The 288,358-nt window shown below is 35.0% G+C and overlaps 2 protein-coding genes, 1 long non-coding RNA gene and 1 pseudogene across 7 annotated transcripts; 3 read left to right on the top strand and 1 right to left on the bottom strand.

Annotated features, from left to right (window-relative positions):
* The first annotated feature begins 94,726 nt into the window (after positions 1-94,726).
* PROS1 (protein S) lies at positions 94,727-200,200 on the top strand. Of its 4 annotated transcripts, XM_074299819.1 has the most exons (15): positions 94,727-94,957; positions 131,681-131,838; positions 134,432-134,456; positions 137,010-137,096; positions 147,153-147,275; positions 147,401-147,532; positions 152,949-153,074; positions 165,715-165,836; positions 173,501-173,619; positions 185,116-185,305; positions 187,589-187,756; positions 189,243-189,411; positions 191,771-191,919; positions 196,575-196,800; positions 199,619-200,200. In XM_074299819.1, exons 1-15 carry the CDS (start codon positions 94,879-94,881, stop codon positions 199,777-199,779), a joined length of 2,034 nt encoding a protein of 677 aa, XP_074155920.1. In that variant the 5' UTR covers positions 94,727-94,878; the 3' UTR covers positions 199,780-200,200. The 4 variants fall into 4 exon arrangements, with proteins under 4 accessions (XP_074155920.1, XP_074155921.1, XP_074155922.1 ...); XM_074299820.1 differs by lacking the exon at positions 152,949-153,074; XM_074299821.1 differs by lacking the exons at positions 131,681-131,838; positions 134,432-134,456 and having other exon boundaries at positions 94,738-94,957.
* LOC141559610 (uncharacterized) lies at positions 120,366-121,853 on the bottom strand (annotated as a pseudogene).
* A 15,633-nt stretch (positions 200,201-215,833) lies between the features above and the next one.
* Positions 215,834-222,929, top strand: LOC141560965 (uncharacterized). 2 transcript variants are annotated; one of them, XM_074299817.1, is made up of 5 exons: positions 215,834-216,060; positions 217,071-217,160; positions 217,637-217,749; positions 218,605-218,654; positions 219,301-222,929. In XM_074299817.1, the coding sequence occupies exons 4-5, from the start codon at positions 218,624-218,626 to the stop codon at positions 222,903-222,905; spliced, it is 3,636 nt and encodes a 1,211-aa protein (XP_074155918.1). In that variant the 5' UTR covers positions 215,834-216,060; positions 217,071-217,160; positions 217,637-217,749; positions 218,605-218,623; the 3' UTR covers positions 222,906-222,929. The 2 variants fall into 2 exon arrangements, with proteins under 2 accessions (XP_074155918.1, XP_074155919.1); XM_074299818.1 differs by having other exon boundaries at positions 215,835-216,060; positions 217,071-217,165.
* A 3,022-nt stretch (positions 222,930-225,951) lies between these two features.
* On the top strand, positions 225,952-228,170 carry LOC141559431 (uncharacterized). The gene is made up of 3 exons (XR_012487411.1): positions 225,952-226,061; positions 226,146-226,321; positions 226,764-228,170. It is a non-coding gene; the product is annotated as an uncharacterized LOC141559431 (long non-coding RNA).
* The last annotated feature ends 60,188 nt before the right edge of the window (positions 228,171-288,358 follow it).

The following is a 288,358-nucleotide window of genomic DNA, read 5'->3' as shown; positions in this document are numbered from 1 at the left end:
GGGACAAGGCTATCTCCCCCTTTGGGATTTTGTCTGGAGACTATCTGCTGTTGGTCTCCTCAAGGTTGGAAATATGCTCTCTTTCTGTATAGAAGTTGTGTTGGCCTAATTGTAGATTTGCTAATGAGTTCAGTTGGTGAAAAATGTGTGTAAAGTACCCTAGCATATTTGAGTATGAATTAACGATTTGTTTGGCATTTTGTTTTGTTAAGCTATCTCTAGTTAGAGTTCGCTATCCTGTGAATGGGCTGCCAAGAGTGGCTGAGCTGCAAAAGTGCCACTGCCCTGGGAAGAGCCCCGCTGTGCAGAAGTGTGACTGCCCTGGGCAAAGCCAAAGTGGAATGCAACCACCTGTACTGAGTCACTCCTGGTTCTGGGCTTCTGAATGTAGCTCTCAGAATGATATGGAAGATAATCTGATATAGGGCAACCATTTCCCATTCTAGTTCTCATCTTGTCAGACATTGAGAACTGCACTTGCCTTTATTCTGCTTCAAATAATATCTTAAATCTGACTTACTTACAGTACAGGAATAAATGTGTTCTCCCCTGGGGAAATACTGGCCTTGATTCGTCTTCCTCAGTATCACACCGAATTACTGGCAATATGGGAATATGTTCTCTCCCACTAAAGCCTTGGGTCCTGGTCCTTCTGGTTGGCTAGGTCTCATTTTAGGATGCAGTTCACAGTCATTGTCAGGATTTGTGGTTGTGTCTGGAGTAGGAAATTTTGATTCCTACAAAAAATAGGAAAAGAATAAAAAAAATGGGGGTCATGAAGGTTTTGGGAATATGAGAAAAGAGGTGTTCTGGATGCACTCTATCATTGATTCTAGACCAGTTTTAAAATAGAAATTAGAAAGAAAAATATAGTTACTCTGAATGATTATCAAAACTTGTTAGGAGGATTTGTTAGAAATAATACTCAATACTGAAAATCAGATATCAAGGAAAATTTATTAAAGAAGAATCTTAGGGAATCATCTTAACAGATCTGTCCAGAAGCGGGCCCCACTCCTCTTTGGGAAAAGGGATCACTGAGTATACAAGTTAGGGAACCTTTATACTTGCTTGTGTGATGCAGCCCCTCCCTTCAGAGAGCAGATTGGTCTGTATTATCCGGGTTACATTCTTTCTGATACACCCACTATATGTTTCATCTTAATATATATCAAACATACTAACCATCCCCCCCAATCATACATCTCATGTTCAAAAATGTCCCCGGTGGGGGGGGAAACTCCTCCTCTAGGGTATGCTGTTTAGTATTCAATTAGCCTATTAAGCAGGCTCAGTAATGATTTGGTCAAGTCCTGTCATTGATCCCAACTAGTTTGGGCTGGATGGGCTATTATCTTAAGTTTGTGGTTTTCTCAAAACCAAAAGATTCTTTCTGATTGGCTGAATCTATCTGTGCCTTCCTGGGCGCCTCCCCACCCCACCCCCAATTTCTTATTTGCTCAAGGCTTCTATTGATCACATAATTATTATGTGAATTCTAATCTTCCTTAACTCTCACATTCTGAAAATCTCTTGATCAGTGGTACCCACTATCCCACACTACCTCAAAGTTTGCAATGCTGTGGAAACCTAGCTTTTCAGCATTTCTCACAGATTAATTGTGTATTTGAATTTGGGGACAAGCAAATTGAAAAAAAAAATTAGTCAAAATTTTAAGAGGAGATTTTAACTCTAATTCAAAAAGAAGTCTAAGGAAGCTCCAAGCAGTAGATGGTATACTACTAACAATTAGCCTCTTTATATATATTCCACCTAGTACTAAATATGATTTGAATGCCCATTTGAATCTACTCAGCAGAATGAGTTATATGCAATTTTTACTGCACTGTATAGTTTTCAAGAAATTCTTTATGTTTTTTTCAGATGGCAAATATGCTATTTATATGATTAATAATATAGAAACAGCCCCAGACCTGGATCCCCTGCTTGGTTACATGAGATCCTTTTAACATAGTAAATATTAATTTGACATTTCTCTTATTTAAAGAATGCTATTAATAACTGAGGAGTTTTTATTTTTCAAGCTTATGACTTTTAGCAAAGCTGAAACAGTTTCCTTCCGTGTGAATTTTTTCTGTATCTATGTCTGAGTATCTGCACAGAATATCTGTGTCATGTTTGTTCTGTGAGCTAGATTTTGTTACCTGGAAATTCTTGAAAAAGGGGGAAAGCCTGACTTTTTTGTGTGGACCACAATTCTGGCCAAGCTGGGGCTACAGAAATAAAGTTAACTAACTAAAATTATAGAACTGCAAAAAATGAAATCTTCACAGATTGTAATGTTCTTTTTGGTTTTCTGAAGGTCTTGGAGCAGCCTTCTTTTCAGCCAAGTAAAATCACCAAAAGAATACCCAGGTGTTAAAGTCCAAATCCTTTATTTTTCCTTCACAATCTAGTTTCCTTGCCTGGGGCCCAGACCAGCTTTCTTAGAGGCCTTCCTAAGGGGACTTGGTTTCAGTGGAGAAAATGCAGGAGAACAGGCCAGCCACTACAAGGCTGATGAAGGTGGAAATGAATCTCTCTCTCCTTGGCTCCGAGAGATTGAGCTCCTGCCTCCAGTCTGCTTGTTGTTGTTGTTGTTGTTGTTGTTGTTGTTGTTGTTGTTGTTGTTGTTTTGGCTCTATCTCTGAGCCTCTCAGTCCCTCAGGAGAGCCACTAGGAGCCTGACTGAAGATGGAATGAATCTCATCCAGTCCTTGCTGGCTGTTATATAGTCCATTATCTTAGGTGTGAATCTTGAGGAACTATATTAAGTACCAAGTACATGTACTGAACTGAAGAACTATTAAGTACCATGTTAAACTAAATAACCATTGTCTTTATCAATTCCACTGAATTAACACCTTGTAAGAATCCTTGTTTCAGAGTTCGGGACCATAACAGCAGATTCTCAAGGTTTTGGGAGAAATGATGAAGAAATTTGACAACTAGTCATTCTAGAATTGCAACAATAACAAACAATAAAAAAGCACCCCTCCCCCCCAAAAAATGACAAACCCAACAACACACAACCCAACTAGAAAAATAGCAACTTTTTCTTAACCCCTCTTCTGCACCTCAGAAGGTATTAAGGGTGGACACTCTCTACAACCCTGATCACTCAACATGCTCTGCTCCCCAGAGTTCTGAGTGCATGTCAGTTGTAAGGATTGCTAACAAGACCAACAAAACTCAAATCTCTCTGTTTGCTAACCTCTCTCATCTCAAATCAGATTAAGAAAAGAGCTTGCTGCAGAATGGTAGGGAAATTCAAATTCTGCCTCACCTGTAGAAAGGGGGAAAGCAACAACAGCCATGAAAGCCTTACACAATCTTGTCCAAATACCTCCCCAATCCACCTTGAGGAAGTGGGGATGGAGTAGCATCCAGCAGACCAATGGTCAGCATTCCCTAGCGCTAGCTGAAAACTACCATCAAAGGAAGATCCTGATACCAGTTACCCCATCCTTCAGCAGGTTCTATCTAGTAACTGCCTGGAAAGAATCTGAATGTCCATGGGAGAACCTGTCGGGGAAGTATGAGATGAGAAAGCCTCTACCTCTACATTTGGTAAATCTACCATTCTGTTTCAGTTTCAGAAATGTATGTAATTTGTGGAAAATTATTTTAAATCTGCCCAGTTTTTTGATTTGTAAAGAGAAGTAATTATGATTATTATTAAGATTGCATGATGACAAAAGTATTTAGCATTAAACACATGCTATATGAATGTTAACTTTTTTATTGCATACAATTGCTTCATATTTGATAACCTTATATGGGGTTTTATATATAATGCCAATGTTGAGATAAATGATTTGTGTGTGTGTATTTTAACTAAATTAAGCAAATTCAACTGGTTAAGGCCCCCCAGGACCAGAAGGATAGTGCATAAAGGAAAGAAAGTCTCTTTCTCTTTCTTCCCTCTTCCCTCCATTCTTGCAGCAGAGATACTTCAACTAAGGCATAAGAGGGAAAGAAAATATACATAACTTAGTGAACCCTATTATTTGAGATATGATAGTAAAAGCAATTTTAAAAGCTCTAAACAAAGCCCACTAAAGGTTATGTGAATTGTAATCTATTTGTACTGTGTATACAGAAGATTTAAGTGTGGAAATTTTAGGAAAACAGAAAAGCATTTCACTGCTACTTTAAAAACTCTGGCAACAAATAGCTTGCTTAAGAGTTATCTAGAGTCAGACTTCACAAAAAAAAAAAACAAAAAAAACAACCCTGACATTTTAACACTTTCCTGGCTCATAAAAAAGAGAAATGATTTGTGTGAATTGGAAAATAGCCAAATGGCAATTCAGTTTTTTTATTTTCTCCTGGAATATTTAATTGGAATTTAGAGAATCTTATGAATTAAAATTAAGTCAATATAAAAAAATCTCTTCTGTCTCAATATAAAAGAAAATTGCCTAAAACAAAAGGGAAACTTATTTAAGGAAATGGAAATCCTCTCATTCTCAACAGTTTGGGGACAGAATAAATGTAACAATTAGAAGGTAAACAGTTTATTTAGCCTTGCTAACCCAGTTTTAAAATATTTTGTAAATGTAATTTAGGGAATTATATATTTTCACCTTTGCTAGAAAATTAAGAGGAAAATTATAGCTAAGACTATTTGGCTATTGCTCAGGAAAAATCTAAAATTATTAATTAAATTATTTGAAGGTATTATAATCATGTCAAACCTAAAACTGATAATTACTGCGTATGCAACAAGAGGAAGGAGGTGAAAGCCTTATCAGTTTACCTTCAAGTACGAGGGTATGCAGCAGTAGGAAAAAGGTATCAAACAGCACAAATCAGAAAAACACTAAGAATAATTAGGATGGACAACAGCAAACTCAGCCCTCTCCCTAGTGTCTCTGTCAATTCCCCTTAATTTGTTAGCTTGCCAGTTTTCTTGAAATCATCAATATAAACAAGGTCATCAGTTCTGAGAAATAAGCATATTAAGGATGGTTAGGATGTATAATTTTATTTAATAACTTTTTATTAACAGAATATACGCATGGGTAATTTTTTTACATTATCCCTTGTACTCACTTCTGTTCTGACTTTTCCCTTCCCTCCCTGAAACCTCTCCCCTAGATGGCAGGCAGTCTTATACATGTTAAATATGTTATAGTATATCCTAGATACAATATATGTGTGCAGAACCGTACAGTTCTCTTGTTTCACAAGAATTGGATTCAGAAGGTAAAAATAACCTCGGAAGAAAAACAAAAATGCAAACAGTTCACACTCGTTTCCCAGTGTTCCTTCTCTGTGTATGGCTGATTCTGTCCATTATTGATCAATTGGAACTGAATTAGATCTTTTCTTTGTCGAAAATATCCTCTTCCATCAGAATGGAAGTATAGTTCTTAAATAAGGAATGTGTTTACTAAGAATCTATAAGCTTGTTTAATGATTAATCCTTTGCACCAGAATGAGTTTAAACATATAAAACAAGTTAAACAATCTCTTATATGTGAAAGTCCTGGTAAACTTTTTTTTTTCTTTCTGAGACAATTGGGGTTAAGTGACTTACCCAGGGTCACACAGCTAGGAAATGTTAAGTGTCTGAGACCAGATTTGAATGCAGGTCCTCCTGACTTCAGGGCTATTGCTCTATCCACTGCACCACTTAGCTTCCCATCTTAAAAAATAATTTATCAAACCCTATATTGCAATTAGTAAAATTTGCTATTCAAGATAAAATTTGTAGGGACTGTAACTGATATTCTTTTGAATTTTCAATTTGATTGCCTGGTTAAGTCAGTAATTTGAGAGAAAAACTCATAAGCTTCTTAGAAAAATGTGATCCTCAACTGTTACAGGCAGAGGTCTGTATCTGGACAAGAGTTGCCAGGAGATCCTTGGTCTCTACTCGAGGTGGAATCCTTGTGATTCAGTTCCCCAATTATGTTACCTTAAATAAGAACCCACCTGATTATTCCTAAGTCTGGCTATATGGTGAAACTGTTATAATTGGATATCAAACTGATCTAAGGATGCTTTATCTTGTTATTGCTCCCACATAGAGGCCTGAAGATCCAGTTACGATGCCATTATAATCACACCTCTGTATTTTCCTTCTATAGTAAATTTATATAAGCAGAACAAATGGCCAATAGAATCCATGAGTAAAATTCAGTTATATAATATTTTATTGTTTTCATTCTGAAAATATATACGAATTATATCCTAAATAATTTGGTGAATGAGTTTTTGAGTGAGTATTTGACCTAGTCATCTGTTACTAGATGTTTATGTTTGTATGAAATAAAGTCCTTAAAGGTTTCCAAAATAATGTAAGAACAAATTAACATGATTGAATGTAAGATTAATTGTTTTATTGTTTATTGAGTCTAAAGCTAAAACATCTTTAACATTTGTATGTATTGTGTGTCCTGTGACAAATATACTTCTTTATATAGAAAATTGCTGGCCAATCTTTACTGTCCTCTTTGTATCTTAAAGCAGTCTTTGTGGGCTTGTCTTTCTATCTCAGATTATCCTAATAACTATTTGTTAGATTTCTTTTATTCTAGATTTTGCAGTTACAACTACATTGACCAGCTACAGGGAGTTAATAAACTATTCAATACTTCAATAAGTTCCAGCTTATCACCCCCTCCAAAAAAATGATGGGACCCTATAGGTGACTGAGCTCTGTGTCCATTCTCAGCAGGAAGTAGTGTCCCCAGAGGATTTTAGGCCCCATTGATTTGGGATGGAACTGGAACTGGTAGGTGAATGTGTAACGTGCTCTCCTGGCAGTTACAATTACTATTCTGTCCTAGACCCACCAGAGCACCTTTGACCACTGTCCTTTGCAGTGTGAGCTCTACCCGGCTCGCCTCCTCTGAGGCCTTCTAAGGTCTCTGGCCACAATCTCTTGAATCTATAGCTTAATAACCGGTAGCGCACTCAAGAACAACCACGTGTAATCTTAAAAGCCTTTATTATACCTACTCACATAATGCCCTGACTTGTTGGTTCCCGGGTGAACACCTGGTCAGAAGACCCACGTGTTCACTACCAAAACCCTTACCTCTTTTGGCTACCCATCTTGTCTTGGCCACCCAGGCTAGGGAGCCAGGGTGAACAGCACGAGGTTAAAGAGGGCGGTTGCTGCCTGCAGTGGGCTTACATAAGGCCTGTGAGGTCACACACACAGCCAATCAGCGAGAGAGTCACCCATTACAAAACTATCTCAATCTGGCCAGGATCCCGCCCAAGGGCAGTCCTAATATCTACAGAAATTACTTCTGGGCTTCAATCTCCCGATGCACTGTGTCCGCCCATTTAAAGGGCCCTTACAATTCCCTTTCTCTTGTTTTGCGGGAACCGCACATCTCACCAAGCTAAACTTTTAGCACCAGCTATAGTTCACTTGATCCATGAGATGACAGAGTGTTATGCCCAAGGAGGTACAAAGCAGCAGATCAGTAAACAGAAGTATGACAATGAGAACCAGGCTCAACAGTGGCCCAAGTGTTGAGGTTGGATGCCAATGAGGTAGGATGTCAACACTGAGGTGGGAAATCAACAAGGTAAAACATCACAATTCTAGTTAACAAATATCAGTAGGTAGGTTGTCACAATTCTAGTTACATTTATCACAGTTCTAGACCAATTCTAGTTTCTTACAATTTTCTGTTGCACTTTTCACACTCCTAGAACAATTCTAGCTTATCACAATTCTCAATTGCACTTGTCACAATCCTAGAACAATTCTAGTTTATCACAATTCTCAATTGCACTTTTCACAATTCTAGAGCAATTCTAGCTTATCACAATTCTCTATTGCACTTTTCACAATTCTAGAACAATTCTAGTTTCACAGGTGCACATAAGCAAAGTCATGTCCAGTAACATTGTCTCAATAACAACGGCAAGTGGGTGCGTTGGTTTTTCACCCACTAATTTAAAAGCATAGTCCTTCAATAGAAAGCATAGGGCAAAGCCTCTCCCCAGGCCACCATATGGCAAGTAGCCACGGGAGGAGCAAGCAGGCCCATTGTCCATTTACAGTCTTTATATTGCATATCACCCGAAACAGTCCATTTCAGCTGCAACACTGGAACTGTGTCTGCTGTCTCTGGTGTCATGGTCAGGAGGGACATTGCTGCCATCAGCGTCTGAAGGGCTGCGGACATCTGGCTGGTCCCTCTGGCCGGTTGTCTGGTCCTTCTCTTGGATCCCCAGGTTACAAATGTCTCTTGTGGGGATGAACTCTACTGCTGGATCTGCACCTAGGAAGGAATGTACTTGGGGCCCAACTTGGGCCTTTCCAAATGCCATCCAGGCCTTTCCACATCACAGTGGAAACAAAGTTGTTGTCAAAAAGATTAACAAAAGTCAGACAAAAGTTAGTCAGTCTGTCACTTAGCTGCACTTTCTGTGTATGCCCGAAGTGCATTGCTAAGGTAAAAGGCAAAGAATTTAAAAATGTAAAACCAAAATAATTTAAAAGTGTAAAACCAAAATAGATTAAAAATATAAAACCAAAATAACTTTAAAATGTAAAATCAAAATACTTTGAAGATGTAAAATCAAAAGTGTTTAAAAATGTAAAATCAAAGTTTAAAAATTGTAAGCAATCACATATCCCAAAATTCCCTTCTCTTGTTTAGAAGAGAAGATCTTGGGGATAGTCTGTGCAGTAATGACTTTACTAATAGGATTATAAGAAATGCCAATGGAATGTGCAAAATCAAATTCAATGCAAAAACACCTAAAGGCAAAGTATTTGTAAGCCAATCCATAACTGTCTTAAATGCATGTGAAATTTCTACAATAGAAAAATGGTTGATCACATGTCTAGCTGCTTCTCCAGATTGGAATGAAGCCATAATGTCCATTGGTCTTAAAAAATCCACTCATACAGTTAATGAAAAAAGAACACTCGGCTATATCCCTGAATTCTTTTGCCTAAAAATCAAAGTTTGAGTTTCTGATACCGAATTGTACTCCAGGAGTGTGAATCAATAAATCTGATATCGCTTTTCCTCCTGGGTCAAAGATCACACACTGTCTATTTATTCTAGTGATTAAAACAGCAATTTTCCAACCCATTCTAAACATAAACACTGTTTTATAAATACCCGTAGGGGGTTGGGAAATGAAGCTCACCTGTGGAAGTGGAAAATCCACGAGGTAAGAAAAGAGGAGTTCCAACTCTCCAAAGATGATCCTAGCAGTTTTACAAGTATAAAACTCCACTCTCTCTAACTGCAAGGTCTTATCCCTGTAAGGTTTCTTAGAAATTAACTGAACTGTATTTTTAAAACTTTTCTGATTATAGTCAATACTCCACAATTCCTTTTTGCCTTGGGGCATAAAGCCTTCTCCTGTCCTTTGAAATGAAGACACAGGAGTTTTGAATGGATTAATGGGCAGTGCTGATGATATTATCGCCCTTCCTTTTCCTCCTCCCCCTTCTCCCTTGGCCCAAGAAGGTGAGGCAGAGGGAAGAAGAATTGGAAAATCCCCCAAAGGCTGATTCAAAATCAAACCTGAGCTTTGCACATAAAAAGAACTAAACTTCTTCTCAATGGAAGAGTAATGGATAAATTCCTTAAAACAACAATGCAGGAGGTAAACCAACAAAATGCTAAGAAGAATTTCTACAACTGAAGTCCATGTGGTTCGTTTATTTCCTTCCTTAGTTTCAGCCACTGGTTTGAACTCTTCCTGTTCTATCTGTAGTAACCTAGCTTTTTCTTCTTTCTCTATCTCCATCTGTAGTTTAACCTGCAATTCCAGCAACTCTTGCTGTGGCATTTTATACTCTATACTGTCATACATACGCATTAGCTCTAGGTTGCTCCCTCTCCGAGCTATATCTAATAGGTGTGGGGATAGCCTTTGTGGAGCTTGATTACAAGCTTCCTGCTGTTCTTCAGTGGTGATCTTTGTTAAAAGATCTTCCATCTGGCTCTTTAACCTCTTGATATAAGCATTATGTTCAGCTGTGTCCTTGAGTCTGATCCCAGATTTACCTGGGTCCATATTGCTTCTCTGTCTTCCCTCTTAAGTGGCGTTTCTACCGGATCTTTCAGAATCTTAATTCTGAATATTAAATATTTTCAAAACCTGATAATTCCTGATGCGTCCACGTTGAGCGCCATTTGTAACGTGCTCTCCTGGCAGTTACAATTACTATTCTGTCCTAGACCCACCAGAGCACCTTTGACCACTGTCCTTTGCAGTGTGAGCTCTACCCGGCTCGCCTCCTCTGAGGCCTTCTAAGGTCTCTGGCCACAATCTCTTGAATCTATAGCTTAATAACCGGTAGCGCACTCAAGAACAACCACGTGTAATCTTAAAAGCCTTTATTATACCTGCTCACATAGTGCCCTGACTGATGCCCTGACTTGTTGGTTCCCGGGTGAACACCTAGTCAGAAGACCCACGTGTTCACTACCAAAACCCTTACCTCTTTTGGCTACCCATCTTGTCTTGGCCACCCAGGCTAGGGAGCCAGGGTCAAGAGCACGAGGTTAAAGAGGGCGGTTGCTGCCTGCAGTGGGCTTACATAGGGCCTGTGAGGTCACACACACAGCCAATCAGCGAGAGAGTCACCCATTACAAAACTATCTCAATATGGCCAGGATCCCGCCCAAGGGCAGTCCTAATATCCACAGAAATTACTTCTGGGCCTCAATCTCCCAATGCACTGTGTCCGCCCATTTAAAGGGCCCTTACATGAATGGACCCTAAATTATCCAGTGTCTGGATGGGTCCCCTGTTACAATGTATTTGGGATTTAAGATGGGACATATTTTCATATCTCAGAAATGGGATTCCACAATGTTTCAGGCCCCACAGAATTATACTGTACAGACATGCTTAAAATATCCAAAAATGTTTCTAACTACAGATAACATTTTAAGAAATGGCACTGGAATCCAAATCATGTTTGCTGATGATTTTAGATAGAAGCTGCTAATGACATTAAGGAAAACTCCATTCAGCCTTACTTTCTCTGATGTTTTTAATAGGAATGGGTGCTGTATTTTATCAATAGCTTTTTCTGCATCTATTGAAATTATGATGTAATTTCTGTTAGTTTTGTTATTGACATGTTCAACTATGGTAGTAGTGTTCCTAATATTGAAGCAGTCCTCCATATCGGGTATAAATCCCATTTAGTCATAGTATATTATTTTGCTGATGAGTTGTTGCTATCTTTTTGCCATTATTTTATTTATAATTTTTGCATTGATATTCATTAGGCAGATTGGTCTGTATTTTTCTATATCTATTTTGATTCTTCTTATTTTAGATATCTGTACCATATTTATGTCACAGAAGGAATTTGGTAGGACTCCTTTTTGTCTTATTTTTCCAATAATTAGCATGGGATAGAATTGAAATAGCATTGAAATTCATTGTTCTTTAAATGTTTGATAGAATTCACTTGCAAATCAATTTGGACCTAGAGATTTTTTTCTTAGGGACTTCAGTGATGGCTGGTTCAATTTCTTTTTTTCTGTTAATCTGGGCAATTGATATTTTTATAGATAGTCATTCATTTCAATTATATTGACAGATATATTGGCATACAGTTGGGCAAAATAGCTCCTAATTATTGCTCTAATTTCTTCTTCACTAGTGGCAAATTTGGCCTTTTCATTTTTGATGCTGGTAATTTGGATTTTTCTTTCCTTTTTCTAATCAAATTAACAAAATATTTATCTATTTTATTTCTTTTTTCATAAAACCAACTCTTAGTTTTATTAAGTACTTCAATAGTTTTCTTGGTTTCATTTTTATTGATCACTCCTTTGAGTTTCAGATTTTCTACTTTGGTATTTAATTCTGGATTTTTTGTGTATTCTTTTTCTAGCTTTTTTAGTTCCATGCCCAATGCAATTTATCTCATTTTTTCCTCTATTTTATTCATGTACCTATTGAAAGAGGTAAAATTTCCCCTTAGGACTGCTTTGGTGACATCCCATAAGTTTTGGTATGTTGCCTCATTATTGTCATTCTCTTGGATGAAATTATTGACAGCTTCTATGATTAGTTGTTTGACACATTCATTAGAATTAGATTATTTAATTTCCCACTGGTTTAAAGTATATGCTTTCCTGACCTTTTATTGAATGTAACTTTTATTGCATCATGGTCTGAAAAGGAAGCATTGATTTTCTGTCATTCTGCATTTGATTGTGATGTTTTGATTACCTAATGCAGTCAGTGGTTGTGTGGGTACCATGCACTGCTGAAAAAAAAAGTGCGTATTTCTTTTTGTCCCTATTCAATTTTAACCACAGGATTAGTATATTTAATTTTCCTAAGATTCTATTAACCTTCTTGGTTTCTTTCTTGTTTGTTTTTGTGGTTAGATTTATCTAATTCTGGAAGGGGGTTATTGAGATCCATCATTTTTTGTTGTCTACATCTTCCTGTAATTGGCTTAATTTCTTCTCTAAGAATTTGGATACTCTGCTATTTGGTGCATATATGTTTGGTATTGATAGTCTATTATACCTCTTAACAAAATGTAGCTTCTTCGTTAATTTTTAAAATTAGATCTATTTTTACTTTTGCTTTATCTGAGAACAGAGTTGTTACCCCTACTTTTTTTCTGCCTTCCCTGAGGCACCATAAGTTCTACACCACCCTTTTAACCTAACTCTGTATTATCTGTTTCAAATTTGTTTCTGTTTTTTAATCCATTTTGCTATTTGCTTCTGTTTTATGGGAGTTCATTTGATTCATTTACAGTTATAATTACCAGCTATGTATTTCCTTCCATTCTATTTTCACCCCTTGTATTCTCCTTTCCACCTTGTCTTTTTTGAGTAGTGTTTTGTTTTAACCCAGCCCACCCTCAACCTGGCATCCCTTTTATTACCCCTTCTCCCTTCTCCCTTCTCTTACTTCCTTCTTTTAATGTTTCTGCCCTTCCTTCTATCCTCCCTTTCCTTTTCTTTGCTATTTCACCTCCTACTTATAGGATAAGAAAATTTTCTATACCCAATTGAATGAATGTTATTCCCCTCTTTGAGCCCAAATTGATGAGATTAGGTTACCAACAATGCTCATATGCCTCCCTTCTCTCTCTCTATTGTAATAGGTTGAATAAGAAATTAAAATTTCATATTAGAATTGTAAGCTCACTCAAATCTAACAGGCCTGAGCTTCTAAATTATGGGAATTTGATCATTCCATGAACTCTATATGTCCTTTGACAATAGATACCAGGAACTAGCCATTCCTGGGAATGTTTATGCTTAAGGCGGATGGCTCCCTCCTCGAGCATATACTATTACTAAGGAAATACGTCAAGATGTAGACATATGGAATGAGTCAAAATACTAGATATTTGATACATACATATGTCAAAATTACAGATAAAGTGAGATACTTGATACATAATATATGGAATGAGTTAAAACACTAAATGGTCACACATGTTAGACTTCTTGGCTGAAAGCCCTCTTTGTTTAAGAAGGGTATATAAGCTTGAGAATCTTACATCTCCACTGAGTTTCATCCGTGGGGAGGACGCTCTGCCCGGAAAAATCTTTACACAATTCAAGTTGATTGAGGCTGAAATGGGACTCCCAGCCATTTGAGTTTTTGAGGTTCCCTTGAATTGGTGATGTATTCTCTTCCTCTATCTGCTAAAATTGTCATGTTGTTAATTGTTCTTATTTCTATTTGTTTTTTTGTGTAAATCTAAATTGTCTGTACCTTGTCTTATTTGATTAAAATTTTTTACTTTCATTTTTTAATTGAGCTTGAGAGCGTCATTTATAGGAGGGAATCCGAACTTTTCTTTAAAATCATAATACATAGGTCTTTTGTGTCTCTTCAGATGATCTAATCTGGTCCATTTTACTTTCCTTTTCCTCTTCCCCCAGGACAATCTTTTGTTCACCCCTTAATGTCTTCTTTAATGTTATCAAATCAGAATCAATTTATACCCATACTCTCTGGCTACATAGGCCTCCTCTTACTGCTCTCTTAAGAGTAACAAGTATCATCTTCCTATGTAGGAGGTATAGTGTTCAATCTTTAAAACATATAGTTGAATTTTTTTTCTTTCCTCTTTATCTTTTTATACTTCTTTTGGGTCCAATATTTGTAGATCAAATATATTGTTTAAACTTCGCCTTTTCTTTCTTTCTTTCTTTCTTTCTTTTTTTTTTTTTTTTTTTTTTTTTTTTTTTTTTTTTTCTGAGGCAATTGGGGTTAAGTGACTTGCCCAGGTTATCTTGAAGAATGTAATCTAGTCTCTTTTCAGGTCCTGGCCTTCAGGTAGTCCAAAATTTTTAAATTGTCTCTAGAATCTGTTCTCTAGGTCAGCATTTTCTTTTTTCTTTTTTTTTTCTTTTATTAATTTTATAACTACAATTTTTTGACAGTATATATGCATGAGTAATTTTTTTATAACATTATCCCTTGTATTCATTTTTCCAGATTTTCCCCTCTCTCCCTCTACTCCCTCCCCTTGATGACAGGCAATCCCATACATTTTACATGTGTTACAGTATAACCTAGATATAATATATGTGTGTAAATCCAATTTTCTTGTTGCACATTAAGTATTGGATTCCGAAGGTATAAGTAACCTGGGTAGATAGACAGTAGTGCTAATATTTTACATTCAATTCCCAGTGTTCCTTCTCTGGGTGTAGTTGTTTCTGTCCATCATTGATCAACTGGAAGTGAGTTGGATTTCTTTATGTTGAAGATATCCAATTCCATCAGAATACATTCTTCATACAGCATTGAAGTGTACAGCGATCTTCTGGTTCTATTTATTTCACTCAGCATCAGTTGATGTAAGTCTCTCCAAGCCTCTCTGGATTCCTCCTGTTGGTCATTTCTTACAGAACAATAATATTCCATAACATTCATATACCATAATTTACCCAACCATTCTCCAATTGATGGACATCCATTCATCATCTAGTTTCTAGCCACTATGAAAAGAGCTGCTACAAACATTTTGGCACACACAGGTCCCTTTTCCCTCTTTAGTATTTCTTTGGGATATAAACCCAGTAGTAGCACTGCTGGATCAAAGGGTATGCACAGTTTGATAACATTTTGGGCATAGTTCCAGATTGCTCTCCAAAATGGCCGGATTCTTTCACAACTCCATCAACAATGTATTAGTGTCCCAGTTTTCCCACATCCCCTCCAACATTCATCATTATTTGTTCCTGTCATCTTAGCCAATCTGACAGGTGTGTAGTGATATCTCAGAGTTGTCTTAATTTGCATATCTCTGATCAGTAGTGATTTGGAACACTCTTTCATATGAGTAGATATAGTTTCAATTTCATTATCTGAGAATTGTCTGTTCATATCCTTTGTAGGTCAGCATTTTCTAATGAGGTATTTTACTTTTTCTTCTACAGTTTTTTTGTTTTTTGTTTTTTGTTTTTTTTTAGTTTGAATGATTCTTGATGTCTCATATAATCATTAGCTTCCATTTATCAGATTCTAGTTTTTCTTCTGTCTGATTTTTCTTCAAGTTAGCTTTTCTATATCATTTTTCACTTGATTTAGTCTCCTTTTGTGCATTAGGCAAGTTATAGATTTTAAGGTATTACTTTTATTTTCCAAGCTATTGACTCTCCCTCACATATCTCTCATTTATTTTGCCAATTTGTATTCTACCTATTTTATTTGACTTATAAAATTCTTTGTGAGCTCTTCCAAGAAGTCTCTTTGGCTTGAGACCAACTCATAATTCACTTTGAGCTTTTACATATAGGCATTTTGTCATGTTCTGAATTGATGTTTTGATTTTCCCTGTAACCATATTAGCTTTGTATGGTTAAGATTCTCTTGCTGTTTCTTGCTTATTTTCTTTCTATCTTTTTCCTATTTTGTGACTTTTAAAAAATAATAGCTTTTTATTTTTAAAATACATGCAAAAATAATTTTCATCATTCACCCTTCCAAAAAATTGTATTCCAACTTTGTCCCTGTTTTGCCCATCCCCATCCCTGAGAGAACAAGTAATCCAATTTATGTTAAACATGTGCAATTCTTCTATACAGACATCCACATCTATCATACTGAATAAGAAAAATCATATTGAAAAGGGAAAAAATGAGAAAAAAAGCAAGTTTTGGAAGAGCATCCCACTAGATTCCCTGCATGAAGCCTCTCCACTTGCTTCTTCCCTGTCCTGCATCCTCTCCTGCCCAATTGAGAAATACATTTCTTGAAGTCCTTCCCAGATATCTTCTGATGGAAATTTGTTACACTCCAATATTTGTGGGATTTGTCATTCCAAAATCTGTTCAGAGTCTTGATCTTGTAGTGATTATGAGGGAAGTCAGCAAAAGCTCAGGCAAAAATCTGTCTACTTCCCACCATCTTTACTCTGCCCCTATTTTGTGATTTTTAAAGCCTAATTCTTAGCAAGCTTTTTGTGCAGCTGTGAACCTTGGTTATGAGCACAGGAGACCTTGTGTTTTGTGACTTGTTCAACACTAGGTATAGTCAGACCTAGTTTCCTGGGCTGTCTGGTTTCCTGGGTTGCCAATATCTCTTCTGTGCTCATATTGGAGTCTACCTGACTAATCAGCTCTGCTAGTTTTTTTTTTTTTTTTTTTTTTTTTTTTTTTTAATAAGCTAGGACCCAGGGTATGTGTTTCTGTGCAGTTATGATTAAGACCCTCCCACTGACTGAGCTGGGCTGAGCACCCCTTTCACCTCATTGAGACTGATTTTTCTTGAAGTCCTTGAACTGGAAAATTGTTTCATTCTGTCTATGTTTAGACTCTATCATTCCAGACTGTTCACAGACTTAGTTTCATGTGGTTTTTGAGGGAACCTGGGACAGTTCTGAGTTTCATGGCTTCATGCCACCATCTTGGATCTGCCCCCAGAACTCCTGACTACAAGTTTTAAGTCTCCTCAATAGTTACAAAGGATCACTAGCATTGATGGTTGGTATTGGTGCAGCTTACTCTTGTGACTATTTTATTTCTTCTAGAGTAACAAAAACAATGACATAATGGAGTAGGTACCTGGATGGGGAAGACCTAATGCGAGGAGGAACCTAGGATGAGGATGACATAATGGAGAGACTCCTGATAATCTAATGATGTCTAAAATGAATAAAGACTTTTATCCCATCAAACATTAAGAGGGAATAAGTATAGCCTAAGTCCTAAGACATAAAACCTTTATCCTAACATTAAAAGGGAATGGTTATAACCTAAGGCAGAGTAACTGAATAGAACAATTAGGGAAATAGGGAGAGGACATTAAAAGAGAACTCTCTTTGAATTACCTTCCTTTAGAAGGTCTTAGCCCCATAATTTTGATCAACCTTATGTAAAGCAAATAAACCAAATAAAAACCAAAATAAAGCTAGAACAATGCAAGGACTTATGGCAAGGACAAGTCTCTCCCTGATAACCCCAGAGTTAATCAGCAATACACAAAGTTTCTCATTTCAATCATGTCAGGTGCTTTACAGTTGGAGAGTATATGGACAGTTCATTGTGAGTTAGGTCTGTGGTTGTTTGTGCATTTAACTCAGCCTCTGCTTATAGAGCATCAGGGCTCAAGACAGTCATAAATTTGCTGCTCATCCTAAGAGGGATATCCGAAGTCCTAGGGGGAAAAGTGGGACCTGGAGTAGCTCCACCTGTCACCTAAATGGAACAGGAGCTGCTACTAAGATCCAGATTTTTGAGCAGTGTGTGCACAGTTAGACCAAGGCAAGCAACCCCAAACTTTTAGAGGCCCGATATCAAACTGCTACAAGGTTCTTTGAGAACGCTGAAATACTAATTAAGGAACTGGGGTTACAGGAGTAGAAAAACAGATCAGAGAGACTGTCAGGTGTCTGACTTCTGGTTGTTTCTCAATCTTTCTCAACTCTTAATTGTCTGCCCAAGAAAAAGACATATACACCCTCCTCTCATTCCTTGTTTCTTCTAGTTTTACTCATAGTAAAAGTTTGTTGCCGTGGTTCATTTCCTTTAGTAGAGTGTTGACTCAGTAATCACTGAGTAAGGCTCTCACATTTAAGTATCTAAAACTGGCACAATTCATAACATTTTCAAGTTTTTACTTTGTATTATTTTCTGTTGTCATAGTATTTACACCTAGTGGCTAGGTTGCTTTCAATAAACTTTTCTTTAGTTTGCTGGCTTGGTCTCAAATTTAGTTGCTAGAACTATATTTTCTAAGATAGTAGAACTTGATAGATTGTATAATTTGACTATAGTTTTTTTGAGGGCAAGGCCTGTTTAATTTTTGTCTTTCTCTTCTAGTATCTAATTTTGAATGGATATTAATAAATCCATGTAGGGTGCCTTGTTGGAGGACACTTGAAGCATTAGAAATATATTTTTGCAGAGGAGGCCACTGTAATTTAAGCATTCACTCAAAAGCATCCAACTCCTTGTTTTGATTCTATGCAAAATCTATAGGTATAGGCATAGATATCTCTTTATTAGAAAAATGTCTAATGTTTAAAATAGAACTTGCCAGACAAATATGAAATGATAGTAACAATGTATAAAATATCTTTAAAAATAGGAAATTTTCTTGTCATTCCAGCCATCTCAAACAAATCCCAAATTGCTTGACTTCAATTTTTTTTTTTTTAGAAGCATGGATATGAATTTTAAAATTAGAGAAATCTTTATCTTTTTGTAAAGACCAAAGCTGTTTTCTTCACCTTGAACATTTACAATAGTTTTCTACTCAAATTACAAATGAAATGAAAATGATGCAATTCGATTTTGTGGTCCCCTGACTTTGGGGAGCTTCTAATCTAACAATAAGTCAATAGGGCTAAATCTTCTAGTTTTGAAATCTGCCTCAGGAAACTCCCACACTCAATGTGTTTGATTCTGACCCCTCCAGAGTAGTTATAAATATTTTTCTATACATAGATCCTATTCCCCTTTCAACCTTATAAATAAATAGACTGACTTACCATAACTCTTGACAATGGTGCTAACATCTTCTTCCTAACTATGAGCCATAGAATTAGCATATCTATGATTGAAAACTGGATAAATATATCTACTTGCTTCTTTTTTCTGCTGAATTTCCTTAGGATTCCAGCCCACTTTTTTAATGGCCTTACTTACAATAAAGCTTTACCCTTTAGCTAAGGAGATGGATTCAAGCCTGCAAAATTCATTTGAGACACTTCACAAGTCTAGGACTTCACACTTTTGGGGTCACACTTTGCTAAACTCAACAAAACCAGTATTTAAGTTTAAGAATTCTCATGAAGCACTGTGAGATAGTTAGAAGTGTTGGAATTGGAGGACGGAGCCAAGATGATGGAGAAGGCACACGTGAGAATCTGAGCTCCTCTCACCCTCATTACCAATTTTTAAAATCAGCCTCAAATATTGTGCTAGACTGGTAAGGTTCACGAAAATTGGAAGTACATCTGGAATATCACCAGAAAAGGTTTGATCTGAGTGGTGGGAGCAGACTGGCGCAGGGCAGGGATAGAATTGGGAGCAGGGGCAGCCTCCACGGTTGGAAGGTTTACAGAGAGCTCTCTGCCATAGCCTGACTGCTTTGCTTTGGTTGCAGAATAGTGGACCAGCAGAAAAACCAGAGCCTGAGGTAGAGGGTACACTGAGGATCTGACTGTGCCCACCCAGGACCGGAAGTGGCTCAGTGCAGACCATAACACAGCTCTTCATGGCATTCTGCAGCTAGGGGCTCTTCTTGGGGGGCAGTCACAAACCTGCAAGACAGGAGCACAACCCTGGGCAGCCTCTCATCTACACAGGGAAGAGCTCGGCCTAGGGTAGTGGAATCTCCCCAGCTTGACTGTGGTCCCTAGGCAGAGACACTTCTGGTGCAGAGAGCAATAGGGCAACTGCTAATACTCAAAGCCAGCATTTATGGGGGGGCAGTGATACTTTTGCTGCTTAACCTCTAGCCCCAAAGCAGTCACTAATCCTCACAGTGGGGCTCCTCGAAGGGCACTTACACAGCCCAGCCCTTGATACCCAGGCCTACTCACTTCCCTGTGGAGCTCTTGCCAGAGCCCTCCTGCAGCTCGGCCATTCCTTGCAACCCATTGAGAGGACAGTTACTGTCCATATACCCATCCTTGCTCTGCAGAGGAAGCTGGTAACCTCCTGAGACAATGGTTATCTAGTTTAGCATGGTGCTTAATAGATCTCTAAGTTCAGTATGATTGATTTAATCTTACAACAAATAATGGTTTCCTAGTGATATAATGATTGGTTTATACTCAAAATAGAGCATATAAACTGGGAGCCTCAGGCCAAGGTGAGAGCTAGGGAAGATAAGTGGACTAGAGGCTGAAGCACAAGCCCTTGGACTCAGATTCATTCATCCCATCTCATACCCTGTGGTGGAAGGCTCTCCTTCTTAGCTTCTCCACTGAAAGCAAGACTCCAGAAAGCCTTTAAGAAAGCTAACCCAGCCCCAGGAAAGGAGATAAGATTTTGAAAGAGATAATAAAGGATTTGGACTTTAACCCCTGGCTACTCTTGTGGTGATTACTCTGCTGAAAGGAAGGCTGCCCAGAGATTTCCAAAAAACCAACAAGAATATTACATTTCTAACCCAAGACAATTTGATCAGCAGGAAAGGTCTGTTGCACTTGGGTCAGAGTGGAACATAGTCCAGTTCAGACTGTGCCAGCATAGTCCTGGCCCCAGAATTCTGGCAGAACTTCCAAGGCAGAAAACAAGGATGTAATTGAATAAATCTTAAATTTTCAAAGTAACATAATGTCAGTGTACACAAAGGAAATAGCCAGTGCAGATCTTGTTTTACATTTGCTTCTTATGGACAGGAAAATGGATTGTTGGTGCTTCCAGACAGAGGTAAAACCTGGGGTCCATGTTTATAGTAAAATTAAAGAAATCAATACCCAGAACCTATGTTTTACAAATTACATTGACAGATTGTTTTTTTTTTTTTTTCATATGATCTATACAAAGGAATATGTCCACAATTATGCTATTATTATTCTTAGGTTTTTGGTGTTTAGTTCAGTAGATTAGCATTTAATTCCTTCTGACAAACCCTATGCTTGAGGCTTTTTTTTTTTTTTCTTAGAAACACATCAATAAAATTTATTGAAAACATTTTCAGGTTATCTTTATTTTGCCCAATATTTTGCTGCATTTTACTTGATATTTTATAACTAAAATCATCAAAATATACATTTGTGTTAGTAAACATGGTCTAACCTTCTAAGTGTTGATGTTTTAAACCTTGAGGAAAATTAATATTAGTGACATTGATTTGTGATCCATTCTTTTTCCTAGTATTTTTGTCAGAAATCTTACTTCTAAAAAAGCAAGCAATCTCTCTGATCACACCCAACCCCCAAGGCATTTCTTATTTAAGGTTTGGGTTAGACTCCAATCCAATTGAACCAGCTAGAGCTAAGGTCTTTAGAGACATTTCCTTTTGTACCTTGTTTTTCACCTCATCTAAGTTGGCGGTGATCTGGTTAAGAATGGGTAGAATCAACTAGGGAGATCCTGATTGAGCTGTTTTTTCTAGCCAAGATTTCTAGCTAGAAGCAGCTGAGTTTCATTATCTTTCCATTTCCTTGCATTGCTATGCTGTAGAACCTTCCATACAGTATCTTATCCAAGTAGATGTTTAGCACAAATGATTTTGTTCTTAAAACAAGCACAATCTTGACAATAAAAATATTAAATTATTAACACCAGGTAAATATAGGATTTCTATTGATGCCGATAGTGTTCCCCTTGAACTTTTGGGGAAATTGGAGGGAGATTCTGAGGAGCTCTCCTCTGGAAGAAACCTGCCTCAGGGAATCAAGATAAGTAATTTCATTCTGTTATCTTGGTGGGACTAGCTGCACCCTCTATTGAGTTAAAAATTAGTCCAGGACCAGTCCTATTTAAATTTAAATGGTCTCATTCAACTGGGAATCTAGGCCTGAAGTCAGTAATCTCATTTAATTGAAACTTCAGTGTATAAAATTTCCTATTAAAAACCACAATTTTAAACTCATAATTTGCAGAGGTCTGAAGTGGCACAGCTGCCTACCAGGACCCCTGCCTGCTTTGAAAAGACACCCTCTTCTCAGTGTTAACACTGCTGCTTATTTCTCTGCCAAGATTTTTAATTGCTAGGACCTTTATCTCTTCCAGGACTGACTTCTCAGTGCCAATAAAACTTTCTTTTTTGCCACTAATATTTTGGGTTCATGAATTCTTTCACGTTGAACCTGCACCAATCAGAAGTGGATTCTCACACCTCAATTCTCTGCACTGCCACTAACCACATCACTGTTAAACAACAGAAGCAATTTAAAATCAGGGAAATTTAATTTCATAGGGGGGCCCAGAGAAGGACTGAGCTTGTTGTTCCAACCTGCCCACCCCAACTATTTTTAAGGCTTTTGTGGGTTGTATTCCTTAATATCTCCCTCACTCTGTGAAGGGGTAGAGAGTGAGGGGAAGGCCTCAGGTCAGAACACTCCACAACCAGTAAAGGGAAGGATGGAGTACGCCCTCATATTCAACTGATCTAAAATAAAATCATGAAATTATACAGTTTTCAATCTCTGATTTCCGAAAAGATTTTTTTTAATCAAGAATTTTCAGAAGTGAAAGCCAAATTGTCACCTGTATTTTCTATTTTGTATGGGAATTTCATATTCCATACCAAGCTTATTTCCTTTTTTAAATTATTGATTTTCTTTTTCTTTTTAATTTTTTATTATAGCTTTTTATTTACAAGATATATGCATGGGTAATTTTTCAGCATTGACCCTTGTAAATCCTTCTGTTCCAAATTTTCCTCTCCTTCCTCCTACCTCCTCCCCAGATGGCAAGTAGACCAATATATGTTAAAGAATATGTTAAACACAATATATGTATGTATGTATATATATCCATTCAGTTATTTTGCTGCACAAGAAAAATCAGACTTACACATAAGGTAAAAATAACCTGAGAAGGAAATAAAAAATGCAAGCAGACAAAAACAGAAGGAGTGGAAATGCTGTTTTGGTGCACACTCATTTCCCATAGTTCTTTCGCTAGGTATAGCTGGTTCTCTTCATTATTAAACAAATGGAACTGATTTAGTTCATGTCATTATTGAAGAGAGCCACGTCCATCAGAATTGATCATTGCATAGTATTATTGTTAAAGTGTATAGTGATCTCCTGGTTCTGCTCATCTCACTCAGCATCAGTTCATGTAAATCTCTCCAGGTCTTTCTGAAATCATCCTGCTGGTCATTTCTTACAGAACAATAATATTCTATAACATTCATATATGACAACTTATTCAACCATTCTCCAATGGATGGGCATCCATTCAATTTCCAGTTTCTAGCCACTACAAAAAGGGCTGCCACAAACATTTTTGCGCATGTGAGTATCTTTCCCTTCCTTAAGATCTCTTTGGGATATAAGCCCAGTAGTAACACTGCTGGATCAAAGGGTATGTACATTTGATAATTTTTGAGCATAATTCCAAATTGCTCTCCAGAATAGTTGGATGCATTCACAATTCCATCAATAATGTATCAGTGTCCCAGTTTTCCCAACATTCAGCATTATCTTTTCCTGTCATCCTAGTCAATCTTTGTAGTGTGTATGTGTGGTGGTATCTCAGAGTTGTCTTAATTTTCATTTCTCTGATTAATAATGACTTGGATTATCTTTTCATGTGGCTAGAAATAGTTTCCATCTTCATCTGAAAATTGTTTATATCCTTTGGAGAATGGAGAATATCAATTGGAGAATGGCTTGATTTTTTTATAGAGTTAATTCTCTATATATTTTGGAAATGAGGCCTTTATTAGAACCTTTGACTGTAAAAATGTTGTCCCAGTTTATGGCTTCCCTTCTAATTTTGTCTGCATTACTTTTGTTTATACAAAACCTTTTTAATTTGATATAATCAAAATTTTCTATTTTGTGATAATGATCTCTAGTTCTTCTTTGGTCAAAATTCCTTCCTCCTCCATAGGTCTGATAGGTAAACTATCCTATGTTCTTCTAATTTATTTATAATCTCATTCTTTTTTTTTGTTTTTTGTTTTTTTTTTTTTGAGGCTGGGGTTAAGTGACTTGCCCAGGGTCACACAGCTAGGAAGTGTTAAGTGTCTGAGACCAGATTTGAACTCAGGTCCTCCTGAATTCAAGGCTGGTGCTCTATCCACTGCGCCACCTAGCTGCCCCTATAATCTCATTCTTTATGCCTAGATTATGAACCCAATTTTGATCTTATCTTGGTGTATGGTTTTAAGTGTGAGTTTCTGCCATACTAATTTCCAATTTTCCCAGCAGCTTTTGTCAAATAGTGAATTCTTATCCCAAAAGCTGGGGTCTTGGGGTTTGTCAAACACTAGATTATTATATATAATATTCTTTTTTTTGTTTTCTGAAGGTCTTGGAGCAGCCTTCATTTCCACAGAGTAATTACCACAAGAATAGCCAGGTGTTAAAGTCCAAATACTTTATTATCTCCTTTAAAGTCTAGTTTCCTTGCCTAGGGCCTGGGCCAGCTTTCTGCAGAGCCTTTCAGAGGGACCTTGGTCTCAGTGGGTGGAGTGCAGCCATCATGGTGGTATGAGATGAAGTGAATGTATTTGGCTTTGAGTCCAAGGGCTTGTGCTTCAGCCTCTAGCCACCACAAAGGTGGACAATGGAATGGATCTGTCTCTCAGTCCCTTTTCTAAGTCTGTCTCTGGCTCAGGCAGGCCTTGATCTCAGTGGAGAAATGAGCCTCCATTTGTCTTCTCTGGCTCTGATTCTAGCTGATTTCGTCCCAGGTTATATGCTCTTTTATAATTACATTATCATAGGTGTGAATCTTATAGAACTATATTAAGTACTAAGTACATGTACTGAACTAGAGAACTATTAAGCATCATGCTAAACTAAATAACCATTGTCTTTGTCAATTCCACTAATTTAACACCTTGTAAAAATCCTGCTTTCAGAGTTGTGGCCCATAACAATTATAGTTATTGAATATTTTGTCCTGTGAAACTAACCTATTCCACTGATCAACTAGTCTATTTCTTAGCCAAATGGTTTTGGTGACCGCTGCTTTATAATATAGTTTTAGATCTGGTACAGCTTAGGCCACCATCCAAACTTTATTTCTTAAAGCTGATGATGTTACCAACAAGAATGGTTCTATTCTTCTCCAATTCTTTCCTATACAAAATAGGAATCAGGTTTGAGTTATAAAATCATCAATTTCTGATAACACAAGAGAATAATTTATTGCAGTACTATAATCTCAGAAAGAACCCATTAACTCCTCAGTTAATATTTGCTAAGAATGATGTAATAGAATTCTGTGTCCCCCTCACCCTTGGGGGGAGGGGGGTGGGCCTGGGTTAGAAAAACCCTGAATCTCAACTCCTCCTGGCCTCTGGGGAAATACCTAAATGATCCCCATTCTCTGAATAAAGAATTGAGACTTTTTTTTTTTATATATAAAGTAAGTTCACTCCAAAATATGAGGACTAAGAACTAAGATACCCTTGAGAATGTAATTGCTCTGTGAACTTTGTGACTTGGCTCAAGCTAACAGATCTGGATACCAATTCTGGGAATTAGCCCCTCCTGGAATTGCTTATGTTCGAAGAGACATGGCTATTCTCTTCCTGCATAATATTGTCAAAATATGATCTACAATAGTCTGTTTCCTTGCTCCAACTCATAAAACTTTCACGTAAACATTTGATGAATTGACTTGTCTTGCATCCTAAGTCACATAACTGCTATATGTGCAGAATTCTATTGTTAAATCACTTAGCAGAATGCCTTCTTTGTTTAAAGTCCTATATAAGCTACCAATCCCTAATTTTCTTTAGGACCTCACCCACAAAGATGATGATCTGCCGGGGAAATTTTCCCTATTTGAGACTCAAAGGCTGCTATAATGAGGTTCCCCAGCTGAGATTGTAAGAGAACTGGTGCTCCCTCGAATTGGTGATGTTTTCTTTATCTTTTTCTACTGTCCTTATTATTAATCCTTTCTTTAATATTTTATGTTATTTGTTGTATTGGATGTTATTGTAAGCAATCTATTCCTTGCACTGTATGATTAAATTTTACTTTTACTTTTGACTATTGTGTGAAAGCGTCATTTATAGGAGCAAATCCGAACTATATATTAAAATCACAAAACACCCTCCTATCTGGCTCCCACCAAAAACTCCCACCTCCTATTGAATTGGGAATCACTTAGGTCTGGGAAACAATCACTACTCTTATTGATTTGGAAATTAGTCCCTCAAATTGCTCCCTAGCCAAAAGCGATAAAAAGCTAAATAAAATCAAAACTCTGTACCCCAATGTTTGCTAGTTTCCTAAGAAGGAGGGGGCCAATTGAGAGAAAGAGTTCTTGGTGAAAAAAAAAAAAATTTTTTTCAAATCTCGCTTGGAGACTAAGACTGTGAATTCTTTCACAAAATCTGCAATACTGGCCTGGGGACCCCCATTTCTGTTAAGGTATCTCCTCCCTCAACATTTGGTGGCCTGTTACAGGGATCCCCAAAATTTTACATCCTTCTCTCTGAGGTAAGCCTTCTCTTGCTTTTTTTTTTGCCTCTATTCTATAGCTGGAACAATCCAAACACCTAGGAATATTTGGAATTGTTGAGAACTGTACTGTCAGCAGACTTCCTTGACTGGGGATGCTATATGTTAAAAATAACACTCTTGACACTGAAAATCAGAAAAATGGTTCATTAATGGCTGAATTTGCTACAGCACTATCCAGCAGCTTGATTTGTTTTGCTGAAGGCAAGGCAAAAGAACTGAAGTTCTCTATGTTCAAGCCTTCATGGCCTTGTCTCAAGATCCTAAATTAAAACAGCACTGCAGGATGCTACTAAAATTTACTGGATGGAAATCAAAATTAAATACTAACATTTTAAATGGCCCCCTCCTGTCCACTCCTCTAGGATCACAGGATTCCTCCTCTGCACCCCTGTAATGTTCTGTTTATCTAAAATGTAATCAATCGTTCTCTTGGGAACAGATTTCTTGGGGAGCTTCTAGAGGCAGCCTTGGCTTCAGTTTAGTTCAATAATCCCAAAATGCAGCCAGGAGTTAAAGTCCAGATCCTTTATTGTGTCCTTCCAAGTCTTGAATCTTTTCCTGGGGTCCAGCTAGCTTTAATAGAGGTCTCTCTTTCTCCTTAGTTCTCCAATGAGCTCTTGTCAGAATGTCTCCAGTCAGCTTCAGTCTCTTATCCTCCCAATGTCTCCAGCCAGCATGAAGATATCTGTAGGAAGGAATCAGATTCCATCTCCAAGAGTGTGGAATTGTGGGTTTCCCAGAAGTCAATCCTAGTTGTGAATCTCCCAACGTCCCCTGAAGTCCCCTGCCTCCAGAAGCTCCCCAAGAAACCCTGACCCCAAGAGAATGATTACATTTTAGAGAAACAGAACATTACACACCCCCATGCAGTCATTATCAGGAGGCCTGTGAATCCCTTCTTGAACCACCCCCTTATCAAAGTCAGGACCTTATGTCCGACAATATTTCTTCAACTCTTTCCCCCCCTTACTTTCTGAACAGATTTTAAAATTGCCCAGCCCCCACTCCTCAGTCCCTCTCATAAAAAGAGTGGGATCTCCTTTTTCTCTCTCTCTCTTTATTTTTTCTTCTCCTTTTTCTCCTTCTCAGGATCCCTTCTAACTTTTGCCCACAGAGAGAAGCAGCAGTCTTTCAGAGAGGGACAGTTAGGGTGCTGAAATGGACAAAGGATTGGCCGCCTCCTCCCCTCCTCCACAGTCTTAGGGTCCTGGGTTCCCTGGGAAATGTTTATTCAGCTAGGATAAGGGAAATTCCTTTCCCTAATGCTCTGAGGCATGTTAATTCCATAAGGAATAATATGTTCATAATCCTTATCTATTCCAAATAATCTATGTTAAACATCTGTCATTGTATATTCTCCCTGCATCCTGTAAGCCCCTATTTTAGCCCTGTGAATGGAAAGTTGAGTCCCTGTTTATTGTCAGAATGTGACAGCAGAACTAAACAAGAATGCTTATAAGCTTGCCTCTACTTCTATTTGGGGTGGAACTCTAATCAGAGATCTATCCCAGCCTGTCCAGAATTACAAACAGCTTGGCTGTCTTGAGTTTTTTGCCTGGGCTATCTCACTTGGAGGTCCCACCTAAATAAGTCTTTGGCTTGGTCTGATGGCCAGTGCCTCTCCCTGGAGGGCGAAGGAGGTTATGGATCCTAGGGGGTGGCCACCAAGAAACCTTCCTCGGCCCCTAATATCCAGTAATCTCTTTCTGTGGAGCAGGAGAGTGAGACCCAAATTTTGAATTCAGTCCAAAATTGGCATAGAGCATTCTAAAAGCCAGTTCTGGTTAATAAGATTTTAAGGGGGCCCTTGCGGCTGCCTAATCATTTTTGCAGCCGCCTCTCTGGTCTGGTGAGTTCTCCTGTATCTGAAACAAGTGGGGTAAGCTGTATGCAGCGCTAAAACCCCCTTGCCAACCCCACAGGACGCTGTGATGGTCTTGGGTGTCAAGACACATCTGGTTCTGGGTGCCAGTTGCCACAACTCTAGGTGTCCTAGATAATCAATCTGGACACATCTGGTATGTGTTCTGTGTGATTTGTCTGTTTTGTTGGTTGGTTGTCTGTTAAAATTCTTAAGAACAATGTTGCAACATTACAACGTTATGATTTCTAACTTTTAATCTGTTGCACTAATTCGTAAGCAAAAGCAACAGGACTTAAAAAATGTAAAAGGTGAAAATAGAGCTCTGCGTGTGTCTGTGTGTGTATGTTTATTTGCTTTGCATTTTGTTCTGTGTTAAAAGTTAGCAAGCTTGTAAGAGATAAGAATTCAGTCTCTGTTGCAGGCTTAGAAAAAAAAATCAGGCTTAATTGTTTGAAATGGAATTCATTCAGAGTAGTAATTCTTTCAAGAGTGGTTCAGGCAAGGAAAACATATATTGAAAGGGATTTGAAAGTTTGGAAAGTTAAAAATATAGATAGATAGATAGATAGATAGATAGATAGATAGATAGATAGATGATAGATAGATAGATAGAAGAGCAGTGTGCTAACATTTAAAGTAAAGAAATTTGAATGGAATATCTAGGCATTCTCTGTGAAGGCAGAGAAATGCACTAAACGGGCTTGGAAGTTTAGAGAAGCTCCATATGGATTCTGGGAGGGAAAAATGTTCAAGGTGAAACAAACTTCTCTTCAAGGGCAGGGATCCTGGAAAAAAGCTCTTGTCTGTTTTGCTGATTTAAAAGCTTTGTTAAGTTTCAAGAACAATGATTAAGAAATTTGGGAATTAGATATTTGAAAATTTGTTTGTAATTTTAAACTTTTTAACCTGTTGTACTACTTTGTAAGTAAATGGAACTTGGTTCTTTCAAACTGACAGGAAAGTTTTTTCCTTAAAGCAGTTTTCAGAGGCTGCCAGAGTACAGGGCAATAAAACCTTATCTGATCGAAACTCAGGCAGGAAAAAAAAAAATTTGATTAGGAATATTGGGAAATACTCTGAAATTATAGGAAATATAATTTTGCTATTGTCTTTGTATGCTAGATTTGTTTATTCTGAGTATAAGATCTTGAAATTTGTTTGAATACTGATACCTTTATTACAAAAGAGGAAGAGAAAAAATAATAAAATTCAAACTTAGTCTAGGCCGGGCCATAAAAGCTGCCTGGACAGATAAGAGAGGGAAAAGAGAAGAGCTGCAACTTAAAATTTGGAGCCAAAGCCTTTAATTTACCCCGAGGCAGTTTTACCCTCAAGCGTTTGCTGGAATGTTCTTTTTCCTGGCTTCCTTGGAATAGTATACCCTGATTTAAGTTAACTTGATAGTGTTATGCAGAACACTGAGGGTATGATTAAATTATCTGTTAATTGCTACAACTTCTTTTCTAGCATCATTTTTACATCATTTAACAGCTTTTAAAAGACCTAACTGAAACCCTTTGATTGGGATTGGTGGATTGAGAATCATCAATTATTTTAGCATAGTGTCTCACACAAAGTAAGTATTTAATGTTTGGTGACCTTTAGCAGAAGCTTGCTTATTTCACAATATTTGAAAATAGAAGAGAAGCTACTAAGTCTGTTTCCCAAAAAGATCATTTAAAAAAAAAAAAAAAAAAAAAGTTTGTAGTAACTCTTTTTGTAGTGGCAAGGAACTAGGAACTGAATGAAGGCCCAGCAATTGGGGAATGACTGGATAAGTTTTGGCATATAAATATAATGGATTATTATTGTTCTATAGGAAATGATGAAGAGGCTGATTTCAGATAAGTCTGGAAATATGATTTATGAACTGATACTGAGTGAAGATATGCTAATTGCGGTCAGACAACACTCAGGCCAGAAAAAAAAGAAAAGAAAAAAAAAATTTTTTTGTAAAGAGTTTGGTTTGATTTGGTTTATTTGTTAACATAAGTTATATTTTAAAACCAGCTCTACTGGACATGTGTGGGTTTTGTGGAGTTTTGAGCTATTAGGAAAGTTGTTGGAGATTGTTGGGATTGTCTTGGGGTAAACTTGGGAAGAAACTTGATATTGGGAGAAAGAAAATAAACTAATAAACTGATGGTCTAAATCTTGAAAAGTATTCCCATGTAAGAAATTGAGTGGGGAACATGAGGGAATTTTTTTTTGTCCAGGGGTGCAGGAGTGGGGGAACGGTGGCCATATAGAATCCTCTAATCCCCTCACCCTCCCTAAGTGTGTGTTCCTGCTGTTTTTTTTTTTTTGTTTGTTTGTTTTGTTTTGTTTTGTTTTGTTTTTATCAAGTTAGTGCCAGTGCAGCAAACTGATTTAAAGGGTCAGGCTTACTTTTAGGTTAATTGACTGAATATTTGTTTCTGGTTTTCTTGTTTGAGGAATATGATCATAAATGTGATCCATACTTTGGTAGGATTATTTCTAAAAGTTTAATTGCTATTTTAAAGAATCTTTCAGATTCTCTTATGTGGTATTTGGACATTCTGTATAAGTTTTTAAATTATTGTTTTGGGACATCCTGAGATTATTTAAAGGGGCCTCTGAAAATAATAGTTTTTCTGGAAACTAAGTGTATGCCCATCAATTGGAGAATGGCTGAATAAATTGTGGTATATGAATATTATGGAATATTATTGTTCTGTAAGATATGACCAACAGGATGATTTCAGAAACGCCTGGAGAGACTTACATGAACTTATGCTGAGTGAAATGAGCAGGACCAGGAGATCTTTGTATACTTCAACAACAATAGTATATGATGATCAATTCTGATGGATGTGGCCATTTTCAACAATGAGAAGAACCAAATCATTTCGAAAGGAGCAGTAGTGAATTGAACCAGCTACACAGGGAAAGAACTCTGGGAGATGACTATGAACCACTACATAGAATTCCCAATCCCTCTATTTTTGTCTGCTTGCATTTTGGATTTCCTTCACAGGCTAATTGTACATTATTTCAAAGTCCGATTCTTTTTGTACAGCAAAACAACTGTTTGGACATGTATACATATATTGTATTTAATTTATACTTTAACATATTTAACATGTATTGGTCAACCTGCCATCTGGGGTGGGGAGAGGAGGGGAAAAATTAGAACAAAAGGTTTGGCAATTGTCAATGTTGTAAAAATTACCCATGCATATATCTGGTAAATAAAAAACTATTAAGAAAAAGAAAAGAAAAGAAAAAAAAAGAATATTTTTTTTCCTTTGTCCTTTTGAAAATGTTTCTGTTGTGGACAATGTGCAATTTTGGATTTTTTTTCTACATAATGGGTATTTTAAAAGCAAACTGATTTGTGTGTATAATGTTCGCTTATGAAACATCTACTTGGATATGATAATTGTTTAAGTTGTGAACTTATTGGGACAGATTTCTTACTGTTATCACTATAAAGTTATGATAAACATTTGTTTAGGATTTATCTGAAATTTAATTAATGGAATCTGTTATTTGAGGTAAAATTTCTTGGGCTTGTAGTTAATTAGTTAATGCTGTTGAGAGTTTAAGGCTCCACCCTTTGACAGTTAGTGAGACAAGTAATTGAAATAAAACTGGGTTCAAAGCTATTTCATTCTGTATGTGCCGAAGGTTGAGTTTTGACCGTTTATATTATAGTTATGTTCTTGCAATTTTTCTTCCTGTAACTGATTTCTATGATGAGAGCAATGGTCACTGGAAATTGTTAATGCAATTCAATTATGTCATACCTTGCTATTTTCAGTTTGATTAAGTAATCATTGTATCCTAAATGCTTGGGCAAATAAGTATTTAGCCTGGTCATCTGTCTGTTACTGAATATTTGTGTTTGTTTTTTGTTTTTTGTTTTTAAAGGTTTCTAAATAATAAGAGGACAATTAACAGAGGTCTATAAGACCTAACTGCTGTTGAGACTTGAGACTACAGCATGTGCTGTAAAGCAAACTCATCTCTTCACACAGGGAGCTGCTGGACAATCTATTTTGGCCTCCTCGTGTTTTGCAGCAGTCTGGTGAACCGAGTCTTTCTATCTGAGACTGATCTAATCTTTATTTGTTAGATTTGTGGTTTTTTGTTCTAGATTTTGGTCAAATTACAGATAGTGACTTGCTTCTGGGACCCAAATCAGCTTTGATCAGCTTTGATTGTCAGAGAGGCACACCCACCCTCTGCATGGAATGAGAGCCTCTGACCATTTCTTAGTCTGCAGCAGTTTTTAAATAAGACCATGGACTGGACCCTGCTTCTAGTGAACTTTGGACTGAGATGAGGAACTTTGGGAGTGGTTGATGAATGACTGTTAAACTTTGCCTGGGTATTACTGTGTATTTAAGATTTAGGATGGGAGTTGTTAAAACTGTGTAACTATTAATTGTTATGTTTGAGGGATTTTTAGGAAACTTAATATACTAGTCTGTAATATATAGGGATTAGGATTCACTCTTGGGATTTATATGTAGAATGGTCATTTAATAATTCTTTTCCATGAGAAAAAGAGGGGGGAAGAGATAGAAAATTGGGGAAATTGGTATATTTTTCTCAAAATGCCTGACAGAGTGGGAATACCTGGCTCCTATTCACTTTGCCTTAGGCACTTCTGCCCTACTCTCTATCTCACTAGTTCAGATTGAATTTGAGAATCTTTTAAACAGTCTTTAAACCTTTTTTTTTTTTTTTTCATTTATATTATGCTTTAGCTTTGGAACCCCTTATTCTATTAAAATTGCCTTGGCAGACTCAGTTCTTAGAATTATTATTATTATTATTTTTTGAAACAAACAAGAAAAATTTTAGAAATCAGACACCTGTTTTAGGAATGGTAGTCTCTCTGATCTGGTTTTCCAGTTCTGCAACCCCAGTTCCTTAATTAGTACTTCAGCAATCTCAAAGGACCTTGAAATTTAATATCAGGCATCTAAAAGTTTGAGGTTTGCCTGCCTTGCTCTACAATCTGATCCTTTCTATAGCCCTTTCTGTTCATCTGGGCGGGGACAGGTGAAGCTACTCCAAGCTTCATCCTTCTCCCCTGAAGCTCAGGGAAATGTGGATTCTCTAGCTGAGCTGTTGCGCCACCTGTAAAGTACCTGACATGCTTTCAACAAGGATCTTTTGTGCTGCTGTTAACTCTGGGGTTATCAGGAAGAGACTTATCCTTTAATTTTTTTCTAGTTTTATTTAATATTGGGCTACAGTTCCATTTTATTGTCCTGACTCAGTTTCCTAAGTTGTTTTGCCTCAGTATCCTTAACTATTCTGCCTCAATTTCTTAGTTGCAAAATCCCACTCTGGTTCATTGAAAACTGAGGGTCACTTGCTCTAAGGCTATAAATTGTTAATGTGAAACTCAAGAGAAGGGGTAGTTCAGACTTCCTGGCTCCTATCAGAACCAGATTGAATCCAGAGAGTGGGTCTGTTCCCACTCTCACTGTTCTGACCCCGCCCCTGCCTTGGTCTACCCCTGCAATTGAGCCAGTTACATGCCATTGAGAACTCACATTACCACTGGATATTTTGAGATGAGAATCTTGTCCAGTCAATCAAACTCTCCCATTGATAGAATGTTGGGAGCTCTCTGATCTCTATTTTGCCTCAATTTCCCCAGTATTACATTTGCCTTCTTAGCTCTCAGGTCAAGGCAGACATTAGGCCTAGAGTGTCTCATTACTCATCTAGTAAAGTCAGTGGTCTCCCTAGTGGAGGTTGTATTACAGAACTGCCTTGGATTTTTAGATTTGCTGTTCATGAAGCAAGGGGGACCATGTATGGCAGTGGGTGAGTCATGTTGTTTTTCCTCTTCCTCCTCATAGCTCCCTGCATAATTAAGTGGTTCATCTCTTACATTCAGGATCCTGAATGTAAGACCCTGAAACTTTTTGCCTTCAAGATGACTTATTCCCCTTTGGCCTCAGATGAGTCACAACTATGAATGTAAAAAGCGGGGAATGAAATGGACAAAGGATTGGTCTCCCCTCCCCTCCTCCACAGTCTTAGGGTGCTGGATTCCCTGGGAAATATTTATTCAGCTAGGGTAAGTGGTAGGTAAGGGTAATTTCCCTAATGCTCTAAGGAATGTTTATTCCATAAGGTACAATGTTCTATAACCCATTCCAAATAATCTCTGTTAAACATCTGCCATTGTATATTCTCCCTTTATCCTGTAAGCCCTTATTTTTCCCCTGTGAATGGAAAGTTGAGTCCCTGTTTATTGTCAAAATGTGACAGTAGAACTGAACAAGAATGCTTATAAGCTTTCAATCGGGGGGGGGGGGGGGGAACTCTAATCAGAGATCCCTCCTGGCCAGTGAAAAATATACAAAACCTTGACTGTCTTGAGTTTTTTGCCTGGGCTATCTCAGTGCTTTTAAAAATGTCAAATCTCTCCCAGATTAAGGAAAAACTTAACCATTACTCACTAAATTTATTGAGGTATTTAAGGCCATTGCCCTCCAATTTGATCTTTCTTGGAGAGATGTTAATATTAAACAGTCTGCCCCAGATATACGAAGGAAGCAGCAGAAGTTAGCCTTGGTCCCTCAAACTTCCCCTACTCAACTGTTAGAAACAGCTTTTGGAGTCTTTAATAATAAGAACTGAACTGCAGCAGAGGAGGAAAACTGCAGAGTTAAGGTGAGAAACAATGAACAGGCTCAAATTTTAGCTGCTGCCATATCCAGGAACCATAAGAGTTCATGCTCAAGGTGTAATGGATAGGGCCATCTGGCTTGCAGCTGTCCTTGAAAGAAACCACCTTCTTGCTCTTGCCCTGAGTGCAATCAGAAGAGGCACTGAAGAGAGACTGCTCACAGGGCTTCACCCCCAATGCCCTGCCCTCTAGCAAGAGTTTGGGGCTTGGTCAGGCTCCCCCTTGCTCTATCACAATAGCCAAACTTGGGAACTCTGGGAATCCCTAGAGGTGGCTGGTAAGACCATTGAATTTCTTTTTGATAGGGAGCCTCTCTTTCTATCTTGCTCCAACACTCTGGTTTCACCTGCCTCTCCCCTCACAGAATAATGGGATTTGAAGGGAAATTTAAGAATTATTTGGAGACCTTCCCTCTGCCTTGCCAGTTTGGTAACCAGTTATTTATTTAAACACTCCTTTCTTATTATTCCCTCCTATCCTGCTTTCTTTTTGTGCATGATTTAATGGTGAAATTGTGGACCCAACTTTTTCTTTTCAGATTTCTTTTTGCTTTTGAATGGGTGAAGCCAGGTGAGCATCCCAACCAATTAACTTGGACAGTTCTGACCCAGGGCTTTCAAAATAGCCCACACATATTCAGACAGGATTTGGAGCTGCTTAAAAACTTTCTCATCTAGTATGTGGATGATAATTTGATCTACAGCCCCACTGGAGAAGCTTCCCTAGATGCAGCCATAAAAACTCTTTAATTTTATGGTCTCTAGGGGTTACAAGATCTCCTTATTCAAAGCCCACATTACCTTCCAGGCTATTAAATATTTGGGTCCTAAACCAACCCTTACTCAAGGCCTGACAACCTTCCCCTTAAATGGGGTCCTGATCAGGCCAAAGCTTTCAAGACTCTGAAAGCCAAACTGACTTCTGCCTCTGCTCTGGCCCCATCTAATTTAGAAAAGCCTTTCACTCTATAAAGGCCAGGCCAGTACCTAGGGTTCTTAACTCAGGCTCTTAAACATGATCCCATACTAGTTGCCTACTTCTCAAAGAAACTGGACTCAGTTTCCCTAGGATAGCCTTTGTGCCTTAGAGCAGTGGCTGCTATAGCCCTTCTAATTTAAGAAGTTTCAAAACTCACCCTAGAGCAGCCATTGGAGATTTTAACCCCCGACCTGGTTTAGAGCATTTTAGAAGCCAAAGGCCATCAGTGGCTTGCTGGTAGGAGGCTTACTAAATATCAAGCTCTCCTGCTAGACACCCCTGACCTCACTCTCCAGGTGTGTCATACTCTTAACCCTGCTCCCCTGCTCCCTGACAATATTCAGTCAGGTTATATTATTCATAATTGTGAGGAAGCTTTAGATTTTGTCTACTCCAGTTGACCTGACTTAAGGGACATTCCTCCTGACACCCCAGATGGTGAATGGTTTACAGATGGGTTCAGTTTTCTTGAAAATGGAGAAAAAAAGGCAAGTTATTCTTTAGTGACCCTCAATAGCACCCTGGAAGTGAAGCCATTGCTTCCTGGGATTTCTGCCCAGAAAACTGAACTCTAACCAAAGCTTTGCAACTGGGGAAGGGAATGAGAGTGAACACATATTTTATATACTCATGGGCTATATGGAAAGAAAGGGAACTTTTGACAACAAAGAATTCTTCTATTAAATATGGGGAGGAAATTCTACAACTATTTCAAGCTGTCCACAAACCCAGAGAAGTTTCAGTTATATTTTGTAAAGGACATCAGAAGGAAGATTCACTTCAAGCCAAGGGGAATAAGTTTGCAGATTCAGCCGTTTTAGCTACTGCCCATTTATCCCTGACTATAGCATCTTTAATCCCTGCAGGACTGAGAAAGCTCAGGAGATATCAAAGTGCTTCCTAAAAGAGATTTGACCAACCTAGTTCCTTTCAGAGCTACAATGGTCCAGCTTTCACTTCTAAGGTAATCCAAAATGTGGCCAAGGCACATTTACCACCTCCACTCTGCCTGGTGTTCTCAGTCATCTTCTGGGAAGGTGGAGAAAATGAATCACATTCTTAAGCAAGTCCTTGACTGAATTGTGCTTAGAGACTGGAGAGGACTGGGTGAAGAATCTCCCATTAGGACTTTTTAAGAGTTTGCATTGCATCTTGGGAGAATTTTTAAACTTTGCCCTTTTGAATTTCTGTGTGGGAAGTCCTTCTTAACCACTGACATTCTTGTAGATCCAGAACAGCATCTGGTCACTCAGTTTGCCATACAGTTAATTGCAGTACAGAAAGCTCTTTCTGAATATGCAAACTCAGCATCAGTTGATGTAAGTCTCTCCAAGCCTCTCTGTATTCCTCCTGTTCGTCATTTCTTACAGAACAATAATATTCCATAATCTTCATATACCATAATTTACCCAACCATTCTCCAATTGATGGGCATCCATTCATTTTCCAATTTCTAGCCACTACAAAAAAGGCTGCCACAAACATATTGGCACATACAGGTCCCTTTCCCTTCTTTAGTATTTCCTTGGGGCCACCCCATTTTTAACCTGTTTGTGAAATTTATTTCCTCCAGGCTCCAAGCTACAAACTTCCAACTATTTATTTAGTCTAAAGATCATGGTATAACCTACTAGGACACTCAACATCCCCTAAATGTTGCTGCTGCCAACTTTTTATTTTAATTTAATTGTTGTTTTTATTTACTAAATATACACATGGGTAATTTTACAACATTGACAATCACCAAGCATTTTGTTCCAATTTTTCCCCTTCTTCCCCGCCCCAGATGGCAGATTGACCAATATATGTTAAATATGTTAATGTATAAATTAAGTACAATATATGTATACTTTTCCAACAGTTGTTTTGCTGTACAAAAAGAATAGGACCTTGAGATAGTATACAATTAGCCTGTGAAGGAAATTAAAAATGCAGGTGTGTAATGGACCTGGAACTGAGCCCCCTGTGCGGAAGGGAGCCGTCCTAATGTCAGTCGTCACTCAAATATGGTTCTGGGTTGACTGATAGAGCTACATGTCGATAGATGCGTGGAGCTATGAGTTGCCTGGCCATATAAGGAGAGAAAAGAGACTAGGCATTGTCAAAGGAGCTGGCCCTGCCCACAAAGGGAGGAATCAGGGAGGGTCCAAGAAGAACCTGTATAAAAGTGATAGTCAGCAGCAGCTTGGGGAGACATTTTGGGGAGCAGACAATAAAGAACAGCTCTGCTACATGTTGGCTCTCTGCTTATTCCCCGCTTCTGTCTCCAAAGCAGGGCCAGAGACGTCCGAAGCCTGGAGGAAGGTAGCAGTGCGCGGTACGGTACTTTCAGTTTCTAGCGAACCTGCAACACAGGTGGACAAAAATTGAGGGATTGGGAATTCTATGTAGTGGTTCATAGTCATCTCTAAGAGTGCTTTCCCTCGGTGTAGCTGGTTCACTTCATTATTGCTCTATTAGAATTGATTTGATTCATCTCATTCTTGAAGATGGCCAGGTCCATCAGAATTGATCTTCATATAATATTGTTGTTGAAGTTGCTCATTTCACTCAGCATCAGTTCATGTAAGACTCTCGAGGCCTGATCATCCTGTTGGTCATTTCTTACAGAACAATAATATTCCATAACATGCATATACCATAATTTACCCAACCATTCTCCAATTGATGGACATCCATTCATTTTCCAGTTTCTAGGCACTACAAAAAGGGCTGCCACAAACATTTTGGCACATACAGGTCCCTTTCCCTTCTTTAGTATTTCCTTGGGATATAAGCCCAGTAGTAGCACTGCTGGATCAAAGGGTATGCATAGTTTGATAATTTTGGGGGCATAATTCCAGATTGCTCTCCAGAATGGTTGGATTCTTTCACAACTCCACCAACAATGCATCAGTGTCCCAGTTTTCCCACATCTCCTCCAAAATTCATCATTATTTGTTCCTGTCATCTTAGCCAATCTGACAGGTGTGTAAAATGGGTCCATGATTTAGGCAATAAGAACGAGATCATAAATAAATTAGAGGAACATAGGATATTTTACCTCTCAGACTTGTGGAGGAGGAAGGAATTTGTGACCAAAGGAGAACTAGAGATCATTATTGATCACAAAATAGAAATTTTTTATTACATCAAATTAAAATGCTTTTATACACTTCAACAATGATACTTTATGAGGATGTGTTCTGATGGAAGTGGATATCTTCAACATAGAGAAGAGCTAATCCAATTCCAATTGATGGACAGAATCAGCTACATCCAGAAAAGGAACACTGGGAAATGAGTATAAACTGTGAGCACTGTTTTGTTTTGTTTTGTTTTGTTTTTCTTCCCAGATTATTTTTAGCTTCTGAATACAATCCTTCCTTTGCAACAACAACAACAACAAAATTCAGTTCTGCACATATATATTTTACCTAGGATATACTATAATATATTTAATATGTATGGGAATGCCTGCCATCTAGGGGAGGGGGTGGAGGGAAGGAGAGGAAAATTCAGAACAGAAGGGAGTACAAGGGATAATGTTGTAAAAAATTACCTATGCATATGTACTGTCAAAAAATAATATAATTATAAAATTAATTTTAAAAAATAGACCATAAATTATAAAAAAAATAACAAAAAATTTTGATTTTCCTTTCTCCTTTTTCTAATCGATTTACCAAATCTGATTATCTATTTTATTGGTTTTTTCATAAAACCAACTCTTAGTTTTATTAGTTCAATAGTATTTTTACTTCCAATATTAATTTCTCATTTTAATTTTAGAATTTCAAGTTTAGTATATGATTGGGGTTTTTTTATTTGGTCTTTTTCTAGCTTTTTAAGTTGCAAGCCCAATTCATTGATCTTTTCTTTTTCTATTTTCTTCAAGTAAGCTACTAAAGATATAAAATTTCCACTTATTACCACTTCTGCATCCCAGAAATTTTGGTATGATGCCTCATCATTGTCATTATCTTAAGTGAAATTATTAATTGTGTCTATAATTTGCTGTTTCATCCAATCATTCTTTAAGATGAGATTATTTAGTTTCCAATTACTTTTTGATCTATTTATCCCTAACTTTTTGTTGAATGTAGTTTTTATTACATGGTGATCTGAAAAGAAAGCTTTTACTATTTCTGCTTCCCTGCATTTAATTTTGAGATCTTTATGTTTTAATATATGGTTGTTGTTTTTTTTTCCTGGTTGCTTGTAATATTTTTTTTTCCTTAGTCTGATAGTTCTGAAATTTGGCCACAATATTCCGTGAAGTTTTCTTTTTTTTAGAAGTTTTTTTTCAGAAGTTATTGGATGAATTCTTTCAATGCCTATTTTACCTTCTGTTTCTATTACCTCTGGGCAGTTCTCTTTGACTATTTCCTGTAAAATATTATCTAAGCTCTTTTTTTCATCCTAATTTTCGGGAAGTCCAATAATCCTCAGATTATTTTTCCTAGATCTTTTTTCCAGGTCTGTCATTTTTCCAAGTAGATATTTGACATTTTTCTCCAGATTTTCATTTTTTTTTTTTTTTTTTTTTTATTTGCTTGACTGATTCTTGGTGTCTCAATGAATCATTCATTTCTATTTGTTCAGTTCTGATTTTTAATGAGTTATTTTCTTCATTAGCTTTTTTAAATGTCTTTTTATATATGTCCACTTGAGTTTGTAAATGAGTTTTTTTTTTTCCCATTCACTAATTTTTTTTTAATGAGTTATTTTCTTTTTCCAGTTCATAAATCCTACTTTTTTGGGAATTCTTTATCTTTTCCAGTTCACAGATCCTACTTTCCTGTGATTTCTTTACTTTTTCCAATTAACTAATTCTGTTTCCCTGCACTTCTTGTGAATTCTTTACCTTTTCCAAATCACATTTCAGGAAGTTGTTTCCTTTTTCCAATTCATATTTCAGGAGGTTGTTACTCTTGCATAGCTTCTCTTTCCTTTCTCCATTTTTCTTCTAACTCTTTTTTGAGATTTTTAATAGTCTCTTCTAGGAGAGCATTATTTGGTATATTGTCTGGAGGCTGTTTGCTATTAGTCTCCTGGGGGTTGGAAAGTAGCTGGATAGAAGCTATCAATCATTCTCTTCATTTTTTTTAAATTAATTTAAAAAAAAAAAGCCTCTAGAAATCAAACTATCACTTTTTGCAGATGACATGATGGTATACTTAGAGAACCCCAAAGACTCTGCTAAAAAGCTACTAGAAATAATTCAAAATTTCAGCAAAGTGGCAGGATACAAAATAAATACACATAAATCCTCAGCATTTTTATATATCACTAACAAAATGCAACAGCAAGAGATACAAAGAGAAATTCCATTCCAAACAAATGTTGAGAGTATAAAGTATTTGGGAATCCATCTACCAAAGAAAAGTCAGGAATTATATAAGAAAAATTACAAAACACTTGCCACAAAAATAAAGTCAGATTTAAATAATTGGAAAGACATTCAGTGCTCTTGGATAGGCCGAGCGAATATAATAAAGATGACAATACTCCCCAAACTAATCTATTTATTTAGTGCTATACCAATCAGACTCCCAAGAAACTATTTTAATGACCTAGAAATTTAATTTAATGACCTAGAAACAACAAAATTCATATGGAAGAATAAAAGGTCGAGAATTGCAAGGGAACTAATGAAAAAAAAGTCAGAGGAAGGTGGTCTAAGTGTACCTGATCTAAAGCTATATTATATAGCAGCAGTCACCAAAACCATTTGGTATTGGCTAAGAAATAGACCGGTAGATCAGTGGAACAGATTAGATACAAAGGACAAAAAAGGGTACATCTATAGCAATCTAATCTTTGACAAACCCAAAGATACCAACATTAGGGACAAAAATTCATTATTTGGAAAAAACTGTTGGGAAAACTGGAAATTAATATGGCAGAAATTAGATATGGATCCACACTTAACACCATATACCAAGATAAGATCAAAATGGGTCCATGATTTAGGCATAAAGAGGGAGATAATAAATAGATTAGAGGAACAGAGGATACTCTACCTGTCAGACTTGTGGAGGAGGAAGGAATTTATGACCAGAGGAGAACTAGAGATCATTATTGATCACAAAATAGAAGATTTCGATTACATCAAACTAAAAAGTTTCTGTACAAATAATACTAATGCAAACAAGATTAGAAGGGAAGTAACAAATTGGGAAAATATTTTTAAAAACAAAGGTTCTGACAAAGGTCTCATTTCCAAAATATATAGAGAACTGACGCTAATTTATAAGAAACCAAACCATTTTCCAATTGATAAATGGTCAAAGGATATGAACAGACAATTCTCAGATGAAGAAATTGAAACTATATCCACTCACATGAAAGAGTGTTCCAAATCACTACTGATCAGAGAAATGCAAATTAAGACAACTCTGAGATACCACTACACACCTGTCAGATTGGCGAAGATGACAGGAACAAATAATGATGAATGTTGGAGGGGATGTGGGAAAACTGGGACACTAATACATTGCTGGTGGAGTTGTGAAAGAATCCAGCCATTCTGGAGAGCAATTTGGAACTATGCCCAAAAAGCTATCAAACTGTGCATACCCTTTGACCCAGCAGTGCTACTACTGGGCTTAGATCCCAAAGAAATACTAAAGAGCGGAAAAAGACATATATGTGCCAAAATGTTTGTGGCAGCTCTTTTTGTTGTAGCTAGAAACTGGAAGATGAATGGATGTCCATCAGTTGGAGAATGGTTGGGTAAATTATGGTATATGAAGGTTATGGAATATTATTGCTCTGTAAGAAATGACCAGCAGGAGGAATACAGAGAGGCCTGGAGAAACTTACATCAACTGATGCTGAGTGAAATGAGCAGAACCAGAAGATCACTGTACACTTCAACAACAATACTGTATGAGGATATATTCTGATGGTAGTGGAAATCTTTAACATAAGAAGAGCCAACTCACTTCCAGTTGATCAATGATGGACAGAGGTAGCTACACCCAGAGAAGAAACACTGGGAAATGAATGTAAATTGTTAGCACTAATATCTGTCTGCCCAGGTTACATGTACCTTCGGAATCTAATGCTTATTGTGCAACAAGAAAATGGTATTTACACACATGTATTGTATCTAGCTTATATTGTAACACAAGTAAAATGTATGGGATTGCCTGTCATCGGGGGGAGGGAGTAGAGGGAGGGGGGATAATTTGGAAAATGAATACAAGGGATAATATTATAAAATATATATATATAATAAATTATTTTTAAAAAAGCCTCTAGAATCTGGCTTCAGGGCAAGGAAGTTACCAGCTTCCTCTGATGAGCAAGGATGGGTATATGGACAGTAGCTGTCCTCTCAACGGGCTGCAAGGAGTAGCCGAGCTTCAAGAGTACCCTGGGAAGAACTCCACAAGGAAGTGACTAGGCGTGGGTATCAAGGGCCAGGCTGTGTAAGTGCCCTGCAAGGAGCCCCACTGTGAAGATAAGTGACTGCCTTGGGGATAGAGGTTAAGCAGCAAAAGTATCACTCCCCCCCTACAAATGCCCTCTTTGAGTATTAGCAGTTTCCCTATCCCTTCCAGCACCAGAAGTGTCTCTGCCTGTGGAGTTCAGTCTTGCTGGGCCAAGCCCAGCAGATGAGAGGCTGCCTGGGGCTGTGCCTTGCAGGTTTGTGACTGCCCCCCAACAAGAGCTATGTTATGGTCTGCACTGAGTCACTGCTGGTCCTGGGTGGGCACAGCCAGATCCTGTTAGGTTCTGGCGTCCCTCAAAGTGCCCTCTACTCTAGACTCCAATTTCTCTGCTGGTCCACTACTCTGTGACCAAAGCAAAGCAGTCAGGCTATGGCAGAGAGCTCTATATAAACCTTCCAACGGCAGAGCCCGACCCTCCTCCTGATTCTATCCCTACCTGTGCCAGTCTGTTCCTGCCACTCAGGACAAACCTTTTATGGAGATATTTCATCTTTATTTATCTTCAGCTGGTGAGTTGTTGTACTTCCAATCTTAGTGAACCTTACCACTCTAGTGCTATTTTTGAGGCTGATTTTAAAAATTGGTAATGAGGGTATGAGAGGAGCTCAGAATGTCCTGTGTGCTTTCTCTGCCATCTTGGCTCCGCCCCTATTGTGTGTGTTTTTAACAAGGGTTTTATTTTTCTTTTGTTCTCAGTTGATGGGGGGATTGGAGGAAGGAGAGAAGATAGATTTTTATTGAAAAATACATTCAATTTACAAAAGAAAAAAATCTTCCCTTAAAATACAATTGAATTTTTATCCCCTTTCCTGATCTTCTTAACATCTACCTCTTTCAGTGATTTTTAGTTATTATTAATTAATTGTTTATTGTTAACCAGTTATTAATTAATCACTTGGTTATTATTGATTTAGTAATTATTAATCAGTTAGTTATTAATTAATAATTAATTATTAATCTGTGTACATACATTGTTCTTCTTTGTAGGATGTAAGTTCCTTGAAGTCAGGGACTATTTTATTTTTTTCCTATACCTAGTATCCAACACAGGACCTTATGCAAAGTAGGTACTTATAAATGCTCATAAAGGAAGTATTTTTGATCGAATAATACATTCTGTCTTCATCTATTATTTCCAAGATTCCTTTTCTTTTCTTATGTTTTAAGTTATTTTTTGCAGTTACATGTACATTTGTTTTTAAAACTTTGAATTCCACATTCTCTCTTTTCCTCCCCCCCATTAAAAAGATACATGTGAAGTTATGCAAAACAATTTCCCTAAAAGTTATGAAGAAAACAGATTCTCTCCCTCCCCCCAAGAAAAAAAGCCTAAAAAAAAGTCTGCTTCAGTCTGTATTAGGACACAATCAGATCTTTCTCTGGGAATGGATAGCATTTTTCATCATAAGTCTTTCAAAGTAGTCCTGGATCATTGTATTGCTGAGAATAGCAACAACATTCATAGCATCCCATAACATTGCTATTATTATGTATATAGTACATTTCACTTTTCTTGAGTCCATGGAGCACTTTCCATACTTTTCAGAGAGCATCCTGCTGACCAGGCTTGAAATCTTTTCAGGCATAATAAGAAGTGACTTAAGCAAGTGAAGAATTTTAAATGATTGATTGTGGCTATCTCTGCCCTCTGGACCTAGAATTTATTTTTTTCCGAGGCTGGGGCTAAGTGACTTGCCCAGGGTCACACAGCTAGGAAGTGTTAAGTGTCCGAGACCAGATTTGAACTCGGGTCCTCCTGAATTCAGGGCTGGTGCTCTATCCACTGCACCACCTAGCTGCCCCTGGACCTAGAATTTAAAAGATCTGCAACTGGCTAATAAAAACAAGGACTGGGGTGGGGGATTTATGCTGGATTTTGGTAGTTTATGCTAGTACCCCAGCATCTTCAACAGAACTTCTTAGGATTTCTGACATGGAAGATAAACTAATCCCTGTTATGGGCCAGAACTCTGAAGTTGAAACAAAAGATTCTTACAAGGTACAAGGTACTATGTCAGTGGAATTGATAGAGACAATAGTTATTTAATTTAGCATAGTTCAGTATGATTGATTTAATCCTACATGGAGATGTTATGGGCCAGAACTTGAAACAAGGTAATAAGTGGAATTGAAGAGACAATGGTTAAATTTAGTTTAGCACTGATTTAATTCTACAACAAATAATGATTTCCAAATAATGGTTTCCTAGTGATATAATGATTCGTTTGTACTTAGCATATAAGCTAGAAGCTTCAGCCATGGAGATTCAGAGACATTTGGAGAGAAGGCAAAGGACTGGCAGCAGTAGCTTAAACTCTCAGAACCTAGGGGAGAAATTCAATTTGATCTTTGATCTTTCTAGTGGCTGGCCTGGACTCCTGCACTTCCCCCGACTAAGACCAAGGCCAGACTGAAAAGCTCTCCAGAAAGCTGCCCAGCCCCAGGAAGGAGATAATAAAGGATGTAGACTATAAGAAAACTAACTGGGCCCCAGGAAAGGAGACAAGACTTTGAAAGAGATAATAAAGGGGGCAGCTAGGTGGCACAGTGGATAGAGCACCAGCCTTGAACTCAGGAGGACCCGAGTTCATATCTGGTCTCGGACACTTAACACTTCCTAGCTGTGTGACCCTGGGCAAGTCACTTAACCCCAGCCTCAAAAAAAAAAAAAAAAAAAAAAAAAAAAAGAGATAATAAAGGATTTGGGCTTTAACACTGGCTATTCTCTTGATGATTATTTAACTGAAACCAAGGTGCTCCCAGAAACCCCCCAAGAAACCTGCTCCCAGCGAACATTACAAATACCTACTTGTTTATTCTGGGCCTAAGATTTTAGAAATCTGAGTAAATTAATATGTAACATTTTAATATTATTACTGATAATTTAAGCAAACTTCTCTCTGGTAAATTTACTCACCCTAACACATTTTTGCATAAAGTGCTGTGTTGTATTCTAAATTATTGCAATTTGTAAAATTGTATTAGTTATGTTTTAACATTCTGTCAGCCCTGTTTGAAGGGTTTTTTTTTTTTGTTTGTTTTTTTTTTTTGTTTGTTTTGTTTTATAAAATTCCACTCAAAATCATTTAGTTGTAAAAATGCCATCTGCATTAGGTGGGAAGAGATAGCAACAAACTTCTAACTACAGTGTTTCAAGATTATGTTTCTCATGGTCCAGAGGGTTGCCTTTCCACTTCAGTAGCTGACGTTGATTCTATGTTTGTATTAAAGCTAAGAACATGCTAAAAGACATAGGAGCAATTACATAGTTTTGTTTCACTCCATGGGTGACTAGGATAGCTGGAGAGCATTCCCCATTGACCAGAACCTGGTCAGCATGCCATCATGAGACTGATGTACCATATTGATGTACTCTATTGATGAACTTTTCTGGGCAACTGAATTTTAACATAATTTTCCATAAGCCTTCATGACTGACAGTATCAAAGTCAGATCTACAAATGTTGTATACAGATCTCTGTTCTGCTCCTGGAATTTTTCCTGGAGTTGTCAAGCCCATAAACATCATATCAACTGTTCCTCAGCCCCTTCTGAAGCCACACTGGCTTTTTCTAAGTGTAGGGTCAGCCTATTAAAAAGACTCTGGCAAGAATTTTGCCAGCAATGACTAAGAGAGAAATCCCTCCCCGCGTGATTGTCACAAGACAATCAATAGATTGGAAAGGGAATACCCTTTACCTTTATAAAAATGGACAATGGAGGCATCCTTAAACTCCTAGGGCATAACTTCTTGCCATATAATCTAAAAAATTTCAGCCAACTTTTGTTTTAGCAATGAACCTCCACCCTGTAAATCTCAGTTGGTATAGAATCAATACCTGGTGCTTTACCAAAAGAAAGTAAACTAATGGCATTCCAAAACCCTTCTTCAGTTGGAACTTCAACTTGAAGTAAATGATCAATAGCTTTAGCATTGTTTGATTACAGTCTCTTGAGAACATTATGGAAATGTTCAGTCCACCACTCCAGATCAACCTTATCACTAATCAGGATGGCACTATCAGTAATGAGTAGTTGAGGAGCAGGTCTTTGGCCCATAAATAGCTTTCAATCAATGCATCATAAAAACATTTTGGATCGTTTCTATCAGCATAAAACTGAATTTGTCTGTCTCTTCTTTTTACAATCATATACTCTATTAAATGCTAATATTTGCTGTGAGGGTATATCCAAAAAAGTTTTATTACATTAAGGTAGTTGGAATACACTATTGGTGATGAGGTCATGAGATGCACAAATCTTCAACAGTAAATGATCATTGTTGTTGGTGTTTTCAATTCCATTTCTCTGGAGGACTTCCTGCCATGTCTGGTAGTCTGAACCTACTCCAGCATAAAAATTACTGATAATTATAAGCTTATCCTTTTTGGATACATTAATGATAAATGACTCTAGGTATTCATAAGATTTTTTTTTTGCCCTTATCAGAATTCATCATGGTGGGAAGATAGGCACTGATGATGATGGCATGGCCTTTTCCTGCAAGTGGCAATCACATTGTCATGAGCCTGTAATTCATTCCTTTTGGAAGACAAGTGAGCTTGTTTACTAACTTCATGGCACTACCTTTCACTGAGGCCACTCCAGAAAAATGTGTATCCAACTCCTACTTCAGTTAGCTGGCTTTCATTTGCTAGCTTTGTTTCTCTCATAACAAGAGTTATTGCTCTTTCAGATCTATTAGATTTTATGTTGCCCACAAGTGTATGCACATCTCATATATCAATGGTGAGAGGAATTAGTGTTTCAGAAGCTTTTGTACATTTTTTAGTGTCTTGATTGCAGAGTGGGATCCCTGCTTGCTCTGGTAATCAGGCCAGGGTTGAACAAGCAGATAATTTTTAGAGGACCTTTTCTAGACTCTTCCTCACACATGGAGGTGAGCAGGGTGATCCTTTAAAGGCTACTCAAACACCCAGGGGGACTGCAGAATCCCACTGCCATTTCTAGTGAAAAAACAGGACTGGGATGCCTATGTGCAAGTTTGTGACTACAGATCCCAGTGTATCCATATCTGCTCCTACATCACTCACATATCATCTAAAGCTTTGAGATAGGTAGAAATGGCAAAATAGTATGGTGATATTGGATTTAAATGAGTCAGATTTGCATGAATCAACCTCACTCTCTCTTCTAAAACCATCCATGTCCAGGGGCAGGACAGAGTCAAGGTGACTGGTACTGACTCAAGATGTAGTGGATTACCTTGGTATCTTTGATGTTTAACCAAGTTCTAAACACTTCACAATACCTCCTTAACCTACCTACATTGGAACCCATCCACCCATTCCACCAGGGGAAGTTTTTACATGCTGGGGGCAGACACCCTCCTAACAAGGTTTGAGACTTTTTGGTTATCCTTAACCTGCCCAAACAGTTCACCAGGCTACAGTTGAGAATTAGGTGGATCAGGTGGACACCAAAAGTAGAAATCAGCCTACTAAAGGGCTCAGCAGCCTTCATAGCAGAGATATTAGCCTTCCCTGAACACACCCTACATCCATGACTATACACAACATGTCTATACATGGATGGATAGCCTATATCAGATTGCCTGCTCTCATGGGGAGGGACAGAGAAAAGGGGAAGAGGAGAATTTGGAACTCAAAATCTTTAAAAAAAGATTTTTGAAATCTATCTTTATATGTAACTTTAAAATATAAAATACTGTTAAGAAAATCAGTACAACAAAATCAAAAGAATGAAAAGAAGAAAATATAAAATACCTCATTTCAAAAATAACTGACCTGGAACAAAATCCTGGAGGTCTAATATCAGAATTATTAGATTACCTGAAAGCCATCATAAAAAAAAGAAGCTGAACAACATCTCAAGAAATAATTAAGGATAAGAACTCACTATTTGACAAAAACCTGGGAAAATTGGAAATTAATATGGCAGAAACTAGGCACTGACACATACCTAATACCCTATTTCAAGATAAGTTCAACATAGCTTCATGATTTAGCCATAAAGAATACCACTATCAGCAAATTAGAAGAATAAAGGGTAGTCTACCTCTCAGATTTGTAGAGAAAGAAGGAATCTGTGGCCCTAAAGAAGTAGAGTAATTATAGAATACAAAATGGATAATTTTGATTCTATTAAGTTAAAAAGGTTTTGTAGGAACAAAACTAATGGAGTCAAGATTAAAAAGGAACCAATAAACTCAGGGGAAAATTTTGCATCCAAGGGTGTTGTGTCCTGCTTTCTAGAGCCCCCATGTTAGGGTGACAAAACATACTGTTGCTTTCTAGAGCCCACACACTGGGGTGATTAAAAAATACTTTCCTAGTGGAGAAATGATGAGGTGGGACTCCCGAGGATGGTGGAAAAATGAAGTCTGTTTCAAGGGCTTTCCCCTTTTTATAATGTAACAAAAACAACACTGAGCATGTGGGACCACATAAACAACTTGTATTACAGTACAAGTAGTTTGCCACCTAGTACCACTCTTCCACCTGCTATTACTCTGCTTCAATGTCAACACAAGTTGTCACAACCCCCTAACTTCTCAGGAGGGCCGAGAGCCCTTAGGGGAGATGGGGAGCCGAACCAGACATTGTTAGCAGGTTCCCTCTGAGCTGACGGGTCTTATACCTTACCTAGAGTTTCCCCACTGACTGTGACCCTCTACAAAAGGTTCTGATAAAGGTCTCATTTCTAAACTAGAAATAGAATTGACTCAAATTTATAAGAATACAAGCCGTTCTCCAATAAATGGTCAAAGGATATGAACAGACAATTTTCAAATGAAATCCAAAAGCATTTCTAATCATATGAAAAATGCTTTAAATTATTACTGATCAGAGAAATGTAAATTAAGACAATTCTGAGGCACCACAATATACATATTGGCTAAGATGATGGGAAAATTTAATGATAAATGTTGGAGGGGATGTGGGAAAACTGGAATACTAATACATTATTGGTGGAATTGTGAATTGATCCTGCCATTCTGGAGAGCAATTTTAAATTATGTCCAAAGGTCTATAAAATTGCACATATCCTTTCATTCATCAGTGCTCTCCTGGTCCTATATCAAAAAGAGATCATAAAAAAGGAATAAATGCAAAATGTTTGCAGCAACCCTTTTTGTATTGTCAAGGAACTGGAAACTGAGTTCCATGAGTTGGGGAATAGCTGAACAGGTTATGGTATATGAATGTTATGGAATATTATTGTTCTATAAGAAACAATCAGCAGGATGACTTCAGAAAGGTCTGGAGACTTACATGAATTGATGCTAAGTGAAGTGAGTAGAACCAGGAGAACATTGTACACCGCGACAATAAAATTATGTGGTGATCAAGTCTGATGAAGTTGAAGAACAGAAGGTAGAAAAAATAATACCAAACTCATCTGGGAGGACAAAAGATCAAGAATATTTAGGGCATTAATGGAAAAAATGCAAAGGAAAGTGGCTTAGTCATACCACATATAAAACTATATTATAAATCACCAATCATCAAAACTATTTGGTACTGGCTAGGAAATAAGAGTGGTAGATTAGTGGAATAGAAAAGGTATATAAGACAATGTAGTAAATAAGTATAGGAATCTATAGTTTGATGAACTCAAGGATTCTAGCTTCAGGCATAAGAACTCATTATTTAACAAAAACTGGTGGGAAAACTAAAAAACAATATGGTAGACCAACATCTCACACCATATAGTTCAAATGAATACATGATTTAGTCATAAAGCATGATATTATTAGGTAAAGTAGGAGCACAAGGAATAAGTTACCTGTTAGATTCATGGAGAAGGAAAGTCTTTATTAACAACCAAAAGACAGAGAACATTATGAAATGCAAAATGGGTACATACTGATTACATTAAGTTAAAAAGGTTTATTTTGCACAAAGAAAACCAATGCAAATGATAAGGAAAGCAGAAAGATGGGAAACATTTTTTATAAGAAGCATTTCTGCAAAAAGCTTCATTTCTCTAATATATAGATAACTAAGTCAAATTTATACTTGTCATTCCCCAACTGATAAATGGCCAAATCATCCAAAGCTTTTAGATGAAAAAATTAAAGCATTCTATTGCATTATGAAAAAATGCTCTAAATAATTGTTGATTAGAATAATGCAAATTAAAACAACTCTGTAGTATTGTGTTACACTTCTTAGATCAGCTAATATGGCAGAAAATGAAAATGATAAATACTGGAGAAGAAGGAAAAATGGGACACTAATGCATTTTTGGTGGAGTTGTGAACTGATCTAACCATTCTGGAGAGTACTTTGGAACTATGTCCAATAAAACTGTGCCTATTTTTTGATTTAACAGTACCACTACTATGTCTGTATCCAAAAGAGACCATAAAATAGGGAAAAGGACGCTCATATGTATTTTTAACAGCTGTTTTTATGGTGGCAAAGAACTGGAAGGAATGCATTGATATGGGGAAAGGCAGAACAAGTTGTTATATATAAGTGTAATGGAATACTATTATGCTATAAGAAATGATAAGCAGGAGGATTTCAGAAAAGCCTGGAAAGACTTAAAGGAATTGATGCTAAGTGAAATGAGCAGACCAGAAGAATATGAAATTTGAATGTAGCTCAAACTGGATATCTTTTTGGTATCTTTTTTTTTGTGGTTGTTTTTCTATGGTTTTTCCCTTTTATTGTTTCTTCTTTCACACATGAAATATGTGAAAATATATTTACATAATTACATATGTACAACTTATATCAGATTTGCTGGTTTGGGGTGGGGAGATAGGATGGAAGTGAAAAAATTCGGAACTCAAAGTCTTATAAAAATGAATGTTAAAAACTATCTTTATATATTACTAGGGGAAAAATAAAATACCATTTACCAAAAAAAAAAAAAAAAAAAAAAAAGAATTGATGAGCTCAGTGATCTTAAGAAAAAGCATGGAAAGACTTGCATGAATAATGAAGAGCAAAATAAGCAGAACCAAGAAAACACCATATACAGTAACAGCAGAATGATTTTGAATGAATAAATTATTCTATTATAAACACCCAAATTAACTCTGAAGGTTAAGAAGAAAGACATTATCTGCATCCAGATATAGAATATTATATATATATATATATATATATATATATATATATATAAATATAGATATATATTTAGCTATGTATACATATCCATGTGCTCATACACATACATACATATATACATGCACATGTGTACACACACACACATACAATGCGCATACACATACCCCTCTATTTGTATCTAATAGTAGCCATCTCTAGATTTGAGGAGATGGAGAAAAAAACCATTTACAAGACAACTTTGTTATATATTTGAAAGGAATAGCATGTTGCACATAATAGATTTTTCAGTCTGATGAAAATCATCCTTTTTATTGTAATATATTACAAAATGCTTATTTTATTCTAAAAATATGTAATGATGTAGTAAAGTAAGAAAAGAAATAATTTCTTTTTAATTTTTTAAAGGACTTGGTGGCTACAATATAGGCTATAGGTTTCTTATACACTTCTGCATTATGCCACCACTTTCAACATGCCCAAATTTGAAGTTACCTTTCAAAAGCTATTTATTCATTCCTATCAAGTGTTCTATCTCCACTCTTCTTGTCATGAAAGCTTGCAACTTCAGCATCATACTTCTCCTTACTATCTCTTGTCCTACACATACAATTAATTATCAAATCTTGTTAGTTGTACTTTTCTAATGTCACTCTTATATATTTCTTTCTCTTTACTCCCACCCTAGTCCTGGCCTTAACTTAATTTAAACTATTGCAAAAGCAATAGGTTTCTCCAATTTTTCTCTTCCTTTCCAATCAACTTTGCACTTTTCCTATTACTTTTCATTTAAAGTCCTTTACAACTTGCTTCCAATTGAAGTATCTAGCCTTATTGTGTTATTTGCCTTCACACACTCTAAAGTTCAGTTGGTTCTTGCTGTATGAATGTGTGTGTATATCTATATCTATATCTATATATCTATATCTATATATCTATATATATATATATATATATATGTATGTGTGTATATTTGCTTCATATACATGGTAATCCCTTTCTTAACCCTATGCCTTTGAACAGGCTGTTCTTTATATCTGAAATAGGCTTTTTTTTCCCTCTGCCTCTAATAATTTTTAATTTTCTTCAGAGATCAGCTATACTCACACCTTCAATATGAAAATCCCTGTTCTTCCCAGCTGAAATAGCCTTCTCTCCTTGCTTCATCCCATCCAAATTACTTTGTCTTTCTTTTGTATATACTTGTATGTCTCCTATGATATAATATAAACACTATGAAGGCAAAAACACTTTCATTTTAGTTTTAGTATCCCACAGTGGCTTTCACATAGTAATTATTTAAGAAATATTCACTGCTTAATTATTGGTATAAGCTAATCAAACATTAAGAATTTCCTTAATTCAACTTAATTCAACTCAATTTCACAGAAATTCTTAAATACCATGGAGCCACAACATTAAGCAGCAAAGAAATTGTTTCTCTATGAAGTCAAACAATTGATTTGTAATGTTTTAAACAAAGTAACAACCAATCAAAAAAACTAACCAGTCATTTTAACATCATAAAAAAGTTAAAAATTGATGGTTCACTTTTAATTACACATTGTTGATAACATGAGGTATGCTCAAGTATAAGAATGCTTTTGAAATGTAGGTTTTAATATTAAAGGAGGGAAAAGAGTAAGCCAATAAACTGATGTCTGAGGTGACAACTATTAAAAAGTATAACTTGAGGATTCCTAAAAATCCATTGTGCTTCATGTGATAAATTCAACTGAGTATTTTCCACTAAACAATTTCAGTAGTTTAAAAAAAAAAAAAAACTATTTATGCTTAATCTGGAGAAAAAATGATTCATCTAATTTTTTTCTTTTAAAACACATAAAAAGGCTCCAGAAAACATAAACAAGGAGCAAAAGTTATAAAGAGCCAAATTTGGTACTTGAGGAAGAACTTTCTTCAAACGAGAATAATCCAAAAAAAAAAAAAAAAAGGAATACATCATATTGTATTCCTAAAAGTATTCATGTGGAAGCTAGAAGGCTACTTGTTAGGGAAATAGTTCTTCCTGTTTAAAGTGTTTGAGAACATTGATTAGAAGTACCTTACAATTCTTAAACTCAAGAATTCTATGATCCTTATACACTCAGTATTATAGTTAATTTGGCATATTATCCTACATTATAAGCTTCATTATGGCAGGGACTATATCTTAATAAAAATTTTAGTTTCCCTAAACTAAGTCCAGTGCTTTGTATGTGACAGACAAGTTTATTAACTTTTGTGTAATCAATTTCAATTACGAATTGAAAAAAATTAAATAGGTATCAAATATAAAAATCTAACATATATATATATATTTGGCTAATAACACCAATGTGAGAAATTATATAATATGATAGGATAATAATTTTAAAGTATATTCCATTCTATATATTGCAAAAATATAAGTAATACACAAAAATTCACAAAGTTTAAAGGAAAAGCCTTGGGAGGAAAACAACGAAAACCTAAGACAAATTTGTAAAGAGGTATTAAGGTTCTTAGTCACAATATAAACAGCAAGTTACTCTTTGCATGTCAGAGTCATCACCTGAGTCATCACATTCTGAGGACTGAATTGTCAATTTACTTTTCTGTTTGCTATATATATGACAACCTCTCTAAGGGTCTGTGCATATAGAATTATCAAAGGTTCCTTGCTTTTTGTTGTTGAAGTGGCTCTATGTGTCAGAACTTTCTTGTTCTGTGTATGGTTTCACAAAAATGCAGTCAATATTTTTATCCATCCTTTACTTTCTTCTCTCATTTTAACAAAATCAAAACATAGTACCTCTATCACAAAGCTTCTAATTTAGTTTAAAAAAATTTTTAAAACAGTAAGTTTTAAACTAATTATTGAGAAAAAAGGTGCAGTCCTTTTAAAATGTTAACAAATTTCAAAAAATAAGAAAGAAGAAAAATAGATTTTATAACAGTCCAACAAAGTGAAAATAGAATCCTAAGAAGCATGTATTTTTTTTCTTTCATTACAACAGTTTTTAAAAGACCATAGTTGTTCCACAGGAGATTTTATTAAACAAAATTTTAAGAGAAAAAAAAATCACACACCACAAAAATAAAATACAGACAATTTCAATGTACATAGAAACAATTTAGAAGCTTTACCATCTAAAAAATAAGGTGCACATATTTTCTCTTTTTAATGTATGACCTATTAAGAAATGTTATTATTGGATGCAGCTAGGTGGTATAATGGTTAGAGCACTTGCCCTGAAATCAGGAGGACCTCAGTTCAAATCTGGCCTCAGACACTTAACACTTTCTAGCTGTGTGACCCTAGGCAAGTCACTTAACCCCAACTGCCTCAGCAAAAAAAAAAAAAAAAAAGAAATATTATTAATATAAAATGTGTGATTTTACTATATCAATATTCATTCTGGATTTTTAACAAGGAACCTGTTCTACAGTAATCACATCATTACAGCATACTGAATATGTGTGAACTAGAGAAACATTACACCACCATACTAAGTACCAAGTATATATGTGAACTAGGGAATTGAACTAGTGAACTAGAACTCATCAATTCCACTGAGTTAACACTTTGTTGTAAGTATCCTTGTTTCAAATATACTTCTCCAGAGTTCCAGCCCTCTACAAGTGATTTGTATTTGATTATGTTCATTCTCTTATTCTGCTTCCCTTCATTCTCATCTCTTTCTGACAATTTTGCCTCCTACCTAAAGGGAAAAGTGGAATGGTTTAAATTATCTACCACAAAAGAGGCAAGAAAAAAAAAAAAAAACAAACAAAAAACAACTTTTACAATGGAGGGGAGGAGGGGGAGAATGACTGAATTTTATTCTCATCATAATTTGCTCAAAGAGGAAATAACATATACACTCAATACAGGTACAGAAATTTATCTTACTCTGCAAGAAAGTAGGAAAGAAAAGGGATACAGTGTAAAGGGCTGAAACTCTTGAATCAATGCACTGGGGTAAGACAATCCAGCACTTGAGGCTAATTACTGATTGGACAATACTCTATAAGAATATGCTTGGAAAATAGCCCTTCCCACTATCCTGTGCTGGATCAATCATTTGATGTATACAGAGAATTGTGGGAGGGACTAGGAGGTGCAGTGAGACTACCCAGGATCACTTCTGGGAGTGAGAAGAGGCCTTGAGGTTGCAGAGATCCTATGTGTCTCTTCACTTCTACCGCTAAAGACCAAGAATAAAGACTTTTGCTAATCCTGACTCAGGCTGATTCCAAGGTATCCATGGTGCTAGTGTAGTCGCCACATTTGGTGCCCAACACAGGTCCAAGGATCCTAATTTCACTGAAGAAGAAATCAGAGAACAGGAAATAGGATGAGTATTTTAATAGAACAGGGAACTTACTTTGTTGAGGGCTAAACTAGTAACCTTTTTTTGCTGAAATGGGGAAGATATTAGGAAAAGATTCTTCCCCACCCCCACCCTCAACTGCACCCTCAACCCCACCCCTAAGGAGGTCTACAGGATGCATACTCAGACAGATAGAGACAGGGTTTAATTATGACAGATTGATGGATTCGTGGATACATTAGAACACACATCTCCTTGGTTCTTTAGTGAAAAAGAAATAGGGCTAGATAATTGAAAACTAGTAGGAGATCAACTTTGTGAACGGTTCTGATTCAATTTCCAAAGAAACATTCTATCCATACAACATAATACAATTGGCCTTAAAGAATCCTGTAAGTTATAGGAAAAAGAAAAATGTTAAGAACAGTCAAATGAGGAAGTGTGAGGAAAAAGAGGAAAACAATGAACGGATTAATATCAATATCATTAGAGGGCACAGGTAGTTAAGTTAGCTTGAAGGGTGAGGTGAAGGGTGTAGTGAAGGGATTGGTGATTCTCCCTCTAACCAGGCAGCTTCAACCCCATCTAAACCAGAACTGGTTCTTGACACGTCCACATCAACTTCACCTTCAGGGATGGAGAGAGGAGGAAAAGTGGGAGGAGCAGTGATATCACCAGCACCTCCCCCCAGCAATCATTCCCTCCTATGACAAGATTGCAAAAAGCACTACTTAAAGCCACAGAAGTAGGCCAGGATTTGACAAATCTGAAAATCAATATGTATCCCATGATTCAATAGTTTAACTCTTCAGGTCAAAAAAAAGTAGAAGATACACTCCTTTTGATACAGAAATCCTCAAAGACCTGAAAAAGGCTTGCTCTCTCTCTTTTTTTTTTTAAATAATTTTTATTATATATTTTTATAATATTATCCCTTGTATTCATTTTTCCAAATTATCCCCCCCTCCTTCTACTCCCTCCCTCCGATGACAGGCAATCCTATACATTCTACATGTGTTACAATATAATCTAGATACAATACATGTGTGTAAATACCATTTTCTTGTTGCACAATAAGCATTAGATTCCGAAGGTACATGTAACCTGGGCAGACAGATATTAGTGCTAACAATTTACATTCATTTCCCAGTGTTTCTTCTCTGGGTGTAGCTACCTCTGTCCATCATTGATCAACTGGAAGTGAGTTGGCTCTTCTTTATGTTGAAGATATCCACTTCCATCAGAATACATCCTCATACAATATTGTTGTTGAAGTGTACAGTGATCTTCTGGTTCTGCTCATTTCACTCAGCATCAGTTGATGTAAGTCTCTCCAAGCCTCTCTGTATTCCTCCTGTTGGTCATTTCTTACAGAGCAATAATATTCCATAACCTTCATATACCATAATTTACCCAACCATTCTCCAATTGATGGACATCCATTCATCTTCCAGTTTCTGGCCACTATGAAAAGAGCTGCCACAAACATTTTGGCACATACAGGTCCCTTTCCCCTCCTCAGTATTTCTTTGGGATATAAGCCCAATAGCAGCAATGCTGGGTCAAAGGGTATGCACAGTTTGATAACATTTTGGGCATAGTTCCAAATTGCTCTCCAGAATGGCTGGATTCTTTCACAACTCCACCAGCAATGTATTAGTGTCCCAGTTTTCCCACATCCCCTCCAACATTCATCATTATTTGTTCCTGTCATCTTAGCCAATCTGACAGGTGTGTAGTGGTATCTCAGAGTTGTCTTAATTTGCATTTCTCTAATCAGTAGTGATTTGGAACACTCTTTCATGTGAGTGGATATAGTTTCAATTTCTTCATCTGAAAATTGTCTGTTCATATCCTTTGACTATTTATCAATTGGAGAATGGTTCGGTTTCTTATAAATTAGGGTCAATTCTCTATATATTTTGGAAATGAGACCTTTGTCAGAACCTTTGCTTTTAAAAATATTTTCCCAGTTTGTTACTTCCCTTCTAATCTTGTTTGCATTAGTATTATTTGTACAGAAACTTTTTAGTTTGATGTAATCAAACTCTTCTATTTTGTGATCAATAATGATCTCTAGTTCTCCTCTGGTCATAAATTCCTTCCTCCTCTATAGGTCTGAGAGGTAGACTATCCTCTGTTCCTCTAATCTATTTATTATCTCCCTCTTTATGCCTAAATCATGTACCCATTTTGATCTTATCTTGGTATATGGTGTTAAGTGTGGATCCATATCTAATTTCTAAGGCTTGCTCTCTTTAAGGGGCTACATCAGCTTATGTCAAGAGGTTATTACAGAATTTAGCTTATGAAGTCTTAACCCCTAGGGACTGGAAATCTATAACAAAGACATGCTTAGAACCTGGACAAAAGTTGTAGTAGCTTTCTGAATATAGTGAACTCTGTAGGATACAAGCCCAACAAAATAGTCTTAGTGGAGTTAATCCTCTAATCACCTATGACCAACTATCAGGTGTAGGTTGTTATGCAGACATTTCAGTAGAGATTAATTATCCCTTAGCAACATATGAGCAAATTGCTGCTGCTGCTATCAAAGCATGGGCTTTTTTCCCTGGTAAAAACGACAAGGGTGAGGCCTTCACAAAAATTGCACAAGGGCCAAATGAGCCCTTTTCTGATTTTGTGGGATGTTTGCAGGCAGCTGTCATATGAACTAATGGTGAAAATGTAGTAACAGACATTATGATAAAGCAACTTGCTAAAGAAAATGCTAATGAGGCTTTGAATAAGAAATTAAAATTTCATATTAGAATTGTAAGCTCACTCAAATCTAACAGGCCTGAGCTTCTAAATTATGGGAATTTGACCATTCCATGAATTCTATATGTCCTTGACAATAGATACCAGGAACTAGCCATTCCTGGGAATGTCTATGCTTAGGGCAGTTGGCTTCCTCCCTGAGCATATACATTTGATAAGGAAATACGTTAAGGTATAGACAATATAGAATGGGTCAAAACACCAGATGGTCATGTATTTTTATATATGTCAAGATAATATATGGAGTAAGTCAAAACACTAGAAAGTCACATATTTCTATACATGTATACATGCCAGACTTCTTGGCTGAAAGCCCTCTTTGTTTAAGAGAGTTATATAAGATTGAGAATCTTACATCTCCACTGAGTCTCATCCGTAGGGAGGACACTCCGCCTGGAAAAGTCTTTACACAATTCAAGTTGAGTGAGGCTGAAACGGGACTCCCAGCCATTTGAGTTTTTTGAGGTTCCCTTGAATTGGTGATGTATTCTCTTCCTCTATCTGCTATAATTGTCATATTGTCAATTGTTCTTATTTCTATTTATTTGTTTGTGTAAATCTAAATTGTCTGTACCTTGTCTTGTTTGATTAAAACTTTTTACTTTTACTTTTTAATTGAGCTTGAGAGCGTCATTTATAGGAGCGAATCAGAACTTTTCTTTAATATCATAATACAGGCTTGCAGAAGGATTATATTAGGACTTGGCAAGGATGCTCCTTTAGAGGAGATAATAAGATGCTGTGCCACAGTGGGCACAAATACCTTTTATAGCCAGTCTATGATGCAGACTTCCTAAGATCCCAACATGGGAAGACAGGATCCCTTTTGGCAAGGGACTTCTAGAGAGACTCGTCAATGCTTTCAATGTGGTAAAGTAGGGCATCTGAAAGCTCAGTGTTGGCATAGAGACAGAATGAGAAAACAGGGTGGGAGAACAAGACCCAATACCCCATATCCAAAATGCAACAGAGGGTTCCATTGGGCATCAGAATGTAGACTGATTCAGGGAAACGGGATGAAAGGCCCAGCCCCAGGGCCCAAGACAAAAAATACTTGGGGCATGAGGGCAGCCAGTGCTACACCCAGAGATTGCCTAGAAGTTCAGTACCCAGACATGACCAATCAGCCAGGAAACAATCTGATGGGAGAAAGGGATTACAATTGGGGAGAATAGAGTTGTATGTAGCTGGGACAATTGAGCTAACCGCTAGAGAGGTGAAATCTGTTTCTCTCCAGCCTATGGATCCCTTGCTTCCAGGCACAGTAGGCTTGACCATTTCACCTTCTGAGTGTACTTACAAAACCGTGTCTTTCCATACACTGATGTGAGAAACTGGGGAATGTGTAGATAATATCCCAGTCATTAATACACTTAGACAATGTGTGACTTATCAACCAGGAGAAGTAGTAGCATCAGGTTTATTGATACAGACTCCTAATAAGTAATCAGATGATAGTTGCCCAGATTCTGACTCCAAGCAACATAATCTAGGAATATACTGGACAGTAGCTGTGACACCTGACTGGCCTATGCTCACTATCTATTTAAATGGCATACCATTAGAAGGATTGGTAGACACTGGTGCAGATCGTACAATAATTAGAGGTGGCAACTGGCCCAGTCACTGGCTAAAGATTAAGGCAGACACCTACATGTCTAGCGTAGAAGGATAAATAGCAGCTGAAGTTAGTGCTACCCCATTTGAGATGGATAGTTGAAGGTGAAACAGGAGTTTTTACTCCTTTTATAATTGAAAAAAATCTTTATCAATCTGTGGGGAAGAGACATTTTATAACAATTAGGATTAAAAATGAGTACTTCAGTTTTTTAGTCAGGGCTGCTGTTGAAGACCTGCCAACACTTTTACCTGTTCCTATGCATGGAAAACTGACACACCAGTGTGGATAGAATAGTGGCCCTTAGATATCTAAAAAATTCAGGCCTTATTAGATATAGTAGAGGAGCAACTTGACCAAGGATACTTACAACCTTCTCTAAGTCCTTGGAATTCTCCAGTATTTGTTGCACGAAAGAAATCTGGAAAATGGAGGATGCTGACTGATTTAAGAAAGGTAAATTAACAGATGGAAACTATGGGAACTCTTCAGCCTGGACTTCCATCTCCTACTCAGTTGCCTAGAGAATGGCCATTTTGGGTTATAGACATTAAGGATTGTTTCTATTCTATCCCTCTAGATAAGGAGGATAGAAAAAGATTTTCCTTTTCAGTGCCCAGCATTAACTTAGCTGAGCCTTATAAAATATATGAATAGACAGATTTGCCACAGGGAATGAAAAACAGCCCTACTATGTGCCAAATGTATGTTGCTGCTGCTCTTACTCCAGTAAGAAAAGCATTTCCTAAAATAATGTTACTACATTACATAGATGATATATGGGGATGTGTACCTGAGGAACAAAAGACCATGGAAACATTAAGGAACTACAAATTGCACATAGCTCCAGAAAAAATTCAAAGACATGCTCCTATTCAATATTTAGGATATGGAGCCTACCCTAAGGTGCTTACAGTACACAAGCTTTCCTTAAGAACAGAGAAGTTAAACACCTTAAATGACTTCCAGAAATTGATAGGAGATATCCAATGGATGTGTCCAGTGTTAGGCTTGACTACCTATCAATTGCAACCATTATGTGACATTTTAAGGGGAGACAGTGCTTTAAACTCACCACCGCAGCTTACAAAAGAAGCTCAAGAGGCTTTAAAAAAAGTTGAACTGGCTTTATCCAATGTGGTTGAAAGAGTCACTTAAAACCCCTTGGAAATATCAGGTTTTGCTACAAAAAGTTTTTGGTATTACAACTACAGCAGTCCTTAATCAAGGACACAGTGTGATACAGTGGGTGAACTTCCTAACATAATCAGGTCAAATCCTTCTAACTTACCCAGTGCTTGTGGCTAGAATTTTATTAAAGGTCATTACAAGAGTCGTACTATTATCTGGGATATGACCTAAAGATATACACCTTTTATACCAATGCAAAAATTAATGTATGCTGTGAAACCATCCCAGAGTGGCAAATTTTATTGGCCACGGCTCTAAATTTTACACATGGGTCTCCAGTAAAGATACCCAGCTGTTACATAATTGTCAATCGATTTTTGAAGAAAAGGTTTCTAAGGTTCCTCTTAAAGGACCAACTATCTTTATAGGTGCATTCAAACATAACATTTATGTTGTATATACTCTCATGACTTAACTATAACGACAGTAGTCAGAACTCCTTTACAGTCCATTCAGCAGAATGAATTGTATGCAAATGGATATGACTCATTATAAATTTTTTGGTCATCTGTCTTTTGTCCATGTTATAGTAGATAACCTTTTCAGGATTTACTTTTACAATACCAGCAACAAACGAGACAGCCTAAGTGGTCACTAAATTCCTTATACAAGCTTTTGCAATCATGGGTATGCCATAAGCAATAAAAATAGGTAATGGACCTGCATATACTTTTAAACATTTTATACACTTTTGTACACAGTATCAAATTTTACACACCACTGGCATAGCTTTTAATTCTCAAGGACAGGCAATAGTAGAGAGGAGAAGAGACATCAAGATGCTCCTCCAAAAACAAAAGAAAGGGGGAGCCACAGGTAATCCTAGATAACTTTTAAATTTAGATCTTTACACTATTAATTTTTTGATTTTTGAAAAAGATGCACTGATTCTGGAAGACAGGTTTTATAACCCACTGGAAGGGCAGTGTCCAGTGCAAGTAGCTCCACTATCTTTAGATAATCACCAGGTGATGTGGAGAGATCCAGAAAGTGGTGAATGGAAGGTACCAGATAGGTTAACTGCTTAAAGGAGAGAGTTTGCTTGTATTTCTGCAGAGGGAGAAGGAATCAGATGGGTGCCAACCAGCTGTATTTGCCTTGTCCATTGGAGTGAGATGGAGAAATGAAATGAAGGAAAAGACCCAAGAAACATCAGATGGTTCCATCGCTGACTGCCCACCACTGAAAAAGCACGGCAATTATTGCAATTGACTCATGAACATCAAGCAATTGTTGATAAGACTGTTGCAGGACTTTGAAACCAGCAGGACTCATTGGATTCCATGAGACATGATGAGACTGTTTTAGGACTTCAAAATCTTCAGGAATCATTGGATTCCCTGAAACGTGAAGTAATAAACTGGTTTTGGACTATCTCTTGGCTGTGAAAGGAGGTGTATGCATGATTGTTATTTATATACCTTTCTTCTAGGATTTATAGACATGTATGTTGATTCATGTTGTTTGGTACATCACTACTAGGGTGAGTTATATTATTATGTGCTTGTTTAATATCTCCCATGCTGATGGATTTATGTATACCTTTTTCAATTTCAGCCCAGAGAAAACTCACTAAAAATATCCGGTTTGACTCCCATTTCCCTTTGGTGTTTTCATCTCCCTTCCTGAGAAGTCAGGGAGGGCGTGACCACCTGTGTTCTAAAACAAAAGAAAGGGGGAGATGTAGAGAGGTTGGGACTCTGAAAAGGTATACTTAAATCTATATTAGCAAGGTATTTATATTTAAGCATATACTTAGTACTCAGTATGGTGATGTAATGGTTGCTCATGCTCAGTGTGTTGTAGTGATATAATCATACTGAAGTATTTAAGGGTTGGGACAATTGGGAAGCCCTTCTCAGCCACAGACACAAGAGAAGACTCCAGCCTCATGGTGTACTTCCTCCTTCACTTTTCCACTGAGACTAAGGACTTGGGCTGATCCTGAGGTCCTCCAGAGAGCTAGCCCAGACATTATACTTTTATAATTATTTTATTTATTTTTTAATTTGTATAATTATAACATTTTCTTTGACAGTACATATTCATAGGTAATTTTTTTTTACAACATTATCCCTTGTACTCCCTTCTATTCCAAATTTTTCCCCTCCTTCCCTCCACCCCCTCCCCTAGATGGCAGGCATTCCCATACATATTAACTATCTTATAGTATATCCTAGGTACAAGATATATGTGCAGAACTGAATTTTGTTGTTGTTGTTGTTGCAAAGGAAGGATTGTATTCAGAAGCTAAAAATAATCTGGGAAGAAAAACAAAACAAAACAAAACAAAACAGTGCTCACAGTTTATACTCATTTCCCAGTGTTCCTTTTCTGGATATAGCTGATTCTGTCCATTATTGATCAATTGGAATTGGATTAGCTCTTCTCTATGTTTAAGATATCCACTTCTATCAGAATACATCCTCATACAGTATCATTGTTGAAGTGTATAATGATCTCCTGGTTCTGCTTGTTTCACTTAGCATCAGTTGATGTAAGTCTCTCCAAGCCTCTCTGTATTCCTCCTGTTGGTCATTTCTTAAAGAACAATAATATTCCATAACATTCATATACCATAATTTACCGAACCATTCTCCAATTGATGGGCATCCATTCATTTTCCAGTTTCTAGCCACTATGAAAAGGGCTGCCACAAACATTTTGGCACATACAGGTCCCTTTCCCCTTCTCAGTATTTCTTTGGGATATAAGCCCAATAGCAGCAATGCTGGATCAAAGGGTATGCACAGTTTGATAACTTCTTGGGCATAGCTCCAAATTGCTCTCCAGAATGGCACAACTCCACCAGCAATGTATTAGTGTCCCAGTTTTTCCATATCCCCTCCAACATTCATCATGATTTGTTCCTGTCATCTTAGCCAATCTGACAAGTGTGTAATGATATCTACGAGTTGTCTTAATTTGCATTTCTCTGATCAATAGTGATTTGGAACACTCTTTCATATGAGTGGAAACAGTTTCAATTTCATCATCTGAAAATTGTCTGTTCATATCCTTTGACCATTTATCAATTGGAGAATGGCTTGATTTCTTATAAATTAAAGTCAATTCTCTGTATATTTTGGAGATGAGGCCTTTATCAGAACCTTTAAATGTAAAAATGTTTTCCCAATTTGTTACTTCCCTTCTAATCTTGTTTGCATTAGTTTTGTTTGTGCAGAAACTTTTTAATTTGGTGTAATCAAAATGTTCTATTTTGTGATCAATAATGGACTCTAGTTCTCCCTTGGACACAAACTCCTTCCTCCTCCACAAGTCTGAGAGGTATACCATCCCATGTTCCTCCAATTTATTTATGATTTCATTCTTTATGCCTAAACCTTGGACCCATTTTGATCTTATCTTAGTATGTGGTGTTAAATGTGGGTCCATGCCTAGTTTCTGCCATACTAATTTCCAGTTTTCCCAGCAGTTTTTGTCAAATAATGACCAAAATTTGGGATCTTTGGGTTTGTCAAACACTAGATTGCTATTTTTATTCACTATCTTGCCCTGTGAACCTAACCTATTCCACTGATCAACTAGTCTATTTCTTAGCCAGTACCAAATGGTTTTGGTGACTGTTGCTTTATAATATAGTTCTAGATCAGGTATAGCTAGACCACCTTCATTTAATTTTTTTTTCATTACTTCCCTTGAAATTCTCGACCTTTTGTTGTTCCATATGAATTCTGTTGTTATTTTTTCTAGGTTATTAAAATAGTTTCTTGGGAGTCTGATTGGTATAGCACTAAGTAAATAGATTATTTTAGGGAGTATTGTCATCTTAATTATATTCCCTCGGCCTATCCAAGAGTACTTAATGTCTTTCCAATTATTTAAATCGGACTTTATTTTTGTGGCAAGTGTTTCATAATTTTGCTCATATAATTCCTGACTTTCCTTTGGTAGATATATTCCCAAATATTTTATACTATCGACCGTTATTTTGAATGGAATTTCTCTTTGTATCTCTTGATGTTGGATTGTGTTGGTAATGTATAAAAATGCTGAGAATTTATGTGGATTTATTTTGTATCCTGCCACTTTGCTAAAATTCTGAATTATTTCTAATAGCTTTTAGCAGAGTCTTTGGGGTTCTCTAAGTATACCATCATGTCATCTGCAAAGAGTGATAGTTTTATTTCCTCATTTCCTACTCTAATTCCTTGAATCTCTTTCTCGGCTCTTATTGCCGAGGCTAGCGTTTCTAGTACTATATTGAATAATAATGGTGATAGTGGGCAACCTTGTTTCACTCAATTATTTTATTACTTCAATGAATCAGAGTCCTTACATTCAAATCCATTTTCTGCTATTTAAAGCAGAATCTCCCCCTAATCTCCTTCTGATCAGATTTATCCTGCTTCAACACTCCTTTTCAAGTACTTTTGGGATATTTCCACTTATGTGGTACCCATTAGTATATATCCACTAAGTTTTTATACTGGAACCCCTTCTTTTCTCTATTAACTCATTTGGTAATGCCATTAGCTTCAAGAGATTCGATAATCATTTCTATGAAGATGATTCTTAAATTTACTTCCTAGTCCTAGACTCACATCAACAACTAAGTGTTGAACATTTTGAATTGGATGGCTATAATAATGATGAGAAGGAAAAAGAGGATGATGATAGCATTTAACTATTATCTTTTAGGTGCCTTGCTTTGGGCTTTAAAATATACCTTATTTGTTCCTCACAACAACTTCAGTTGCTATCACCCCTGCTATTATTATTCTTAATTTATAAATGAGAAAATTGAATCAACAAAGGTTGCTTCAACAAAACAAGGGTTGAATCTGTATCTTGAATCTGTGTCTTCCTGAATCTATGCTTAGCATTCTATTTCACCACTTAGTTGTCTTGGGCAGATGTAGACATTTCAAAGTCATCCAGAATGAAATCCTTTCTTTCTCCAAAATATAATCCTTTTCCTCATTTTTATTTTACTATTGATAGTACCACTATTCTTTTAGTCACCCATGTCTGCTATCTTGCTCTCCTTTGTGACTTCTTTCATTTATTTTCATATGTAACTAGTTGTATATCTTGTAATTTCTTTCCCCATTATATCTTTCAAATATGACCCTTTTTCTCCACTCACATAGCTACCAACTGGGGCCTCATTACATCTTTCCTGAATTCTTATAATAGTCTTCTAATTTGTCTTTCCACTTAAAAGTTACTCCAGACTTCAATCCACTTTCTAGTCAGCTTCCATTGACTTTCTACAATGTAAAGCTGACAATGAACACTTCCCCACTTCCACTTAATTCCATCATCTCCCAAATATCTCAGATGATCCAACAGCAAAACCCAGTATTTGTCATGTTTATTTATTTATTTTATTATTTTTATTTATTTGTCATTCAGATCTTACAATCTGAACCTCCTCCTCTGTCATCTACTATCTATTTACACTGATCTATTTGCTGTCCTTAATATATGACTTCAATCTCCTATCTCAGCTTTATAATGATCCTATATCTATAATGTTCTCTTTCCCAATCTCAGATTCTTAGGACCTTGACTCCCTTTAAGACTCAATTCAAGTACCACCTCCTTTAGGATATCTCCAAGCAGGGAATGCTATCTTATGTAAAGTTAACTTTCATCTACTTTGTATGACTTCACTTAGGGATGTCTTTAAGTAAACTTTTAGGAAATGTTTGATTGAGATCATTCAAGACATTTTTGCTTCAATTTTTTTTTCCTTATACCTGTCTCATGAGAAAATTCCAACAATACAAAAAATGTTTTATAACTGATTAGTAACTGTTCTATAATTTTCAGCCCTGGACAGCTATCTGGAAAACTAGGGGTTAAGTGTCTTGTCAATATGAATCAGATACTGAACTTGAAGTCAGGTCTCCATGCTTTTATTGATGAATCCTAAATCTTTATTAGTTTTTCTGGCTTTCATATCACACTTCTGATTTCTTTTAAGCTTGCAGTTCACTAAAAATCCTAGGACATTGATTGTTACAAGTGTTTGTATATAGAGATGATTTTTTAAAAAAAATCAAGCAGAGATTCAAATTTATCCTTATTAAATGCCTTACTAGCTCAGCCTTTTGTTCTAGTCTAGAGGTGTCAAACACACAGCTTTCTCTAAAGTGTGCTGAACCAGATTACACTGTAACTGTAATATTTAATAAAATGCAATTAAAACACAGATAATGCTAACGTGCAGTTTTCTAAGTCCATATGTGATACTTACATAATATTTAGTGGCTCCCCATTTCTATTTATGTTTGATATCACAAGTCTAATTGTCAGACTCTTTTGGACATCAAGTTCTATCAAACACCACTATTGCTTTTAGTATCCTGTCAACCATAATTTTGATAAGAATGTCATCCATGCCTTCATCCAAATCGTTAACTAAAAAAAAATCGATCTGAATAAGATAATAAGATGAAGTATAGAGCCCTAGACCACTCCACTATAAATATCCTTTCACATCAAGATTTATTCATTCATTATTTTTCTTTGGGTCTGGGCAAGCCAATTACTTCAAATTTATTTAGAGTAGTAGATGTGCTTGCTACCTCCTGATTTATCTTGGGTTTTGTTTCCCTGTTAACTAATTTTCTCTTCTTTTTTCCTAATCTAAAGTTTATTCCTCTGGGTTTAGGCAGAAAAAAACAGAACTTGAATAATTCTGTCTCCTTTCCTTTATATATCATTAGCCAATCTTCCCCTTCTTTGGATTAACAAACATTAAAACAAAGCAAAACAAAACAAAAAAACCCTTTTCTGTCATCTTTCATATTCACTGCAAGCTCTGTCTGGACTTCAATGTTACTAACATTTTAATAGAGACTTGTCATATTTTTTTTGCATTAATCTTCAATCACATATCCTTACTTCTACCTTCTGAATGTTTTCTTGAAAATCAGTTAATTTCCTATGTCTCAAAATGTATTTCCTTATCAAGTTCTCCCTTATCTTTTACAACCTTTATGGAGTAAAAAATTATTTCTTGAGATTACTTTATCCATCAAACTGGATTCTCCCATGGAATTTTAGGCAATGGGACTTCACCCAATCTCACTATGAAGTCTTTAAAAATCTGCTTTCTCAAAATATTTTCTTTTTTCCTATGTAGAAAACTAATTGGCACAAAGAAGATTTGAACTCTTGACCTTGGCCTCATTATTTGCAATTAGATTAATATATTCAGACATGAACTTTTATAATCAGCATAAAAGTGAGTCATCACAACATTCATAAATGACCTATAAATTTTCTTTCAGTTACTTGTATTTGTTAAATATTCAACCTGATTCTCTTCTGTTTCCTTAAAATGTTATGTAGTTATCTCATATTAGATTAGATAAAATGAAGTTCAAAATAAAAGTAGTGATAAAAAAAGAATAAAGAGAAAAAAAGATGTCCTGTGAAGAGAAAGTTAAAAAAAGAAAAACCCATAAGACAGTATTGTCTTTAAAATAATATTTTATAATTTTAGAAATTAAATATTATAGACTTCACTTCTCATTTGAAAAAAATGAAAAATGTGTATTAAACTTTAGTTAATTCTGTTAACTACAGAAATCATATTGGTGTCAACAGGAATTAAAGCAAATAACTGAATGCAATTAGAAGCATATGATTCAAGCTCACTTCAAAAGTAAGGAATTCTCATTACTCAACAAGACTTTCATAATTTTCTTGAAATTTGACTTAGGGCTCATTCCTATTTAAGACAAAGCAGGCTAGTTCAATTCCTCTCCCCATAAAATAATTTTAAAACAATCTGCAAAGTACCTACAATTCCAAACAATAATTCTCTGACACTTTCACAAATGCTCCTTCATGAAATGTTAATAATTTTTATACTAATCTTACTGTAATTCATGAATCTCCAAGCTCTCTGATATACTGCTTTTCAAAATGATCCAAAACAACTCAGCAATTTTTTTTTTCCTTTCTGGCTGTGGTTTCAGCTATGACAGTGAATGAAGAAAAAAAATTACTAAGGTATATTGGAGTTATTTCATATTTATTAAACCCAGATCACACAAAATACTATGGAATTTTCTCAAGTAATAATATTTTCAATTGCTTGCTAGCAATTTTTGAAAACAGAGGTGCAACTTTAAGCTTCAAAAGCCCCGAATATTAATATTAATGTTCTTTAGTACCAAGTGGTTAACAAAATTGAAATGACCTTTTATAGTAGCAGGGGCATTAGATTTAAAATCTAATGTGGATTCTGTTAATTGGTCTTTGACAATACTGTTAAAACAATATAAGACAATGAACATACAATATAATTTCTGAGACTTCATCTGTAACATGGGGAATCTAATATCTACATACTTCATTGTGTTCAGTATAACAAACGACTTTAAGATTTAAAGCTAGAAATCACTTGGCAAATGCTACCTAATTTTTGTAGATGTAGACACTGAAGCCCAGAGAAGTGACTTCAGTGATTTACCTAAGCTTACATAGGTTAACAGAAATTTCGAATAACAGTAATTAACACTAGTATAGCTGAAATTGTATTATACGTCTCACATAATTCACTCAAAACTAAAATATAATCCTCTAAAGAAGCCACTAGGGGACAACAAAAAGACATTGAATAAACTAAGGAAAACCCTCATTATTGTTACTCTAGAAATTCAGTTTTGGTCTAGTGGAAAACTGATGCATACTGAAGAGATAATACTTTATATTGGCTACTACTGTTTAATAACATACCAGTTTCAAAGGATAGCAGGGATAAAAAAATAAATACCGAGCATTAATAAAGGGTATTAGTTTACTAAGCGCTTTACGTATATTGTCATCTGATTATCGAAATAGTCCATTAAAAATGAAAAAAAAAAAAAAAAGCGGTAAAGAGGGGATAAGTAGTTCGCTGAGGGTTACAAGGCAAAAATCTTCCTATTTCCATACCCAGAACTCAGTGCTCTAAACTAGCCAGCTGCTTAGAAGCTCTTCTCTGTCCAGAAAAGGAAAGGCTAGGAAAAAGAAGAAGATCAATGGGAATCGCAGTCTCAAACCAAGATAGAGAAAAGAGGCTTTTCCTTCGGAATTCCAAAGCATCCAGCCGGATAGCTTAGACGGATTCCCTTATTCAAGTGGAGGTCACTGTCCTCGGATGAGTTTAGCACCATCTGGTCAGGAAGAATCCCACATCTCAGACTACACAGTCATACTCCTCAAGATCCAAAGGATCTTATAAAGATACATGGAGCTGTAAAGCTATGGACTAGAGAAAAGCTGATTAAATCCAAACATTCTACCCAGACCACGTCCCGCCCCGCCCCCGTCCAACTCTCCAGGTTTTAGTCCCTCCCATTCATTCCACACTAAGTGAGGCCTTCCTCAGGCTTCTGGATCTCGCAATATTCTCAGACACTCCCTCACCCAGCACCACAGTAGAAAAATTTTTGCGGTTTCGGGAAAAGCAGTTTCTAGGATTTCACATAGAAACTGTGCTGAGAAAGAGTCAGAGAAAAATAGAAATTTTAAAGGGAAGAGAGCACTACAGTATAAGTTGTTGATGGGTTCCATGTCTTTTTCCATCGAGTGGCCTTCTCTATGATAGCAAAAATTTAGGTACAATTCAGTGTGTTCTCTGACGATTTGAAACAAACATTGAGGAACGCTCCTGCTATGCTGAAGACCCTGTAAATACCAACTACAAATGAGACGCAGCTCGGCCTCTAAGGAACCTGATGCAGTCTTGACCTTTGGCTACTAATAAAGGGAGGAGGAGGGAAAGTATGGAATCTAATCCAAGGTGTCTAAAACAGAATTCATTTTTAACCTGTCCTTAGCCACTCGTATCCAGTGGACTGTCACCCATCAGCAACTCCATTCAAATGGAGTAAATCTCTTCACAACCATCCAGCAGAATTATATAGCCTATTAAAGGTTGAAGGCTAAGTTGACTGGATATACTGAATAAATGAATGAATAATCATTGATTTCATACTATGGGCAAAAGCATTGTCTTAACGCTGCAATTAAAAAGGGGAGAGAGCCCATCTTCTCCAGATGCTCATAGCTTAATATCTTAATACTTTAGAAAAGTCACAGGGCCCAAGGATCTTTAGGATGTAGCATAAACATAGAAGGTAATGCAGGCTTTTTTGTGTGTGTAGATCCATGGAAAAAACACGTTCATATATGCTGTTGAACCTCTTTCTGTTTCTTCAGTGTGGTGACTGCTGAAGAGATGTGCAATGTAGCTTTTATGGAGGCAGTTAATTGCCCAGTCATATCTCCATAGGGTTTACTTCTTATGTAAAGTCTGTAAAGCCATACTGGAAAACGGAAAACAAAACAAAACAACAACAACAAAAAACAACTTTGAAGTTGGAAATTGCTGTTCCGTATGTTTTTTCTCCACCCATTCATCTTTAGCTGTTGCCCCTCCAAGCCTACATCTTGGTCATAAATGTTCCCTGTTTGCTCTCCAAACCAAAGGCATAGCTGTGACCCACTCCAAGGACATTCCCTGTATATGTCCAGTCTTCATGTTATATGCATGTGCAGGAATCTATGCTCCAGGTTTATGGGGGTTAGAGAATGGAATATTTTTTAATTACTATGAAATTTCACTAAATGTCTTTGCTCTGAAGTGTTTTCTGTCTGAATGGAAAAAGTAAATACAGTCAGAGGTGGTGAGTTAGGATTTTAGATAGATGAAGTTATTATCAGAGAATATTATTACTATAAATTGGGAAAACATGGGTCTGTTTCCCTATGGTCAAAACCCATTTTCTTTCCAGTTTCTGTCCAATAATAATCTATTATAGGTTTCTATCATTGTTTTTTAGGACCATGCAACTTATATGCCACTCTCTAATAAAAGGCTATTATTTACCAAGTAATGATAAGACAATTATTCCTTCCTTTCTTTTCTAACATCAAGATATATAGAGATACACAGGTTAAATGCAAAAATTCTGCATGCAATTTTATTTACATTTTAAATTTCAATTTATACTTATGCTTATATGTATTATTATTTTTTTATTAAAGCTTTTTATTTTCAAAACATGCATGGATAATTTTTCAACATTGGCTCTTACAAAACCTTTTTTTCCAAATTTTCCTCTCCTTCCCCCAATCCCCTCTAAATGGCAAATAATTCAAACTATGTTAAACATGTTAAAATATATGTTAAATTCAATATATATATATATGTATATATATATATATACATATATACACAATAATCTTTCTGCACAAGAAATATCAGATCAAAAAGAAAAAAAAATGAGAAAGAAATCAAAATGCTAGCAAACAACAAAAAGTGAAAATGCTATATTGTGATTCATACTCAATTCCCATAGTCCTCTCTCTGGGTGTACATGGCTTTCTTCATCACAAGATCATTGCAACTGACCTCAATCATCTCATCGTTGGAAAGAGTCAAGTTCATCAAAATTGATCATCGTGTAATTTTGTTGTTGTCGTGTACAATGATCTCCTGGTTGTGCTCATTTTACTTAACATCAGTTCAGATCAATTTCTCCAGGCCCCTCTGAAATTATTCTGCTGATTTTTTCTTGTAGAACAATAATATTCCATAATATTCACATACCATAACTTATTCAGCTATTCTCCAACTGATGGGCATCCACTCAGTTTCTAGTTACTTGTCATTACAAAAAGGGCTGCCACAAACATTTCTGCACATGGGGGTCCCTTTCCTTCCTTTAAGATCTCTTTGAGATATAAGCCTATAAATGCTTCTGGATCAATGGGTATGGACAGTTTGATAACTTTTTGAGCATACCTCCAAATTGCTCTCCAGAATGGCTGAATAAGTTCACAATTCTACCACCAATGTATTAGTGTCCCAGTTGTCCCACAATCCCTCCAACATTTGTCATTATTTATTCCTGTCATATTAACCAATTTGAGAGGTGTGTAGTGGTATCTCAGAGTTGTCTTAATTTTCATTTCTCTGATCAATAGTGATTTAGAGCAGCACCTTTTCATATAACTAGAAATGGGTTTAATTTCTTCATCTGAAAAATGTCTGCTCATATCCTTTGACCATTTATCAATTGGAGAATGGCTTCAATTCTTATAAATTTGAATCAATTCTCTATATATTTTAGAAATGAGGCCTTTATTAGAACCCTTAAATATAAAAATGTTTTCCCAATTTATTGCTTCCTTCTTAATCTTGTCTGCATTACTTTTGTTTGTACAAAAATGTTTTTAACTTAATATAATCAAAATTATCTATTTGGTGTTCAATAATGAGTTCCAATTCTTATTTGGTCACAAATTCCTTTCTTTTCCATAGATCTGAAAGGTAAACTATCCTATGTTCTTTTAATTTGTTTATAATATTACTCTTTATGTCTAAATCACAAACTCATTTTGACTTTATCTTGGTATATGATATTAGGTGTGGGTCAGTGACCAGTTTCTGCCATACTAGTTTTCAATTTTTCCACGTTTAGGTTGTGGTCTGTTAAAAGCATTGTAACACCAGCTGCTAGGACTGGTAGGGATAGAAGAAGTAGAACTGATGTGATTATTACGGATCAAACAAATAATGGTGTCTTGTATTGGGATATTTCAGGGGGGTTTATATTGATAATTGTTGTAATAAAGTTAATATTCCCTAGGATGGAAGGTACTCCTGCTAGATGGAGTGAGAAAATAGCCAGATCTACTGATGGTCCTGCGTGGGCAAGATTGCCTGCTAGAGGAGGGTAAACTGTTCATCCCGTTCCAGCACCTGCTTCAACTGTTGAAAATGTCAAAAGTAGTAGGAATGATGGTGGGAGAAGCCAGAAGCTTATATTATTTATTCGGGGGAATGCTATATCTGGAGCCCCAATTATTAGTGGTACCAATCAGTTGCCAAAAACCCCCCAATTATAATGAAGAACTATGAAGAAAATTGTTACAAAGGCATGGGCTGTAACAATTACGTTGTAGAATTGATCATCGCCGATCAGAGTTCCAGGCTGGCCAAGATATTATGACAAGCTTATTTATCAAAACTAAATGCACACCATCTTTTAAACCAAAAACTTGGTTCACTTTTTTTATAAATTTTGAAAAAAAAAAAGGCAGAAAAAATGCAAAAAAAATTACTATTTGTCAAATAATGAATTCTTATCCTCAAAACTGGGGTCTTTGGATTTGTCAAACACTAGATTTTTAGTTATTGACTATTTTGTCCTATGAATCTAATCTATTCCACTAAGTGACTACTCTATTTCTTAGCCAGTACCAAATGGTTTTGATGAGCACTGCTTTATATTATAGGTTTAGGTCTGGCACAGCTAGGCCACCTTTATTGGCATTTTTTTTTCATCATTTCTATTGAAATTCTTGATCTTTTGCTTTCAGATGAACTTTGTTATTATTTTTCTAGCTCTGTAAAATAATTTTGTGGGAGTTTGACTGATATGGTACTATATAAGTAGATTAATTTAGGTAATATTATCATTTTTATTATATTCGTTCGGCCTACCCGTGAGCACTTGATATTTTTCCAACTTATTAAATCTGACTTTATTTTATTTGTGTGGAAAGTGATTTGTAGTTGTGTTTATATAGTTCCTGACTTTCCCTTGGCAGATAGATTCCCAAATATTTTATACTACTGACAGTTATTTTGAATGGAATTTCTCTTTGTATTTCTTGCTGCTGGATTTTGTTGGTAATATTTTTAAATGCTGATGATTTATGGGAATTTAATTTGTATCCTGCAACTTTGCTAAAGTTGTGAATTGTTTCCAGTAGTTTTTTAGTTGATCCTTTAGGGTTCTTTAAGAATACCATCATATCATTTGCAAAGAGTGATAATTTGGTTTCCTTTAATCCCTTTTTCTTCTCTTATTGCCAAAGCTAACATTTCTAATACAATATTGAATAGTAATGATGAGAGTGAGCAACCTTTTTTCACCTTACCTGCATTTTGAACAACTTTGATAAGTTATTTATCACAAATATTATAGTGGCCCAGTAGTCTTGATCTTTGAAGCTGGGTGTGTCAATTTATGGGAATGTGGAAAGAAAATATTAGAACTTCTATTTATATTTATTTTTAAGTTTAAAAAATAAACCAAGCTTTATTAGCACGTATGCAAACACACACACACACATATGCACACACACTGTGTTGTCCCTGGCACTTCTCTGAGCCTGGATGGTATATCAGATAGGCATCATAGGTAATATTTGGGATATTAGCCTTAATGGTCATTTTGTAATATCAAGCTTAATACCTGGATTATTTATATAATTTTAATTACTATAAAACTTTCCCACATATAGTGTAATTTTTTATCTATCTATCTATCTATCTGTCTATCTATCTATCTATCTATCTATATTTTACTAGAACTGTAATTTCATTGATTTAGAGACTTTAAAGGAAGGAAATTTTTCTACCAATGTAGATTGGTAATTGCTCTGCAATTATATTTACAAATTTTCTCAGGTCTACATGAAAATCATTGTAACATATAGTATATTTTACATGGCATAATTACAAGCTTTATTAACAATGAAAAATTGAAAAATTAGCAAACACAGAATGAGGGATTGAGAAATTTACAATTTGACAAGAGGTATGTTTGCTCACTGACCAGCTTTTCTAGAGACATATTCAATTAGGCATGCTTTTGACCAAGTACCTTCTTTATTTTGTTTGTCAACCTAGAGAACAAAAATGGTTTAATAACAAATTTATAATCAAGTTATTCAAAAGTCAAGTCATTCAAAAACAACTTGATATATATATATATATATATATATATATATATACGTATATATATATGTATATATATATATACATATATATACATAAATGTACACATGAAAAATATACATGCACATAAAATTTTTATCCATTAATAGATTTTTAAAAAATTCTGTAAGATTTATTTTACTGTTTATTTGTAAAGCAAATTCTTAACAGAATCTTTGGACTGAGCTGGTTTACTTCCCATATTGTTGGGTATGGAAAAGAAGTCCTCCTCATTTTGATCTTAGCAAGAGTCTGCACTCCTCAAAGTCATATTGATTTAATGCAATTATTCTATTTTCTCTATCTCCTGTATTTAAGTGAGCAAAGAGGTGGGACTGTGTGGTTATCTTTCTTATACAGTAGTAGAAATAAAATAATATATATTTAAAACAACTAACAACTTTAAAACACTATTTGCCCATTGTTATTTTTTCATAAAACCTAACAGAATCAAGAATAATTAGATACAAGATAATATTATTTATATAGGTACATGTATCATTTCAGTAGAATATAAATTTATGAAATAAAATATCATTTTTGTCTCACATCTCAAGGGCCTAGCACATGCTTAATAATCATATATTGAATGCATGTTCATAAATGGGAATGCAAAGAAATAAAACAAAATCCCACAACTCCCTTGTGACCCTGCTAATGCAGGGTGTGCAGAAATTATATCTGTTAAGATTCCTGGGAGTTTCTAGTTGATATAGATTAATTTCTTTCTTTTTTTCTTTCCTTCTTTTTTTTTTTTTTTTTTTTTTGGCTGAGGCAATTGGGGTCAAGTGATGTGGCCAGAAAATTTTTCTACCAATGTAGATTGGTAATTGCTCTGCAACTATATTTACAAATTTTCTTCAAGTCTACATGAAAATCATTGTAACATATAGTATATTTTACATGGCATAATTACAAGCTTTATTAACAATGAAAAATTGAAAATTTTTGAAGTGTTAAGTGTCTGAGGTCAGCTTTGAACTCAGGTCCTCCTGACTTCAGAGCTGGTGCTCTATCCACTATGCCACCTAGCTGCCCCTAGATTAATATTTCTAATGGTTATATTTAGTCATTACTGTCATTGATAGACTTTTAAAATTTATAAAGAATTTCATACATGCTTATTTGAGCCTTACCATAACTCTGACAAGTCTGTACTACAGATAAAATTTTTCTCATTATATATTTAGAAGGTGTTTAGAAAAACACTTGAACATTTAATACATATGCATTATTACCACTCAACTGGATGTGAAAAACTTCTCACCCTCCAAAAAACATTTAAAGGTTTAGAAACAGTAAACCCAAGTATCATTTTCCATTACTATAAAATATTTAAATCAATGAATAGTTGTAAACTTTCTAAACATCATAATAAAAAGCTGCTATGTAAATAGTCCTTTTTTGGTTATAAAGTACTTTAAATTTTTTATTAGAAAGATAGTGTATTATCATTATATTTGTGTTGTTCAGTTATTTCTTGGCAAAAAAATATTAGAATGATTTGCCAAATCCTTCTTCAATTCATTTTACAAGTAAGGAACTGAGGCAAAAAAGGTTAAGTGACTTGACTAGGGTCACATAGCTAGTAAGCTGAGGCCAGATTTGAACTCACAAAGATGAGTTTTCTTGAGACTCCAAACCTAGCTCTCTCTTCAGTATATATATCACCTAATTATCATCTTTTACAAATGAGAAATCTGAAGTCTACAAAGGTTAATATTATAAATAAGTGTTTAATGTCATAACACCTGACAAGTTGCAGACACAAAAATTGATCACAAACACTTTGCTTCCCAGTACCATGTTCTTTCCATCATACATTTTGTTTTCTTCCATTATGTTCTCTCGTAGTCAACTCACATTATGGGCTAATGGTTTTCTTCTGAAAATAAAAATAGTCTTATTATGTAAAGATGTTACATTTCAAGTTTTGAGGATGTAGTCAGCTACAGAATTAGTAACAATAGATAATACAGCTGACTGTAAAAGAAAAATATAAGCTATTTACATACTGACATCTCTCTAGATAGATGATAGATAGATAGATAGATAGATAGATAGATAGATAGATAGATAGATATAAATATCCTTCACCAGGAGCTTCCACTGATGAAATCAGAGGATCAGAGGTCTGGTGTAAAAAATTATTTACCTAACTAGATTTGGCACATTATTTTAGCCTGTAAAACTCTTTGGGGATCTTAATTCCACTATACAATGTGTTATGTTAACTCTTCTTCCCAGATTCAGCTAATATGTGTCTTCATCAAAATCATTAATAAAAAATGCAAAACAGAAAGGAATTAATAAAGGCCTTTGGGGTAGAAACATTCCTCCAGAATAAGTGTTTCAAAGAGTTGTCAATAATGAAATGGCATACATAGCATTACATAGATAGATAGACTGATAGACTCAGACATATAGATGCACACACACACACACACACACATACACACACACATATATAGTAGAAGAAAATAAACTCACTTATCTGAATATTATTACTCATAAAATCTAATTGAAAGTGGGCTCAGTATGATTGTGGGCTAATTTCACTATTCTCTACTGATAAAATTTCAGTGGTTATAAAGTAATTTTAATACAGTATTTATGACATTTGGAAGCTCCTAAAGAGAAAGTACAACTATCATTCATAGAATTATTTTTTGAGTGAAAGAAATCTTGACAGAATAGATACGAAAACAACATAGCAGCTAAGTTTACTTTGCATTACACAAGAAATATTGTATACATTTAAACACATTTCCCCATTATTCGCACAAAAATAATTCAAAACAAGTCAAGGATTACATGAGTGTGAAATGTCACATATATTCTGTGAAATGCCACATGCTCTCAGATGTTGATTTGTTTTCCTTAATCAATTGTCACAGTAAGGACTGGCAGGAAAGGTGGATATTCAGAATTGTAATATGAAAACAAAAAATGATTAAAATTTTTTAAAGATCCATGTGATAGTTTAGTGTTAAAATGCAATAGAATTTAAGGTTTTCAATAAGGGGAAAATAAGTTAGCACCTCTTCCCATTCTCATTCCCGAATTAACTGTATTCTTTGTTTCTTACCCTCTAGCTAATCACAAATTCCAAATGACTGCCTGACTCTTCTGTTCCAATTATTTAACAGAATATCATAAAAGATAAACAAAAAATTTGTAGAAGTACAGAATATGTCTAATCGATGTAAGGCTTTATAATAGAAAAAAATTATATTTAAAAAAGGAAAGAAGTATCACTAAACTCAGCATAAAAAAGTTAAACTGTGTACAGTTCTCATGATATTAGGAGAATTAATATGGTCATCTGTCTAATATTTTGAAACATAAATCAATCAGGACTGGTTCTCTATCCACTGAATCACCTAGCTGCCCTGACTAACTTATTTTCAAAAAGAATTTTTTAGATAGACAATGTGGACTATGAAAAATACAAAGAAATATACAATACAAAGATCCCGCAGGTAAAGAGCTTACAGTCTAATTGAGGAGAAGAGATTGGACACACAAAGTTAGACAATATAAGAAATGATTTACAAACAATTCATAGATACACATGCTATAATTCCCCCTTTATTTCCTCCCTAATAAAAATGTCTCACACTTCTTTGGTGTTTTTTATTTGTGTGCAAAGGATTGTAAGTGGATAGCAAGGTGGCACAGTAAGTAACAGTGGCAGGTCCTGTTTCTAACAGGAAAAGCCAAGTTCAAGTTCATCCTCAGACACCTAGATGACCTTGAGCAAGTCATTCAACCCTGTTGGCTTCAGTCTCCTCACCTGTAAAATGAGTTAGAGAAAGAAATGGCAAAGCCCTCCATGCATCTTTACCAAGTAAATACCAAATAGGGTCAGAAAAAGTCAGACATGAGGGCGGAGCCAAGATGGTGGAGAAGATACACGCCACTGTGTAAGCTCATTTCTTCCCTCGCAACCAACTAGATTTAATCAACCTCAAAAATACCGTTGGACTGATAGAATCCACAAGGACTGGAAGCACGACTCACCAGCTGAAGAGAATCTGGAGTTTCAGCAGGAAAGGTCAGCTCCCAGGGGAGGAAGAAGAGAGGCCAGCGCAGACGGTGGGGTAGTGGCACACTGCGCCGGTCGCACTGGGGAGGGCTCTGGGATCAGAGAATCCACTGACATAAAAGAATCTGGCACAGGCTGTTAGCTCTTCTCTGCTTATAAAACAGCAGTTCAGAGGAGAAATATAAGCCACTTTAAAATTTGAAACTAGATTGGATCTTCCCGGATCCCAGGGGTGATTCAGCAGATCTCGGCTCGTCTGGAGGCTTTGGAACGGAAGTCCCAGAGAAGCAGAACCTTTGAACTAGGGACCGCGGTTTCTGGCAGACACTTCCAGTTTGAGCTCAGGGGCTTTTCATGTCACCTGTTGCAGACATCCACACCCCACCGGGAAGCATAGGCTACACTTTGAGTCGCCTTTGCTGTTCAGTCTCAACCTCAGGGAAGCCGCTAAAACACAGCGCCCTCAGGGCACAGCAATGCTGGTCACCTCTGAGGCATTTCCTGGGAGGGGGTGAGGAACTCTCTCCCAGAGCTCTCTCTTAGCTCAGGCGCAGGGGCCGCTGCATCCATCAGGTCTGGGAGGAAGCTGGTAAAAAAATAAATAAATAATTTCCTACCCCAGGGACAGACCCCAAAAGATTTTTTAAGTATGAGCAAGAAGCCCAAAAAAACCATAGATTCCTTCTACACAGAGAAAGAGCAGGTATCCAGCCCCGAGGAAGTTAACAGCAGAGAGTCAGCAGATAACAACCTGAAGGGGAAAGATTCCTGCCCCCCATCACATAACTTTCTCCATGAAGAGACTATTAAAAAGTTAAGAGAGTTTGAAGAAAAATGGGGAAAGGAAAGGGAAGCTATGATAGAGAATAACAACATCCTGAAATTGGAGTTGGAAAAAATAAAGAATTTACAGGAGATGCAGGGAAACAAAATTAGTGAATTAGAAAAGGTAAAAAAATCATAGGAAAATAGGATTTCTGAATTGGAGAAGATAAAAAAGTGCCAAGAAAATAAGATTTCTGAATTGGAAAAAGAAAATAATTCTCAAAAAAAAAAAATTGGGAAATGGAAAAAAATTCAATACAGCAAAATAATTCATTTAAAAACGAAATTGGGCAATTACAAAAAGAACTAAAAACTGTGAAAGAAGAAAATAACTCCTTAAAAGTCAGGATGGAAGAAAACAAAAAAAAAAAATGAGAAGTTGGAGAACAACGTCAAATACTTACTGGAAAAATCTACAGACCTGGAAAATACATCTAGGAGAGAAAATCTGCAGATCATTGCACTTCCCGAAAACTATGACCAAAAAAAGAGCCTAGATTCTACTTTACAGGAAATTATCAAAGAGAACTGTCCAGAGATAATAGAAACAGAAGGGAAAGTAGATGTTGAAAGAATTCATCGAACTCCTTCTGAAATGGACCCTAAAAAAAGAACACCACGGAATATTGTGGCTAAGCTGCAGAATTACCACACAAAGGAGAAAATACTGCAAGCAGCTAGAAAAAAACAATTTAAATACTAAGGTGCCACAATAAGGGTCACACAAGATCTGGCTGCCTCCACATTAAAAGATAGAAGGGCCTGGAACCTGATATTCCGAAAGGCAAAAGATCAAGGATTGCAACCAAGAATAAACTACCCAGCTAAGTTTAGCATCTTTTTCCATGGAAGAAGATGGTCATTCAATGAAATAGAGGAATTCCATATGTTTCTAAGAAAAAAACCAGACTTAAACAAAAAATTTGATCTACATCCACAAGACTGAAGAGAAACAGAAAAAGGTATACAGAACCCTTGAGAACTGTATCTCTGTTGTGGGTATATAGAAAGTACGCATGGATAATTTGATTTTACTGATATAAAAGAAAAAAAAGGAGGGGGTGTAGTAAAGGGAAGGGGGTAGTATCAGAAAAAGGGGAGGGTGTGATAAAAAGAGGGAAACTACATCCCAGGAAGAGGCATAGAAAATACACCATATCTGAGGGAATTTAGAGAGGGGGAGAATCATTGTGTAAATCTTACTCTCATCAGAAGAGGCTCAAAGAGTAAATAATTGTCATATTTGTTTTTCAGAGAATTCTCTCTCACCTCATTAAAAGGGGGGAGAGGAAAAGGGAAAAGGAAAAGGAGAATAGGGAAGGGACGTGGAGGGAGGGGGGAGGGATACTAAAAAAAAAAAGGGAGGGCTGTGCGTCACAAGGGGGGTCTATAAATTAAATATTGGGGAAGGGGTTCAGGGGGTCAAGGGAAAAAGCATAATCTGGGGATAATATGATGGCAGGAAATACAGAATTAGTAATTTTAACTGTAAATGTGAATGGGATGAACGCTCCCATCAAATGGAGACGGATAGCAGACTGGATCAAAAATCAGAACCCTACAATATGTTGCTTACAGGAAACACATTTAAAGCAGGGAGATACATATAGAGTAAAGGTAAAAGGTTGGAGCAGAATCTATTATGCTTTAGGTAAAGCCAAAAAAGCAGGGGTAGCTATCTTTATCTCAGATCAAGCAAAAGCAGAAGTTGATCTAATTAAAAGAGATAAGGAAGGAAACTATATCTTGCTGAAAGGTAGCATAAATAATGAAGCCATATCGATACTAAACATATATGCACCAAGTGGTATAGCATCTAACTTTCTAAAGGAAAAGTTAAGAGAGTTGCAAGAAGAAATAGACAGTAAAACTATAATAGTGGGAGATCTCAACCTTGCACTCTCAGATTTAGACAAATCAAACCACAAAACAAACAAGAAAGAAATTAAAAAAGTAAATAGAACATTAGAAAAACTAGGTATGATAGACCTTTGGAGAAAACTGAATGGCAATAGAAAGGAATATGCTTTCTTCTCAGCAGTTCATGGATCCTATACAAAAATTGACCATATATTAGGACATAAAGATCTTAAAATTAAATGTAGGAAGGCAGAAATAATAAATGCCTTCTTCTCAGACCACAATGCAATAAAAGCTACATTCAGTAAAAAGTTAGGGATAAATAGACCAAAAAGTAAATGGAAACTGAATAATCTCATCTTAAAGAATGACTGGGTGAAAGAGCAAATTATAGAAACAATTAATAATTTCACCCAAGATAATGACAATGATGAGACATCATACCAAAATCTGTGGGATGCAGCTAAAGCAGTAATAAGGGGAAATTTTATATCTTTAGAGGCTTATTTGAAGAAAATAGAGAAAGAGAAGGTTAACGAATTGGGCTTGCAGCTTAAAAGGCTAGAAAAAGACCAAATTAAAAACCCCCAACCAAAAATTAAACTTGAAATACAAAAATTAAAAGGAGAAATCAATAATATTGAAAGTAAAAAAAACTATTGAATTAATAAATAAAACCAAGAGTTGGTTTTATGAAAAAGCCAATAAAATAGATAAACCTTTGGTAAATCTGATCAGAAAAAAGAAAGAGGAAAATCAAATTTTTAGTCTTACAAATGAAAAGGGGGATCTTTCCACCAATGAAGAGGAAATTAGAGAAATAATAAGGAGTTACTTTGCCCAACTTTATTCCAATAAATTTGATAACTTAAGTGAAATGGATGACTTCCTCCAAAAATATAGGCTTCCTAGATTAACCCAGGAGGAAATAAATTGCTTAAATAGTCCCATTTCAGAAAAAGAAATAGAACAAGCTATTAATCAACTCCCCAGTAAAAATCCCCTGGACCAGATGGATTTACATGTGAATTCTACCAAACATTTAAAGAACAATTAGCCCCAATGCTATATAAACTATTTGAAAAAATAGGGAATGAAGGAGTCCTACCAAACTCCTTTTATGACACAGACATGGCACTGATACCTAAAGCAGGTCAATCGAAAACTGAGAAAGAAAATTATAGACCAATTTCCTTAATGAATATTGATGCTAAAATCTTAAATAAGACATTAGCAAAAAGACTTCAGAAAATTATCCCCAGGATAATACACTATGATCAAGTAGGATTCATACCAGGAATGCAGGATTGGTTTAATATTAGGAAAACTATTAGTATAATTGACCATATTAATAATCAAATTAATAAAAACCATATGATCATCTCAATAGATGCAGAAAAAGCATTTGACAAAATCCAACATCCATTCCTACTAAAAACTCTTGAGAGTATAGGAATAAATGGATTATTCCTTAGAATAATCAGGAAATATATTTAAGACCTTCAGTAAGCATAATATGCAATAGAAATAAACTGCAACCTTTCCCAGTAAGACCAGGAGTGAAACAAGGTTGCCCACTATCAACATTACTATTCAATATAGTACTAGAAATGCTAGCCTCAGCAATAAGAGCCGAGAAAGAGATCCAAGGAATTAGAGTAGGAAATGAGGAAATCAAACCATCACTCTTTGCAGATGACAGGATGGTATACTTTGAGAACCCCAAAGACTCTGCTAAAAAGCTATTAGAAATAATTCAGAATTTTAGCAAAGTGGCAGGATACAAAATAAATCCACATAAATCCTCAGCATTTTTATATATCACCAACAAAATGCAACAGCAAGAGATACAAAGAGAAATTCCAGTCCAAACAAATGTTGAGAGTATAAAGTATTTGGGAATCCATCTACCAAAGAATAGTCAGGAATTATATGAGAAAAATTACAAAACACTTGCCACAAAAATAAAGTCAGATTTAAATAATTGGAAAGACATTCAGTGCTCTTGGATAGGCCGAGCGAATATAATAAATATGAAAATACTCCCCAAACTAATCTATTTATTTAGTGCTATACCAATCAGACTCCCAAGAAACTATTTTAATGACCTAGAAAAAATAACAACAAAATTCATATGGAAGAAAAAAAGTCGAGAATTGCAAGGGAACTAATGAAAAAAAAGTCAGAGGAAGGTGGTCTAAGTGTACCTGATCTAAAGCTATATTATATAGCAGCAGTCACCAAAACCATTTGGTACTGGCTAAGAAATAGAACGGTAGATCAGTGGAACAGATTAGATACAAAGGACAAAAAAGGGTACATCTATAGCAATCTAATCTTTGACAAACCCAAAGATACCAATATTAGGGACAAAAATTCATTATTCGGAAGAAACTGTTGGGAAAACTGGAAATTTTTATGGCAGAAATTAGATATGGACCCACACTTAACACCATATACCAAGATAAGCTCAAAATGGGTCCATGATTTAGGCATAAAGAATGAGATCATAAATAGATTAGAGGAACAGAGAATAGTCTACCTCTCACACCTGTGGAGGAGGAAGGAATTTATGACCAGAGGAGAATTAGAGATCATTATTGATCACAAAATAGAAGAGTTTGATTACATCAAACTAAAAAGTTTCTGTACAAACAATACTAATGCAAACAAGATTAGAAGGGAAATAACAAATTGGGAAAATGTTTTTAAAAGTAAAGGTTCTGACAAAGGTCTCATTTCCAAAATATATAGAGAACTGACCCTGATTTATAGGAAAACAAACCATTCTCCAATTGATAAATGGTCAAGGGATATGAACAGACAATTCTCAGATGATGAAATTGAAAGTATATCTACTCATATGAAAGTGTTCCAAATCACTACTGATCAGAGAAATGCAAATTAAGACAACTCTGAGATACCACTACACACCTGTCAGATTGGCTAAGATGACAGGAACAAATAATGATGAATGTTGGAGGGGATGTGGGAAAACTGGGACACTGATACATTGTTGGTGGAGTTGTGAAAGAATTCAGCCATTCTGGAGAGCAATTTGGAACTATGCCCAAAATGTTATCAAACTGTCCATACCCTTTGACCCTGCATTGCTGTTATTGGGATTATATCCCAAAGAAATACTAAAGAGTGGAAAGGGACCTGTATGTGCCAAAATGTTTGTGGCAGCTCTTTTTGTTGTAGCTAGAAAGTGGAAGTTGAATGGATGTCCATCAATTGGAGAATGGTTGGGTAAATTGTGGTATATGAAGGTTATGGAATATTATTGCTCTGTAAGAAATGACCAGCAGGAGGAATACAGAGAGGCTTGGAGAGACTTAAATCAACTATTGCTGAGTGAAATGAGCAGAACCAGAAGATCTCTATACACTTCAACAACAATACTGTATGAGGATGTATTCTGATGGAAGTGGAAATCTTCAACATAAAGAACATCCAACTCACTTCCAGTTGATCATTGATGGACAGAAATAACTATACCCAGAGAAGGAACACTGGGAAGCGAATATAAATTGTTAGCACTACAGTCTATGTACCCAGGTTACTTATACCTTCGGAAGCTAATAATTAATGTGTAACAAGAAAATGGTATTTACACACACATATATTGTATCTAGGTTATATTGTAACACATGTAAAATGTATGGGATTACCTGCCATAGGGGGGAGGGAGTGGAGGGAGGGAGGGGATAATTTGGAAAAATGAATAAAAAAAAAATAAAAATAAAAATGTATATTGCAAAAAAAAAAAAAAAAAAAAAGTCAGACATGACTGAAATGATTAAACAATTAAGGAGGTTTGTTTTTATTATCAACCCCCCATGTACAGATAAATAAAGGCTTGGAGAGGTCATATGACTTTGTCACAAAGATAGCACAATCATTTAGGATGTGTTTTAGACTCAAGTCTTCCTGAACAGAGTAAAAATACTGTTTATCAACTACATAAAGCTGCCTTTACCTGACCCTAAGGAAAAAATCTCCATGAGGAGAAAAAAGGAGAGCTTTTAGAAAATAAATGGGTTCAGAAATAAAACCAAGGATTAAAATGTAAAAAAAAGCAAGATCAGTTCTAGAAAGCTTACATCACTCTCATCTCTGTCTCTCAGCTTCTTTAAGTCTTAGCTAAAGACAGCAAGTCTCTATGAAGGGCTTTTCCTGATCCTTTTTAATGATTTTTGCCTTCCCCATGACCGTTTCCAATCATTCCTGAATTTGATATCTTGTTTGTGCACGGTTGTTTTCATGTTTTTTATCTCGTTAAACCAGAGAGAAAATGGAGTATCTTTTGCCCTTTTTTTGTACCTTCTGCACTTAGTATAAGTGGTTATTAAATGCTTACTGGTTGGATCATTGAAGGGAAACTTCCAGGGGGTTCTGATTTTTTTTTTAAGAAGTAACTGCTCTGAACAAATATCTTCATTGAAAGTGCCTGAACTTTTCGGCCTCCTTCTGATACAAAGATTTTACCAAATATTTAATTGATTTCACATTAATAAGGATAAATTTTTAAAAATAAAATAACTTCTGGTAGGACTAAAATATTTCTTTAGCTTAAATTTATATACTTTTTTGAAGTTTAAAAAGTATTTTCCTTACAACAAATACTGTTTTACAGATAAGAAAACTGTGGCTGAGAAGTAAAGTAAAAGTAAACCTCTTGTCACAAAAGTAACAGTTTAAACATTGATTAAAACCAGGCTTCTAAATCCAACAGTACTTTGCTACAAATTCTACCTCACCATTACATACAAATTCATTCATTTAGTTTGCTTATTTTCCAATTATTAACTACTTAAAGGAATGGCAAGTGTGACTAGTAAAGAAGAAGAACATGAAGTACCCAAGAAAGCTACAAAGGAATTGGACCAGACAGACAAACTTAAAAAAAAAAAAAAGTTTCTCTAGGTCAGAAAAGGGGAGGAAAAATTTTATTTATAGAATCACAGAATTTTAGAGATCATTTAGTCCAATTTCATCATTTTACAAATTAGAATGAAGATCCAGTATAGAAAAGTCACTTATTCAATATTATATGGGTGCATGGTGAAACTATGACTAAAAATCTGATTTCATGAATCTTTCTTTTATTATGCTGTTTTCCAAAACAAATTATACTGTAAAGAACTAAAATATTTAAATATTTTATAATGGCAATTCAATAAATATTACTAAGCACTTCTATGCAAAGACACCATGTTAGATCACTGATCACTCTTATGTTCCACATCTTATCAATAGGGTCCATCTGTTGGGGAAAGTACATAACCTTGGGTAAGAATATCATACAAGGGAAGGGAAAAAGGGAAGGAGCTGAATTGTCCCCCCTAAAATGCAAAGGCTAATGGTTACTTAAAAAACTCTTTTATATAGCTTTCTATAATATTTTTCCCCCCACCTATTCTTAGTTTGCATGGCCCTTATGCTCTGAAAATAGAAGATGCAGGTCTAAGTATCCACATATAATTCAGCTTTATTATAGGTTAAATAGGCTCTCTGTATTAGCCTGTGAACAAAAGAAAGTGTTTTAAATTTGATACAATTAACTTTAAAAAATGATTTAAGAAAAGTCACTTCAACTTTAAGAAAATTAAGGTTATATAATTTGTGCAATATAATATTCTGGGTGCAGAAAAATGCTAAAATGAAAACTGACATTGTTTCTAAAAGAATTTATGAATATATTCAGAGGAGTAGACATCCATAAATAACCATAACGCAAGAAATATAGTGATCAGCAAGGTCAAATAGATAAGAATGAGATTAGATATGGGGCAGTGAGTATGATCACTAAAGTCTTCATGTAATAGAAACAATTTGAGGAAGGTAAGGTGGGTTTAGTCCTGAAAAATTCTTAGCAAAGATCTTTATTATGAGCAGCTCTTTATAGGGCAAATACAGTTTTGGGGTTTTCTCAGAACCAGAGAAAAATTTGGTAGCTAAAAGAGATGGCTCAAGGAAGAGACAGATGGAATACCTGGCAGATTAGGCCCCAGGCCTGTTCCAAAGATATGCTAATCAATAATTCAAACATGGTTTAATGATGCCCAAAGGTGGGAGGAAAGATAATGGAGGTTGATGAAGAATGCCAGTCTTACAAGTCATATACAAAGAGGATAGTCTGGGAATTGGTTATCAGATGGGCTTCTTCCTGACAGGGGAAGAGGATAAGTCCACATCAATGATGAGTGGCCTTTCAGGAAAATTGTGGGGACAATACCAATATTATTCTAAATACATCTAGAAAAAAATTCTACTTGAGTTTTTTTTTTTTTTTTTTTTTTTTTTTAGAAACAATTGTGAAAATAAAGTTTTAGGAAGGACTATGAAATCCAAACAGAAGTTATTAAGTCTAAATCTGCAGCACATCAAAACATGAAAGAGCAGAAATCAATCTTATTACAATTTAAAAATTACAAAATAGTCCTTAGAAGTAATTTTCGACAAGACTGGACCCCCAGAGAAGAAAAAAAAATAACACCCCATAGGCAATGAGGCCAAAAAGGACATAGTCTATCTAGACAGGTGCTTTAGTTGTGTTGGTTAATTTGGTTTTATGTTTCTTTTTAAACTTTTTAGCTTTATTTTTCAAATAGTATTTGATTTTTAAAATACAGTAAATATAATTTTCAACATTTATTTTGTGAAAACTGTGTGTTCCAAATTTTTCTCCCTTCCTTATCTTCCTTCTTCCCAAGACAGCAAGCTATCTGACATAGGTTAAATATATACAATTCTTTTAAACATATTTCCATATTTGTCACGATATGCATTCTTCTTTGCTTTATATTGTTTAAGGAGTAGGGAAATGAGGGAGGGATATATTAAGAAAACTAAAGTGTTATAAAGAAAATATCAGAAACTAATGTAAATGTTTAAAATGTATTTGTTCTTAAGATTTATAAAATCTTCATAAAGTACAATTCAACTTGAAAGAAAACACTGTCATGTGGAGCAATACAATTTTAAAAAGGCTTTACCATATATATATATATATATATATATATATATATATATATATATATATATATATATATATATATATAATATTTTATTTTCTACTTTCTTCTTGATCCCAAAACTGAAGTGGAAAGAAAATCAACATGTTATATAGGTAGCTGCAGAGTACCCGAGATCTCTATTATAGTTTTTGTTTGGGAATATTTCCTTTAGGTAACTCTGATGAGCTAACTCACATGATCTTTTACAATTCACAAGAGCCTTAAGGAAAAAACAAAAAACAAAACAAAACAAAAAACACTTAGGATAGGAAGGAATGCCCAGAGAACTCAGGAAAGGCAATGGAGGTCTTATGTAGGAGGATGTGAACAAAAACAGTAAAACAAGAATAAGTAGAACCAGGATAAAGAATGGAAATAAAATGTTCAATGCCATTATAGGAAATTTTAGTTTGGTTTGTATCCAAAGTACAGAAAATTGTGGTAGTAGACGAGGTAAATCGCAGTGTCCATTTAGACTTGCATATCATGGAGTTATACAAAAATATCAAAGCAAAACAAGGGAGGTAGAAACACTTCATTAAAAAGCTATTTCATTTTTTTTACTTTTCCAATTCGTATTTTCCCCCGAAGGGGAAGAACCTCCAAATTCAAAAAGAATTACAATTTCTAAAGTGTGTGTGTGTGGGGGAAGCTTTCTTTACAAACTTTAATTCGATGCCCCTTTTCCTACCTTGGTGGGACTTGAGGATATATATATATATATATTATTTTTTTTTACATGGGAAACAGGCACTCAAAAAAACTGAATGATTTACCGAGATTCTGGAACTCTTCATTCCCAGACAGGATGGAGGTGCTAGGATTTAAGGGATTGCGTTTAGCCAAGAAGAAAAAAAAGGCAAGACCAGCAAATCAGTATGGGAATGAAGAAAAAAGCTAAAGCCCCAGAATTAAAACTGGAATTTAACAAAAAAGGACAAAGCCCGGGAATTGAATCGGAGATAGAGTGGGGGAGGGAACAAAAAGAGAAAGTCTAAGAAACAATGGGAGAGAGGATGGCAAGGAGGAGAGAGGAAGAGGATGAGGGAACCTGATAGAAGAGGGGGAAGACTACTCTGACCAGGAAGAAAGGACAGAGTCGCCACCATGAGAAAGAAAACCTTTATATAGCACTAATGATAGCCTTCTGACTTAAAGTCTTGCCCCACACCACTATTTTATAAATCTAACAAAGTCCCGCCCACGCTATTGTGCCAATGTTTGCCTAGATATCCTGAGCTCTAAATGGCTAACTATCGTAGTTCGGTCCCCACCCCTCCAAATTCCCAGACCAAAGAGCGCAACAGGGAAAAGAACTCAGTTTAGAGTGAAGGGTGGAGGAGGGGCATGTACTACCTCACTCTTGGGAGAGTATCCCTGTGGTTAAGGCTTCCCTGGAGTAAAAAAAAAAAAAAAAAAAAAAAAAAAAATCCTAGCTAGGTTTAACTAGGTAGAATAAACCTAGAAGGTTTATTCCTTCATTCCCTTAGTCTATTTTTCCTCTGATTCCTTTTCTTATTTTGTATATTTAAATATTTTTGTTTTTCTTAGTTACATGTAAAATAATTTTTATATTTGTTTTTAAAACTTTGAATTCCATATTTCTCTCTCTTCCTCTCCCCCATTGAGAAGTCAAAACATTTCCATAAAAATCATGTTACAAAAGAAAATATAGATTTCCCTCTATTGCATCCACCCGCTAAAAAATCTCTCTCCTTTCTCTGTCTCTCTGTCTCTGTCTCTCTGTCTCTCTCTCTTCTCTCTCTCTCTCTCTCTCTCTCTCTCTCTCTCTCTCTCTCTCTCTCTCTCTACACACACACACACACACACACACACACACACACACACACACACACAGAGTTTTTACAAAGTTAAAAAAAGTATGCTTCAAACCCAATCAGTCTTTCTCTGGGTATAAACAGCATTTTTCATTATGTTTTCAGAGTAGTCATTGCTAATAGAAAAGTCATTCTACTGCTGGTCATCTTACAATATTTCTGTTATTGTGTACATAGTACATTTCACTTTGTTTGACTTCATGGAGAACTTTCCAGGTTTTTTTTTTTTTTTTTTTTCCCCCAAGAGCATCCTGCTCATCATTTCTTATAGGACGATAATATTCCATCATAACCATAGATCACACTAGGCCCTTTCCTTTTTTTAAAAAAATCTCTTTTGGAATTAATACTTAGTAGTGTGTTGCTAGGTAAAAGGATGTGCATGGTTTCATAACTGTGTGCATAGTTCATATATTTCGATCATTTATCAATTGGGAAATGGCTCTTTTTAAAAAATTCATTTGACTTAGTTCCCTATACATTTGAAATATGAGGCCTTCATCAGAGAAATTTGCTTTGAATCTTTCATATTTACTATTGCTAACTGTATTTCCTTGTTTATTCTATTCTCTCTCTCCTTTCATTCTGTCTTTCCTGAAAAGTGTTTTGCTTCTGATCTCCCCATATGCCATCTTTTCTATCACCCTCTCCTTTTCTCATATCCCCTTACTCATCTACTTTCTTATAGGGTCAGATAGGTTTTTAGTAAGATTAATTACAATACCACCATCAATTAATGTTTTTAAAAATATTATCATTCTGTTTTATTGATTTTGTAAGATAAGTATATCTACTAATTGTAAAAAATAGATATGTAAATAAATAAATGCTGTTATCCACAAGATTAATGAGAGGAATGAGAAGTTCAGACAGGAGATATATAGAATTCTTATAGGCTGATAGGAATAATATTTTGAGGGAATTGAGAATTTTGTCATGTAGGTTGTTACCTATACTTTCAAAAATTAATTTAAAATGACATTTTTATTTTGTCTCCTTATCTATAGCTATATATATACCTTATATTGATGATTTCCCTACCTGTTCTTTTTTTTTTTTTCCTTCCCCCTTCCCCCAAATGTTCTTCAGCATTGTGGCTAGGAACTGAAGAATAATTTACTCAGCTTAAAACACCACTTTTGGATGGAGGTTTTAGCCCTTTAATATTGATTTATGAAAAACCAGAATGTTAAATAATCAGAAATTTCCATTTCTTTGCCAATAATAAAGTCGACAAGTTCACTAGGGACTATTTTGCTCAAAATACTGACTTCTTCCTAAGTTCAATTTCAAAGTCCGTAGAAAGGACTGAATAAATGGACTAATACAATATTAAATATCAGAGCTATCTATTTTGCTACTACGAACACCTTTATGGACTCCTGAGTGTATTCATTGAAACTAACCTCTGCTAATTAACACCATTAGGTAATTGCAGGAGAAAGCCCTTCATCTCCTTATCAGTTTTGCAAGCGCTGATATAAACTGAGTCTAATGATATTCCAGCAATAGTCTTCAGCAGATTTTTCCTGCTGAAATGTTCAGTGTTTTGTTCACTTTTAAAAATTTTACTTTTCACCTATTCCTTTATATAACCAAACGTAAGATATGTATGAAGAAAAATTTTAAAAAGCGAACTACTTTGACCTGGTTGCAAGAGAAGGAAAGATACCCGTGCTCTTTTTACTAAACCGGCTTTCTTTACCCTGTCCCACCCCCACAAACTCTGAAAAGCTTCCTGGAAAATGTCCTGTTTCTGGGATGGATCTTGTCCCACTATTATCACTTTCCCCAGCAGGGGCTGGGGAACCTGGAGCTGGCAACCTCTCCCCTCCCTCTTGCTTACTACCGCAGCTTTGCTGCCTCGCTCTCTGGCACTGGGACAAAGTAAATAGAGAACAAACTGACGCCGAAGACGAAGCCGAAGCAGAAGCAGTCGAAGCTGCAGAAGCAGTCGAAGCTGCCGCAGCACAGACAAAACTGCACATTTCATCGCGCAATCTTTGGTGCTAGGCCTTCTCACAATGAAGATCCTTGGAGGGAGCTGCGTTGCCTTTATTCTGAGTCTCTTTCTCATGATCCAGATCTCAGAAGCAGAAAACTGTGAGTAATCAATTGTGCTGATACATAACCCTGCCTGGTCTCCTGTCCTCCATCCAACCCCCAGACATTTTTGTCAAGTTCTATTTCTTGGTCTTTTGGATATTCTTTTCCCTGGGTCTTTTCATCTAATTCTGTCTCCCTCACCCCTTCTCTCCTAGTGGAAGTCTAATAGAATCAGAACTAAGTTGATTGGGGAGCAACTGCATTCATCTAAAAAGATGTGTAATGGAGGGGGAGGATCGGGTAGAAAAAATATTTGAAAGGTTGTGACAGTAATTTACTGCTGACTTGTCTTCTTTTGGAACCATTCTAAAGGATACTAGGATTAATTAATAATAACGCAATTTTTGTCTTGGCACATCCTCCTTTCCTTCACTTATCTCCCAATTTAAGAATAAAGTTCTTAATCAGGGAAGGATTCAAACTCTGGAATCCAGAAAAGCCAAACTTCATTCTCCACTCTACCCCACTGCTCACCCTGCCCCCATCAGTAATCAACTCAAAACATCCCTCCCTTTCTCCAGCATCTCCACCTAGCGTTGTTCAATGCCCCTGTACTTTGAACTTCTATTGACTCACATTGCCACACAAAAGAAGGATGACAGCTTGTTCTTTAGTAGGTTTCTGTTCCATGGTAACTTCGAGATCAAAAGAAGGCATGTTAAAACTTGCTACCTAGATCACTTGATCACATTTTAACACTAGGTATATTGAAAAAATTAATTTGCTTCCTTGACATGTTTAGAGTAGCTTTCCATGTATTCATACCTTGAATTGTCTCCTATTATCTTCTGTGGGATACATAATACATATTTTTGGAAGAGTAGAGTATTTCCACATTTGGAGGATTAGTTTGATTTCTAAGTCTTGTTATTACTATTTAAAGGTCGCTTGAGATGAATTATCTGAAAGGGCGATGTTTTTTGTTTTGTTTTGTTTTTTTAAATTAGGTAGGATCATGATAAGTAAGATTGTACCTCAAATTTTTTCTCTCAGTACCGAAGGAGATGAAAACCTTGAACTCTAAAAATAGCTTCTGTAGCTTTTGGTAAATAAATGGAAAAGAATCCAAATTTAGTAATTTCAAATTAGAAATTAAGGTGAGCTATGAATTGGAACAAAACAACACTGATTTTGCATACATCAAAATTGTTTTATGTATTTAAATTGATGGAATTTCTGTTTCTCTGAAGCAAAATGGGAAACCTCAACACAAAATGACTTATTTATAAGATTCCTTTATTTTAGCTCTTAAAAATCTAGATGGAATTTATATAAATCAATAGAGATTTGGGGAATTTTCCTGAGAATTTTGCTTTACTGAGGAAAAAGAACAAAAGTCCCTTGCCTTTCTCAAATACTACCCAGTTTAATGTTGTTATGGAAATTTGCCAAGCTTCTTTTTCAAGAGAGTTACTTATTCTGAATATTAGATAAATATGTATTTATATTTATGGAATGAAGATCCCTCTCTTTAACTATTGGTTTCTTTCCTTACTAATTCTCATACTGGATTCTAAGTCAATCAAACAAGTATGTTCTGATCTTCCTCGAAAATGTATGAGACAATGATCCAAGAAAATTTCAAAAGACCGATGATACAAAATGCTACCCATTTTATTTTATTTTATTTTTTAAATTATTTTTTTATTATATATTTTTTATAATATTATCCCTTGTATTCATTTTTCCAAATTATCCCCCCCTCCCTCGACTTCCTCCCCCTGATGACAGGCAATCCTATACATTCTACATGTGTTACAATATAACCTAGATACAATACATGTGTGTAAATACCATTTTCTTGTTGCACAATAAGCATTAGATTCCGAAGGTACATGTAACCTGGGCAGACAGATATTAGTGCTAACAATTTACATTCACTTCCCAGTGTTTCTTCTCTGGGTGTAGCTACCTCTGTCCATCATTGATCAACTGGAAGTGAGTTGGCTCTTCCTTATGTTGAAGATTTCCACTTCCATCAGAATACATCCTCATACAGTATTGTTGTTGAAGTGTACAGTGATCTTCTGGTTCTGCTCATTTCCCTCAGCATCAGTTGATGTAAATCTCTCCAAGCCTCTCTGTATTCCTCCTGCTGGTCATTTCTTAACAGAAAATGCTACCCATTTTAAAGAAAGCTATAAATTCTGAGGGCAGATTGAACTTTTTCACTTTCATATCTTTTTCACTTAATTTTTCTGAGGGTTTTTTTAATAGTTTTTATTTGCTAGATATATTCATGGGTGATTTTACAACATTGACAATTGCCAAAACTTTTGTTCTAATTTTTCCTCTCCTTCCCCTGCCCCCAGATAGCAGGTTGACCAATACATATTCAATATGTTAAAGTACAAATTAAATACAATATATGTATACATGACCAAACAGTTGTTTTGCTGTCCAAAAAGAATGGGACTTTGAAATAGTGTACAATTAGCCTGTGAAGGAAATCCAGAATGCAGGCGGACAAAATTAGAGGGATTGGGAATTCTATGTAGTGGTTCATAGTCATCTCCCAGAGTTCTTTTGCTGGGTGTAGCTGGTTCAGTTCATTACTGCACTATTGGAACTGATTTGGTTCATCTCATTGTTGAAAGTGGCCACATCCATCAGAATTGATCATCATATAGTATTGTTTTAACATTAAATTTTTAAAATTTGAGTTCTAACTTCTCTCTGTTTCTTGCTCCTCCTTCATCCCTTGAGAAGGCAAGCAACATGATATTGATTATTCATGTAAAGTTATGTCCATATTAGCCATGTTACAAAAGACAACACATACACACAACCTTCAGAAAAATTAAGTGAAAAAGGTATGAAAGTGAAAAAGTTCAATCTGCCCTCAGAATTTATAGTCTTTCTTTAAAATGGGTAGCATTTTGTATCATGGGTCTTTTGAAATTTTCTTGGATCATTGTCTCATTCAGAATAAGCTAAGTCTTTCACACTTGATCATCCTTAAAATACTACGGTTACTGTGTATATTGTTGCCTTGGTTTTGCTCACTTCATTTATTTCAGTTCAAATAAGACTGCCCAGGTTTTTCAGAAATCATTCTACTCATCTTTCTTATGGCACAATAGTATTCCATCACAATCATATACCCCACAACTTGTTCAGCCATTTCCCATTTGATAGATATCCCTTCAATTTCAAATTCTTTGACACCACACACACACACACACACACACACACACACACACACACACACACACACACACACACACACACAAAGCATGGAAGAATATTTAATCTGGATATAGTTTTGAATCAGTTGAGTGCAAGTTCCTTAACATGTGTTGGTCATGTTGGCATGCTGACCAAGTCTGAGAGAGAACCACTTATACATTTTTTTTAAAGTTAGCTGTTGTATAAAGGCCATTGGAAGCTACCACAATGACCTTATGCCTTATTATTTGAATAAATTAAGTCATAAGGATGATTTCAATATCTTTTAAGGAAAATCTATCCTCTTTTATATGAAGGACACTATTCCTAATACAATCCCTCAATTGCCCCATAACTGAATCAATAAATCCTGGAAGAGGATATTACAGAGTAGGAGTGTGCATAAATTGGACAAGGAACATAGACCCAGAGATGGGATGGTATAGCCATTGGGAAGGATAGTTAGAATGAAGAAATTAGGAGATAGAGATGAAATAAATGATTTTGGACACAGGATAATATCTAAAATATAGAGCCAGTTTTGCTCAGCATTAGTTCTTTTGAAGTGATGTTTTCTCAGACTGGAGTACAGGAGAAGGAAGGAATGGTAGGAGTAGAAAAATAAAAGCAGTAACAGAGAAATTGGTCAGAAGGAAGCCCAACTTTGTACTTCATAAGTTTTAACCTCATGAGAAACAGTGATTAAATTAGGAATAAATGAGGTACAATCATGAACCAGAGAACAGAATTTTAGAATAAATTAAAGGAGAGAAAGCAAAAAAAAAAAAAAAAAAAAAAAACAACAACATTTTTTAAAATGTGTATTTAAAGAATGAGATATATATCTTATCCTGGAGGTAAAAGAGTCCTTTTAAAGAGAATAGGAGGTTTTGAATTAATCATTTAATTGAGGACAAGAAAATGGACAAAGGAAGAAAAAATAGTTAAATGAAAGAAAAAATAAGAAAAAGTAAATCATGAAAGCAAAATGGGGAATGTAGGAGAAAGGTTAATAAATGGGAAAAGTGTGTGTGTGTGTGTGTGTATGTGTGTGTGTGTGTGTGTGTGTGTGTGTGTGTGTGTGTGTGTGTGTGTGTGTGTAGAAAACTATAGGAATGGAATTGCAATATAGTTTAAGAAAAACTAATTGTAAAGATAAAATATTTTACTTAGATAAGAAAAGGGAGTAAGATAATCAAAGAAGCAAAACAATCTAAAGAGAAATAATATAAAATTCTCTCCTTGGCTTTCAAAGTTATTTACAATCTGGCTCCTTCCTACTTCTCCTGGCTCCTTAACACTTTCCTTACCTTCACTTATTCTCCAGTTGGCTTTCTTGCTTTGTTCTTTTTTGGTCATAACACTCCCATCCTTATGCCTTTTTATTGAATACAATACTCTCTCTTTGGTATTTGCCTCCTGTTTTTCCTGGCTTCCTTCAAATTTCAGCCTCTATTCTACCTCCTGAAAGAGGACTTTTCTTGTTTCCTTCAAAGCCAGAGCTTTATTATATATTACGCAAGTACAAAGGTCTGACCATATCACTCCTTATACAATAAATTGCAATGGTTTTCTATTTCCTCTGAGATCAAATATAAAATCTTGTAAAGGCCTTTATAATATAACCTCTTCCTACTTTTTTCCAGTGACACTGGTCTCTTCTGTTCTTCAAAAATGAAACTCTATTCTGACTTTAGGCATTTTCCATAGTTGTTTCTCATGTCTGCCTCCCTCTTCCCTATCCTCTTTAAAATCTCAGATAAAATCCCAGCTTCTGTAAGAAACTTTCCTCAGTACTCTTTAATCTTAATGTCTTCTCTTTGAGTCTTTCTCCATTTTATCCTGTGTATATCCTCTTTGCAGGGTATTGTTGTTTTCTCTATTCACTATAAGTTCTTTGAGAAGAACAATTTTTTATCTTTGTATCCTTAGCATTTAGTATAGTATTTAGCACATAGTAGGTGTTTAATAAGTACTTGTTGACTGATTAGCTGGCCATTCTTCAATCTCCCAAGTTCATAATGATGGTGATACTTTCAACTTTTCACTCTGTCTCATACTACATATTCAATAAGTTTCTTAATCTTACAGTTACTACCTCCATAGCATTGCTAGCATCTGCCCCCTTCTTTCTATTCTCACAGCTTACACTTTAGCACAGGTCCTCATAGCTTGCAATTTAGGTATTTATTCAGTCTATCCTTTACATTGATACCCAAGTGATTTTCCTTAAATGTAAATATAAGCGCATCACTTCTCTATTTAATTGAATCTTTTAACTCCCGATAACTTTTAGGGCAAAATTAAAACCACCCTGTTTAGCTTTTAAAGACCTTCACTGACCTGCAGCTATCTTTTCAGTCTAACTTTCCATAACTCCTCTTTCTTTATTCTGTGATAAATTGGACTTTTCTTGATTTCTTACATACACTACCCCACCTCCCATCTCTGTGCTATTACATTGCTTTGTCTCCTATGCACAGAACACATTCCTTCTTCATTTGTATCTCACACAATCCCTCTCTTCCTCAAGAATCAGTTCAATTACCATCTTCTATTTGAAGCCTTGTCTGGACTGAAGGCTAGTACCCTCACTCTTTGTCTACCTTGTATTTTATTACTTTGTATTTATTTGAATTTAGCATATGTATATTTATTACATATAGAATTTTATTTATACTTGTCTTCCTTAAGTTTTTTTTTGTAAGTAGAAAGTGTTTCATTCATTATAACTGTTTATACCAATACTTGGCAACATCAAGAAGTATTTATTAAGCACTTATTATGTACCAAGTACTATATAAAGCACTGAGGATACAAAGAAAGGCAAAAACAGAACCTGTCCTCAAATAAGTCACATTCTACTTGAGGAGACAACAAGCAAGCAACCATATATCATATATAATAAAGGCTCTGGTATTGAGGGGAATAGGGAAAGCCATAGAAACCAGGAGACAAGTACAAAAGGGAGAGCATTCTAGAAATAGGGGACAGTCAAAAAATACATGGAATTGGAGATGGAATGTCATGAGGAAGGAAGAGCAAAGCAAGAAGGCCAGGGTCACTAGGAGTGTAGGTAGAAAGTGGTACATTTTTAAGAAAACTAGAGATGTAGAAAGGATCCAGGTTGTAAATAGCTTTAAGAGATCAGTACTAAACAAAATATGTATGGGTTTTGGATTGGTAATATCTATGCAAATGTTGGTAGAAGGGGAGAGGAGTCACTTATCCTTTAAATTCTCACCTCACATAAAAGTTGGAAGATAGTATATTACAAAAGGGATAAATTTTTATGTAACCTCCTGCATAGGATTCAAAAGAGAATTCATGTAATAAGGAATTCTCTCTCCTGGATTCTGTTGGTTCACATCTATGTAGTAAAAAGCTTATCTGAAATAAAGGGCTTTTGGTTTCCTCTAGGTTATCAGTCTCTCTGTGTGCTCACTTAACTCTCTTATTTATCTACATGACTGGCTGAGGAAATTTATTATAAATTCCCTCCAAAGTAATTATGGTCTCTCAGTGAAAATCAGCGTCTAGCCTCATGCTCAATCAAAATGTGTCTCTTTTTATCCACACTTGCACATATCTATCTCCTGCTCATTACCAATGCTGCTGTTATTAACCACATAATAGTAATCAGTGAGTTCAAATTTTCTTTATATAAAATGGAAACAAATGATAGTGGTGAAAGAATTGAGAGCAAAGAGTGAGGAAATACCTTTGGGGGGATATATGGCAAGCAGTGTTAACAATATTAACTGCAGCCAAAATCAGTTTTTTTCCAATTTAGGTTCCATCTTCCTTTGGAGAAGTGGGATAGTTAATGAAAGTGGGGGAGGAATTGAATGAGGGAGAGGTCTCTCTAATAATCTCTTTCACTATTTTAGCAGTTTTTCTTTTGGGATCCCACTTTAAAAGAAAAAATCTCCAGATTCCTTATCATATCCATCTATTAGCACAATAACTGTTTTGGTAGCCACAGTAGTAGGAGAGACTTTTCAGAGCCTTTGTAGGAAATATCAGGTAAACATAAGCCCAAAGATCTAAATCAATGTTCCAACTCAAATTGTCACATGAGACCAAAATGGAAAATTAATTCCAAACTCCAACCTTGAGTCAGTTCAGCACCATTAAAGTTGATATCCTAGACACATCATGACTCAATCTGTCCAAAACAGAATTAGGATTTTTCTATCTGCCCCCAAAAAATTTCCTTGAAAAAAGTCATAGAAGGTCTAAAACATCATTCACTTGGTGGACTCTAGATTATTATCTTCATGGCAATGTACATTATAGATTAAGGCAGAATTTTGAGAAGAGGGCTGGACTAATAGAATCATAAGATATAGAACTGGAAGGAACCCTATAGGTCATCTAATCTAATCCTCATTTTGAGGTTGATGAGAATCAAAGAGAGTAAGTGACTTGTACAAGTTCACATAGCCATTATGTTCCAGAAATGAGTCTGAAATTCAGTTCTCCCTGTTGACAATGCTGTTGTCTAGCCAGTAGCAAAAATTTTATAGAACATTGTTCAAATGAATGAGTTTATGGCAAGTAGCTGGGTTAAGGTAAAAGAAGAATGAATGTACAATACTAATTTACTTAGAGAGAGTGTGGAAGTTATTACAGGTCAGACTAGTAATTCTTTAAAGTAAAATGCTATAATAGAAGACAATTATACATAATCAACCCAGGGACTTTTCTGTTTGTATTACATGGATATTTAGTTGATGAGAACAATCACTGGATTCTGGTCATTTGAAGGGCCAGAACAATAATTACAGAATTAACAGAATTGGGCCTTCACAGATATGAAAGTTGGGAGATCACTGATCATTTAGTTGCAACTGTACCCAGAAGAGTTCCCACAATTCTATGTTTGACTAGTTGTTATCTAGCCTCTGTTCAAAAGAGTTCCAAGGAAAGAAAACTGCTTAATAATCAAAATGGCTCATTCCATTTTAGAAGGCTGCAGTTTATTTAAAAAATTTTTTTCCTGACATAAAACTCAGTTTACTGCTTTTCAACTTTCTCTCCATTTCCTCCAGATCTGCCCTCAGAAGCCAACCAGAACAGGTATAATCCTTTTTCCAGAAGAAAACTGTGCAAATATTTGATCAAAACTTTTATGCTCCTTATTTCTCCTACCTTCCACCAGGTCTTCTCTTGTTCAGGCTAAACATTCCCTGGTCCTCAATCAGTCCTCATATGACATAAACTCATGGTCCTTCGTTTTCCTAGTTGATCTCTAATTACTCTCCAACTTATCTTCTCAAACTTTTCTTCTTGAATGGAACACAAAAATCCAGAGGAGTGCAGAACATAAAGAGACTAGGAACTGCTATCACCCTGAGAGATCATTAACTTCAGACAAGGCTCTAAACTGCATTGGCAGAGAGATTTTGCTGTACCAGCAAAATCACAGATGTCTATCTTTGAGAAGATATAAATAACTATTTCAAAGTATTTCACAGTATAGAGTAACTTGAAGTTTTATTTAAAATAAAAGTTTCAGCTGTGCAAAATGTTGTGAGAACCAGTAGTTCATACTTTTTTGTTTGTTTGAGAGAGGTGGGAGAGAGTATTTTGAAATCAAACTAATTGCTTTATAGCTGCTTTTTAAAATATGCAGGAATAGTTTGCTTGCTCTTTTTCAAAACATAAACACAATCCTAGGGAACCAGTTATATGTGCTAACCCCAAGTCAAATAAATCCCAAACGAAAATTTCAAGTGGCGTCTCCAGCAATCAGACTTCAAAACCAGGGGTATTTTGGTGTCCCACAGTGTGAGGGTCAAATGGACAAGGAAATCTGACAACAATAGTTGGACTTCTCTAATGGAACTTCCCATCAAAATTCCAGGAAGCAGGATTAATTTGTGATGAATTTTTTTTTTTTTTTTTTTTTTTTTTTTTTTTTTTTTTTTAAGAAATGAAGGGATTAAAAGAAATTACTTCCTATAGTTACATAGCTTAGAATCCCAGGCAACTGCCTCCCAAAGCAAGCTAGTGAGACAGACAAATGCTCCTCCTTCCCCCAAACATGTCCATACTTCCAACAACAGCTTAGAACAACAATCCCTTACATTTTTGAAGAGGCCTTCTTTAGGGTAATGAGTGGCCCTCTCAGTCTTTTTGGTAAACAGTACATCAGCAACAGTTTGGGAACATTCAGGCAGTCCTGATGCCTCTGTAAACAAACAATAGTATGTCTGGTGTGGGAAGAGAGATTTTTCCCTTGTTTTGCACCCCAAGTGTTTGAGTAATTCTTGTAGAGAGTAATGACTTTTTTACTCTTGTTGATGTTATTTACTATTGGCAATTCATTAGCCTTTTCTTTCTCATATATATCTACATTAAAATTTGAGAGGGCTGCTAAATTTTCTTATTACCAAATCACTTTATTTCTCCAGTAATAAATAAATTCCAGCTGTCACTATTTACATTTCAAATCCAAATGATCTAAAGATCAGTCTGATATCATCCTAATTGTAATACATTTATTCTTCTCTTCCTTCTCATTTGGTTGTTTCTTATCTCATCCTCTTTGAGTTTCTTAAAGCATTTTATAATATTCTTAAATGTTCAGTCTTCTTGACTTTGATAATAAGAACCCAGGCCTTTTTGATTCGGAGGCCAATAACACTGCTTTTCATGAGATGAGTACAGATATAATTATTTCTGTTCAACTGTAGCTGAAAAAACTGATGCTCAGAATTGTATCATGTACTGTAATAATTCAATTAATATTATGTATAATATTGTTGAATTCTAACTAAAAGTAGTCAGAAAATACAAATTTTAAAAAATAAATTGTGTTTTTAAAGTCATTTCATATCTAGAGATATGATTTCCCCAGTAGTTAGTGTTTTCTCCTTTCACTTACCTGGTAATCTGTATACATATTCCTAGTAGAATGTAAGATTAATGTGGTCAGGGATTCTGTGTTTATGTATGTGTATATGTGAGAATGTGTGTGTATGTGTGCACATGTAAATGATTGTGCTCACAGTAGAAATAGTGGGTATCTAATTAATATTAAATTATAATGACACTTTTTGTTCAAACATCAAGTAAGGATTAATTGCTCCTCCAAACTTTTTTTTTAGAATAAGTTTTATTTACAAAATAAATCAAGTCTAGTAGCAGTCTTTTTTGAAAGCCAATTTTGTTGTTCAATTGTGTCCCATTTTTAGTGAATCCACAAACCATAGCAAACCAAAACCATGAGGTTTTCTTGGCAAAAATACTGGAGTGTGTTGCCATTTCCTTTTCCAGTGAATTGGGGTAAATAGAAGTTAAGTGACTTACTTAGGGTCACACAACTAGTGAGTTTCTGATGTCAAATTTGAACTCAGTTTCTCCTGACTCCAGGCCCAGTGCTTATTCAACGAGCCATTAACTGCCTCTAGCCATCTGCTACAGGTTTAGAAAAGTTAAATGACTTAACTTGTTTTCATACTAAATATTAAAGGCAAGATTTAAATTCAGTCCTTCCTAATTTTGATTTTGGTATGCCAGACACTAAACCAAATTACCTTTCAAATAGAAATCTATTTACCTGTTTGAGAAGCTTTAGTTTACTCATTCTGTATTTCTTCTTTGCTTCTCAATAATGTTGAGGTCTTCCGTATAAAGAATGATGTATTGTAATTTTAGTTAGTATAAAAAGGTTTGTAATAAGATTCTTAAGTTTTTTTTTTCTTTGTTGAATGTAATTTTTATTGCATTATAATCCAGAAATTTGTATTTAATATTTCTGCATTACTTCATTTAGTTGTGAATTATTTATGCCTTAACAAATGATAAATTTTTGTGAATGTACCATGTGTGGCTGAGAAAAGGTATAATCCTTTCAAGTCTCATTCAGTATTCTCCATAGGTCTATGATTTAAATTTCCTAAGATTTAGTTCATCTAGCTAATTTCTTTTTTTTTCCCTTTTAATTTTTAATTTTTTTTTATTTTATAATTATAACTTTTTTTTTGACAGTACATATGCATGGGTAATTTTTTACAACATTATCCCTTGCACTTACTTCTATTCAGATTTTTTCCCTTTCTCCCCCAGCCCCCTCTCCCAGATGGCAGGCAGTCTTATACATGTTAAATATATTACAGTATATTCTAGATACAATATATGTGTGTAGAACCGAATTTCTTGTTGCACAGGAAGAATTGGATTCAGAAAGTAAAAATAACAGTTTACACTCATTTCCCAATGTTCCTTTTCTGGATGTAGCTGATTTAGTCCATCATTAATCAATTGGAATTGGATTAGCTCCTCTCTATGTTGAAGATATCCACTTCCATCAGCATACATCCTCGAACAGTATCATTGTTGAAGTGTATAATGATCCCCTAGTTCTGCTCATTTCACTCAGCATCAGGTGATGTAAGTCTCTCCAAGCCTCTCTGTATTTCTCCTGTTGGTCATTTCTTACAGAACAATAATATTCCATAACATTCATATAACATAATTTACCCAACCATTCTCCAATTGATGGGCATCCATTCAACTTCCAGCTTCTAACCACTATGAAAAGGGCTGCCACAAACATTTTGGCACATACATGTCCCTTTCCCTTCTTTAGTATTTCCTTGGGATATAAGCCCAGTATAGTAGTATGGCTGGGTCAAAGGGTATGCATATTTTGATAACTTTTTGGGCATAATTCCAAATTGCTCTCCAGAATGGTTGGATTCTTTCACAACTCCACCAACAATGCATCAGTGTCCCAGTTTTCCCACATCCCCTCCAACATTCATCGTTATTTGTTCCTGTCATCTTAGCCAATCTGACAGGTGTGTAATGATATCTCAGAGTTGTCTTAATTTGCATTTCTCTGATCAATAGTGATTTGGAACACTTTCATATGAGTGGAAACAGTTTCAATTTCATCATCTGAAAATTGTCTGTTCATATCCTTTGACCATTTCTCAATTGGAGAATGGCTTGATTTCTTATAAATTAAAGTCAATTCTCTGTATATTTTGGAGATGAGGCCTTTATCAGAACCTTTAATTGTAAAAATGTTTTCCCAATTTGTTACTTCCCTTCTAATATTGTTTACATTAGTTTTGTTTGTGCAGAAACTTTTTAATTTGGTATAATCAAAATTTTCTATTTTGTGATCAATAATGGTCTCTAGTTCTCTCTTGGACACAAACTCCTTCCTCCTCCACAAGTCTGAGAGGTAAACCATCCCATGTTCCTCAATTTTATTTATGATTTCGTTCTTTATGCCTAAATCTTGGACCCATTTTGATCTAATCTTAGTATGTGGTGTTAAATGTGGGTCCATGCCTAGTTTCTGCTATACTAATTTCCAGTTTTCCCAGCAGTTTTTGTCAAATAATGAATTCTTATCCCAAAATTTGGGATCTTTGGGTTTGTCAAACACTAGATTGCTATTTTTATTCACTATGAACCTATTTTTATTCACTGTGAACCTAACCTATGCCACTTATCAACTAGTCTATTTCTTAGCCAATACCAAATGGTTTTAGTGACTGTTGCTTTATAATATAGTTCTAGATCAGGTACAGCTAGACCACCTTCACTTAATTTTTTTTTCATTACTTCCCTTGAGATTCTCTACCTTTTGTTGTTCCATATGAATTCTGTTGTTATTTTTTCTAGGTTATTTAAATAGTTTCTTGGGAGTCTGATTGGTATAGCACTAAATAAATAGATTAGTTTGGGGAGTATTGTCATCTTAATTATATTCGCTCGGCCTATCTAAGAGCACTGAATGTCTTTCCAATTATTTAAATCTGACTTTATTTTTGCGGCAAGTGTTTTGTAATTTTGCTCATATAATTCCTGACTCTCCTTTGGTAGATATATTCCCAAATATTTTATACTATCGACCGTTATTTTGAATGGAATTTCTCTTTGTATCTCTTGCTGTTGGATTGTGTTGTTAATGTATAAAAATGCTGAGGATTTATATGGATTTATTTTGTATCCTGCCACTTTGCTAAAATTCTGAATTATTTCTAATAGCTTTTAGCAGCGTCTTTGGGGTTCTCTAAGTATACCATCATGTTATCTGCAAAGAGTGATAGTTTTATTTCCTCATTTCCTACTCTAATTCCTTGAATCTCTTTCTCGGCTCTTATTGCTGAGGCTAGAGTTTCTAGTACTATATTGAAAAGTAATGGTGATAGTGGGCAACCTTGTTTCACTCCTGATCTTATAGGGAAAGGGTCTAGTTTATCGACATTACATATGATGTTTACTGAAGGTTTTAAATATATGCTCCTTATTATTTTAAGGAATAGTCCATTTATTCCTATACTCTCAAGCGTTTTTATTAGGAATGGATGTTGGATTTTATCAAATGCTTTTTCTGCAAGATTCTTAAGTTTTACGTCACTGGCTTGTGAGGCTTCTTTTGAGCATTTTTCTAAATCTATCAAATGGAGATAATAACACATGTATCTTCTGTGTAGAAGTGTGTAATATTCTCTTTAAAATGTAATATTCTCTGTTGAGGTTTTCTTGGTGTGTCTGGAGGTAGCCTGACTTTCCGTTCAGTAATCTCACATGAGTAACCAGGGGTTAAAGTCCAAATCCTTTTTTGTCTCTTTCCAAGTCATATCTCCTTCCGGGGGCTGGGCAGCTTTTTGGAGAGCCTTTCAGTCTAGCCTTGAGCTCCCACTGGCCTTCTCTGGCTTTTTAATCTTCCAGAATGAATCCTGGCTGAGGCTCCTAGTTTATATATGCTCTCTTATCAAAGGTGTGAATCTTGTAGAACTATAGTAACTATAGTATAGTAGAACTGAACTAGAGAACTGTTAAGCACCATACTAAATTAGCTAACATTGTCTCTTATCAATGCCACTGACTTAGCTCCTTGTTTCAAATTTTGGCCCATAACTTTGTTGTTTGAAGAAAGTATTTTGTAATACTAAAAACCTATATAAATAAAGTTAGGGCCTTTGCCCTTTAGTATTTTCACCTCTTTTATGCTTATTTTTTCTGTGATACAGCCTTACTCATTTACATTGATACAGCCTCACTATTCTCCCTTACTTCCCTGAATTCCTTCAAGTACCAACTAAAATTCCCATCTTCTTTGAGAATCCTTCTTAGATTCAAACTAAACTATCTAGTGCCTTCCCTCTTTTGATTATCTCCAGTAATTTGTTTGTTTGCATTCAATTGTTTTCTTGTTATTTTATCCACTAAATTAAAAACTCCATTAGAGTAGTATCTTTTTATCTTTATAGCCTCCCAGCTTAGTAGTTTAGCACAGTGGTTAGTTAGAACATAATTAATACTTATAAATGGACTATGAATTCATTGCATTCTTTAAACAATTATTTATTAAGTGACCACAATATTCAAGATACTGTGCTTATTATATAGTGTACACAAAGATGAATAAGATTTAGTCCCTATCCCCTTATTATTAGTTGGGAAAATTAAATATTAGTAGAGCACAATAAGAACACAATAAGTACACAAGGCGGTATAAAACAAAGATGTAAGTTTACAGAACAGAAATATTACTTCCTAATATGGTAGGAATTATTAGTTATATTAGAAGATCAGGAAAAAAGAAGAGGTGGGATTTGAATTTATTTAAGGTAGTCTTATTAATGGAGTAGTTAGTAGTATGGGAGAATAGGGAGCAGGAGTCAGAGGATTTGCATTTAAATCCAACCTTAGAGACACTTACTAGCTTTGTGACTCTTGTCAAGTCACTTAACTTGTTGCCTCAGTTTCCTCTTCTGTAAAATGAGCTGGAGAAGGATATGGCAAAATGCTCTGGTATCTTTGACAAGAAAACCCTAAATAGTCATGAAGAGTTGGACATAACTGAAAATGACTGAACAACATAAAACAAGTCTTATTATTGAGCTACCCTGAATGAAAGGAAAATATCTTAGTTGATTAATTTTGGTAGAAATATAGTTAAATAAACTGAATGTTCATGATTCCCTCTGCCTTAAATATTCTTTCTGTTCAGTTCTTATTCTCCAAGAAGTAATTTCTCCCAAATATGAATTAATCTAATGCTTTATACCTTTCTTAATGCTTTCATGTTATGCCTTCTATTTGTTAGAATTCCTGACTGTCAATAAGCAGGATACTCCCCATATCACTGACTGTTATTCCTATTCTTTTGGTGAGTAAGGGAATGGATCAATAAGGATATTATTGGGGATATAACATCTACAAATCCTTTTTGTACTTCACTATATCAGCATTATGTCCTAGCTCCTAAGTAACATGCTCATCTCAACTCATGGGCATAAAAACACCTCAACTCCTCTGATGCCAGTTCTAAAAGGAATGTAATGAAAAGAATATATTAGGGTCATGCAAAGGATACATCTAGGGCTCCAAGTCCGAGCTGCCCAACTTCATCTTTTCATCCTGCCTGGATCAATCCTCAAACATTTTGCAACTTACAGGCTATGATCGATTTCCGGAAGCATCTATCATTTGTCTTCTTTGATACCAGACTCTTTACAGCAGCAATGTTTGGTAGCCCACAACATAATAGGAACTTCTTGGGAGAATTTCCCATACTTGGTTATCAACCCATCTATATGCTTTCTGCTGCTTCCTTATCCTGCTGTACTTTTCTTTCTCTACTATTTTAATAAAGTGAAAGAATCATTTTATCTGGATGTCAGAGATCTTGGGTTAAAATCCTAGCTCCACCATATAATGCCTTTGTTAACTTTGGAGAGTCACTTGGCCTTAGGAACTATTTCCTCTGTAAAACAAGAAGATTGGATAGATGTTCTTAAAGGTCACTTTTAGCTCTAGACTATGATTCCATGATTTGTTTTAAAAGATGTAACTATCTTTTAGTTAGAGATTGGAAATCTAATGATGTAGTAAATAGCATGCTAGTCTTGAAATCAAGATGTCAGTCAACAAGCTTTTATCAGGTAAGTACTCTGTTCCAGGCACTATGCTAAGTGTTGACTAGGTACAAGCATACCTTGTTTTATTGTACTTCACTTTGCTGTATGTTGCAAGTATTTTCTTCTTTTTTTCTTAAAACTTGAAAGTTTGTGGAAATTCTGCATTAAGCAAGTCTATCAATGCTATTTTTTCCAAAAGCATGCTCTCACATCATATAGCTGTATAATTTTTTTGATAATTCTTGCAATATTTCAATTTTTTCATTATTATTTTTCTTTTTTTTAAATTTTATTTATAAATTTTTTGACAGTATATATGCATGAGTAATTTTTTTTATAACATTATCCCTTGTATTCGTTTTTCCAAATTATCCCCTCTCTCCCTCTACTCCCTCCCCTTGATGACAGGCAATCCCATACATTTTACATGTGTTACAATATAACCTAGATACAACATATGTGTGTAAATACCATTTTCTTATTGCACATTAAGTATTAGATTCCGAAGGTATAAGTAACCTGGGTAGATAGACAGTAGTGCTAAAAATTTACATTCACTTCCCAGTGTTCCTTCTCTGGGTGGAGTTGTTTCTGTCCATCATTGATCAACTGGAAGTGAGTTGGATTTCTTTATGTTGAAGATATCCAATTCCATCAGAATACATTCTTCATACAACATTGAAGTGTACAGCGATCTTCTGGTTCTATTCATTTCACTCAGCATCAGTTGATGTAAGTCTCTCAAAGCCTCTCTGGATTCCTCCTGTTGGTCATTTCTTACAGAACAATAATATTCCATAACATTCATATACCATAATTTACCCAACCATTCTCCAATTGATGGACATCCATTCATCTTCCAGTTTCTAGCTACTACAAAAAGAGCTGCCACAAACATTTTGGCACATACAGGCCCCTTTCCCCTTCTCAGTATTTCTTTGGGATATAAGCCCAATAGTAGCACTGCTGGGTCAAAGGGTATGCACATTTTGATAACTTTTTGGGCATAATTCCAGATTGCTCTCCAGAATGGTTGGATTCTTTCACAACTCCACCAACAATGTATTAGTGTCCCAGTTTTCCCACATCCCCTCCAACATTCATCATTATTTGTTCCTGTCATCTTAGCCAATCTGACAGGTGTGTAGTGGTATCTCAGAGTTGTCTTAATTTGCATTTCTCTGATCAGTAGTGATTTGGAACACTTTCATATGAGTAGATATAATTTCAATTTCATCATCTGAGAATTATCTGTTCATATCCCTTGACCATTTATCAATTGGAGAATGGTTTGATTTCTTATAAATTAGGGTCAGTTCTCTATATATTTTGGAAATGAGACCTTTATCAGAACCTTTAACTTTAAAAAATATTTTCCCAGTTTGTTACTTCCCTTCTAATCTTGTTTGCATTAGTATTGTTTGTACAGAAACTTTTTAGTTTGATGTAATCAAAATCTTCTATTTTGTGATCAATAATGATCTCTAGTTCTCCTCTGGTCATAAATTCCTTTCTCCTCCACAGGTCTGAGAGGTAGACTATTCTCTGTTCCTCTAATCTATGACCTCGTTCTTTATGCCTAAATCATGGACCCATTTTGATCTTATCTTGGTATATGGTGTTAAGTGTGGATCCATATCTAATTTCTGCCATACTAAATTCCAGTTTTCCCAACAGTTTTTTTTCCAAATAATGAATTTTTATCCCTAATGTTGGTATCTTTGGGTTTGTCAAAGACTAGATTGCTATAGATGTACCCTTTTTTGTCCTTTGTATCTAATCTGTTCCACTGATCGACTGGTCTTAGCCAATACCAAATGGTTTTGGTGACTGCTGCTAAAAAATATATAGCTTTAGATCAGGTATACCTAGACCACTTTCATCTGACTTTTTTTCCCTTAGTTCCCTTGCAATTCTTGACCTTTTATTCTTCCATATGAATTTTGTTGTTATTTTTTCTAGGTCATTAAAATAGTTTCTTGGGAATCTGATTTCATAGCACTAAATAAATAGATTAGTTTGGGGAGTATTGTCATCTTTATTATATTTGCTCGACCTATCCAAGAGCACTGAATGTCTTTCCAATTATTTAAATCTGACTTTATTTTTGTGGCAAATGTTTTGTAATTTTGCTCATATAATTCTTGACTATTCTTTGGTAGATGGATTCCCAAATATTTTATACTCTCAACATCTGTTTGCACTGGAATTTCTCTTTGTATCTCTTGCTGTTGCATTTTGTTGGTGATATATAAAAATGCTGAGGATTTATGTGGATTTATTTTGTATCCTGCCACTTTGCTAAAATTCTGAATTATTTCTAATAGCTTTTTAGAACTTTGGGGTTCTCTAAGTATACCATCATGTCATCTGCAAAGAGTGATAGTTTGATTTCCTCATTTCCTACACTAATTCCTTGAATCTCTTTCTCGGCTCTTATTGCCGAGGCTAGCCTTTCTAGTACTATATTGAATAGTAATGGTGATGTGGGCAACCTTGTTTCACTCCTGATCTTACTGGGAAAGGTTGCAGTTTATTTCTATTGCATATTATGCTTACTGAAGGTCTTAAATATATGCTCCTGATTATTCTAAGGAATAGTCCATTTATTCCTATACTCTCAAGCGTTTTTAGTAGGAATGGATGTTGGATTTTATCAAATGCTTTTTCTGCATCTATTGAGATGATCATATGGTTTTTATTAATTTGATTATTAATATGGTCAATTATACTAATAGTTTTCCCAATATTAAACCAGCCCTGCATTCCTGGTATAAATCCTACTTGATCATAGTGTATTATCCTGGGGATAATTTTCTGAAGTCTTTTTGCTAATGTCTTATTTAAGATTTTAGCATCAATATTCATTAAGGAAATTGGTCTATAATTTTCTTTCTCAGTTTTCGATTGACCTGGTTTAGGTATCAGTACCATGTCTGTGTCATAAAAGAGTTTGGTAGGACTCCTTCATCCCCTATATTTTCAAATAGTTTATATAACATTGGGGCTAATTGTTCTTTAAATATTTGGTAGAATTCACATGTAAATCTATCAGATCCTGGGGATTTTTTCATAGGAGGTTGGTTAATAGCTTGTTCTATTTCTTTTTCTGAATGGGACTATTTAAGCCATTTATCTCATTCTCTGTTAATCTAGGAAGCCTATATTTTTGGAGGAAGTCATCCATTTCACTTAAGTGGATTCTTTCTTAAGGATCATCAAGGAGCCAGTGACACACTATCCCAGAGAACATGGTTAGGGAAGGGATGATTATAATGTATAAGAAGACTGGAGAGATTTGTGGAGTGCAAGATATTATGAAGGACTTTGAATGCCAACAGAGGATTTTATATTTGAACCTAGTGATATAGTGATAAATCATGTGGATGTCTGACACTTGAGGCAAGCAAATCAACCAACAAGTTATTTCAATAGTCAAGCCATGGTGAGAGCTTGCACCACAGTGGCATTGGTATCAGAGTAAAGAAGGAGAAATTTTCAAGGGATACATTTTTAAGATAAAATTGACCAGCCCGGCTATGGAGAGATGAAAGATAGTGAAGAGATAATAACACTGAGTGGATTGTGAGTCTGGAGTCAATCAATCAATTATTTATAAAATGAGAGAGAAAAAAATGGCAAATCATTTCAGTATCTTTACTAAGGAAACCCCAAAAGAGGTCACAAAGAGTTATACATGATTGAAAAATGACTGAACAACAAGCAGCAAGATAGAGAGGATAATTAAAATTGTGCAATTGATTGGATTATCAAGTGAAATAGTAGAGGGAGAAGAGAAGTCCCAGGATAGAGCTCTGTGAGACAACAAAAATTAATGGGCATCTTGTCTAGGCTCCATAAATATCAATAGAGAGGAAGACAAAACTTCAGAGTTCAAAACTTCAGGAAAAAAATTCCTATAAATTATAAACCCTTATTTACCATCAGGAAATTACATAAAATCCTCAATAGGGGACAAAACTCCTTTGCCCACGATAGTTGGGGCTCTTAGCCTCTTTCTCTCCTTAACTACCTCTCAATTCTAGTACATATTGCTAAGATTTGTCTATTCTGGGGAATCCTTGACCCAAACACAGTGGTCAAATTCACTTCCTCCCATTTTTCTTCCTTCCTCCCATTTTCTTCCTCCCTTCATCCCTCTCTCCCTTCCTTCCTTCCTTCCTTCCTTCCTTCCTTCCTTCCTTCCTTCCTTCCTTCCTTCCTTCCTTCCTTCCTTCCTTCCTTCCTTCCTTCCTTCCTTCCTTCCTTCCTTCCTTCCTTCCTTCCTTCCTTCCTTCCTTCCTCCCTTTCTCTTTATAATAGGTTTGGTTCATGCACTCAAAATACATTGTCAGTCATAAGACAGTATTTGATGTCCTCCATACAAAAGAAATGATTAGTCAACATAATCACTCATTGAAAAAAAAAAATTGAGACTTAAAATAGGCAAGTTATGAGCTAGTTTTCAGTCTTGCTGAATTGACATTTCACAGCACCTTGCCTCCGTACTGTCTAAACAATTCCTTTCAAGTTCATGGCTTCTGACAAATCAGACCAGGCTATTGTTCCCATCTATGATCATTGTCTTCAAGATTATTGTAGTTGCATAATTTTGATCCTGGACCTGGAGTCAGGAAGACTCATTTTCTTGCATTCAAATCTGGCCTTACTAGCTATGGAATCTTGGGCATTTGAAGTGCGAAGATTGCCCCAAAAGTTACAAAATGTCTGTTTTAGGAAAGAAACAAAAGAGAAAAGGTAGGTGAAAATTCAGGCTTAGAATATGCTTGCAATTTATAGGATGAAAAATGGCATCAAGCCCCTCACCTAACTGCTTCAGGGAGAGAAGATCCCCTTTTTAAGCTCCACTTGTGGGTATGCAAAGGAAATAAAATAGCTTATCTCCCTCTTCTAAGATAAATAATACTCTGGGTTATTGGGAGCTAATTATTCTAATGGAATTGACTCCAGACTCACAATCCACTCAGTGTTATTATCTTCTCACTATCTTTCATCTCTCCATAGCCAGTCTGTTGTAAAGGCTGGTCAATTTTATCTTAAAATTTATCCCTTGAAAATTTCTTCCTTCTGTCAAAATATTTGGACTTTAAGCTGATATATTCAGAGTAATTAATTCCTAGTTCCAAATGTTGTGATTGAAGTTCAGCATCAGATGTTGGGATTCGGTCATGTGGTAGAATTCACAATGGGCATTCTTTTTGACAAAAGCAGGGTTTATTTAGATGAAGAGATTACAGACAAAATGAAGAGAACACAATAGACAGTAAATATTAGTAAATATTAACTAGACCTGGGAGAGCATTTAGTTACCTAGGATTTTAACAATTAACAATGGAAAAAGATAAGTTCTCTGGGGAAACTCAGGAGAAAGGTGAGAATATGTCCTTAATTGACATGATGCTTTGTTCAGCTACAATCATTATGAAGTAAAAGTATATTAGTGCCTGTATGCCAGGAGTTAGATTTATTTGATAGTGATGAGGAGTAAACTGAGGTTCTAAGCCAAGATGGGTCAGTTCCTTTTATCCTTCCCAAAGTAACCACCACGGGAGTTGGGTAGCAAATGAATTTGCTAATCAATGCTGTATGAAAACAAAATCTTTTTTGATAGTAAAGGGATAGATAGACATTTGGCCTTCAGAAAGACCAAACTGCCTGCAGGGGGACACCAGTTGACAGGCACTGGCTGGTATACACCAAGTGCAAAGATTCCATTTTTCAAACTTCCTTATATATACATAACTAGAGTCATCAAAACAATGTTTTCACAGAGATGTTATCTAAGAAGTTCTGGAGATATTTGCCAATAATACAAGAATTCTCTGTTGTTGTAAATAAGACAGGAATTCTCTGTTGTTATCTCCTTCAGTCTCTCCCCAGAAAGGAATTTCAGATCATTAGAATGGGGGCTGAAAACCAAAACTAGCCCAAAGGAAGTTGGAGATTAAACAAGGAATATCAAAGGGATCTACGGCCCCCAACAATAGTATATATAAAAGAGGGAAATAGTGTCTTCATTGCACACAGTTAACAATTTAATCCATTTTAACAAATATTTAATAAATCATTGTGTAAATCCCTGTTCTAAGTACTAGGGGTACAAATAAATAGTATAAAACAATCTGTCCTCAAGAAGTTTGTGTCCTACTGAAGGAAATGCAACATTTAACTTAATGTAAGATAAGCTAAAGAGGAAAGAAAACTAACAGTTAAGCAGAACAGGAAAAAATTCTTGCTGGAGGTAAAACCTGAGTTAAGACTTGAAGAGCTAAAGATTAGCATAATATTATTGGAGATGATGTAATAAGGATTCTGTGTTTCCCTGATCTTTATGGAGAGTGGGCCACCTGGCCTAGTGGACCTAAAAATGATCCGCACCCACTTTAGGAAAGATATCTGGTTCCCATTGGAATCTCCCACTCCCAATTGATCTGATAATTACTTTGTTCTGGGAAACAATCATCATATTTTATTGAATTGAAAATTAGCCTTTAATCTTTCCCTAGCCCAAAACTATAGAAGTCTATTAAAAAATGACACTGCACCCCAAACCTTTGCTAACTAAATTCCTTTGGAATAAATGCTTTGGGAAGTTGTTTCTCAGTATAAAAAAAAAATTTTTTTTCCCCCAAAAACCTCACCTGCAGATGAGACTTAGAATTCTTTTGCAAAAACCTGCAACACTTGCCTGGGGATCCCATTGCTATTAGATTAATCTGTCACCCCTCATTTCTCACATCTTAACAGACGCACCTTGGTCAAAAGTATGGAAGTAAGAGATGAGAATGGTACTACCTTCAGAAATAGCAGGTAGAGAAGTTAGAATGGCAGATGGTGTGAAAAGGAGTAATAAAACATAACTCTAAAAGGTGGATTGGAGCTAAAATGTAAAGAGTTTTATATAGTAAAATGAAGTATGTGTATTTTAGTTCAGAAGTGCCAAAAATTCTGATCATAGAAGTGACATGATCAGGCCTATACCTTAGGAAGATTATTATTGTAGTCATAAAGAAGTTGATTAAGAAAAGAAAAAGGTTAAAAATAAGGAGAACAATTAGGAGGCTACTCATATAAGAAGTAATGAAAACCTGGTGATGACTATGGATTGAGAATAAGGAGCTAGATAGTAAAAATGCTGAGGAGGTTTAATTTACTGACAAGACTTGACACTTGAGAAACAGGATAGAAGATGAATGATTGTCAAGTAATTGATGATTATACAGTTGAGAATCTGAATGATTGAAAGGATGCTGAAGGAAATTTAGAAAAAGGGTAGGCTTAGAAAGAGAAAATGATGAGTTTTGTTTTGGTCAAGTTGAATTTGAGGCTTGAGAGACAGTCAGATAAAAAATGTCTAGGAGGCAGTTGGTAATTTGAGCCTGGAGCACAAGAAGGAGATTAGGGCTTATACATTTTATTTTATTTTATTTTATTTTATTTTATTTTATTTATTTATTTATTTTTTTTGAGGCTGGGGTTAAGTGACTTGCCCAGGTTCACACAACTAGGAAGTGTTAAGTGTCTGAGATCTGATTTGAACTCGGGTCTTCCTGAGTGCTCTATCCACTGCGTCACCTATTTGCCCCCAAATTTATACATTTTAATTATGAAAAAGTATTTGAATAGAATTTGAAAATGAGAAGATATCACAAGATTGGAGAGAGACAAATATCTCAGTTTTTTGAAAAAAAAGAAGAAAAGGCTTGACTTTTTATTTTGGGAAAATTCATGGACATATCAGAGATAGTTCTTTTTTTTCCCTTTTAAAAAAGAACTTATTGTAAATTTAATATTCAATATCAATATAACTAAAGTTGTTTCAAAGCTTCTAATCTGAAGTAAATGAATCACAATGCATAAAATATAGCTACACAAGTTCTGTAATTGAAGTGCCTTTTTTTTTTTTTTTTTTTTTTGGTCAGGATTTCTGGAGTTTTCTCTTGATGTTGTTACTCTTGTGTGTATTCTAAGAAATCTGCCATTCTTTCCATCTTCCACTCTTGAAATAGGGAGTCACTATCCTGTATATTGATGCCTCATTAGATAGTTCTTCTTTCACTAGAATAATTTTTGTTGTCGAAACTTCATTCTTTAGGTCATTCATGGGTTTAGTTCCCCTCTAGAATGTTAACCTACCTAATCTCTAAATTATTTGAAACACAAGCCTCTCAAAATCTAAAGTGTGCAATCTCCTTGGCTTTTCTCTCCTTCACAATCATAAATCCACAAAACGGAATGGTCATATTTTGCCAAAATTCCTATCATTTCTATTTTGCTACTTATTGGCCAGAATTAGACCAAAACTATTAGTTCCACCTGTTCTTTTGAAAAGCAAAACCATTGTAGAACCTTTTCAATAATTTGTCATCTGCTGTGAGAAAAGGGTAAGCTTCAGAATATGATTTTGAATCCCTTTATTATTACAACATCCTGCCATTGTTACAAGTTTTTGATGTTTCCTATCTATTCCAGTTCTTTGTCTTGTCTAGATGGTTCATAATATATTTCTTTATAATTACTTTTTTTTTTTTTCTGAGGCAATTGGGGTTAAGCAATTTGCCCAGGATCACACAACTGAAATGACTCAACAGTAACAACAAAATTCAATAAACAGGGGAGTACTTTGCTCTCCTAGATTTTTCCAGATGTGCTTTACTTATTTATTTAATTTTGCACAGATCAACTATTAAAAAGCATAAGAATATAGTTTAAAAACCACCCATCTGGGAATCAAAATTACTAGATTCTAGTTTTAACTACTTATTACCTAGTGCAGTATAAGTATATTATCTACCAATACACAGAGAATTCCAGGTGTCACTCTCTTTTCCTATAATTACTCTTTCCAAATTCCTTCATCATTAACAAGGACTGCAGTACCATCCTCTCAATTTATGGAGGATAAAAGATCCTTCAGAATAATGACTTGTAGAAACAGAAGTTGGATTATACAATTTGAATTGTAGTATTTCAGGCAGATATAAAACATTCCCTTAAGTTATTATCCTAGGATTTTCAGAGAAGAATTTTCATATGAAGATAAAGAAAGCAGCTGTCACAGGTGGTTTCTATATAAGTATTGCTTGCATCATTCAAACAAAATGAGAATTTTGCAGGTCTCCTAGGCCTAAATGCTGTGTAAACTGAAGAAAAATTTATGTTTTTAAAAGATCTTACAATTTACTATAAGATATTTCTTCATTAAAAAATGGACTCTGATCCAGAAATAATCTTTCTCCAATACTAATTACAATCACAAAGTGAATTGGATATTTGTTTTTGTTGAATCTTCAGGCAGCAAAGGATTTAATTTAAATATTTTATTCACAAGACTTATCTTCTGTATGAATTTGTTGATGCCATATAAGATTGGTTCTTTGACTGAAGGCTTTTCCATACTTATCACATTTACACTGCTTCTCTCCAGAATGAATTCTCTGATGTAGGATAAGATTAAATCTCTGGTTGAAGGCTTTTCCGCATTCACTACATTTGTACCGCTTCTCTCCAGTATGAATTCTCTGGTGTTGGTTAAGGATGGAGTTCCTATTAAATGCTTTCCCACACTCATTACATTTATACAACTTCTTTCCAGTATGAATTCTCTGATGTTGATTTAGGATAGAGCTTTGACTAATGGTTTTCCACACACATTACATTGGTAAGGCTTAGGCCCAATATGAATTCTCTGATGCACAGTAAGATGTGAGCGGCACCCAAAGCCTTTCCCACATTCATTGCATATATAAGTTTTTTCTGAATTATGAACTGTCTGATTTTGGATAAGGGTGGAGTTCCGACTGAAAGATTTTCCACATTCATTACATTCATATGGCTTTTCCCCACTATGAATTCTCTTATGTTCATTAAATACTGATCTTCTACTGAAAGCACTCCCACATTCATTACATTTAAATGGTTTCTCCCCAGTGTGAGCTCTTTGATGTCGACTTAGAACTGAATATTGCCTGAAGGCTTTACTACATTCATTACACTCATATGATTTCTCTCCAGTATAAATTCTCTGATGATAAATTAAACTTGTGAAGTGAGTGAAGGCTTTTCCACATTCATCACACTGAAAAGGTTTTTCACCAGTATGAATTTTACAATGTTCAATAAGGCTTAATTTACTACTTAAGGCTCTCCCACAGTCATCACACTTATAGGCACTCATTCCAGTATGAATTCTCTGGTGTCGAATAAACACTGAAGATTGACTAAAAGCTTTTCCACAGTCACTGCACTTATATGTTTTTTCTCCAGTATGAATCCTCTAATGGCGAATAAGATCAGAATTTATGCCAAAAGCTTTCCCACACTTGTTATACTTGTAGGGTTTCTCCCCAGTATGAATTCTCTGATGTAAAGTAAGATGTGAACTGTGACTGAAGGACTTTCCACATTCTGTACATTCATATGGCTTTTCGTCAGTGTGAATTAATAGCTCTCTTGTCAATTGTGATTTTTTACTGAAATTCTTCCTATCAATCATTAATTACACTGATAATGCTTCTCTCCACCATGAATTCTCCTATGTTGAATTAAAGTTAAAGGATGGGAAAAACTCTGACCACATATAGTACATTTATGATCTCTTTTAACTCTTTGATGAGTGACTCTATTGGAACTCAAAATGAGTTTTTTACCAGAATCATTATATTCACGATCTCTCTCTCTCTTCCTATAGTTTTCTTTGGGGAAACTTGATCTGAAACCCTCTCCTGGGAAACAAGTTTATTCTGTTTCTTGTCTTTGTGCTTTCTTATCTGCTTTTCTAAGCTATTTTCCTGGTCATAGGTTCTTCTTCTCCTTCTCCTTCTCCTTCTCCTTCTCCTTCTCCTTCTCCTTCTCCTTCTCCTTCTCCTTCTCCTTCTCCTTCTCCTTCTCCTTCTCCTTCTCCTTCTCCTCCTCCTCCTCCTCCTCCTCCTCCTCCTCCTCCTCCTCCTCCTCCTCTTCCTCCTCCTCCTCCTCCTCCTCCTCCTCCTCCTCCTCCTCCTCCTCCTTCTCCTCCTCCTCCTTCTCCTTCTCCTTCTCCTTCTTGTAAAGCAAAGTTTATTGTACATTCTCACAAGATGGGCATCCCACCCTGCAAGCAATCAAAGAGAGGACACACCTCTTGTGGGCAGAACAGCACCTTTAATCCCTAAATCAAAATACCCCCTCCCACCACTGACACCTCATCCTCATTGGCTGAGAGTCTTACATTCTAAACTCGAGAACTACCCACGAAATTGAACTTGACCTATAAGTACATAGTTGCCCATATTTGATTGAAATAGGGAGGAAATTGTGTCATGGGAGGATAGCAGGAAGGGGACTCAATTATGCCCTTGAATCAATGCTCAAAGTCCTTCAGGCCTACTCAAACTCTGAAGTAGATGAAGCCTTACTCGATTTTCACAACTGTCTTGAAAGATCTCGCCTCATCTCATTCAGTCCCTCCTCTTATTTTGTATACTAAGATCTCTTCAAATTTTTGTAACATAATTTCACATTCCCTATGGAATTCCTCATTTCCTTCTGGTTCCTGTTGGCCTTGGGCCACTGGCTCCACCCTTGCCCTTTAACAACATCCATCTAACAGACCCTTCAGCTTTCTCTTCTAACCTAATCATTCCAGATAATGAATTTTGAACAATTCTGGTTATTAATCTGATCAAACAAGGGATGCAGATAGGGAGTAATATAACACCAATAAGGGGTATAAGGCCAAACAAAGGAGCTGCTTCCACCAGCTTTCCCAAACCAGGACTACCAAGAAGTATTGAACAGTGAGGTCCAAGACTGTACAGGAGCATGAGCAAGTTTCCTAATGTTCTTAGGGATTTCTCTTACTAGATTACCATGTCATCAATCTTTATACAACATGTTTATAAATTTAGTTTAGCACAAACTAAAGGGTGGTCAAACCCTCTCCCCCAAGCAGTTAACCTATCTGGTCCCTTCCATTCACCACTTTCTGGGTCTCTCCACATCACCTGGCGATTATCTAAAGATAGTGGAGCTGCTGTCACTGGACACTGTCCTTCAGGTGGGTTATAAAACCTGTCTGCCGGAGCCAGTGCATCTTTGTCAAAGATTAAGAAGTTAATAGTATAAAGGGTAGATTTAGAAGTTCTCTAGGATTACCTGTGGCTCCCCCTTTCTTTTGTTTTTGGAGAAGCATCTTGATTCTCTATTTCTCCTTTCTACTATTGCCTGTCCTTAATTCTTGAGGATTAAAAGGTATACCAATGGTGTGTAAAATCTTATACTGTGCACAAAAATGTGCAAAATGTTTAGAAGTGTATGCAGGTCCAATGTCTGTTTTTATTGCTTGTGGCACACCCATGATTGCAAAAGCTTGTATAAGGAATTCACTGACTTTTCGGCTGTCTCTTTTGCTGCTAGTATTGCAAGAGTAAATCCTGAACAAGTATCTACTACAACATGGATAAAAGACAGATGACCAAAAGATTTATAATGGGTCACATCCATTTGCCAAATTTGACTGAGTTTTAAACCACAACCTATATGTCTAACATAGAAGGATCAATAACAGCTAAAGCTAGGACCATCCCTTTGAGATGGACTTTTGAAGGTGAAACAGGAGTTTGTACTGCTTTTGTAGTTGAAAAGATCCTCATTAATCTGTGGGGAAGAGACAAAGTGAAAAAGTGCACGCTTTATTAGACATAGTACAAAAGCAACTTGACCAAGGACATTTACAAGCTTCTCTGCTATAAAAAAGAAATCAGGAAAACAGAGAATGTTGATTGATTTGAGAAAAGTAAATGGACAGATGGAGATAATGGGAGCTCTTCAGCTTGGGCTTCCATCTTCTCAATCGCTTAGGGAATGGCCTCTTTGGATTAAGGATTGTTTCTATTCTATCCCTCTAGATAAGGAACATATGAAGGGATTTGCCTTTTCAGTGCCCAGCATTAATTTAGCTGAGCCTGATAAAATTTTTAAATGGACAGTTTTGTCATAGGGGATGAAAAATAGCCTACTATGTGTCAAATGCATGTGACCACTGAACTTGCTTATGTAAGAAAAGCGTTTCCAAAATGTTGTTACCACCATTATATGACATTTTAAGTGAAGATAGTGCTTTAGATTCACCACGCCAGATTACAAAAGAAGCTCAAAAGGTTCCAAGAGAGATTGAATTGGCTTTATGCAATGTGGTTGAAAGAGTCACTCAAAACCCCTTGGAAATGTCAGTTTTTGATACAAAAGAGGCAGCCACAGCAGTCCTTCATCAAGAAGACAGTGTGATGGAGTAGGTGAGCCTCCAAGCACTACAAGAACAAAATCTTATTGCTTATCTAGTGCTTGTGGCTAGAATTTCATTAAAAGCCATTAAGGGAGTAGTTATCTGGGATAAGACCTGACAAAATATACACCTTTTGTACAAATTGATGTGTGCTGTGAAACCATCCCAGAGTAGAATATTTATTGGCCACAGCTCCATACCTTGCACATAGGTCTCCATTAAAGATAACCTGGCTATTACATAATTGGCAATGGATTTTTGATGTAAATATAATATTTGATTCAGCTTAATCAGTAGGTGTGGTACAAAGAATTTCCACAGCCCAAATAAAATTTGTAGCTTCTAATATATATCAGCTCTTTAAAGAACTTCAAGAGCAAATGAGGTTAAGTATTATATTTTGCATGTCCATTTTCATAGTGGACTTTTAAATTCTATTTTCTATCATAAGGCTTCTAGAGCTTTACATTTGCAATTTGGAATAACAAAAGAGGAAGCTAGGAGCATGGTGAAGGGCTGTATAGCTTGCTTTCCTTTCCATGCTCTTATGCTCCCTCCAGGGAAAAAAACCCTCTTGGTTTGAGAGCTAATGCTTTATGGCAAATGGACATCACTTATGTTAAGAGGCAGAGCATCCATGTAATCATGAATACTCATTCTCAATTACTCATAGCTTCATTTAAATCTGTAGAAGCAGTTAGGCATGTGATCAGCCATCTTTATCATTGTTTTTGCATTGCAGGAGTCTCACATGCACTTAAGACAGATAATGGACACATCTTCTTCCTTTAGGTCCTTTTGCACTGAATTTGGCATTGTTCATTCCACTGGCATCCCATCTAATTCTACTGACCAAGCCATTATTGGACAGGTTATTCGTTGTGATGACTGCATTAGCATCCTGGATACCTTAGAATCAGCCAGAGTCAGGATAAGCAAAGTCTTTATTCTTGGTCTTTAGCCATAGAAGTCAAGGGGATGGAAGCAGAATCTTTGCCATCTCACCTCTTTGTCTCCTGCCCAGAGTTGTCTGGCTAGTCTCCCTGCACCTCCTTGTCCCTCCCACAACTCTCTGTATACACCAAATAATTGGGCCAGCACAGGATAGTGGGAAGGGCCATTTTCCAAGTATGTTCTTATAGAGTATTGTCCAATCGGAAATTAGCCTAAGTGCACGATTGTCTGACTTCAGTGCATTGACTCAAGAGTTTCAGCCCTTTACATCTCCCACTTTCTTTTGTTTTAGAACACAGGTGGGTCACACCATCCCTGACCTCTCAGGGAGGTGAGAACCTCAAAAAGGAGTTGATCACACCCTCCCTGACTTCTCAGGAAAGGAGGTGAAAACACCAAAAATGAGGTGATCACGCTCCCCCTGACTTCTCAGGAAGGTGAAAGCACTAAAAAGGAGATCATCATGCCCTCCCTGACATCTCAGGAAGGGGGATGAAAAGCACCAAAGGGAAGTGGGGATTGCTGGTGGGTTTCTGGGCTGAAGGTCTTATTAGAAACAGGTATGCACAAACCCATCAGCATGGGAGGTATTACATAAGCCCATAGCAGTAACTTGCAGGCTATTAGTGATAACTCTTCCACAGCCAGTGTAGGCTCAATGTGGTGTAACAAACATGACTTGGGCATGCGACTTGTGCATGCAAGTAGTGATATAACAAACAATATAAATCAACATGGTCCTGGATGCTTTTCTCACTTGCTCTTGAAGTTCCTTAAAGAGCTGATATATATTAGAGGCTACAAATTTTATTTGGGCTGTGGCAATTCTTTGTACCACACCTACTGAATAGGCAGAATCAGATATTATATTTATATCACCTGGATAATGAGTAAGAGCTAGAATGATTGCATACAATTCATTCTGCTGAGTAGATTGAAAAGGAATTCTGACTACTCTATAGTTAAGTCATGAGAGTATACAGCACAAATATTATGTTTGGATGCATCTGTAAAGATAGTTGGTCCTTTAAGAGGAACTTTAGAAACCTTTTCTTCAAGAATCCATTGCCAATTATGATAGTCCAGTTATCTTTAATAGAGACCCATGTGTAAATTTTGGAGCCATGGCTAATAAAATTTGCTGCTCTGGGATGGTTTCACAGCATGCATTAACTTGTGCATTAGTATAAAAGGTGTATATCTTGTCAGGTCTTATCCCAGATAATTGTACTGCTGGTTTAATGGCCTTTAATAAAATTCTAGCCACAAGCACTGGTTAAGGAGTAAGGCTTTGTTCTGGTTGTGCTGGGAGGTTCACCCACTCTATCACACTGTCTCCTTGATGAAGGACTGCTGTGGGTGCCTCTTTTATAGCGAAAACTGATATTTCTAAGGGTTTTTGAGTGACTCTTTCATCCACATTGGATAAAGCCAGTTCAATATGCTTTCTATAGCACCCCCTCGGGGTGGGGGTGAGGATGAGGCTGGGGCTGGGGCTTGGGGAGAATCTTTTCCTAATTTCTGCCCCATTTCATCTAGAAAAAGTTACTAATTTAGCCCTTAAGAAAGTAAGTTCCCTGTTTGTCTATTAAAATGCTGACCCTATTTCTTGGTCCCCAAGGGCTTCTTCAGTGAAATTAGGGTTGTTAATCCCGTGTTGGGCACCAAATGTGATGACTGTGTTAGCACCCTGGATACCTTAGAATTAGCCGGAGTCAGGATAAGCAAGTCTTTATTCTTGGTTTTCAGTGGCAGAAATCAAGGGAATGGAAGCAGAATCTCTGCCACCTCACCTATTCATCTCCCTCCCATAGTTGAGTCTGGTTAGTTTCCCTGCACCTCCTAGTCCCTCCCACAATTCTCTGTATACACTAAACGATTAGGCCAGCACAGGATAGTGAGAAGGGCCATTTTCCAAGCATATTCTTATAGAGTATTGTCCAATCGGTAATTAGCCTCAAGTGCTCGATTGTCCAACCTCAGTGCATTGACTCAAGAGTTTCAGCCCTTCACAATTTGTACCCTTAAGATGCTCCCATCTAAACAAGAAATGGGAGTAGTGTTGGGATTTGCATGACTCTTTACTCAATCAGGCTCGCTTAGATGGAGCAATACATACATGTAATTCCCTGCAATTTTCACATTCCTTGAATCTCACCTCAGCAATGCACTTCTGGTACACACAGAAAGTATCGCTAACTAACAGACTAGCCAACAAGGACAAGAGTCCTCTCTCCACAATGATGTGGAAGGGCTTAGATGGGTTGGGTCAAGTTTTGGGGTCCCGGGTATGCTCTTGTCATTCCAGATGCAGACCCAACAGCAGAGGAATGGATCCCAACCAGAAATATCCACAACCTGGGGAACCAAAAAGAAAAGGACCAGATGATGAAGGCATCGCAGACGCCAATGGCCCAGAAAGATTGGCCAGATGTCAGCAGCCCTTCAGACGCTGATGACAGCCATGTCTCTCCTGACTGTGACACCAAAGATGGCAGATGCAGCACCAGTGTAGCAGCTGAACATCCTGGTTGATGTGTAACACCCATTCACTGATAGAATGCATGACTGCCTGACTCATGGTGGCCTAGGGAGAGACTTTACCTTTTCCACTTATAGACAAATGCCTCCAAATTAGTGGGTGAAAAACCAGCACATCCACCTGCCAAAGTTAGTGAGGCAGTGCTACAGGGCATGACTTTTCTTGTATACACTTTTCCTCTTTGCCTTTCTTTACTAGATACCAGTGGGTGTATATAATTGAAACCACAGATTTATGAACATGACTTGAACATGACTTTCTTGAGTGGGTTGAACACCATGTTATCCTTTCTTGGTTTTGGCCCCTGTTGGGTCTAGTTCTTACTGTTTTACTTTTGTTTGCCTTTATCTCACATATATTATACACACACACACACACACACACACACACACACACACACACTCTTTCTCCCTCTCTCTCTCTCTCTCTCGCTCTTCTCTCTCTCTCTCTCTCTCTCTCTCTCTCTCTCTCTCTCTCTCTCTGTCTCTGTCTCTCTGTCTCTCTGTCTCTCTCTCTTTCTCTCCAATCTCATTGATCAAGCCAGCTATTGTTGATGTTAAAGTTAGCTTGATGTGATGAGTGGTCCCCGCTTTATAAGAGAAGGAAATTGTAAGGGTCTGGAGAGGAAACTCACACAGCCAAATCAGGAAGTACAGAGGCCTTGAAGCCTGAGAAACCTACATGTGGTTTTCTGTGAGCAGTGAAGCTCATGAGTGGAAGCTCTGGTCACATTGAGATTGCATCATCAATGGGAGGCAGCTCCTTCTCTAACTGGCTATATGTGTGACCTCATAGACCCTATATAAGCAGTGGGGACCGGGAAGTAGGTGGAGTAAAGGGAGTTCACTGGGAGTTCAACAGGAGTCAGTGGGAGGTCAGTAATAGTGCAGGAGAAGTCAGGATGTGAACATACGGAATAAAAATCTTAAGCTTGGGACTGGCTGTTCTTGGTGCTCTTTTGAGTGTGAGAACCACTGCTCACAGAAGTGGTGGCCAGAAATCTCTGATTGGGATTTTCTGAAGGCCTGGGAGTTAGGTATGATTGATAATAATCAGTAATCTCTGGGTGAGAGGTTACAAATTTCAGTTAAAACTTCACTAAAAGTTCATTAGAGTCTCAATTGTCCCACATCCCCTCAAATATCTGCCATTTTCCCTTTCTTCATTTTAGCCTATCTTATAGGTATAAGATGGTAATTCAGAGTTATTTTAACTTGCATTTCTCTAATCAATAGTGATTTAGGATATTTTTTTTTCATATGACTATAGATAACTTTTGATTTCTTCATCTGAAAACTGTTCATATACTTTGTCTATTTAATAATTGGGGAATGCTTATATCTATCAGTTTGACTCTTGTATTTATTTGAGAAATGAGGTCTTTTTTTCTTTTTTTTTTTTTTTGCCCTTGAGGCTGGGGTTAAGTGACTTGCCCAGGGTCACACAGCTAGGAAGTGCTAAGTGTCTGAGACCAGATTTGAACTAAGGTCCTCCTGAATTCAGGGCTGGTGCTCTATCCACTGCGCCACCAACTGCCCCGAAATGAGGTCTTTATCAGAGAAACTTGCTATAAAATTTTCCTATACGTATGATTTCTATGTATTTCTCTAACCTATTTCCCCCCATTTATCTTATTTTTCTTTTCTTTCTTACTCTTTATTCTCAAAAGTGCTTTGTTTCTTACATTTACTTTCCCCAATCTATCACCATCCACCATCCTTTTATATTTCCTTCTCCTCCTTTCCTGTATTGAATTCCCTCTCTGAGCTATGAGAGTAAGATTCATGTGCTTTCTTTCCCTTCTACCCCCTCATCTCTTCCATCTTCCAACTTCACTGTAAAAGTTCTTTGGGGCCTTTCCCTCCCTCCTCCTTCTACTTTTCCCTTTTCCCAGAGCATTCCGCTTTCCCACCACTATCCCCCCCCCCCATTTTTTTAAAAAGATATCATTCCATTATAGTCAACTCTCACTTGTAGCCTCTATGTATACTTCTTTTAACTGTCCTAATAATGAGAAGGGTTTTAGGAATTATAAATATCATTTTCCTGTGTAGGAATGTTTGCATTTTAATCTTATTGATTCCCCTATGGTTTCTCTTTCTTTTTTATCTTTTTATGCTTCTCTTGAGTCATATTTGAAAGTGAAATTTTTTATTCAGCCCTGTTCTTTTAATTAGGAATGTTTAAAAGTCCTCTTTTTTCATTGAATATTCACTTTTCTCCCTGAACACTTATACACATTTTGCAGGATAGGTAATTCTTGGTTGTAACTCTACGTCTTTGCCTTAAAGAACACCATATTCCAAGCCCTTAGATTCTTTAATAAAAATAGAACCTGCTAAATTTTGTGTTTTTTTAACTGTGGCTCCAAAATATTTAAATTATTACTTTCTAGATGCTTGCTATATTTTTTTTCTTGATCTGGGTGTGCTGGAACTTGGCTGTAACATTCCTGGGAGTTTCCATTTTAGGTTCTCTTTCAGAAGGTGATCAGTGAATTCTTTCTATTTTTATTTTACTCTCTGGTTCTAGAATATCAGGACAGGTTTTTTTTGTTTTGTTTTGTTTTGTTAATTTCTTGAAAGATGATGTCTAGGCTATTCTTTTTTGATTAAGCCTTTCAGGTTTAGAAAGTTAACACCATCACTGTGTGACATAGATAGTTGTTCTTAAAAAAAGATCTGGGGCTTTTAGTTGATAGAAAGTTTCAATATAAGTCAACAGTGTGAAGTGACAGCTAAAATTACCAACTTTATATTTGGATATATTCAGAGAGTCCTAGTTTCCAAGAATAAGGTGTTAATCTCATTATAGTTTGCCATAATCAGATCTTATCTGAGTTTTGTGTTCAGGTCTATGTACCATAGTTAAAGAATGATACCTGATGAGCTGAAGAGTATCCAAAGGAAGTCAGCCAGGATAAGGAAGGGCATTGAGTCCAAGAGAGATAAGATTCAGTTAAAGGGACTGAACTTGTTTATCTTAGAGAATCTGGAGGGTAATTACCTCTGTGCTCAGATATTTGAGAGCACTATGACTCTAGAGGGGAGAACCAGTAGCAATAGTAGGAAGGTGAAAAGATGTAAATCTAGGCAAAATGGAAGAAAAAGCTTTTTAATCTTTAGGGCTTTTCAGAAATGGAATGGGCTGTCTCAAGAGCTAGTGAATTTTCCATCTTTATAAGTCTTCAGACAGAAACTGAATGACCATTTATTTCATATATTATAGAGGACATCTGGTTATATATGAGCATTAATAGGATCCTGAGATTTCTTTCAACTCTAGAATTCTCTGAGTTAATAATTAAACCTAGATAGCATTACTAAAGAGAGGCCAAAGAAAGTACTTTGGGGGATACTCCTACTTAGGAGCTGATATTTAGATGAAGATATAGAAAATGATATATTAAGGAGAAATCATTAAGATGGGAAGATAACAAGAAAAGATATTTTAAAAAACGATATGAGAGAGTAAGGGGGTAATCAACAGTTTCAAAAGCTGAAGAAAAGTCAAGTTTGATGACTGAACTACAGTCATCAGATTTAACAAATGACTGGTAATTTTATCAAGAACAATTTCTATTGAGTTCTATTGAGCCAGGTTACAAGGGGTTAGGAAGTAAATAAGAATCGAAAAAGTAAAGGCAATGAGAACAGACATTTTTGGTGGGACTTGTGAATTTCTTTGATATTGTGTACAACATATGAGGATAGTTTCCTAACTATGTATTCTGAAAAGGTGTCCTGTGTAAATATGTGTATTTATTATTAAAATATTTAGTACAAATACTTATGGGTATTGATATTAGAAACAAACAAGTTGTAGAAGAAAAATATTTTTAAAAAATGAATTAATGCAAGCATTTTTTTCCTATAAAGTTTTGTTGAAGCAGCATGCCTCACAAGTCCTTGTGAGGAAATCCCGAGCAAACACTTTTATGGAAGAAACTAAAAAAGGAAACTTGGAACGAGAGTGCATTGAAGAGCTATGTAATAGAGAAGAAGCTAGAGAAGTCTTTGAAAATGAGCCAGAGACGGTAAGAATGAAATGTGTAAAGGACCGGGATTTGAATTTTGGGAGAACAGGACAATAAGAATTATCACATGGTAGCAAAAAGAACTTTTATTGAACGGAATAAACTTACTTTTCCAGCATTAAAGAGAAACCCTAAAAAAAACCTTGTGAAATGAGCTTCTGTAGAGGAATTTGATTTCACTGTATTTATTCATGTAGAGGCTTTATTAAGGCTAATTAAAATGAATCCTTTTTTGGAAACCGTACTTGAGTTTATAACCCAATAAGTCATATAGATCCTGAGGTGTTACAGAAAGGAGAGTGCACTATGCCCAAAGGGCTATCAAGCTGTGCATACACTTTGATCTAGCAATGTTTCTACTAGGCCTGTTTTCCAAAGAGATCATTAAAAAGGGGATATGACCCACATGTGCAAAAATATTTGTAGCATCCCTTTTTGTGATGGCAAGGAATTGGAAACTGAGTGGATACCCATCAGTTGGGGAATGGCTGAATAAGTTAAAGTATATGAATGTTATGGAATATTATTGTTCTATAAGTAACAATCAATAGGATGATTTTAGAGCATCCTGGAGAGACTTACATGAACTGGTGCTAAGTGAAATGAGAAAACCAGGAGATCATTATACATGGCAACAAGATTATATAATGATCAATTCTGATGGATGTGGCTCTTTTCAACAATGAGGTGATTCAGGCCAGTTCTAATAGACTTGGATGGAAAGAGCCATCTGCAAGAGAACTGTGAGGACTGAATGTGGATCACAACATAGTATTTTTACCTTTTTTGTTTACTTATTTTTTGTTTTTTTTGTTTTCTTTTTTTTGTTCCTTTTTGATCTAATTTTCCTTGTGCAGCATAAATGTGGATATATGCATAGAAGAATTGCACATATGTAACATATATTGGATTACTTGCTGTCTAGAGGAGGGGGATGGGGAAAGGGACGCAGAAAAATCTGGAACATAAGGTTTTGCAAGGGTGAGAATTGAAAACTATCTTTGCATGTATTTTGAAAATAAAAATCTATTATTAAAATTTTTTTTAAAGAAACTGTAAAAAAAAGGTGGGGGCAGACGTTCACCTTGCCAGGCTTACCACATTTCCTGGTTGTGCTAGTGTTGTATATAATTCTATTGGCCAGTGTTATCCAGGAGATAGCATAGGATTCTCCTTTTATCCATGTAATCTGCAGTCATCTCAGGTATTAACTAAAAGCTGACAAGAGAAGGGGACAACAGAAGCAAATGTATTGTGTGCACTAATTAATAGCTTCTGTGGCTGCCCAACTAACACAATCTTGATATCTTGATAAAGCAATCTAAGTGATAGGGAATAAGAAGAGAGCTTCTTATAGCTCAATAGATTTCTACTACACAGCAGTAGCAACAATAGTAATTACAGTATCTTGAATTCCCTTGTGATGCTGCTCTCTGAATCTTCTCTCTCTGTTCCTTTCATAGACACATAGAACATAGTCATTGTTCCTAGGTGACTTTTAACTGATTCTTATGGTATAATAGCATGAGCTTTGAACCAATAGTCAAAAGGGCTAACTTCAGATTACCACTTAGCACTCGTGTAATCCCTGCTGTTATCTACCAGCCAAGGCATTTAATTCTAAGGGCTTCATCAGCTCCTTAAGGATCTGTTCTTATTGTGCTCCAAGGTCCCTTCTAGCTAGAGGTATCCTGAAGACAGCTCAGGAAAGCTGATTGTTTAACTTTCAGTATGAAAATTTATACCTTATATATCTAGTGGGGGCAGTAAGGTGGCACAGTGGATAAAGTACTAGCCTGGAATCAGGAAAACTCATCTTTCTGAGTTCAGACCTGGCCTCAGATTAGCTTTGTGACTCTCAGCAAGTCAATTGCCCCAGTTCTTTATCTGTAAAAATGAGTTGGAGAAAGAAATGCTAAATCACTCTGTATCTTTGCCAAGAAAATCTAAAATGAGGTCAATGAAGTATTGGACATGACTGAACAACATCAGAATTTATATCTTGGAAATCTCAAATGCTACAACTCAATACTTGATTTATCATTTTATTGATTGTATAGACTTTAAGAAAGTGATGGAGAAAATGTTAATAATGCAGATTCAGCTTAAAAGTGTATTGTGCCTACATTATTTTTTTGAGTTCTGATCATTAAACACTTAACAGCATATCATAGCTATCAGCTCTGAATTTATAGAATCATAGCTTTAGAAGGGATCTCATTAGAACTCTAAAAAGATCTTAGAGGCCCTCTTATCCAAATTTCTTATTTTACAGATAAGGGACCTAGGGGAGATTAAGGAGCCTATTTCAAGGTAACATAGATATTAAGTATTAAGTATGAACCCATGTCTTAATCTCTAAAATCTATATAATACAATGTGACTTTTTAAAAGTATTGTGCACACTCAGGATTGAATTTTATACTTTAAAGCAAAAGGATTCTTTCCTTGTTTTTTTGCTTACTATGTGGGTAAGCAAAAGGGAGAAAGAAAACAATATTTTGTTCTCCAAATATGGGAAAATATAATTAAAATTTTATATCTATAGTTTAATTTAAATTTACTGAGATATATTTTCTCCTTTTCTTTCTAGAACTATTTTTATCCATTGTACTTAGGTAAGTTCAAAATAATCATAATCAAAAATGTTCAGATTTAAATGGGACCTTAGAAATCATCGAATTCAACTCTACTTTATTCTTTCTGATAATTTTGTCACCCAAAGAAAGTGTTACATTTTTCTGTTCTTCATCTGTGTTAGATAGTTACATACATTTGGACTTTAATTTCTCTCTGGCATTTTGGCTTTTTGTGTTATATCTCCACAATGCTTATAACTCTTTGTAATAAATTAGGAATTTATGTTCAATATATAATATATGATAAATCACTAGTAATAGACGGTTCTTATCTAATATGAAATATGGGTCTCTATAATTGAGCAAGGTGGGTGAGAAAGGGAAGGGTCATAGGTGATTCTGAGGTTTTAAATTTGACTGGGTAACTAAGGGTAAGTTACCCTAAGTAAGCAAGGGTAACTAGGGTAAGCTACCCTAGGGTAACTCAGGGTAAGGGTAGTTACCTACCTTAGGGTAACTAAGGGTAAGTTACCCTAAGTAAGCAAAGGGGAGTGAACAGATGTGCCCTTTCTAAAGGTCATGGAAGTAATTGATCTGATAACTCTTCAGAGAATAAGAGGTGGAAAACAGGGCTGGGATATGTGTAAAAATGGTAAGGCTATGGACAGAATGGATGGTCATTGGATGAGATGTGGAGGAGTACCCGGTTGTTAGGGGCAGTCTAGGTATATATGGGTCATATGTGGTCACATATGTTTGAGATTGCTTACTTACCCATCAGAAGAGCATGGCCCCAAGGTATGTTAGTGGTTTAAGTTACCCAGGAAAGAATTTCTGGTTTAGAGGGATCAATGGCTGTGCAGATGGCAAGATGATGACTTGGCCTGGATGGTGGAATGAGATGATATCTAAAAGAGGAATGGTATGCTGTTTCTAGGAGACACAGAAAGAGCAAAATTAAAAAGAGAGGGGAAAAAGCTTTTGTTTTCTACCACAAGTAAACCTGGGGTAGTAAGAAAGTAAGTTCAGAGAAAGGAAGTGGTGGTACAGAAGTGAAATCTGTCCAGGGACTTGTTCACAAAAGAAAAAAGCAGTCATATCTATTTCTTATAAAGAAAATAGCTTAATACTTTGTTCTAGGATATCAGCATTAATACTGTCCTAATAACATTTAAATCTCGCAACAAGAAACTCCCTGGGGGAAAGGGACTTTGATCTTTGATGACAAAATTTTGAAGTTACTAACAATTAAATGATTAGAAACATCTTGAGCTTAGCACTTAGCAAGAACAATTCACTTAATGGGAATCTACTAAATCAAAAGCTTCATCCTTTCCCACCGTTTCCCCTCTATTGGTATCTTATCTGTCATCCAATGTTTTGTAATGAGGTCTACCCATATGGATAGAATCTCTTCCTCCCATAATTGGATTTATCTTAAAATTTTGATTTTTAGGCATGTTTCATGCTTCTTGATTTAAATACATTTAATAAATTAATTAGAAGTTAGATATTAAGTTTCTATTTTACATCAAGCCCTATTATTTCCCCTAGCTTTAGACTCACATTTCTAACTCTGTTGAACTTTTCAAAGTAGAGATTCCATAAGCATCTCAAAATCATCATGTCCAAGATAGTATCCACATGATATCTCTATCTATATGTGTAGTATGATATATAAACATCTTTTCAATTGGAGTTCCAAACTGTAAAGGAAAATAGATTTAAAAGAAATACAATTTATAATACTACTCTCATTTATGTGAAATATTTAGGGAATAAGACACCTCCCCCCCAAAAAGAAAGTCTAAACTTTTAAAAAAATTTAACCATTTTTGATGAAAATTTTTCTTAAAAATATAACTTACTTTCTTGTGTTTTTAAAGAGAGATATTGAAAAATAGTTTAAACATTTTTTTTCATGGTGTAGGGTGATTATTATGAACATCAATAACAGTAATAAATGGTCGCTCACTCCTGATCACTGGGACTATGAAAGTTTAATGCTTACATTAACTGCAGATATTATTATAGTCATTCTATTTTTCAATTAATCCTAGATTATTTTATAATCAACCTTTTTTCCCTATTGTCTTCTCCCCTGTCCCATTAATTGTCACTACTTGGTTTGTCATCTTTTAATAGTTTTCTCCCCAACATTGGCTTCTTATTAATTATGTAATATTGGAAGAAACTAAGATTGTAAAGATAATTAGACAATCAGTCTTATTGAATGAATGAATTTAACATTATATAAAACTTTGTTGATAGGTTCCAAATTGAGGGCAACTCTGTTCCCTTATCTCCTCAGAGATCTTTTTAATTTTTGAGTTCAAGGTTATGCTTCAAGTAATTGATTTCAGGTAGTCTGGCAGCAATAAGTGTGGTTTATGCCTAATTAATTCTCCTATTTAAAAATTTCTCTCCCACATACTTTTTATTTTTAGATTTTGTATAGAAATCCTAGGCAATATTGTCTAATTACTGAATATTGATAATTATTAGAAGCATGTTTTTCTATCTTAGACATAATCTTCAGTAGGTTCATATCAAGTAAGTGTGTGGATTGTAAACAAATTGCTGTCTTTATAGGTTGCCTTGGTTCTTTCCGAGTTGGGTCATTTGTAGCTGCACGTCAGTCAACCAATGCCTACACAGATCTAAGGAGTTGTGTCAATGGTAAGTATCTGAAATATTATTTTATAATTAAACATTGAAGTAAAAATCCTATATTAGGTATTAAACTTTATACACAGAAATATAAAAACACAAATAATTAGTTTAAATAATAACAAATCATAAAAACATAACTAATTTGGTTAAATAATAGCAAATCAATCTTACACATTAAAAACTGTACAGTAGTACTATTGCAAAAAATTTAAAAAAAGTCAGGAAAACAATATGAAAAAAAAAGATACTTCAATCTGCATTCAAAGTCCATCAGTTCTTTCTGGAAGTGAATAGCATTTGGAAATGATATGGATCACTGCGTTGATCAAAGTATCTATGTCTTCCACAATTGATTAGTGACTAATGCATAACAAAGAAGACATTCTCTTGTATATTTTGGACTTTTCACTTAATTACAAATCATGCAGTTTTATTTTTTAATGATATTTTCATATTAAATTGGACAGTTATTTCCTAGCCAAGTTTTTAAATCATTTACTTAAAGGATCTTATTTTGTATAGTTTCATTTTGATTGATACTACATAATAAAAGTATAGGAACTATTTAAGTACTTATATTGTGCATTACATTGTTCATAGTCAATAATGTATTAGACTTGCCATCATGAGGATCAAGGTTCAAATCCTGAAACTGATAGCTTTCTGATCACCTACAAATTATTTACCCTCTTTTAATTTCACTTAACTCATCTGAAAAATACACGTAACATACCTCTAAAATGTGTTCTTTTTTTCTTTTCTTATTCTGTTTATGTTGATAGGATCAATATCTTTCCAATCATATAGGTTTGTGATTTGAGAATCTTAATTTTTTTCTTTCTTTAATTTCCCAGATATAATAAATTGTCAAGCTTTTTTTGATTCTGACTCCTCAATAAATTACCTATCAATCATATCCTTTACATTCTTATTCTAAGAATTTCAGTTGAGAAACAATATGGTTGGTGCTAAGATAGACCTGCATTAAAATTTTACTCTTGATTCTTAACTAGCAGTAGCTATAGGCAAGTCACTTAGTTTTTCTTTACCTTAATTTACCCATCTTTAAAGATTAGAAAAGTAGAAAGGTCTTTGGGTACCAAATAGAGAATTTTGTATTTCATCCTGGAGGCAACAAGGAATTACTATAATTTATGAAGTTGGATTATGATATGGTGTGGTGTGGTAACATAGGATCAGAGCTTTAGGAAGATCACTTTGGTGGTTTAGTTAAGGGTAGTTTGGAGTAGAGAGAAAGATTCACAAGCAGTTTCTTACAATAGTTTAGGCATGAGGTGGTGAGGTCCTACACTTAAAAAGCACAATATTAGATAAGAGAAAGGTATTCAATATTCAAAAATATTGAACAGATGAGGTCAAAAGGCCTTTTAATAGATTGCATAGGATAGCAGGGGGTGGGGTGAGAAATAATGAGGAGTCCAGGATGGCTAGCTAAGAGGACAGTGTTGCCTTCTACAGTATTAGGAAAGATAGAGGAAGGGAAAGTTCCATAAGGAAATATGACTTTGATTTTGGACATAGTGAGTTTAAGACATCTCCTCAAGCTAAATTCAAGCAAGAATTTGTGTTAGAGATGGAGGCTTAACTTATTAAAATCAAAGGTAAAGCAACATAAAAAATAGTAGAATGGACAAGTTGTCAGAATTTCATCTATACAAATATAATTAAGTTTCTGAATTTAAAAATGGACTGGGAATCTAAGGGAATCCAGTCTGTTTTAAGGTAATAACCACCCTATGTTCTAAATCAAAAGAAAGGGGGAGATGTTAGGTTCTTACTAAGTGCTAATGAGATAATGAGATATTAGGTTCTTACTAAGTGCTAAGTCGGTACTTGACAATTCTCTAATTCTGGCCATGACTGGGAGTTTTACTTGTGAATTTCTGGGGAAGAGCTTGCATGCTTAGGAGGAGCAAGTTCATTGGTTGAAGTAATTTTTCCCAGAAGCCCTTGCATTATCCCATGCCCATGCGTCGAGAGACAGGTTAGTTTTACCCTACTGATGAGGGGTTGTCGCCATAGTAATCCTGCTCAGTTCAAGAGGAACCGCAGGTTCAGACATTTGGTGTATGTGCTTGGCTGAGGAGCCAATGAGGCGAAGATACCATCTGTGGGATTATGACTGAACGCCTCTAAGTCAGAAGCCCCCCTAAGCATGACAATACCGCAGCACCGGATCTTTCATCCCTTGGAGCACAGAAATGTAATGTGCTGTTGTCTCCAGAAGCTGCTGATCGCTCTCTGGGAGGAGATCTTCTGTGTCAACTCAGATCTCTGGGACAGATTCTTCTTCCTGTAGAGAGCCGACTTCCCTTCCTGCAGAGAGCAGCCTCAAGTCTGGTCCAGAAACAACTCCCTTTTTCCTCCAGAGCTGCCCTCTTTATCCTCCCAGAGAATGGGCATGGGATAATGCAAATTGACCTCAAGCATATTAGGTTACCAAATCATAATCACTGCCCACAGACCCAGTGCTGATATCGCTAGCCATGGTACTAATTGCTTCTCTTAATGATCCTTTTTTGGGGTTCTTTGAGGAGTCTTCCTGATTCTAGGTCCACTACTATATCCACTGCCCCACCTAGTTGAACCAGAAATATTTGAGACCTCCTCCCCTATGCCCTCTTCTAGACGCTTTTCTAACTTTTTCTTCCTTACTTGGTAATGAAGTTGAGATTTTTCTTCTTTGTGACACAAAATTTAGCTCAGCTTTTGAAACCGTGACAAGAGCAGTAATTTCCCAGGATTGCTCAGATCTACCAGCTTAGCAAAGGTTTTAATAGTTAAAAGGAAGGGCTGCCTGAAGATTCTCTAAGCACACACTCCAATTGAAAGAATCAAACTTGTTCTTGAAAATTGAAGAAATGTGACTTGACAAGCATTGCATTCACATGGTTGCTCTATGCCATAGCTTAATAACAGGTTTGGAATTCAATGGCAGGAACAAAACTTTAAATTTGAATTTGGTACAGATTTAGGTTTTGACACTAAAGAGATATTATATATGCATAAACTCATAGATTTAGAACAAGGAGGGACTTTGGAAGTCATTGAGTCTACTTTCTAATTTTACAAATGAAATAAAGAGGCCAGAAATATTAAGTGATTTGCCCAGTTATTGTGAGTTGAATCTAGTTCTTCACTCCAATTCTAGTGCCCAATATCATATAACACACTGCTTCTCTTAAGTTGCTTCTCAACTCTGGGATTGTATCCAAAACTTAGTATAATTAAAAAGCACATAGTAAGCACTTAATAAATTCCCTCTATCTCACTTGGACTCACTCTTCTCACATTCACATTCATACACTCAGACTCTCTCTCTCTCTCTCTCTCTCTCTCTCTCTCTCTCTCTCTCTCTCTCTCTCTCTCTCTCTCTCTCTCTCATCTCTCTCCTTCATCTTTGTCTCCTGGATTTTTGAAATAAAGGAACATTCTTGAATATTGAAAAAATTAAGCTATAAGAGAGTCCTATTTTAAAATTATACTTTAGGGCATGTTAGTATTCTCTCCACCAACATTGATCACAAATCTAATCAACACATGGCTCAGCCTGTTGTAAGAGCCTTCACAACATAGCTTGACAGGTTCTCAAACATCTGATATAGATATATAATCTTTCATCAAATTTGTGCTTGAAATAATCTCAATTTGATATAACAGCTTGCAATAAATTATTAAGAAAACTGCCATTTGAGGGAGTTTGTTAAAGAGGACAACTATGTCTTTCTATAAGACATTACTTGGATGCAACATAGATCTAGCACAATGTGACAATTCTTTTAATTAATCCTCCACTTAACCCCACTTATGTTGCTGGGAGAAACATTAAGAGCAAAAGATCATAGATACAGAACTAGAAGAGTCTAGAAATCGTCCTTCTCCTACAAAATGGGGAAAATATCTCAGAGAGAAGTTACTTGATCAAAAGTCACTGAGTTAGTAAGTAATAAAAACAAAATTTAATTCACTATATCTGATTCCAAATTCCAAATTCTGCCTCCCTGGTCGTCTGGTTCATTTTAATAAATGCTTTCATTATTACTTACATGGAATAGATTTTCTTGTTCTAATAAAATTCATGGGTCAAGAAACCAATTTCCATTTTTGTGAAAATCTAGTTTTATGAAATAATTCTATTTCCAAACTGCATGCTTAGAATTATATTTAATGCTGAGCACTGTGGTGGATAATCACAAACCCAGCCATCCTGGAGGTTGAAGCTAGTAAATCTCTTTAAGTTCAGAAGTTCTGAGCTATATGGCTATATTGAATAAGTGTCCAGTATTAATATGACAAGAAGGTGGATTTTAGTGGGACAAAATAGAGATGGTTAAACCTCCTGTGGTGTTCAGTAAGAAAATAAGGCCAGACCAATGAATAGCCCCCACATCCCAGCCTCAGCTAGATGTAGATGGGGAGACACAACTTTTTTTAAAAATGGAAGATTGTACTTCTGGTACCATGATGAGAATGAAGGTGAAATTCACTGAAGATTTTTTCAAATTCCCCTCCAAACAACCTTAAAAACTGCCTTCAGAATCAATTTAAAAGTAGGGAAACAATTTAGGAGCATATCAAGGAAAAGTTTATCTTATTAGACTCTATTTCATTGGAGGGGAACCCAGGATACAAACAGCAGCAGCAGGCCACACCTCAGGATGCTTATAAGCAGCTTTAGAGTCCTGAGGCAATTTACCATCAAGGCCCCATCCTTAAGCAACTTAATAGTCCCCAGGGGCATTACAAGGCCTCATCCTCAGCACCAGCCACAAGTAATGCCTCACCCATAATGCTGGCCAGCAGTGAGACCTTGCCCCTAGGACAGGCTAGCAGAAAGGCTCTGATTCCCATAGTCAGTGAGGTTATCCTCCCCTTCAGTGCCAGCCAGCAGCTAGGCGTTGAGCCCATTGAAAGCCAGTGCCAAGGCCCTGAGTTCAGGCACAAAGGCCAAAACAGTGCAAGAACAGATCCCAACTCTAACATAAAAATAACAAGTTGCAATATAGGTAAAACAAATGAGCAAAAATAATAATAATTATTATAGAAAGTTGTTATGTGACAGGGAAGATCAAATGTGTTGCTGATAACTAAACCAGAATAGACAAAACAGAAAAGGAAAAAGTATAAAGCAGTATCTCTAATGAATATTGATGCAAAAATTTTAAATAAAATACTAGCAAGGAAATTAAACTATAGAATTTATACCAGGAATTCAGGAGAAACTCAGCATAGTTAACTATAATCAATAACAAAACTAACAGAAATCATATGATTATATCAACATGTAGGAAAAGCTTTTGACAAAATATAGCACCCATTCCTATTAAAAATTCCTATTAAAAACCCATTCCTGGAGAGCACAGGAATAAATGTTGTTTTACTTAAAACAAATAATTTCTATCTAAAAACCATCACCAAACATTATCTGTAATTGAAATAAGCTAGATGCTTTCCCTGTATAATCAGGGGAGAAAAAAAGATATCCATTATCACTATTATTATTCAACATTACAGTAAAAATGTTAGTTATAGCAATGAGAAAAGAAAATGAAATTGAAGGAATTAAAACAGTCAATGAGGAAGCAAAACTATTACTCTTTGGTGATGATATGATGGTATAGTTAATCAACTGAAAAACTTCTTAAAATAATTAACTTTACCAGAGTTGCAGGATACAAAATAAACCTGCAGAAATCATCAACCTTTCTGTACATTATTAATAAAGGCCATCAACAAGAGATAAAGAAATTCCATTTAAAATAACATTAGACCTTAAAAAATACTTGGGAGACTACCTGCTAAAATATGAACACAAATATTTCACACAAATAAAACCAGATCTAAATAATTAGGAAAATATTAATTGCTTATGGATAATCTGAGCCAATATGATAAAAAAATGACAATACTACCTAAATTAATTTACTTATTCAGCGCTATACCAAACTATCAAAAGAAGTTAGAGAGCTAGAAAAAAAAAATGAAGAAATTAATCTAGAACAACAAAAAGTCAAGTACACCAAGGGAATCAGTGAAAAAAAGTGAAGGAAAGTGGTCTAATTGTACAGATCTCAAATTCGATTGTAAATCAATAATTATCAAAACAGTCTGGTACTGACTAAGAACTACTGTCAGCAGACTAGATGAGGTACATAATACTGTATGTAGTAATGATCCTAGTAATGTATTGTGTGATTAACCCAAATATCCAAAGCTTGGGGACAAAATCTCTTTATTTAAGAAAAACTACTGGGAAAACTAGAAAACAGTATGGCAGAAACTAGGTATAGATCACCATCTCACACTGTGTACCAAAAGTAAAGACAAAATGAGTACATGATTTACACATAAAAGATAATACCATAAACAAATTAGGAGAGCATGTAATAATTTATTTCTCAGATATCTGGATAAGGAAATTTCTCAGATATGTAGAGAACTAAGTTAAATTTCCCTTCCTTTCCCTTCCCTTCCTTTCCCTTCCCTTCCCTTATTTTTATTTAAAGTTTTGAATTCCAAATTCTGTATTTCCTTCCCTCTCATCCTACCTTGAGTAATCACATTTGGTTATTGATGTGCAATTATGCAAAATATTTCCATATTAGCCATTTTGTACAAGACAGATTAAATGAAAGAAAAAAAATGAAAAAGAAGGCAAAAAACCCTAGCATGCTCCAGTCTGTATTCAGTCAATATCAGTTTTTTTCTCTGGTTGTAAGTAGTATGCTTTATCATTAGTACTTTGGAATTGTCTTGGATCATTATATTGCTGAGAATAGCTAAATCATTCACAATTCTTTATTAAACAGTATTGCTGTTACTTTATTTAAGGTTCTTCTGGTTCTGTTCACTTCATCATGCATCAGTTCATTTAAATATTTCCAGGTTTTTCTGATAAAATCCTGCTTGTCATTTCTTATAGCACAAAAACATTCCATTAAAATCATATATCACATGCATCAATTTGGTTAGTCATTCTCCAATTGATGGGCATCCTTTTGATTCCCAATTTTTAGTCACCACAAAAAGAGCTATTATAAATATTTTTGTACATACAGATACTTTCCCCCTTTTTGGATACTTCTGGGATATGGACCAGTTTAATAGCCCTTTGGGTGTAGTTCTAAATTGATCCCTGAAATGGTTGGATCAGTTCACAACGCCAGTAGCAATGCATTTTTCCACATTCTCTCCAGCACTTAACACTGTCCTTTTTGGTCATATTAGCCAATCTAATAATTGTGAGGTGGTACTTTAGGGTTGTTTTAATTTGCATTTCTCTAATCAATAGTAATTTAGAACATTTTTCCATATTATAGATGGCTTTGATTTTTTTCCTGAAAACTGCTGGTCATATTCTTTGGGCATTTATCAATTGGGGAATTACATGTATTCTTATAAATTTGATTCACTTCTATATATATATTTGAGAAGTGAGGTTTTTAATCACTGATGCTTGTTACAAATGTCTTGCCCCCCGTTTTTTGCTTTCCTTCTAATTTTGGTTGCATCAATTTTGTTTATTCAAAACATTTTAAATTATTTTATAATCATAATTATCCATTTTACATTTTGTAATACTCTCTCTATCCTCTTTGGTCCTAAATTGTTCCCTTATCTATAAACCCGACAAACTATTTCATGTTTTCTTAATTTGCTTATGGTATCATCCTTTATGTGGAAATCATGTACCTATGATTTACACATGTGCAAATGTGTGAGATGTTAGTCTGTATCTAGTTTTTGCCATTCTATTTTCCAGTTTTCCTAGCAATTTTTTTTTTTTTGCCAAATAAGGAGTTTTTATGCCAAAAGCTGAGATCTTTGGATTTATCATATACTCGATTACTATGGTCATTTACTATAATGTAATTTGTAATTAATCTTTTCCAGTATTGGCTATTTCTTAGCCAGTACCATATTGTTTGATAATTACTGTTTTATAATACAGTTTGAGATCTGGTATGATGACTACTTTCTTTTGCATTTTTTTCATCGATTCCCTTGATATCTTTAAACTTTGGTTATTTAGAAGAATTTTGTTATTATTTCTTCTAACTCTATAAAATGACTTTTTTGCTAGTTTGATTGGCATGACTTTGGATAAATACACTTTAGGCAGAATTTTAATTTTTATTACATTAGCTCAGCCTGCCCTATAGAATGACATTTTAAATCAAAGATGAGTCACTTATTGAATCAAAAAATAAATCCCCACATTATTTGTATATTAATAAAGTCTATTTATTTGTATAATTCTATAAAGAACCATATATCGTATGTTTAATTAATGTTACAGAGAGACACATACACACACAATAATAGGTAAGTGATAGTTCTGTTGTTATTTGGAATATTGTGTTAAGTGCCATAATTAAGAACAAAAGCAAGCAGGAGAGTAAGTGTTCAGAGAAGGAGAAAAAAGATGTTTAAGGGTGTGTCCACATCAGATTCAATTCAATTCAACAAACATTTATGCCTATAATATGTTGAAGATACAAATAAGAAAAGATAGTCCCTGTCCTCAAGGAGCTGTCTAATGAGGGAAGACAAGACACAAGGAAGCTGAAATGACAAGGGGTGGGGAGGAGATGCAGGGATGTATCCCATGGGAGAAAGGATGATGTTTCAAGCAGAACAACTTTATGGAAAGTGAAGAGTTAGCTAAAATTAGTTGAGAGTGAAATGAAGATCACTTGAAAGAAATAGGTATGTTTAACCTGGGGAATCCAGGGAGTGTGTAGGGAAGGGATAGAGAGAAAGAAGGCTCAAGAACGTGATTGACATTTTTAGGTATTGAGGGACTATGTGGAGAAAGGATTAGACTTTTTGTATTTAACTCCAGAAAGCAGAACTGGGAACAATAAGTAGAAGTTGAAAAGAGATTAATTTATGCTTAATGTCAGGAAAACCTTCCTAAAAAGCTTAATTGTTGAAATGTAAGATTGTTTGCCTCAAGAGTTAGTGCTTTCCCTCCTTAAAGATCTTAATCAGAGCCTGAGCACCACTTATTGTGTTATAGTTGGTGTTCCTTTGTTCTGGATCTCTGAAACTGGTTTCTGTTATTCCTTAAGAGAATGATTTGTTCTCCATTACCTAGTAGTTTAGAAGTAGGTATTTTAAGATCAGCTTTCTTTGTCAAGACCTAGAAGATTAAGGAAAATGAAAGGGGTATTCAGCTTTTTGTTTCTATGAAACACAAGTAGGATTGATCACATATAAAATAAAAACATACAGAAACTACCCTTTTGCCCCTGGCATACTTAAATATTTGGGTTTAAATGTCAGCTTCTGGAAGAAAGAGCAACTATTAAAGTTTTATCCTCAGTTTATATTTTTAATAAACTATTGTTCATTTGTTGGCAATAAATGAAATTACTATATCATTCTGAATCTCTTCCTTCTTCAAATATAGTTTGCATAAAACATGGTATAATCATGCTTTTAAGTTTCTTTGTTTTTTGTTGAGAAGTTGACCCTTTCATCAGAAAGAATGAAGCTTTTGGTGAATCTGCTAGCTGAACTTTAATTTTTCTGGAATGATTACATCCTAAATCAAACAACTAAGCCTTTAAAAAGCATTCTAATTCAGTGGATCATAGCAAAAATAGTATATTGTATTAATATTGGAAGGAGAAGAAAACAAAAATGACAAAGTAAGCAATGATGATAAGAATGAAGAAAACCTTTAAAAGGAAATAAATGTTTAACCTCCCTTCCAGAAAAAAAAATGTGCTTACATAATAATTGCATGTAATCATTTTTCAATTGTATGGATATTTTGTATACATAATGCATAAAATCATATACACTATGTCTATTCTGTAAAAGGAGGGTAAAGTTGGACTAAGGTTTTTCCTAGCTTTATAAAGGCTATAAAGAATTTATCTAATGCACAACATGAAAAAAGATGCTCTGTGAAAACTCCCCCCCCCCACAAAGATGGAGAGAATTTCTTATACTTTTTATAGGTTTTCATAATTTTTACTGGAGATTGTGTTTTTTTTTTGGTTAATTTACAAAGTTTTCTATTTCTTTTAGCAATCCCAAACCAGTGCAATCCTCTGCCTTGTAATGAAGTTGGCTATGAACGCTGCCTAGATGGCCAAGGCCAATTCACTTGTGTTTGTAAACCAGGATGGCATGGAATAAGGTGTGAAGAAGGTAGGTTTACTATATATCACAAAATGACAGGATTTAACCATTTGAAAAAGCTTTAAAAGGATCAGGAAAAAGGATACCACAGTTATGGATTTTTTAAAAAAATAATTTTTCCCTTTCTCTTTTAGATATCAATGAATGTGAAGATCCCTCTTATATAAAAGGAGGTTGTAATCAAATCTGTACAAATTTACCTGGAACCTACCGCTGTTCCTGTGAAAGTGGCTTTTATTTGCTTTCTGATAAAAAGGATTGTAGAGGTAAGGATCACCAGGAATAAAGAGGTGTTTTCTGTATGAAATTAAAATTAAGGTTGACATTTTCTTTGCATCATGTTCCTGAAAAAGGCTATTGTTGAGTATAAGCCTGACTGCATTATCACATCATTCAATTATATAAAGATCTATATCTAGGCAAAATATTCCTAATCATAACCTAATTCATTTAATAATCATCCTTTAAAATTTTTTTCCCTCATGGTTAAACTAAATTCTTTGAGATACAGCCCAAGTTAATTTTCCCTTGTTCTGCTTTCACAAGAGAGTTGGCAGTAGCTGTTCTTTGAGGGCATAGACTGATATTTAATTCTTGGTTTTGCATCCTTAGCACCCAGCACAGTGCCTGATACATCTGATGGTTGCTTATTAATTATTTGTTGATTGATTAGAAGTCAGGAGTCTGCATTCTATTCTCAATTTTGCTACTGTGTAAAGACCCAGTTATATAACTTCTTTGGACTTATGTTTCCCCATCTATAAAATTGGGGAGATAGATTAGGTCATAGCTTTTATGAAAATTCTGTGATTCTATGATCATTTGATAATGTTCTTATGTAAGTACTTGAAGACTTGATTCCCAGACTAAATAAATAATGCCAGTTTCTTTAACTATTTTATGTACCCTATTTATTCATTTATTTTTCTTACTTGCTTCTTTTAAATTTAGAAGTAGATTTTATTTCTCTTCCTCTCTTCCACATGACTCCCTTCCCCCAAACCCCATGATTTTTTAGGAGACTGCTTGGATTATTTGGTTTAGGAAAGATTAAAAATTGCCTAACACTTTTTATCCCATTCTTGTTGAATCTTTAGAATTTTATTTGGGAGAGAATTCTTCTTTGCCTATTACAACTAATAACAATTCACTTAGTTTATTTTTATTTTTATTAATAAATTGGTTAAAGGAAATGATTTAGCAAATAAAGTATAGTAAGTTTTATTTTTTTATTCTTTTAATCACATTCATAGATTAACCACAAAGGGAAGTAATTTTTTTCCAGCTTCTCTCTTTTCATCTCAGAATATAAAGTACCATTATAGCAAAGCTGTAATTATTCCTTAGAACAAGCAATATAATGCACCATGTAAATATAATATTGCTTAATAAATTTAGTTTTAACCATTGATTTAAATGATCTTAAAATGGTGCAGGGGTTCTCAAACTACAGTCCGCAGGCCAGAGGCCCACTGAGGATGTTTATGCAGGCCTGCAGGGTTATGACAAATGGATTGAAGGGTGGAGACAGAGTGTGAGTTTTTGTTTTTACTATAGTCTGGCCCTCCAACAGTCTGAGGGACAGTGAACTGGCCCCCTATTTAAAAAGTTTGAGGACCACAGTTAGACCATTGAATATTCCCATCTAAATCAATGTTCTATTTGTGGCCAGCCATTTTCCTTCAGTATATCTATGAGCATTTCTTGAGGCTATAATGGCAGACTATTATAATCATGATAGACTTTGATCATTCTTTTAATCATTCTAGGCTTTGAAGCCAAGCTTCTTTCTGCTAATTATAATAATTATTCCACTTAGAAACTTTAAAGGGATACACAGATGTGAGATACTAGTTTTTATTACAGAAAGGAATAAAAAAAATTGACTCATTAAATATCCCAAGGCATCTGCTTATTAGATTACAGTATCTTTCCCACTAAAGAATGGGTGAATATATTTCTTAGGGAAAAAAACAAACAAACAAACAAAAAAAACCCAAATTCATTCTTAACCCCCAAGGTAAGCCACATATGTATATATTGATGAGGTAATAGGGAACCTCAAAATGATGAGGTAACTTGAACCAAATCATGAGGTAAATATCTAATAATGAGGTATATACCTCAATAGGATTAAGTGAGGTCTAGTGGCAGTATTCAGGGTATAGGGAGTCTCATGGAGCTCCCCTGCAACCTCCTTAGGATTTGGCGCAAGGATACAAAGTTAAATCAGGTCTAGTGGCGGCGAGAGTCCCCTGTAAATGAATTTACAGGTCCAAAAACCTAGATGGGTAAAAGATGTTTATTGCAGGGTTTGGAAGCAAAGTTAAGGTCTGGTTAGTAAAAGGCATTAGATAGAGGAAGATATACGCCGAAAGCGGCGGGGACAGAGAATCTCTGATGCAAGCATCTTAGCTGGCATCTTTCAAATCTCTGAACCCAAGATGATTCTAGCTTTGCTCTTTTTATCTGCTTGAAGAAGTAATGGGCGGAGCTCAGGTTAATTCCTTGAAGGCCAGATTTTTGGTGGGCTTTATCCAAGCCAGCTCAGATCCAGTGGGGGGCTGGGTACAAGCCCAAACTAGTTTGACCAGATCTTGTATCAAAGGTCCAAGTCCCAAAGGAAGTTGTAGATCAAACAAAGGAATATCAAGGGGCTACCGCCCTCAACATATATCATCAAGCACTTTAAGCAGTGATATCTTTAGTGACCAGAAGACATGCTTATATGACCCTTATTTACATAGGGCTTTTCTTTCATGACAATTAACTGATGGCATACAGAATAGTTAAGAGAATATATATTTAAAAAAAAACAAACAAAAAAAAAACATCAGAATGGGTTCTTAGCCAAGATGTGGATAAGCTTGGAATCAAATGGCCAATAATCAGAGACTCTAAAATAAAATTACTAAGATTCACATCAGAAGGCAAGTGTCTGATAAATTAAGGAATAAATGGTTTTTGCTGACATTAGATGTCAGTGTAGGTCTGGGAAATGAATGGGAAATAACAAATGGTTCAAATTTTACTCTGTTTTAAGACAAGAAATTTTATACAGTGAAATTTTTATTTTGTTTTGTTTTACTTTTACAGTTTTAGATTGTAGACTTCTGTTTTATCATCTAATAATGGAATGTTTCATTTCAGGTTTAGCCAAATAAATAATTTTCAGTCAAGTTTGTATGAAACTGAGTATTTATAATTGAGCATTTAAAATATTTCTTTACTTAAAAATTAAAAACTTTAAACAGATTTTTTTAATAGCATGGAGAATATTTGTTTTTTTGTTTGTTTTAATTTGCAATTGTTTTAAAGAGCCTTAATAACTCATTATTGACTTTCTGGATACTGCCTGCTAGATTTAGGGCTATTAGATTAAGGCAAATAAGAAATTTAACAATACTTCAGTTGTGGCTTTTTGTATGATCTCCCTCACTTCTGTTTTATAGACAAAGGGATTTGAAGCAACTTGATATGACATCATTCTTCACCAAAACTGAGTGCCAAAACTGAGTGAATAAGTGAATGAAAAAAACACTTATTAATTAGGCACTTACTATGTACTAGTATTGGAAATACAACTGCAAATAATCATAATGATCTCTGCCTTTACAGAGTTTATATTCTAATAGGGAAATATAGTACATATTGGGCAGCATTAATCAGAGAGAGTTGTTTTTAAAGTGAGAGAATAGTGATTGGAATAGTGAGGCTTTTGCTTAACATATACTTACCAGGAATTGTAGTGTTCATGCAATTATTTGTTCTTAGTGATGGAACTTGAAAGCAAGGGAGGAGAGTGGGGAAACATATGCTTTCAAAGGGACATGATATGGAGATACCTAGAAAGTACTGTAGTGATGTGTGTCCAGGTAAGAAGAGATGACTTTTCTTACAACAAAAGTTTAGGAGAACTTGGGTTTCCCCTGGAGGTAGAGGTTGGAATGCAGGCTAGTAATGTCTAAAGCCAGGAAATAACTGGAAAATTGACCACAATCACAGCACAAGTAATCTAGATATGCATATATATTGTGAGATGGAACAGGTCCTCTGCTAGAGACATTTAGGGATTTCTCTGTCCTCAGTGAAGGAGAAGCAGCATCTTGGCAGGGAATGGAACTCTTTATTCCATCCCAATGAACTCCATAGTTCCTGAAACTTTTTCTATGAGAAGGAAAATGGAAATTTCTTCAATTGATGGTTGGAAGATGATGAATAACAATATGTCAAAGGAAAGCATGTCTCATAGGTGCTTATTATGTTCTTGATATGTGCTTATTGACTGACTGTTTAATAATGGTTATAGGGTCAGTTTTGGATTATCTATAAATGGATTATCCATTGTGGTGGATTATTTGTTTCCTCTTCTTCATGGTCTAACAAACTGGTAGAACTAAAACAGAATAAGGTCGAGGATGTGAACAGAGAGATAAACATATATGTTCTGACTATTTTCCAAAGTCAAATAGAATTTATTTTTAAATAATTTTGTTTTGGATCATATTCACACAATTGTCCCAATTATATATAAATTATATAGATCAAACAAAAGTATGATAAACAACAGAACTTTACTGTTTTTAAAATTCCTTTTAATTTTCATTAAACATCCTTTGGGAACACCATTAGAAGTAGATTACGCTGCTAGAAGTATTACTCATGTGTTTATATATTTTAATTAATCCAAAAAAATAATGAATTTGATTCATTTTGTTAATTGGAGAATATTATTTGTAGAGTTTGTTCATACTATGTTAGAAAGAGTAACGGTCTGGAAATTCAACTATATTCTTTATTCTCTGTGCTCTGGATGAAATTAAAACAATATGCCTTTTTTAGAAAAGAAAGAAAAAACTTTTTTTCCATTAAGATTTATATTTTTTCCTCATATGGTGCAGATGAGAAAAAAATTCACTCATTCTTTTCTCTTTTTCTCTTTATTTCTTGGGCATTTGGCTGTTTTTCTCATATCTCATTATCCAGGAACTAGCTGTCATTGATATTTAATTTCCTATCTTATCTATCACATAATAAAATGAATAATCCTAAAATTTCTAGAACAAAAGTTTAAATGATAATTGGTATGGAATAAATTACAAGTTTCCAGAACATAAAGCCATATTATTAATTTCACTGATAATTGATTTTATCTGTTCATATCCTACCTCAACAGAGCAATGAACATAAGCTAACTGGAACAAAACGTTCATCCTTGTATATCAAATGGATCACATGATTATATTCTTTACTGCTTTCTATTATTGAAAATTTTCATTTGAAAATTTATGTTTAAAGAGCAAACATTATCTGGACCTGGTTGGTTCTCTTCCTTCAGACCATTTCACATTTTTTCTCCTATTAGAAATGGGAGCAGGGAAAAACACTTTCCCCCCTTTTCCTTAATTATGTAAAGTTAGTAAAAATGTAATCTAAAAGTTTTATCCATATTTGTGCTAAATCTAAGAAGAAAAGAAGGATGGTCATTATAACCAGGTAATTTTTAATGGTGTAAATTAGTATTTAGCTCAAAACATTGTTTTTTTTTTTTTTCTTCTGCTCCTTAAATTCATCATAGAACTAGGAAAAGGCATATCATAAATGCAGATTGCTTTATTTAATTTACTGGCATATTCTAGCATGAATTTTATTGCAATATGTAGATTTTGGTATCGTTTACAGATGTGAATGAATGTGCTTTGTCATCAAAAGTCTGTGGGACAGCTTTGTGCAAGAACACCCCAGGGGACTTTGAATGTGAATGTTCAACAGGCTACAGTTATAACCCCATGTCAATGGAATGTGAAGGTAAAGTTGTAGGGGTGGGTTATATTTATAGTTTTTTTTTTAATGGTTTCTAATATAGCTCATTAAGCAAATAATTTTTTCCTAGCAAATAAGGATGCAGGTTAGTCCTGTCATGAGTGTTATAGAACAAAACCTTTTTTTTTATAAATAAAAGAATATGCCCTTCTTCAAGTAATAAATATAGAACACTATAGCATAGCATGGTGAAATGATTAGAATAATTTTATGTAATATTTGATCTATAATAGTGTAGTATCCCAGGTCTTCCTACCACATAAGTATCCAGAAACCTACACCAAGTCCGAGGTATTTTGTTGTGGATCAGTATCTACTTAAAATCATGATAACTGAGTCCTATCAGTGTCTTTAATTTTACTAATTCAAAAAGAGGATACACTCATTCAACCCTCCTCCCCAAATATTTAATGAGACATCATGTCAAAATAAATGATAATAGATACCCATAGACACAAAAGCACACCTTTTCACAGTCTGCCACACCATTGGTTAGGGACAAGACTCACACAGGAATTTAAATGCCCAGAAAACATGACATTATATACCCATAAGGAATACTTATGGCCAAGGTACATGTATGCCTGTGACAACTCACAATTCCAGTGCTGCAGAAATGGTGATGCTATTTCAGTGCGGTAACTCTTATGCATTATTCTATACTGGCACCAGATTATCTTGAGCTGTTTTATGTTTTTTTTCCTCATAATTGGAAGGGTCTATTACCTCTTTAACTAGATAGGCCAGAATCAATCTTTAACTCTTTAGTGATACAAGCTCTATTCATCTGTACCCAATCAGCTAAGTAGAAAAATTCTTTGATATGTTTGAGTCTCTCTTTTGAATTCTTTTCCCCAACTACTGCTCATTAACTCCCAACTTAAATTCTTATTTTAACTGTGTTGTGAAATTTCTTTTTAGGTATTATCATATCTCTAGGTCATAAATCTGTATCCCTTTCAGATCATCACAGGGATTCTTTTTAGTATACTGTGTAAACTTAAGTCCTTATAATTATCCTTGGTTATCATGGAAATTAATTTAGAAATAATATAGAAGGGACCAGGTGAAACTGGTTATCTGAACCCTATTTCCCACCAGTAACATTGAAACACTCATTATATAGATACCATCATGAATTGTATAGATGTTTTGAAAGTATCTGTGGAATTTCAGGCAAGCAAGGTATTTTTTGTTTGTTTGTTTGTTTGTTTAATTTTATGTATCAGTGTCTTGATGTATCTGGTAACAGCATTTCACACATTTTGTACATATCTTTAAACAGTTCATAGTACAATTGATTTAATTTATTTATCTTCAGATATACATATATAAAGGAGAATAAAAACACTCGGGATATCTAGATAACTAGGGTCCCCAAGGCTACAGTGCTCTGCTCTAAAGTCTTGCCTGACTTTTAAAAAAATCCTTTTCCTGATAACACATTCTTCTATGAAGAATGAGAGCTAGTTTATAAATACTGATCAAGAAGTTTGGGTCTATTTTACTTTTACTAGATTGTTTATAGATAGTCTCAGAGGAGAGAAATGCAGGTGTATTCCTTTGTTTTTTTGGCCACAGCTAATGCTTTCATGTTTCTGGGATCAATTAACTTGTGATGCTTATTGTCTAAATACGATATTAGGATTTATTCTCTGCAACCTTGGAGTGTAAAGGGGAGAAAGAAATGAGACTGGGGAATAAGAAAGGAAAGGAGAAAAGTGCTTTATTTTAAATTCTATGTTTTTGCAATTAGTTTTATATTTAAAATCTGATGTTCAATTTAAAAAAATTTGAAGATGTATGAACCAGCATAGTTTTGTTTTAAAATTTATCTTAACTGATAACGTCTAGATAAGGTATACCTAAATAAAATTAGGTTAATTGCGGTCTAGGGGCAGGTTTGGGTTACAGGGAGTCAAATGGAGCTCCCCTGCAACCCCTTTGGATTCGGTGCAAGGATACAAAGTTAAATGAGTTCTAGTGGCAGCACAGAGTCCCCTGTAAAGGAATTTACAGGCTCAAAAACCTAGATTGATAAAAGAGATTTATTGTAGGGTTTGGAAGTAAGGTTAAAGTCTGGTTAGTAAAAGGAGTTAGATAAAGAAGGAAGTACACCATAAATTGTGGACAGAGAGTCTGTGATGCAAAGCATGTTGTTTGCATGTTTCAATGCTCTGCAAAGAGATGATTTCAGCTTGTCTCTTTTATTTGGTAAAAGGGGCCTATAGGTGGAGTCCCATGTTGGTTCCTCAGCGAGGGCCAGAACCCACCAGGTGGGTGTTGGGAAACCTGAGCAGATCATTAGTTAGCTCAGATCCTGATATCTCCCTTTGGAATATAAAAGGGTTCTTTTGTGACCAGGTCTTGTAAATCAAAGGTCAGCCATGGAGGTTGGGGATCAGAAAGGAATCTTAAAGGGGCCACCACCTGCATCATTAACCATCAATGAATACTACCATAAAAATAATTTCTTATATTATGATTTAAATAGAGTCCATGAACATAAAGTTTTTTTTTTTTTTTTAATTAAAGCTTTTTATTTACAAACATATGCATAGGTAATTTCTCAACGTTGACCCTTGAAAAACCTTCTGTTCCACATTTTCCCCTCCTTCATCTTGCCCTCTCCTCTAGATGGCAGATAGTCCAATACATGATAAATATGCTAAAATACACAACATATAGTTTTAATAGTATTATTGTTGTTCTCCTAACACAGAATTGGGAGACACCTCAGTAAATGCTATACTCTAAAAAGCATCTTTTTTTGTTTTTTGTACCTTTGAACCCTCCTAAAATATCTTGGGGTTTACTGACTTGATTTCCTGAGAACCAGGCCTTAAACCCAAAAGCAGTCTGATTCTAATTGGCCACCAATAGGGTCTAAACTAAGCCCTATTTGGTCATTGTTTTGGTCCTGATTGTCCCAGATTGAATGTAACTAGCAATCATTAATGCTTTGTCCAGAAACTCTAAAGGTCTTTCCTTCCTAGATTCATTCATTTATTTATTTGGACTATGTGAAAGAGCATATTCTTTGCCTCAAATGCTACCATGCCAGCGCAGCCTCAGCCCCAGCCCTGACTCTTGCCCCAATCCTGGCTTAAGCAAAGCAAGACTCTCTTGTTTTATCATACTAGATCTTACAGCTACAGTGGCATGGGGACACTGCTCCAGGCAGAAAAAAGGGCTAGAAGAATTTCTGAAAAACAGGTTGGGACATTGCACCTTCAACCTTGGAAACAGCCCAACTTTAATAAAGCATTAAGAGGTGAGTAATAGGCTAGGAAAATAAGCAGACAACAGAAAAAGTTTCTGACCATTGAAAATTACTATGGTGACAAGGAAGATCAAAATACACACTCAGAAGATGATGACGAAGTCAAAGCTCCTACATCCAAAGCCTCCAAGAAAAATAAGAATTGGGCTCAGGCCATAGAAGAGCTCAAAAGGAATTCTGAAAATCAAGTAAGAGAGAAACAGAAGAAAAAATAGGAAAGGAATTGAGAGTGGTGCAAAAGGGAATGCAAAAAACTTATGAGGAGAAGAATGCCTTCCTTAAAAAAAGCAAAATTGGCCAATTGGTACAGAAGGTACAAAAGCTCACTAATTACTTAAACAATAGAGTTGAGCAAATAAGACCTAATGATTATGAGAAATCAAGACACAATAAAGCAAAACCGAGAAATATGAAAAAAAATAGAAAAAATATGAAATGCCTCATTGAAAGAACAACTTACCTGGAAAATAGATCCAAGAGAGATAATTTAAAAATTATTGAAAGTCATGATAAAAAAAAAAGCCTGGGCATCATGTTCACAAAAATTATCAAGCAAAACTGTCCTGATATTCTGGAACCAGAAAATTGAAAGAATCCACTGATTATCTCCTGAAAGGGATCCCAAAACAAAAATTCCCAGGAATATTATAGCCAAATTCTGGAACTCCCTGATCAAGGAGAAAATATTTCAAGCATCCAGAAAGAAACAATTCAAGTACAGTAGAGCCACCGTCAGGATCATGCAAGATTTAGCAGCTTCTGCATTAAAGGGCTGGAGGGCTTGGAATATGTTATTCCAGAGAGTAATGGAGCTAGGATTTCAACCAAGAATCACTTACCTAGCCGGCAAAGGTGGTCATTCAATGAAATTGAGAATTTTCAAGCATTTGTAATGAAAAGACCAGAGCTGGATGGAAAAATTGATTTTTCAAATACAGAACTCTGGGGAAGCATAAGGAGGTAATCAGGAAAGTGATACCATGAGGGACTTAATAAGGTTTGTCTATTTACATTCCTATATGAGAGACTGATATTTATTACTCATTATTCAATAGAATTTTATTTTTATGGAAGTTAGAAATATATACAGATAGAGGGCATAAGTGTAAGTTGAATAAGAAGGGATAATATCTTTTTAAAAAATTATGAAATTAGGGGTGAAAGGAATATACTGAGAAAAAGGGAAAGGGAGAAGTGGAATGGTGCAAATTATCTGTCTTGGAAAAAGAGGCAAGAAAAAGCTTTTACAGTTGAGGAGCGGCTGAGTGAATGAATCTTACTCTTGTCAGAATAGCTCACAAAAGAAATAGCAGGGGTGGAGCCAAGATGGTGGAGAAGCTAGCTAGACAGAACTTTCTAAGCTCTCTAATTCCCTTTCTACCAAGTATTTAATTCAGCCTCAAAAACAGCTCTTGACTGGTAAAACCCATGAAGATTAAAAATACAAAAACTTACCAGTGGAAGAGAATCTGGAATATCACCAGAAAAGGTTTGACCTGAGGTGGAGGGAGCAAACCAGCATAGAGCAGGGAGAGAAATGGGAGCGGGGTGGCATCTGCGGTTGCAAGGTTTACACAGAGCTCTCTGCTGTATCCTGACTGCTTTGCTTTAGTGGCAGGGTAGGGGACCAGCAGAGAAGTTGGAGCCTGGGGTAGTGGGTACGCTGAGGGCTCTGGCTGCACCCACCCAGGACCGGAAGTGACACATAACACAGCTCTTCCCAGTATTCGGCAGCAAGGGGCTCATGGAGGGCACTCACACACACAGCAGGGACACAACCCAGGGCAGGCTTTCATTTGTATAGTGAGGGGCTCTCGGGGGATAATGGAATTTCCCCAGCCAGACTGCGCTTCCCCAGGCAGGGACACTTCTGGCACAGTGAGGAACAGGATGATCACAAATACTCAAAATGAGCAGTTGTGGGGGGAGCAGTGATACCTTTGCTCCTTAACCACTAGCCCCAAGGCGGTCACTAATCCTCACAGTGGGGCTCCTAGCAGGGCCGTAACAAAGCCTAGAGCTTGACCCAGGCATAATCACTTCCCTCATGGAGCTCTCCCAAAGCTTGGCCATTCTTTGCAGCCCTTTGAGAGGGCAAATAGTGCCCATAAACCCATCCTCGCTCTGCAGAGGTAGCTGGTGATCTTCTTGCCCTGAGGGAAGACCCTGAAAGTTTTTTAAAAAATGAGCAAAAAAATGAAGAAAACGATTGAAAGCTTCTATGCAGAAAAAGAGCTGGTTTCCAAACCTGAGGAGGCTAATAGCAGACAGCCTCCAGACAATTCCCCAAATAATATTCTCTTAGAAGAAACTATTAAAAATCTGAAGAGAGAATTAGAAGACAAATGTGAAAAGAAAAGAGAAGCTATGCTAGGGAATAATAATGTCCTGAAATGTGAATTAGAAAAGGTAAACAACTTCCAGAAATGTGAATTGGAAAAGGGAAAGAATTCACAGTGCAGGGAAACAGAATTAAGGAGTTGGAAAAGATAAAGAAATCACAGGAAAGTAGGATCTGTGAATTGGAAAAGATAAAGAATTCCCAAGAAAGTATGATTTATGAATTGGAAAAAGAAAATAACTCACTAAAAAACAAATTTAGTGAAATGGAAAAAAAAATTCCATGAGCAAAACAACTTATTTAAAAACTCAATTGGAAACATACAAAAAGAAGTTTAAAAAGTTAATGAAGAAAATAACTCATTAAAAATCAGAACTGAACAAATGCAAATGAATGATTCACTGAGACAACAAGAATGAGTCAAGCAAAGCCAAACAAAATGAAAATCTGCAGAAAAATGTCAGCTATCTACTTGCCAAAACAACAGACCTGGAAAATAGATTTAGGAGAGATAATCTGAGGATTATTGGACTTCCCGAAAAATATGATGAAAAAAAGATCCTAGATACTATTTTACAGGAAATCATCAAAGAGAACTGCCCAGAGATAATAGAACCAGAAAATAAAATAGACATTGAAATAATTCCTCGAACACCTTCTGAAAAAGACCCTTTAAAAAAAAAAAAAACTCCACAGAACATTGTGGCCAAATTTCAGAACTATCAGACTAAGGAAAAAATATCACAAGCAGCCAACAACAACAACAACAAACAATTCAAATACCAAGGTGCCACAATAAGAGTCACTCAAGATCTGGCTGCCTCTACATCAAAGGATTGAAGAGCCTAGAATCTGATATTCCAAAAGGCAAAAGAACTTGGAAGGCAGCCAAGAATAAACTACCCAGCTAAACTGAGCATTTCTTTCCATGGAAGAATATGGACATTTAATGAAACAGATGAATTCTATATGTTTCTAAGTAAAAAACCAAAAAAATTGATCTCCAATTGTAGGACTCAAGAAAAGCAGAAAAAGGTAAAAGGGACTCTTAAAAACTGTATTTCTGTTGTGGATATACATTAAGACTACATGTATAATTTAATTTTAAGGCTATAACAAAAAAAAGGAAGTAGAAATGGAAAAGGGATAGTATAAGAAAAAGGGGAAAGGGGAGATAAAAAGAGGGAAACCACATCCCACAAAGAGGCAAAGAAAACCTATAATATCTGAGAGAAGTTAGAGAGGGGGGGAAACATTGTGTGAACCTTACTCCCATCAGAATTGGCTTAAAGAGAAAATTATTAACATATTAGTTTTACAGAAAATTCTTTCTCACCTCATTAAAAAGAGGGAAAGGAAAAGGGAAAAGGAAAAGAGCAATAAGGAAAGGGAATAAGAAAGGGAAAGGGATTTAAAAGGAGGAGGGAGGGATATTAAAGAGGGAGGGCTGCATGACGCAAGTGGGGCTCATAAGTTTAATACTGGGGAAGGGGTTAAGTGGGGGTAAGGGAAAAAAGGATAATCAGGGGATATTATGATGGCAGGAAATACAGAATTAGTAATTTTAACTGTAAATCTGAATGGGATGAGCTCTCCCATTAAGCGGAGGCAGATAGCAGACTGGATCAAAAGTCAGAACCCTACAATATGTTGTTTACAGGAAACACATTTAAAGCAGGGAGATATTTACAGAGTAAAGGTAAAAGGCAGGAGCAGAATCTATTATGCTTCAAGTGAAGTCAAAAAAGCAGGGGTAGCCATCCTTATCTCAGATCAAGCAAAAGGAAAAATTGATCTAATCAAAAGAGATAAGGAAGGAAACTTTATCTTGCTAAAGAGTAGACAATGAAGCCATATCAATACTAAACATATATGCACCAAGTGGTATAGCATCTAATTTCCTAAAGGAGAAGTTGAGAGAGATGCAAGAAGAAATAGACAGTAAAACTATAGTAGTGGGAGATCTCAACCTTGCACTCTCAGAATTAGACAAATCAAACCACAAAACAAATATGAAAGAAATTAAAGAGGTAAATCAAATATTAGGAAAGTTAGGAGAAAACTGAATGGTGACAGAAAGGAGTATACTTTCTTCTCAGCAGTTCATGGAACCTATACAAAAATAGACCATATATTAGGACATAAAGATCTCAAAATTAAATGTAGGAAGGCAGAAATAGTACTGGCTTTCTTTTCACATCATGATGCAATAAAAACTACATTCACCAAAAAGTTAGGGGTAAATAGATCAAAATATAATTGGAAACTAAATAATCTCATCTTAAAGAATGATTGGGTGAAACAGCAAATTATAGACACAATAACTTCACTGAAGATAATGACAATGATGAGACATCATACCAAAATTTGTGGGATGCAGCTAAAGCAGCAATAAGGGGAAATTTTATATCTTTGGAGGCTTACTTGAAGAAAATAGAGAAAGAGAAGATCAATGAATTGGGCTTGCAACTTAAAAAGCTAGAAAAAGACCAAATTAAAAACCCCCAATCAAATACTAAACTTGAAATTCTAAAATTATAAGGAAAAATTAATAATATTGAAAGTACAAATACTATTGAACTAATACATAAAACTAAGAGTTGGTTTTATGGAAAAACCCATAAAATAGATAAACCTTTGGTAAATCTCATTAGAAAAAAGAGAGAGGAAAATCAAATTGTTAGTCTTAAAAATGAAATGGGGGAACTGTCCACCAATGAGGAGGAGATTAGAGAAATAATGAATTACTTTGCCCAACTTTATGCCAATAAATTTGATAATCTAAGTGAAATGGAGGACTACCTCCAAAAGTATAGGATTTCCAGATTAACAGAGGAGGAAGTAAATTGCTTAAATAGTCCCATTTCAGAAAAAAAAAATAGAACAAGCTATTAATCAACTCCCTAAGAAAAAATCTTCAGGACCAGATGGATTCACAGGTGAATTCTACCAAACATTCAAAGAACAAATAGCTCCAATGTCATATAAACTATTTGAAAAAATAGGGAATGAAGGAGGCCTACCAAATTCCTTTTATGACACCGATATGGTACTGATACTCAAACAAGGTAGGTTAAAAATGGAGAAAAAAAACTATAGACCAATCCCCCTAATGAATATTGATTCTAAAATCTTAAATAAGATATTAGCAAAAAGACTACAGAAAATCATCCCCAGGATAATACACCGTGATCAAGTAGGATTTATACCAGTTATGCAAGGCTGGTTCAATATTAGGAAAACTATCAGTATAATTGGCCATATTAATAATCAAATTAACAAAAATCATATGATCATCTCAATAGATGCAGAAAAAGCATTTGATAAAATCCAATATCCATTCCTATTAAAAACACTTGAGAGTATAGGAATAAATGGACTTTTCCTTAAAATAATCAGTAGTATCTATTTAAAACCATCAATAAGCATCATATGTAATGGGAAAAGATTGCAACCATTCCCATTAAGATCAGGGGTGAAACAAGGTTGTCCATTATCACCATTACTATTCAATGTTGTATTAGAAATGCTAGCTTTCACAATAAGAGTGGAGAAAGAGATTAAAGGAATTAAAGCAGGTAAAGAGGAAACCAAATTATCACTCTTTGCTGATGATATGATCGTATACATAGAGAATCCCAAAGATTCAACTAAAAAGTTATTAGAAATAATTCATACCTTTAGCAAAGTTGCAGGATACAAAATAAATCCACATAAATTATCAGCATTCTTTTATGTCACTAACAAAGTCCAACAGTTAGAGTTACAAACTATATGAGCAAAACTGCAAAACACTTTGTACAGAAATTAAGTTTGATCTAACCAATTGGGAAAGTATTAAATGCTCTTGGATAGGGCGAGCAAATATAATAAAGATGACAATACTACCTAAACTAGTACATTTATTTAGCACCATACCAATCAGACTTCCCAAAAATTATTTTAATGACCTAGAAAAAATAACAACAAAGTTCATATGGAAAAACAAAAGGTCAAGAATTTCAAGGGAATTAATGAAAAAAAAAATCAAATGAAGGTGACCTAGTTATATCAGATCTAAAATTATATTATAAAGCAGCGGTTACCAAAACCATTTGGTATTGGCTAAGAAATAGACTAGATGATCAGTGGAATAGGTTAGGCCCAAAGGACAAAATAATTAATAACTCTAACAACCTAGTGTTTGACAAACCCATGGATCCCAGCCTTTGGCATAAGAACTCAATGTTTAACAAAAATTGCTGGGATAACTGGAAATTAATATGGCAGAAACTAGGCATTGATCCACACTTCACACCATACACCAAGGTCAGGTCAAAATGGGTTCATGACCTAGGAAAAAAGAATGAGATTATAAATAAATTAGAGGAACATAGGATAATTTACTTCTCAGATCTGTGGAAGAGGAATGAATTCATGACCAAAAAAGAACTAGAGATCATTATTGATCACAAAAGAGAAAGCTTTGATTATATCTAATTGCAAATTTTTTGTACAAACAAAATCAAATGCAAATAGGATTAGAAGGGAAACAATAAACTGGGAAAACATTTTTACAGTCAAAGGTTCAGATAAAGGCCTCATTTCCAAAATATATAGAGAATTGACTAATATATAAGAAAACAAACCAATCTCCCATTGATAAATGGTCAAAAGATATGAACAGACAATTCTCGGATTAAGAAATTGAAACTATTTCTAGTCATATGAAAAGATGCTCCAAATCATTAATAATCAGAGAAATGCAAATTAAGACAACTCTGAGATACCACTACACACCTGTCAGATTGGCTAGAATGACAGTGAAAGGTAATGCAGAATGTTGGAGGGGATGTGGGAAAACAGAGATACTAATACATTGTTGGTGGAACTGTGAATACATCCAGCCATTTTGGAGAGCAATTTGGAACTATGCTCAAAAAGTTATCAAACTGTGCATACTCTTTGATCCAGCAATATTACTATTGGGCTTATATCCCAGAGAGATCTTAAAGAAGGGAAAGGGACCTGAATGTGCAAGAATGTTTCTGGCAGCCCTCTTTGTGGTGGCCAGAAACTGGAAACTATGTGGATGCCCATCAATTGGAGATAGGCTGAATAAACTGTGGTTTATGAATATTATGTTATATTATTGTTCTGTAAGAAATGACCAACAGGATGATTTCAGAGAGGCCTGGAGAGACTTACATGAACTGATGCTGAGTGAAATGAGCAGGACCAGGAGATCATTATATACTTCAACAACAATACTGCATGATGATCAATTCTGATGGATGTGGCCCTCTCCAACAATGAGATGAACTAAATCAGTTCCAATAGAGCAGTAATTAACTGAACCAGCTACACTCAGCCAAAGAACTCTGGGAGATGACTATGAACCACGATCTAGAATTTCCAATCCCTCTAATTTTGTCTGCCTGCATTTTGGATTTCCTTCACAGGCTAAATGTACTCTATTTCAAAGTCTGATTCTTTTTGTTCAGCAAAACAACTGTTTGGTCATGTATACATATATTGTATTTAATTTATACTCTAACATATTTAACATGTATTGGTCGACCTGCTATCTGGGAGGGGGGAGAGAGGAGGGGAAAAATTGGAACAAATGGTTTGGTAATTGTCAATGTTATAAAATTACCCATGCAAATATCTGATAAATAAAAACTATTGAATAAAAAAATTAAAAAAGGAAATAGCATACATACTCAGTAGGGGTATAAAAATCTATCTTACCCTGCAGGAAAATAGGCTAGGAATGGGAATATGAGAAGAAGAAGAGGGTGATAAAAGAGAGGACATATTTGGGGAGGGAAGGAGTTAATATCTCAAAACACTTTTGAGGAGGACAGGATGAAAAAAGAGAGGAAATAAATGGGGGAAACTACAGTTAACAATATTAATTGTAAAAAAAAAACAATTTCAAAGCAAGTTTCTTGGATAAAACTTCATTTTTCAAACACAGAGGGAAATTTATAAAAATTTATAAAAAATAAGAACTGTGCTCCAATTGTTAAATGACCAAAATATATGATCTGTGTCTTAAAGGCTATAAATTCATCTATATCTTTTGACCTAACAACACCATTTACTAGGTATAAATACCAGAAGAGATTTTTTTTAAAAAAGAAGATGACCTATATGTGCAAAAAATATTCATAGCAGCTCTCTTTCTTCAAGGCAAAAAAATTGGAAATTGAGGGGATGGTGATGTCCGTTAGTTGGGGAAAAGCTCAATATATTGTGGTTAGTGTTTGTGATGTAATATTATTGTTCCATGAGAATCAATGAGCAGGATGCTCTCAGAACCTGAAAGTCCTCCATGAATTCAAAGTGAAATATACTATATAAATGGATAAATCATAGCAATGTTCTGGGATGATCAGCTGTAAATGACTTTGCTATTCTCAGTAGTACAATCATCCATGATTACTCTGAAAGACTTATGATGAAAAGTCCTATCCCTACCTAGAGAAGGAACTGATTGTATCTGAATACAGAATGAAGCATTCTTATTCTCTCTCTCTCTCTTTCTTAATTTTTCTTGATTTTTTTTCAGTAGGGTGGGACTGTTTTCTTTTATAACTTGATTTTTATGGAAATGTTTTGCATAACTTTCCATGTGGTTTCTTAATTGTGGATGTGGATAAGGGAGAGAACCTAGAACTCAGAAATTTTAAAAACAAATAAAAAATATTTTAAATATAACTGGGGAAAATATTAAATAATTAAATCAAATATGTAAAAAGTTTATACAAACCCAAATAGACAAAAAAGAATCTGAAGAGAAGAAAAATAAAGAAATTAATAAGCAAGAGTGAAATATATTGTTATAAATCATTCCAATTTCCAGAGCCAAACATTTAAAAATTTTATTTTACCCCCCTACAGCTAGGATCTGAGAGAGGCATTTGTTTCATCGGAGAAATATTATCTGTTATTTTCAATGCTAAAAAGTTGAACTGAACATCGATTTCTCAAGTATGTGCTCTATTTCCCTACAGATGTAGATGAATGTGCAGAAAATATATGTGCTCAACTTTGTGTCAATCATCCTGGAGGATATTCTTGCTATTGTGATGGGAAGAAAGGATTTCGGCTTACTCAAGATCAGAAGAATTGTGAGGTAAAAATCTCCAAATGCTAAATTCTCCCCATCTTTATTGTCCTCTTTTTTTTTGAGAGGAGGGGGAGCACCTTTATTCTTTTTTTATTATAGCTTTTTATTGACAGAACAAATACATGGATAATTTTTCAACATTGACCCTTGCAATCACTTCTGCTCCAACTTTTCCTTTCCTTCCCTTCATCCCCTCCTCTAGGTGGCAGGCAATCTCATACATGTTAAACCTGTCAAAGTATATCTAAAATACAATATACGTGTACATATTTATACAGTTCTCTTGTTGCACAAGAAAAATAGGATTTAGAAAAGTAAAAATAACCTGGGAAGAAAAACAAAAATATAAGCAGTCCACACTCATTTTCCAATGTTCTTTTGCTGGGTGTAGCTGGTACTGTTCTTCACTGATCAATTGGATCTGAATTGGAATCCTCTTTTAAAAAAAAAATAAAGGAATCAGAATTGATCCTCATACAGTATCATTGTTGAAATGCATAATGATCTCCTGGTCCTGCTCATTTCACTTAGCATCAGTTCATGTAAGTCTGTCCAAGCCTCTCTGTATTCATCCTGTTGGTCATTTTTTACAGAACAATAATATTCCATAACATTCATATATCATAATTTACTCAGCCATTCTCCAATTGATGGGCATCCATTTAATTTCCAGTTTCTAGCCACCATGAAAAAGGCTTCCACAAACATTTTTGCATATACAGGTCCCTTTCCCTTCTTTAATATCTCTTTGGGATATAATCCCAATAGTAACACTGCTGGACCAAAGGGTATACACAGTTTGATAACTTTTTGAGCATAGTTCCAAATTGTTCTCCAGAATGGTTGGATCTGTTCACAACTCCACTAACAATGCATCAGTGTCCCAGTTTTCCCTCATCCCCTCCAACAATTGTCATTGTTTTTTCCTGTCATTTTTGCCAATCTGACAGGTGTGTAGTGGTATCTCAGAGTTGTCTTAATTTGCATTTCTCTGATCAATAATGATTTGGAACACTCTTTCATATGAGTAGAAATAGTTTCAATTTCATCATCTGAAAATTGACTATCAAATGGAGAATGGCTTGATTTTTTATAAATTAGAGTCAATTATCTATATATTTTGGATATGAAGCCTTTATCAGAACCTTTATGTGTAAAAACGTTTTCCCAGTTTATTGCTTCCCTTCTAATCCTGTCTGTATTAGTTTTGTTTGTACAAAAGCTTTTTAACTTGATATAATCAAAATTTTCTATTTTGTGATCAAAAAATGATCTCTAGTTCTTCTTTGGTCCCAAATTCCTTCCTCTTCTACAAGTCTGAGTGGTAAACTGTCCTATGTTCTACTAATTTATTTATAATCTCATTCTTTATGCCTAAATTATGAACCCATTTTGATTTCATCTTTGTGTATCTATTGTCCTTTTAATGAATTGGTCAAACTCTTCTTAAACATTCTTCCTGTACTAGGTGGTCTAGTAGTTAGAGTGCTTAGAGGTCTTAGAAATCATCTAGATTTCTAGATGTCAAGAAAATGTGAATGTAGATCTGGATTTAGATATTTACTGTGTGACCTTGGCCAAGTCATGTAACTATTGTCTGTCTTGGTTTCTTCTGGTATAAAATGGAGATAATAATAGCACCTACTGCCCAGTATTGTTGTGAGGATCAAATGAGATAATATTGGTAAAGTGCTTAACATAGTTCCTGGACCTTAACAGTTTCTTACTTGACAAATGTTTGTTTCCTTCTGGAACAACAGAAGCAAATTATGAAGGTGATAGTATTTCCATTAAAACTTCTGTGCAGCAAAACTAACCCTTAGTCATGGCCTATTTTATGTAAATTGACCCTAAGACCCTTCAACATAAGAGCTTATTCAAAGGTAAGCAGTGGTAGAGAATCAGAAAGGCACTGATAAAGCAGCTGTGTAACCTCTGCAAAATCACTACAGGAACCAGAAAGATTTAAAATTCTTTTTTTCTTGTGTGAGAAAAAAAGCATCCATGAAGAGACTTTAATAAAAAGCATTTTCCAATGACTGATATTCTGAATCTGAAACAAAATTCAGACTCTCTCATTCCACAGTTTGAGATCTACCAGATATTTGAAAAATGTTCAACTTCAAGTGGAAACAGTCTTTGATGGTTAAAGTTAGGGTTAGGTGAAAGATAATTGTACTGATTCGTGCATTCTATTCTTGCTTTTAGTTAGTAAGACTTGAAATTTAGGAGTCTTATGTTTAGTAGTAGGTTATTTATGGGTATAATTTTTCCTTTACTAAAAAAAATGATATCATGTATTTAGAGACATAACAAGATCTGTAGATTAACACACATTTTAGTCAAAATAAAGTCTATTTCCTTCACACTCAAAATTAAATTTGATAGTATACTGAAAAATTTTTATATAAAAGACAAAGCTTATCATTCTAAAACTTAGCACCCAGATATTTAGCATTTTTATTAGAATGTTTAATATATTAGCATTTTTATGTCCACATATTGCCTTCAGGCAACGTAATATAATAAGTAGACAGCTAGCTTGAGAAACAGGAAGACCTGAGTTGGGAAAGTGGAAAGAGTCTTGGATTTAGGAATCAAAGGATCAGGATTTGAATGCAGGTTATGGCACTACCCGTGTAATTGTGACCTAATCACCTTTCCTTCCTGGTCCTGTGGTGTGTGATCTAGGGGTTGGACTGGATAATTTCTAAGACCTCATTCTGCTCTAAAATTCATAATACTATGATCTGTCATCCTCCGAAAAGACCAGATGTCCCTGGGCAAGTTTAGATAACTCTCTAAGTTGCAGAGCAATTGTTGATAATAGTAGTAGAAGGAGCTTTCTTATTTGGAGTACTATAACCCAATTAAATAATAGCTAGCATGTATATAGCAACTACTATGTGTTTTACAATACTACTTTATTTAATCCTCACAGAAACCCTGGGAGATAGATGCTCCACTTTACAGATGAGGAAACTGAGGCAAGCAGAGGTTAAGTGACCTGAGTCACATAGCTATTGCTAATTATTTGAAGTGGGATATGAATGGGGCCTTGCTGATTCCAGGCTTAAACTTTATTCACTGTGCCTTCTAACTGCCCCAGGTTTGGTCCCCCAAAACCCCTAACAAAGAATTAGCATGGGATAATGACTAGAGGCTCAGTCTTAAAAAGTGATGAAGAAAATGAGATAACAGTTATAAAGCTCTTAGCAAATACTAAACACTATCCAAATATCTGTTATTATTTTTATTATTACTAGACCTTTCACTCTACTAGTAAAACATTTGAAAACCCAGGGTCACCTTCATACTATCATAGGTCACCAGGGGAGGGCTTTAGTAATACATATAAATACAAGAATATATCTGTATACTTGTGCATATATACAAGATATGTTTATAGAATAACATATATATACATAAATCTCAATACCCAGCCTCTAGGAATTTATACTTATGAATACAGTTCTTCAGATTTTTCCATTTGGAAACACAAACCAAGTATAAAGGCTAACCTAGCCAACCAAGATATTGTACTTTTTTTTTTTTATTAGCAGATACCTTGAAACAGAATACATCATATCTTTAATTAAATTGACCATAGTGTAAGAATTTTATAATGCTTATTACTATTATGATGAGGATTGTGAATGTATTATTATTTTATATGCATTTGCACATGGGCAAGTGTATAGTCACTCTATAACAGATTAAAATTGATTAAACTATGTAGAAGTTTATTTTAAAACAATTTTAAAAAATGATGATGATGGAGATGATACTTGACATTTATATAGCACTTACTATGTGCCAGGGTGTAGACTAAATAGTTTACAATTATTACCTCATTTAATTTCACAACAATCTTAGAAGGTATGTGCTATTACCCTATTTTATAGATCAAGAAACTGAGGCAAACTGCTCACTAGTCAATTTGCTGTTAATTGTTTGAGTTAGGAATTCAACTCATGCCTTTCTGTCTCCAGTCCTAAGATTTTTTCCTACTGTATCATTTATCTGGGTTCAAGTCCTGAACTGTAACATACTAATTAATTGTGTGACAGTTGGGAGTGATTTAATCTTCTTATGTCTTGTAAACAAGTTTCTAAGAGGGTAAAGTTGCAGATGAGTTGTAGATCTGTGTCAGTGAAAAAGTGTTTATATCCCCTATGTGCATGAAATCATAAGTCTTGGGCTCCAAATTTTATTTTTACTAATATAAAACTTGCATTTGTTCTCTAAAATGGGTTTTTGATTATTATATGACTTGCTTGATTCAAGAAGATAATATACATTTTATCATTGGCATATTCATCTCAAGTAATAACAATGAGTGCTGCAATCATATAACAGTATGAGGTTTGCAAAGTTCTTTACACATTCTAATTTTATTTTACTGGATTTTTAGATCCTGCATTCAAAAAATTGATTGCATTCCTTTCCTGCAGTTGAATATGGTTGTTATTTTATATTTGGTCATACATATGACATTTAGCAAAAATACCAGAGAAACTATTTTGTTCTTCAGTCTCTTCTTACTATTCAGCTTTCTATGGGTTGCTAACATACCGGCTATTTTAGAATATTAGTTCCAAGTGGGCAGGGTATCAGGTTTTTCTGAGGCACTTGGGGTTAAGTGACTTGCCCAGGGTCACACATTTAGGAAGTATTAAGTGTCTGAGGCCAGATGTGAATTCAGGTCCTTCTGAGTTCTGCGCAGGTGCCCTATCCACTATACCAACTAGCTGCCCCAGGTATCACTTCTTTAACTCATTTTTATACTAGACCCAAGTTGAACACAAGGCCCAATATGTATACATACCAAATAATTTTCCTCTGCATGTCTGTTCTTTATTGAATTTTATACTTTTTTAGTCAGTTAATATTTGTTGGTATCTTTCATGTTCCAAGCACTGTGCTAAGTGCCAAGGATATGGAGAAAAGTTAAAAAAAAAAGCCTTTGTTATCAATGAGCTCATAGTCTTTTGGAGGAAAAATAGTTCAAATAACTATGAAAATATAGATATGGAATAAATTGGAGATAAACCTAAGCATTTTTATACAAAAATAAGCAAAGTAAACCTATTATCACAGAAATAGCTAACAATTTTTTTATTTTATTTATTTATTTTTTTTCTCGGCAATTGGGGTTGTGACTTGCTCAGGACCACACAGCTAGGAAGTGTTACGTGTCTGAGACCAGATTTGAAGTCAGGTTCTCCTGACTTCAGGGCTGGTGCTCTATCCACTGCGCCACCTAGCTGCTCCCTAACAAAATATTTCAATAATTTTTAATTTTCTGAACCACTTCAGGTGACAATGAGTGTATTAGTCATCTAATGTTTCCTCTTGATACTGAGAATTTTGTAAAATAAAACTCAAATGTATTTGGTTGGAATCTTAAAACCAAATACTTGTGTGTGCTTCCTCAAATCCGATGACATTTATTAAAAATTACCAGTAAGAAAAAAGTCACAACTCCTTTCATTACACCAAATAAAACTATTGTTTTAAAAGCATTGTTCCACAATATGGAGAGCTTTTTCTGCTCTCTTGTGATGATGAAGATAAGGGTCATTGAGTTCAAAATAAGTTTCAGAGATGAGTCTGCTCTACTGCGTCACATGAGAAATATTATGAAATAATATATTAATTCCAGGGTGGTCTTGATGCTTTGCTCACCATGTGACCTTTCTACTTCTTAAAATACTTTTTTCTACTTTGCTGAAATGGTGTGAAACAATTGACTAAAAAATTTAATAATAGCTTTTTATTTTCAAAATACATACAAAGATAGTTTTCAGCATGCCCTCTGTTTACAAAACCTTATATGATAAATTTTTATCTTCTTTCCAAACATCCGTCTCCCCTAAATAGCAAGTAATCCAATATTAACATATGCAATTCTTCTAAACACATTTATTATGCCTGCACAAGAAAAATCAGATCAAAAAGGAATAAAAAATAAGAAAGAAAAATAATAGTAAACAAACTTCAACAACAAAGGTGAAAATAGTATGTTGTGATTCACATTTACTCCCCATAATGCTTTCTCTGGATGGAGATGGCTCACTCTCCATCACAAATCTATTGAAATTGGCCTGAATCAATTTAATTCACTGTTGAAAAGAGACAAGTCCATTACAGTTGATCATCACATAATCATCAATGTTCCCTTGGTGCTGCTCATTTCATTTAGCATCAGATAACATTAAGTAATATTCCATAACATTCATATACCATAACTTATTCAGCCATTCCCCAACTGATGGACATCCTCTCAGTTTCCAGTTCCTTGCCACTACAATAAAGGGCTGCCACAAACATTGTGCACATGTAGGTCCTTTCCCCAGTTTTATGATCTCTTTAATAGACTTAGTAAAGACATTGCTGGACCAAAGAATATGCACTGTTGATAGCTCTTTGGGCGTAGTTCCAAATTGCTCTCCAGAATAGTTGGATTAGTTCACAACTCTACCAACAATGCATTAGTATCCCATTTTCCCCCAAAATCTCCTCCAACATTTATTATGTCTTTTCTTGTTATTTTAGCCAATCTGAAAGGTATGCAGTGGTACATCAGAGTTGTCTTAATTTGTAATTCTCTAATCAATAGTGATTTAGATAATTTTTTCATTTGACTAAAATGGTTTTGATTTCTTTTAAAATTGTCTATTTATATCTTTTGACTACTGATCAATTGGAGAATAGCTTGTATTCTTATAAATTTGAGTCAATTCTCTATATATTTTAGGAATGAAGCTTTTATCAGAATTCTTGGATGGAAACATTTCCTCCAGTCTTTTGCTTAATTTCTAATCTTGGCTGCATTGGTTTTGTTTGTACAAAATCTTTTTAATTTAATATAATAAAAATTATCCATTTTGTATTTCATAATGTTTTCTAGTTCCTCTTTGGCTATTTCTTCTCCACAGATCTGAGAGGTAGCCTATCCCTTGTTATCCTAATTTGCTTATTAACATAAGCATTCATATCACCCCTTATGTTTAAATCATGAACTCATTTCAACCTTTTCTTGCTATAAGGTGTTAGGTGTAGGCCAATTACCTAGTTTCTGCCATAATATTTTCTAATTTTCCCAGAAATTTTTGTCAAATGGTGAGTTCTTAAACAAGAAGCTGGAGTCTTTGGGCTTATCAATTACTATATTACTATAGTTATTGACTTTTTTGAGACAACTGACTTTTAAAACTCTTTAAGATATTCAAATAAAAAGTGTGTTTTAAATAAAAATTATCTTGAAATAATATACTATAATGGATATTCTCTGGAGTTAAGGCATTAGCAACAGTGGAGGAAGAAATGCTGAAAGTAAGTTGTATTGGGAATTGAAAAATGGAAAGGAAATATATCTGGCTAAATCAAAAATCACAATTATTGAGAAATACTTAATTTCACATATTACAACTACTGAATTACAAAAGTATGGGATGTAAGATAGTAAATATGATAGATAATGAGACATACATGGGTATGAATGTTATTATTTTATGACTCCCAAAGAGAATCTCAGCTTATATAAATACAGGATATACTTGCCTTCCTCTCTCCAAAAAATGCCCACTGTGGACCAGAACAAAGTTGTGCAACATTACATATCCATGGGGATTCTAACATATGCTTTTTTCTTTGTGTTTTTTTAGACTGTTCCATTGTGTCTTGCTCTGAACCTTGAAAAAAATTATGAATTACTCTATTTGGCAGAACAATTTGTTGGGATCCCTGTTTTATATTTAAGGTTTCGTTTGCCAGAAATCACCAGGTGAGCAGCTGTTTCAGCTATTTATTTCTAGAGGTTAGAAAACAAGGAAGGAAAAAGAGAATGTTGGATGGAGAAACATTGACTTGCATGAATTAGGAAATTAGGAAAAAAAATTCTGTAGAAGGGATATTAAATCAATTCTGTGATGCAATTGTTCGGGACACTTGCACCTACCCAAACTGACTACTCAGGAGTCACTCCAAATGATGTATAAAAAGAATTTATTAGAATCTCGAGAAGTGGACCATCCTGGCCTATGGGTCCGAAAGGACCCATAGATACCCATAGTAGGAGAGTTATTCCATTTCGAGTTTTTACAATTTTTATACAATTCAGACAAAGAACCTCCTCAAATCACACCCTCTATATGGTGTGATTGGTCATATAATTTTTATTCCCCTATTTGGTCAGTGGAATGCAGTAAATGTATAAGTTTCTCACCAGTGTCCTTTGAACAATAGAATATAAAGACCAGGCCTTATCTAAAATCACATGCTTCCTCAGCTGAGGCCTTAAGGCTTTAGATAACAGTCCCTGATCAATATGTGCTTAATTTGTAAATTCTTTACCTTTTCCCCACACAATCCCCTCTAAATAAATAAATAAATAAATATATACACACATGAAAAACTAACATTGTGATTAAATTCGATTTAACATCTCTACACATTGCTTGTTAATCTCTTCATCTCAATCATCCCCTCCTACTGCCTCCCATATCTCTTTCTGTCGTTTTAATGGCACCCTCTGTATGTAAGATTCTTGATAGTGATCTTTGAACTATTCTTGTTACCAATGTAATTATACAGGGTAAACATAGTGGGAACAGAGTAATACCACTGATTGCAATAAGTCTATACCATAAGAGCTGTTTCCACCAGCTACCATCAAACCAAGACCACCAGCTATTTGTGAAGGGAGATTTCCAAATTTATACAGGCACATGAACTATCCTGCAAATGCCCTTAGTAATTTCTTTTACTTCTTGTTCGTTGTCATCAATTTGCACACAACAAGTGGACAGGTTTTATTTCTCACAGACCCCCTCCTTCGTCTGCTAAAAGATAATGTAAAACTAATCTATGTTATAAAACCACTTTTCTTGTCTGGGTGACTTGATTGGCTAATCAAGGGCCTGAGCAGTTTGGTTAGCTGTTACCTCTAAGACTGCTTGCAGTCGAATTAATCTGTTACATATATATATATAAATATATATACATATATATATATATACATATGTATATATATATTTATATATATTTATATATGTATGTATGTATATTCATGTCTGATATCCATTACTACCATCTTGGGCTCTTGATAATATGTGCTGGGGGCCAGGCATCTCCCCACCCATTAGCATCACCAGTTTGAATAGATTATGGGGTGTTTGACAAATAGGCTTCAACTAAATTCCTTCAAACATCCTTCATTACTCCCTAATGAATGCTAGTAGACACAATTAAGCACTGAACCATCATTACAAACAATATTTAACTTGCTCCATCTGTTTCAATGCTCACCACAATCTATGAAATCTACCTTCTCTGGTTGACAAGTAAAAGTCCATTCATACTTACTCTTTCCCATCCATGGCCGTGCACCTGTTTGATTTAGGCAATGCCCCAATAAGGTACCCCACATCAATACCACTATCAAGATTTCACATGCAGTTCATCAGTTCCTTTTTAGTGTTTGTCTCAGCTTCTTCTCTGGATTCAGTTTGGAAGTCCACATCCTCAGAATGTCCACCGGTCCTTTAATTCTGGTATGCTGAGTCCATCCTCTTTCCTGTGTAGCACTGCTGTGTCTGATGTCAAGAGGATCTGGAATAGTCCTTTTCAGCTCAACGTCAGCTTGTTCTCCTTCCAGGTCCTGTTAGTATCTTTACAAAGTGCTAAGTCACTGGAATGCATAGAGACAATAATTATCTAATTCAGTATGATTGATCTGACCCCACAAGGAGTTGTTATGAGCCAGAACTTGAAACAAGCTACTGAGTGGAACTGAGGAGACAATGATTAAATCTAATATAGCATTGATTTAGTCCTACAACAAATAATGGTTTCCTTGTGATATAATGATCGGTGTATATTCAGTGTGCACCATATAAGCAAGAAACTCTCAGGGCCAAGCACACAGAAGCCCACAATCCCACTTTCTGGGAGGAGGAGTCTGATTCATTCCAACTTTGACATTTATGCTGGCTTGAGACATTGAGAGGATGAGAGGCTGGAGGCTGAAGGACAAACCTTTGGATTTGGAGACATTCGGACAAGAGCTCTTGGGGAATCAAGGAGAGAGGAAGGCCTCCATAAAACTAGCCAAATTCCAAGAGAAGGAGATAAGATTTGGAAAGAGACAGTAAAAGACTGGCTGGATTTGGGATTATTGAACTGAACTCAAACTAAAACTGCCTCCAGAAGCTCCCCAAGAGACCTACTCCCAAGAGAACGATTTGTAATTTAGAGAAAAGAAAACATTACATTTTGGCGCCCAACGTGGGGCTGACACAATCCTGATTCTAGTGGAAAAGCCTCTGATCCTGATCCAGTGGAAAAATCTCTTTGACCCAGAAATTAGGGTGAGTAACAAGGAAACTTTGTTGAAGAGTTAAAGTAGAATTTCAGTGAAATGGGGCAAATTTTTAGAAAACAGCCTTCTGCTTCTGTTCAAGAAAATTGTTTAGAGAGCATTGTCAAGGTTATGAAAAGCCAAGAATTGATTATAATTTTTGAGGGGATCACTGAACTTTTAAAAACTGTGCAGTTCATTTCCTTGTTTTTGTATGGAAAAAGAATTGGATCTAGACGAATGGGAATTAGTAGGAGAGCAACTAGGTGAATACTACAATTCCAATCCAAACTCAATTTCCAAAGATACATTTCATACATACAATTTAATCCAAGTGGCTTTAGACTAAAGAAAAGGAAGAAAGGGGGAGGAGTCGACTAAATTAGGGAAGAAGAATCAGATAAGAATTCACAGCAGGAGAAATTAGATCATTTCCAATCCCCCAACTTACCTCCCACAATTAACTCTTCATGGGTGAAAGGAGAAGGAGAAGAGGGAGAGGCAGTGACACAAAAAATCATCTGTAAAGCAGCCTATGAAAAGATTAGAAAAAAACATTGGTTAAGGCTAAGAGAGAAGGACAGGATGTAAGTGATTTTATAGATGCATCCTCTGTGATTGAAGAGTTTGATTCCAGGTCAAAAAAGATATGCTCCTTTTGATTTGGATAAAATTAAGGATTTGAAAAAAGGTTGCACTCTTTATAGGGCTACATCCTCTTATGTTAAAATGTTACTAGATAGTTTGGCTTATGAAATCCTAACCCCAAATGATTGGAAATCCATAGCAAGGAAATGCTTAGAACTTGGACAAAACTTGTTGTGGCTTTCAGAGTATCATGAATTATGTAGGATTCAAGTCAGATGCAATAGGCAAACAGGAGTTAACACACAAATAACTTTTGACAAACTAGCTGGTGAAAGTAAGTATGGAGAGAATTCAGAACAGATTAATTACCCCACAACAGTGTATGAGCAGATCGCAGTGGCTGCAACAGAAGCTTGGGGTTCCCTCCCCAGACAGAAAGATTGAGGGGAAGCTTTCACAAAGATAGAACAAGGTCCCAATGAACCTGCAAATTGCTGTCATAAGAACTATTGGAGAGAATGCAGCTACAGAAATAATGACCAGACATTTGGCTATTAAAAATGCCAATGAGGTTTGCAAAAGAATTATGTGGGGACTACACAAAGATGCTCCTTTAGAGGAGATCATAAGATGCTGTGCTACAGTGGGCACAAATGCTTATTTATACTCAAACTATGATGAACATGGAAAGACAGGGTCCTTCTTGGCAAAGGACTTCTAGAGAAACTCATCAATGTTTTCAATGTGGAAAAGTTGGACATCTAAGAGATCAGTGTAGATTTGGAGATAGAGTGAGAAGACAGGGTGAGACAATGGATTCCTTTTGGACTATTTCTAGGACTTATGGACATGTATAAATCCTTCAGGTTGATTCATGTTATCTATTACATCACTTCTAGCCTTTGTTATGTTACTATGTGTTTATGTAATTTATATCCAAAATGCCACAAGGGCTTCCACTGGGCCTTAGAATGTAGATTGACCCAGGAAAATGAGAGGTGGAGCCCAGCTCCAAGATATCAATCAAAAGATAAGTGGGGCATGATGACAGCTGAGGTTACACCCAAAGAGCCTTTAGAAGGTCAGGACTCTGATGATCAACCAACAAAAAAGCAATCAGATAGCAGAAATGGATTGCATTTGGGGAGAATACAGATTTTTTTAAACCAACAAGGCAGTGTCCAGTGCAAACAGCTCCAATGTAATCACTAGGTGATATAGAGAGACCCAGAAAATGGTGAATGGAAGGGAACAGATAGGTTAACTGCTTGGGGGAGAGGGTTTGCTTGCATTTTCTCAGATGCAGAAGGAATCAGATGGGTGCCAACAAGTTGTATTCCCCTTGTCCATCAGAGAGAGACAGAAAAAGAGAAAAACCTAAAAGCAAAGGAGAAGATCTAAGAAACATTTGCCACTGAAAGAGCATGGCTGATGATAAAGAATGTTGAAAACCAGCAGAGATCACTGGATTCCTTGAGATGAAAAATTGTTGATGAGACTATTGCAGGACTTCAAAACTTGCAGGAATTATTGGATTCTTGGCACATAAACTAATGGACAATGGATTCCTTTTGGTCTATTTCTAGGACTTATGGACATGTATAAATCCCTCATGTTGATTCATGTTATCTGTTACATCACTTCTAGCCTGTGTTATGTTACTATGTGTTTATGTAATTTATGAAATTATATCTAATACCTCACATATTGATTAATTTCTGTATTCCTGTTTCAAGTGAGCCCCTTCAGAAACCCACTAATCCTGCATTATTCTTTCCAGTTCTCTTCAGAACTTTTAAGATTCACAATATAGTGAATAGGTAGATAATTCCATAAAACATAACTTAACAATATTAACAAGTTACCCAATATGTTTCAGAAGGTAACATACTGAGTCAAACTAAATACAGCTGTTTTTAAAAGTTTTTTTTTTCCTTTTCCCCCACATCATCTCTTCTCACAGCAATTAACATTTTATCTCCAGAGCTTTTTATTGCCCAGGCCAAGCTAAGCTTGAATGTTATTGTTCTTTACTCTAGCAGGCTCTGAAAACTCTTCAGCCCAGTTTTTCTTTACTTATAAATTAGTACATCAGGTTAAAAAGTTTAAAATCACAAGAATATTTTATACTATCATTAAGAAAACCAATTCCCAAATTTCTTTATCATTGTTCTTAAAACGTAACAGAGTTTTTAAATCAGCAAAACAGACTAGGGGCTTTTTCCAGGACTCCTGCCCCCAAAGAGAAGTTTGTTTCACCTTGAACATTCTTCCCTCTCAGAATCCAAACAAAGCTTCTCAAATCTTCCAAGCCCATTTAGTGCATCTCTCTGCCTTCACAGAGAATGCGTAGATATTCCATTCAAACTTCTTTTCTTTAAATGTTGCCACACTGCTTTTATATATATATATATATATATATATATATATATATATATATATATATATATATATATATATATATATATATATATATATATATATATATATATATATATATATATATATATATATATATATATATATATATATATGTATACACGTATATATATATGTGTGTATATTTATGTATATATATATGTATACACGTATATATATATATATATATATATATATTTTTTTTTTTTTTTTTAACTTTCCAATTTTCCAATCCCTTTCAATCTATGTTTTTCTCCTTCTCTTCCTTTTCTCCCTTTCCCCTCTGCTTTTCCCATTCCCTTCTCTGCCTTTCTTTTTCCTTAGCTAGGCCCTCATCTCTCCTTACATAAACTGTAATAGCTTCCTCCAATAAAGTTTCCAAAGAAGACCGCATCCATCCTTCAATCTTCTGTAACTTCCTATTTATATACGGCCAAGAATTAGATACAAACTGCACCTTTAACATTTATCTGTTCATTCTCTGAGCTATCAGAATCTGTTCCTGAATATTTTCTTATTCCATCTCTAATTCTTTCTAAATACTGCACTGTTGACTAGTCCTATTCTTGGGTAATAGCTAAGGCCTTATTTATATTTTGCCTCTTTGGGAAGGCCTCCCTTACCCCCACAACTATTAACTCCCTCATATCTTGCATATTCTGTCTATGCTCCTGATTATTATCATCCCACCCTGGGTCATTCACAGGATACTTCTGTTCAGCCATTCAGGGGTGGGTGCCTCCTTTCCCATTCCCACATGGCTTGTGCCTGAATTGAGTAATGCTCTTCAAGAGTAAACAATATTGATAATGCATGCATTAATTCTCCCCAAGTATATAAACTGGGGCCCAGGAAACTGTTTTGATGCCCCAACTGAGTCCTCCATAAGGGAAACTATTTCGTTTCTAAATGCCCTGACCTCACTTCTTGACAGGGGTGCATTCACATATCCAATGCCCCTGAGCCCCACCTAATGGAACTTCCCTGACAGGAAACATATCAGCATCCCCAGCTGGGAGGGGGGTCTCTCTATATCTCCTGCTGAACTCTGTTTTTCATCTTTCCTGTGAGTGATCCTGCCTCCTCCCTAAAGGGGAGGTTCTGAATATCCTTCTGAAACTGGTGCAATTCCCTGGAAATAGGAGCATACGGTCTTTGTCTCATCTGCTCTCCAGAAGCTTTAGCCACAAATGGGGCCTTAACTAGCTGTACCTTCCCTGGGGGTGGAATGTAAGGAGGGTGCAGAGTTTCTAAAGGGTCCCAATCCTGCCTCTCTTCTTTTACTATTTGGAGGAACCAAATCTCAGCCAAATCGTTCCCTCACCAATGTTTTGGCCACTCCAAACAAAGCAGCAATATCTTTTGTCCTTTCTTTTGTATCTGGGAAGTTCCTTCCAATTCTTAAGTCTACTTCCTAATGGGATGTCCACTGGAATTCCCTGACTAGGGTCCCTAACATTCATTTTTGGACTATATCTTTCCCATCTCTACTTAGTTCCCAAACTAAGTCCAGCAGTTTCTCGGAAGCCTCCCTTGGCAGTTCTTTAACACTGGGGCCTGTCACAGTCCAGCACTCAACAAAATTTAGCAAGGGCTATTCCCTTTGGTTCCCTAAAACCCTCCCAATAAGACCCCCCCAAACTATTCCAAGAGCTTACCAAGCCCACACATGTGGATTCTAAAACTGTGGCCAGCCAGTCAGGACATTCTTTTCTTCCAAAGCATCAGTTTCTGTACATCACTGAGTCCCCCTGCTTCTGCTTCGGTCCGTTGTCTTCGGTTGGGAGGATGCACACTTTTGAATAAGAGACCATTGGAAAAATTTCTCCATAGGCGCCTGCCTCCATTCCAGGTGTTGTGCTATTATCCTCATTTTACATTTTACATTTACATTTGACTCACCCAAGATTAGTAATGATATGGGGTCAAATTTGAATTCAGATCTTCCTGACCCCAGGTTAGTGCTCTACTGTCTACTGTCGGATCTTACAAATTCAACGTCCAGCATAGCTGCTCTTTCTGAACAATACCATTGTGAGCACCATAAAATAATTCACATCACCTGAAATCCAGAATTCTCTACAGCAGATTTTTAATTATTCCTTGCTAAAATGAATTTTATTTTCATCTTCCTAATAGTACAACATGTTTTTAAACAATGGTACCCTGAAATGATAACTAGAGGGATATAATATTTTTCTTGCTGTCAAGAGAGTGGAAAATTTCATTGCTGAAATATTATTTTGGATAATTCATGACAATTTGATCACCTATTTGTTGGCCTGAATTCACTGAGGAAGCATTTTTCTCCTATTTCTTTTTCTTGTCTAATGGCTTCACTTACATTTGTTCTCTGTCATGGGTTTTACATGGGTTTTACACATTTGTTCTTCAACCAACAGTTCAGAATGCTTGAGAAACAATCAACTGTCCTCCTTTTTTATAGATTAGGATGTTAATGATTTTCAGAAAGATATTATATAAAATAGCACCTTTGAACTGCCAATTTTATATGATTTTGCATAGAAAATTCTCTTTGTAATAGAATTTTTAGAACGATTTGAGTGCACACAGATTTGGTTTTTGAATAGACAGTATTCCAGTTCAGAAAAAAATATTTAAAGGGTTATTAAAGAGAATAAAATTTTGCTCTTTTCCCAAGCAAAATAATTTTTTAAAAACTTTGTGTTCACATATAAATTCTACCATGTGGTTGGTTAGCTGTTCACTTTACTACTTGCCACTTGCAAATCTGGACACTTTTGAACTTAAAAAAAAAAAAAAAAAAAAAAACCTTAACTATTTCTGGGCAGCTAGGTGGAGCAATGGGTAGGGCACCACCCCTAAAGGCAGGGGGACCTGAGTTCAAACTAGGCCTCAAACACTTAACACTTTTTAGCTGTATAATCTGGGGCAAGTCACTTAACCCAATTATTTGAGGTGTGGAAACACAAAAGAAACTATTTCTGCATGGTTTTAATGTTAATGTTGAAAAGTATACCAAGTAGAAACATCTTTCTTACTTCAACTTTCCTCTTGAAAATGTGTTGGGAAACCTCTTTCAGCTTTTTTCTGCTTCCAAAATATCATTGGAATATCTTTATGGTGGACCCTTAATGACTGCTTTTGGGGTCAGTGGGGGTACTTTTTCATGGAGTTGTGGCTGTCCTCTTCAAGAATGTCATTTTTATGGTAGGAATTAATAACAAAATTAATAATTAATAACTATTTATATTATAATATATCTGTTAATAACAAAAGAATCACAGGGGCCTTAGAATAAATATCTCTCTCCAGTGACTAGAAATGAATACCCTCATCTTATTATATTGTAAAATAAGGAAACTAAACCAGAGAGTGTCTCCAGAGAAGCTTTTAGACCTGGATTCTATAGTGCCATTAGAGTAGAGAAATTTGAAAAATTATCATGGGTCCCTTTAAATACAAATACATATTGAGAATTATTTCTCTTAATCTTTTGATAATATTTCAGAGACAATGAAACTGTCCAAAAAGACCACTGACTTTTAAGTTCCTTCCTGATTTAAGCTCTTATCATCATCAAATCCTTAAAAATCCTTTACAGTTTATGATTAGCATAACCTTTACAGTTATAAGCATCTTGCCAAAGAATTATGGAAAGAAATATATCTTCATTCTTTCTCTCAGTTTAGAACTGTTGTATTATTTTATATAGAAGACATAACTCCAAATTTCTTTTTAAACAAAGGCCTCATTTAAATACCAACATTATTTTACTAATATTATTTTATATTTTTAAGTTATGGATAATTATGGTTTTCCAAGAATTAAAAGTGACCATCATTCAGAGGAAAATGGAAAAATGCAATGTGGTGGATATTTGCTGATTCTAAGACATACAAATAAGGCATTACAAAGAAAACCTGAATTAAAGATTATTATCACAGAAATGTAATGTGATGTGGCTTCTGACCTCATCACTCAAACGAAACTGCTTTCTGCTAAATTACCGATGATCTCTTAATTGTTTAATCCAATGGAGTCTTTTTTCAGCCCTAGAACTTAACCTGTTACATTTAACACTGTTCACCACCCCAACCTCCTGTATACTCTTTCCTCTCTGCTTTCATAATACTACTCTCTTCTGGTTTGCTTCCAGAAGCATTATCTGACCATTCCTTTGAGATCTTTTCTACTGATTCATCATCCAGAATTATGTGGTTTTCTCCTTGTTCTTCTCTCTTTGCTTCTTTTGATGACCTCATAAACTCTAAAGAGTTTTATAATGATCTCTATGCACATGAGTCCCATATCTATATATTTAGGCTCAATATCTCCCTTTGAATCACACATCACCAATTTTCTATTGCACATTTCAAATTGTATGTCCAGGGGATATCCAGGGGACATTTTAAACTCAGTATGTCTAAAACTAAACTCATTATCTTTCCCCTTATACCCTTCTCTTTTCTAAACTCTCCTATTTCTGTTGAAGGTACCATAATCCTTCCAGTCTTTTACATTTTCAATTAGATGGAAAATTTTGGTGTTTCTTTCTTCACAACATCTTTCCCATATGATATGTTCTCTCCATTTGCACAGCTACCATCTTGGTTTGGATCCTTATCATTTCTTGAACAGATTATTCTGATAGATTTTTAATTGCTTCAAATGTCTTTTCATTCCAATTCACCTTATATGCTTCTGCCAAAGAAACTTTCTTTAAGTTGAGATCTGATCCTGTGATTCTTTTATTCAATTAACTTCAGTGGCTTACTTTTATCTCTAGGACAAAACTAAAACCCTTTGTTAAGGTTTTAAAGTTGTACACCAGCTGTCCCTAACCTATCTTTCTAGACTTATTAGGCATAATTCTCTCTCCTTCCTGCATTCTTTGACCCAGTCAAATTTAATTTCTCTCTATTTTTCATGCTCATTGCTCCATCTAGATTTATACTGGCCATTTTACATGCACTAAATGCACTTCCTCCTTATCTCCAGTTCACAAATTTCCTCTTTTTAAAATACAACTTAGTCTTCATTATTCTTATGAAGCCTTTGATGATTCCTCCATCTGCTAATATCCACCCTCCAAAACTATCTATCTATATGTATATATGTATATATATATATACTTTGTAAAGACATTCATGTTTATTCATCTTATATTTATTCTGTATGTAATTTTATGTGTACTTTATATATGTACTCTGCCTTTGGAATGTAAACTTCGTGATTAGGAATCATTCCTGCTTGTTTGACCACTCCTTTGAGGTCTCTTGTACTGATTCACCATCCAGATTTATATGGTTTTTCCCTAAGGCGCTTTCAGTACCTGGAACATAGTAAATGCATAATCAATCAATATTGATTGATATGACAGAAATTGTGATAGGCATTTATTTCTTTCCCATTTAAATGTTTTACTCTTTCAATGCTGTTTCTTGTCGAAATCTATTAGGATGATGAATAAATGAATATTTAAACTTTCATGAACTCCAGAAGTTGCCAAGTTTTTTTTTTTTTTGTTTTTGTTTTTTTTGTTTTGTTTTGTTTTAACTAGATGAGGGCAAGCAATGCAAGTTTGCTAAATTACCTTTAAAAATCCTCATACTTCAAATGAGATTTGTAAAAGCCTGAAGTTGGAAGAAGTGGAGTTCTACAGATACAGAGATAAAAGCAAGACAAAAGCATTTATTAGACATTTGTAGATTTGGAAATGTATCTGTAATCAAGAAAGCAATCAAAATAATTTGTATGTGAAGAGATTATCAAAAGAGAATCTATCCAAAGACCTAATTCTGACTATTTGATTAATTCAAAAGAACCAGATAATTAGTTGCTCTTTTAAACCAGAAAATGACATTGTCATTAAGAGTTATTAAACCTTTCAAAATTTCACATGTTGAATAATATCTCTCATTTTGCTATTAGATTTTCAGCTGAATTTGATTTTCGGACCTATGACTCAGAAGGTGTTATACTCTATGCAGAATCCCTTGATCACTCAGCATGGTTCCTGCTTGCCCTTCGTGATGGGAGGATTGAAATTCAGTTCAAAAATGAACATGGGACTAAAGTCGCAAGTGGTGGCAAAATTATTAATGATGGTGTATGGAACATTGTAAGTTTTAAGATTACCAGTCTCACATTTTGCCTGTAAACTTTTAGTATGCTCCTATAAAATTCAGTGATGATTGATCTTAGTAGAAATTAATGAACTTCTGGAGAAGGAAATGACACACTACTCTAGTATTTTAGCCAGTAAAACTCTATCTATGGATAGTCTGATTTACATGACTGAATGAGTGAGCAACAGCAAATGTCAATTTATTAAATATTAACATTGATGTTAATTCAAGTTTATCTTATGGTACAAATGCAAATACTGACTTTCTTAGTAAATAAGCCATAATAGACCTCCTATATATAACTATATTTGTTTAATCAGATTTTTGTACTAACTCATATCAGTTAATCTAGATTTTACCACACTGGATATCTTAATTATTTATATTACAGAATACAACCTAATTTTAAGGAATGATCTCATAGTACCTAGCATAGTGCTTTGCACATAGTAGACACATAATAAATGCTTGTGGAATTGAATTAATAGGAAAAGTTTGGGTCAAGAATCAGGAGATAATACTAACTTGCCTTTCTATAGTACTGAAAGGGTTGCAAATTGTTATAAAACATATTGACAAATGCAGTACACATATTATTAGCCCCATTTTATAGATGATTATGCTCAGATTTGATGGTAAAGAATGTTAGAAGTATTCAGAGTTTCTCTCTAAATCTGTGAAATCAAGATCATAGAGGACATTTATTACAATTTCTCAAGACTTGGCCCTTATCAGAGACATTATACTGAATGGTGTGGAATAATATACAATACGGTATTTTTGTTATATTTCCTGCTATTAAATCATCCTGTGAAAATGAAATGATATTGTCTACTTTTAGAAGAACCTGTTTCTGGGGTTAACTACTATTTTCTAACAGATTGAGTGTTAAAAAGCACATATCAAGAAGTAGTTCAGAAACTTTTAAATATGATAGATTTTGAATGTGTATGTACCCATTTTGTTTATACTAAGCTTTTTAGTAATTTATATATAACTTTTGATTTGTGGTGGCTTTCAAATTTTTTGAATAGTATTATATTGTAATATGTTACTGATTTACAAATTTGGCAGCTTAGTAAATTATACTATAGAATGTTTCATAGGAACTTCTTTGGGATAGAAAGATATATCTAAAACAATCATTTTATATATGTACTTCAAAAGGGTAGTTGATGAATTAATTTAAAAAAATTGATACTAATTATGCTACAGAAAATGCTTTAATCAAGAAACTTAATATACATTTTAAAGTTCATAAAATCATTTTAAAGGAAAGTAATTCAATTTAAAATCAATTATTTGGAATAATTTTGTGATGTAGAATAAGAGGTGATCATTAAAATAGCATACCTAAAAATTAGCCACTTTATTTAACAATATAAGAAAGGTTTTTATATTAATGATATAATTTTTACATTAAACAATCATAAATTTCTTATAATAAATTTGCATAGATGATTTTTTGCAAATTTTCTTGATAGAAAAGCAACTTTTGAACAAAAGTTTAAAAATAATTGAAAGAACCTAATTAAAAGTGAGATCCTTTTAAAGAAAATTAGCTTTGAGGTTTTTGATATGTTGTAATTTGAATTTCTTTAGATTTCCTGGAAATGGAAAAAAAAAGTATTATACACATATATATGTATTCTGTATAATAGGCAGGACTTTTGAATGTCAATTCTGCTTTACTCTAAAATTTTATTTTTAAGTCACTAATTGGACAAATGTTTAATATCTTGTTATCAAAAATAATTGAAAGAAACCTAATTAAAAACAAAATCATTTTAAAGATTTCAGATTTTTTGTTGTTGTAACTTGAATTTCCTGGAAGTGAAAAAAAAAGCATATACATGTATATTACACATATACATATATGTATTTTTATATGTACATATTACATATATTCTATATAATAAGGCTTTTGAAGTGCCAATTCTTGCTTTAAAACTTTATTCTTTATTCACTGATTAGATAAGTATTTAATATTTTATAATTGTCCTATTCCCTCAAAAGCCCCAAAGACATATGTAAACAATAACTAAAAATATCATTTACCCATTCTACAATATAATCTGTTCCATTTTGTTTATACCATACTTTGTAGGATACTGGGATTTTAAAATATATTCAATGGCAGATTGGTGTTTTTAATCTGTCTTTTTACTCATTGATTTGGATTTGTGATCAAATGCTATTGCCTTAACTTGTTTTGTTTTCTGCCCTTAGAGTAATTTAATTTATTAAACCCAACAATTCAAAATGTTTGATTCTAGGTGTCTGTTGAAGAATTAGAAAATAGCATAAGTGTTAAAATAGCCAAAGAAGCGATTATGAATATAAACAGCCCTGGACGTCTTTTCAAACCTACCAATGGTTTTTTGGAAACTAAAGTATACTTCGCAGGATTACCTCGGATGATGGAAAATGGTCTTATAAAATTGGTAATAATTCAACACCATAACATTTAGTACCTCTTACCTCTTGTATGCTTTTAGTCCTTTAATTGTTTCAAAAGTATTTAAATATGAGCAGTAATAGTTTATGGAATACTTGCAGAAAAATCAAGATCATAATATGTCTTTAAAACATAGTTTAGGAAGAAATGATACAAGCATTAATTTATTAATCTCACTAGTATTAAATGCAGATACAGTGCTAAGTACTGGAGTTACAAATACAAGGAAAAAGATAGTTATGCCTTCAAAGAGTTTTCTTTATAATGCAAAAGGGAACTAAAACCTAGCGAAAAGAGGAAGTGTGGAAAAATTAGGTGCACTGTGTAGAATGGAAGGAAGGAATTAGAGAAAATTGTCCTCCAGGGGAAAGGGCTGACCTGGCTGATTGATATGGATGGGTGAGAAGGCCATAAGTGTATTTTTCTATATCAGGGCAAGGAGGCTCTAGGCACTGATGAAAACTCATGAATGAGACCTGGCAGCTGAGGGATGGTTTTGAAGATTGGAAAAGTCAAGATCAGAACTAGGAGGGGGGAATGAACATTTTCTTTATTTTTACAAATTTTAATTTGATTTTGAGCTAATATAAGCTGCAGTTTCCTAAAGAGAGTCATTATAATTTTGTGAAAAGGTGCTGCATTTATAATCAGTAAAGCTGCCTCTGAATCCTATGATAGCAAGACCAGTAAGTTAGTCCTTCCTTATTGTTTTCTTAGATTTGGAGCTATCTTGAGTGATTTTTTTTTTTTGTATTATGTCAGAAATATGTGCCTTTTCTTTCTCAATATGCTTTAAATTCTCTTAATTTGACTTTACAATATATGGATAGATGTCTGGGAGAATAGCTACATTGTTCTTGCAGATTGTGAGGCAGGGTGAAGGGAAAAAAAATCCATTCCTTCAACCAAATTACATCCTAATCTACTGTTGTTTCCTATCTAAACTGTTTCCAACTCTAGAACTTTGTTGACTTCATCTTGAAGACTTAGCTTTTTAAAAGCTCCATGAATTGTAACCAGTTTTCAGTTCAGCCAATATATAATCCTTTCTGAATCTATCAGAAGAAGAGGAAAATAAAGATATCACTAATTGTTGACATTTTAAAACATCATCATCTCTGATTAAAGTCAATGACTATCAACTGATCTTGGTAGGAGGAGGATGTTACAATGACAGTATATACTACAAATGTATGTAACCAAGTGCTAAATAGTTTTTAAAACTCAGATTTCTATAGGAAAGAAGGAATAAAATATTTTTGTTTGCACTTTTATCTAAATGAAAATATCTTTTAACAATTGAGAATGACTAAAATGTGATGTTCTTTTAGTAAAGAAAGGTATTTAACAAAGAAACTGAAAACCCAGTTTGTTGAAGTCAAACAAATATATTGTCAGTATTTTGTTTACTTTGTTCAACTTAGATATGTTGAAAAATTAACTCATTGATCTCCATGCCAACTTTTATGTAGATTAATCCTCGCCTAGATGGATGTATTCGTGGATGGAACTTGATGAATCAAGGAGCTTCAGAAGTAAAAGAAATTATTCAAGAAAAACAAAATAAACATTGTTTGGCCTCTGTGGAAAAAGGTTCCTACTATCCTGGTTCTGGAGTTGCCCAATTTGACATTGACTATAGTAAGTTATTTTCTTTCTTGAGTTAAAGAGTTAGAGAATTTGTGCATTTAAAGGCCTATTATTGATGCTACATATATTTTTATAATTTACCTTTTTTAATAACTGATACCAAATCACCCAGAAACTATAACCATATATTCTTATATTTATATTTAAAGATTCCTAGTTGATAGATCAGCTTTGTAGCAGAATTCTAGTATATTCCTACTTTGAGATTAGAAAACTATTTATGAAGGAACTTTTTTTTGAAGCTTAAAAATACTTCATCTTAATCTAATGATTTACAATGCTGTAGAGGCAAACTTGAGTTGTTATCTGAGATTATGTTAATAGAATGCAAGATGAAGAGGAGGTATTAAAAGATGCCACCAAATAATAAAGATTTTTGGTCCAGAAACTCATGAAATCATCTACTAAGGTAAGAGAATGCTTAAGATTCATACTAATGAAGTCTGAGATCTTTTGAAGTACTAATATTTAAGGAAGAAAATTTTATTCATATATAGAGGGTAGGATCATAAGATATAGGATTGAAAAGTGCCTTAGTAATTGTTTAATTCTGCGGCTCTCAATATGGAGTCCATGATCCCTCTTCCAAGGAATTTGTGGTTATATATTTTAGAAAGAGAGGTTTATGTGGAAAATTACATCTATTTCATCATAATTGCTTTCCTTTATAATTATGTATTTTATTTTATGTATCTAAAAATATCATTCTGAGGAATCTACAGGTGTTTCCATGGTGCCAAAAATATTTAAAAACCCCAAGGTCTTTTCCAGACCTCCCAGTTTCAGTGACAAAACTGAGACACAGAGAAGGGAAGTGACTTGTTTAAGGTCACACAGTAAGAGGCAGCATTAGAATTTGAAATTTGGTTCTCTGACTCCAAATTCAGAATTCTTTCTAAGATATCACATTATATATAATTTCTTATCTCATTTATTTGTATATTCTTTAAAATATTTTTGTATTTTTTGAATAACAAACACTCAATCTCTGCCTTCTTCATTCCTTTCTCACTGATGGAGAGTAACTCCATAAATAATTAATTAAAATGGTCTAATAAAATGACTGTGGCAGAAAGGAATACTATATGCTTTTTAAAGACTCTATGCTTTTGCTGTAATCATTCACTGACATATTGTCTATTATATTTCATCTTTTTTAACTTTATTTACTATAGTTGCCTATTCTGCTTCATGAGAAGAAAGATCTTAATTTCTCTCTATAATTTCAGTATCTAATACAAAATCTTGAGTAGAATTGATGCTTAATAAATGCTACTTGAATTGAATTGATTTCACCTTGAAGACTGTCTTTGCTTCTGATACATGATAATTGTGCTAACTATAAAACAGAATAGTATGTTTAGTTACTGTCACTCCTCCATCTCCTTATGCCAAATCCTGTATTCCACCATCATACCCCACTTTGTTCTTTCCCCTGGAAGGCTCAGAAACCAAATCTTTATTTTATTCTTAATCAGAAAAAAAAGAAATATGGAATAGAAAACTGTAAAGGGCTGAAACTCTGAGTTGATGCAGTGGGGTCAATCGAGCTCTTAAGGCTAATTACCCACTGGACAATATTCTTTTAGCTTATTCTTGGAAAATGGCATTTCCCACTAGTCTGTGCTGGCTTGATCTTTTGGGGTATACAGAGAATTGTAGGAGGGATTAGAGGGTGGAGTAAAACAAGCCAGAGTCACTTTGGTGATAGAGGAGGAGAACAAAGGTTGTGGAGATCCTATGTCCATTCCCTTCATTTCTATCTCTAAATTCCAAGAATAAAGACCAAGGACTTTTGCTTATCCTGACTCTGGATGACTCTAAGGTATCCAGGGTGCTAACTCGGTCTTCACAGTAAACAGCTCTTTTTCTGACAGCAGCCTATAAAATGGGTCAATATTCAAAATCGCTTGCATCATAATCAGTGTGCAAGGCATTTAGCTATTAAAAGTCAGTAAAGAAAGGCTAATGTCATTGTTGGAAGTGAAAAACAACCACCACAACAAAAAATAAATAAAAATAAACTAAAATATCAGACTTGCGTTGTATTTTTGCACTTTGGATTTTTCTATTTTTTATTTTTTTTTTTGCCTTTGGGGGAATCTTTTGATCACTGACATTTGTTAAAAACAAACTCACTTATACAAAGTTATACAAAGATGGAAGTAAAACAGGTTTAGGGTATCAAATGGATACTTTCATTCACCTTCCAAGTCATTTAATTTTTTGGAGAGTGTCTCAATAATGTCTTGATGCCTCTCTCTCTCTCTCTCTCTCTCTCTCTCTCTCTCTCTCTCTCTCTCTCTCTCTCTCTCTCTCTCTCTCTCCTCTTTTGCTTCCTTTGGATCAGATAATGTAGTCAGTGCTGAAGGCTGGCAGATAAATGTGACCTTGGCCATCCGGCCATCTGCAGGCACTGGTGTCATGCTTGCCTTGGTGTCCGGGGATACGGTTCCTCTTGCATTATCCTTGGTAGACTCCAGCTCCTCAGAATTCCAGGTAATTTTATTCTAAATAAATAATGCTGTCCTACTCTGTTATTGCTTGCTTACATTTTTGTTTTCCCTCTCAGGTTTTTATTTTTCTTTTGAGATCTGATTTTTCTTGTGCAACAAGATAACTGTATAAATATGTATACATATATTGGATTTAACATATACTTTAACATATTTAATGTGTATTGGAATACCTGCCATCTAGGGGAGGGGGTGGGGTAGAAGGGGAAAAGTTGGAACAGAAGATTTTGCAAGGGTCAAGGTTGAAAAATTACCTATGCATATGTTTTGTAAATAAAAAGCTATAATAAAAATAAAAAACAAGCAAACAAACAAATAAATAAACTGTGCTTTATCAAAACACTGGGAGGGCATAGGAAATTTAATCAAAGTAGACATTCTTATCTCTTTAGCCATACTTAACTCAAATACACAAATGCTTCCTACTGGTCATTAATAGCATAATTATCATAATTACTTAGTACTTATTTCTTATTTCCAAGAGACTATAATGAGTGCTTAAGATTCAAAAAGTATTCACAGGGAAGACATTTGGAATGAAGTCTGGTTACACTCTTTTAAAGCAGGCCATAAACTAAAAATTTGGTCTTGTGCATATTGATTCTGCACATTTACCATATTTCTGTCTATTTATACCATGAAACCTGAGAGGCTGTGTGAAGGAGATTTAATAGAGATAGAGTGAGAAGAGTCATATTTTTGTCATTTCCTCTTAAAATGTAATAGAAAGCTGGTGGGGATGGTAAATACATCATCCTCTCTTCTGGCCATAAGACACCCAGAGACTAACATTCTGTCCCATTGCAAAATTAGCATCCAGGATTCTTTTATTCCCAGATAGAAATGGGGAATCAAACAGAGGAACCTAAACAGCATTTTTTTGGGGGGGTGAATCCATGCTGAGATTTCATTGGTATAGGAAACTGCCTCACAAAGTTGCTGAGGAACCCTGAGAGTTTAAGGGACTTATGTACAGTTACTCAATTGTCATGTGTCAGAGAAAAGACATAAACATGATCATAAATTAGAATTTATGATTCTAATTTCATGATTCAATAATTCTTAGAATTATTATAAGATTATTATAAGAAATGGATTACTTCTTAATCCACTACACAATGTTGCCTGACAAAATTACCTTGTCTTTTTTTGTATATTCTTTTCACATGTTGCCTTTCCCAATAGAATGTAAACTGCATGAAAACGGGCAATTTCATTTTTGTCTTCATATCTCTAAGACTTAGCACAATCACAGGCATCTATTTGGAACTTAATAAAAGCTTTTTTTTTTGGTTTATTAATTAATTTTACTTAGACTTGTCATTGGCTAAACTACTACCATCTATAAGAGGCATTCTGGCTTCAATGTTATGATAACCTGGTTTTTGTGCTTTAAGAGGGAATTTTGGGGGAGGAAAAGGAAGAAGTAAAGCAATTGTGGTCTTTTCTACTTGTAGATTCATGTACTTATGTCTTATGTATAGCTTGTTCTGTTTGACAGGAGATGAATTAATTTTAAAAATATATAATGTCTCCCTTTTTATGTTATCACTTGCCTGAGCTGTAAAAAATATGAATTGATATTCAACTGATGTATTTAAGTAGATAATAGCCTCCATTTTATCTGAATAATTCTAAAAGGTAGACTAGTGCAAGGTATCAGGGTCTAGACAAAATAGGAATGAAACTGAAAGTTTTTGCTTAAATATCCAAGATTAAATACTCAACAATTTCCTGGAACAACATTTGGCATGGTGCTCCATGCGGTTTCTTTGAAACACTAGACTGAGAATAAAATTAATCTACTTAACTTCCTCTTAATGATTCCAATCCATCCTACTTAGTTTTATGAAGTTTTTTTCCTTCTCTTTCCTTCTTACTATCCAGATTTTGATACTTTTACATCTCATTAGGTAAGGATAGAGGATGAGAAAGAGAGATAATTAAAACAATTCTTTGGCCATTTGCTAGCAGTTTCAGTGGAAGGATGTTTGGGTTTTATGTAGAGGTTAAAATCATATCAGTCATATAAGACTGCCTCTGTTAAAGTCTAACATTTCACTTTAAGCTTTGTGCATAGTAGATACTTACTGACAGCAGAAGGCATGTTAATAGATGTTCATGGAAAAATTGACTCAGGAGGTATTCAAAATGTTTTTTAAAAGCTTTCAGAAAGTACTGCAACTTAGAAAGCTTTAGAAAGAAAAATGTGTTTTGCTAAAAAGAAAAGGATTGTGGTGAAGCAATAACAATTTTATTAATCTACTAAAGATCCTTTATTTCTTATTTCTGATTAATATATTCAGACTACATTTTTCTTTCAAAAATTGTTTATATACACTCAACAAACTTAAAGCAGTTTTTATATTTGAAGAAGGCAAATACTTCTTTCCCATGTTATTTCTAATACTGATTACAACTTTTATGTCTTTACCTTATCATTCTTCTGTATATATGAGATCTATACACATAGAATATAAGCCAATTTATCTCCTCCTGCCAAAATATGTTTTATATTGACTAATTTTCTTAAAAAATATTTCCTCAAAGAACCAACAACATATACTGACTATGATTTGGTAATGGAAATGAATTTCACATTCAAAGAATTAGAAGTTATTCTAGTATAGAACCGTTAGGGTCAGAGGCAGATCTCAAGGGCAGAGTATAAGAGGCACTCGGAGGCTTATTCTTCGGGAGCCTAATAAACTGGTCATAAAGGTATTGAGTAAGCCTCATTAACAAGGAAAAGCCTCTTCGATCTTAGGGATCATGTTCAAATTCATGCACTCTCAATCATGTGATCAGGGGACTATAAAAAGGGGATAGCAGAAGGTGGGGGGAGGGAATCAAGGGAACTCGAGGGAACTCTGAGGAAGAAAGATGGGAACTCCAGAAGGAATGCCAGAGGGAAAGTTAGGGAATACTATGTAAAGAGTTAGAATAAAGACCTGTTGCTGCATACTTTTGAGTGACTTGGGTGTTCTGTGGGGGAACCTCTAAAGAGGTAGCTCTCTGATTGAGATAATCAGAGCCGGAGACATCTGAAGACCTGGTGAAGGTGAGAAATCAATTGACCCCCGCTGAGGTAAGCAGCTGGGAGGTAGTAGAACCACTAGTTTGTAAGAACTATGCATTATTGATCAACACCTAACACGCTATAGAGATTCAAAGTGGATTCATGATTTAGACATAGTGATACAATAAGTAAATTAGAAGGGCAAAGAGTAGTCTATCTCTCAGATCTGTGAAGAAGGAAAACCAAAGATTAATTTTTAAAAAAAAGTATGTAATACAAAATGGGCAATTTTGATTATATTAAGTTAAAAAGCTTTTGTACAAACAAAATCAATACAGACAAGAGTAGAAGGGAAGCAGAAAACTGGAAAAAATTCTTTACATCCAAGGGTTCTGATAAAGGCCTAATATCTAAAATATAAGGAAAATTGAATCAAATTGATAAGAATACAAACCATTCTCCATTGATAAATGGTCAAAGTATATGAACAGACAATTTTCAGGCAAAATACACATTGTACACTGCAGCAATAAAATTATGGGATGATTAATTCTTTTAATAATGAGATGAATCAGGCTAATTCCAGTGGTCTTTTGTCTGATTTTTCTTGTCCAGCATGGTAATTGTGGAAAAACACACACACACACACACATAACAGAACTGTACATGTTAAACATATATAGTATTATTTATTGTCTTTGGGGAGGGTGTGGGGGAAGGGAAGGACAAAAAATTGGAACACAAGATTTTTCAAGGGTAACTGTTGAAACAAAAAAAATATTGATTAAAAGTGCTGTATTGTTAACTAGAAGGAGGATATGTGTCTATATGTTTTATTATGGATAAAAATATTTAAATGGATCAAAAAAAGGAGTATGCTTTTAAAATGTATATTTGTTATTAAGGACACAACTAAAGATAAAGGTTTTTTAAACAAGCATTCCACATATTCAGGCTTTTGCCAATGATGTTATCTTGAAGATAGTATACATTTGGAGGCCAAAAAAGAAACTAGTAGAGAATCTTTCCTTTGTTCTGACTTTAGTTTCACTTTTTTCTATTGTCACTTAAGCTTCAAATATGTAACCTAGAACACAACTATTATAATCTCTGCTTATTTAAATGATTATTTTTTTCTTGCAATGTCTACATCTAGTCTGAAGAATTCCTTGATTTTCACAACTGAAAACTAATGCTTCCCTCTTAGAGCTTTTTGTGGGGGTTCTTTGTTGCCCTTCTAACATTCAATCTAATATCTTATTCCTTTGCTTAACCCTCAGTGGACTTAATGCCTTCTGGGTCAGGACAATGATGTTTTCATTTTTATGTCCATCACTACCTAAGTACTCAACACTTTATTGAGTTGCAATGAACTAGTGACTTGTTGAGTTTTTGGAAATCATTGTAGATTGATTTCTAAGGCATCTTATTGTTAACACATTTTATCACTGTCAGAGGAAATTTTCTTTTTAAGATGTCCGATATACACACACACACCTACATATATACATTCGTACACATATATATCTACCTGGTAGAAATATAATGACATTTTAAATATTTAATCTAAATGAATTTATTATTAATATTTGCTTACAAGTGTTCACCTTGCCTCTCAGGATGTTCTAGTAACTGTTGAAAATACCATTGTATCTCGAATGGAGGTTGAGAAATTGTGTACCCATGAAAATTCGAAAGTGGAACTCAGAGTCAGCAGGGAATTGCTGGAATTGACAAACAGCTTTCAAGGAGAAACTATTTACCATGAAGATCTGAAAACAAAACTTGCCATCTTGGACAAAGCAATGTTTGGGAAAATAGCTACCTATTTGGGTGGCCTTCCAGGTATCTCTTTGAAACCTTATAGTCCCAGGGACTCTAGAAGTATGAAACTGAGAAATGTGAACTCATTGATAATATGATTAGATGGTTTTGCTCAGTCATTCTGATTGAATGACAAGGGCTCTGTCCTTAACGTCAAAAGTAAATTTATATATGTTTGCCTTCTCCACACAAATATAAATATATACAACTTTTATTTGAAGACTCCTGTTAATGGGGAGCTTACTACCTCTAGAGTAAACTCATTTTATTTTGGAGAGGTTTCAACTTAAGGAAGTTTTTCCTTATGCCAAATCTTTCTCTCTTTAATCCATTAATATTATTTCTACTCAAAGGAGTCACATGAAAAAAGTCCATTTCCCCTTGTCATGTGACAATTCTTCAAATTCTGCTGTATCACTTATAAATTTTATATTTTAAATATCTCAAATAGTTTAGCACTACTTTTTTGTGTTCTTTTGGACACTTAATGAATTCTAAATTAATCAATCATTCTCTTGCCCAGATTTAATCTTTTCATCATATCCACACAATATCCAAATATAGATTGGATTTATTTGAAATATTTTTGGTCAGATTTGATATTATTTTCAATATATTGTTGTAGCAGAAAGCTGTAAGGATGAGAAAAGGCAAAATTATAAATTCTATTATACCTTTATCTTGCTTTGCTATTAATATGTCATTGGTAGATTTTTCAGTGTATTTTTTTCATGATTTCATGGAGACACAAAACAGTTTCAGTTAAACTATATAAAAAGAACTTTCTTTTTTTCCTTTTTATAGGTATGATTCATTTGGTTTAGATGTAAACTTTTGGTTTTGGTAACTTTTTTTGGGAAGTTTACCTGATACTCATTGAATGGTATTATAAATCTTAAAATCAAGATAGACTAAGGCATGGAGTTTCAAGCATAATTACTTTATTAGTAAAGCAGAAATTTACCAATAAATATGATCTCAATTTCTCCAGCAAAATTAAAACTCAAAATGAGAGGGAACAACTCTCTTTTATAGTTTTGAAGAGTACAGAAAATAGGAAGAATATAGACTGAAGAAAATATATTTGGATAGAAATTGAGAGTCTAACAACTCCATCCTTTCTTGCTAGGACTAAGAAATGTAGATTGATACCAGTCACATCTATAAGGACTGAGATAGCAAACCAGACTATTTTGGATAACAAACCAGACATCCCTGAAGGATAGCTTGTTGGTGAAGAGAGAGTAGGCCAGACTCTCTGGTGTTTATTTGTCTGTTTCAAACATAACAGATTTCCTTGACTGAAGAATGGGGCAGTGAATAACAGGGGCACTGAACTTCTAAACTAACCTCATTTCAGTTCAATGAAATTTCTGAATTAAGTTCAGAAACAAAGAATTATTTAACAGAAAAAAAATTAACAATAGAGTCAATTAAAAAAGACAGAACCAGTCTGGTTATTTTAATGTCCATAATCCCATAAAACTAATCATGTTTCACAGTATTTAAGTGAAAAAATAATTTGTTTTTTATTTTCTCATATATGATGTACTTTGTTTAAATGTAACTTAATATTAATATTTTTAAAGTAAGTTAATGAATTAGCCTGATGTAAAACTTTTTTTCTTTTTGGAAAAAATATATAAATTTTAGATCATACATCATAATATACATACATATAATTTTATTATAAATTATTATAATATAATTATAAATTTTAAATGTATAAAATATAATTATATTGTTATTAAAATAAATATAATAGAAATTATAATGTTAATGAATTATAATTATAGATTATATAAATATAATAAAATAAACAGTAATAATTTAAATGTTAAGATAAATAAAAGTAATAATGCTATTATTAATATTTAGACTTGAGATGTATTAATTTTAGAATTGCTTTGAATTTTTAAACATAACCTTTGGCCTTCTATTGCAGGAAAAAAATCACTAAATTGTCCACTCTGACAAATCAGCATCAGAACTATGAACACATGTGCTAGTCTTCTCATTATTACAAGATCCTCATGTATAGAGAGTCAGAACTGGGCATTAGCTACATTATACTTGGCAGAACATTTTGTAGGTACAGATAAGTTCATCTCAGAAACAGAATATGAAGAAGATGAAGAATGTGAAGAGAAACAAAAGATATTCTCACTGTGATAATGACAGTGTGTGTCAAAAGAGAAAGTAGTTGGAGAGTATTTAAAAAAGAATAAGTAAACTCTGAGGGAGCCATGAATATCATTTAAATATATAATTTATTGATGAAACTGAAAAAGGGGGAGAAGATAAAAGATTGAGAAAAAAAAACTTTTTAAATTAGTCCTAAAACATTGCAGAAGAAAAGAACTTCTGGTCTTTAAGAATATGATAGATTTGCAACCAAATTTTTAATGTATGCTTGGTCAGCAAGAAAATATAGCTTCAAGGAACTTGGAAAATCTATTTTCCTTCTCCCAATGCTAACCAAGTATAAGAACAGTGATTTCCAGATATTTTTTAAAAGCTTCCACATTTTGTTTTTCAAAGTAAAGAAAGTTTGACTACTTCTCTACTTCTACAGAATTTAATTAGTTAGAAAAAAAGTCCCAGAGAAATATGTGCTGCATTTTCTACTCTGCTCAAATTTGTCAGATTATTCTGATATGTATGGATGGAGAAGATAATGTTTATAAATGTAATTAATGAATATATTTTATGCTGAATTGCCGATTCTTCCCTGAGGTTAAGCAAGTGATTTAAAAATGGAAAGTAAGAATGTTTTTACTAATCCAGAAAATTACTAGAATGCTACAAGTCCAATTTTTTTTTTTTTTTTTTGGTGCAGATGTTCCTGTCAATGCTACACTGGTGAATATCTTTTACAATGGATGCATGGATGTGAAAATTAATGGCAAAGAGTTGGATCTGGATGAAGCAGTTTTCAAACAGAATGATATCAGATCTCATTCATGTCCAACGGTTTTAAAAAACCCAAACACTTTCTAACGGTGTTTCCTCTATAAGATATGATTTCTTTTTCCTCTGTGTAACTCAAGTTGTAAAGAAAGCTGACCATTATTATTTGCAATGAGCTGGAGGGAGGGATTATTTTCAAAACACTTTGACCATCTTTGGGTAGGAAAAACATTTTTTACAGAAAAAAGTACTTTTGTATTTCAAATAACTTTTTAAAATTTTTGCCTCTGTTGATATTAAGAACATAAAATAATGAAACGTAAAGATTTTTTAACTTTAATTTTTATATTTGGTTTTTCACTTTTCTATTTGAAAAAAGTCAAATTTACTTTTTGTTTTCATTAAATAGTTTTTGTGCTGGAGTATTTGGGTTTTCCATAGTAGAGGAAAAATATGTGTTTCCTTTTTCTTGTTATATATAAAAAAAATAAAGTGAACAATAGCACTGAAACATGACTGCATGTCATTAGTCACACATACTTATTTCTTTATTTTCAAAACAGAGTCTAGCTCATAAGATATGACAAGTCAGTGAGGCACAAGTTGTTCATTTCAATCATATCCAATTTTTCAAGATCCCATCGAGGATTTTCTTTGAAGAGATACTGGAATGGTTTGCAATTTCCTTCTTCAGCTCATTTTATACTTGAGGAATTAAGTTGAGCAAGATAAAGTGACTTGTCCAGGGTCACACAGCTAGGACATGTCTAAATTCAGATTTGAACTCAGGAAGATGAGTTCTTCCTGACTTCAGGCTAAATTTTAACTATACTACCTGGCTGTAAAACTTGTCACCAAAGTCTCTCACAACCCACTGGCCCACCAAACTTCTACCTTTCTTGCCTGACTTAGAGCTGCTAGTTGCCTTCAGTCTTGGATTCTTATCTTGCCACTGGACTGTTGACTTTGGAGGAAAGAGAGAAGCTGTTGATTTTGCACAGCTCTGCCTCATTTAAATTCAATTCATTCAGAAGTCAAGCTATCACCCTCGTGAGGTCATTGATCCTTCAACAAGGACCCAAACTACCAGTTTCAGTTCAGGAATGCTACTGTTTCTTCTTCTTCCCTTCCCCCTTAGTACATGTGGTCTCTGTCTACACTTGAGGTATTGCCCTTACATGTGGATGCTCTGTCCAAACAGTAAGACAAGAAAAAAAAAGTTCAAAGTTAAAATTGGCCAAAAAAGGTAACAAATTACCCATGTTTGTTGTTGATATGACTTATATTGACATAGAAAATAATTGGGACTGTTAAGAACATCATTAAAGTAGCAGAATATAGCAGAATACATAATAAATATACAGTAATTGTCAACATTTTTATAGTGAAAAAAAAGATAAAACAATAGAAATAGAAGTTTCATGAAAATTACACCAAAAAATGTGACTAAACCTGCAAATCTACAGTTCTTTTGTGGAAATATAGTTACTATACATTCTTTTTTTTTTTTTTAAAACTAAACATTCTTTTTTATTAAAGCTTTTTATTTACAAAACATATGCATGAGTAATTTTTCAATCCTTGCAAAATCTTCTGTTCCAAATTTTCCCCTCCTTCCCCAACCACCTCTCCTAGATTGCAGTTAGTCCAATGCATGTTAAGTATGTTCAAATATATGTTAAATTAAATACATGTATACACATTTATATAATTATCTTGCTGCACAAGAAAAATCAGATCAAAAAGGAAGAAAAAAACTGAGATAGAAAACAAAATGCAACCAAACAACAGAGAGAGTGAGAATGCTATGTTGGGGTCCATACTCAGTTCCCACAGTCCTCTCTCTGGGTGTAGATGGCTCTCTTCATCACTGAACAAGTGGAATTGGTTTGAATCATCTCATCATCATTGTATAGCCTTGTTGCAGTGTATAATGATCTCCTGAATCTGCTCATTTCATCTAGCATCAGTTCATCTAAGTCTCTCCAGGTCTCTCTGAAATCATTCTGCTGCTCATTTCTTACAGAACAATAATATTTCATAACATTCATGTAGCATAATTTAGCCATTCTCCAATTGATGGGCATCCATTCCAGTTTACAAAAGGGCTGCCACAAACATATTTGCAAATGTGGGTCCCTTTACCTCCTTTAAGATCTCTTTGGGATATAAGCCCACTAGAAATACTGCTGGATCAAAGGGTATGCACAGTTTGATAGCCCTTTGGGCATAGTTCCAAATTGCTCTTCAGAATGGTTGGATCCATTCACTGTTCCACCAACAATGGATCAGTGTCCCAGTTTTCCCACATCTCCAACATTTGTCATTATCTTTTCCTATCATTTTAACCAATCAGAGAAGTGTACAGTGGTATCTCAGAGTTGTCTTAATTTGTATTTCTCTAATCAATAGTGATTTGGAATAACTTTCCATGCGACTACAAATAGTTTTAATTTCTTCATCTGAAAATTGTCTGTTCATATCCTTTGACCATTTATCAATTGGAAAGTGACTTGAACTATTATAAATTTTAGTCAAGTCTCTATATATTTTAGAAATGAAACCTTTGAATGTAAAAATGTTTTCCCAATTTATTGCTTCTTTTCTAATCTTCTCTGCATTAGTTTTGTTTGTACAAAAACTTTTTAACTTAATAAAACCAACATTATCTATTTGTTGATCAATAATAATCTTTAATTCTTCTTTGATCACAAATTGCTTCCTCTAAAATAAACATTCTTTAGCGAATTAGAGGAAGAGAAATAATTGAAAGGGATATTAATATCATTACTTGTGTTTTGGCTGTGTTAAAAAAATGTTAGTGCTATTTAAATTAATTTACAGATTTTGTGTTATTCTAATCAAACTACCAAGGAGATACTTCATGTGAATTAAAGAAAATAACAAAAGTATTCACTTTTGAGAACCAACGATCTCAAGGGGAATAATGAAAAAATTAAGAATCAAGAATATAAAGCATTTCCTAACGTCAAATTATACTGAAAAGCAATAATCATCCAAGCTATTTGGTACCAATTTAAAAAAATAGATCAGAATAGACAAGAGGTAATAGACTTTAACAGCTCAGTATTTGACAAAACTCAAACTGTAACTTACTTGAGAATGGTGTCCTTATTTATAAGAGGTTTTAAAAAATTGAAAATGGAATTCTGCAGAAAAAAAAAGATTTAGAACAACATCTTATATGCTATAGTAAGTTTTAAATATATGCACAAAGTAAATATAAAAATATTACCAAAAAGAGGATATTAGAAGATAATGCTTTTTACAACTAAGGGAAATAAAGAATTTTTCAAATTATTATTTTATTTATTTTTTAATTTTTAATTTTTTACATTTTTAATTTTTTTTAAATCTTTGATGTTTAAATTCATATCCAACAATTATACAAAGATGATAAAAAGATAAATCATCAGTGTTGGAGTAGTTGTGGGAAGAAAGTAAATTAATGCACTGCTATTGGGGCTATAAATTTTCCCAACCATTCTGGAAAAAAAAATTGGAATCAGAAAAGAAAATTACCAAACTCTTCGTATACTTTGGGGTATAACTATAGATAGGAAGAAAGGCCCTATATATAACTCTAGTATGGTGATAGAATAATAGTACTTTCCACTTATAACTGTCATGTAGTGATTGCATAATTTTCCTAGCTCTGATTATTTCACTTTGCATCAGTTCATATAAACCTTTCTGTGCTTCTTTATATTTAGCAATCTTATCTTTTCTAATAGAATGGTAATATTGTACATTAATGTACCCAATTTGTTTCACTATTCCTCAAATGATGAACATGCACTCTGTTTCCAGCTCTTTACTATCCTGCAAATTGCTAATGTAAATATGTTGTGATATTATATACATATATAATATATATTTTTATCAATTATCTTGAAGTATATGTCTAGCAATGGAATCTCTGGGTCAAAGTTTACAGAGATTTTGCTCATTTTTTTTTTTGGCATAAATCCAAATTGCTTTCCAGATTTTTTAAAACAATCCACAACCATATTAACAAATCAGAAGTGTGTCTGCATTTCTTCAACTACTTCAATGTTGACTATTCCTGTTTTATTGTCTTTATCAATTTTCTAACTACAACATGAAACCTCAATTATTACGATAAACATTTCTCTTATTAATAATGTGTTGCATTTTTCATATAGTTATTATTAGTTTGCATTTTTTTTGAGAATTGTTTGTTCAGTTTTTAAAATGATTTCTCTTTTGGCAAATGGCATTTAGTTTTACACACTTCTTTTAGCTGTCACTATATATTGAATATCATACCATTATTAGAGATATTTGATGACATTTTTTCCCAGTTCTCTTCCTATGTTTTACTTTTGTTGGTGCAAAAGATTTTCAATTTCAGGTCATCATAATTATCTATTTTGTCTTTTATAATTCATTATTTAATTAAGTTGATCTACTTGTAGTCATGAAGGATACATGATCTACTTTTCTTCTAATATTTTTATATATAGTCATCTCTGTTATACAAGTAACATATCCATTTCAAATTTGTTGTAGCATATAGTATGAGATGCTAGCCTATGCCGAAATCCTGTCAGACTACTTTTCAGTTTCCCTAGAAGTTATTTTCAAATAATTAGCTATTTCCTTTAATCTTTACAAATTACAAATAATGATAGATTTAATGTTTTCCCTAAGGTCATCTTATCATTGAATTTTTAATTCAATTTATTACTCTTTGGGGTATTATTGGACACTTGGGTATATTAACATTTAGTATTATACTTGTTAGATGAAGGAAACATAAATGTTTTAAGTTCTTATTGTTTCTATCATTAATTCAGTCTTAACAGATGCAGTTTAAGCAAAGTTTCTCCTCCATATACTAATAAATAATCAGATAAGTAACTTTAAATCAGATTTGGCCTTCAAAAGATAGAAGCTTCATTTTCATATTATACCAATTATTCTTCATTCTCCTTCTGCTTTTTCCTCTGTTTTTTTTTTTTTTTTTTTTTTTTTTTTTCCCCTGAAATACCTTCCTGGCTTTTTTAGGTGATTAGATTGCTTCTTGAAATCATTAATGAATTAGCAAACACAATGAATTTAGGATTTTTTTTTAATTTAGCAATTTCTTGATATTTAAAGACTTCCTTGAAATAAATATTTTTCTGTAAATATTTCAGTTCATTTCTTTCCCAATGTCCATATTTTTTTTTTCTACATAGAAAACAGAGTTTTTCTGGATAGATAATGCTGGTCTCATGACTCATGCACCTTAATGTAGAAATTGTTTTATTCCAGTTTCTGTGATTTTTCCATATTTATCTTGAAAATCCTAGAAACATTCTACTGTTCTTCTTTAGAAAATGATCTTTACATCTCATGAAAGCCTGCAGTATTTTTTTTTTTTTTTTGCTTATCACTGTAATTCTAAATTTTTAATAAGAGGTTTCTAGGTGTTTTAAATCTTGTGTTTTTCCTCATGGTGGTCCTGTGTATTCTTTTCAATTTGTCCTAATTGTTTATTTGTTTTTGCCAATTAATAGGATGTTTCCTTGAAAAAATATCTTGAAATATAGTATCAAGATTCTTTTGTTTTTCTAACTTCACTGGGATGTCAATAATCTTGAGTTCTGAGAGTCTCTCTTCTGGGTCTGTGGTTTTTTCCCAATAGTTTAGAAAACTCGTTGGATTGAGCCTATATTTCCAGACGTTCTGCATAGCAGATAATTTATTTTATCACTGTTTGTTGTTAGGAATTTTTAAAATTTTCTTTTGTTTTCTCTGTAGTGATAAAATTTTTGTTTTTTCCTTTCATTTTAAAAATCTTTTTATTCTGTTTGAATTCTTCTCTTTTAATTTTCCCCAAAGAGTTATTTAGTTTTCATTTTTCTTAATACTTCCAATTCTTGCTTAATTTCAAAAATTTCTACTAGTCATGAGCTTGATCCCTTTTTTTCTAGGCCCTGAATACATGAACCATGGCTTATTTTAATTGGCTCATTAAGTAGACCAGTTAATTTATTCTAATGGATTTACTGCTTTGAGAATTATGTTTGAGAATTTTCAGCATCATAGAATGTGGATATGTAATGGAGAAATAAATATTCTCCAGAAAATCTAGCTATGGGAAATATTATTATTAATAATGTATTGTGATTACCATGAAGATAACTTTGCCTATGTCTCTTGCTCCTAGTGAACACAAAATGTAAATGGGATGTTTCATCTAAGACCCTGTATGAGATTTAAAAAAAAGCAGAAATCCTCCTCTAATATTGTTCAGAAACTTTTGTAATTCGTTCTTGCATAGCTACTCCTGTTTCTGCTGGGCAGTTTCAGGGAGTAGCAGGATGATATTTTCTTTTTTTTTTTTTCTTTTTTTTTTTTTTTTTAGCCCCATCATTTTTTAAATTTTATTTCATTTTATTTTTTTTATTATATATATATTTTTTATAATATTATCCCTTGTATTCATTCTTCCAAATTACCCCCCCTCCGTCTATTACCTCCCCCCGATGAAAGGCAATCTCATACATTTTACATGTGTTACAATATAGTCTAGGTACAATACATGTGTGTGAATATCATTTTCTTGTTACACAATAAACATTAGAATCCGAAGGTACATGCAACCTGGGCAGACAGATATTAGTGCTAACAATTTACATTCACTTCCCAGTGTTTCTTCTCTGGGTGTAGCTACCTCTGTCCATCATTGATCAACTGGAAGTGAGTTGGATCTTCTTTATGTTGAAGATTTCCACTTCCATCAGAATACATCCTCATACAGTATTGTTGTTGAAGTGTACAGTGATCTTCTGGTTCTGCTCATTTCACTCAGCATCAGTTGATTTAAGTCTCTCCAGGCCTCTCTGTATTCCTCCTGCTGGTCATTTCTTACCGAGCAATAATATTCCAAAACATTCATATACCACAATTTACCCAACCATTCTCCAACTGATGGACATCCATTCATCTTCCAGTTTCTAGCTACAACAAAAAGAGCTGCCACAAACATTTTGGCACATATATGACTCTTTCCGCTCTTTAGTATTTCTTTGGGATATAATCCCAGTAGTAGCGCTGCTGGGTCAAAGGGTATGCACAGTTTGATAACTTTTTGGGCATAATTCCAGATTGCTCTCCAGAATGGCTGGATTCTTTCGCAACTACACCAGCAATGTATTAGTGTCCCAATTTCCCCACATCCCCTCCAACATTTATCATTATTTGTTCCTGTCATCTTAGCCAATCTGACAGGTGTGTAGTGGTATCTCAGAGTGGTCTTAATTTGCATTTCTCTGATCAGTAGTGATTTGGAACACTCTTTCATGTGAGTGGATATAGTTTGAATTTCTTCCTCTGAGAATTGTCTGTTCATATCCTTTGACCATTTATCAATTGGAGAATGGTTCGGTTTCTTATAAATTATGGTCAGTTCTCTATATATTTTGGAAATGAGACCTTTGTCAGAACCTTTGTTTTTAAAAATATTTTCCCAATTTGTTACTTCCCTTCTAATCTTGTTTGCATTAGTATTATTTGCACAGAAACTTTTTAGTTTGATGTAATCAAAATCTTCTATTTTGTGATCAATAATGATCTCTAGTTCTCCTCTGGTCATAAATTCCTTCCTCCTCCACAAGTCTGAGAGGTAGATTATCCTCTGTTCCTCTAATCTATTTATTATCTCCCTCTTTATGCCTAAATCATGGATCCATTTTGATCTTATCTTGGTATATGGTGTTAAGTGTGGATCCATATCTAATTTCTGCCATACTAATTTCCAGTTTTCCCAACATTTTTTTCCGAATAATGAATTTTTATCCCTAATGTTGGTATCTTTGGGTTTGTCAAAGACTAGATTGCTATAGATGTACCCTTTTTTGTCCTTTGTATCTAATCTGTTCCACTGATAGACCGGTCTATTTCTTAGTCAATACCAAATGGTTTTGGTGACTGCTGCTATATAATATAGCTTTAGATCAGGTACACTTAGACCATCTTCCTCTGAGTTTTTTTTCATTAGTTCCCTCGCAATTCTCGACCTTTTATTCTTCCATATGAATTTTGTTGTTATTTTTTCTGGGTCATTGAAATAGTTTCTTGGGAGTCTGATTGGTATAGCACTAAATAAATAGATTAGTTTGGGGAGTATTGTCATCTTTATTATATTCGCTCGGCCTATCCAAGAGCACTGAATGTCTTTCCAATTATTTAAATCTGATTTTATTTTTGTGGCAAGTGTTTTGTAATTTTTCTCATATAATTCCTGACTTTTCTTTGGTAGATGGATTCCCAAATATTTTATACTCTCAACATTTGTTTGGAATGGAATTTCTCTTTGTATCTCTTGCTGTTGCATTTTGTTAGTGATATATAAAAATGCCGAGGATTTATGTGGATTTATTTTGTATCCTGCCACTTTGCTGAAATTTTGAATTATTTCTAGTAGCTTTTTAGCAGAGTCTTTGGGGTTCTCTAAGTATACCATCATGTCATCTGCAAAAAGTGATAGTTTAATTTCCTCATTTCCTACTCTAATTCCTTGAATCTCTTTCTCGGCTCTTATTGCCGAGGCTAGGGTTTCTAGTACTATATTGAATAGTAATGGTGATAGTGGGCAACCTTGTTTCACTCCTGATCTTACTGGGAAAGGTTGCAGTTTATTTCTATTGCATATTATGCTTACTGAAGGTCTTAAATATATGCTCCTAGTTATTCTAAGGAATAGTCCATTTATTCCTATACTCTCAAGAGTTTTTAGTAGGAATGGATGTTGGATTTTGTCAAATGCTTTTTCTGCATCTATTGAGATGATCATATGGTTCTTATTAATTTGATTATTAATATGGTCAATTATATTAATAGTTTTCCTAATATTAAACCAGCCCTGCATTCCTGGAATAAATCCTACTTGATCATAGTGTATTATCTTGGAGATGATTTTCTGAAGTCTTTTTGCTAATATCTTATTTAAGATTTTAGCATCAATATTCATTAAGGAGATTGGTCTATAATTTTCTTTCTCAGTTTTCAACCTACCTGGTTTAGGTATCAGTACCATGTCTGTATCATAAAAGGAGTTTGGTAGGACTCCTTCATCCCCTATTTTTTCAAATAATTTATATAACATTGGGGCTAATTGTTCTTTAAATGTTTGGTAGAATTCACATGTGAATCCATCTGGCCCTGGGGATTTTTTCCTGGGGAGTTGATTAATAGCTTGTTCTATTTCTTTTTCTGAAATGGGACTATTTAAGCAATTGATCTCCTCCTCTGTTAATCTAGGGAGCCTATATTTTTGGAGGAAGTCATCCATTTCACTTAAGTTATCAAATTTATTGGAATAAAGTTGGGCAAAGTAACTCCTTATTATTTCTCTAATTTCCTCTTCATTGGTGGAAAGATCCCCCTTTTCATTTGTAAGACTATCAATTTGATTTTCCTCTTTCTTTTTTTTTGATCAAATTTACCAAAGGTTTATCTATTTTATTGGCTTTTTCATAAAACCAACTCTTGGTTTTATTTATTAATTCAATAGTTTTTTTACTTTCAATTTTATTGATTTCTCCTTTTAATTTTTGTATTTCAAGTTTAATTTTTGGTTGGGGGTTTATAATTTGGTCTTTTTCTAGCCTTTTAAGTTGTAAGCCCAATTCGTTAATCTTCTCTTTCTCAATTTTCTTCAAATAAGCCTCTAAAGATATAAAATTTCCCCTTATTACTGCTTTAGCTGCATCCCAAAGATTTTGATATGATGTCTCATCATTGTCATTATCTTGGGTGAAATTGTTAATTGTTTCTATAATTTGCTCTTTCACCCAGTCATTCTTTAAGATGAGATTATTCAGTTTCCAATTACTTTTTGGTCTATTTACCCCTAACTTTTTACTGAATGTAGCTTTTATTGCATTGTGATCTGAGAAGAAGGCATTTATTTTTTCTGCCTTCCTACATTTAATTTTTAGATCTTTATGTCCTAATATATGGTCAATTTTTGTATAGGATCCATGAACTGCTGAGAAGAAAGTATATTCCTTCCTATTGCCATTCAGTTTTCTCCAAAGGTCTATCATACCTAGTTTTTCTAATATTCTATTTACTTTTTTAATTTCTTTCTTGTTTGTTTTGTGGTTTGATTTGTCTAAATCTGAGAGTGCAAGGTTGAGATCTCCCACTATTATAGTTTTACTGTCTATTTCTTCTTGCAGTTCTCTTAACTTTTCCTTTAGAAAGTTAGATGCTATACCACTTGGTGCATATATGTTTAGTATTGATATGGCTTCATTATTTATGCTACCTTTCAGCAGGATATAGTTTCCTTCCTTATCTTTTTTAACGAGATCTACTTCTGCTTTTGCTTGATCTGAGATAAGGATAGCTACCCCTGCTTTTTTGGCTTTACCTGAAGCATAATAGGCTCTGTTCCAACCTTTTACCTTTATTCTGTATGTATCTCCCTGCTTTAAGTGTGTTTCCTGTAGGCAACATATTGTAGGGTTCTGCTTTTTGATCCAATCTGCTATCCGTCTCCGTTTGATGGGATCGTTCATCCCATTTACATTTACAGTTAAAATTACTAATTCTGTATTTCCTGCCATCGTATTATCCCCAGATTATGCTTTTTTCCCTTGACCCCCCTGATCCCCCTCCCCGATATTTAATTTACAGACCCCCCTTGTGACGCGCAACTCTCCCTCTTTTTTTTTTTTTTTTAGGATCCCTCCCCCCTCCCTCCAAGTCCCTTCACTTATTCTCCTTTTCCTTTTCCCTTTTCCTCTCCCCCCTTTTAATGAGGTGAGAGAAAATTCTCTGAAAAACAAATATGTTAATTATTTACTCTTTGAGCCTCTCCTGATGAGAGTAAGATTCACACAATGATTCTCCCCCTCACTAAGTTCCCTCAGATATGGTGTATTTTCTATGCCAATTCCTGGGATGTAGTTTCCCTCTTTTTATCACTCCTTCCCCTTTTTCTGAACCGACCTCCTTCCCTTTACTACACCCCCCCTTTTTTTCTTGTATATCAGTAGAATCAAATTATCCTTGAGTATTTTTTATATACCCACAACAGAGTTACAGTTCTCAAGGGTTCTGTGTACCTTTTTCTGTTTCTCTTCAGTCTTGTGGATGTAGATCAAATTTTTTGTTTAAGTCTGGTTTTTTTCTTAGAAACATATAGAATTCCTCTGTTTCATTGAATGACCATCTTCTTCCATGGAAAAAGATGCTAAACTTAGCTGGGTAGTTCATTCTTGGTTGCAGTCCTTGATCTTTTGCCTTACGGAATATCAGGTTCCAGGCCCTTCTATCTTTTAATGTGGAGGCAGCCAGATCTTGGGTGACCCTTATTGTGGCACCTTGGTATTTAAATTGTTTTTTCCTAGCTGCTTGCAGGATTTTCTCCTTTGTGTGGTAATTCTGCAGCTTAGCCACAATATTCCGTGGTGTTCTTTTTTTAGGGTCTATTTCAGAAGGAGTTCGATGAATTCTTTCCACATCTACTTTCCCTTCTGTTTCTATTATCTCTGGACAGTTCTCTTTGATAATTTCCTGTAAAAATAGAATCTAGGCTCTTTTTTTGGTCATAGTTTTCTGGAACTCCAATAATCCGCAGATTATCTCTCCTAGATCTATTTTCCAGGTCTATAGATTTTCCCAGTAAGTATTTGACGTTGTTCTCCAGCTTCTCATTTTTTTTGTTTTGTTTGACTGATTCTTGGGTTCTCTGTGAATCATTCATTTCTATTTGTTCCATCCTGACTTTTAAGGAGTTATTTTCTTCTTTCACAGTTTTTAGTTCTTTTTGTAAATGCCCAATTTCGTTTTTAAATGAATTATTTTGCTCTATTGAATTTTTTTCCATTTCCCTAATTTTTTTTTTTTGAGAATTATTTTCTTTTTCCAATTCAGAAATTCTATTTTCTTGAGACTTTTTTATCTTTTCCAATTCAGAAATCCTACTTTCCTGTGTTTTTTTAACCTTTTCTAATTCATAAATTTTGTTTCCCTGCATCTCCTGTGAATTCTTTATTTTTTCCAACTCCAATTTCAGGACGTTGTTATTCTCTATCATTGCTTCCCTTTCCTTTCCCCATTTTTCTTCAATCTCCCTCAATTTTTTAATAGTGTCTTCTAGGAGAGAGTTATGTGATGGGGGGCAGGAATTGTTCCCCTCTAGGATGTTATCTGCTGTCTCTTTGCTGTTAACTTCCTCAGGGTTGGATACCCGCTCTTTCTCTGTATAGAAGGAATCTATGGTTTTTCTAGCTTTTTTGCTCATACTTAAAAAATATTTTGGGGTCTGTCCCTGGGGTAGGAAATTATTTATTTACTTCTTTACCAGCTTCCTCCCAGACCAGATGGATGCAGCGGCTCCTGTGCCTGAGCTAAGATAGAGCTCTGGGAGAGAGTTCCCCACCCCCTCCCTGGAAGTGCCTCAGAGGTGATTAGCACTGCTGTGCTTTGAGGGCGTAGAATAGTAAAGACAGCACAAAGCCCAGCCTATGTGTCCGGGTGGGGCGTGGATGTCTGCAGCAGGTGACGTGAAAAGCCCCTGTGCTCAAACTGGAAGTGTCTGCCAGAAACCGCGGTCCCTAGTTCAAAGGTTCCGCTTCTCTGGGACTTCCTGGAGCTGAGTTCCACTCCCTCCAGCTAAACTAGGCAGTGTGTGTTGCCTTGGGCAGTATCCACCCACTTGTCAATCTCTTAACTATTCTCAGGTGGTAGCTGAGGCCACACCCCCTGGTGCTGAGATCTGCTGAGTCACCCCCAGGATCGGGGAAAATCTAATCTGAGTTTTAAAATATTTTGGCTTTCTCTTCTGAACTGCTAAATAATTAGCAGAGAAGAGCTAACAGCCTGTGCCAGATTCCTTTACCTCAGTGGCTTCTCTGATCCCAGAGCCCTTCCCAGAGCAATGGGCGCAGTGTGCCACTATCCCACCGTCTGTGCTGGTCTCTCTTATTCCTCCCCTGAGAACTGACCTTTCCTGTTGAAACTCCAGATTCTTTTCAGCTGGTAAGTCGTGCTTCCAGTCCTTATGGTATCTATCAGTCCTGAGCTAATTCTGAGACTTAATTTATCTAATTGGTTGTGAGGGAGTGAGGACGTTCACTGAGTTGTGTGTTTCTTCTCCGCCATCTTGGCTCCGCCCCCCGCAGGATGATATTTTCAAAGGAAGGCATAAAGGTTGAGAAAAAGGGGCTTGGGGGGGAGGAAGAAAGGAAAAGGGAGAAAGAGGAGGGAAAAGAAAGGAGTGACAGAAAGAGTGGAGATAAGACAGACATACTGCTCAACCATATATTTCCTTCTGGCCTTTATCATCTATGATAAATTTTATGTTTCTCAGACATAAAGAAAGGCGTATATGGAATCAATTTCCTGCTTCCATTCAATATTTTTTTAAAAAAAACTAATTCTTTACTTAATTTATAATGCTTACTTATCTGTTAGAGACTTTCCTTCTGAAAATTGCCATGTATGCCATTCAGCTGGTAGGGTGGACCCAGAGGTAGAAGAGGACTTGGCCTTTGAGGCAGAAGGTTGTGTCTTACAGGTGATAGATCTTTTCTCAGGATACAGCATTAACTCCAGATGTTTCCCTTCTGTGGATTCACCCACACAGTGCTGAGTGGGCTAGAGTAAATATAAATGGCCAGCTTTGCTATAGGCAGGAGAAGGATACAGAGAGAAGCAGAGATTCAGGGATGCAGAGAGAGAAATGCAGAGACATACATACACTTGCTCTTGCTTCCTGCTAACCCTTGCTGAGATAACGAATAAAGAAAGACTGTTTGGCCCTTTAACATTGGTCTCATCTCCATGTCTATTATGGGAAGATTGGTATATATGGTCATGGCAATCAGTAATCTCAGTGGGAAGTTACAAATGGTACCCGAACAGGGATGGAATTGGTCAGGGACCTCATGAGTTCAGCTGGCCCAATAATAGGAAGAGAGATGAAACCCCAAGATTGGCTCATCTTCATATAAGGATGGAATTGTTCAGGGACCTCATGAGTTTGGCTGGTCTGATCATGGGAAGGGAGACAAGACCCTAAGATTGATAAAGCAAGCTAAAAGTGAATGTGACATCACAGGAAGAGGCAGTGGGAAAAGAAGTATGAAGTATAGAAGGCAGCAAATGATGGGAACCAGGAAGTAAGGATTTGGCGAGTTTGGTAGTCCCCAGGAAAAAAAAAATGTGGGTCTCATTGGAGTGGAAGAAATTGAAGGAATTGAAAGAGGCAATTAACACTTATAGGGTTAAATCTGAATATGTAAGGAGCTCTCCTACCTTCCAGCAATATAACTTTTCCCTGATTTTTGTGACTTGCCTACAGGTGTCTGTTGAGAGGTTAGTAGGTAAAGGAGAAGCAGCTGGTCCTCTTATCTGGAAATTGACTAGTGAGAACACTAACACCCTTGCCAGAAAGCCATGTCCTTCTTAGATAAGGACACAAGCCTTGAAAAGATGATAAAAAGATGTGAGAATGTTGGCTCTAGTGGCTTTCAAATTTGAGCTTTTAAACTGCTGTGTCCGGGTGCGCTGTTGAGCAAGAACTATTGCTTGATCAGGCAGTGATTGGAGACGTCTAAAGGCCAGGGATTAGGCATGCTGACAATCAAAATCTCTGAGGGAGAGATTATAAATGAAGATTGCCAGATCATGTAAGGGAAGGTTCAACAGTCTTATTGAGAGATGGGAAGGCAGGAATGCATAATGGGTCAGGGTATAAGTTTGCCCGTGATCATGCCCAGTGACACAATTGTACTATGTAAGTTAGAGAGGCAGACAGTTGGAAAACAGGGCTTTAAGCGTCAGAGAAAATTCCAAAGGTCCTTTGAAAGGACGAGGAAGGACATTAGCAAGATCTAACCTTAATACTTTGGAGAGGGCCAGGATATTTATGTCTTGCAGGTCTTGATGGGAAAGGCCACTGGATTTCAGAAGGATTCCAGAAATACCAACTACTTGGTCAGCCTGAAATCATCTTAGACCTGATCTTGACATTTGGTACCAGATGCTGCTGCCTACAAGTCACTCATTTCCCCTCTTCAGTCTGGACCTCATTGGGTAGGATCAGCCTTATGCCCCTTGTCAGCCTGAAGAAGTTATAGAACATGAGACCTTTGTCCCTTTGCCACAGATGAATCTTGAACATACTTCCCTTCTCATCCCCTTTATTGCATCTTTATACTTTTTAACTCTAAGCCTGTTTTATATATAGATATATTTTTAAATATCAAAGCTAGTTTTATGAGCGGAAAGGGGGGTATGTTAGAGACTTTCCTTCTGAGAATTGCCATGTATTCCATGTCATCTGGTAAGGTGGACCCAGGAGGTAGGAGGAGGTTTGGCCTCTGAGGCAGGAGGTTGTGTGTTACAGGTGTTAGATCTTTTCTTAGGATGAAGCACTAACTCCAGGTGTCTCCCTTCTGTGGATTCACCTACAAAGTGCTGAGTGAGCTAGGCACAGGGTAATCCCAGAGGAGAGTAAATATATATATGGCCGGCTTTGCCATAGGCAGGAGAAGGATGCAGAGAGAAGTAGAGAGAGGCAGAGATACACACACACACACACACACACACACACACACACACACACACACACACACACACGCTTGCTTCCTGCTAACTCCTCCTGACATAACTAATAAAGAAAGGCTGTTTGGCACTTTAACATTAGTCATCTCCATGTCTATTATGGGAAAATTGGTATGTATGGCCCTGACAATTAGTAGCCTCAGAGTGGGAGATTACACTTATCTATTAAGATACTTGTCCAAATACGGTCCTCAGAAGAGATAGGAACTAATCCTGGGGTTAAAGATTCAAGAGCTTTGCCTTCATCTGTTAAATATATATGTGGTCCTCTATTGAAAGGGAGCTAGTAGATTGGTGAGGATGAATAGCAAATTCCACATTTAATATAGTGAGAATAAATTGGGATGGATAGGGTAATTTGAGTCCCCTTTGCACCGTTAACATTGTCCCCAACATGCCACTATCCTCAAACCTTTCATCTAAGAGGTGGATAAGCTGACTGCAATGGGACATAAAGATGGGGGCCTATGATGTCACAGTGACAGCTTGTCTTCCTATCTGGACAGGGCATTTCAGGGCTCATTTCTCCTAAAGGTTCCTGGGAAATAGATCAGCATCCCAGGACATAGTCCTTTTCAAGAAAAGTACCTATGTTTTTCTTTCTTTCTTTGTTTTTATTCTTTACTCCCTTACTTCTAGTGGAAATTCTAAGGTTCCTTAGTTTTCCTCTATTGGGGAAACTTGTGGCTACTAAGGACATTTGCATTTGGACTAGACAGGTTCCTCATCTTTCCTGCTTCTCTTGAACTCCTCCTGGTGAGAAGTATTTTGCAATTAAATTAGGTCTTGGTGGGTGGGCAGGGAGGAGGTAGATGAGGAGGGTTTTGCAATTTGAGTCATCAAACTTTTTATGAGTAAGATTTAGAGAATAGATAGATGATCCAAGCTAGGGTTCCTCTGCCTTAGTTTTATGATAATGTGATTCATTCCTTATTGCCTAAAATGATAAAACAAAATTCTCTAAAATATCTCAAAATTAAATCCATTGCATTCCATTTTTAAAAAATAGAGTACTAGGAGGTTCTAAGTCTGGAAGAACTCAGGTCAAATTCTATTTTGACATTTATTAGTTGCCTGACCCCTGGGTGTATTACCTTTCACAATATTTAGCTAAATGGTGTAGTGAATAAAGTGCTGATTGAAATAAAAAAGATCTGACTTCAAATTTGACCTCTTACTGTGTGAACTTGGGCAAATCACTCAAATTCTATTTTTGGGCAAATCACTCAAATTCTATTTGCCCTAGTTTCCTCAACTGCAAAATGGAGATAATGATAGTAACCCAGGATTGTTGTAAGGATCAAATGAGATAGTATTTGTAAAAAATAAAACAAAAAGAAAACAGTATCTACTAAGTTCTAGACAATTGGAACACATTCTTCCTTAGTAGGATTCCTGACTCTCTTACCTTAACCTCATCATTTAGGATGGCAGCATGATGAAATCGGTGGCTTAAGAGTCAAAGAACCTGAGTTCAAATATTCCCTTTATAATTTACTTTGTGTGACAGTGAGATATCATCCTGGGTTTGTTTTCTTTTCTATAAAATGATCTTTATAATTTTATTATTTTAATAGAAATCATCTGTATCTTTCTGTTAAAATTTTCCTGGAAAGAAAAAAAAATGTTCTAGAAAACTAAACTAACCTTAGCATAAGTTTATTTATTAGATCCTTTCTTTAGAATTTCTTTTAATAAAGATTAGGAAGGGATATAGAAGTCCCATTGATGAAAGTTTTCCTAACATGAAGATGTTAATCCATCAGGGAAGCAGCACAGCTGAATTGTAGAAATGAGAAGAAGGTATTGCAGCTTTTGAACTGGGAAAATGGATCTGTGAGAAAACCTGCTGCTATGCTGAGTATACAATACCCAAGGGATGGGAGGGAGAAGGCATTAGAGTGGATTGGTAAAGAACAGGCATTGCCCTTCCTGACCCAGGGCTAATGAAAGTGGTCAGAAGCAAAGAAATTATTTTCATCATTAAGATCTCAGAATCCTGAGGAAGCACAGCAATAGGGTATAAAGAGAAAAGAACACTGAATCCTTTCTTTCAGTGAAGAAGCATGAATAAGTGGAGCTGTATACAGCCCACTCCTGGCAGGCAACCATCAGGGCACATGCTCTACATATGTTTCCTCTGTTTTTAATGATTATGCTTGTTAAACTGCTCTGGGATTTGGCCATGTATAGTACTGTTAAAAGGGCTCATTATTGTTGATTTTTACATACCTGACAGTATCTTCCAAAAACAATCTCTTGCCATTGGGAATGTTATGCAGTATTACCAACATTAACATTATGTTGATTGATCCTCTTTCCATATCTCCAGATTAGTTCTTTTAGATGGTACAAAGGCTTGGAGAAACTGCATAGTTTCTATTCAGAGGTGACCATGACGTTCGTCGCCTAGCAAAATTTCAGTGGCACTACAAATTCCTCCAGGTTTGGCAGCATGTTAATCTTCCTATCCACAATTCAAAAAATATATAGACACTTAATCATTCAGAATTTATGTAAATAAACATTTAATTAAAACTCAGTTTAACACTTGTGTGACATCTGGGGCTGAGTATTCTAGTTTCTGGCCAACTTGAGAAGAGAGAGCCACTTCACATGGAGAAATTTAATATTGTTCTCTTTGGTTCAGAGGGCCTTATCAGGAACCATATGAAAATTATGAAGATAATTTTAGATTTGATGTCAGGATATAATTTTCAAACAGAGCTGTCGAAAATGAAATGGGTTGCCTAGAAAGGTCTTGGTCTCTCTCTCCCTGGAGGATTTCTGACAGAGGCTTAGTAAGCTTTTGTTGATTATGCTAGAGACAGGATTCCCACTGTAATTGAAATGAAATGGATAGATGTGGAGTTCTTTTAACTTTCAAATTGTATGAAGCAGTGAGATTCAAATCTTATGTCATCATTTTAATTAATTGTTATGTAGACATCTAGTAAAATCAATATCTCTCTGGCCTAGCCTGTTAGGGATATAGAGGGGATCACATAAAATAAATTATATGACAAAAAGGATTTTGCACAAACAAAGCATTATATAAATGTCAATTATTATTACAATGTATGAAAAGTGCTTTTGAATGAATGAATACCTGCTTGTTATTAATATTTAATAAAATATTTTTTCAAATCATATTGCTGGATATAATAGGCATTGGATTTAAAAAAAATAAAAAAGGATATAGTTTAGGCATGTGGACTAACAACTGTATGAATAATAATTGTCCTGGTAGTCTTTACTAGCTTATTAAAATGTTTTACTTCTTAATATTTTTTTCCAAAGAAAAACTTTCATTAGATCAATGGGGAGAAGACAAAAGAAACTGCCAAATGGTGAGATCTTTGGCTTTTATTTGTCTAAAATGTCCCACAACTACACCTTTCCATAGTTTTTACACTTATTCTTTATTACTTTATTGATTCACCTTTTTTAAATTGTTCACTTTCATTTCAAACTATTCCTGTGTATGTCTTTGGCCCTTTCAAGAACTGGGTTCTCATAGAAGAGTGGAGAAAGCACTGTTCTAGGAATTGGACTTGGCTTCCAATTCCAGCTCAACCACTTACAAAATAATATAATCTTGGACAAATCATTCTAATCCCTTGGAATTGATCATTTCCTGATCTGTGAATAGGGATAATACCTCTGCCCTATATACATTATTGGGTAGGAATGAGAATCAAATGGTAAGTGTACTATACATACTATACCTGAAAATATTCTGAAAAAATTAAAAGTCTTATATAAATATAAAGTAATATTATCATATGATGCCTATAAAATGTTTGACATGAATCAGACATTAATAGTAATCTAAGATCAGATCTCTACCATATTCCCTTGCATGATTATATATATATATATATATATATATATATATATATATATATATATATATATATATATATATATATATATATATATATATTGTGTGTGTGTGTTTTATTTCCTTACCCTTGCTCACAATCTCTTTATCAGGAAATCAACCTCAGCTTCTACTAAAAGGCTATCACCTAACCAAGAAGGTGTTGATACCATGTTCTTCACACCAGAGTATATCATTATGCCTTCAAGATTACCAATCTAAGTCTGCACTAATGCCACATCTCAACTATCAGAGCAGGATCAAGTTGTCATCTCATCTTGACCATAAAACCTTAGTTGCATCTTCCCAAAATCTCAAACTTGGGATTGAACCTGCTCAATTACCACAGGCTCTTCAACAGGCAGGTGTTATGCCAAGATACCAATGCAACTACCTGGCTACCACCACCCCATCAATAGGAACGACAGTTTTGTCTTTACCGTGCCCTGACTCCTGGACCAGAGTACCTGTTCCTTCTTTCCCACAGCCTGAATACCAAGCAGCACTTACACTGAGCTCTAATCACCATGTGGAGGTTCCATCCATCCCTGAACATTTTACAAAATCTCCATCAGATTCTGACCATTTTCCAGTGATTTCCCAAGGCTCTGACCATCAGGCAGAGGATCAATCATGTACAGATAGCAAGCCTAACACCACAGCTGTACCATCATTAAACCACAGTTACCAGTCAACAGCTACAATATTACAACGGCCTAGTCAACAGACTCCAGCACCACAAGGTACCAGAACTCGGTCTAAAATGACAACTTCCCTGGAGCGGTACCTTAACCACTGGCACAGGGCCATATTTTCCCCATTATCGTATTCTGATTGGTCTGGAACTGCACCATCAGACTCAGACCACTGGGTTAAGGGGGCAACTGCACGAATGTCATGTCCTGATCACTTTGTAAAGACAAAAACTCCACTGTTACAGCATCCTGAACACAACTCTTGGATCTTCAAGGCTTCTGCTTCATCATGCTCCAATCAACAGGTCAGGGCCTCACCTGCTCCACCACCATGCCCTAACTACAGGGAAACCATTACCACCTTTGCACCCTTTGAATCCCTTAATATCCCAGGTGAGAATCCACCAAGCCTTCATTTTGAAGTTAGGGATACTATTACACTATCAGCACAACATAACCACCAGGATATACCTCTACAAAACCTCAATGGCAATATAGAAGATTCTATGATTGTTCCCAATCACTGGACCCAGGTCATACAGAATAGAGAGCCGTCTTGTAATTCTGAAGACCTGGCCAAGCCTCCACTAGATCCTGATCACTGGCCTATGATTTTACCACACCTCAATTGTTGGACTACAGTACCACAACCAGCCCCTGATCACCCAATTATTCAATACATAGACAACCAGATCAAACCACTGCTGGTTCCTGAGTATAAGCTTAAGGCTTTACCAAGCATTAACCCAGTCTCTGCTGAGGGTCTTTCTCCTCTGAAATACTGGGCTACATCTCTCCAAGATTCTAAACTGGATATAGAAGTTCCACCACATACCCACCAACTGAGTACATCTCCAGTTGTCTCCAACCAAGAGCTTACAGTTGTATCAGTTCCTGATTCTGAGGAAGAGGTATTAATAGGTTGCAATCATTGGGCTCAAGCTCAGATAGAGATAACATTAGATCCAAACCACTGGAGCAAAGCTTCCTTGGAGTCAAATTGTTGTAAGGTTATGGCTCCACAAAGTCCTAACTGCCAGGATCAAATTCCACCTTACACTGACCACCAGGCTAATACTATTTCATCAGTTCCTGAACATGATGATGCCACTATTAAGGTTCTTGATCATTGGGCCATGGCTTCATCAGACACAGACCAACATGTGGAACTTGAATTTGATTCTATTTACAGGGAAGAGGCTACATCTGATCTAGACCATGTCACAGGGCTCCTAGATCCTGATAATCAGACTCTGACTCTATCAGACACTGGCTTTCAGAATGACGATATAACAGATCTAGAACATCTGAATGAGACTATAATAGTCCAAGGCATGATTACCAAGACTCTCCCAGCTTCTTGTAATTGGGTTGAGTCTATAGCAGATCCCCCAAACCAGTTTATACCAGCAGACCTGGATTATAAAAACAATACTCAAATTGACTTCAATCATAATATCATGAATATACCAGATCCTGACCATATGACAATACTTCCAATTATCTCTGAACACCAGAAGGAGGACACAATAAGCTCTCACCACCAGGAAGATGTTGAATCCTCAGTGGATTATGAGTCCAGAGTTGTACCTGACCAAAATTCCATGGGCATCTTAACTCTAGACCATAGGCCTGAAACTGAGGAGGTTCCAGAATGTGGGACTCTACTTTCCCTGATCACTGACTACCAGGATGAGAATTTATCAGATTGCACTGGTCAGGATGATGATGTACTACTGCTTCCAAGCTCTGATTTTGAAGCCATACATCCATCAGATTTGGACAATGGGAATAAAATTCCACTGAGGACAAAACATCAGTCTAAGATTATTTCAGAAATTGATGCCTCAAAGCAAGCAATTCTTCCTTCTGGCCTGGATAAAGATGTTGAACTTTTGTTGGATTCTGATAATTATGACAAAGTTTCCTCATTTTCCCCATACAAAATCATGCTGCCACCTGATAACGCCAAACCAAGAAAATCTTCATACTTTGACAATGGGAAAGTGGTTTCCCCTAATCAAAACCACAGGGCTATACAACTGAGCACCATATCCCAGACTGTGACTCCAGCAGAATACAGCCAGCAGAACCCACAACGACCTTGCTCCTGGGTGGAGGTTTCCCTAGATTCAAAACATAGAGAAATACATCAACAAAATTCAGTTCATAAGCTCACACCTCCATCACAGCTAAAGAGTCGGATTGAGAACCATCTGAACCTTGATCACCAGATTAAGTCTCTGCCAGATTGTAAACACCAGGTAAAACATCAACCATTCATGAATAATTGCGCTAACATTCCATCTGATCTCCACCCCTTGAATGAAGATGGGAAAAATAGAGAACCTCCATGGTTTTTAACATATATCAAACCATATACCATTGAGGGTGAGAATATCACTCACAGAACTGTTAATAATATCATCAAGTCAATCCCCCAAGAGAAAATTAAAAATGATATTTACAAGCAAATTCTCCTGCAGAATGTAAAGGATTGCTCACATTTTGAGAATGGCTTATGTCTAACATCTACTTACTCAGTCTGCTTAATTTGTGCCTCCTGGATCCCTTATGGTTGTCCCCATGTTCAGGAAATAAAAGATCCTTGTAGAGCACAATTGCTATCTATATCATCATTACTGCCTGGTTCCAAGGAAGAAATGAGTGTGAAATTTGTTTTACAAGTTCCCCAACTGGAAGCAGGATCTATTTTTACTATCCGATATCCGGATTATAGTATTTCCCGCCATTTTTACCATAAATCTGGGAAATCTTTTCATTCACAATTCAGCCCTTCTAAATCAAGGACCTTTCTCCAAGAGCCTAGTTCAAAACTCACTTGGCTTGATTTTATCCGTGGCAAGTCTTATCAGCCATATGGGAAAAAATTATATGGAAGCCAAAATTCACTTTTAGGGAAACTGCACATAAATTCCAACAAAGAAGAAGGGACAAAGAAATCTGAAAAGGTTTTAAAATCTTTATTAGAAAGAATTCAAAAGAAAAAGAGTGCAAATTAAATAAACAACTTTACTCTTCAAAAATAATTGTCTTGTATATTTGAAATGTATGTGATTGTTATTATTCTTTATAGTTAAACAGAAAGATACTGAGTCTGCTATTTTTTTGGAATTAATAAGGGTCCTAGGCATGGAATTCCTGCATATTGAGAGAAAAATGTTCATAGTCTTCCTTCCAATTTCCCCCATACAGATTGACTAGTCTTCCCAAACACTCTGTTAACCAATGTATTTAACTAATGTATTTTAGCACTACAGTTTTAAATAAGGATTGTTATAAACAAACCTTTACACTAAGTTGTAAAATCTGCCCTACCAGTATTTGGTTCCCTGGCCAATGATATGATTTGTAACTCTTTTACCATGTGAATTGCTAATTTATGAAATTACTAAATAAATAGATATTATGTAGGAAATACATTCAAAAATAAATAATATAAAATGCAAATGAATAAATAATAAAACAAATATTAAATGAATAATAGGACTATAAGGCAGCTCCTCTGGATCAAACAGGTAAACACACTTGATTCTTTGGATACTTGTTGAGAAAGACCATAATAGCAGCAAGAAATAAAGACAGGGAACAGAAGGTAAAGGGGCAAAAGGCACGGAAAGTATAGAGAGAAGTTACTTGGGGAAGGGAATACAGAAACAAATGGCATGATAATGAGAATTGCAGGGTGAAGAAAGACAGATAGTGCAGAGGATTTTTGGGGGTAGGGAAAGTCATGTAGCCATGCATCAGAGTTGGGAACACTCAGAAGCATGGACCAGATGGAAGAATGTTCAAGAGCAGGAGTTTAGGATTTCATTTTTATAGGATTTTGATTTTGGGGCAGAATCCTACCTATACTCTCTCCTGGTGTTCTCCTCCTCCCTATATGATCTTTCCTTTTCACTTTCTTTGTTGTATCTTTATTCTTATGATTCCTTAATTGTGAGTCTATTCTGAAGCTCTAACCTGGACTATCTTCTTTCTGTTGCATACCCTCAGTATACTTTTAGGGCAGCTAGGTTGCATAGTAGATAAAGTAGTGGATAAAGCATTGGTCCTGGAGGCAGGAAGACCTGATTCAAATTTAGTCTCAGACATTTACAGCTATGAGACCCTAGGCGATTTATTTAACTTCTGTGTTCCTGTTTCCTCAAAGACAAAATGAGAATAATAATAGGATCTACTTTCCAAAGTTGTTGTAAGGATATAACATTTGTTATTTTCTTAGCACACTGCCTGGCATATAATAAATGCTAATTCCCTTCTCATTCAGTGACTTTGTCAACTTCTCTGGGTTTAATTATGTCTAGACTGTTGACTCCTAGATCTATAAATCCAGTTGTTATCTCTCTTCTGAATTCTTCTAGTATTGTTTTTACCAATCAAATATTGGACTTAAATGGGGTTCATAGATGTATTAAACTCAATGTTTCAAAAATAGAATTCAATTTCATTCTTTTCAAATCTACCCCTCTGCAAACTTCTATTATCATTAAGGGTGCCAAAATCTTTTTAGTCTTTCAGGTCCTTTGTTACCTTCATGTTTCTTTCAACTCATTTTCATTCAACCCATTTATCCAACTATTTGTCACATCATTTTGTTTCTTGTTTCTACATTTACAATATTTTTGGGTATCTTTTCCTCTTCTTACTACTTTCATAATTACCATCATAATTCAGACACTGATCACTTCTCACTTAGAGTTCTGTAAGGTCCTTTCTAATTGTCTTTCTGTTTTAAGCCTCTTCTCACTCCAGCTTTCCTTCATATAAGACTCAAGTTATTTTCTTAAAGTTCAGGTATGACCATGTTATTCCTCTGTTCATTAAACTCCAATTGCTCCTTATTATCTCTAGGATAAAAGATGTATTTCTCTCCTTAGCTTTTAAAGTACTGTCTCCAACCTACTTTTCTAGCTTTTTTAATGTGATACTTTCCTTCCTTCACTTGGTTGACCAAACTGGCCTTCTTTCTGTCCTTTCTGACTCTCTTCTCTACATGTTTTTGTATTTGTAATATACCATAACTGAAATACCTTTCATCCTCCCCTCAGTCTTTTAGAATATCCTATTTCCTTCAAGGAAGCTCTAGAGACATCTTCTATGTGAAGGCCTTTCCAATCCTCCTAGTTGGTACTATTTTCCTATCTAAAACTACATGGTACATATGTTTTACTTCTTCTACATATATTTATATTTATACATTTTTTTCTTTCCAAAAGAACACAACTTTTTTGAGGAAAGGGAAAATATACATTTTGTCTTGAAGAGGACAAAGTGACATCTCTCTGTCAAGGTCACAAGATGGTGTATCTGTGACTGATGAAACCAATATGATTTCAAAAAGTTGTCTACTGTAAGTGAGAGATACAAATGGTCCATATGAATATTTAGAGCTAAATTTTCTCTAAATTTGATCATTTCATATTTCTTTTGAACTACTGCAATTCTGCTTTGCTCATAAAGCATGTCTTGCTGGGCTAGCATCTTCCATGTTTCAAAATCTTCATAATTTTCATCAAATCAATATTTGCAAAGGGTTCTGACCCAGATGAGAAAATGTAGTTCTGTACACCAAATCTTTAAAAGCTGTTTACATTTCACTGTTGCCAACTGTGATATTGGTTTATCTTTCCCTCTAAGTTAGCAACAAACTGTTGATGTTAAGTCTTCTGGTAGTCGTCTTGCCTGAAGCACTGCTTTTGCTGAATGTGAGTGTTTAACCCAGAGAGAATAAGTCTGGTTTACCACAGAGGCTCCATACATCGCCTTCATCTCTCTCACATCCTGTCGGTCTCTTCTACTTACAATGATATAATATATCAAATATCAATGTGGTGAAGGTGCATCCTTGAATTTAGTCTTCCTTATTAAGTACTCATTGTTATTGCTGTTCCCAGCTTCTTTGCTCTTAAGGATTCCCTGCCATATTTGATAATCTGTGTCTACTTTGGCCTTAAAATCAACCAGAATTATAAGCTTGTTTCTCATTCATTACAATGATAATGAAAATCATCAGATTTTCATAAATTTTTTTCTTTGATCTTATCAAGGTTCTTCAAAGTGTACTGATGATGGTGCTGTGGTACTTTCCTTTAAGTGGCAATCAAACTGTCATGAGCCTTTCATTCACTCCTTTGGGGAGGCATACACGCTTGGTAAGTTTTTATTGTTAAACCTATATCTGCTTCACACCAATCCCTTTTATTATAGCCACTCCAAAAAATCATGTTCCACTCCAGTTTCAGAAAGCTGGGCTTCATTTACCAGGGTTGTTTCACCCGGGCGGCTTTTTGGATACAATATCTGTTGAGTTGTCTCCAAACAAGAAGTGTTCATCTTTCAGTTCTACTGGATTTCATGTTGTCCACAGTGTACCTAGTTGTCTCGAAGTGTACACATATTCCATGTACTGATGGTGAGTGAAATCATCTTTGCAAACCTTTTTTACATTTGTTGCTGTTGTTGTTTTGACCATAGGGTGGGATTTCTGCTAAGAAAACAGGCCAGGATTGGGTGAAGCAGAAAATTTCTAGGGCATGTTTTCTAGCCCCTTTTTCATGTCAAGAGGCAAGCAATGCAAGTCCTTAAAAAAAGCTACTCTGTCACCTAGAAGGGTTAGCAAATGCATTGCCACTGCATCCTAATGAGATGACCCTGTGCTCTGGGCTAAAAGTGAGTAAGGTTGTGACTACAATTCCCATTGTGTCTATACCTTCTACTTTGTCACTTGCTTATCACCAAAGGACTTTGAGGTTGGTAAAAATAGTAAGATGTGATATATTTTAACTTGTGAACAAATTGGATGTTAAGTGAGATAGAAGAGCACAAAGTCATTAGTCATATTCTCTCTCTTGCAGTTATCAAAGACCAGTGGCAAGACAAAAATCAAGATGCCTGGAGATGGGGTAGTATGCAGTGGGTAGCCTGGTATCTTCTATGTCTAACCAAGGACTAAACTCAGCACAGCACAGCTGAAGTTTTAGCCATCTTTCTTCCTTTGGAACAAATAATTCTTGTCTGTCCATTCTATTGAGGAGGCCTCTTGGTTACTTTCAACTTGATTTAGCCTGTTTGCTAAAATGATTTATCAGGATGTGATTACTGCATTGCTACAGTTTCTTGGGGCCATAGGTGAGAACTAGGTGAACCAGGGAACACCAAAAGTAGAAAGCAGCCCCCAAAAGGTCTACGCAGCCATCACAGAGGTAACTAGCCTTCTCTTAATATTCACACAGCATATTATAGGTACTTAGTAAGTGCTTATTAAGTGGTTGTTCATTCCCTTCTCTCAAATAAATTTTTTTAATACTTTTGTCTGACGTAATATCCCTTGGCCTCCTTTGTTGGATTAAAACTCGTATTTTGCCTTCTATTCATGGTTGTCTTCTAAGATTTTATTCTGGTCCTTTTACTCTTTTCTCTCAACCTGTATAACAGGCTCTCATCATAAGAGATAAGGGATCTCTCTCCTGAGATCCAGTCCTGGATCAAACATCAAGCTGATATCTCTGATGGGATTTGCTACAAGGATATCAAGTTAAGCATGTTCTAAATAGAAGTAATTATTTCCTCCACCCCAGATTCATCTCTCTTTCCAATGCCTGTTCAGCCTTTTTTTTTTAGCATTATTCAAAGTTTCTAATCTTCATCATCATTAATTCTTCCCCTCTCCATCATCCCTATCCCCATAGTCAAAATCATTTGCCAAATCTTGTCAATTTTATTTCCTATGTCTTATCTTGTAGTCATCCCCTTCTTTCAGTTCTTATGATCAGCAACCAACCTAATTCATAACTTTATTACCTCATTACCTATTGCAAAAGGAATTGAACTCACTGTTCTAGTCTACTCTTTTATAATTTATCCTCTACAGAAATATGATGACAATTTTTTTAAAGCCCAAGTGTCCATATATCAATTTTTTGTTCAAGAAGATTTTAACATGCAGCCAGGATTAGAAGGAAAGCAGGAATTGGAATGGGGGAACTTTCATAGACAATCTCTCAGATAAAAGTTTCATTTCTCAAATATATAAAGAACTTTGTTAAATTTATAAGAATATTAGTCATACCCCATTTGATAAATAGTCAAAGCATGTGAACAACTGGTTTTTTGACAAAGAAATAAAAATTATATATAGTTATTTAAAGTGCTTAGAGATTGATTATTATTGATTAGAGAAATTCAGATTAAAACAACTTGAAATATTATCCTAACCTTTTAGACTGGCTAAAATGATAGATGCACTTTAATTGGGGAATGTTTAAACAAGTTGTGCTATAAATTATGGAATACTACTGTGATATAAGAAATATGGAGCAGTTTGACTTTAGGAAACACATAGAAAGACTTGGACCTATGAAAGATGTTATCTATCTCCTAAGAAAACACAGAAAATAGCAATATGTATATTTTTGTCTTACATTTAATGATTTTATGTTGTTCAAATTCACTGTTTTGAGTATCTTTATTGGTAAAATTTACTGTTTAATCATCCAAAATTTTATTAGTTATAAGTCCACTCTCTCCTATAAGATATACATGAAATTAAAAAAAATAATAATAATAGCTTTTTTATTTTTCAAAATACATGCAAAGATAGTTTTCAACATTCCCCTGTAGAGGGCCAGAACTCTGAAAAGATGTACTTAAATCTATGTCAGCAAGGTGCTTATAGTTAAGCATATGCTCAGTACTTAAGTATGGTGATGTAATGGTTGCCCATGCTCAGTGTGTTATAGTGATATAATCTTACTGAGGTATTTAAAGGAGTCTCAGACACAGAAGACTCTCTCAGCCATGGACACAAGGGAAGACAGCAGACTCCAGATTCCAGCCACGTGGTAGCTCTCCTCTCTTCTTCACTCCCCTACTGAGACCAAAGGCTGGTCCAGAAGTCCTCCAGAGAGCTAGTCCAGACATTAAATTCACCCTTGAAAAACTTTGTTTCAATTTTTTTTTTACTAACTTGCCACCTCCCCCCGGCTCTCCTAGATAGTAAGTAATCCAATATAGGTTTAATATGTGCAATTCTTCTAATATATTTCCACATTCATCATACTGCACAAGAAAAGGTGAAAAAAAGAGGAAGAAGAAAAAAAAAAGCAAAAAAACCCCAAAACAAAATTTAAAAAAAGGTGGAAATGCTATGTTGTGATCTATACTCAGTCCCAATCTGGATGCAAATAGTTCACTACATCACAAGTCTATTGGAATTGGGCTGAATCATCTCATTGCTGAAAAGAGCCAAGTGCATCAGAGTTGATCATCACATTTATGTTGTTTTAAGTGTACAATGTTTTCTTGGTTCTACTCATTTCACTTAGCATCAGTTCATGTAAGTCTCTTCAGGGCTTTCTGAAATCATCCTGCTGATCATTCTTTACACAACAATAATATATCATTACATTCATATAGCATAACTTATTCAGCTATTCTCCATTTGATGGACATCCACTCAGTTTTCATCCTTGCCAATATAAAAAGGGCTGCTATTAACATTTTTTCACATGTCAGTCCGTTTCCCTTTTTATGATCTCTTTGGGATACAGGCCCAGTAGAGACACTGCTTCATCAAGGGTATGAACAGCTTTATAGCCTTTTGAGCACTGTTCGAAATTGTTTTCTATAATGGTGGGATCAGTTCAAAACTACAACAATATATTACTGTCCCAGATATCCCACATCATCTCCAACATTTATTATGTTTTTCTGTCATCTTAGCTAATTTGAGATGTATGAGGTGATATTCCATAATTGTCTTAATTTTCATTTATCTAATTAATAGTGATTTAGAGCATTTTTTCATATGACTAGAAATGGATTTAATTTCTTTGTCTGAAAATTATCTGTTGATATTTCTTTTTTCATATTTTTATTATAGCTTTTTATTTACAAGATAATATGCATAGGTGATTTTTCAGCATTGACAATTGCAAAACCTTTTGCTCCAACTTTTCCCTTCCTTCTTCCCACCCCTTCCCCCAGATGGCAGGTTGACCAACATATATTAAATATGTTAAAGTAGAAGTTAAATACAATATATGTATACATGTCCAAACAGTTATTTTGCAGTACCAAAGGAATCGGACTTTGATATAGTGTACAATTAGCCTGTGAAGGAATTCAAAAATGCAGGCGATCAAAAATAGAGGGATTGGGAATTCTATGTAGTGGTTCATAGTCATCTCCCAGAGTTCTTTCGCTGGGTGTAGCTAGTTCAGTTCATTATTGCTCTATTGGAACTGATTTGGTTCATTTCATTGTTGAAGAGGGCCTTGTTCATCAGAATTGATCATCATATAGTACTGTTGTTGAAGTATACTTAATGATCTCCTGGTCCTGCTCATTTCACTCACCATCAGTTCATGTAAGTCTCTCCAGGCCTTTCTGAAACAATCCTGCTGGTCATTTCTTTGTTCATATTTCTTGATGATTTATCAATTAGGGAATTTTATAAATTTGAATCAATTCTTTATATATTTTGTAAATGAGGCCTTTATCAGAAACCTTGGATGTAAAAATTTTCTACCCATTTTCTGCTTCTCTTCTAATCTTGGCTGCATAGGTTTTATTTTTACAAAATCTTTTTAATTTAACAAAATCAAAATTATTCATTTTGCATTATATAATGTTTTATAGTTCTTCTTTGGCCATAATTTTTCTTTCACCTCAGATCTGAGAGGTACATTATCTATCCCTTGTTCTCTTAATTTGCTTATAAGTATCATTCTAAATTGTGAACTTATTTTGACATTATTTTGGTTTGGATTTTAGGTGTTAGTGAATGCCTAGTTTCTGCCATAGTATTTTCTAGTTTTCCCAGAAATTTTTGTTAAAGAGTGAATTCTTTTCACTTAACCCCATTGCCTCAACAAAAAGTGAAAATTTTTTTAAAAAGTGAGTTCTTTGTCCAGAATCTGGAATCTTTGGGTTTCTCAAACACTGACCTATTTCAATGTTTTGATGATTATTGCTTTCTAATATAGTTTTAGGTCTGATATAACTAAATCACAATCATTTGCAGTTTTTTCATCACTTCCCTTGAATTCTTTAATTTTTGTTCTTCAGATGAAGTTTGTTATTTCTTCTAGATCTATCAAGTAATTTTGGCAGTTTCATTGGTTAGCACTGAATAAGTAGATTAATTGATGTAGAATTGTCATATTTATTAGCTTGGCCTTCCTGTGAGTATTGATATTCTTCCAGTTGTTTAGATCCAACTTTATTTGAGTGAAAAAAGTGTTTTATTATTGTGTTCATATAGTTCTTGGCTTTCTCTTGGGAAGTAGACTACCAAATATTTTCTATTACCTACAGTTATATTAATAGAATTTCTTTTTATGTCTCTTGCTGTTGGACTTTGTTGGTAACATATAGAAATGCTGATGATATGTGTGAGTTTATTTTATTTATAACATGAAACTTTGTTTAAGTTGGTAATTGTTTCTAGAAGTATTTTAGCTGATTTCTGTGGTATTCTCTAAGTGTACCATCACATCATTTATAAGGAGTGATAATTTTGTTTCCTCATTACCTATTCTAATTCCTGCAATTTCTTTTTATTTTCTTATTACTAAAGCTAGCATTTTCTAATATATAACTTCTAGAATCTGGAATCTTTGGGTTTCTCAAACACTGACCTATTTCAACGTTTTGATGACTATTGCTTTCTAATATAGTTTTCGGTCTGATATAACTAAAACAATAATGAGACAATGTACCAAAACATATAAAATGCAGCCAAAGCAGTTCTTAGGGGAAATTTTGTATCTCTAGATGCTTACATGAATAAAATTAAAAAGAAGATCAATGAATTGAACATGCAAATAAAAAAAAGCTGGGAAAAAACATTAAAAACCCACTATTAAAAACAAAATTTGAAATTCTGAAAATAAAAGGAAAATTTGATAAAACTCTATGTAAGAAAACTATTGAATTAATAAACAAAATTAAGACTTGGTTTTATGAAAAACTAACAAAATCAACAAAAACCTTTAGTTAATTTGATTAGTAAAATGAAAGAAGAAAACCAAATTGCCAGGGTCAAAAATGAAAAGAGTAAACATCACCAATGAAGAGGTAATTAAAGCATTAATTGTGAGCTATTTTGCATAACTGTATGCCAATAAATCTGATAATCTCAATGAAATGGATGAATACTTAACAAAAAATATACATATTCTGATTAACAGAGGAGGAAATAAATTACTTAAACATAGTGCCATTTTAGAAAAATAAATTGAACAAGCTATTAATCTTCAAAACCAGATGGATTTACAAGTAAATTCTACCATACATTTAAAGAACAATTAATTTCAATGCTATACAAACTATTTGGAATAAGGGTGGAAGAAGGAGGGCTATTTTTATTTCTTTTAATTAGAACTGCTTTTGCTTGATCTGAGATAAGATTTGGCACTCCTGTTTTGTTTTATTTTTTACTTCAGTTGAAGAATAATAATCTGCTCCAGAGCCTTTTATCTTTACTCTATATGTAGCTCTCTGCATCAAATGTGTTTTTTGAATACAACATATTATAGGATTCTAACTTTTAAACCATTTTTCTATCTGTTTCCACTTTATGGGAGAGTTCATCCATTAACATTCACATTTACAATTACTAACTCTGTATTTCCCACTATCCTATTTTTCCAAAGTCAAATTTTCTCTTTTTTCTTCCTTTCCCTCTTCACCACCACCTCCTTCAATCTGTCTTTCCTTTTTAGCCCCTCCTCCTCCTTATCCCTTTCCCCTTCTACTCCTTCTATTAGTTTCCCCATTTCTTTTCCCCTCCTACTTCCATGGCAGGTGATATAAGTTTCTATATCAAACTAAGTATATGATATTCTTTCTTTGAGACAAATCCATTGAAATTAAGATTTAAATAATGTTCATCCCCTTCTCTTTTTTACCTCAACTATAATGAGACTTTTTTGCCTCTTCCTATGATGTAATTTACCCCATTTTACCTTTCCATTCCTTTTCTTCTAATACAATGCCTTTTCCATGCCTAATTTCTGTTTTATATCATTATGTTAAAGTCAACTTATACCTACACTCTCTAAATATACCCTTGACAAAGATACAATTTTCAAGTGTTTCATGTATTATCTTCCCATGTAGAAATGCAAACATTTTGATCTTTAATAAAATTTAGCTTTATTTTCTTCTTTTTTACCTTATCTTGATTTCTGTCTTTGCAGATCAGATTTTCTATTCATTTCTGGTATTGTTTTTTAAATAAAAAACAATTGAAAATCCCCTATTTCATTCAATATCCATCTTTTTCCTTTAAAGATAATGCTTAGTTTTGCTGGGTAGTTGATTCTTGACTGCAGTCCAAGCTACTTTGCCTTACATAACATCATATTTCAGGCCCTTTGATCATTTAAAGTGGAAGCTGCTAAATCCAGGTTAATCCTGATTGTGGCTTCTTGATATTTGAATTGTTTCTTTCTGACTACTTGCAGTGTTTTCTCCTTGATCTGATAATTTAGAAATTTAGCTATAACATTCCTTGTGGTCTGCTTCAGGAGGTGATCAGTGGATTCTTTCAATTGCTATTTTACCCTTTGCTTATAGGATATCAGGGCAGTTTTCCTTGATGATATTTTGAATAATGTTGTCTGGGCTTTTTTCATTGTGGTTTTCAGGTAGTAAAAAAATTCTTGGATTATCACTTCTGGTTCTATTTTCCAGATCAGTTGTTTTTCTAAGGAGGTATTTTCTTATCTTTTTTCCCCATTTTTTTGACTGATTCTTGATGTCTTATTGAATACTTTCATTTGTCCAATTTTAATTTTCAGTGACTTATTTTCTTAGTTATATTTTTACCTCCTTTTGCATAGTTTTCAACATTTATCCTTGCAAAATCTTGTGATCCAATTTTTCCCCTTCTTTCCCCCACCCCCTCCCCTAGACAGCAGACAATTCCATACATATTTCCAAAATTGCCATGCTGTTCAAGAAAAATCAGATCAAAAAGGGGGCATGTATTAGTGTCCCAGTTTTCCCATATCCCCTCCAACATTCATTATCTCTTCCTGTCATTTTATCCAATCTGAGAGATGTTTAGTGGTGCTTCTTGTTGTCCTAATTTGCACTTCCCTGATCAATAGTGATTTAAAGCACCTTTTTATACGACTACCAATGGTTTCAATTTCTTCACCTGAAAATTTTCTGTTCATATCCTTTGGCCATTCATCAATTGTAGAATGGCTTGAATTTTTACAAATTTTAGTCAGTTCTCAATATAGTTTAGAAATGAAGCTTTTATCAGAACCTTGAATGTAAAAGTTTCTCCCAGTTTATTCCTTCCCTTCTAATCTTGTCTGCATTGGTTTTGTTTGTACAAAAAGTTTTTAACTTAATGTAATTAAAATTATCCATTTTTATATTCAATAATGTATTCCACTTCTTCTTTGGCCACAGAAACTAATTTTTTTAAAGAAATTGTTTTCTTCAGTATATCTTTCCCTATTTCACCAAATATATTTTTAAGAAATGGTTTTCTCTGCAAATTAAGACAACTCTGAGATACCACGACTCACCTGTCAGATTGGCTAAGATGACAGGAACAAATAATGATGAATGTTGGAGGGGATGTGGGAAAACTGGGACACTGATACATTGTTGGTGGAGTTGTGAAAGAATCCAGCCATTCTGGAGAGCAATTTGGAACTATGCCCAAAAAGTTATCAAACTGTACATACCCTTTGACCCAGCATTGCTGTTATTGGGATTATATCCCAAAGAAATACTAAAGAGCGGAAAGGGACCTGTATGTGCCAAAATGTTTGTGGCAGCTCTTTTTGTTGTAGCTAGAAAGTGGAAGTTGAATGGATGTCCATTAATTGGAGAATGGTTGGGTAAATTGTGGTATATGAAGGTTATGGAATATTATTGCTCTGTAAGAAATGACCAGCAGGAGGAATACAGAGAGGCTTGGAGAGACTTAAATCAACTGTTGCTGAGTGAAATGAGCAGAACCAGAAGATCACTATACACTTCAACAACAATACGGTATGAGGATGTATTCTGATGGAAGTGGAAATCTTCAACATAAAGAAGATCCATCTCACTTCCAGTTGATCAATGATGGACAGAAATAACTACACCCAGAGAAGGAACACTGGGAAGTGAATGTAAATTGTTAGCACTACTGTCTATTTACCCAGGTTACTTATACCTTCGGAAGCTAATAATTAATGTGCGACAAGAAAATGGTATTTACACACATATATTGTATCTAGGTTATATTGTAACACATGTAAAATGTATGGGATTACCTGTCATCGGGGGGAGGGAGTGGAGGGAGGGAGGGGATAATTTGGAAAAATGAATAAAAAAAAAAAAAAAAAAAAGAAATGGTTTTCTCCAGACAATTTCTGTTTCATTTTCCAAACTCTTCTACAAAACTACCATTTTATTTCCTCATTTTATTTTCTAATTCTTTTATGATTCTTTTTGAAATCTTTCAAGATAGGTTTTTGAGTTGGAGACCAGTTCATATCCCATTCTGAGGATTCATCTGCAAGCATTTTGCTTTTAGTATCTTCAGGGTTTGAGGTCTGTTTTCTCTGTCTCCATAGTCGTATGGTCAGAGATCATTTTGCTTTTTTTGTTCGTTTTTAAAGGGTTGAGATCTACTTCTAGAGCACAAGGGAAATTGTCCTGACCTTCCTCAATAGGGTAACAGGGCTTCTAGCTGCCCTGGGTTTTCCTACTGTAGTGTGTGACCCTGGCCAAGCCCCCACCTATTGTGCTGGAGTTCAGAATCTCACTATTTACCTTCTGTAATTGAGCTGGAGGTCTCACAGATAGCCTGCTGATCCATTGGCCTTCTGAACACTAGTGTATTTTGTATAAGAGTTTCCCACTAGATTTTCTGTGCTGAGCCTCTATGATTTGGGATTCCCAGTGCTGTACCTGTGCTAGGCTACATCCCTCTAACCTGATTGAGACAAACCTTTCCTGAAGTCCTTCCAAGGTATTTTATGCTAGAGAATTTTACACTCCAAATATTTGTGGATTCTGCCACTCCAAAATCTGCTTAGAGGCTTGATAATATATAGTGTATGACTCTGAAGGAAGCCTGTCTACTCTCTGATATCTTGGTTCTGCTCTCCCCTCCCCCCCCATGGAGGTTCTTTTTTTTTTAAGTGAAATAACTACATTTACTAGGTCAAATGTTCTTAACTTGAGGTTATTTTATTTTATTTTAGAAGAAAATTGATAGTTTAATTTCAAATTATTTGATTTCTTTTGCAATCCTATGTATTTTATTTGATCCATTTAAAAACATGATTCTGAGAAGGTGTCCATTGACTTTATACTACTTTCCAGGGAGGTTCATGATATAGAAAATATTAAAAACTTTGCTTTAGCTTGTATTTCTTAAGCAACTATAAGTTTATTAAAAAAAACCCAAAAAACTAAGTTTAGTTCTAAATTTATTTTTATTTTAATGTAGGGGAGAAATTGTGCTTTGTTAACATTTAATAAATGGATGCACAGAGCTTCCTTCAGTCATATATCAAAGTCAATGTATTAGGATTATTAATGTTTTGGGTTTTTTTTTTTAGTGAGATAAAGTTTTCATTTTAAAAATAAATTTTAAGCATTTTTATTTCATTTTATCTCATACTTTTAAATTATTTCTACATATTTAATAACATATAATTTGTTAGTATACTAGCACACACACATGTGAACATATAATCAGCTAAACATTTGCCATAGTTTTTCTTTTCTTTTTTGGGCATTAGCTCAAAATGAGCAACATTTTGGATTATTATAAAATGGTGTTTATATACAGTTTGCTTTAGCTTCCTTCAATTTCTCTTATCTTTTATCTCTTTGTCTTTTATCTTTTTTCCCAACTCCTCTTAAAACTAGTGTCTTCTAATTATTTCCTACTTATTTCCTACAAATTACAAACTTATTGTTTGTAATTTGCATTGTAGACACTTGTTTTGCATGTTGTTGCCTCCATTAGTTTTTAAGTTCTTTGGAGAGTTGTCTTTTTTGCATCTTTTTGTATTCCCAGCTCTTAGCAGAGTGTCTAGAACATAACAGGTACCTAATAGATGTTTGATTAATTCTTTATAACTTTGCCTTTAAGGCAGAGGTGGTAGGACTTTATTTTAGGTTTTGTGGGCTAAGAGATAAAAATGAGGGTAATATATACTTATTAAACAAAAAAAAATTGAATTCAGTGTCAAATTCAATACTTCTTATATGATTTGGGGCAAGTCATTTATATTCTGTTTGCCCTAAATTTCAACTGGCAAATATGGATGTTAATAGCAACTGTTTCTCTGGGTTGTGAAGATCAAATAAAATATTTGAAAGTGCTTAATTTAGGATAGTGCCTAAATGCTTTTTTCCTTTCCCTTTTCTTTAAATATTCATAGAGTTTTTGATATAATTCAAAGTGTACTAATAATATTGATCATAAATTTTATGTAATGCTAATCTACTAATGAGAAGGATGGAATTCCTTTGGGGAGAGATGTTTCGAGTTGAAAGTTTTTGTTATCCTACATCAAAATCAGTTTATTAATGCTGATCTATAATAAAATTTTACATATATCTTTTTGTAAATGTTTTTTCATGCTAGGTGATATCTCAAATACTGATATCAATTCATGAACATATTTTAATTGTGCTTTTGGCAGCTGGGAAGGAAGCTACAGAATTATATTCTTGATGTTTGCCTTTTAGCAGGCCATTACATTGTGTATTAATAACTTCCAAATGAAAGTTAAATGGAAGTTTCTCAGTAATACAGTTAAGTGAATTTTGACATAAGAACCCTGTTGGAAAAGTTGAATATGTCTAAACCTCCACTGATATTAAAGGCTACTTGGGGATTAAAATAATGCTTGTGGCATACAGTATATTTTTATTCCATAAATAATTCAAAGAACATATACTATAATCACAGTGGGCCCTGAGTATTCAATATATTTCTTATTTTTCTTCAGTGAAGTCTGGAAGCATTTAAGACTCAAGAGCATCTACTAGCAGAAGGAAGAGTAGTTTTCAGTTTAGACAATTACTCAACATTCTTGTGTCACTCTCTTTTAGGAACTCATGTAGGTCTTCAGAATTAAGGTACTATAACAGTGTTTTGGACTTCCTTAAAAAAAACAAAATTAGAATTGCTAGAGAACGCCTTTCTGATTAGAGCTATACAACCTTCAAGGATGTAGACAAACAATTGCCATTCTTCCTTTCTGTTCTTTCAGCTCTCAGGAAACAATCTCTCCCTTCAAAATTAGCATTTTTCTCTCTAGGAAATTGAGTGTTGGAAGAACTCTCAATCTTAAGAGTGATCCTCTTGTTTTGTATCTAGGACTTTGGGTTTCAGGTTCTTTTCTGGCAGAGAGGCTTACATAATTCCTTCCAAGACTGCCAATTATTGGTCTAAATTATATTGCTGCTGCTTTTCCAAAGATGAAGTCAGGAATTTAGAATACACAATTCTCTTGTGAAGTCCCTTGAATGAGAACCATGAACAAAAACCATTTTCCCTCTCATTTCTGTACCTCAGGTTTGTTCTTATGCCCACAATGCTCTAATCTATCTATAAAGGGAAAAAGGCAAAAAGGACCTATCCTTCAATCAAGCCTTCTTTTATGGAACTAGCCCAGAAGCTCTGACACATACCAAAGCCAAACATCTCCAAGAGACAAAATCCTATATGAAGATTCACCATGTTACAAGCTCATCAAATGGATATGGATACTTCCCTGTTCAAGTTCCCACATATCTAATTTTTGTTTTTCCTGTCTGCAACCGTGCAAGTTCATCTTTCATTTTTAATTTCCTCGAGTTATTCAAATGTTGTGTTTTCATTTGATGCATTGTTTTGAAATATGAATACCCCCCAACACCCAAACCTTTTTTTTTACAAACTAGGTGGTTTGTTAATAGAAGACATATCTGTGACTTTGATAGTATGGCATTAATATTTACCAAAGTATTTGCTAGTTTTGCTGCCTCCTGATATTGATTTCAATTTTGGTATGTCGTGTCTTTTTTGCCTTTTAAAATATATTTTATAAATTTCTCTTCTTCATATTCATTTCATAAAGTTTGCTAATCCACTCTACATGCAAGATTTGCTCAGAGCCATTCCCCAGCCACTTGCACTTGTTTTCTCTCTAGCTCTGTTATGGTAGTTTTTTAACTTATGGGTGGTTTAGTCCATAAAAGTCTTAAATCTCTTTAGAATCTGAGAAATCTGAGTCAAACTGTGTTTACAATTGTTATAATTTATTCCCCATCCATAAATGTGAAATATATAACCTATTCTCTACATATTTTAAACAAATTGAATTTTATTAATGTCTTTTAATTACAATCATTTCAGGCTATATTCTGCACCCCATTCAGTTTTCTTTTTAACAAAGAAAAACACTTCAACAAAAATCTAGTTACCAAAATTTGTAACATATTGAAGTCATTGTGCACATTGTTTCTTTGTTCTGTTCATTTTGTATCGTCATACAAGTCTTTCAGACTTCTCTGAATTCCTCATATGTTGTTTTTTTACAATAATTAAAAATGCCATTATGCTCTTAGGTCATAAATTCTCAATTGATGGAGGCGGAGGCACCATTTAACTTTCAGTTTTTGTTGCTAGAACAAAATGCTGCTATGCATAGTTTTGTAATGGGTTTGTGATCTCCTTTGGGAAGGGTATTTCAGGGTCAAAGATTACAAACAGTATAATGATTTTTCTCCCAAAATTCCAAATTGTTTTCAAGAATTATTGGACTGATTTGTAACTACCAGTATTATAATAGTGCACCTATCAAACCATATCTTTTCCAACATTAACTGTTTTTGTCAACTTTACTAATATGCTGGATTTGTTTTTAAAACTTGCATATCTTTTATTGGTGACATAGATTATCCTTAATATGGTTGCCGATAGTTTTAAATTATTCTTTTGTAAACTTCATGTCCTTTGACTTCTTTTCTATTGGGAAATGGTTCATCTTCTAGATTTGTGTTCATTTTCTGCAAATCTTGTGTATCAAATCCATTTGGAATTTAATATATATTTAATTTTTGTCTTTGTTATCTTTAGCACTTAACACAACAGGCATTTAATAAATATTAGTTGAATTAAACTGTTTGATCTTTGCCAGACTACTTTCTAGATCTCTTTAACAATTCTTATCAAATTAATCTCTTGCTTATACTTTTGGATTTACAAATATGATCTAAAAAATGACCACTTTTCAGATATACTCAAAAAATTTTTTTTAATCAAGGCCAAATAGTTTCAACAATGAGTGCATTGTAGTATCCTTTGAGATCTGGAAACACTAACACTAACCTCCCTCACCCAGTCTTTTTTGTTTTTTCTACTACTAAATATGCACTTCATCTTTCATTTCTATAAGTCTTTTATAAAAGTTTATATAAATAAAGTTTATAAAACTATATAGACGTGTATATAATTTGCTTTATTTAAAATTCATTTGAATTAAGCCATTTATTAAATTGCTTTCCAATGTAGACAAGTCTTGCTTTCCAATACAGGCAAGTCAAACTTTTTTTTTTTTTTAATAGTAATGTAGAATGTGGAACTATATCATATTTTCTAATTATACTCTGTTCTACTCTGAAAGCAAACAAATTCTAAATAGAAAAGAAAAGAAAAGAAACTGGTCTTTATTGCAAGTATGGCCCTAGGGAAAGTTTTTTGAGTATACAAGATAAATTATTGCAAAATCTTATCTATAAGAATAAAATAATTAAAGTTTTTTTTTGTTGTTGTTGTTGTTGTTGTTTCTGTGCATGGTTATTTTTATTTTTTTATTTTTGGAGAGAGAAGGGAGTAATTGGGAAAACAATTAGTTTTTTACTACTATCATTATTCTTATTTAAAAAAACAAAACAAAAAGTAATTTCCATAGCACTGAAAAAATTAAATTTGAGATTTATTCAGTGACTCTTAATTTTACTACTTTCTCTTGGAAACAAAATGGGTTCTCTGAGAATGGATTATAAATAAAAGTGGGGCTTTTTAATCACCCGTTTCTTAATCAAAGGATGCAAGGAAATGTTAATCTGGTGATCCTCCTCACTGTCTAAAATTTTCCCTTAGGGCTAAAATTTCTCTAAAGGCAAAACAGTAAAATTTAGATCAGCCAGACTGCTCTATGCTTATGTGTTCTGATGGGCTCATCTAATATGTAGTCTAAGTAATATGTAGTCAAAAAGAAACACAAAATAAATAAGTGATATTTTTTCTATTAACTTATCCTAATTTCAGGGAAGAGGCAAGTACTGGGGTTTTGACATTGCCAAAATATATGGCATATCTCTACTGGGACAATATCCAGGTTCTGTGTGATCAGTGGTTCTCTTACATTGATCAACTTTTAAAGTTTTATAGCTCTGTAATTTGAATTTTCAGGATAAGGATGCATTCTAGGTTAACCAGAGACTATCCCTCTAACTCTAACTACTGGTCTTGATATTCCTCCATAAAAAGATTAAAATGTCCTATGATAAAGGACATTGTTCTATTCTGCTCTAAGTATCTGGCTAGAGCCACCCATGTGCCAATAAACCTCAGACACTAGTCTAAAGCTTGGATGAGGCCTAGGAAGCAGATTGGGCTGTATTTGCCTTGTTACAGTACTTCAGCCTCTGGCACAGAGTAATAATAAAGTTTTTATTTTGTTGAAACATAGCTTATTCCCAATGATTGGTTTAGTAGAAAAGCTTTAAAATATCAGACCTAGGCTATAGAATCCAATTCAAAGTGGTAAAACTATCATTTTTTTTTCAGCTAAGTTTCAAGGTAATAGCTTGTTACAATGCCCAGACCACTCTGCCAGGACCAGCACTAGGGGCACAACTGTATTCTTACCATGCCTCAAACACCAAGTGACAGTCACAGCAGTGCCATCACCAGATTCCAGGCACCAGGCCAGGATAAAATTATAGGATTACAGGTTTAAACACTGGGACAGAAGATGATGCTTCACCATGCTTAGAACACTGGACCAATGCCATCTCTGAATTCTTCATACTGTACTTTGAGGCTCCACCAGGCCCTGATTACAGGGCCAGGAATACATCTGAGATATCGTACTATGACTCCCAAATGTAAAACATTCACCAGGCCTCAATCATGGGACTTATGTTCTATTGACCTTAAATCTTCAATCTACTATTTTATCAGGTGCTGTACAGAAGACAGAAGTCTTGTCTTACCTTAACCTCAATCCATTTGGAATGGGGCTGAGTAAAATCTTTAAAAGGCACTGACCACCTACTGTAAGCAAAACTAAACTGCAACTTGAAACATAGGTTGAGTTTTCTTTTGAATTAATTCCCTGTCTTCATGCTTTAGTATGCCTAATTAACTGAGTCACCTCTTAACTTTGATCTAACCACCATTACAAGGTTTTACCAGGGAACAAATATTCGATCAGGTGCTATAGATTTAAATCACCAGGGACAATCCTCCACCTGACTAAGACCAAAGTTGCGAGAGTCCACTTGAATTCCTATCACTGTGTTAAATTTATATTTGGTCTTGACCCTTTGTCATATTTATGGGTTAAACCTCTTGACTGTGGTTGTGCCTGATCCTAAAACTCAGATTATACCACTATTGACATCTCCCCACCCCTAATAGACCAAGTCTGTACTGTATTCTGACTACAGACTAAGTCTGTATTGGATTAACTTGGTGAGTTAAAGCCATACAGCCAGAAACCCAGTGAACCTGCAAGTTCCACTAAACCCTGACAACTGGATCATCCCATCACTGTGTCTGGAACAACAGGCTGAGGTATACGGCCTAAAAGTCCCAGTCACCAGACTGAAACTCAGCCTAGGCACAGGACCAGTGCTATAAGTATTTTAGTAAAACACACTAACAAAAGGCCGCAGTTGCAACATTACCTTGTACTGACCGCTGGTCCAGGGTCACTGCTTAAAAAAAAGAAATTAGACAAGACTAAATCATAAGGGGCAAAGTTTCAAAGCCATCATGTCCTAAACACTATTCCAGGACAACATCTTCACTGTTATAATGCCTGACAGCCACTTAAGGCCTTTACTTCCAAATTATAGCACCAGGACCACAACAGCATGCTCATCGTTCTCCAGACAATGGTGAGAGGTGCCATTACCAAAAACTATTAGATTAGGTAAGAGCAGGTAAGAGTTGTATTATTACCAGGTTTCAAACAATTAGCCAAAAGGGTGACTGATTCTGCAGTATACTCTGAGTACTACTGAGCTGGGCTCTTCATATGCCCTTGCTGTATGCCTGAGCCTCCACTAGGGGCCATGTATACATTATCAGGTTTGAGTAATGATGTGAAGCTTCTCATCAGTGTGGAAGAATAAGCTATACCCCCACTAATTCTTCAACATATGGTGGAGGCTGCCACTGACCATGAACCACACGCCCTGTGACTACCAGCCTTTAGACTCTGAATCATACCTTGCCTATATGTCAAACATTGCACACAACATGTATGGGAGTTGAAATGGGGCCATGGTTACTAAGTATAGCTCTATATGCTTGAATACTGAAAATGCTCCCAATAGACCTAGACCAACAAGGTAAAAAACATTGAGATTTCTTACTTGCTTTCATATCAATGGGGGTTCCAAAATCTGAACTGAGATAACCTTAGTCGAAGGTCACTTTCCACTAGATCTAAGTTAAATTGAGATAATGAATTTAAAGCACTTTGCAAGCCTTAAAGCACTATATAAATGTCAGCTATTACTGCTGCTAGACCACCAAGCAAAGACTCTGTTGGTTCATCATTTAGCAAGAATTCCAGACTAGGCCTGCATTCCTGTAATAAGAATCCAAGAACATCTTCCCACTAAGTTCTTAACCCTAGACAAATGTTGACCCTGACCAAGTCCCTAGCTTACACTTTAATAGATCTAGGCTGACAAGATAAATTCTCTAGATAAGAACTACTAGGTTAAAGTTGCACTGGATACCAAACCACACTTCACATTTCCTATAATGGATTATTTATCTATCCATTTAATTGGCCGGAATCACTGGATAACATTCTTACTAAATCCCAATCTTCAGATCATACATCTATATAACCAAACAAGCAGGCCTACTTCCATAATTCCATCATCCCATTACCCAGGCCATATCACTACAAGATCTATATGACTGGGAAACAATTCCAGCAGTCCCAGATCTTGAAGATGAGCTGCTATTATTCTGCCTCCACCTCCATCATGGGTAGTAATATTACCAAACTTCTATCCTGCCCTAACCAACACAGGAAATACTTACAATTAACCATGACCATTAGAAGGAAGTTATATTAAGACAGGCATAAACAACTCAATAACATTTTAAGTAAGCAAGGCATCAACAAGACCTGAATCAATGGTTAACAAGATGAAAATATCAGAATACAACTTTAACAATCTAGGACAACTAGTCAATTTTTCCACAGAGCATAGATATCATGGGTACAGCTCTGCCCAGTTCAGACCACATGTGAAAGGCTATACTACACTCCAGTGTCCAGGCAATATTTCAAAGCCCAAATCATCAGACCATTCTTCTACCCAGCCTTCACTGAAGAGTCACATTTATATGATCTGACAAAAAGGCTAAAGCCATGACAGATTCCATCATATTAAAAATCCACGTCCAACATATTTGAACAACTGGATGGTTGAATTACTAAATCCAACCATAAAACCGTACTTCTGCCAAAGTTCCAGATACCAGAATTTAGAGCCAACAAGATATGACCATCAGGCTGAAGAAGCTGCACGTCGCTGTGACCACCAAGATGAGACTTTTTTTTTGGGTCTCAACACCAAAGCCAGATTGTACAGAATAGAAAAGTAACATGATGTTTAATTATAACTATCCATACACCAGTTGTGGGAGAAGAATTGAGGAGCATGTCCCTTTTAGAACTGTTAGCAACATCATTTCCACCCTCCAGAAAATAAATAAATAAAAAAGTGGCATCTATAAGCAGATTTTTCTGGAGGAGATATGTCCCATTTGTTGGCCTCTTTGACACATGGAATATAGTTTACAATCTATTTAGTGTGTGTCTCCTGAATTTCAAAGAGTTGTCATATGTTTGAAGAATAAAGAGTTTTTATTAATCACAGTCACTAGCTATACTAATACTTCTATCCAGGTCTTTGGAGGATATCAGTATGAAATTTGTCCTCCAGGTACCTCAGAAGAAAAAAAAAGTTCCATTTTAAGTTTCCTATATGGCTAAAATGGTAGTCTTAGGCTTTCACATCATTTACCAGGATTTCATTATTTCCCCACTCAAGACTTTTGAGTTCCCTGCAACTATTGTAAACTGGTCTGAACCTGGACTTAGCAATGATCACCTGCCCTAGAAGAGAAAAACATATAGAAGTAAATAATCTATGAAAAATCACAACACAAGAGAAGAGTGGGTCAAAATAACATGGGAACACATTTCTTATCTTGCTTAGAGCAAAGAAATAAGCGAAGAATAAAGTAGGAAAATTAAATGAACATATTTTGTTTTTTAAAAAGTAACTGATTCCTGGTAAGTAGTTACAATTTCTATCTAATTTTGTGTCTTGCTTTTGTAATCCTTTGTCATTAGACAGGAAGATGCTAAACTCCATTCTTTTAAGGTTCCTGAGGAATAGTTGTGGACTTCCTGGTTATAGGGAGAGAAAAGCTTCTACATACTTTTATGCTTTAAAACTTCTGTGCTATGGAAATGTAAGGCCTTGCCATCACTGAATTACTGTTATCCCTTCCATCACTCTGTATTCCACAGTTGTCTTTCCCACACATGCTGTATGGGTTGTATTTTCTTACCCTCATTCACACAGTCTCTTCTTCAGCAGCAGTCTGAGCCCAGTTCCCTGCAAAAGGTCTCTGTCACCTGGTTAAGTTAATGTTATTATTCTGTGCCCTGTATCAGATTACACCATTTTGGGGGAAAACAATCAGCTGATGGCTAATCATAAGGCCAGAAATATTGAATCATTTACCTTGTCTTTGCAGAATAATCATAATTCTATCCTCTGCATACTTAATATCTAGCCACAGCTACTCTAAGTACCACAAGTACCAGAGTATTGAAGTACTTTAAAAATACTTTTTGGAAGATTATTACTAAAATATTATTAAACCATCCCTATAGCTTATAAACCAGTGCTATAGTTCTATCCCTAGGTTGCTCTAGCACTTGAGCCATGGTAATGTGGTGCCATTATTCAATTTAACATCAGCTGTACCATTGTTACCCTTCCATTTGTTCTGAATCATAGAGCTGAGGTCCACAAGGTGGAAGTTCTCCCAGAGATATCTGCCTTCTCAAAATTTATAAGTTAGGTATGTCTAGTTGCTCACATCTACCTATACCATTCCATTCACTCCAAGGAACAAATAGAACAAACAACTAGGGAAATGATTACATCTTCATTAAGTCGGGAGAAGAAAGAATCCTATTTGTGTCTGTCAGCCCCAAACAGTAGGATTAGTACTGCATCTGCATTGTTAACATTCTTCAAATTATACCCCAAGGCAACAGTTTCATTGCCAAGGTGCTTTGTCCTAATTCAAGAGCTGATTTACAAAAAAAAAAAAAAAATCAGACCTGTACCACAATATCAAGGTCAAAGTTTCAAAGCTATAATGTACACATCTGTGACCCCTCCCCCAAGTCAATTCCTTCATTCCTTCATTGCAACAATGTTCTGACCTGCTCCAGGGACTATTTTTAAACATTAGAATAGACCTTGAGATCAGGATCAAACTTTCAATTATCAAAAAGTGTGACTTTACTTTATCCCCAAGGAAACAGCTTCATTGTTAGCTTCCATGACTAATCCAAGGTAACAGAATAAATAAATTTGATTTATAGATTATAAAATCAAGGTCAAAGTTTTAAAAGAATCATAAGTCTTGACTTCTACTCCAAGACAATAGTTTCATTGCCATGATATCTTTAAGAGCCAGTTTATACAATGTTACATCAGGACCACAAGATTAAGAACAAAATTTCATAAATCATCACATTTTGATTTCCACTCCAAGGTAATAAGATTTTTGCCAAGATGTCCTGATTTGATCCAGGGCTATAAGCTTAAAAAACATTGGGCTTTGACCACAAACTTAAGGCCACAATTTTTAACCTCTCATATTCTGACTTTAGCCTCGACCAAACAGTTTCATTTCTAGATTACTGATTTATTATGCAAACATGCTTTACAAAATACTGAATATAGACCACAAGAACAAGGCCAAAGTCTCAAAGACATTGTGTCTCGAACTCCTCAGGGAAATAGCTTCACTGCTAAATTCCATGACCTCATTCAGAGTTACAGCTCAACAAAGTTACCTATGGGCCACAAGAGCAAACTAATGTTTCAAAACCATTATGTTCTGACCTTTGCCTCAAAGCAACGGTATCATTGCTAAGACACCTGACCTGGTCTGGTCCCACAGCTTAGATCTAGAATTCAAGTTCAAAGCCAAAGGATTTATGTTCCAACCTGTCTTCTTAATCCCAAGGCAACAACTTCATTGCTTTGAAGTCCAAGACCAGAGCTTAAAAAATATCAAATTTGTACTATAAGATCAGAATCAAACTTTCAAAGCTATCATGTCCGGATCTCTGCTGCAAGACCATACCTTCGATGATAAGATGCCCTAGTTTTGGTCTAGGGCACAACTTTAATAACTTTATACCTGGACCACAATATCAAGGTCAAAGTTTCTAAGCTGTCATGTCCTAACTTTGGTTTCAAGGCAACAACTTCATTACTATCATGCCAAAGTCTGATCTAGGGTCAAAGATGAAGAAAACATTAGATCTAGAAACAAGATCAAGGCCAAAGTTTCAAAGCCATCACTTTCTAACCTCTATGCCACAGCAAAATCTTTGCAAAACCCTGACTACCACTTCAGGGCCTGTACTGCACCTTCATTATTTCCAAATCACAGCAACAGGGTCACAACTGCATGCTCACCATGCCCTGAACAATAGGTGACAGCCACAGAAGTGCCATAATGAGGTCCCAATGGCCAGGCCAGAAAATAGATATATCATTACCAGGCTTCAATCACTGGACCAGAAGAACAGCTAATCCTTCACCATGCTTAGAACACTGAGTCAAGAGACTTCTTCACTCTTCATATACCCCAACTATATGCCAGGAACTCCATTTGGTCCTGATTGCAAGACCAAGAACACATATAGACCATCACCACACTATGATCAAGATAAACATACATCAGCCCTCAAACATAGGGCAAAAGTTCCACCAGCTATTAAATCTTTAGTCTGCAGCTTTATTGAGTAGTGACCAATAGGTGGAAGCCTTGATTTACCTTAACTAATAGGACATACCCCAAACATTAAGCTAGATAGCCATCAGGGCTAAGCCACAAGGATAGCAACTAGATCAAATTAGGAGTGAATCTGTACACTGAACTTCCTAAGAAAGAATGAGCTCCAAACCATGTTGAGATTGCATAATAGGCTTTTACTCTCTCCAATAGTCTCAAAGATTACATAAAGGCAACAGGTCTTGACTCCAAGAGCAAACACCTCTGAGCTTCTATACCTGGATCACTAAGGTTTTATTTGGGCTTTGGTCACTGATGCTTAACTCCCATGGACTTGGACCAAACTCCAGGCTAAAGTAGAAATAACTCTTCAGAATCAAATTTAATCCATGTTAGCTGTGGGCTAAGGCCAAGGCCCCAGAGCCAGAAAGTGAACCTTGAATAGTCTGAGGCTTCATTTAACCTTTACAAGTAGGTCATCAAATCATTGTGCCAGGAACATCAGACTGAAGCTACACTGAACCTAGACTTTCTGAACTCAGAGGTACTAAATCTAATAACTGTTCCAAATTGAATCTTATCCCTGACAATCAGGATATAGATCCTGATCAAGTATCAGATCAAACCTAAACCCCGACATCCCCAACTGTGCTTTGAACGTCAGGTCTAGACAATGAAGAAAATGTTCCTTATTTTCTTAATTAACTATTAGTTTCCATTCCAACAGATCTCTAGACCATAACCCACAGGTTATATCAGCACTACATATGTGATTTTTATGCCATAGCTTAACTGTATTTCAAACAGAGATTATATACAGCCTTTTCTACTAGACTTCAGGGACATAGGCCTATGACTACCAAATCACATCTCTATCAGGCCTTGAACACTTGCCCATGCTTCCAAAATACCTAGACCAACAAGACAAGGAAACGCTGAGACTTGCCTATTGTATTTTACTTCATCATGACCCCAAATGTCTAGATTTAGTTCTACTGGGTCTCTTGTTCAAGAACATTCTTCCACTTGGTCTAGGTCACTGGGCTATGACTCTATTTGGTGCCTTTTATGGAATTGGAGCTCCATTAGTCCTAGAACATTGTACCATGACTGCATGAAGCTCTGATCTTCAGGTCATATTTCTGTCTTTTTCATACCACCAGGCCAAGTCTCCACCAGATACTAATCCATGGGTCATACATTCACAAAATTACAATAGCCAACATGCAGGTGTCACTCCAAGCCCTGAATCCTAGCCCACACTTCCACTAGTCCACTAGACCAATTCCACAGAATATACAGTCACTGGGTCTGAACAATTTGGGATTGTATTAAATATCAAATTATAGACAATAAGTTGAAAAATTTTTTTAATAATTTGTACATATTTTTAATAGTGCTGAACCAATGGATAACATTACCCTAACTAAAACCTAACATTTTGATTACACATTTACAAATTTCAACAATTAGGACCCATCTTCATTCTGCCTTATGACCATCCTATTATTCAGGTTATACTGATGTTAAGACTTATATAAATAGGAAATGATTTAACTGATGTCAGATCTCTAAGACAACCTTGGAGTACTGAACCATAATGCCAAAGGACTACTAGACAATTTCTCCACTCATTAGTCATTCTTCACCAAAAGACTGAGAATAAGACTAAAGCTTCTAGACGTCATGGATCATAGCTTCAATAGATGTAGCAAGCTGCACAGCAGCTCCACCAAACTTCAACAACAGAGCCACTGGGTTCCAGCAATCAGTGAGGTTTCAACAAGCCATGGACTACAAAGTTGAGTTTGCACTGAGCTATTACCACCAAAATTAGGTTCAATCTGGGTCCGCAAACCAGATCCAGGCTATGCAAAATACATGATTAAATTGTAACATCAACACCACTGGAAAAGGGAAAGATATCCCTATAAAGACTGTTAATGATACCATCAGTTCCATCACCCCTTTAAGGGAAAATTTTTAAAAAATGACATCAAGGAACATATAGAGGATGTTGAATATCCTATTCTTTGGCCCAGTTGACACTTGCCATCTAGTTATGTGTTCTATTTTTTTTCTGTAACCTATATGGATGTCCTTATAATCAATGAAAGAATGAATGATATCTGTTATGTTCAATCTCTGACCATATTGATGCTTCTGTCCAATTCTGAGGAAAAAAATTAATGTGAAATTTTTCTTTCAGTGTCCCAGTGACATCAATAGTCTCTTATATGCCAATATGGTAATTTTAGCCTCTCATATTATTCTATCATTTCACACAGAATTTTGGTTCAATAAAGGTAAGCTGAAAAGAGTTTGCACTTGGCAATGGTTACTAATCATGGAAGAAACAAATATTTGGAAGTCAATAATCCTTTATGGGGAAATATCCATGGAGTTGTCACAGCACAAAAGAAAAGTAGACCAAGGAAATGTCATATTTCCAATGTCTCTAAGGAAATCACAAAAGAGGCAAAGAGAATATGATCTCTAATTGTTTTCTTTTTGATATGAATTGATCCCCTTGATGTATTTCAAATGTATTTAATTTCATCTCATTTGATATATTTTCTAGTTAGAAGAACAAAGATGCTGTCTTTTTTGCTTTTTGGATTCATGAGGAGGGGAATTATAGAAACTCTTGGGACATGTAGAAAGAAGAATTTTGTGTGTGTGTGTGTGTGTGTGTGTGTATGTGTGTGTGTGTGTTTGTGACAGAGACAGAAAGAGAGAAAGTGCATATTTTGAAAACTAGAGTGTTATGCAAATGAAATATATTACTATTATGATGTCATCTATTTCATCACTTACCATTCCATATTTGCTTTTTCTATACTGTATGTATGCTGTAAATGTTCTATGCTGTAAATATAGTATTTCCTTGTCTATACTCACATAAGCTCTAGTAGAGTAGTAGTCTGGTTTTGGATCCCTCCAAAAGACATTTGTCACAAGCTTGAGATGTTGTTACATTCCGTACATCAGATTGCACTAATATGGAAACAAGAATTCTATACTAGAATGAATTTAAATTCATGCCCTACCTCAGTCACCAGGAGCAATATAGCCAATTATTACACAGTCTTTGTGAAAGAACCATATCTTCACTCTTACTATACCTCAAAAAAATCTGCCTATGTGGTTATACCACCATGATTACTGAACAATAAATGTGACATTAAGCTATCATGTTTTGATTATATTATTTAAATTATGAGATTATTGCTGATCTCAGTATCTCCCAACTATGTCAGAGACTTATTATATTGTCTCAAACTTCCTAACATCAGGACTAGGCCAACAACTGTGCCTTTAATATCTCTTGATTAAAGTCTTATATGTCCACTTGACTCTAACCACATTATCCAGGCCCTGATTATCCAGGGCTGTGGTCATCTGGATCAGAATATACCATACCTTAATCAGTGCCTTCAACCATTATTATTACCTAAATATCTGGCTGAGTTTATAGCATGCATGGAACATAGGACTGGGAAAATACATTTGTTCTAATTACTAGGCTAAGAATAGAGCTACCCTAGTTAATCCCAGTCACCAGAATGAAGTTTTATCATATTGCAGACATCTGGCCAAAGTCACAATTTCTCTATTACAATGATGCAAATTCTATCCAAGAATCACTGTTTCTCCATCATGTTATTATTACAAACAATGGCCTAGCTTAAAAAATTTTAGTTCTGAGTCATAGGTCAAAGTTTCAAACCCAATATCCTGAATTCTATCCAAAGCAACTTCTCATTATTACTAATCCAGATCCCATGCTGCATCATCATATCCCAATCACAACATCAAGGCTACAAATACATTTTCACCGTGGTCAGAACACTATACCCACAGCTTTGTCATCACAAAGTCCCAACCATAAGGCTAGGAAATAGCTATAGCATCATCAGGTTTCAAACAGTGGGCCATGCTTGGAACACTGGGTGAGGCTTGTTTTTGTGCTACCTCTGTGGTCCTTAATTCCAAAGATAGTAACATGCAAGTTACCATCACACTTTGACTACCAAGTTAATTAAACATTCACTAGGTCCTAAATGAGGGTTCTTACATTCCACCATCCATATATCTTCAGGTCATAACTTAATCAAGTACTGACCAACAGATAGAAATATTGTTTGGCTTTTATGCTTGAACACACATACCTCATTTAAATCTCAGTCATAAATTTGGGAATCCACCAGACATTGACAGATGTTCTCAGAGGCTTAGGACTCTTGAGACATCTAGTCTCAGGTTTTATCATATCTCCCTTATTGAGCCATACTTCAGTCAAGCTGCACCCACCAGGGCAGGTCTCCAATAAGAACATTACCTGAAGGTTTGAATTACTATGGTATGAAAGAATCATGTCTCTCCTGGATCCTGACCACTTGCCTAAATCCATTTGAGATTTTCACTCTCAAAGAATATTTATGGATCACAGGTTTTGATTTTAGGGCCCCAAATCCAATGGACTGAAGTTTCGGTGGATATTGCCAACTGAATCAAACCATGAATGATTTTGGAAATTTGGTTGAGGTGCCACTTGGCCACAAAGCCCAGACATAGCAACACTAACCTCCATTCATTCATTCAACAAACATTTATTATTTGCCTACTGTGTCTTAAGCATCATGCTGAGTGCTAAGAAAACAAAATAAAAACAAAAAAGGGCAAATTATCCCTTCCTCAGGAACTTATATTTTATAGCAACTGACTGAAGGCAGTGGGCTATAGTTTCACTGAGACTAAGACCATAAGGGTATCAACCTTGGGGAGCTTTAATAACAAGAATGACCACCATTAGAGTCCCACAACTATAGACCACTATCACTATGTCCAGAATAATAGTCTTAAGCTATTCTGGACCCAAATTAACAAGATTCAGCATCATTAAACTTGAATAATCATGCCAAATTTTTACTGAGCCCTGATTACATAATAAGACCTATGAGAACTGGCTACCAGTTCAAATCCATCTAATTGATTTGCTCTTCTGACTTCTGGTAACTATACAATACAATAGCATGGACCAAAAGGCTTTTTGCAATTCTTTGCCTTTGATCAGCTTGTTATTCCTTCATAGGTCTTCACTATTACTTTGACACTATGATCCTAGTGATAACTTCACTAAGCTGGGTCCTCAAGATAGCTTATCATGATTCAGGGCAGGCAAGGAATTCTATATTAGGGACCTACCTTAGTACCCATCTTTGTCAATATCTTAATTATCAACAACCATTAAGTTACTTTAAGTTACTATTCAGCTGCTTAGAGTAGGTGAAGTGATCACTTCACCATAGAGCCATGATTACCAGCATTATCTCTGAAAATTTGTCATAAGTTCATCATCGGAATTTGATTCTATTAGACCTAGGCTAACAAGGTAAGAAACCATTTAATCTTGCTTCCTGGGCCTTGTGAAACAAGATTGTATGGAGTCTTAAACTTCAGACTACAATTCAGTTCTCTCTATATTACCAGACTAGGACTTTATTATTAATTCTTGACCATGGAGCTTTTCTTCTACACAATTCTCATCACCAAACCTAGATCTACAGGACAAATTCTCTAGATTCCACTACCAAGTTGTGGATGCACTGTATATTAATTCACAGATAACACTTCTATAATTCAAGATTGTCTTGCAATCATTTTTATTCCTGATTCATCACCACCAAATCCAGATAATCAGACCTTCACTTAGCCCCAATAATCAGGATCCACACTTATCACCACCTAATCACTACCTCATTGCCCAGCTAATACACCCCCTCCAACCTGTATGACTAAGAAAGAACTGCAAGTCCCCTCTCTCCAGCCAAAATATTCCACAGGACTCAAGTCACTGAACAACAATGTTATTGGGCACAGACCACCAATCCACACCTCTTCCACCTTGACTTTTAGGTAATAATATAATTCCATTCAACCGTGCCCTTTAACTGAGATTTAAAAAAAAAAATTACATCGACATCTATAGGTAAATTTTGAGGATGAGGGCATATTCATTTTATTAGTATATGTAATCTAGTTATTTGGCATTTTAATTTTATGCCTTCTGAATCTCAAATGTCTTTCCCATGTATTGGGAGGGAAGTATTTCAAGGTGCATGTTTAGCCATGTTCAAACCTCTGCTTGATTCTGAAGAGGAGATGGGGCAAAACGAATCCTTCTAATGCTTGACACAAACACGATATCATGTTTAGCTTCTCATGCTTCCATTACAATATTCTCTATTTACACTATTCACAAGCTCATTCATCATCTCACTCAAATTCTGTTCCCCTTATGTCTTCAAGGACAAATTGACTTGAATTTATGCTTGACAGTAATCATTCAGACTGAATGACTAATAATAGAAGAACAGCTTCATTCTTTGTCTCTATACTCCAGGTTTTATCAATTCAGTGATGTCTTTTTTTTTTCTTAGGGACTGGTAAATCTTTAAACCTCTTTTATTCCAATCCACTTCTTCACATTGAATGTATTGAATGCTCCCATATTTCAAATTTTTTGGTGCTTCAAAAGATCAACTTAAAAGAATATTTTCATTTGTATAAGCATTTTTTAACTAATACATATCTTAAATACTGCACACCTTAATAATATGAGCTTCAATGCCTTCTACCTAAAACAAAAATACATACATATGTGCACATGTGTATATATACACATATATATAGTGTGTGTGTACACACACACACCTACACCCAAAATTGAATGAGAAAATTGAATAGAGAATTGATTATGATTAAAGCAAATGGAAATCAAATAGCACATACTTCTTTTTTCTTAGTCAGATTTTACCTAGCTGAGAATATGATAGACAAAATTACTCACTTGGTTCTTGACTCTGTCCCCCATTCTAATATCCTTTGGAAAAATGACAACTGTTTCTTAGTAAAACTATGCTGTTGATTTTGTGGTTTGTTTTGAATGTGTTTTTATAATTTTTAAAATCTCACTTAATAACTAAAAATATTTTTGCCTAATTTGTTTTACAGTAGATAGAAAAGAGTGAAATAAAACCTTAAAGGGGAATATATGATGATTATTGAACCACAGGGAATTCTAGTTGAGAATCAGGGATCAAAAACAAAGCATGGGAATTTGGGTGTTAAGAAGTGATATCACACTGGAATATGATCTGGATTCTTCTTTTTGTTCCCCTTCCTAAAGCTCTATAGAAAGCTGTTGTTCCCTGAGTTCTGATTTGGATTGTTTGTATTGTCATTTATAGAAAGTCAAATTGCTCATATTTAGTTATGATGAAAAATGGGAGTAGAAGCAAGCTGTCTACACTTTTCTTCGTTATTATTGTTGTTCTAAGTGGCTGACACCATTACACAGAGTTGGGCAAAAATGGATGGATTGAATTCTGTTACATTTGGAGGTAATTCTTACATAGATGAAGCAACAGATTTACTTGGACATTTTGAAGTTAATAGTTAAACTACTTATATAACATTTGTTTTTTATAAAATCAAAGAACAAAAAATGTAAATTGTTCTAAGTAAGAATTTAATTTGCATATGTGTATATACAAACTTGTTTGCAGTTTTCAAGCATGGCTGTTCCTGATCTTGGAAGCACCCTACCTACCGGTCACACTATGTGGGTTTCTACCATTACAAATATTTTTTAAATATAATCTTTTTAAAATGGAACACATATAGTTCCATTGTAGACTTTAGATTGAATATTAATAAAACTCACTACAATTCCATTTTTTCCCTATTTCCCTACTATTCTGCTCCTCAGGTTTTCCTTTGCTTGTCTTAGCATACTTCCTTTTCTATTTACCTAGAATATAAGGATACTGGAGGTGGATATCTATTGATCGGGTTGTAAATCCTCCAATGCCCTTTGCCATTTGAGAGTTTACACTTTTACCAACTTAGAGTGGCAGGGGGGAAGGGAGGAGAGAGAGAGAGAGAGAGAGAGAGAGAGAGAGAGAGAGAGAGAGAGAGAGAGAGAGAGAGAGAGAGAGAGAGAGAGAGAGAGAGAGAGAGAATTACATGCCTCATAATTTAGACAGGAAAGAAGAGATTATAACAGAGGACAGGACTTTGGTGAGATCCCTCCCTCTGCTGCAATTAGGGGGAACCAAGAGATTCCTATCAAAATCACTACAGTGCTGAGCAAGAACACAAGAAGCCTCTTAGGAGGGGCCCTGTGTCCTGTGATTGGGGGAGAAGAGACCTCAACCTCTGTATCTACATTTGGTTATGTTTCAGCTAGTGCCTCCCCTTTAAAATTTAGTTAAAATAAGGTCACCTGCTCCAAAGTTCATCCAACAAAAACATTATAATGAAACTAGACAAAGGACTTCCTTTAAAGGTGATTCTCCCTGGCTATTGGCACCTGTCCCCCTCCCTGGCTTACCTTGCCCTTCTACCTCCATATGGAGGACAGTACTGTATTAGAAAGACTATACTTTCAAAATCCTAACATACATAATTGAAAGATTCTATGCAGTAGTTCCATTTGACCCCAAAATCAGTTTGGCCTTTCTAGCTGGACCTTCAAAAGAGGGAGGAAAAGAAGGAAGAAGCATTTAGTAAGCCTCTACTACGTGCCAAGCACTGTTTCATTTGATCCTCATAAAAACTGTGGGAGGTAGGGGCTGTTATCTCCAATTAAAGTTGAGAAAACCGAGGCATACAGAAGTCAATTGACTTTCCCAAGATCATACAACTCATAGGTGACTAAGGCCACACTTGAACTCAGGTTTTCTAGTCCCTGTTAACTTTTCCCTTTTGACCACCCACATTTATGACTTTGCAAAAAGTAAATAGTACTTTCAGTTGTCTTGTTGATTTTAACATTTTTTAAGGGAAAAAAAAGGAAAAGCTCTGTAGAGGACTAAGGATTGAAGATCTGGGATAATGAATTTCCCTTGAGGAGGAAGTAGGAGCTCTTAAAATAAAATCTTACTTTTAAGTACAGATCTCAGCAAAATAAAGGGATCAATAACCTGCCAAACACACAAAACTTGCTGGCTGGGCTTAGATCATGATCATGTAAGCTAAACAGAAACAATAAGAAGCAAAATAAATTTTTCTGTCTTGCTTTCTGTCTTCCGCCTTCTTCTGTAGCTCTTTTCTAGGACTTAGGCTTTAAGTAATTGAGATGTAACTTTGTACAGCATACTCTGTAATTGGGGCAATGTGGTTCTCGCCATCCATTTGCTCAATCATAAATATTTATTAACTGTTTCAACTCTAGGATCATGTTGTCACAGGGTAAGAATCAAATAGAGAACTGCATATTTTCCTTATTTTCTGCTCAGGCTTCAAATTTACTTTACTGATGATCCTTTGATTTCAAAATAAAACTGAGCTTCCCCATTGAGTCAATAATCACACAAAAATGAATGTGGGAGGGATTTTTAAGTGACCAGATGACTATGACAATATGTGAAAAGAACTTAACAAGAGGAATTCAGTATCATTAAGTACAAAATCTTACAATGTTAAAAGTACAGAATAAGGAGACACGATTAGAGGCCATCTGTCTGAAAAATGACTAGTAAAATGTAAAAGTGAGTTGACACCCAAAAAACTAATGCAGTCTTCTGCTGCATTAAGAACTACTTATTTTCCAGGAATAAGATGACTGTCCCACTGTACTCTGCTCTTCTCTGACCACATATGAAGTAAAGTATTCCATTCTGGGAACTATATTTTTAAAAGGACATAGATAAGCTGTTCTATGTCTAGAGGACAATTATTTGCCCTTTATTCTTGAAGAAGTCCATGACATCAGGAAGGTGATGCATATTCCTTCACATTTGAAAACTTCCAAGTAGAGGATAGATATGGGTTTGCCATCTTCCAAATACCAAATTCTGAGATTGTAATATTGTAATATTCTTAATTCTGATCTTTTTTAAAGCATATAGGAGTATGTTAGCTTTATTATGGTGGTGTCACTCTTCCACTTATTCCCAACTTTCCCCTGTAGAAGGGGATTTGTCAAATGCTCTATGCTCTTTGATAGTATTATTACAGAAGTAGGGATAGAAAACACACACTAGAATTTGCATGCCTCTCCTTGACATGCATTCTTATCATCCCTTTCCCTCTACTGAAACCTCTTCATTTCCCACTGTCTTCACTTTTTTAAAATATGATCACTCACAAATATGATCACTCTTTGAGTCTTGGTTTCCTGTACTGTAAAGCTGTTGCACTAAAAGATTTCCCAATTCCCTTCTAGCTCTGAATTCCACAATGTAAGGCCATTATACCTCTTTTACCAATTTCATAGTTCAAAGTATATTTATAGAATTTAATGGGAGCAAATCACTGACTGAAAAGGTCATGAAATATTAATACTGAGAATTATGATTCCTATTTTTTTGCTCTAAGAAAAGATGCCTGAGTGGTTTTAAGGAACCAAGATAGGAGGAAGAGTGTGGCTCAGGACACCCCACCCCCTCAGTTTCTCAGTAGCCTGTTTTTTTTCTTCCCATATGATTTTCCTTTTCTCCAATCTTCAAACATATTACTTTTCACTTGTCAACAACTACAAAAAGAGAAAAATATTAAGAGCTGAATTAAAATAACTGATAGGCATTAAAAACATAATGTAGCCACCAGCCCAAAGAAAACTCTGCTGAAAAAGTCAAAAATAGTAAGTATAGAAGCTCATCATGGCATATATCAAGAATGATTGTAAGGGGACAATGAGATGTGATAGTCACAGATAGATCACTTATTAATCCTTATATTATTTGACACATTGATTTTTTTACTAGAGCTGTATTACTTAAATTTAGCTACTTCTATAATACTTTAAGATTTACAAAGCACTTTCCTCATAACACCCTGTGAGATGTATAGTCTAGGTACGATTATATTTTTTTAGATGAAGAAACTGAGGTACTGTCCTATGAGGAATAGGAATAGGGAAAACTCCAGCTACAATCGGTTAACACAATGGGAAGAAAATAAGAGTAAAAATGGTGACATAACAGTACCCAGGCTCCTTACGGCCTTTGAATAGAAAGGGAGAGAAGAAAGGAATAAAGCAATCATTAAATGCCTACTATGTGCCAGGTATCATGCTGAATGCTTTAAAAGTATTTTCTCATTTTATCTTCACAACAACCCTAAGAGGCAGCTACTGTTATCTGTATTTTACTGGAAACTAAGGCAGACAGAAGTTAAATGTCATACCAAGAGTCACTGAGCTAAACAGTGCCTGGAGTTGTACTTGAACTCAGGTCCTCTTGACTTTAGTTCCAGTATTCTATCCACTTTGGCCAACTAACTGCCTCTGGGTGCATCAGTGAAACTTTTCTTTTATAAAAAGATGCTGAGAATCAAGATGCCTTGGATTCAAGAATGAAAAATTAGCAGCCAAGGGAGTTTGTTCTCTAATTAGAAACCAAACCTCATGATTTGGATTCTACTTACATCCCTGCCTCACTACTGCATGTTCCATAGCATTGTATTTATTTTTATCTTCCTTTCATTTGCCATATTAGTTAAGACACTTTACTACTCTACAATCCTATGCATAATTGCATACACAAAAAATCTCTCTCAATATTAATGACAGGAATATTTAATTGTTAAAAGTAGTAAGAATTCAGGAAATATTTACTAAGCAGTTGTGTGTAAGAGACACTTTTTTAGATATTGAGAGGAATACTAAGATGAAAATGTTCAAGTCCAGGCCCTAAAGAAGTTAAAAAGGTTTGAATACAAATACATGTAATGTATATATTTGTACTCTAAGGTAGACAGAAGTGGATAGGTGTTATAATGGCCACTGTAAGGAAAAGGAGACAACACCTCTTCTTTCAGGTTTCAAATATACTTTCATATATATTCTTTTATTATTTTCAAGGTTTTCTTGCTAAAATGCATTTACTACTCCCTAATCTTGTGGTTTCCACCGTCCCTTGACATTTGTCATCGTATGTTAATCTTGAGATATCTTATCAGGATCTCTGTAGGGCAAAAAGATTCTCAGAGTTTAACAAGTCTAACTGGTACATGAATATCGATTCCCTTCATAATAGAAGACAGTTTTGTGACCCAGAAGAATGACTTTGAATCCCACTTCCAGCCTTTTACCTTCTTTTTCCTATTCTTTCCAGAAAATATTTGATTTAAAATTCAACAAACATTAAATGTCTACTATGAGCACGTGATAAGCACTAGGGATACAAAGATGACAGATGAAACAATTCTATCCTCCAACCTTACCAAGTTCTTCTGGAAGATTAAATGTTGTGAAAATAGCATCTGAAAAGTAGATATAAAAGTGATTTTAAAAGGGTAAAAGTGTTAATAGTGGTGAAGACAATTAGAAAATGACTAATTTAAGAAGTGCCATAAAACTGAAGGAAGCTAGGGATTCTTTCAGGTAGATGAAGGTGAGGAGAGAAGTGAACACTGAATTTGAAGAGAACTGTTTGTGAAAAGGCAATGGACTATTATACACAGGGAATACAAAAAAGTATAATGGATATTTAAATATGTGAGGTGGCAAAAGTGAAGACAAAGTGCTTCCTAAATTTCTATATTCTCATGTAGTACATTATAATTTTTGGAATGCCTCTATATGAATTAAATTTGATATTTAGCAGCTCTCTAAGATGAATACGTGAGGAGTATCATGACTATTGATTATAGTTATCTATTAACACTTATGATATAGCTTATGATATATTCCAGATCTCAAAAATACTCATGAAAATACTCATCCATGTTTTCTTTATTTTTTCTAGATTATCTTTTAAAATTACTTTAAATGTCTTATGAACTTGACAAATTGCATACCCACTCAGAAATTGAGATTGATCTTTATATTTGGTAAAGATGGAGTAATAAAAGATAATCAAAATTTTAAAAAAGGATGGATGTACACATTTCTGTACAACCTTTTTTTCTGCTCTAGTTTGAATATACAAAAACTCATATTATTTTTTGTTTGTTAAGTTCAGAAGTAAGAAGAAAATAAAAGAACTCTTCCCTCCCCCAAGGATCTATGATCTCAATGTTTTGGAAGTTTCCTCCACTGATACTGATTACAACCATTCCATGACTAATCATTTTTATGTGACTAATACTTAGGACCTCCTTAGAGTCCACCGTGGGTGTCCACATATTAGGCTTTCCAATTTTTTCCCCAGTATTGCCAGAATACTAGCAGGATTCTAGGTTCTCTGGCTTTCCATGTGTTAATCCTTTCATTTTCTTTTCTTATACTATATAATGTTTCTTCCTTTTTGAAGTCTTTTTTTCTATAATATTGCTGCAGACTGCTCATACCCACTAAGGTTGCTGTTTGTCCTTTATTTTTGAAAAGGACTGTGACATTAGGAAGAAGATGTCATGAATGCAAACGTATTAGATTTAAGTGAGGGAGGGCTGTTCAAAGATACCAGCCTCACTGTTGCCTCAAGTCAAATCGAGACCTGTTGAATACCTTAGCTTAAAAAGGCCAAGGTTTCTCATTGCATCCAGGGCTATTTCCAGTTGTTTTGATCTATACGCACCAAGTATTATTTTGATTGTTCTCTTAGTAATACCCCTTTGACAGATTGGGGTTGATGGTAGAAAGAATGCCTAGGAGATGTTCCATTTCTCAAGATTACATATAAAAAGAAGGTAGGTCCCAGGGGGGAAAACAAGCCTTTGGTTCCCATATCTTGATCAGTGCTGATTGTTCTTTAACTCAGTAGATTTTTCTACTGTATCTCCCCTACACAGGAGTCCCATGTGGTTAGAAGCTTGGGCCTTGGTTTCCCTGGGGGAAAAGATAGGAAGAGGACAGGTCTCTCCTAAGCTTTTTCCACCTTTCTCCTCTTTTGGGTCAGGACAGCATCCCAGAAGATAGTGTCTTGATCTTCTCTCCACTATCTCCTGGCTAGAAGTAGAACTCCAGTCTCTAAGGAAGGCGTGCTTGAGGTTTCCATGCAGATGATGGGGTTCTGTTAAGAGTGTATTCTCTGATAGACCAAACATATGTAGACCTGCAGAAATTCTGCCTTTCTCTGCAACAATTAAAACTCCTGTTTGTGAACACTACCAAAAAAAGTCCTACCCTGCCATGTCCTGTATGCCCACCAGTGATAGGGTGGAGTTTCCTCTTGCTTTTATTTTTAAGTTCCTTTTTCTTTTGTTAATAGTAAATATTGCACATGGTTGGATTTGTCCTAACTTTACTGCCTTCCAGCACTGTGAGTGGACAGACAAAACGTGAAGTTTCACAACCTTTTTAAATTTAGCTTCGATGGACCCTTCCATTTGTGATCATGGCAACTGATTTCACTTATCTTGACCTTAGTTTATTCATTAATTGAATGAAATTATTGGATTCAGTGACAATTGTTCTTTATTCTACCCCCAAAAGGAAGGTAAATTTATATAAATGTCAGGGAAGAATTTTGCATAAGCCAGTTTCAGTTCATTCCTTCCTCATAAAAATCTTTATTTCATCTCTTCTATCTTCCACCCAGTTCAGAAGTGTGATGAATGACCTTGAGCTAGCAAGTGACTACTACTGATAGCAGTTTTTTCAAGATTTAACTATACAATTGGATGATTGCATAAATATGATTGAAAGTTACTGGACTGGATAATCTCTGGGCTTCCTACCACTTTCAAATTAATGATCTTATGATTTAAACATATTTTTTTCTATTTACTTCAGTGCAAGATTGGGAATAAGCCAAAAGTTAGTTTATTTTTTTCTCAAATTGAAATCTATTGAAGACCTTAGTTTATAAAGGCCAAGGTTTTCCATTTCATCCACAAGCCATCTTTATTCATCTTGTTCTACATCTTGACACTACACTCAGTGGCTCTGAAGGTGAAAGTGAGATAGAAAACCTTATACAGCTCTCCCTCACTCAAATCCAATTTGTTTGCATATCATTACATCCCTGATATCATGGTCCTCTTTGAGAATAAAGGACAAAAAACCCAACAATTATTCCACATTCTTCCTAGCCATACCCCATTCTTTGTTCCTTTCAACTTATAAATCTGACTCTCTAAAGTGTTACTCACTACAATAAGCACTTGTATTTAATAGGAATTTTGAAAAGATAAAGTCTTGGACTTTCAGGAAACTAATCTGTGATAGAAGAATTTCAAGGTTCTTACAAAATTATTTATGGGTATTTGGAGAATAAGAAATCTCATCCTTTCAAGCTTAAATTATACCAGGGCATTACTATACCCTTACTAGTATTAAAGTAAAAATATTATTATTTGTAGAAAGAAGAAAAATTGCATAATTCAACTTGTCATTTGTTAAGTATGCAAGAATTGTACAGAATCATGCAAAAGTTTTCCACATTTATTGATCTTTTTAGAAGAACTTCAATATTTTAAAAGAAAGACATTTGCTTTAAGCAGATAACCCTAACCCTGACTACTATTAAAACATTTTTTTAATTGAGCAAAAATACGCCCTAGGACAGCATCCTCAGGTTGAACCAAATGTTATTTCTGCTCACCAAGGAACTTATGATACAGTAGCAAAGATGAGATGCGTTAAATCAAATAATGAATAATGATAATTGAACTCATGTGAAATGAGATCACCAAGAGAGCTCAAATTGCAAGTAACTATTTTATTTGTTTTACTTTATTAATATCAAGATTGTACAATATAACCCTTAAAGGAAAGACACTGAATTATACACACATACAACTCTACATAGCATAGCATGAAATATATGTTATGAATTCCAGAAATTATATTTGAAATTGGGTCACTGATAGCAAGAATCTTGCTCCTCATTACTTCAAGATTTTGAAAATCCTCTTATACTGGAGAAATAATTTCCTCCCAATAACCCCAGGTATTTAGCAGGAGTACTAAAGATAAAGAGGTTCTGGAATGAAAGATAAAAGGGAAGAAATCTAATAATTTAGTTGCTGAAGAGGGTTCTAGTTTAGACAATTTGCTGTTGGCATTTCATATGAACATTAATGTTTATAAGTTTATTTAAGTATATATATATATATAGTTCATAAGTTTTATATATATATATACATATGCATATATATATATACATATATATAGTTTATAAGTTTATATAAGTGTATTAAGTTTATAATGTTTATAAGTTTTCTATTGTGAGGACTGACCCTAAAATAACTAGATCAGCTAATGGTCAACAACATATGATTTTAGTAAGGTTTCCAGGCAATGATGGAGAGGGAATAATGACATAAAGTTGATGACTGTTTAAATTAGTTTTTGCTTAAGGAATGCAAGCAAGAGTGATGAAATACATGAAAGAAGGGATGGAGTTGACAACAAACATTAAACCATCTCAGGCTAGGTAGTCAATAATGTATATATTTTTCTGCTCCCAGATATGTGATAATCAATGCGAATGTGAGATCCTAGAATATAATTTTCTTGGGGATTGGAAAAATATTTAGAAACTTGTGATTTTAACCAAAGGATCACTTTCAACATTTCTATAAAAGAAAGGTTATATTTCTTAAAATGTATTTGGTCCTTCTCTGTTTCTTTCTTCTGATTTTTCTTCATTTCATCAGTTACTCACTTTTGTCATTTTCAGTCAAAAGGTGTACTTTTCTTAAATAAAATGAATGATAAAACCTAATACACAGTCAGAAAACAAAGCTTTCACTTATCATATGTTGTTATTTAATACTCAGAAAATTTCTCTATGCTTCACATACCATAATTGGGGAAAAGTGGGAAATACAGTAATTACAATCCGAGTCAAATCCAATTCTTAGATAAATCTTTTTTTTTTTTTTTACTGGGGAGGAATGTGCAGCAGTATGACGTATCACTTCTACAATAATCCACCATTTTACATTAGGGGGATTATCAAGAACATAGATTTTCTAAATTGAGTAGAAACTCACTACCTTTTAAATAATATTATGTAACAAGCATAGGAAACACTTAATGATGTTACCCAAACATAAGTAAAATATTTCAGGGCCACCTTTCATTCAGTATTACTTGGAACTTCATGGAACAGATTAAGAAACTTCTGAAATATAATCATACTTGGATAAAATATAAAACTATTTTTCTATGTTTTGCTTTTACATGAAAAGTCTAAAAATATTTATAAAGGTCTTTCAAAAGTATATTTGAAGATATATTACCTTTGGAAAACACAAACAAACAAATTTTATTATTATCTGAGTTCACTTTCAAGGCCCCTTTGCTTATTCCTTAAAATAAATTATAATACTTCTCTATACTATTTACCTTTTGGAAATTCTATGCTCAGTAGTTATCCTGGTATGCAAATGATTTTAAAATTTTGTTTCTGTTTTCATCGTCTATGTAGCAGTGTTCTAGACTTCTCACATTTTTCTACTTCCAGTTTCCTGTGGGTAATGTCTTGTGAGATATCCTCATAGCACTTCATATTTTCTCTTTCCTCACTAGTTGTCCTCCATGCTTTTGTTTTTGTTAATGCTATCATCATTCTCCAAGCTATTTAAGGTGGAAACCTTAGAGCCATTTTTTAGATTTCTCTTTACCTGACCTTTTTTGTCCAGTTATTTATTTCTCTTTTCTTGCATTCCATCTCGGGCCTTTATTCCTCTCACCTGAGTACTTCCAAATATTCTCATAAGTCTCCCTATTTTAGATTCTCTAAATTCACTGTCCTGTAAGTTTCTCATCCTTATTAAGATTCAAGAATCTTTATTTTCATTCTGTTACTCAAATACTTTAAATAAATACTCTCCTCCTATTGCCCACACTGTACCACTGACTAAAGTCTCAAGTTCTTATCCTTGAATTCATGGCTATGCTCAATCTTCCTACAATCTTCCTTTAATTATTTGTACTTTCTTCATGGCATTTACATTATTGTTAGATTTTTTGATTTTCTGATTTTCCGCCCATCAACCTTGCACCCAAAACGGAACATGAATACTTTATGATATGAACATGATTCAGTGGAAGAATTAGATGGATTTGTAGTCAAAAGACTGTGGCTTGAATTTCATCTCTTGACAATACCTCTGTGACAGTGGGAAGATAACTTAAATATTCCTGGATCTCAGCATTCTTATTCATATAATGAAGGAATTTGATTGCTAATTCTTATTATTACTTTCATATACAAATCTACTTTTAAATTGGTACTCCTTTATTCACAAGTATGTGGTCTGCTAGTGGCAGTCAAGTAGTACGAAAAATCATCTTCTTGAGTTCAAATCTGGTCTCCCATACTTATTTAACTGTATGACTTTGGGCAAGTCATTTAAACCTCATAAGTCAAATGAGTTGGAGAAAGAAATGGCCAACCCATCCCCTCCAGTATCTTTGCCAGGAAAACCTCAAATGGGTCATGAAGAATCAGATACAACTGAAAAAAATTGACTGACTACTATATTCCAGTCTCTTTGTTTGGCACTAGAGATACAAAGACAAAAATTGAAATAGTCTTTAATCTCAGTGAGCTTCCATTCCATGACTTAATAATGTTACTTATTAAATGTTTATTCTGTACAGAATGCTTATTATGTATTTACACTGGATGAAATCCTAGACATAGAAATAGGAAAGCAAGATAAGTCCTCTTCCAGGAGTTCACATTCTAATGAGATAGACAATGCTCATAGGTGATTGGAGCTAAGTCTCAGTGCTTCTTAGGGCACAGTGAGATATGTTTGTATATATATATATATATATATATATATGTTGGGATTACTAGGTGAGAACTGAGGTTGTCTGGACAGTGACAAGGTGAGAACTCAGGTTTTCTGGACAATTACAAGGTGAGAACTCAGGTTGACTTGATAGAGGGGGCAAGCCCATCAGCTGTCCTATGTTCTAAATCAAAAGAAAGGGGGAGATGTTAGGATTACTAAGTGAGAACTGAGGTTGTCTGGACAGTGACAAGGTGAGAATTCAGGTTTTCTGGACAATTACAAGGTGAGAACTCAGGTTGATTTGATAGAGGGGGCAAGCTCATTGGCTGGGGTGGTTCTTCCCAGAAGCCCTTGCATTATCCCACGCCCATTCTCTGGGAGGATAAAAAGAGACAGCATTGGGCGCAAAGGGCAGATCGGCCTGGAGAAGGATAAGAGCTGGAGGAGATTCAGAGCCAGGATTCAAGAAAGAAGACTCTCTGCATTACATCAGGCCTGACGGGGCTCTCTGCAGGAAGGGAAGTCACTTCTAAGGACAAGAGTTAACAGCAACTGCCTGGAGACAACGGTTCACTACAGGAAGAAGAATCTGTCTTAAAGATTTGAGTAGACACAGCAGATCTCTTCCCAGAGAGCGATCCGGCAGCTTCTAGAGACGACAGCTCGTTACACCCAAAGGCTTGTTTTTGAAACCAACTTTCTGGGAAGGGTCCAGAGGCCTTGGCCAGGCCCTCATCCCTCCTCTGGCACCTTGGGCTTGTTCTCTGACCTATGGGAGCCAGAGGGCTCAGTGACTGCTCCTGTGATTGGGCAGCAGGATGGCAGGGCACGGCCGGTCCCCTCTGGGCCAGGGCCCCCTCAGGACTTTAGAGGAGGGGCCCAGCCCCCACTCCCAGAGTTGCCATTAAACTAACTGGGAAACATCCCGTGACAGCTGATGGGCTTGCCCCCTCTATCAAGTCAACCTGAGTTCTCACCTTGTAATTGTCCAGAAAACCTGAGTTCTCACCTTGTCACTGTCCAGACAACCTCAGTTCTCACCTAGTAATCCCAACATATATATATATATATATATATATATATATACAGAGCATAAAATAAATACAAGGCATTAAAAGAAGAAAGATATTCAGAGTTAAAGGGATAAGGAGATTGTTTCCTAGAGAAGGTGATTCTTATGCTGAATTTTGAAGATAGTGAAAGATTCTCTAGATATATAGATCTATATCTTATAATATGGAGATACTGATTTCATAGAAGCTGTTGGTAAGGGTGAGAGTATAAGAAAAAGAAGAAAATGTGTCTAGGACAGAACCTTAGGTCAAACCCACAGTTAGGAGGCATGATATGAATAACAAATCAACAAAGAAAGCAAATAAGTTGTAATCACAGAGATAGGAAGAGAGCCAAGAGAGAGAATGTTACAAAGACTTCATGTAGAAGTTGGTGCTTGGCTTAGTCTTGAACCCAGAGAGGAGAGAGTATATATGAAGTAATGAATGGAGCATATTTGAAGTCTCAAATGCTTAATTAAGCGAAATCAAGAAAGATTGGCACTAAAAAAAGGCCATTAGATCTTCCAGTAGTATGGGTTATAAGGAGAGGTCAGAAAACGGATTGCAAAGGACTAAGAAGTACAAGGAGAGTAAATAGTGATATAGAGTGTAGGCAGCCTTTTTTTCCCCCTTGGGAGTTTGGTTGGGAGAGAGGAAGATTATCATTTCAACTAAAGCAGATCTGTGGAATTTTCTGTTTCCTCAGTCATGGAATTCAGTCATGTTGCTGACACAACTCATTTCATGTTCATTTCTGATCCTTATTAACTGTATGACCAGAACAAATTTAAACCTTCTGAATCTCAGTTTTATCTTTAAAACACATTCAATAATATCTTTAATACTGATTTCACAGGGTTTTCATAAAGATCAAATTGTATACAAGATATTTGAAAATCTTAAGTTAATACAGGTGCTAATAATAATGAACTAGAGAGAAAAGCAATCTCTCTGAAGAATCTAAAGTATCAAGGAATAGCTTCAACTCATAGCATATCATACTCATGTTGTGCTTTCATTACTCAAGGAGTTGAAATTATTGTACAAACTTGCTAATTACAGGATAATTAGCAATGATACAAGTGGATATAACTTAACCAGAAACCAAACTCTAGAATAGCAACATTGAAGTGAATAAATTTAGTGATTTTGATTCAAGTAGTAGAATCAGAAAACAGGTATTTTTTAAGCTGAACTTTTTAAATTGAAAAAACACAGAGAGATAGAAAATTAAGAGTGGGTGGTTATATATATAATCAGGGGACCTGGGTTCACATGTTCCAGTTTTGTGCCAGGCAAGTCACTTATGGGACATTAGGCAAACCACTTGAAATCTATGAAGCAGAACAAAAGAATGACTGACGCACCCAGGACCATTCATTTAGCTTTGAATATTTTCTGAAGTAATTAAAAGGTTTTTTTTGGATAAAATTTCACTTGTGAAAATGTTAACGTTTCACTTTGTTAAGGGATAGAAGAATTAAGTATGAGCTTAAGTAATGTGCTAATTTTGGAGGAGCGGAGAATTTTAGAAGAATCAGGGCCCCTGCCTTAGGGATAAATGTCAAGAATGGTGAGGATTTGTGGCTACAGAAGTGACATACTATGTCCTAAGACCTTTTTGCTCTGTTCTCTATGACTTCTTATTAGATTCCTATTTCATGACAACCAGTGTGGTTTCCTAGTGATACAGTTTAATAGTTCTTATAAATGGTTCAGATTTAATTGCAATGAAGATGTGTGGGGGAGCTGTTTATATTTCTTTTTTGTTTTAAAGTATATGACATCTTGATAGATTCAGAAGTACAGAAAAAAAGAGGTAGGTGAGTATCCGATCCTCTTCTATTATAAATTCTTATCTTATTCTCAAGGGATTTAGAAAAAGCGAGAATATCATGTTATCAATTTGAATGATATTTCATTTTTGAGTGTTGGAGGGAAGAAGGTTGAAGAGATTGTGGAGGGGAAGCATGGTTATGCTTCTTTCTTTTCAAAGAAAGTTATTCCTAGTAAGATACAATTCTCACTGTTGCTATCTACCCTGCCAAATATTTTTATGCTGGTGACACTTGCTCATGGATGACATATGGAGATACAGAGATAGCATGTACAATCCTAGGCTGAACACTGATAAAACTGTATAATTACAGTGCACTCATCTTTTGAAGTCTTGGCAATTTCTTTCTTCCTCTATTTAAATTGCCCCAGATTCTTTTTCTTCATAATTGAATTTTACACTGTGCTCTTTATTTTTATCTCTGTAATATTCAGATAAAATCAACTTCATTTACTCTCTGATTTAACCAAAATCTTGAAGCTTAAAAAAAAAGAAAAAAAAGAGAAAAACAAGTTACTTCTTTCAAAGCTTGCACCACTTCTACATCTCCTTCTCATTGTATGTCCTCATATGGAGCATGATTTCATGGGAAATTAAAGATGTGCTGTTTCATAAACATTGGTAAAATCCTACTTAGTTAGGCCTAAAGGCCTATGCCTTTTCTGGGATGTCTTCAGAGTCTTATGGCTGTCAGGAATAATAAAGAAGGCTGCATATCCAGTTTAAATATCTGAGAGAAAAGAATTTTTCCCTTAAATCTGAAGAAGCTATTAATATCCCTCACTTACAATAGTTTGGTGTTACATAGCTTTTTTTATATCAGAGATAATGATTTGTAATTAAGAGAGTCCAGGAAGGTCAAAATTTGATGTTTTTAGAAATACCTGACATATCAGTGTTTGTTCTGACAATTGATAGTCACTCCTTAGCTTCAATTTCCAGTACCTTAATCTAAGGTTCCTTCTCCCCACAAAACAAGATAAGCTTTGGTTAAGGAATTAGTTACACTGTCACTATGATCTCATAAAGTAGATGCTATATTATCTTTTTTACTGTGCCTTATAACTAAATAGTGCTGTTGCAGTTCATAAATTAGACTTAACTAGCATAAATTATTTTCCTTTGGGCCATTGAGTCTTCCCTTCATTCATTCAACAAATATTTAACTGGCTACTGTAGTGCACACAAAGATAAATAAGACAAAGCCCCTGCCATTCAGGAGATGCTGCAGAAAAAGCTGTAGGTAAGAATCAGATAGTAAAGTCTGTGCTTGTTATGTGTTGCAATGTTGATGCTAGCTCTGAAGGTTGAGCCGTGAGTTCTCGCTGTAGCGCAAACACGATAGTAACCTTCTATAATTCCTATAAACATGCATATTTATCTATTGCCTAAATGAGGAGACTATAGTTAGATTTACTATTCAATTCTGTGCAAAATTATGAATTAGGTTAATTTCATTGCTTTAGTTTCTTTCTACTTCCCCTTTCAGTGTCTATCTTTCTTTCCTTAGGTTTCTTATTTCCACCAGACTACTTTGAAACAAACTTGCTCTGATCCCAAAGTCTAAACTGATGACTGCCTGTTATCCTGTCCAAGAGATATTTGCTTTTTAAAGACTTTTGGCAAGAGAAATTAAGCTTAAATAGTGACATTCCAGGCATCTAGAAATGTGATTCATGGATTTTGGAAGTTGGGGTGAGTCCATAGTTCAAGGATTTTTTTTTTTTTTTTTTTTTTTTTTTTTTTTTACTGTAATAAGTTTGGTTGTGTGAATGAAAATTATGCAGTGGATACTCAATAAGATATTGCTGAGTTGCTTGACTTAGACTAATTTTTATTTAAAAGGAGAAATATGGCATGATATGGTGGAAGGAATTTTGACTCTGGAGTCCAAGGACCTGGGTTCAAATGCCACTTTTGATATTTATCACTTAGCTGTTTGGGGGCAAAGGAAGGGTTTTAACAAAATGGCTTTTGAAGACCCATGTTGAAGCAACATTGTGATCCATGATATTCCTTAATGTGGCTGAACTAAATTAAATTGTAATTGGGAAGTATTTAACAAAGCAAAAAAAATAATAGAACATAGGTAATGATAATATATGGTTTTCTTTTAACAAAAAGCTTTATAATCCCCATTGTTTAGCATAGTAAGGGCTTAAGAAAACCAACTGACTTGACCTGGGTAATGTCCAGTCTCATTAAATAAACTAAGATCCACAAATAAATCTGAATAATAAAATAAAGTAGCACATAAATGCACAAAAGCTAGAAAGACATTTCTATAACACCTGACAGAGAGAAGAAAGCAGAATAGAATGCCTAGGGTATATTGAAAGACTTCAGAATCTATTTCATAAACTATAGAAAGAGAATATATTAAAGGAAATGTTGTTTTCTGAGGATAGAGATAGGACAATCTTTAGAATAGTGATAAAAGTGGTTGTAATATCAATATAGATTTAAAAAACAGGTAGTTGAACTTGGGAGTGCAAATAAGAATATGGTTCTTCATTCTCAAGTTAGTGAAAAAGATAACTGATATGCTAGTCTTGTTTTGACTTGAAGCCAAAATATACAAGTGTAAGGGGCATAAGATGGTGGGTGTCAAGGTGGAAGGTAATAATAAGAGGGAGAAAACACAGAGAATTTGTCCCAAATATAAGGAAGTTTCTTTATGTTCATTGGCTGGAGGATGGATGCACTACAGGAGTTATTATTACATATTACACCCTATAGATAATGAGATATTACTTCAATCTAGTGAAGTCAGTGCCTTGTATAGGATCTTTACATGGGAATCTATTTGTCAATGTTGTTATTTTCACCTGTGAAAAATCTTCCGATTCATATTCTTCCAAATCTATTTTAATCAACTCTTTGAGTTAGAGGAATAAAGTAGAAACTTATTCTTGACTAATTAGAAGTAAACCTTCTCTAAATGGAGATGAAATTCTAATAATTATTTTCTTCATATGTAGCTGAATTTTGCTCCTTTGTATCTCTTTATACTTTGAACTTTTATAAATTTACAAGAAGGAAGGAGAAGTATTAACTAAGTTCAGATAAAAACACAGTTCTATATTTGAGGCTAAAATCTTTCTTTGCACAAAAGATGATTATTATTTTATCCATTATCCCTACATAATTTTAGCACTTGAAATTGGATATCTTTTTTTCTATCAATTCCTTGGATTTGTAATGTGAATTTTAATCATTAATGGTTTGTCATTGAAATAATACATAGTGAGAAGTCAGTTTTCCTTTCGTTGGTTGCTCTCAAAGGGGATGTGCAAAGTTCCCTAGCCTTTAACAGTCACGGAACTCAGCCACCAACTGTAAAGCTTCCAGGATGAATCTGTGATTTTTTCTGACCTAGTGGAGAAGACCTCCCTGCAAAGGTCTAGAGATCTTAACTCCTATTCCATATCTTTTAAAGATTTTACACTCTATGTAGCTGGAGATTCAGTTCAATTTTAAAAGTATTTTTAACATCTCTATGCAATATTCTGAAGATATGAAGATAGACAAAAGAAAATAGTCCCTGTTCATAAGGAACTTGTTATTTTTCTTGGAGTTGGGGGGACTGAAGTGAAGTTAAACTTAGATATATTAGATATAGATGCATTTTAGATACAGCTAGCACAAAGTTTCTTGGGGAAATAATACTAATTGTTCCTGAATTACTGAGTATGGGGAAGAATATGTAGGGCAGTTTGGAACATAGACTTACATAAAAAGCAGCAATTAAGTTAATGAACCTAAAGATTATCAACCCACACTTGAATGGGAATCCCCAATTTATCCAACAAAGTTATCCAATCCACGAGAGAGAACCCATTAACTCCTTAGGAAGTTCTTTCAACTTTTTAGATAACAATATTTCTTAATTTAAAAAAGGGCTGTTTCCCCCTCTCCCTTACACAAAGACTAAAATTTCTTTTTTGCAACTTCCTTCTACTGTTTCTAGTTCTATCCTCTGAAAACAAGTAAAATAAAATATAAATATTCCTTCCCATGATAATTCTTTTAGATATTTGAACACTATCACTATCATCAAATCTACTCTAAATCTTCTCTAGGTGAAAGTGGTTTAACTCTCCTTCATCATCCTGGTTACCTTTTATTGGGTTTTCTCCAGCTTGTTAGCATCCTTATTAAAAGGAGGTATATAGAAAATATATTCTTTGTGACCTGCAAAGTACAGATGGTATTGTCATTTGATTTATATTGTTATAGTCTACCCAGAAGTCTAGATCATTTTCAAATTTTTAACTATATACTTATTAAACCTAGCCTGTAACTTGTAAAGTTGATTTTTTGAAGTTGTATATTGTATCCCTATCAAATTTCATCTTACTAATAAAATTACTAATAAATTGAGGCCAGTGTTCTGGCTCTCAATGATAATTGTGAATTCTGAACAAGGTTTGTACTAGTTGCAAGTATGTCCTTTTATCAAAATCATGATGAAAATATTAAATAATTTGAAACAAAGAACAGCTCCCTGGGGCAATCCACTGAAATCATCCTTGAAAGTTGATACTAAACTTCTCCAAGTGTTAAATTAGTTCTAAATTTTCATCATTGTACTTTTTAAAAATCCCAAGTCTCTCCATCTCTTTTGGAAGAATAATATGAAATTGTTTTGTAGGCAGTTAGTATTTGATACTTGCTGAATTGAATTTATTTGCTAACATGCAAGTTGTTCTTATAGTCTACCAATTTAGTGGCCCTATTCAACTGGGGAAAAAAAAAAGAATCTTCGTAATGTTTTCTATAAAATTTTACTGGTTCCAACTGTTGCATCTCTTGGTAGATATTCACTAAATTCTAGACCAGATCTTTTTTGTATTACAATTTACCAACTTGCAATATAAGACTGTTCTTAAAATAGGCTTTTATAAAAAAAACATTTGGGGTTTGATGCATGAGAATTGATATTGATGATGCTGATACTTAGTATGAGAGCCTACTGACAAATGACATTATTATTCTACATCTTTCTACATTCTTTTCTCCTTGCTTGTGTTGTACATATATATACACATATATATATACACACACACATACATATACATATATGTATATATGTTTATTTAAATATCCATAAGGCAAAGAGAATACAAATAAAGGGCCTATTAAATTTTCAGTGTCTCATTTTTAAAAGGCTGTTATTCTTTAGTCAAATAGACCTTTATCAGTCATTAGGGAAAACTTATTTCTACAAACATACATTAACAAGAAAGAAAAATAGAAAGGTTATGAGAGGAATATGCATTTGAAAAAAGAAAGTCAACAGATAAAAAAATACCTGAAATAAGCACAAAAGAGGAAGAGATTAAACATTGAACAAGAGATAAACTAGAAATAAGAAAAATATTGTAGAAATAATAAAACAAAAAAACTAATAGTTTGAAAATACTATTATTGTTGTAACTTAATGGTGCAATTTATAAAAAGTACCAGTCCTGAAGTCAGGAGGACTTGAGTTCAAATCTCAGACACTTAACTCTTCCTAGCTGTGTAACCTTAGGCAAGTCATTTAACCCCAATTGCCTCAGCAAAAAAAAAAAAATATTGATACACATTTTGCTAATTTAATTAAAATAGACCAACTTTCTTTCCCCAACAAAATAGCAAATGAGCAATATAAAGTCACACTCAAATTGACATTAGTTTCTAAGTTCTTTTCCTCTTCTGTGTTTATTTCTAGTTTGGGTATAAGAAATGAGTCTTGTTCAGGACACACTGGAACCAGCAAAGAGCTTATTGCTAAATTTTCATTGTGAGGGTTTACATCTCAGATATTGAAAAATGCTACAAATCAGAGCTTGATTTATTTATTTTTATCACTAAAACTTGGGAAAGTGATGGAAAAAATGTTAAAAATGCAGATTAATTAGAAAAAAGTTTCCAGAGAATTAATTGCTTTATTTATTTATTCATTTATTATAGCTTTTTGTTTACAAGATATGTGCATGGGCAATTTTTCAGCATTGACAATTGCAAAACCTTTTGTTGCAACTTTTCCTCTGCTTCCCTGTATCCCTTCCCCCAGATGGCAGGTTGACCAATACAGGTTAAATATGTTAAAGTATAAATTAAAGTTAAATACAATCAATGTATGTATACATGCCCATACAGTTATTTTGGTGTGCAAAAAGAATCGGACTTTGAAATTGCATACAATTAGCCTGTGAAGGAAATCAGAAATGCAGGCAGACAAAAGTAGAGGGATTAGGAATTCTATGTAGTGTCTAATAGTCATCTCCTAGAGTTCTTTCACTTGGTGTAGCTGGTTCAATTCATTGCTGCTCTATTTGGTTCATCTCATTGTTGAAGAGGGCCATGTCCATCAGAACTGATCATCATAAAGTATTGTTGTTGAAGAATATAATGATCTCCTGGTCCTGATCATTTCACTCAGCATCAATTCATGTAAGTGTCTCCAGGCTGTTATGAAATCATCCTGCTGGTCATTTCTTACAGAACAATAATATTCCATAATATTCATATACCAAAATTTAATTGATGGGCATCCACTCAGTTTCCAGTTTCTGGCCACTACAAAGAGGGCTTCCACAAACATTCTTGCACATACAGGTCCCTTTCTCTTCTTTAAAATTTCTTTGGAATGGGCGGAGCCAAGATGGCAGAGAAGATACACACAAACTTCTAGGCTCTCCCTTACCCTCAATACCAATTAATTAATTCGGCCTCAAAAATAGAGCTCGACTGGTAAAAATCACGAAGATTAGAAACACAACAACTTACCAGCTGAAGAGAATCTGGAACTTCCTCAGAAAAGGTCTTTAATGAAGGGAAGGGGAAAAAAAACAGCACAGATGGAGAAAGACTAAAGGTAGCTTACTGTGCCAATCAGGCTGATGAGGCTTCAAGCTAGAGAGGTTAGGGGGTTAGAAAAGATACTGAGAGAGAGAGAATTCTGGCATAGGTTGATAGTTCTACTCTGCTTGCAAAAGAGCAGACCAGCAGAGAAGTCAAGCCACTTAAAAAAAAACCAAAAAACAAAAAACAAACAAACAAACAAAATGCCAGAAACTGCCTATAGCTACCCCAAACCAGAAGTGAGAGCACAAATCTTGGCATGCCTTCTGCAGTCCAGGGCTTTTCCTTGGGACAATTAAGAGCCTGTAAGGCAGTGGGGGGGACACAGCCCACAACAGCCTCTAATCCCACAGTGGGGGGCTCAGCCCGAGGCAGTGGAACTTCCACAGCAGTGAAACCCCCAAAACAGTGACTGTACTTCCCCCGGGGCAGGGATACTTCCGGTCTGTGCACTGGGGCTATTTGCCGGCCAGCTACTAATATCCAAGGCCCCATGGTGGGCTTTGGCCTGGAGTTGTGACGCTTTCACCGTTCAGCCTCTAGCCTTATGGCAGTCACTAGGCTACAAAGCAGGGGTCCTTCACTGGGCACACCCACAGCCCAGCTCTGTACCACTTTTGGAGGAGGAGGTGGGAACTCTTTCTCATAGTTGTACTTTTTCCACCTGGCACACAAGATAGCTGCCTTTCATATATCTCTGTTCTGTAGAAAAAGCTGGACCCCTTAAACATAAAACATACTCCACAAGTTATAAAAACATGAATAAGAAATTGAAGAGAATGATTGACTACTTCTCTTTAGAAAAAGAGCGGATCTCTAACCCTGAGGAGGATAACAGCAGAAAGTCTGCAGATAATATCCTGAAGGGCAATGTTACCTGCCCCCCCATCACATAACTCTATCCTAGAAGAGACTATTAAAAACCTGAAAAGAGAGAAGATAAATGGGCTATGCTAGAGAGTGTAACAACGTCCTGAAATTCGAATTGGAAAAGATAAAAGAATTCATAGGAAATGCAGGGAAACAAAATTTGTGAATTGGAAAAGGTTAAAAAATCACAGGAAAGTAGGATTTCTGAATTAGAAAAGATAAAGAACTCTCAACAAAGTAGGATTTCTGAATCGGAAAAAGAAAATAACTCACTAAAAAAAAATTAGTGAAATGGAAAAAAATTCCACAGAGCAAAATGATTCATTTAAAAACATCAATTGGACATATACAAAAAGAACTAAAAAATATGAATGAAGAAAATAACTCATTGATAATCAGGACTGAACAAATAGAAATGAATGATTCATTGAGACACCAAGAATTAGTCAAACAAAATTTAAAAAAAAATGAAAAGCTGGAGAATAACATCAAATTGGGAAAATCTACAGACCTCCCCAGAAACACTAAACTTGAATTTCTAAAATTAAAAGGAGAAATAAATAATATTGAAAGTAAAAAAAAAAAAAAAAAAAAAAAACTATTGAACTAATAAATAAAACTAAGAGTTGGTTTTATGAAAAAGCCAATAAAATAGATAATCCTTTGGTAAATCAGATCAGAAAAAGGAAAGAGGAAAATCAAATTGTTAGTCTTAAAAATGAAAAGGGGGATCTTTCCACCAATGAAGAGGAATTTAGAGCAATAATGAGTAACTTTGCCCAACTCTATGCCAATAAATTTGATAACTTAAGTGAAATGGATGACTACCTCCAAAAATATAGGCTTCCTAGATTAACAGAGGAGGAGGTAAATTGCTTAAATAGTCCCATTTCAGTAAAAGAAATAGAACAAGATATTAATCAACTGCCCAGAAAAAAATCCCAGGTCCAAATGGATTTACATGTGAATTCCACCAAACATTTAAGGAACAATTACCCCAATGTTATATAAACTATTTGAAAAAAATAAGGGATGAAGGAGTCCTTCCAAACTCCTTTTATGACACAGACATGGTACTGATATCTCAATCAGGTAGGTTGAAAATGGAGAAAGAAAACTACAGAACAATCTCCTTAATGAATATTGATGCTAAAATCTTAAATGAGATATTAGCAAAAAGACTTCAGAAAATCATCACCAGGATAATACACTATGATCAAGTAGGATTTATACCAGGAATGCAGGGCTGGTTTAATATTAGGAAAACTATTATTATAATTGACAATATAAATAATCAAATTAACAAAAACCATATGATCATATCAATAGATGCAGAAAAAGCATTTGATAAAATCCAACATCCATTCCTACTAAAAATGCTTGAGAGTATAGGAATAAATGGACCATTCCTTAAAATAGTAAGGAACATATATTTTCAACCGTCAACAAGCATCATATGTAATGGGGATAAACTGGAACTTTTCCCAGTAAGATCAGGAGTGAAACAATGTTGCCCACTATCACCATTACTATGCAATATTGTATTAGAAATGCTAGCTTTTCAGCAATAAGAGTCGAGAAAGAGATTCAAGGAATAAGAGTAGGTAATGAGGAAATCACACTATCACTCTTTGCAGATGATATGATGGTATACTTAGAGAACCCCAAAGACTCTAATAAAAAGTTATTAGAAATAATTCACAACTTTAGCAAAGTTGCTGGATACAAAATAAATCAAAGCATTGTCCAATTAATAAATGGTCAAAGGGTATGAACAGACAATTTTCAGATGATGAAATTGAAATGTATTTCCACTCATATGAAAGTGTTCCAAATCACTACTGATCAGAGAAATGCAAATTAAGACAACTCTGAGATACCACTACACTCCTGTCAGATTGGCTAAGATGGCAGGAACAAACAATGATGAATTTTGGAGAGGATGTGGGAAAACTGGGATACTGATGTATTGTTGGTGGAGTTGTGAAAGAATCCAACTATTCTGGAGAGTAATCTGGAATTATGCCCCAAAATTATCAAACTGTGCATACCCTTTGATCCAGCAGTGCTACTACTGGGCTTATATCCCAAAGAAATACTAAAGAAGGGAAAGGGACCTGTATGTGCCAAAATGTTTGTGGCAGCCCTTTTCATAGTGGCTAGAAACTGGAAAATGAATGGATGCCCATCAATTGGAGAATGGTTGGGTAAATTATGGTATATTAATGTTATGGAATATTATTACTCTATAAGAAATGACCAGCAGGATGAATACAGAGTGGCTTGGAGAGACTTGCATGAACTAATGCGTGAAATGAGCAGAACCAGGAGACTACTTTATACTTCAACAATGATACTGAATGAAGTTATATTCTGAATGAAGTTATCTTCAACATAAAGATGATCTAATTCACTTCCAGTTGATCAATGATGGACAGAAACAGCTACACCCAGAGAAGGAACACTGGGAATTGAGTGTAAACTGTTTACACTATTGTCTTTCTACACAGTTTACTTATAACTTCGGAATCCAATAATTACCGTGCAACAATAAATTTGGTTTTACACATATATTGTATCTAGATTATACTGTATAACACATTAAATATGTATGGGATTGCCTGTCATATAGGGGAGAGAGTAGAGGGAGGGAGGAGAAAATTTGGAAAAATTAACACAAGGGATAATGTAAAAAAAAATTACCCATGCATATGTACTGTCAAAAAATTATAATTATAAAATTAATAAAAATAAAATAAAAATAAAACAAAAAAATAAAATTTCTGTGTGATATAAGCCCAGTAGTAACACTATTGGATCAAAGGGTATGCACAACTTGATAAACTTTTTGAGCATAGTTCTAAATAGTTCTCCAGAATGGCTGTATATATTCACAACTTCGCCAACAATGTATCAGTGTACCAGTTTTCCCACATCCCCTCCAACATTTTGCATTATCTTTCCCTGTCATTCTAGCCAATCTGACAAGTGTCTAGTGATATCTAAGAGTTGTCTTAATTTGCATTTCAGAGAATTAATTGTTAAGCATTTACCCTTACTTGATGCAATACCTTTCTGGATTTTGAGGCCTGCTTCCTATTTATTACTTAATCTACAGAATTCAATCAATCAATAAATATTAAATGCCTACCATGTGCTAGGCACTAAATGCTATTTATAAGAACTATAAATATTTGTTAGAAAGCTGAATGGTATAAAATAGCAGCTATTATCATTACACTTTTGTTTTTATGATTTTAACCATTTCATTTTGCTTACTGTCATGATCTTCATAACCTAGATATATTTTAGCGTCAGGAAGACCTGGATTAAAGCTCTGCCTCTGCATGTGCCTCTGATGCATAAAAGTTTTGTGACCCTGGACAAATACTAACATCACTGTAGCTGAGGTAATTCATTTCAAAGACAAAAATTGCAAAACAGGTACTACCCTGTATAGTTAGACAAGGTTTACTCATTTAGAGTTCTCTGTACCAAAGAAATAGTTTAATTCTGTCCAAAAATATAACAAAAATCAAACCCTCATGATAAGTATAGATTTTTAGGGGATAGGTAGAGATCAACTAAACAATCATTTTCTTCCACTGTTTCTGTTTTTTGCCAGAAAACTTTTAAGGTAGTAACATAGTATATTTTAAAAGACCAGAGGAAAATTACTTAATTTGGGGGATGAAATATCTAAGTTGGAGTCACTGGACTTTTTTGAATAGGAGAATAGTTTGGTAAGATCAGTGCTTTCTTTGGTAGCTATGTAAAAATGGATTGTAGGGAGAATGATTTTAGCCAGATCAACTATGCATCCACTACAAAAAGTTCAAAAGAAAAGTGAGAATAGTGCCACGTGAGTAAGTTACAGGAGATAAGAGTAGAGAGAAGAGAAACCCACCTCTCTTGGTCAATCTACTGGAATCTTTCTTGCAAGTTGATATCAAATCTTTAATCTCCAAGTGTTAAATTAGTTGTTGAATCCCCATCATTAATTTTTGAAATCTCTAACCTTGAAGTGGGAAAGCACTCCAGATGGGACCATGAGAAAAATAATCTTGAAACTCTTTAGTTAGAAGTTTGTTACTAGCTCTTCATGCCCTATGTATTTTTACACCCTCAGATGTACTTCCCTAAAAAACCTAAGACCTTGACAACTTGATAAACATAAATACTATCTTATTGCCTGTCTGGGAATGGAACCCTTAGTGTGATAATCATTGCCTTCTGTCTAGAATAGAAATTCCTTTTATTATGACAAATGTATCAAGAAACACTATGATGTCTCTCTCTTCTTTCTATATGTAGCCCTGAGACCACTCATTTGCTGACTCCTCTATTTTGGTGGTGTTCATTTGCTAGCTAACAATACTCTTAAATTTTCATTATTTTGTCCTGTATTTTCTCTCGTGTGGGTACTTCAACCTCTCCATTTTTTTCCCCAAAAGATCTAAGAACTGATTAGATGTAGGGATGAAAGAAAAAAAAAGAAACTAAATACAACACTTAGGGTATAAACCTGTGAAACTGGAAGAATGGGGCTATCCTTAACAGAAATAAAGGCCTGGGTTTGAGGTGAAATAAGTCATTTTATAACTTTCAATTGTGTCTGATTCAGTGGGGTTTTCCCAGGAAAGAAACTGGAATGATTTACCATTTCCTCTTCAATCCATTTTATAGATAAGAAACTAAGGTAAATAGGGTTAATGGATTCATCCAGGTTCATACAACTATTGAGCATCTGAAGCAAGATTTAAATTTACCAAAATGAGTCTTCCTTATTTCAAACCAATGCTCTATCCACTGTCCTACTTATAGTTCTGTGATGAGTTTGAGGAACAAGTTGGGAAGGCTAGGTGTTCACAAGACAGTTAAAGTGGAAGGGGCATTGATTATATAAAAATTATCTACAGAAAGATATCAAACTCAGGAGAACTGATGAGATCATTGTGTTGCAAGAAAAGAGAGAACTTTACTGAGAGCTTTAGTTTATATCTACAACTGCAGAGCATTACAGATCATAGTCCTGCAGAGACTGAGAAGGAACTGTAAGCAGGTGGAAGGAGAACCATGAGAGAATAATGTCATGAAAACCAAAATAGGCAAGAGTATTTAGGAGGAGGTAGTTAACAGTGTCGAGGGTAATAGAAAGATCAGAAGGGATGAGAATTGAGAAATATTAGATTCAGCAATTAGGAGGTCATAATGCAGCTTTTTAAAGAGAGCAATTTCAGTTGTATGGAGAGGTTAGAAATCAAATTTCAAAGAATTAAATGAATGAGAGGAGAGGAAATGGAAATAACATTTTACTAGAAAATTTGCTGAGGAGAGCTGAGAGAATGATAGTTTGAAGGAAGAATAGGCTCTGGTTAAGGATTTTTTGGTTTATTTATTTGTTTTTAAAGATGGGAAAGATTGGACTGTGTCTGAATGAATAAAGGAAAAAAAAAGCCTGAAAATGGTGGTAAGGCTACAAAGGGAGAATCTTTTGGAGAAAATGAGTGGAGATAGATCAACAACATATGTAGCAGACAAGAAGGATCACTTCATTTTCAGAGAGTAGAAGAAAATAGAGAGCAGGAGGTTTTTGCAAAGAAGAGAAGGGAATATGAAAAATTGATTGGTTAATAAATTCTGATTGATTAATTAACCTCTCTGCATGTTCTGACATTGTTGATCGAAAATGGCCACAATTTTCTCAATGAAGTAAAAGCTAAAGATTTTCTGAAGGAATGTGAATAGGGAGTGTTTTGAGGGGTTTGAGGAAAGGAGAGAAAGTATGAAATAGCTTCTATGGCCAGTGGCATGGGGAATCAATTGAGAACAAAAGAATTTTCTTGCTTTATGGGCCTAGTAAAGGCCCAAATTTTTACTCTGTTGCTTTGATTCTATCTCTATTCAGCGAAGTGAGATGGTAGGCAGGTAGTGTGTTGGATCTTGGAGTAAAAAAGACCTGAATTCAAATCCAGCCCCACCAATGCCCTGGGAGAGCCACTTACTCTGTTTGCCTCAGTTTACTCATTTGTAGAATGGAGTCAATAATAGCACCTACCCCACCAGGATTCTTGTGAGAAGCAAGTGAGAAAATAATTGTAAAGCACTTAATACAGTGCCTGACATGTAATAAACATTATGCAAATGTTGTTGTTGTTGTTGTTATTATTATTATTGTCACTTTCCAATTCTCACTCCCTTGTAAACTCAATACACACAACTTTTAGGAGTTAGTTTGGGGAACAAAATATGTAAGTTGGAGTCATTCCTACTTCTATAACATCTTACCCATCCATCCCTTTCAGTCACTTCACACAGTCACTACTTCTGTTCAGACTTAAATCACTTTAAATATGGACTATTCAAAACTCTAAAATTGGTTCCCTATATTTAAGTTTATTTCCACTTCAAACCATTCTCCACATAGCAGCCTGAGTGTGTTTCCCCTAATGCATAATTTCAGTCATAATAACTAGCAATTACACATAGCATTTTATAAATATACCATTTAATCCTCATAACAACTCTGGAATATAGGTGTTTTAAAATTCACCTTTTATAGCTGAGGGTACTGAAGCAGACAAAGATTAAGTGACTTGCCCAAGGTCATACAACTAGTAAATGACTCAGGCTACAGTTGAACTTAGATCTTTCTAAACACAATCCGGGCTCTAGTTACCTATCTAGAACCACAAATCTAATCTCTATCTAGAAAATGTCCAGTCCTCTTATCAATAAACTCAATGATGTCTTGTTATTTCTAGGATCAAATACAAATTACTCCATCTAGGTTTTTCAAAACCCTTCCTAACTTGGCCCCAATCTCTCTTTTGTTTTATTTTACTTTCTTTCATGCACAATATAGTGCAGCTAATCTGATCAGCTTACTGTTTTTCATACACAAGATTTCTTCTACCATCTCTCTCTCCTTTTCCTGGAATACATTTCAGGAAAGAGTAGAAAGAGCATTCTCAACTCTGCTCTTAGAATCCTTAGTCTTCTTCAAAACTCAGTTTAAGCATAACTTTTTACTTGAAGCTTTACCTGACCACCTTATAGCCCCCAAATTATTTTGACTATTTTATATGAGCTTATGTATATGTTGTTTTATCTTGTAAACTCCTTGAGGACACTTTTGTCTTTGTTTTCCCAATGCCTAAGACAGTGCTAAATATAAAATAGGTGCTTAATAAATTCTGATTGAGTAATTGACCTCTCTGCATGTTGTGATGCTGTTGATTATTCTCCTCTAGACCATCTCGGTACTTTAACTTCTATCACACTGTTCTCTCATTTCTCTTCCTAATGATTTCTTCTCAGTTTCCTTTTTTGAATTATTCTTTTCTTACCTAGTTTGTCAGTACAGGTGAAAACTAGAAACTAGCAAAAAATGCTACTAGACTTGACTCTTTGCTACTTTTATTTGCTCTATCCTAAGTTACTGAATTTCCTTAAATTGTTAATTTCTCTTTCTTGGTTTGTTTATTCCATTTTAACTTTTTTTTTTCAAATGAATGACTCAAAATTCTATCCTCTTTCCCCTTCCTATCTATTATTTTAAATAAATTTATTTTACGATATCATTTTCTAAGATTTTCTTTTTTTTTTTTTTGACTCTTAGCATCCACATATGCAATACATACATACTAAGAATAGGCCCTTACTTTTTCTTCATCATTCTCTCCATTTCCCTTGTGAAGATATTGTTCATGAAGAACTAGTTTTGAGCTCCCATTTTTGATAGTCTTTATTATTATCCTTGATCGTTATTTCTTCCTTGCTTCACTTTTAAAATAACAATTCATGAAGGAAGCAATACTGGATGGAAGCATTGTTAGTTACAAAGTAGAAGCAGATACTTTACATCAGAAGGCTTCATATTATTACTCCCCTGATCTTAATACAATTAATATCAATTTCTAAGCTTATGTGGCTCTATCACTGGTTCTATTTGCTTCTACTACTACTACTATTACTTCTATTACTACTACTATTATTGCTGCTACTACTACTGCTGCTGCTGCTACTACTACTATTACTACTACTACTACAAATTTGAATGCTAACTGCCTTTGGGTATTCATTTATATCTGCTCATCAGTGCTAATTTAGAGAGGTGCAACTCATTTGTAGAGAAGCTGGTCTCCTAATTTAGATTTTGTTTGGCCTATAACTTATGTATGAACACAAGGGACTGCTTACATATAGCTCACAGTGAAGCAAGACTAGGTAATTCTAGATTCCTACTTCCCATCCTTTTCTAAGGAAGACTTGCCAGAAGAGGTGGTAGGAGGTTGGGGGGTCAAAGACTGGTCACTCAGTTCTCTTAAAGAGAGAGGATTACTACCAGGACAGAAATATATCAATCTCTTCTCTTAAACATTATTAGTTTAGGGAATATAATTTTCAGATTCAATCTAAACTCCTGATTGCTATTATTTAATGGTGAGGAAGGTCCTAAACTTCATATCCAAGGCTTGTCTCTGCTTCTCACCAAATACCAGTCCCAAAATGAATACATAGCAAGTAACAATAAACCCATTTGAATCAGAAGTAAAACATAAGTCAGAGAAAAATATAAATATATTAATATATTAATAAATATAGGAATGTATATATGATAATTCCATTCCATTTTATTTCATTCCATTATAAATGAGATGCCTTCAGTTCAGTTAATAAAGCTCTAGTTTTCATCCAACAGTCAATTTGCTGGAGTGTCTAGTGTAATGAGTTGTGGATAGGGACCTGATAGAGATTTTCAACTCATATCAACTTCTTCTGATAGTCTTTCTCTCCTTTCAGTGATTTAAAAGGAGGGTGACATAGTCATCTTCTCTCAAAGTTGAAAGCCAGAAGAATACAAGATAGAATCTTTTTTTCTCATGCTCTTGCCACCTCCACCCTTATGTACTAGCAGAGCACTGATCTCCAAAGAGGAGAGTCCCTCATACTAATATATTTCCATGCCTCATACATATAGATAATTATGTATATACTAACAAAAATATTCTTATTACAGACATAAGCCTTTCCTTATGAGAAATTTTAGTGTCATTCTTTTTCTCTTTCTGATGTGAAACTTGCTTTATCCTATTTGCATCATCCTATTTCTTCTTTCCATTGCTTTTACCCTCCACTGTCATCTTTTTTATTCAGTAGGAGAATATCACCTATTTTCCCTTATTTATTTCCTCCTTGCCATTTTACCAATTTCTTGTTAGTCTCTCCAACAAAAGACATGATTCACTTATTGAGGGGAGTACATATTTTAGTTCATATAATATTCAGTTCTTCTTCCTCCTAATTACATTTCCTTTAAACTTTAGTTTCTTGATATTGTTAACTACTAATGAATCTTATTTAGTTTTTTAAAAATTTAATTCCATAATTTAATGTTTTTATTAAATGTATGCACAAGTAAGAGAGGAGAAGGAGGGGGGAGAGACATAGGGGGAGATAGAGAAATACAGTGAGACAGACAGACTGACAGATATAGAGATAGACATAGACAGATACAAAAAGAGATAGAATTAATCTCTTTGCCTAGTCTTTTATTAATCATTATTAATTATCTCAGTTGTTTAGGAGCAGCTTTTTTTGCCTACAGTTTGTTGAGATACTCTTTTTTTTTTTTAAGATTAGATTCAGGTTTGCAAGATAATTGTTTGTAATGCAAGTCCCTTTGCTTTTTAGAATATATTATTCCATTATATTCCAGTTTCTCTTATTAATATATGTTAATTTTATTTTGAATCACTTTGTCATTTCTAATTTTGATTTCTTGTACAATTGTCATTTACTAGTAATATTGTGAAATGTAGTTATGACATACATGCCTGTGAGTTTAATACTTGTGGGGTCTCTATCCCCTTTTTATTAATGACCTTAGGATTCCATTAATAATTGTCATCTGTATTCTGAAATTCTTATTGCATTATTTTCTTCAACAAGGATTAAATATTTTTCATTTTTAAATTATCTATACACATCTTGACTTCAAGATCAGTTCCTTTGGTCCACACAAAATTCATGCAGTTTAAAAAAAATGTTTACTTTTGTTTCTCTTTTGCCAACTTTTCATTTACTTCAGCTCTAAATATCTTTCTCAAAAGATAAAGATAATGTAATAATTTTTTTTTCTACTCTTGTTTTTTGTTTTTAATTTCTACATTGAGAACGCTGATTTTTTAAAATTATGTATTGATTTTTTTTCTTTTAAATTTTTATTAGTCCATTTTTTTTCAATTTTTAAAATTTCTCCTTTGATTTTCATTATAAAATACTTGAACTTTGACTAGATTTTTTTTGAGTTGCATATGTAATTCACTGATCTGCTTTTTTTTTTTCCAAAAAAATTTTTCATCAATGTAAGTATGACACAGAGATATCAGAGATACAGATTTTCCTCTTAAGTATTTCTTTGGCTGCATCCCATAAAATTTTGCTATGCTGTCTCGTTCTCATTTTATTTAATGAAATTATCAATTGCTTTTATGATTTGTTCTTTAACCCATTTGCTTTTTGGTTATTTAATTTCCAATTATTTTTAATCTTTCTGTTATTCGTAATTGAATAGATACTTATTCCAGTAAGTGTGGTTTTTGGATTTATCAAATTCCAAAAGCCTATCCTCAACTCTTCCCCTCCAAATTCCTAGCAACAAAAAAAGTCAAGTATAATCAGTGGGCAACTATCCCCCAATCTGATGACATATGCTTCTTTTAAAAGTATCCTATCATCTCTACCAAGAGATTATGCTTATATGCATTATGCTTTTCTTCTCCTGAAACAAGATTATTAATTGCAACTAGAGTTTATATGTTTTCAAGTGTGTTTTCAATT

This window comes from Sminthopsis crassicaudata, chromosome 3 (genome assembly GCF_048593235.1).
Source record: "Sminthopsis crassicaudata isolate SCR6 chromosome 3, ASM4859323v1, whole genome shotgun sequence".
Classification (NCBI taxonomy): domain Eukaryota; kingdom Metazoa; phylum Chordata; class Mammalia; order Dasyuromorphia; family Dasyuridae; genus Sminthopsis; species Sminthopsis crassicaudata.
Note: the sequence above shows the minus strand (reverse complement) of the source record. Positions and strands in the feature narration are given on the sequence as shown.

Coding starts and splice junctions, on each gene's coding strand:
- PROS1 (XM_074299819.1), top strand. CDS start 94,879: ATGAAGATCCTTGGAGGGAGCTGCGTTGCCTTTATTCTGAGTCTCTTT. Junction 134,457..137,009: donor TTTTTATCCATTGTACTTAG/GTAAGTTCAAAA, acceptor CTGTCTTTATAG/GTTGCCTTGGTTCTTTCCGA. Junction 191,920..196,574: donor CCAGCTCCTCAGAATTCCAG/GTAATTTTATTC, acceptor CTTGCCTCTCAG/GATGTTCTAGTAACTGTTGA.
- LOC141560965 (XM_074299817.1), top strand. CDS start 218,624: ATGGGGAGAAGACAAAAGAAACTGCCAAATG. Junction 218,655..219,300: donor ACAAAAGAAACTGCCAAATG/GTGAGATCTTTG, acceptor TCTCTTTATCAG/GAAATCAACCTCAGCTTCTA.